At 36.2% G+C, this 239939-nt stretch overlaps 1 protein-coding gene, 1 long non-coding RNA gene and 1 pseudogene across 4 annotated transcripts; all 3 read left to right on the top strand.

Annotated features, from left to right (window-relative positions):
• Window positions 1-39478: 39478 nt before the first annotated feature.
• On the top strand, window positions 39479-41548 carry LOC306664219 (acyl-protein thioesterase 1-like). Its single transcript, XM_079145037.1, has one exon. The coding sequence runs from the start codon at window positions 39664-39666 to the stop codon at window positions 40138-40140; it is 477 nt and encodes a 158-aa protein (XP_079001163.1). The 5' UTR covers window positions 39479-39663; the 3' UTR covers window positions 40141-41548.
• Window positions 41549-103466: 61918 nt separating this feature from the next.
• On the top strand, window positions 103467-234387 carry LOC306663104. 2 transcript variants are annotated; one of them, XR_013764352.1, is made up of 4 exons: window positions 103467-103584; window positions 111311-111517; window positions 154558-154633; window positions 234113-234387. It is a non-coding gene; the product is annotated as an uncharacterized lncRNA (long non-coding RNA). The 2 variants fall into 2 exon arrangements; XR_013764351.1 differs by lacking the exon at window positions 111311-111517.
• On the top strand, window positions 187393-189679 carry LOC306663209 (5' exonuclease Apollo-like; annotated as a pseudogene). The gene has a single exon. The product of its transcript is annotated as a 5' exonuclease Apollo-like (transcript).
• Window positions 234388-239939: the final 5552 nt, after the last annotated feature.

Genomic DNA, 239939 nt, shown 5'->3' with positions numbered 1-239939 from the left:
TGTCACCACTCGTTGGCCCCCCAGAATCCAGCTACCACTGGATTCTCCCCTTCTGTTCCAATACCTTCTTCACTCTTGGGGCTGAGTAGAGGCTAGGTGAGCAGGGCTATCTCTCATTATTTCATGTATATTGAACATGGTGCACTCTGGCTTCCTAAAATAGTGACACTTAGTCTTCACTAACACCTTTCGAGCTTCTTTCTCTGTTTTTGATCTTTCCTCACTCAAAAAAGCAGTCTTTAGGGAGTTGCATGTACCTTGGAGGCAAAAAGAGTCAAATTTGTTTTTCCTGAACACCAAGAAAACTCTCTCCTCCTTTTCTGATTGAGCAGAATGTCCTGCCCACAGAATTGCACAATACAGTAATTCAAGTATTGCTTTCTCACACAGGATAATTGTTTTATGGTTTTTCAACATAGTGTAAAGTGCCCTGAAAGATGTCAGAGAGGTTTGGAGAAGGAGAAGAATGATGAGGAGTGATCTTAAATTCCATGCTGTTTTGTACCAAAAAGGAGAATGTGTATTTCTGAATAAACGAAGGAGTTAGGTAGAAGGTGGGAAGGATGTTTGTTAAGTGTTTCACTTTTAAACATGCTAATAGTGGACCAAATGCCATCAATATCAAGAAAAATACTGATGATTATTAATAGCTTCTTCTCGATATTCTTGATGGGACTTTGAAGTTTAAAAGCAATTGTTATACTATCTCTGAATTTTCTCAGTAACTCTGTGAGGTAGTCATTTTTATTCTTTTGTTACCTGTTATGATTTGGATGGGAGGTGTCTCCCAAAAACTCATGTGTGAGGCAATGCAGAAAAGTTTAGAAATGACATGATTGGGTTATGGGACCCTTAACTTAATCGCAAATTCATCCTTTCGTGGGGATTAACTGAGTGGTAACTGAAGGTAGGTAGGGTATGGATGAAGGAGGTATATGGCATTAGAGGTTGTGCCTTTGTGATATCTTTCTCTGCTTCTTGATCATGTGAGCTGCTTCCCTCTGCCACACTCTTCTGCCATGATGTTCTGCCTTACCTCAAGCCCCAAGGAATGGACCCAGCTATCTATGGACCGAGATCTCTGAAACAGTGAGCCCCCAAATAGACTTTTCTTCCTCCACAATTGTTCTGGTTGGGTCGTTTAGTCATAGCAGTGAAAAAACTGACTAAAACATTACCCTTGAGGTAAATGAGGCTCAGATAGTTTATTGCCCACTTGGTAAGTGACGGAGCCAGGTCAGAACCTAAGATTTCACTGATCCCAATTTAGCACATCTACTTTTGGACATGGCTGTAAGGATTGAAAAATTAAACTGAATGTGTTAGGTTGGCACAATAAAGCAAATGGTTGGTTCTACTTCCTTGGACATGTTGGAGTTTGGTTTTGTTGGTCTTGAAAACAAGAAATAAGTAATTTGTATCATCTTTTCAACACCAAATGCCAGATATCTTTCTAAATAGAAAGAAGACAAGTAAAATGATCCATTCAACTTTCATGGATTATAGTTAGCATAGTGACTTTAGTGAGATTCATGAAAGCTAATTCTGTTTATGTGTGGCATGAATGATTCTTGATATATTGGAACCTTTGGTATAATGAATGTGCATAGTACATAGTATCCATTTGAAACAGCTCAGATTATAATTTTAAGTTAGTATAAAGATTATAGTTGTTATGTCTTTACTTTCATTGCATGTTGTTCATAGCTATGGTTTATTTGATGAGCTTTTAGTCAAAATAACCCCAATAATATCACTATTTCCCTGGGAAAATGCCACTTTGTGGCATTGTTTCAGAATACTTTATGGCAAAAATATGAATAAATAGAGAATAAATGTATCACACCTATGAGCACAGAAGATTTTTCTGATTTAACTTAGTTATAATTGCAGATGTGGTTGATACCATTTTGTTTCGATTAGTCATTTATTCAAATATCTTCTTTTATCATCTTTAGTCTTTGGATGGTTATCTCCTACTATTTTTGGAGATTTAGCTATTGCTTTTACATTTGGAAAAATTAAGAAACAACGTGTCCCTTTAGATTAGAATATTTATAGAGTTAGTAACTGGACAATATAGTCTAGTAGAAGATATTAAGATATAAGAGTAAGGGATATTAGGTGAGAAGCACTATATAGGCACTAATTCTATGATATAGGAGTTTCAGATACTAGGAATTATTCATCTCAGGGCATTAGAAATGTTTCATGGAAGAGTTAGCATTGGAATATCAAAGACATTATTACTTCATGTACATATATGACTGTATGACTGATGTGATCCTACAATATGTATAATCAGAAAAATGAGAGATTGCACTTCATTTATGTATGATCTATCAAAATGCATAAATGCATTCTACTGTCATGTACAACAAACTATAAAAAATTAAAAAAATGTTTTGTGAGTTTTTGTTTGTTTAGTTTTGTTTTGTTGCCGTAGTCTCAAATGGTAACTAACATATATCTGAAAGACTAAAGATTTTCAAGAACTCAAATGACACAGCTTTCCCTGGATGCATTTTGACTTCAATTCTAATTGCTGAATTATCTGAATACAACCCAGTTTATGGTAACCAGTCTTTTAAAGAAAGAAAGGATTTGTAACTTTGATAATGGTTACGATATCATTGTAATGATTATAATAACGTTGTAAGCGTAAGGATCTTATGAGCCATCATTAGGTGTTATGGGGAAAGACAGTAATATGGTTTAACTGGCTCATGGAGCACATGCAGGTGTTTTGTGACAGATGGTGAAAAGAGCTTTTAGTAATGGGTTAAGAAATTTGTATTTTTCTGTGAACAATGGGGAATCACAGGCGTTTTTTGACCAGGAAGTGTCATGATCTAATCCATGTTAGATTAGATCACCTGTGCAGGTGACAGCAGTTTGAGAAGTAGGTTAGAATGTGGAATACAGGAAAAGGGGAACTAAGTTTGGAGTCAAAAAGTAATGAGGTCCTGTATTAAGGTACTGACAGTGAGCATGGAGAAGTGGGGAGGAGGATACGAAAGTCCCTATGAAGGTAGAATCAAGTTCTGGCAACTTGATTTAGGTATGAGAGGTGATTGAACAGGAGGATAAAAAATAATTACTAGCCTCAAGTTTGGTTTACTAGAAGGTAATATGAAAAGAAGTAAGGAAGTCCGGGGAAGGAGCTGGTTTAGATTAGAGGTAATGGCGGATTCAGTGTTTGAAAATGTTGGTTTTGGGTCTCAGAATCAACCCCAGGAGTAATAATAGGAGGTGTGGATTGGACAAGTTTTCTGAGGGAGTTTATAAGGAAAGAGGAAGAGAAAAGAAAGAACCTGGAGTTTTCCTAAGTCCCATGCCCACCTTAAGGGCTGCACAGCTCCTTCCATTCAGAATCATGGCTGTGGTGGCCCACTCTTATTTACCCAAGTATCTTAAAACTGAGGGGTGTGTACCCCTGAGTGTATTTCCAAGATTTCTCTAGTAATAGAATCACTCTTAATCACTTGTATTCATACATGTTTCTTGGAGTGGGAAAAAGGGGTGGAATCAATAGCTGCCTTTAGGCATTGCACTTATTTGATGCACACCCACATCCATTGGCTATGTTATAGCAGAAAGTAGGTGGCCATTCACTGTTGTAGGCAGTAATTGGGGTGCCTGAAGGCACTGTGATCTGCAGAGTTCAGGGAACAAAAGAGATTATTGGGGAGAATTAACAGACCAATGATCAGAGGAGGCTCTGTATTATGTGGAAGTTTAAAATTGGGTATACCATGAAATAATGAACAGTGTGAGGCTTACATGGTAATTTGAAAAAAGTATTTAGTAGAAGATTCTTGTTATTGGTAATAGCCATACACTTAGTGAATAAAATTTGTTGGTTGTACACTGATTGTACTCAGTGGATCAAAATTTCAGTTCAATCCTAGGAAATCTTATATAACTGGAAAAGGAAAGGAATACATTTATTCCTTTAATACCAAAGTCTGGTATTGTTGCATAGTACTAAAATCTATAATGCCACCTTCAAATTGTTAGTGCAAACTGATTTTAATGATGACTATTAAGAGAAATGTGTTTGATAATCTGTATTCTGATCTTGGAAGCAGGGTCATTAACTGAGAATAAGGACTATTGTTTTTGATTCTGTCTCTCTAATTCTTTCCCTGAATAAATCACTTCTCTTACATATGAAACGATTCTGGGTGATTTGAAAGCTTGTATTATTTGTATTGTGACATTTCAAGTCTTCAATATTTCTCAACTGAACCAATGTAAAAAATAAAAAAATATAAGGTATGATTTGATTTACCTGCAAAAGGTATCTTAGCCTTTAACAGGGACATCTAGGGTTCTTAAAAACAATAGTCCAGAATGTTGATGATCTGTAATGACTCTGAACCTTGATGAAAAGAATGAGGCCTGAGTTAGCAGATTGTATTAAACCTAATGCTATAGAAAACCAAGTAGCATGATTAGCTTTATCAAATGTTGAAGAACATATTGCATGGGAAAATCTATGCTAAGTAGATTTTTACTTGGTAAGTATCTTTGCCTCCTTTGTAGGTTCTTTTTTTTTTTTTGTTTTGTTTTTTTTTGTTTTTTTTTTTTGTTTTTTTTTTTCTTTGTAGGTTCTTGAATCTATTTTTAAAAAATTTATCTTGTGTTTTTTTAACTTATTTTTATTATAAACAAATGGAATACATCTTGTTTCTCTGTACATGAAGTAGAGGCATACCATTTGTGTAATCATACATTTACATAGGGTAATAGTTTTTGACTCATTCTGTTATTTTTTTTCCCTTTCCCCCACCCCTCCCATCCCTCTTTTCCCTCTATACAGTCCCTCCTTCCTCCATTCTTGCCCCCCACCCCCCCATTATGTATCATCATCCGCTTATCAGCAAGATCATTTGTCCTTTGGTTTTTTGAGATTGGCTTATCTCACTTAGCATGTATCTTGTGGTTTTAAAATTAATCTGTCTTTACACACTCATTGAAAGCCTATAGGTTTGAACAGATTGATTGAAGGTTATTTTTGAATATTTGCCAAAACAGAAACATAACATTGGAAATTTACCTTAAAAATAGAAAATTTGGAGGCATTTTGGGGGTTTGCAATGATAATTATTCCAAAAGGTTTACTGTGAAATATTTAAGTGTTCTCTCATAATAAACAGTTTAAAATTTATTTTTAATATACATGTGATGCTGGCCATGGGGGCACATACCTCTAATCCCTGCGACTTGGGAGGCTGAGGCAGGAGGATCACATTTTTGAGGCTAGCTCAATAACCTAGACATACCCTTTCTCAAAATAAAAAAATAACAAAGACTAGGGATGTAACTCAGTGGTAAAATGCCCATGGTTCAATCTCTAGTACCAAAAAAATACATACAGTGAAATTTATTCTTTTTGGCATACAGTTTTATGCATTTGACAAACTTCTATTACTCTTAAAAACCTCTTTGAAAATATACTGTTTCTTTGTGTCCTTCTCCCACCCACTCTTACCCCTTGACAACCATTGATCTGTTCTTTATTACTATAGTTGTCTTTTCCAGAATGTCATATAAATTTAATCCCACACAGTATGTAGCCTTTTGAGTCTGGCTCTTTTCACTTAGCATAATTCATTTGTGATTTGTCCATGGTGTTATATGTACCTATAGTTGATTATTTTTTATTGCTGAGTAATATTCCAGTTTATGGATTCTCTACAGTTTACTTACCATTTGAAGGTTAATACATTGTGTCTAGTTCTGGGTGATTATAAGTAGAGTTACTATCCAAATTCACTAATGTTTTTGGAAATCTGAGTGAGATTACTGTGTATAATAAATATATATTTAACTTTATAATAAATTGCCAAACTCTTTCCCAAGGTGATTGCACCATTTTGCATTTGACAGTTCAAGTCTTTCTGTAGACTTGCCAGCACTTGGTAACTTGGTATTGTTAGATTTTGTTATTGTTTAATTTTAGTGGTTTTAGTGTTCAATGGTGCATAGTGTTAAACTGAAATAAATTTGACCTCATCTTTTTCTAATACAATATGGTTTGGTTTAAACAGCCCCTGTACCCATTAAACTGCAAGGTAGCTTGATAGTGTAAATAATTTGTCACCTAAATTAAGAATAGATATCTTTGTTACAAAGTAGCTAAGTCTCAGCCAATCATAGCGTTCAAACCTCAGCCAGTCATAGACTGTAGCTGATCAGGTAATGCCCATGTAAGGTAAATGCCCACTGTAGCCAATCAGGTAGTGTCTTTATACAATGTCCTTTTCTCTAACTCTAAATATAACCTGTACATGTGGTAGGGTAGGGCATCTTTGATCTGGAATGCCACCTGATTCTGGAAACTTTTTTTTTTTTTTGCCACCTGTGTAACTTCTTTGTTGAAGTGTCTTTCAGATCTTAATTCACCATATTAATAGACTTAAAGTCAAGAATCACATGATAATTTCAATAGATGCAGAAAAAGCATTTGATAAAATACAGCACCCCTTCATGCTCAAAACACTAGAAAAAATAGAGATAGTGGGAACATTCCTTAACATTGTAAAGGCCATCTATGCTAAGCCCATGGCTAATATCATTCTAAATGGTGAAAAACTGAAAGCATTCCCCCTAAAAACTGGAACAAGGTAGGGATGCCCTCTTTCACCACTTCTATTCAATATCGTCCTTGAAACTCTAGCCAGAGCAATTAGACAGACCAAAAAAATTAAAGGGATACAAATAGGAAAAGAAGAAATCAAACTATCCCTATTTGCTGATGATATGATTATATACTTAGAGGAACCAGGAAATTCCACCGGAAAACTTTTAGAAATCATAAGTGAATTCAGTAAGGTGGCAGGTTACAAGATCAGTGCTCATAAATCCAATGCATTTTTATACATAAGTGATGAATCTTCAGAAAGAGAAGTTAGGAAAACTACCCCATTCACAATAGCATCGAAAAAAATAAAATACTTGGGACTCAATCTCACAAAAGAGGTGAAAGACTTCTACAATGAGAACTACAGAACACTAAAGAAAGAAATTAAAGAAAACCTTAAAAGATGGAAAGATCTCCCATGTTCTTGGATAGGAAGAATTAATATTGTCATAATGGCCATACTACCTAAAGTGCTATACAGATTCAATGCAATTCCAATGACGTACCTTACAGAAATAGAGCAAGCAATTATGAAATTCATCTGGAAGAATAAGAAACCCAGAATAGCTAAAGCAATCCTTAGCAGGAAGAGCGAAGCGGGGGGGTATCGCAATACCAGATCTTCAACTCTACTACAAAGCAATAGTAACAAAAATGGCATGGTATTGGTACCAAAATAGAAAGGTAGATCAATGGTACAGAATAGAGGACACGGACACAAACCCAAATAAATACAATTTTCTCATACTAGACAAAGGGGCCAAAAATATGCAATGGAGAAAAGATAGCCTCTTCAACAAATGGTGCTGGGAGAATTGGAAATCCATATGCAACAGAATGAAACTAAACCCATATCTCTCACCATGCACGAAACTAAACTCAAAATGGATTAAGGACTTCGGAATCAGACCAGAGACCCTGCAGATTATAGAAGAAAAAGTAGGTCCAGATCTGCAACATGTCAGTTTAGGACCAGACTTCCTCAACAGGACTCCCATAGCACAAGAAATAAAAGCAAGAATCAACAACTGGGATAGATTCAAACTAAAAAGCTTTCTCTCAGCAAAGGAAACCATCAGCAATGCGAAGAAAGAGCCTACAGAGTGGGAGAAAATCTTTGCCAATCATACTTCAGATAGAGCACTAATCTCCAGAATCTATAAAGAACTCAAAAAAATCTACACCAAGAATGCAAATAATCCAATCGACAAATGGGCTAAGGAAATAAACAGACACTTCACAGAGGAAGATCTACAAACAATCAACAAACATATGGAAAAATGTTCAACATCTCTAGTAATAAGAGAAATGCAAATCAAAACTACCCTAAGATTCCATCTCACCCCAATTAGAATGGTGATTATCAAGAATACAAGCAACAACAGGTGTTGGGAAGGATGTGGGGAGAAAGGTACACTCATACATTGCTGGTGGGGTTTCCAATTAGTGCAGCCACTCTGGAAAGCAGTGTGGAGATTCCTCAGAAAACTTGGAATAGAACCACCATTTGACTCAGCTATTCCACTCCTTGGCCTACACCCAAAGGACTTAAAATCAGCATACTACAGAGATGCAGCCACATCAATGTTCATAGTTGCTCAATTCACAATAGCCAGACTATGGAACCAACCTAGATGCCCTTCAGTTGATGAATGGATAAAGAAACTGTGATATATATATATATATATATATATATATATATATATATATATACACACACACACAATGTAATATTACTCAGCCATAAAAAATGATAAAATTATGGCATTTGCAGGCAAATGGATGAAATTGGAGAATATCATGCTAAGTGAGATAAGCCAATCTCAAAAAACCAAAGGATGAATGATCTCCCTGATAAGTGGATGATGACACATAATGGGGGGAGGGAGGGATTAGTGTTAGGGTTAGAGTTAGAGTTAGGGAGGGGGGCAAGAATGGAGGAAGGAAGGACTGTATAGAGGGAAAAGAGGGGTGGGAGGGGTGGGGGGAAGGGAAAAAATAACAGAATGAATCAAACAACATTACCCTATGTAAATTTATGATGACACAGATGGTATGCCTTTACGCCATGTACAAACAGAGAAACAACATGTATCCCATTTGTTTACAGTAAAAAATATTAGGTTTATTTTCATATTGGTAAAGTTTTATAATTCTTTATATAATCTGAATTTAAGTTATTTGTCAGATATGTGTTTTGCCAACATATCCCCCAGTCTGTAGCTTGTTTTGTTGTTCTCTTGAAGTGTCTTTTGCAAAGCAAAAACATTTTTAATTTTGGTGAAATTCGATTTATCATGTTTTTTTCCTTTTATGGGTGTGCTTTTGGTAGTGTATCTAAGAACTCTGTCTAGCTTAAGGTCACAGAGATTTTTCCCATAGGTTTTCTGGTGAGTATTTTATAATTTTATACTGACATTTAAGTCTGTGACCCATTTTGAGTTAATTTTTGTAAGAGATATGTGTCTAGGTTCTCTTTTTGCCATTTGAATTTGTACCATTTGTTTAAAAGACAGTCATTTCTCCATTGACTTGCCTTTGCACCTATGTTAAAAAATCAATTGACTATAGTATTTATAGTCTATTTCTGTATTCTGTATTCTTTATTGATCTCTGTTTTTCCTTTTGCCAATACCACACTGTCATGATTTTTGTAGCTTTTTAGTAGAATTAACTCTTGACCATCTCTGCTAGAAAGAAACAAATTCTGCAAAGCACTTTAGTGAATTTCCTTTTCAATCTTCTTATCCAAGCAAATTGATTATTTCTAAACAATTACAATGCCTTCATTCTTCATTCAGCTTATATGTTGATTATAAACTCAGAATAAATTATAGGCATATTACTTTTATTCCTTCCTAGGATTGAAAAAGAACCCTGTGCACTATGGCATTTAACTTGTGTTTTCCCAGCATCGCAGTCGAAAAGCAAAAATTCTTTAAAATAACCATCTAGTAAACTACTATCTGCAGAAGTTCCTTTGAGGGCTTCCCAGGGAGCCACCACCTCTACAGACCCTACCACTCTGACTGAGCAGCCTGGACAGTGGCAACACCTTACCACTGTTGGTAACCAGCTTCCTGTCTGGTGGACTTGCAGTTGGTGGGAACCAGCTGTTATGATTCATCCCATTTAAGATTTCTGCCTTTTGAAAAGTGACACTAATGGAGTTAGACTGAATGGTGTCTGATTGGGAGAATTTTCTTTATGAAAGCAGTTTGATTTTTAGTGCCTCTGCAATTGAACTTTTTTATTTTTTAACAGATATGCTCCAATTTCCAGTTTCTGTGTGAGTTCAGTGGATAGATAAATGTTATTTTCTTCAAGTGTTTGTACTGGCTGTTATTTCTTTCTGTAAAACAAACAGGCATGGCAACTTCCACCCAAAGGGGGAAAAAATCATTGTATTACCTATTCTTTAATAGTTTTACAAGCTTTGTGGCTTTTGATATTCTTCCAAAGGCCCCCAAATCCCCTATTCAAGATATGATTTGTTACATTTGGACTTGGTAGAAGTATTCTTGAGTGCTTGAGGGCATGGCCTTTCTCTTGGGTTGCTGAAGCCTATTTCATTCTGTTTTGTTTTGTCATTTTCTTACCTCTAATAGTCTTATGAATACTATTTTATAAAACAGAATATTTGTTAAGGGATTGAAGCCATTTACAATCATAGTGATAAATTTGTAAATATACTGAAAAGAGAAAGGAACAATATAAGAAGAATATGCTTTAAAATATTGATAAGGGAAAAGTGTACTGATTTTATAAATTTAAAACTAACATTGTCCTTATTATAGAGAAGACAAGAGAACATACCAAAGGAGGAGAATGGAACAAGCCAATCATGGTACCGGTACTGTGCATGAGGATTGATTATTGGTAGCCTTGTACAGCATCGCTATAAACATCTTTGCTACACAGAGAATCACCAACATCCAAATATAAGCAAGTGAAATTATGGCTGGTATTTTTCTAACACTAAGAAGTGCTGATTTCCTGTAACCAATTAAAGTTGTGCTAGAAATTCAATATTTTATAACATTTGATAGTTACAGGTGATTTTTAGCTTTGAGTTGGTGACACCCTGGGGCAGAAGCTCTGAAACACTAGTGTACATAAGAATCACCTGGGGAGCTTGTTAAAATTTAGGTCCCTGGGTTCCAGCCCTCAGAGGTTTGGATTTAGTAGGTTTGGGAAGTGGCTAAGAATCTGCATTTTAACAACAGTGTCATTGTTTGATACCTCAGTCATCTCTTCAAAGGTTGCAAGCTTCTAACATAAACTATTGCCCTTCAGCTGAAGTTAAAAAATATTCTTTCACTTAGCACAGGAATTATGAAACTTGATGATGATTGTGATTTAAGTTCCAAAAAGGTTAGTAATAACTAGTTTAGAATCCCTCAGTGTAAACTACAATATAACGTTCAATGAGCAGTATACACAGACTTAAGTTAGATTTCTTTCAATTAGAAGTTATTAGTTACACAATTTCCATTTCCAGGTCATCTGTGCATCCACAAATGGTATTAGGAAAGGGAGGTATACCAGGCAGAAATACCTAGGGAATTTCACAAGGTTCTTTTATAATCATTTATTGCCTACTGTGCCCTTAATGAAGATACTCAGGATCCCATTAAGTTAGCTGTGAATATAGTAATTGGCCCCCTGACAATAACCAGGGGGAGTCAAATCATGTGGCTCCACCCTATTCTGGTCATGCTGGAGATGAGATAGAAGCCGTTGCTTGTAATCTTCAAGGGCACTTTCCTTTCTGTGGATAAGGCACACTGTGCTCCAAAGGACATTTCTCAAAACACAGCAGGAGTCCCTAGAGAGTCCTCCTCCTCTAATTCAGGCAGGCACTTATGACCTACTTTTTAAAAGTAATTTGAAAATCCCATGAAACACAAGCAATCAAAATCTACATTCTCCACCAGTTATTCTGTAGACCTAGCATTGCATCATTTCCATATGCTCATATCAACAGCTTAAATATATTTTGAACAGGAGTCTTCCCTACTTTTGTTGATAATAAGGTAAAATGGAGAATTTCTAGTGTCTGGACTCAAAGAAGTAGCACAAATTAATCTAATGTAAGTTGGTTCTTTTTGCTCATATATAGCAAAGGGAATCAGATTTACTGACCTGGTGTTTATGTTCAAAGCACTGAAGTTGGAATGAATCCCTGTGCTTGTGGTTCATGTATGTATCTGGCCTGTGAAACTTTTCTGAACTTAACTTGTGGGATCTCCAGTGTGCATTCTTTTTTTTTTTAAATTTTAAAATTTTTACCAGTTAGTTGTACATGACAGTAGAATATATTTATATGTTTTGATAAATCATACATAAATGGAGTGTAATCTCTCATTTTTCTGATTATACAAATTGTAGGATAACATCAGTCATGCAATCATATATGTACATGAGGTAATAATGTCTGTTTCACTCTATTATCCTTCCTACCCCTATTTGCCTTCCTCCCCTCTATCTCATATAAAGTAACTCTGTTGTTCCCTAGCCTGGCCCCCTTATTGTGAATTAGCATCTGCATATCAAGGAAAACATTTGGCCTTTGGTTTTTTGGGATTGACTTATTTCACTTAGCATGATATTCTTCAACTTCATTCATTTACCAGCAAATGCCATGTATTTCATTCTTCTTTAAAACTGAGTAATATTCCATTGTATGCACACAAACACACACACGCACACACACACACAAACACAGCAGGAGTCCCTAGAGGATCCTCCTCATATATGTATATATATATATATATATATACATATATATATATCACATTTTCTTTATCTGTTCATATGTTGAAGGGCACCTAGGTTGGTTCCATAGTTTAGCTATTGTGAATTGAGCAACTATAAATATTGATGTGACTGTGTTGCTGTAGTATGCTAATTTTAAGCCCTTTGGGTATAGGCCAAAGAGTGGGATAGCTTGGTCAAATAGTGATTCCATTTCAGATTTTCTGAGGAATCTCCATATTGCTTTCCAGAATGATTGCACAATTTGCATTCCCACCAGCAATGTATGAGTGTACCTTTTTCTCCACATGATCGCCAATGTTTATTGCTGCTTGTATTCTTGATAATTGCTATTCTGACTGAAGTGAGATGAAATCTTAGAGTAGTTTTGATTTGCATTTCTCTAGTTGCTAGATATGTTGAACATATTTTCATATATTTGTAGATGAATTGTATATCATCTGTGAAGTATCTGTTCAGTTCCTTAGCCCACTTATTGATTGGGTTATTCATTAGTTTGCATTCTTTGACTGTCTTTTGGATTGTAGCATGAAGGAATACTTATTTCAGCTGAGTACTAGCTAGACTACTGTCTTGATTTTAATGGTTTCAGGTGTCTTTTATGCAATTTCTGTCACCTATCTTATTTGTACTGGTGCCTTTAACTCTCCCTAAAATCAGTCTGCATGTTTTGCATTCATTCATCTTTGATTATATTTTATCCAATAGAATTCTGCAGTACCAGAAAGTGTGTGGTACTCTAAAGGCTCTGGGAAGACAGGTTAAAGGGCTGTGAGAATGGATATTATAATCCATATTGTAATGGAACCTGTGTGTGATGCTGGATCTGCCATTTACCTCATTGTCTTACTGGGTTAAATAAATTTACCTCCATGCCTCAATTCATCACAAGTAAGGTGGAGGCGACAATAGTATCTATGTCATGGGTGAAGTATTAAATGATTGAACATAAATAAAAACACTCAGAATTGTAACTAGAACATGTAAAATATATACCATGCCCAAGCCCCATCCTGAGATTTTGAGCAAATTGATCTGGGGTAGAGCTAAGGTATCAGAATATTTAAAAATTATCCAATTTAATGTGTAGCTAAAATTGATAGTCACAGGGCTACATGATACTCAGTCTAGACAGATAAACAGTATCATAGGTTTCTATGCTTATCCTTCTTGTCTTTCTACAATTTGGCTAGGAAACACTGTAGGAAAGTGGAAGTTATTTAAAGACTATTGCAAGCAGTATACATTAACAATCCAGTGTACACTCTGGATACACTTTGTTATGGAAGATTATTCATGACTCTAAGTCAAACAGTTTTTCAGTTGAAAACATAACAAGGAACTTTTAGGTTGTTTCAACTCACTGTCCTGTAACATATAGAATTCACTGTTCTACATCATAATATGGTTCAGTTAACAAAGTCAAGATATGTATGTTCACATAGAACAGAAGAGGAAATCAATGGGGTATTTGGAGTCTGGTGAGCCATAATGAATTAGATTATCAGGTGGTGACCTTAATTGTGCTATTGAATGAATTAACACTCCTTAAACGTGGGAAATTCACACTCAGCTTTATCACTCTTTTCAGTGAACTGGTGGAAGTATCCAAAAGATCAGAGTACATTTCTGAAAAAAATTCAAGTGGTTCATATTAAAAAATAATGGCTATCAGAAACATTAGGGCCCTATTCTACAATGTTGTTAATGTTCTCTATAATATTCTTTGCAGACAAACTAGGAAAATGTAGGGAAGTAGAAAAAATAAAACTAAAATCACCTACAACTCCATAACCTAAAAAGGTCATAGACATATAGACATATGTGCACTCATGAATTTAAAATTCAGATCATGCTACAGATAAAAACATACATTTATCCTATTATTAAAATCACCAAAAGTATCTTTCATGACAAAATAATTATTTATTTATTTAATTGTAAACAAATGGGGTACATCTTGTTTCTCTGAACAAATACCATTTGTGTAATCATAAATTTACATAGGGTAATGTTGTTTGATTCATTCTGTTATTTTTTCCTCCCCCCACCTCTCTTTCCCCTCTGTACATTCCCTCCTTCCTCCAGTCTTGTCTCTCTCCCACCCTCCATTGTTTATCATCATCCACTTATCAGCGAGATCATTTGTCCTTTGGTTTTTTGAGATTGGCTTATCTCATTTAACATGATATTCTCCAATTTCATCCATTTGCCTGCAAATACCATAATTTTATTATTCTTTATGGCTGAGTAATATTCCATGGTACATATATATACCACAGTTTCTTTAACCATTCATCAATTGAAGTGCATCTGGGTTGGTTCCATAGTCTGGCTATTGTGAATTGAGCAGCTATGAACATTGATGTGGCTGCATCTCTGTAGTATGCTGATTTTAAGTCCTTTGGGTATAGCTGGGTCAAATGGTAGGTCCATTCCAAGTTTTCTAAGGAATCTCCACACTCCTTTCCAGAGTGGCTGCACTAATTTGCAGTCCCACCAGCAATGTATGAGTGTACCTTTTTCCCCACATCCTCAACAACACCTGTTGTTGCTTGTATTCTTGATAATCGCCATTCTGATTGGGGTGAGATGGAATCTTAGGGTAGTTTTGATTTGTATTTCTCTTATTACTAGAGATGTTGAACATTTTTTCATATATCTGTTGATTGCTTGTAGATCTTTTTCTGTGAAATGTCTGTTCATTTCCTTAGCCCATTTGTTGATTGGCTTATTTGTATTCTTGGTGTAGAGTTTTTTATATGTTCTGGAAATTAGTGCTCTATCTGAAGTATGAGTGGCAAAGATTTTCTCCCACTCTGCAGCCTCTCTCTTCGCATTGCTGATAGTTTCCTTTGCTGAGAGAAAGCTTTTTAGTTTGAATCTATCCCAGTTATTGATTCTTGCTTTTATTTCTTGTGCTATGGGAGTCCTGTTAAGGAAGCCTGATCCTAAGCCGACATGTTGAAGATTTGGACCTACTTTTTCTTTTATAAGATGCAGGTTCTCTGGTCTGATTCCAAGGTCCTTAATCCATTTTGAGTTGAGTTTTGTGCAGGGTGAGAGATAGGGGTTTAGTTTTATTCTGCTACATATGGATTTTCAGGTTTCCCAGGACCATTTGTTGAAGAGGTTATCTTTTCTCCATTGCATATTTTTGGCACGTGACAAAATAATTTTAACCTTCATTCTTTTGTTATGCATGACATATGTTAATAATAAGATCAGTTCTCAGTAAAGGATATAAGTAAAACGAAGATTGACACTTCCCAGGGAAGAGAAATGGGACTATGAAGAATAGATAATGTGGATAATGTGGCATTTCAGAATATCATTTTAAATTTATCATAAATTACTTATGGAGAAGAGTTGGAAAATGCAGGGATATAAAATTATTTACGGAGAAAGTATAGTATCTCAAAAATAACTTCAGAGTGAATGTGTTCAAGTTCACTAATGATGTTTTGGGGAGTAGACCAATGAATACCTTAATTGTATGAATAAATTTAAGAAGTGCTAAATATCTAAGAATATAAACATAGCCCTTGCTATGGTTTGAATGTATCCCCCAAAGTAGGAGGCTTAATCTCCAGTGCAATAGTACTGAGAGCTGAGAGGTGGGACCTTTAAGAGGTGATGCGGTCATGAGGATTTCGTCCTCATGAATGGATTAATGTGTTAATGGGTTTGTTATGAAGCAAGTTCAGCCTTCTGCTCTCTCTTGCCAAGTGAGGTTTTCTGTCAAGTTTTGAGACAGCAAGAAGAGCCCCACCACATGTGGCCCTTCTATATTGAACTTCCCAATCTTTTGAACCTGAGCCAAATAAATTTCTATTCTTTATAAATTATCCAGTCTTAGGTATAATTTGGCATAGCAACACCAAAACACTAAAGGAGTCCCAAAAACCTTAAATCCTTTTTCTCTCTTCCAAGAGTTATTCCAAAGTCCCACTTAATTTCTTTATTTTCTGCCATGTAGGAATTTTAATTCTTAAAAGCAGAAGAAGAGTTACTGATGATTGATTGCTTCCTTTGTAGATACACGTTGAAAATATAAAAATGTACCTGGCTATTAGCAGACAAAAGTTGCAAAGAGTTGGGAGATTTTTTTTTACAGTACTTGGTACTGGCTTGTATTTTCCATGGTCCAAAAATCTCCTTTAAAGTGAAGAACAAATAAACCTCATGTTGCGGAACTTTCTCCATAATCCATTACTTAAAAAGTTCTTTCTCATAACCTACATATGGATTCATATGCATACACATATGTGTGTAGTATGTACATATATTTATATATGCATGGAGAATCCTAGAATACTCCTCTGGTCACTTCTAAGGGGTGCAGTTGGGGATAATGCATCTAGAGAGGGAAGCACTTTTCACTGTTTATTTTCTGTGACAATGACAGTGTGCTACTTTTAATTTACAGCATGTGCAGAAAGCAGTATGTAGTGTTTAGCATATATTTATAGGCAGAACAGATTTGAAGGGAGAAAAAGGAGTTCATTTAAAACTGTCAGATTTGAGGGGAGGCTCATCTACAGGAAAAGATACCCTGTACAATCCTACATTTCCTCTGCCCCGACACATCAGAGCCTCTGATAGTGGTCTGAGCCTTTGAAATTAAACCATATGTCGGGAATCTTCAACATTAAGCATAGTTCCTGCTCTGTGGAAAGTACTCAAGAATATTTGTTGAATTTATTGGAAACCAGTTCAGTGTTTAAATGATATTTGACCTGCTAAATTTTCACTTTAGGTGTTTTTTTAGTGAGAAGGTTGAGAAGTACAGAACATGATTGTTGGTTTTTTGTGGAAAAAAATCAAGAAAAATGATAATCTTTTAGGTCAGCTAGTATTTTAGTCTGTTTTTAAAAAACACCAGATATTTTTCAAATTGCTAATTAACAATGAGACTATATTCATTGTATTCTGTGAAGCTCAGAGTAAATGACCTAAAATTCAATAGGAATGACTCAGCCAGACAATAAAAATTCACTTGAAGACCAAATGTATTGTAGGAAAGTAGCCCTGGTATTAATTAAAGTTCTGATATTGAAACTCTGAGTAATCTAGGTAGAGTCTACATTTTGTTCTGATGATCAGACATTGACAACAAATGATAAATTAGTGATTTTTTTCTTTTTCTTTTCCTTTGGTAGAGGAGACAATCAAGTATAGAGATGCAAAAGTGAACTTCTCACCAAAATAGAATCTCTTTGGAACAATGTCCAGCACTGCCTGAAACAGTACCAACCAACCATATGTGGTTACAGAGCACTAGAATTGTGACTGGTCTGAATTCAAATATCTTGTGTCAAATACACTCCAGATTTTGAAGTCCTAGTTGAAAAGTATAATGTTAATTATTACTAATATTTTCAAAATATTAATATTTTTATATTGGTTGCATGTTGATAATATTTTGAGCATGCTAGGATGAATAAAAGATGTTATTAAAATTTTGCCTACTTTTAAACTTTTAAAAAATTGGTTAATAATTGGTAACTGGTTATTACGTTTCAAAAAGTGGTTACTAAAAGTTTTCAATGGCTTATATGCTTCATATGTATCTGTTAGTACTAGTAAAGGTTTCAATGGGAAGCAAATCAAGAATCAGTAGTTTCACCTCCCTGCTTCCCAAAAGAGGGCAAATAATTTGAAAGGTGACATATTTTTTTCAAAGGCACAAACCTGGTTGGGGATAAGTGAGGTGCTGAACTTCTGTCTTTTGATTCTTTGTCTCATGTTCTCTAGCTCATATAACTGGCCCCTAATGGAAGATTTGAGGCCAAAGAAACAGGCTTCCTTAGAACAGACGTTTCTTTAACCTTTTAAAGTATAGGCCATAGTTTAAAAATTCTGGGATATTGTATAGGATTGAAAGCATGTAGCTGATAGGAACATTTAGTGTACTATTTTACATACCTGTGTTGTTTGTAAACTTTGGGCTTATATTACTCAAAAGGGGCTTGAGGAATGGGAAAAACAGACAGATACAATATAAAGAGAAGTCATGGCTTAAAATTGAAGTCTGAAGATATTTGAAGTGACTTTTCTACCATTTGACCTTCTTTCACATCTCTAAGCACCCTGAGTTAATTATTCCTGCACTGTTGGAGTTGTTTTATTTTTTATATTACCAAAGAAAAATTAACTGATACAAACCAATTTTTGAATATGCAACTGCAGCTTGGAAAAATCTATGTTTTCCCTCTTTTTGTGAGCAGCAGACCCATAAGAATGATTAGTGATTTTTGTTTTCGAAGAATTCAAATTCTGTCTTCTAAAGGGCACTTGCCAAAAGACTAGATGTTTCTGTTTGAAGTCATTCACCACAATCATCATTGAAATTTTCTTTTCTTTTCCTTTTTTTTTTTTTTGCTCATGGTTTTCAGAGTTGCTGCTTCTAAAGGCAAATTCTTGCAACACAACTTCATTTAGCTTCAGAACATACACAGACTCCTTATTGGAGCAGCTGTGTTGAGTTCCTGAATGGAGAGATGATTTCCCCAGCACATTTTACAGCCACGTCATTCCTGAGGATAATCTAAAACACAAATTATTTTTATTTTTACTCCTTTATTGTATGAGAGGAAGAAATAGCTAGTCCAAGGGACATTGTTTACAGTAGCATTTTCTATTTTGATGGCGGTAGCCTTCAAGCACCTGCGTTGTTGACTTTCTTGACCTCTAGGCCTCCACTTGCTGTTTTCTTGACCCAAGACAGGGACAGAGGCAGGTTGCCTTTATTTAATAGTACTCCTGATATTGGCTTCATAGAATGAGTTTGGGAGGGTTCCCTCCTCTTCTATTTTATGGAATACTTTGAGAAGTATTGGAATGAGCTCTTCTTTAAAGGTTTTGTAGAACTCGGCTGAGAACCCATCTGGTCCCGGACTTTTCTTTGTTGGTAGGCTTTTGATGACCTCTTCTATTTCATTACTTGAAATTGGTCTATTTAAATTGTGTATGTCCTCCTCCTTCAGTTTAGGCAATTCATATGTCTCTAGAAACCTGTTGATGTCTTCGAAATTTTCTATTTTGTTGGAGTATAGATTTTCAAAATAGCTTCTAATTATGTTTTGTATATCAATCCTGTCTGTTGTGATATTTCCTTGTTCATTCCGAATTTTAGTGATTTGGGTTTTCTCTCGTCTTCTCTTTGTTAGTGTGGCTAAAGGTTTATCAATTTTGTTTATTTTTTCAAAGAACCAACTATTTATTTTGTCAATTTTTTGTATTGTTTCTTTTGTTTCAATTTCGTTGATTTCAGCTCTGAGTTTAACTATTTCCTGTCTTCTACTACTTTTGGTACTGGTCTGTTCTTTTTCTAGGGGTTTTGAGCTGTAGTGTTAGGTCGTTTATTTTTTGAGTTTTACTTCTTTTATTAAATGCGCTCCATGAAATAAATTTCCCTCTAAGTACTGCTATAATAGTGTCCCAGAGATTTTGATATGATGTTTCTTTGTTCTCATTTACCTAAACCAGACAGAGACACATCGAGGAAAGAAAATTTCAGACCAATATCCTTAATGAACATCGACGCAAAAATTCTCAACAAAATTTTAGCAAATCACATACAAAAACATATTAAAAAGATAGTGCACCATGATCAAGTGGGTTTCATCCCAGGGATGCAAGGTTGGTTTAACATCAGGAAATCAATAAATGTAATTCACCATATCAATGGACTTAAAGTCAAGAATCACATGATAATTCAATAGATGCAGAAAAAGCATTTGATAAAATACAACACCCCTTCATGCTCAAAACACTAGAAAAAATAGGGATAGTGGGAACATTCCTTAACATTGTAAAGGCCATCTATGCTAAGCCCATGGCTAATATCATTCTAAACGGTGAAAAACTGAAAGCATTCCCCCTAAAAATTGGAACAAGACAGGGATGCCCTCTTTCACCACTCCTATTCAATATCGTTCTTGAGACTCTAGCCAGAGCAATTAGACAGACCAAGGAAATTAAAGGAATACGAACAGGAAAAGAAGAACTCAAACTATCCCTATTTGCTGATGATATGATTATATACTTAGAGGAACCAGGAAATTCCACCGGAAAACTTTTAGAAATCATAAGTGAATTCAGTAAGGTGGCAGGTTACAAGATCAGTGCTCATAAATCCAATGCAGTTTTATACATAAGTGATGAATCTTCAGAAAGAGAAGTTAGGAAAACTACCCCATTCACAATAGCATCGAAAAAAATAAAATACTTGGGAATCAATCTCACAGAAGAGGTGAAAGACTTCTACAATGAGAACTACAGAACACTAAAGAAAGAAATTAAAGAAAACCTTAAAAGATGGAAAGATCTCCCATGTTCTTGGATAGGAAGAATTAATATTGTCATAATGGCCATACTACCTAAAGTGCTATACAGATTCAATGCAATTCCAATTAAAATTCCAATGACGTACCTTACAGAAATAGAGCAAGCAATTATGAAATTCATCTGGAAGAATAAGAAACCCAGAATAGCTAAAGCAATCCTTAGCAGGAAGAGCGAAGCAGGGGGGTATCGCAATACCAGATCTTCAACTCTACTACAAAGCAATAGTAACAAAAATGGCATGGTATTGGTACCAAAATAGAAAGGTAGATCAATGGTACAGAATAGAGGACACGGACACAAACCCAAATAAATACCATTTTCTCATACTAGACAAAGGGGCCAAAAATATGCAATGGAGAAAAGATAGCCTCTTCAACAAATGGTGCTGGGAGAATTGGAAATCCATATGCAACAGAATGAAACTAAACCCATATCTCTCACCATGCACGAAACTAAACTCAAAATGGATTAAGGACTTCGGAATCAGACCAGAGACCCTGCAGATTATAGAAGAAAAAGTAGGTCCAGATCTGCAACATGTCAGTTTAGGACCAGACTTCCTCAACAGGACTCCCATAGCACAAGAAATAAAAGCAAGAATCAACAACTGGGATAGATTCAAACTAAAAAGCTTTCTCTCAGCAAAGAAAATTATCAGTAATGTGAAGAGAGAGCTTACAGAGTGGGAGAATATCTTTGCCAATCATACTTCAGATAGAGCACTAATCTCCAGAATCTATAAAGAACTCAAAAAAATCTACACCAAGAATGCAAATAATCCAATCGACAAATGGGCTAAGGAAATGAACAGACACTTCACAGAAGAAGATCTACAAGCAATCAACAAACATATGGAAAAATGTTCAACATCTCTAGTAATAAGAGAAATACAAATCAAAATTACCCTAAGATTCCATCTCACCCCAATTAGAATGGTGATTATCAAGAATACAAGCAACAACAGGTGTTGGTGAGGATGTGGGGAAAAAGGTACACTCATACATTGCTGGTGGGTTTGCAAATTAGTGCAGCCACTCTGGAAAGCAGTGTGGAGATTCCTTAGAAAACTTGGAATGGAACCACCATTTGACCCAGCTATCCCACTCCTTGGCCTATACCCAAAGGACTTAAAATCAGCATACTACAGAGATGCAGCCACATCAATGTTCATAGTTGCTCAATTCACAATAGCCAGATTGTGGAACCAACCTAGATGTCCTTCAGTTGATGAATGGATAATGAAACTGTGGTATATATACAATGGAATATTACTCAGGCATAAAGAATGATAAAATTATGGCATTTGCAGGCAAATGGATGAAATTGGAGAATATCATGCTAAGTGAGATAAGCCAATCTCAAAAAACCAAAGGTCGAATGATATCGCTAATAAGTGGATGATGACACATAATGGGGGGAGGTAGGGGTTAGTGTTAGGGTTAGAGTTAGGATCAGGGAGGGGGGCAAGAATGGAGGAAGGAAGGACTGTATAGAGGGAAAAGAGGGGTGGGAGGGTTGGGGGGAAGGGAAAAATAGCAGAATGAATCAAACAACATTACCCTATGTAAATTTATGATTACACAAATGGTATGCCTTTATGCCATGTACAAACAGAGAAACAACATGTATCCCATTTGTTTACAATAAAACAAAAATAGGACTCCTGAAGTATGCATGGCTATGGTGTAACATTTTCTTTTCAACTTTTTCAATTTTCTCTTTATCTTCTTATTTCAACATTTGAAAGCCTTTTCAGCTTCAGAAAAGCCTACTTTTAATCATTTGAAAAAGTGGTTACTAAAATTCTTAAGTGACTGTATGTTAGTGCCAATAAAGGAGGTTTGAATGGAAGGCTAACAAAGAATCAGTAGTTTTCCCTCCCTGGTGCATCTGGGAGATTAATTGATTTTTTGAGTCACTTAAAGGTGGTAGAGTCTGGATTGTATTTTACTCCTACATCTGTCCCCGTCACGGCCTGAGACTTTGACTATCAATGGTTCTCAGAGCTAATTGTACATTACCTGGTTTCCTCTCAAAAATCCTCATCCCCAGGACCAGGCAAAATAAGCCTGTCCTAGAGATTGATATCATTTTCTCTAATTGTTTTTGTGATATAAGTGCAAAAAAGGACTCTGAAAAAGCACTGTATCTGCTTTTTTAAAAAAAGTTATTTATGAAATACATAGCCAAATGTTTGAACTCATATAGAAGCTGAGTAGTCTCAGTTTTTTGAATTCCAAAATATGCTTTCATTCTTTTCAGTTATAATTCTAAGGACAACTCTAGAGGTGAAGAAAGGGGATGGAGAGGTTGAAGCTGAAAAGTCCGGGTGGGAGAACTAGGTGTTCCTACCTCTAGAAATAGTGAGGTACTGCCTGCTCACAGCCTGTGTTTGCCCTTGGGCTTCCCACTGCTCTCTAGGGCTCCACAGTCCTGGACAGAGTGTTCCTGACTGTGATTGATTGCTGCTTCTACATTCTAGAAGTTGGAGCTTGTACCTATAACTCAATATCTGGGTCCTGGTGTCAGCTTTATCACAAACGCCATCTCTGTGACCTCACTTCAGTTCTCCCATATGCAAAATGAAGGTGTGTGTCTCCTTTTTCAGCATTAAATTGTTAACCACACTTCAGAGAAGAGGAGGAGGTAGAGCTTCTTCACAGCTCCTTTTTGTAGATGGTTTCCCACCACTGGAGAAGGGGCCTCAGTCACCCCAGTGGTGGGGTGCATGGTGGAAGTTCTGGAATGTTCATATGCTGAGGCCCAGCCACAGTACAATTAAAATTTCTAGGGATTGGGAGCTGGGGATGAGTATTTGTGAACAATACACCAGCTAATGTGCAGCTAGTGTTGAGAACCACTGGTAGTAAAGGTCAGGCTGTGTGGGGGACAGATGTAGGTACAAATTCCATTCCAGAAGTTACCCCTTCTTAGCTGTGAATTCATGGAAAAGCCACTTAAGTTCTCTGAGCCATAGCTTCCTTATCTGTAAAATGGGGATAAAACTCTACCCTCCTTAACACACAATGGGTGCTTATTGAATAGTATTTGAGACAAATTGATGACTTTTCTCTCCAATGCAATAGCTAACAGTCACATGCAACTATTTAAGTTAAAATAAGATATGGTTAAAAATTTGGTTCTCAAGTTGCAGTAACCATATTTCAAATGCTTGACACTCACATGTGGATAGTGGCTGCCACATTGGACAGTAGAGAGGGCAAACATTTCTTTCATCACAAAAAGTTCTATTGACTGGAAGGTGCTAATCTATAGAATCTTCCTCACTGAGACCCACATTTACTTCAGAAATTCATTTTTAACTCTATTCTGAAAAAGTGACAATATTATCTTTGGTTAGGTAAACAACAGGCTGTTCAGCCTGGGTGGAGAAATGAAGGAAATCCAGGAACCACGCCTAGTGAGAGGCTTTTCTTTCTTGTTCCTATATATCCATAAATGAATTTACCTAGAAGTAAACAAGCAGTGGGTACATCCAATCAATTGAACAAATTATGACAAATTATGACCTCTCTTGGGCTCCTTTACCTCATCTTGTCCGAGGCCATACTTAACATTTAGTTCATTTGCTGAAGTAGAACATTAACTTATTTCTGCCCTGTGTCACTACCAAAGGCACTGTATAGTGAAGCTGCCACTGCCACCACCACTGCTGTGTGTGTGTGTGTCTGTAGTGGAAAGTGGAAGAGGAAGGGGCAGGAAGGGGAAGAACGAGCTGGCATAGACGTCACTAAACAGATATCAGTCAGTGGGAAAAGAAAGGCCATAGATAGACTATATTTTATGATTTTATCTATAATATTTAATTCAGGTATTTTGATAGCTTTTCTATCTAAAACTTCTTTAGTATCATTTGATTTGTCCATAGTATTTAAGAGAGCACAGGCTCTGAAGTTCAGACCTCAGTCCAGTATCTACTTGCTGAGCCACCTAGGGCAGGTTAGTTAACCTTTTAAAAATCTCCATTTTTCCATCTGTAAAATGGGGATTACTGTTGGTCTTCACATCTCATAGGATTACCCAAGGATTAAATTATACAATCTATATGAAATCCTTCAAGTACAGTCTAATACCAGGTAAATGCTCAAAGAATTTCTAGAAATTATTTGAAGATAAGAAAGGACATTTTATTGTCAGTAAACAAATGATGTGACAGTTTTAACTTCAACAAGTATAAAAAGTATATATTCCTCACAGAAGTTTTAAAGCTACTTTGAAATGTAATGCTCTCATCCCTTTGTCATATCTTTTAGGATGAGTAGGCCTGTTTCTCAAAGAACATTTATAGTTCCTGTGTTACATAAATGTTCCACTTGTGCTACTGTACTTGTTTAGTTAAGCACAGGCCTAGCAGCTGGGGAAGTGTCAAAGTCTGAAGAGCAGGTAGATTGTTGATTTGCACCATGTGTTGAAAATTGCTAATATAACCCAACCGTCTTAAAAACAGGGAAGGTACTTGTTCTTGATGGAAGAGAGACCACAACTTGCCTCTTAAAATCCCTTTATATTTGTTTTGTCTTCCTGCAATGATGTTTCTGTTGGCAAAGTTGCTTTATTATTAATTTTTAACCTGAAAACATGGCATATTCTTTTAGGTTTTTAATTACTAAGATGTTTCACACTCTCTTATTTTCTTATGCAGTGTGACAGTGTGACATACCTAAAGGACTAAAAGCTCACTCCCTAGTGAGTGGAGAGTGTTATCATTTATTTTTAGTAGGAAAGTTGTGTTGGTTCATATAGTTGCTTTCCCAGCTGAAATAACATAGCAGATTGGTGTTGTTTGAACACTGTTAATTGCTGAACATTTTTAAACTAGTAAATAGGCTTGATCAGCTGGAAGCCAAACAGTAACCCAAACAGACCAGACCACTTTTGATAAGATAAACACTACTAACATTCCCGTTTGGATTATCTTTCAGTTGTATGAAATGTAAAACTAAAAATGTTTTTTCCAGTTAGAAAGACTTTAGGAAAACTTGTTTGGCAATTTGAAACCAAATTAAAGGTCCAATGTATGATTTAGTAGATAATTATCAGCTATGCTGGTACTCTGCCACCATTATAGAACAATAAAGATGGACCAGTTCATAACTGAAAGTCCTAATTTACAAGATCATGTTGTACCCTGTCATTTCTGTTTGGGCAACTGCAAATAGTAATAGCACTAACAAGGGAACAATAAGGTTTTTTTTTAAAAAAAAAATTTTGTGGTGCTAGGAATTGAACTCAGGACCTTGTGCATGACAGGCAAATGCTCTACCACTGCACTACACACCCAGTTCCAGGAACAATAAGTTTTTAATAAATAAAATGTAATGTGTGTTCTTTATGCGGTATTTCAAATCTCAATGTTGGAAACCCTGCTTTTACTCAGTCTTTCAAATATTCTTTGGAAACATAGCTCTAAAATTCCTTCTATTTTCCAGGTTCTAGAGCATTCAAGCTAAAATTGAGTTTGAGGTTTTTATTTAATAATGTAAAAATAATTTTAATGAAATAATCCTGATGTGAAACATGCTCATTCCTATAAATCTAGAAATAGAATCTGGAATACAACAGAAATCAACAGAATGTGTCATGCCCAGTAAGGAAATGTCAGTTTTAGAGTACTGCCAATTTTCTTTTTGAGCTTAAATAAATATTTTAAATTTTGTCTCTTATTGATAAGGTAACTTCCTTATCAATAAAGTACAGGGGTGAGCCAGTTTTCTAGAGTTCTTTCTGGCTCAGAAATTCAGAAACAAGGTAAGTTTTCATAAGATTAAAAAGAATCTTATGTTCTTGACTCACTATTGAAAAAGAACATAGCAAGAAAATGAAAAATAAATCTAAATTTCCACTAGCTACCATTAAGATTATGGTATATTACCTTCTAGTCTTTCGTTCAACACTTAAAAAAAAAATTAGAGTTGAGCTCAAGTATAATATCATAGCTCATGATATTATGTTAAAACTTTTTCATATACATTTTAAAATGACTGTGTGTATAAGTATGTTTTTCCTGTTGGACATTTACACAGCATCATTTAAAAATTATACAGGTCTGGAGGCACACCTTAGTGGTAGATTGTATGTTCAGCATGTGTGAGCCCTGAGATCAATCCCCAGCACCAGAGAAAAACAGATAAGTAATGCTTTACTAAAAATATTTGTGAATAAGGGTCACTCTTCTCTGTCTCTAGCATTATTCCATAGGGTAGAGTCTCAGAAGTGTAATTACTAGGTCAAAGGTATGAATAGTTTTAACGCTCTTATGCATTTGCTTTTCCAGTGAGCTAATTAATTACCATAAAAATTATTACTCAATACAAAGATGCCCATTTTACTGCAATCTGGAGTACACTGAATAATTTTACCAAGAACTAGACATATGGTTCTCATGTGTTTGGTATCCTAGAATTTGAAGTTTTAACTAAGCACAAAGCCATCAATTCCATATAATTAATTCACTATATACAGAGAAAAGCTCTGTTTCATGGTCACAGACTATATGTCTACCAACTATTGATGAACTTCGGAGATTGCAAGTTGACTTGGCATAGATTTGATTATGACCATGCTCTAAGGGTATCTAAGAGTAATAATCTAATTTTTTTCATTTGGTTTTTCCTGTTCATCTCTAAAAAGTATTTGAGGCAATTTTGGGTTCTACTTCCAGAAATAGCTGATTTAGTTTTTGTTTAACTGACCTCCACATAATAACCAAAGTCTCTGGAAAATTATAAACAGGTACTTGAAATACAGGAGAGTGAGTAGAGACATGCAGATCTTAGTGAGAAATCCTTGCTTAGAGAAGATGAGGAAAATTAGAAAAGATCCAAATAAGTACAGAGAAATTCCATGTTTATGGATTGAAGAGCTCCATGTTATTAAGATGGCAATTATCCTCCCAACTGATACATATGCACAGAGAGAAAGAGAGAGAGAGAGAGAGAGAGAGAGAGAGAGAGAGAGTGTTCCTACAACTCTACTAAAATTCCAAATATATTTTTAAAAAATATATTGACTTCAAGTTGATATTATCAGTGATGCTACCAAGTAACTATGAGGTAGTCCTTAATATTATGTGGGCACTACTCTGTGCCATTCTAGAAAACCATACACATGAGAAAAACCTCAGAAAAACCAAAATTTGGGGACATTTTACAAAGTACTTGGCCAGTACATTTCAGGACTGTTAAAGTCATGCACAAAATCCAAAAAGAATCTGAGAACTGTCACAGACCAGAAGAAACTGGGGAGATAGGATGACTAAATGAAATGTGATATGCTAGATTGGATCTTGAATTTAAAGAGGATAGTCATTGAAAAACTGGTGACACCCAAGTGAAGTCTGGAGTTTAGTTAAGAGCAATGTACCAATGTTAGTGTCTTGGTTTTGACAAATATACCACTGTGACGTAAGATGTTGCATTAGGGGAAACTGAGTGAGGAGAATTTGGGAACCATTTATACTATCTTTGTTACTCTTTTGCAAATCTAAAATTATTCCCAAATAAAGTTTATTTACAAAACAAAGTTCAAACATTTATTCTAAAGTTCATGGACAGGTAAAGGACCTAGAATAGCCAAAACAATTTTGAAAAAGAACAAGGTAGTTAGACTATCTGATTGGCTTATTTACTATAAAGTTGCAATAATCAAGAGTGTGTGTTACTATCATAAAGATAGATATATAGCAATGGAACAAAATAGAGAGCTCAGAAATAAGTCCCCACTTACATGATTAACTAATTTTCAACAAATGTGCCAAGGTGCCAAGGTAATACAATAATGAAAAGGATAGACTTTGTAACAAATTGTACTAGAACAACTGAATAGTTGTATGGGAAATATGAACTTTGATCCTTACTTCATAGCTTACATAGATGTTAACTCTATATGGATTGTAGACTTAAGTTCAAGAGCTAATGCTATAACCCTTCTAGAGAAAAGAAGCAGACTGGCAGCAGGGAGTGCGTGGGGGGTACTTATAGTATTGAGTTAGGACATTGTTCTCAATCACAGGTGATTTTGCCAATGTGTGGAGACATTTTGGATTGTTATAACTGGAGTGACATAATTGCTGTCTAGCAGGTTATGACCAGGGATGCTGCTAAATATTCTGCAATGCATAGGACATTCCCTACAACAAAGTTCAAGTGCCAATAGTGCCAAGTTTGAGAAAGTCTGGGTTAAGCAATAATTTCTTAAGTAGATCACAAAATAATGTGTCATATAAGAAAACAATTGATGAAATAGGCCACCAAAATTTAAAAATTTTGCTCTATGAAAGTCACATTAAAAAAATTAAAAGGTAAACCACACATTGGGAGAATGTATTTTCAAAACATGTATCTGATAAAAGTCTTGGTTTCAGAATATATGAATAACTTTTATAACCAATAGTAAGACAACAAACAAAATTGGGAAAAGATTTGAACAGATACTTCAAAACATGACATATAAGGATGCCTGTTAAGCACATGGAAAGATTTTGAACATTATTCATCACTAGTGAAATTCAAGTTATAATCACAATGAAATACCACTACATAGTCACTAGAATAATACAACTGAAAACATCCAAAGTTAACAAAGATGTGAAGGAAATAAAATGCTCATACTTTGCTGGTGAGATTGCAAAATGACCCAAATACTTTGATACTGTCTTACACAGTAAAAAAACATACCAACCAGCTTTCCTACTTCATAGGTATTTGCCCAGGAAAAATATGTGTCCATATTAAGAGCTGAATGTGAAAGCTAATAACAACATTGTTCATAATTCTCTCAAGTGAAACAATTCACTAATTCACCAAGTGATTACCACAACAAATAATTGTGGTATAACTGTACTATGGAATACAATTTGGCAATAAAAAGTGATATTTTGATATACAGTAGCAACATGGATGAATTTCAAAAACCTTAAGCCAACTGAAGGATGACACAGCATTATATTCTTCTTGATTCTATTCACATGAAATTCTAGAAAGAAAACTGTAGTGACAATAAGTAGATCAATACTTGTCTAAGGTTGGGTGTCAATGTGGTAGGGGAAGATCAACTACAAAAAGGACAGTTTTAAAACTGATGGAAGTATTCTATGATTTGATTGTGGTGCAGTTTACATGACATTGTGTAACTGATAATTCTTCAAACTGTATATTTAAAATGAATGAATTTTATATTAGAAATATAAAAAAATTAGAGAATGAAATTAATGACATACTTAAAAGAAATATAAACCAAAAGAATATAAACTTAAAAGAAGATAAACCAAATAATGAAAGAAGAATTTATTTGTATCTAAAAAACAGCTAAAGATAGTCATTGCCACTAAGCAAGAAATATAACTTCAAGATTCCTGATAGATAATACAAAAATGAAAACCACATGCGCTATATACTTTGATTTGCATCATAAAAGGAAGAGTGTGTCACTGATAGAAGAGTTACACATTTTAACAATAGGAAAAAAATCATTTTCTGTGATTATCTTCCTATAAAAACATTAGTTTTCGTACTGGGCAATATTTGCTAAAGGACTTTTAAAGAATTAAAAATGTTCCTATGGAAAGATCATAATGTTTTTTATTTAGCAGTTACCATCACTTGGAGAACACAGAAAAGTTCCAATTTATCTCAGGCCAAAGTAATTGGAAACCAAGGATAGAAACCTTCCTGGTTTTCTAACATTTTATGAATAGGGGGAGCACAGAGGATTTTTAGAACAGGGAATAGTCTACATGATACTACCATGGTCAGATCCCATTGTTATAGATATATGGAAATATATAGAAAGTACATCACCAAGAGAGAACCCTAATGTAAACACTGAACTTGGCATAACAATGATGTTTCAATGTAGGGTCACCAAATACAATCAATATACCAGCTGGTGGGAATGTTGCTAACTAATGGGGAATAACATACCCACATGGGGACAGGGAGTATGGAAAATCTCTGTACCTTCCTCTCAATTTTGCTGTTAATTTAATTTAAATTTAATTTGTTGTTAGTTTAATTTAAAACCGCTTTAAAAATTAAGGTCTTCAATAAATAAATAAATATATGTCTATATATACATATATAATACACACACACACACACACACACACACACACACACACACATATATATATATATATATAATAATGTTCCTGATGTGGTTAACTCTTGAACTCTTGAACTGACTGACCATGGACAAACGGTATTTTGCTGAGGAGCTAAAGTACATAGCTTCCTATTGTTCCACCCACTGCAGCAACTTCAGATGACAGTGAGCTGACCAAAGCAACTGAGGTGAGCTCAAGAATAAAGGAGGTATGGTTGAGGTCCGTGGAGAAGGTCTGAGGTGTGATTTAAAAATTAGGCTTGTAGATGTTGACATTTTTATAAGAATCAAACACCTGATTCCAGTGGAACTCATCTAACCCTGTTTAACTGTCTAGATATACTTTCTGTTGAGTCCCTAATTTTGAATCACAAGTAGAGAAGAAATAACTTTGGTCTGACAACTTCCATTTATTACAATCACTAGTTAGCTGCTACTTCTATTGAACTTTCATATGGTTCATTTATGATATTTTGATTTGAGATGGTCTGCAGTCTTGCTAAGTTATCTTTGATATCTAAAATCTCAGATAATTACATTAGTTGACCTACTGAATTATTTAGTATTTTCCATCTGAATGCTGCTGAAATTTGTATGTGGGAAATGAAGATTTGGTTCTTGGCATACTTGATATTTAATGCTTGTTTATTTTTGAAGCAATTGATCAATAGATTCAGTTACTTCTTGTAATCTCAGGTCATTAGCAGAGGGGAGAATTCTCACATTCCCATCTACTGTGTCAGGATCCAGTTCAGGCTATTTAGTCATGGTAAAGGGGAGGAAGGAAACTTTGGAAGTAGTTATATTAAATGCCTCGGAAAGTTGCACTGTGAAATGCTCAGCCCTTTCCACCTCCTACATTCTACGCATGACCAGATCCTGGTAATGAGAATACTGATGTGCTCTAGACCAGAGCAACTGAAAGCCCAGGTTCTGCATATACACTGTGTAGTAGACAGATAATAACAAAGCAATTAAAAATCCTTTGACCATTTGCTCCATGTTTTTGTAATTCCCTGCATTTCACTTTCCTAAGGTAGGATACAAACAAAGGCAAAAATATGTATTTCCAAGTCTCCCTGTAGCTTGGGTGCAGTTATGACCTAAGTGACATCAGTCTGATGTATCAAGGAGGACTTCAATTCAGAAACATGATATAGGAGGAAGGAGGTTGGTGTCAGGCTCCTAGATGGCAGGAGGCAACTGATTTTGGGATCAACAGTGGTAGCAATTTCTTTAGCCAGTTCTTGAATGTGATATTGAGAAAATCCTAAGATGACAGCTCAGAATTGGCTGAGCAAGCTTAAATATCTAGTTCTAAGACCCCACTCAAGTATTGCCTATATGATAACTTTCTTGATTCTGGTGAGTCCATCTCATTTTCCTTTGTGCCTTTTTACAGTGGTGATTATTTTCATGCTATTGATAATTTAATAGTAGTTTCTTGTGAGACTATTCCTGAAGCTTATATATATAAAAAGTATTAACACTGAGAACATCATAGAAGGGCACTTTGGCATATAATCACCCACTAACTCAAATGGAGATGTCTGTTATCACACCGTTGCATTTGCTTGTGATGTGAGTTCACTAGTTTAATTGGCAAACTTTGGTATACACAAGAATTACCTGTGGAGCTCATTAAGATGCATGCACATTCCTGGGCTCTTCTTGCAGAGACTCAGATTCATTTGGGCTGGAGTGGGGCCCAGGATTATGGATGCTAATAACTTAGAATTCAGATGCAGGTGTTTGTGATGCAAGTGTCATAGATCACACTTTTAAAACATTGAACTTTAATTGAACCCCTTACACATCTTTCATTCTTTTTTCTTTTTTTCTCTGTCTTGCTCAGACGAAATCTCCTTTGAATTTTCTTGGTGTTTGCTTACCCACCTCTGATGGGATCTTGACAATTTCAGAGCCTCTATTTGATAATGATTTCTGTGATCATTTCATCCATCAGATTTTCAGCATTCTGTGGGCAAGGTACCTAGGCGGATTAAGAACTCTAGAAAAATGTAAATGAACTGCTGTCAAGGGGCCCATGTCTATCTGCTGTGAATGGGAATACTAGAACAAATATGCTAAAATGTAGTGTGGGCTTTTGAGAGACTTCTTTGGGTGGGGCACTGGTAGTAAGTGTAAGAGTTTAAGGGGAATAGGAATGGAATGCTTCTGGAAATTGGTAGTATGGCCATGTAATGGAATACATTATCGACAATGATGATAATGATCTTCCCAAAGGGTGTGTGTCAATGATTTATTCACCTGTCTTTTTAAAAAAACAACTTTAATGAGGCATATTTTACATATCATTAAATTAGCTCATTCCTAGTGCACACTTTTTTGATTTTTAGTAACTTTCTTGATCAATGCCACCATCACCCTAAATCAGTTTTAGAACATTTTCATCCTCTCAGTGAGACTTCCCTTCTCCAAACTATGCCCATTATACTATTTGTATTTCCATACCCAGGCTCAGGCAACTACAAATCTACTTTCTGTTTATAAATTTGCCCTTTTTTTTGGATATTTAAGATAAATGAAATCATATGCTACTTCTTGTGTCTGGCTTCTTTTGCTTTCCAAAATGTTTTTGAAGTTTGTCAATGAAGCAGCATTTTATTTTTTTGCACTGAAGAGGGTGATTTTAATAATAATTTTTCATAACAAAATAAGATTTTTTATATTGCATTTAAATTGACAAAGAATTAAAGATTCACAGTTCAATGTAACTTTATAAATTTATTTTAATTAGTGCATTATAATAATACATAATAGTGGAATTCCTTATGCCCTATTCATACATGCATATAACATAATTTGATCAATCTAATTCCCCAGTACCTACCTTTTCCCTCCCTTACTTCCTTGATGTAGCATTTATTGCTGAGAAGTTTTCCATTGTATGAATATGCCACCTTTAGTATACCATTCACTGGTTGGTTGATACTCAGTTGTTGCTAGTTAGGGGATATTATGAATAATTCTGCTAAGAACATTGTTGTGCTAGTCTTGGAGGAGTCATAAGTTTTTATATCTTTTGTGTAAATACATAAGGAGTGGAATTGCTGGATCACTTGGAGAATCTTCTAAATTGTTTTTCAGAGTTGCTGCACCATTTTATGTTTCTGCTAACCACGTATGAAGTTTCTCATTTCTCCAAATCCTCACCAACTTGTTATAATTATTATGGGTATTCTAGGGGTGTGACACTGTATCTCATTCTTACTTTAACTTGCATTTCCTTAATTAAATGGTGTTGAACATCTTTTCAGTATGTTTATTAGATCTTAGTCATTTTCATATCTTCTTTAGCGAAATATAATTCATATATTTTGCCCACTTTTTTGAGTGGGTCACTTTTTTTTTTTTAATCATGTAAGAGTTCTTTGCATATTCTGGATATAAATCCTCCATCAGATGTGTGTTTTGCAAATATTTTCTTGTAGTGTATTTATTCTCTTTTTATCTTCTTGGTGGTATATTTTGTAGTGTAACAGTTTTAAATTTTTGATGAGGTCTAATTTCTCTATTTTTTTTTTTATGGAATGTGTTTTTGGTGCTGTACTAACAAATTTTTGCTTAGTTTAAGGTCTCAAATATTTTCTCCTATGTTTCTTCTATTTGGCTCTTGTATTTAGAACCATGATCCAATTCATGTTAATTTTTGTATATGGTCTGAGGTAAGCACTTAAGTGTATCTTTTTATATGTGGATGTCCAATTGTCTTAATTTGTCTCATAAACTGATGTCTGGGTTGAGTGTTTGGCTTTGTGGAAATATGAAGGGGAATGATACAATTTCCAGCTTCATGTACAAGGAGGTAATGTACATAATCAAGAAGGGTAGAACACAGAATACAAAACTCAAGATCTGGTGACTTCAAGAACAATGAATCTGAGGTAAAAATCAAGGATGGATTTGCTATCTTCAGGTAAAAGACCTGTATATGTTAGCCTAGTCTTGTAAAATGACCTCAATTTCTTTGATCTCTTAATTCAATAGTTTGCCTCTGTTTTGAAGTGTGTCTTAAAAATTTGTGATTGATACAGTTCAAATATTCATGTTTGCTAATGACTTTTTAAACACTTCATATGCTTACAGTGGGAACTATAGTGATATCTTAAAATTGATCAACACCACAGGTTACATGTTGAAAATATGTCTTCCATGTGAACCTTATAAAAAATGGCTGAAAATTTTACTTCAGTGCATGAACATTGAGTTAGAAATTGAGACTACCAAGAATCCTTATTTACTGGTAGTCTTAGGGGTACTAATAACTAGCTTTGTTCTCTTGGCACATGACAACTCCTGAGACCCTTAATTTGTTCCCAGTATAAAGTGAAAGTTCATTCCCAAGATCCTTTCCAGATTGAATGTTCTATTTGTTCATTCAATCAACATTTATTGAATACTCACTTTGTGCCAAGCACTGTTAGGGCACTGTTAAATAAAGGAAAGACAAAGATACCATAGGTTTTTATAGAGAGAAATGTGGGGAAAAAAATCATTGCAAGATAATGTCACACATTTCTTGCTAGTTCTATGATTCTCTGGGTCTAGAAATACACCCTTTTTCTGAGTAAGGATTTAATTAGGGAGGACAAACAAGGAAAATGCTGTAAAGATCAACTTAGAAAATGTGCCTGCAGGAGAGAATTCACGTGTTAGACACATGAATGAAGAATCCAGTCTGTGCAACTGCAACCAACCTTCGGACAATATTTCTTCACTGTGGTAAGAAGGTGTATTTACTTCCCTAAAGGAAAGAAGCAAAAGGAAAGATTTATAACACTTAGAACTATTTTAATGAACTTGGCTGATACTAATTCTCTCTATTGTATTGAAAATCATACTAAATATTTCTTGTATGTCAGGTTTTCCCAAAAAGCCAGTCTATAAGATATTTTGTTAAGAATAAGAAATTCACTTTTAGTATATTGCAAGAACATGAATCTGTTATAAATCAATCTCATGCCCCTCTTCCTAAAACTTGAGTTTTAGATCGAGTCACTCTCTAACACATTTTCTTAACTTCCTTTATACTACAGCACCTTCAAACTTGAACTTAAATAACCTAATAGTCTTTTGTGCAGTGCAAAGACAGTGAGCCTATGACATTTGAAAGCTTTTCAGACTGGGGGAGTCTTTGACTTGACTTCCTCCTCCAGTTCTGCTGTGTTTCTCTCCACACATACACTCATTTTCTCTTCTTGATTGTCAACAGTCTGGGGCTGCTTAAATATGAGTGGTGGAACTGCAAAGCTATAAGAAAATTAAACATGTTTTATTCATGTAATTTTATAATATTTAAAACATTTTTTAATTTGTTCTAATTTATTGTACATGGCAGTAGAATGCATTTATACAGTTTCATAGGTCATATATAAATAGAACACAATCTCTCATTTTTCTGGTTGTACATATTGTAGGATCACACTGGTCATGTAGTCACATATGTACCTGAGGTAATAATGTCTGTTTCGCTCTACTATCCTTCTTACCCCCAGACCCCTTCCCCTCCCTTCACTCTCCTCCACCTAATCTAAAGTAATTCTATTCTTCCCTATCCCCCGCCTTATTGTGAATTAACATTTGCATATCAGAGAAAACATTCAGTCTTTGGTTTTTTGGGTTTGGTTTATTTTGCTTAGTATGATAGTCTCTAACTCCATCCATTTACCAACAAATGCCATGATTCCATTCTTTAAAACTGAGTAATATTTGGCAGATGTACAATTTAGTAGCAACCATTGTTTAAGTGTACTCATATATGCCTTAAATTATACATTGTGCTTTGAAAAAGACTTCACTTATCCATTAGCCAGGATGCTTGGTTGCAAGTGACAGTAATCTAATTTAAGTTAACTTAAGCAAAAAAGAGAATTTATTGGCTCTTTTAACTAGGAAGGATAGGTGTGGAATTGGCTTTAGCATAGCTGAATCCAGGGGCTCAACACAATTCCTGTCTCTCTGTCATCATTCAACATTCCTCTAGGTACTGGTGTGGTTCTCAGCAGCTTCTCTGCATGTGGTAGTCAAAGGCAGCCAGTGGCAGGAAGTTCCACACTTAACTGGTCTTTATTGGTTGAGACCAGAAGAAGAGAGACTCTTTCTGGTACATAGAGTAGAGCTCATCAGGAGACTGATTCATCCAACTTGGGTGCTATGTTCACCCTGTTCAATAATCTTTGTGAACTGCAGAAGGTGGTATAAAGATTGACCATCCAGCAACTGTCCCAACTCCTGAAGGCAGGGGAGCATCAGGCCCCCTGAGTGACAAACTCTCTGTATCCACCTGGGGTCCCTGGTGAATGCTGAGCAGCCACAAATAACAGATGTCTGCTACATTTGGTAAAGTGTTGTTAAACACTTTTTTTTTTTTTTAATTTGTAGTGCTGGCGATTAAACCCAAGGCAAACACTGAGCTACACCCATAACCCATGTTGTTAAAACACTTTTAAATAGAAGGAGCACTGGCTTTCATTTGCAACAAAACTGAAAAGCTGTTGTTAAAATCATGGCAATATTTATGTATTCATCTCTGAAACCATGTCAAATGTCATAGAGTTCTCTTTGAATCATTCCTACTTGATCTTTCTTATGATACTAATACCTCTCATGGAATGGTTATTCATTTTCTTAATGTTCATTTTCAAATTTCTTCAAATTTTTGTAAATATTCTCATTGTGATTGCTCACACAAACCATGTTTATTTCACAATTAAAAAATCACAAGTATCCTAGTTGAGAAAGACCATTTATTTCCTCTTTGATAATTTAGATGTGTTGATGATGTTTAGTTACTTAGCATTAAAAAAATAAAATTTTTATTAAGGACTCATTGAAGATTGCAAAACAGGTTTTAAGTGGTCATGGTTGTAAGTTTCAGGAAAACTGCATTTCCCTTGAACGTAACATTTTGAATTCTCAGATCAGATCTTGACCCTGATAAACTTTCTGATAAAGGAAAATTTCAAAAGACATATGAAGGTGAGAATTATATTCAGGTATTTTACATAGCAAGGCCAAGTATAGTAATCTTTTTTTGATATTTACAAATGAGAACAGCTTCAGCTTTTACAAAGGGTGGCATACATACAGAACAAACCAACATGGTTTGTTGTAAATGTAACACATTAGAATCCTTCGTATATCAAAGACTAGTAATAAAATGTAAGTTGATTTTGGCTTTAGAAAACCTTTTGATTGCTGGCAGGTCATGTCATGGGCCCTGTTCTAGAGCTCTATGGGACCCACTGTCATGGGATGAAAGAACATGCGTAATCATATGGCAAAAAGACCCTGTTCTATTGTTATCATTAAATCTCTTGGTCCATATCCAGTATAGATACATTATATCTGGAATTCCTATGTTTTGGTTAATTTTAGCAAGAGCGTATCTTGTTTTTTCAATCTCCTAGTCAAAAAATCAGGAATGTTATGTGAGAGGATGACTTGTTCTCAGGACATGCACCCTGAAATATTTAATGATAAAGGTCAACTTACTCTCCAGCATACTCCTAGTGATTTAGGACAGTGACAATAACACATGATATTAGTGCTCCATCATTTTACCACTCCAGTGCTGATGATTATATGTGGAGGCCTAAGAAAACTGGGTAACTTCAACTCAGGCAATTAGGTTTTCTTCGAGTGGTTTTATTATTTGGTTTGAGATGCTATACTTTCCAAAATTTCAGACCAGTATACGTGCCATCAGAGCTAGCAATATACTTGAAATAGTCCTTCAAAGGATATCTGTAAAATGTGGGAATAGAATCCTCAATGATTGAGAGATTTCAACAAGATTTTAGGATGTAGAAAGCACGAAGGAAGATGCTGGGACAGCCGTCCCTAGTTTGAAGGGTCCACAGGGTGCCTAGCACAGGAAACAAAGAGATCTTTATAGAGCACATCTTCATAAAATTTCAGGCCCCCTGTAGGATTAAAGAAAACTGCTGAAAGCTTCCAGACAGACCAGGTCACATATCACAGGGAATAGAATGATTTGGGTCATCGTAAAATACTGGAGATAGACAATAGGGCAATGCCATCAGCACTCTAAGAGAAAATGTTTTCAATCTAGACTTCTATACTCAGCCAAACTATCAATCAATTGTGAGGACAGAATAAAGACAGTTTTAGACCAGGAAAGTAAAAAAACAAAACAAAACAAAACACCTGCTCAAGTCTTTTCTTAGGAAGCTACAAAAGCATATATTCCAACAAAATGAAGCACAACCCAAGAAAGATGAAGTCCCCAGATGGGATAAAACATAGGTATCAGTGAAGGAAGTCTTAACTAGACATCAAGCCTAGAGAACTGTAAGTGGCAGATGGGAGCAGGTGGATGGAAGCTCCAGCATAGAAATAGAGGGAAGAAATGAAGTGGATGAATTATCTAATGACATTAGATTGCTCAGAAATTAATGTGGTAGATTTGATGCAGTATTTGGAAAAAATTATCAGACTTCTGGTATTAATGGATGAAGAAATTTTAGTATAAATATGTTGTTTAAAAACTGGTTAAATAGACTACGCTTGAAAAGAGGAGAACGAAGCCAGGCTCCAGGGACCAGCAGCCGTCCTGGGCCAGAGCACCGCCTCCTCTGGGTCCGCCCCGACGCCGATGGAGACCAGCAGAGGTTATTTTCCTTCATGGATTGGGAGATACTGGGCACGGATGGGCAGAAGCTTTTGCAGGTATCAGAAGTTCACATATCAAATATATCTGCCCGCATGCGCCAATTATGCCTGTTACATTGAATATGAAAATGGCTATGCCTTCTTGGTTTGATATTATTGGACTTTCACCAGATTCTCAGGAGGATGAGCCTGGAATTAAACAAGCAGCAGAAAGTGTAAAAGCTTTGATAGATCAAGAGGTGAAGAATGGCATTCCTTCTAACAGAATTATTTTGGGAGGATTTTCTCAGGGAGGAGCCTTGTCTATGTACACTGCTCTCACCATGCAGCAGAAACTGGCCGGTGTCACTGCACTCAGTTGTTGGCTTCCACTCCGGGCTTCATTCCCACAGTGCCATGGAGATTGTGATCCTTTAGTTCCCCTAATGTTTGGTTCTCTTACTGTTGAAAAACTAAAGACTTTGGTAAATCCAGCAAATGTAACCTTCAAGATCTATGAAGGCATGATGCACTGTTCATGTCAACAGGAAATGATGGATGTTAAGCAATTCATTGATAAACTCCTACCTCCGGTTGATTGACATCACTAAGAGGCCTTGTGTAGAAGTACACCAGCATCGTTGTAGTAGAGTACAAACCTTTCCCATGCTCAATCTTAAAACTTCTAAAGTTTGCAGTGTTCAAATGTTTTGCAGATACACACCAATGATACAGACTAAATAATGTCTCCTCATGGGAAATTTATGACCCTTTAAGTTTCTATACATGTATTTGTATAAGATGATCCAGAATATACTAGTATTAAAATAAGTGAAGCAGCTAGCTGCTTTTTCTTAATTGTAATTCAGCAAAATAAAATACTACAACCAAATTTTTTATCATATCATTTTAAAATTACTAGTATGCTTGACAAAAATTTGTTTCAGTATAAATGAGCAGTTAAGGTATAAACAACTTATGCATGCTGTGACTTGGTCTATGGATTTATTCCAAAATTGCTTAGTCACCATGCAATATCTGTATTTTTTAATATACATATTCATATATACATAATGATGGTAATACATAAGATTAGATGGTGTTACATTATTCCTGATAATAGGGATAATGCTTTTTAAGTGTCAACAGAGAATAGTGTTGCTCTTTTCAGTTAATGGCCCTTTTATTTAGGGGACCAGGCTATTCTTTTCCCTGATATCATTTCTGTTTAATATTCTTTTCTTCTCTCAAGAAAAAAAAGTTCTTTCTTTCTTGATTGTCCTTCAGTAGTAGACCAGATATTGCTACTACAATATCTACACCTACTGTTGATATATACTGTAATTTGACATTCAGAATCACTGACATATGATATTTAAAATCTATGTATGCTTTAAAAGAAATCAAACATTACTTAAGCTTCCTGCACTACATATTTCAAAAAATTATACCTTAATCCAAATTTAGACCTATTAGTTATTAGGATATTCAAATCCAAGTAATAAGAATAATTCTATAGTTTTATTTTTTCTGTAAACAACTGAGAATAATTAGGTCATATTTTGGTATGTTCTGAAATATTTAAGACTACTCTAAAAAACTGGTTTCTAAAATGATTGGTTCTTTTAGCATACAGTTTAAATTTACTTTTTCTATACATGTGTTTGAAACCAACTACTACAGAAGACGAGCTATCCATTATAAAAAGTTGCTTTATTTTTATCAGCCAGTGCACTTATTTGAAATTTTTACTTTAGTCAGATGATTTTTAAAATTAGTGTTTCTGTGCAAACATAAAAATTGCAGAGCTAGTGCAGTGGCACATATCTGTAAACCCAGCAACTCAGGAGGCTGAAGCAGGAAGATCACAATTGACAAGGCCAGCCTCAGCAACTTCTCAAGGCCCCAAGCAGTTTAGCAAGACCCTGTCTCAAAATAAAAAATAAGAGGGGCTGGGGAGGTATCTCAGTGCTAAAGCACCCCTGGGTTCAATTCCTACTACCCGCCCCCCCCCAAAAAAAAAGAGCAATCCTTTGGTTATATAGCATCAGAATTTCCAGATTATTGGTAAAAATTATTTGAAAACAAATTTATAGGAAATAAGGATGAATCAGACCCCTATATGTATGGTGTAGTACCCACACAGTATAGTACATCACAAAAATGTATGCTTAATATTTCTGCACTGTTCATTTTTCTTCTGTATTCCAACTGACCAAAACAATGTTAAGAATGCATCTTTACAAATGAGTGCTAATTGATAATGGAAATAATTTAGTAATGGTCAATATAGGATGTTAATGAAGCCATATGTTTATGTCTGGATTTGAAAATTTTAAACAATCATTTACTAAGTCATTCTTACTTTAACTTGAAGAACATAAACTGTTAATTTCAGTTATATAAATCAGTAAGATCTTATTTATGGCAAGAAATATTCCGTTGAAATGTTGTGCTGTAATGTGGGAAAATGTTGGTGTTTTTCACAGTTTCTATAAATGTGAAATAAAATTTAATTCTGAAAAAAAAAAAAAAAAAAACTGGTTAAATAACCAGAAAAATTTACTATACATATGAAAGTGATTATTCAGGGGAAGAATGCAATAGAGACTGATGAATTTGATTACCAGCTTTTTAGTATTATTTAATTAAATTATCAAGTATGTCAGTTATGTTGATTAAAAGTAAAAATTGAGGGAAAATTTGAGAATTTCAACAAAAGATAAGCCATTTAAAAATGTTAATATGTAGGGGAAACTGACCTGGGTCATATGGGAACTCTATTTCACAGTTTGACTATAAATCTTAGAATGTTGTAAAGAATAAAATGTCTTTAAAACAGTGAAACAAGGAAAATGAAAGACTACAATATAATACATAGCATATAATATGTTAAACAGTATAATAAGCTAAAAGAACATCAAAATATAATTTTAATAAATATTATCTGTACCTATGTTTTAAATTTTGAACTATTCAATATTTCCAATGTCAGTTTATTTTTTCACAGAAACTTGTGATTTTTCTTAAAATAATGAACAATTATATTTAAGTGGTTGGCAAATACATTTTTTTCCCCTTAGTGGATTATGATTGTTTTACATTGTAACTACTCATTTTCACCTCTTCAACCCTGTTTCAGTATCTTAAACCACATGAGAAATTATGCAGGGCTCCTCAGTGAGTACGTAGGGCTCAATCACATCTACAAAATGTTGCCTTCTTGTTGAGCATTGTTGTTGTTCCCCTGTTCCTCCTTACCTGTTTGAATAAATGGTAGCTCAGTTTGATAGGTATTAGATGATTTCATCTAGTGACACAGTGGGACTTAAAAATCAAAGCTTTCTGGACTGAGGATGTGGCTCAATGGGTAGAACACTTACCCCAGCAATACCAAGAAAAATTAAATAAATAAATAAAAGGATTCTGATGTTTCTGATGTCAGAGGCAGGAGTACAACTTTGCTGTGGGGAAATCAAAGATATATGATCTCTTGTTATCATCAGAACAGGCAAGAAACTTTAGGACAGTAGAATTGACCTTGAAACACAACCTTTGTGAACATACAGTGGTCAGACGGGCTCTCCAGTACATTTTAAGGCAGGCCTACTTATTTCCTTATTACTTTCTATATTTTAAAATCCCTTTTTATATTTTAAGTACTAGACATTGCAGGAAACTCCTCTCATACCCTGTTTTCACTTGGTAGATCCAGCCAATGAAAATGACAGCCCTGCAATAGCTAAATATCTGAGCTTTAAAAACATATTTTTAAAGCCCTAATTGGCATAATAACCTATAATTTTCTTTTCTTTTTTGGCATCACCCATTTTATATCTTGTACTTCCAGTTTCCCTCAATCACATAATTATCAGATATTCTTGTGGATTTTAAAAGGTGGTTTTAATGTCATATTCTTCAATTAATTGACCAGTTTGCTTCCATTAAGTGTAATCTCTTGTGCTTGAACTTCCTGCCGATGGGACATAGTTTACTTCAATAGTACCCTTTGAGGCTTTTTTCCTGATTTGTTGACTTTAATACTACTTCCTAGTTGAAGGAAAAAATCTTGGAGGGGTACGGAGTATGTTCTTCTCATATGTGCAGATTAAGCTTTCCTAAGAATAATGTTATTTCTGGGTGAAAATCAGATTGACCATCTTGGTTCTGTTGATTTTTCACTGTGTGAATAATGGCTAAATAAATGTCATTCCTCTGGCCTTTTCTTGACTTCTGAACTCGCTTACAGCTCTTTTGATGTTAACATCTGACTGTATCTCCCCTACCCCCAACAGTAATACGTTGAAGTTCTAACCTTCAGTGGAGGAGGGTCTTTGAGGGGTAATTAGATTTCAAAGAGATTAGGAGGTAACCCCTCAAAGTGGGATTAATGTCCTTATAGGAAGTAACAAAACCTCTCTCTCTCTCTCCCTACATACATATACTGAGGAAGGGTCATGTGAACACAAAGTGAGAACATGGCCCTACCATGCCAGGAAAAGGGTCCTACTGAGAACCAAATCTGCCAGAACCTTGATCTTGGCCTTCTCAGTCTTCAGAACTACAAGAAATAAACATCTGTTCATTAAGTCATCTAGTCTGTGTTGTTTTATTTTAGCAGTCTGAGTTGACTAAGACACAGGTTGAGAAGACACAGGTCTTCTTCAGCATCTCCAGTTTTTGGATTTGGTACAAACACAATAGGACAATTTTCAAAACTTAATATGATACAAATACTGATAATATTCTCTTACTTCCTTTAGACTTACCACTTTTTCATTTTGCCAAGTACTATACTTTAAAACCAAATCTAAAAATAATTTTGGGAGATGTTTTTATACTCATAAACACCTTATTTATCCTTCCATTTTATTGTGCTTGGGATTTATTGACAACATATGTCATTTTTGTTTGCTATGGTGTTTATTTCCCCTACAAACTGATTACAATGCCCTATTTTCCATGGAAAGTTACCTTTCCCTTTTCTTACTCCTAGTCCATGTGTTTGAAGGAAGGCTTACCTCATCCAGGACTCTGGGGTTGAGTGTGTTTTTCAAACCAGGACAATCAGAGAAATACAGTCTCCTAACCATATTGATTGGTTCTGAGATGAACATGTGACTCGTTTCAGACCATTCTCAGGTCCAAGACTTTTGCTGAGGTAATTGAGACAAAAGGTTCAAACCTGTACAGAACAAAGTTGAGAAGTAGAATGAGAGGGAGAATCAAGGTGACATTATTTGAGTTCCTGTTGTATTATTTGATCCAGTTGTATGTGAGTTCACACTGGACTTATTATTTGAGCCAATAAATTTCCTCTTTAGTTTAACTGTATTGAGTCTTTATTAATTAAGACTTAAAGAGTATTAAATAACATTATTACCAAGTTCATAGAAATTAAGAAGTAAGAAGAAATAGTATATTAAATGACAGAATCAAAATCTAAAAAGAGCTTGCCTAAAAATAAAAGGGAAACAACTAATAAGAAATTCTTTAGTGACAAAATGTAAAGTCCTATATTTGGTTCAATCATCAATTGGCTAAAATGAGGACAAACTATATAGATACATTGTTGCCCAGAAGATGTTTTCGTGGTCTCAGTGAATATGTTGTATTCCATTAGCTGTCTGCCTATCTTTATGCCCATACCACATTGTCCTGATGACTGAAGCTATGTTGTATGTCTCAGAAATCAGGCAGTAAAACTCTGCCAACTTTGTTCTTCTAGATTGTTTGCTCTTATATGTTCTTTGTATTTCCAAATAAGTTAAATATTGTGAATCTCCCCATTTTAAAAGGAATTAAGTATGACTTGTATAATTGTTCAAGCTGGCGAACCTAGTGAATTTAAGTTGGTTTTAATGCCATTGCCATAGTCACTAGTTAAAGCAAAAATACTTGTATGGAAAAATAAGTATTGTATTATTCTACGTATTTAGAATTGTATCCTTAGGATAAGATGAAAATACCATGTGTACTTATCTGAATAAAACTAGAAAGAATTAATGGAACAATATATAATAAACTCACAAAAGTATTTTGCTTGAGGGGTACACTGGTTGTATTGTATAGGAGAGATATTTGTTTTTGTGTATACCCTTGTAATTCTAATGAAAAATTTCAAAATAAAAAACAATATACACTACTATTATCCATGTACATTTGAAATATATTTCTAAAACAGAATTTAGAACACATGAAATGTGTTCTGTTTATGACTGTGGGTGCTGTTTGCAGTTAATGTCACTCACTTTAATTCCTTTCTTTGTTTCCCAGGTCAGTCTATAACCCATACTTTTAGGAAACTTAATTAATGATGTGCCTCCTAGACTTTATCTAATTTTTTTGTTCACGATTGCCCATTACCTTAAATAAATAGATGTGTTTTAGGCATTGCAGTTCTTTCTTAGTGCTTTCTATAATTGCTCAAATTAACTTAGTTTCTTGTTTAATGCTAATTTAATTTACTCAGGCCCTTAGTGCCTCATCAGTAGAAGGCACTGTGGTGAGGCAGCGTGGTCCCAGATCCCTTCTAGATCTCTGAGCTTGTAAGTCTGTATTCCATTTCATTTCATTCCATTCATTACCTTTATAGACAGTGATGATCTAACCTAAAGATAAGCTGTGGTATTCATAGAATACTCAATCTTTTACAAAGTTATGCCTACACTTTGCTACTTCTTAGACCTGTGATTCACAGTTCTATTTTAGAATATTTCCGGATGTCTGCAGTGATCAACAGCTATTATAGATTGAATCATTGGCCCCTCCCTGCATCCACGTTCTGGCCAAAACTTTGTTATGGGCAGAGTGTAATTCCTCCTCCTTGGACTTGCTTTTGCTAATGGTGTATGGGAAGAAATTGTACCATTTTTCAGACTAGGACCTAAGAGGTCTTGAATTATTCTACGAGCCATCTTTTGTCTCTGTTTCTGCTGACCCAGGAAGAATGAGACATTTAGGGAACAGATATGTATCTGAGTGAGAACCAGCTACCTGAAACACTGAAGACAGTTGAGTTTCAGCCAATCTATAGATATTTAAGAATTAATAATTAAGTCTTGTTATGGCCAATGACAACATTTTTCAAAAATTAATTGATAAAATGGGCACTGTTGAACTATTTTCATCAAAGTGTGTTTTTAAAATAGTAAACACACAGGTTGCAGTGGTGTTCACCTGTAATCCTGGAGGCTGAGGCAAAAGGATTGCAAGTTCGAAGCCAGGCTCAGCAATTTAGCAAGTGCTAAGTAACTCAGTGAGATCCTGTCTCTAAAAAAAATATAAAAAAGAACTGGGGATGTGGTTCAGTGGTTAAGTGCCACTGGGTTCAATCCCTGGTACAAAAAAAAAAAAAACCAAAAAACAAAAAACAAAACAAAACAAAACAAAAATACCACATTCACTTGGTTCAAAAATAAAAATATAAAAGAAATATAGTAAAATGGCTTACTTCCCATTTACACAGGTTTCTTCGAATGCTCCATTATCACAAGATGATCACTTTACTGGTTTCTTTTGTATCCTTCTAGAGTTCCTTTATGTAACTATAAATAGAAACACATATACAAAGATATGAATATGAGTGTATACATGTAATATACCTAATGAATATATAGCCCACCATTGCCTTTTTACACACTGGTTTTCACTTTGCTTTATCCTTTTAATATATATTTTATTTGCACATCAGTATATATAAACCATTCTTACTTTTTATAACTGTGTAGTGTTGCCATTATATATCATCATGAAAGAGAATACTCTATTGATGATCACTTGGTTTGTTTTTTACCCTTTGAGGCAATTATAAAATTGCAGTTGTAAAAGTCTAGGTATTCCTGTGAATGTATTTTTTAGATGTGATGTAGTCCATAATTGGTTGGCTTTAAGTAAGGGATAGTGTATTAGATCATTTGCATGAACTTGATTCAGTCAATTGAAAGGCTGTAAAAGCAGAGCTGATGTCTCCTTGAAGAAGCAGCTCTAAATATGAACTGCAGCTTCTGCTGTCTGAAAGTTCCAGCTGCCCTTCCCGATGGCTTGTCTGTAGATTTCAGATTTGCCTAGTCAGCCCCACAATCATATAAGCCAATTCTTTTCCATAAGTCTCTTAATATAGATCAACTACTGGTTTGGTTCTTTTTGGTGGTTGAAGCTTGACTGACATATTTGTTTAAGTCCAAAGCTCAAGGACTAACTAGAATTCTATTCTATTCTTTGTATATAGCAAATTAGACATTTGAACCCAAGTCCATAGCCCTGTCCACATGTTTTTGAGTCACACATCATACTTACTAAACCCTGTCTCATACCGTTAACTTGGTATGTTTTATGTCCTCCAACATGTTAAACATTTTGAAGGCAGACACCAGGTTTTGTTTATCTCATTTTTCCTGGAGTGTATCATGTACACTGAACACACAGCTCTTTTGTCAAAATTTTTGTCACACCTGCTCACAGCCAGTATTAATTACTTTTGTACTTTCTCAAAATTTGAGGCTCTCATTTTTTCTTTTCTAAATTTTTTTTACCTTTTTAAGAGCTTAAAACTAAACATTTTTAAACAGCTTACTCTTGCTCTCCCCTGTCTTATTAATTGTTAGAGATTGTCCTGGATAATGGAAAACCTTAATGAAGGAGGTGTTGGGCAATGATTTGGGCAGCTGTTTTAATCTGTACTACAGCCCTTCTATGGTTGAACCTTTAGCAAATATTGACAAATAAAAATTCCCAAATTTTCAATGTTCATATGAGTACAGTTGGAATGGGAGGAACAGGTGACTTTCTATAGATAAACCCTAATCCTAAGGTGGAAGTGTTAAGAAAGAGCAGATGCTAGGAGTTGATTAAATAATACATCCCAAAAGAGCATGTTTCTATTTTACTCTATTTGGAATTCATTTCTTAAGTAAGATTTTTTTTTTTACATTTTCTAATCTCACATCAATTAGGCTCAAAGTAAGTGCTCTGCCAAGAAGATAGGCGTTCTCCCTAGTCTTTTCTAAAAAAATGTAACACACCCATTTCCAATTGCAATAAGTTCCATTAAAACTTTCATATATCGTAGCCACAAATTTGTGAGGTTCTCAGAGACATGACTGATATGAAAAAGCAAATAACAATTGGTAGTAATATGACACTTGTCATTATTATGATGAGTACATAGATCTTTCTCAGGACAGAAAGGCCTCAGGGCAAGATTCACATGATTGTTGCTATCACAAAGACCAAGAAAATGATATATAAATATAGTATACCCCCATTAGCATTTACATCAGCTGTAATCTGAATTAAGACTAGAACTTAAATATTTAAATATGGTTAGGAATTAAAAATTAATTTTATTTATTTAAATGGATCAAGATTATATGAGCCATAAAATGTAGAATGTGTCTCATTTTCTTAAGTATACAAAAACGTATATTAAAGTTATGTAGAGTACATTTGTATTACATAGAAAGTAAAGCCACATACATCTTATTTTGAAAAATCCTGAAACCAGGGTAAAAGCCCAGATTTTTTAAAAGTTCATTCCAGGTTATTTAACTACTGGTACTGTCTATGTTGCACTGCTTACTTTGCCTATGGAAAAGTGGATATCTAAGTTTTAAATCCCTTTGTTAATCTTTCTTTTCTTCTGCAAGAATTTTGTAAGGGAATACTTCCTTACCTTGGAGTCATGCAGAAGATATGTAAACATCCAAAACATGTTTGCAAATCTGAAAAGTATGAAGTTGAATACGTTCAACTTTTTGCAATATTGGCGACCAAGGAAAATGTGCAGAAAAATATTTTGAAATATAAATCAGGAAGATCCAATGCAAACAATCAAAAGAAGAAACCTAATTTTTTTTTTTTTTTACATCCAACTACAAATCACTTTATAAGGAGGTTTGATTAAGTAAGCATAGATATGGTGGCAGGGTGTCAATAATTATTGCTATTGAGCTTCCAAGATTATGGAGCACTTCATTAATACTATAGCCAAGTTCTTTTCTTAAAGGAGTTCCCTTTATGTTATCCCTAGACAACATGAAAAAGGGCATTTGAGCCTCAGAAAATAAATAAAAGCTCTTGTTCTGCATAGCTCTCATTGGTGATAAATGTATCTGCTAACCCTGTGATTTGTACAAAGGGCAAAGTTGCCTTGAAACTTTTTTAATTTCCTCAACATTTTCAGCATTTTATAAGGCTATAAAATAATGCTTTTTGCAAGGAGATGGAATTTTCTAAGAGATGTGACCCACTCCTGTCTCCCAGTGTCACTTTCTTTTATATATAAAACTTGGAAGCCTCTACAGTACATACTATAAACACTTTACTGTTGGGTTGCCTGAGTTTGAACTCTACTCCCCTGCTTCCTAATTATGTGATTGTGGTAGTCTTTAGGCCTGCACCCTAATATTCTGGATTCTGGTCTTCTTTGGGCACACAGCATGTTTGTACTTCTTGAGGTAAGTCATGGTCACATGACTTCAAGGAAGAGTCAAGATACAAATTGGTATATTTCTCTTCTTTCTGCATGGCAACTAACTTCATTTCAAATAGCAGATATGCCATCAATTTGCATCCTTGAGTCAGAATTATGAAGAGCAGAGCCCCAGCCATGTCCTGGTGGACAGGAAGCACAAATGACAAATAAAACTCTGTTGTTTTAAGCCACTGAAAATTTAGGGTTGTTTGTTATTATAATCTTACTTATCCTCACTAATAGTGACCTTGCGCAAGCACTTAACCTCTGTTAGTTTTCTTTTCTATATAATGGGAATAATAATAGTACATGGTGTGAATTGATGTGAGCACTAAATGAGTTTATCCAGATAAAGCACTTAGCACGTGACAAATCCTTAATTAGTACCAGCTACTATTTATTACTGTTACTGTTATTGTCTATAATCATGGGGGCCAGTGTATATATTTCTGAAACTCCCCAAACTTACTACCTTCATAGAGAGCCTTTTTAAAGAATTATTTTTCCTGAACATCCTTCTAAAATGTATCACATTCTTTTCTACCGTAGAATTTTTAAGAATCTAGGGTCATCACTATAAATGTCAGTTACTATACTGTAATGTGATATAGTTAAGGAGACTTTGAAGTATGTGGGGAATCTACTATGTTGTTTGTGTTTTTTGTATATTTTCATGGCAGTTTTGTTCTAGGTTATTTCTTTACTGACTTCAATATATTTTTGACAGAATTTTCTTTTAAATACATTTGACATCCTAATATATAGTTTTCCATCTGTTTCAAATTTTGGAAGAATTAAATCAGTTTTGTTAGAATTTTATATAATTTAAAAGAAATTAGCCTGAAGTAAGTGACCACTTGGTAAGTATACATTGCTATACTCCCTTGTATTAGCCTACCGATATTTTTTTTAGAAAGAATCCCACCTAATCTTTTACTACTATTGGAAAATTTTCCACTTCACCATAGTTGAAAAGCTTAATAATCTAAATTGCACAGTATTAGTATTTCATCAATTTTACCCTACACCAGAAGTGTAGGTAGATCGATGTAATTTGTATGCTTTCAGTGTCAACAAACGAGCTTGGCTGCTTGTGGAGGTCCAGGGAATTGCTGTTGTTTCCTGCCTAGCAGGCACATTCAAACCCAAAGTTGGAAGATGTTGCCACCATTCCTGCCACTTTCAGAAAGTAAGGTGGCAAAGTAAGGTAGAAAAACGGACTAGGGAAAGATGGAAGATTTTCTCAGTCTGCTCCTAATATAAAAGTGGAAATGGAAATTTTCAATACCACTTCCAGGTGATATTAGTTAATTCAGGAGTACTGATCAATTAGTTTATTCAAGAATATTACCCATATTTCCATATTCCCTACAAGTATATTCTTTGTGCTAATGTGTCTATGTTTTGGGGCATTAAAGAAATAACAATTTCTGATCCTTATTACCTATGTAATATGTATGCTTTTGATGACTATCTGGGCATGTGATTTCTGAAAAACAATTAAAGGCAATGCTTCTGAATATGTAGGACATTTATTTTTTCATTGACATGCATTTTTCTTTGTAACTGTCAGTGGACTTGCTCTAATGGAGCAAAATAAAGGTGAGACTGGGAATAAAAGGGTCTTAATTCCATTCAACTAATCTAGACCACTTGTGTATTTTCTTGGAATTTGAATCTTGAGTGACAGAGCGACTGAAATCATTGTAATGTAATTGTTGCAGCAGTAAAAATCAGAAGGGAAAAATAACCCATCTATGTTTTGCTATCTAGATCCTCAGACTAGTTGATTTCTGACCTCCCTCAGGGCTTATGGGGTACCTCACTCCTTTCTATAAGGTCTTCTCTGTTGACTTATAACCAAGAAATTCCTGTACAATAAGCCTTTTTTTTTTTTTTTTTTTTTTGCGGTGCTGGGGATTTGAACCCAGGGCCTTGTGCTTGTGAGGCAAGCGCTCTACCAACTGAGCTATATCCCCAGCCCTCAATAACCCTTTTATGTGTTACATTTTACAGGGAAAATTAACAGAAATAAATATTTTGAGTGTCATTTAATTTTAATATATTGAACAAGAAGATAAATTTTCCTAGATCAGAACTCCAATGCTTCTGAGTACAATTTCTATGCTTTTTTTTAATTAGAATTTTTACTGAGGTAATTGTAATTCACGTGCAGTTTCTAAACTCTTAAAATGTGGATAATGCTTAACACTTACTGAGATTTGCTTTCTTGCCAAGTACCATGCTAAGTGCTTTTTTAAAAAATATGGACTTATGGGTATATGTATAGCTATTTTAAAATATATATGCATAATATTTTTGGAGGCATTTTAATGAAACAGCAAGTAATTTGATAGCTTCTTCACTCTACTGAATGCTGAAGAGTGATTAATTTGGCAAAGTCATACAATTGGGAAGTGGCAGAGCCAGGATTCCCAGATCTGGTTATCTTAACCACTATGATATGTTGCCTATCATATCAGAAGCGATGTGATTTTTTTGGATCTAATCATAAGCCAAAGCCAGGGTTTTTAGCAAAAGGCAGAAAAATACTAATAAGAATAAGCAGTAGATTTAGAACATATCTTGAATGCCAAAATGGTTGTAAATGTGCCTTTACTGTATTTACTTCACATTGTTTTCAAAAGATATTTAATTCAGTCATTCTAGCTAATACTAAGATTAAATGTTTAAATGTGAAAATTTGTCATTTAAGTTTTAATTAAATGAGAATTTCATTTCATATTTTGTTAGAATCTGGTATTTTTCCCAGTTTCATTGCATAAGCTATCACAAATCTAGACTGCATAGTCCAGCATAGTAGAGGGAAACAACTGGCATTATTCAACTAAGGATCATGAGAAACTAGCACCATGGAATGAATAGAGAAAGGTTTATTGGTATGCCTGGGTGCTTTCTCAGGTTCCTAAATATTTAGTGATTATCTGACATGATAGAAAATTTTCACACAAAAATACTTAAAATTATATAGATTCATCCAAATATTTAGGATTCAAAGAGCATGCCACAAGAAATCAAATTTGTACCTACAAACCCCATTATTTAGTTGTTTTATGTTAGTATTATTTGCAAGATCTTTGTTGGTGAACATTTTTCATTTTCAACAAGTTAGTTAATTAGTTTTTGAAATTTTGTGACTATTTTCTAGGAAATGATCTTATCTCAAAAATTTTGTATTTCAATTAACTTGAATGATCTAATTAAATATAATTATATCAAACACTTCTATTTTTAAGCACTATTGGAAAGAAGAACATGGATGCCAAAATATATGTCATATAGTTAACGATTTTAGATTTCTATAACAAAAAAATCTAACTTCCACCATAAGTATCTGCCAAAATTCAAGGCAGAATTTTGAAATCTTGCCTGTAGTACAAATATAACAGTGTTTAAAATAAGACAAAAAAAATACAGTAAAGGCACTTAGAACAGTGGTCTCCCATGTATGTACAGTAAAACACAGGGGGAAACTGTGTTCTGACTTTCTCCAGGGATTTTCCCAGGGATTAAGTGTACTTCTTAGAACCATAATTCTCCAATACGAACAGGCTTGTCTATTCATGACTCTCTTAATGCATAATATGTAATCCAATGAAGAAGGAGCTGAAATGGCATAAGACTCTGTATCAGGTTCTCCAGAGAAACAAAGTCAATATGTATGTTATGTACATATGCAAAGAAATTGATTTTGAGGAAATGACTTGGACCATTGTGGCAGCTAACAAGTCTAGCATTTGCAGGGCAGGCAGGCTGGTCAGTTAGAAGCTCAAGCAGTATTATTTCAGTCCTGAGGCAAAATTTCTTCTTCTCCGGGAAGTTTCAGTTTTTTGCTGTTAAGGCCTTCAACTGATTATATGAGCCGCCCACATTGTCAAGAGTAAGTTGATTTACTTAAAGTCAACTGATTGTAGATGTTAACTACATCTACAAATATAGGTTCACACCAATACCCAGATAGATGTTTGATTAAGTAACTGGGATTTACTAACCACCATAGATCACTATATGGTAACCATGCTGGCAGAATGGAGTCTGGAATTTTTTCAGACATGACCCCACCTGCCTAAGGGTGGCTTGGAAAAGAAGATAAAACAGATGTACCCTCTTGTATTTCCTCCAGATATCTTCTTTCACTTCTCCACTGTTTGTGCAGCCATGATGGTGAGCAGAGGGGAAGCCGTGCTCCACATAGGCTAGACAATGATGTGTCAATCACTTCTGGGAAAACTGGATATAATAGGTCAATATCAAGATGATGTTATAGTGGCTTTTGACACATAGCTCTTTTGGAGTCAGAGTGACTCCAAATTTCTGGTAAAAATGATGTGCTATATTTCATTTTGCTAATGTGAGCCTAAATAAAGTTTTACTTTGAAATGTCACATGTGGAAATTGTTTTGGCCTCTTCCGTTACCTTGGACTGGATTTATAATCTTCAGTCATGGACTAATACTATCCGAGCAGCAGACGGTCTCAGGACTCGTGGAGGATTTAAGGTTTCCAAATCTCTCTTGACTTTAGAACCTCTGAAGCACGTTTTCTTCTTATGGCTGTTTTATACAAAAACCTGCGAACTTATGGGACACAGAACAAAAACAGTAATGAAAAAAATTGAGTCTGAATAAGCATAAACTTATTTACTTCTTCAAAGTTTTAAAGGTATAGTCCACAAAATAGGTCTTGGAAAAATTTAAGGACATAACAATGTTATGAGACAAGATTACAGTTCTGATCTGTATGACAGCCCTGTGAAATAAGAGAAGTAGGAACTTTAAAAAATAAGATTTATATAACACAATAAGGGGATGAAATTTTGAAATTTCATTTCTAGTTTTTACTTTCAGAGGTATGAATGGTTGATAATTCTGTGAAAAAGACTTTCCTTTTCTCCTCCTAATAAAACCAGACCAATGAGCAAATGTAACATATAACGTATTATTGAAATAGTTACAAAATAAACACAGACTTTCCCTTACTTGAGTATTCTAACCAGTAACAAAAGTGCTAACAAAAACCATAGAGTTATTGTCATCCAATGGAGAAAAAATACTTATTAAAACCATAATTCTACTGTCATGTATAAAGAATTAGAAAAAAATTGATATTCTATTCATTTAGACTGGCCTCCTTTATAGTTATGTGATTAGAGAAGCCTAATCTCTTCTGATGTTTTCTTCCATGTGGCATGCATTAGCGAAACTTTCCTAAAAGTTTCTAAAACGTGTGACACATTCACTATTGAAACTTCACTGTAAGATGGAGTTGAGGGTATTGTATCTTTTCCTGAAGTTTCTTGACTTACTCTTTCCTTTTAGCTGCAATGCTCTTTGGAAAACAAGTAACAGCAAAACAAGAAATTCAATAAATGGTACATTCAGAAAAAAACTAAAAACAATAATCCTCAGCTTTGACACTAACTGAAAATACTGCAGTAGGATTGAGCAGTATTACCCCATAGTTGTTAAAAACAGAATTTGCTTATAAAACACAATCAACCAATGTCCCACCCAACAAAGTTAGTAATCTCTGTTTGTTCCACTTCTAGAATACTAGCAAAGTTTATTTTATTATTTTAAAGAAAAGGATTTGAATTTACTCATATTGTATCAGGACCAGCACTCAGTAAATTAAATTTTAGGCATGGTTTAAAAATAACCCCAAACCAAGAAATACAGGGAGAGGAGGGAGAAAAACATATTTGCATGTCTCTTGAAAATCACTTTACAAGTTCAGTCATCTTTCATTCCCCAGTTGAGGCCAACTGCGGAGCAGTGTGGCAGTGCTGTTTGGAATTGGATGGGCTTCTGTAGGACCTCTTCCTTTGCCCCTCTCAACCACAAAGAAAACTGCTTTGTTTGTTCCAAAGAGAACTTCCCCAGAATCTAAGCAGAAGTATCTGCTATATATATCTTTTTCACAATAGACAAAACTGCTGAATTATGTTTTTTGTAGCTTGGAGCAAGATAATAGATTGTTATTAGGACCTCCACTATTGTATTACTGATAAAACAGGTGAATTGGGCTGTCTACTTCTACTATATTATCTTGATTAATGCTATTTTATGTGAAATAAAGACCTCAATGCAATTTTGGACTTGTTTTCATATGAGAAAAAATGAATAGTTCTTCCTTCTTTATTTTTAAGGTTACAGAATCAGTGTCCAATGTTCACTTTCTTAGAACTTGATGGTTCACTTTTTATGCCAGGATAATTGCATTGATTCCAAATGGAGGTCAGTTCTTCTGGCATTGTATTCTAGGTCATATTTTTGCTAATTTATTTCTTAACACATTAACAAAACTTTTTGTTCCTGAGTGTCACTTAGATTTCTGATCCAATAAACTAGAGTTTGCTCTCTTGAGTTTGAGTATAATTACTCTGATAATTTCTAGTATTTCTCCTGTTTGACTGAGTTTCTTAAAGTCCTATTGTCTTAGTCTGTTTCAGCTGCTCTAAGAAATTACCATAGGATGGATGGTTTAAACAGCAAACATTTGTTTTTCACTGTTTTGAGGTTGGGAAGTCCAAGATCTAGGTGCCAGGAGATCCCATGGGTGGCATCCTGGTTTACAGATGGCTATCTTCTCTTATCCTCACGTGGTGGAGAGAAGAGAGGGGAAGCAGTTTTTCTCATAGCTCTTCTTTAAAGTAATAATTCCATTCTGGAGGACTCTCTCTCCATAACCTAATTACCTCCCAAAGGTCTCACTTTCTAATACTGTCATATAGTGGTTAGGATTTCAACATATGAATTTTGGGGGGACACATCCAATTCCTAACATCTTCCTTTGGGGAACTTTGAGAAGAAAAAGTTGCAAACTAAAAGGATTATTATATTTCTGTTTTCTGTTCTATGTCAATAACTTCTCCTCCTAATGCAGTTTATTCAGATTGAGAAATTGTCTTTCACAGAATGAACTTGAACAAAAAAAGAAACCTATGACATATCAATAAAATTTAAAAGTTAAATCATTTAAAAGTTATATTTAATCCTTAAATTGTACCATACATATAAGCTAGCTAACCAGAAAACCAACCAGAACTATTCTCCTAATATAAGAAAAAAATCAAATTTTAGAACATAGAACCACAGACTCAGTGGTTTACTAGCCTTAAGATCATCTCAACACATCCATGACCAAAAAATAACCTTTAATGAAGAAGAAATAGTTAGGGACAAAATGTTTTCTTTATGAAACATTATGTATATAAAGTATATGTATTCTTAGGTACATATTTTTATAATCTTTATGCTATCTCAAAATTCCTATACAGACTTAGACTTCTTATCATTTTTACATATAACAGAAAACAAATGTAATTTTTTTTTTAGTTTTTATATAAAATATTAAAACTAAAAGTACTAAACCAACCAACCAATCAACCTCTACAGACCCTAATTTTAAATATTGAAATGAAACACTGTCAAAAATTCAGTGGCTGTTTCTCCTCCCTCATAAATAAAAGAAATTCCTTTAGGTCCAGTTGTGAGTTTTCAACCAAATCAATAATTTCACAGATGGCTGGGTATGGGTCATTGGCATATTTGGGTATAACTTCTTATTAATTTTTAGTTAGGGAGTTTGGGCCAATCTAAATAGAATGGAGAAAATTTTGGATTAGAAATGGTACACACAGAGGAATGGTATGACTCTACATCATGTACAACAGAGAAATGAAAAGTTGTGCTCCATTTATGTACAATGAATCAAAAGGCATTCTGCTGTCATGTATAACTAATTAGAACAAATAAAAAGAAGTATATAGTGAAAGTCAAAAAAAAAAAAAAAAAAAGAAAAAGAAAAAATTGAAACATTCAAGACAAAGCTAGTCCACTAACTTATGAGAACTAGGTACCGCATTTGTCTCCCATTGGGCTCCCTATTTTTGATGAATTATGCCATTACTTAAAATAAATGAAGACACAGGACAAAAATGATTTATCCACTGAAGAACTTTCAGAACTGATTCAATTAAACAATAGTTGTTTTGTGGATTGTGATATTAGTGTCCAATTATTATAGTCCAGTTTTGCTGTTTTTCCCTTCCAACTACCCAATTTTCTTTGAGGAAGGAGAGGACAAATACCCTGCAAATGTGTATGGAAAAGCTGAAAAGGCAGGAAGCTAAATCAAAGTTTGGTCTGTGTCCACCACATACTGGGAGTTGTGGGAAAATGTAGAAACACATTACCATCATTTGTTGGTTCTTCTGGTTTTTCAAGTTCTCAGCAGAGCCAGGATAGAAATCATTCTTTAATAAACAAATGATTTCATGGTAATGCAGTTAAAATTTGCAAAAAAGGGAGTCAAGAAACTTTCCAGAAATATTTGTGTTTCCCTGGCTGCTTCATGTCTAGGTAAAACTGAAAGCTGAGAATACATTCTGAACCACTTTAAAACATGTGATCATCTTATTTCCTAGTACTCATGTCAGTAAGTGTTCAAAATGCTTCATTTGGGGAAAATACATCTCTTGCTAACACTGGCCATGCTCTGAGACTGCACTTAATATTTTGCTAATCCAGTGAAAATATTCCTAAGATAGCTGCAATGCACAGGCCTACCATGAAAACAATGTTTTTGATTTTGTATTTTTGACAATTTTGAGGAGAATTCACTGGAGCACAGGTATAAACACATGATATGAAGTCACATCAGGAAAACAAACAGAGTTTTCAGATTTTCTGAAAGGATTTGAACTAGTTAGAAAGGTCTAAGAAAAATTCTCAGAGATGGTTAAGCAAGATTTAAAAGCAAGGAGGAAAACAGCATGTAAGATGTATCCAAATGACTGTGTCTTGTTTAGTTTGGGTTCCTATAACACGTATACCATAAACTGGGGAACTTAACCAACACTTATTTCTCACAGTTTTGGAGGCTGGAAATCTGCAGTCAGAGCACTAATATGGTCTGGCTTGGTGGCAAGTTGCTTTCTGGTTTCCTCACATGATGGGTGTGTGTGTGTGTGTGTGTGTGTGAGAAGGGTGAGGAAGTTCTCTCATGTTTCTTTTTATGAAGAAACTGATCCCATTCAAAAGGGCTCCAGGTCCATGACCTAATCACCTCTCAGAAGCCCACCTCCAGAGACCCTTCCATGGAAGATAGGTCTTCAATATACTAATTTTGAGGAGACACATTTAGTCTATTGTAAGCTCTATTAAATAGTTAATTAAATTTTGCCTGTCTTCTACATGGGCTAGGCTCTGTGATATCAAAGTGAGCAAAACATACTCAGACATGGCCCTCATGTCAATTCCTCACACTGGAGGGAGGCAAAAATTAAGCACATCACAGAAATAAAAGTAAAATCTTCACTCCATTAAATAGAACAAGAAGTTATAGGAACATATACAAAGAGAATATAAATTAAAGATGCTCCTGGACTTATAGTGAGGTTATACCTCAATAAATCCATTATAAGTAGAAAATATCCCATTACCAATGCATTTCATATTCCTAACCTACCAAACATCTTGGCTAGCAGCACAGTACATCGAAGAGTATCTATTATTTACCCCATAATGACATGCCTCACTGGGAGCTGTGGCTTACTGCCACTGCTGGGTATCTCAAAAGTATTGGACTGCAGATTGCTAGCCTGGGAAAAGGTCAAAATTCAAAATTCAAAGTACAGTTGCTATCGAGTGCCTACCACTTTTCAATTATCATAAAGTTGAGAAATTGTAAGTTGAGCCATCACAGATCCAGACTATCTATGATTGGGACAGTAAAGGAAAGATTTTCTGTGGAAGTAACTGAGAAGAAACCTAAATAAAGTTAAATAGCTAAAGAGAGGAGAGCATAGTGTTTCTGGCAGTAGAAAGGTCATCTTTGTTATACACTGTGTATGAAAGTTTGTCCATCCCTCCTAGAGGGGCTTTTACTCTCCTCACAGATAAAGTTCTACAACATATGAGAGTCTGAAGAACTTTTCAGTTCAAAATTTTCAGTAAATCATGGGGTTGCTAAAAGACTAAATTAATCTGTAGGACTCAAACTGAACTATAGTGGGAGAGTGGTTTTGTTGTATATTGGGGCAATGGACTAAGAAAGAAGAGAGGGAAAGGTATACAGGTGAGCTCAAATACCATTCCTAGTTCTGGTAGAAAGGCTCTGGTCCTGTGCTACAGAGGGTCCCCAAATCACAAATATACTAAATAAATTAAAAACCAATTTAAAAACCATAGATACTATTGCCCCCAAATATTCATCCATTTGTGTAGCACTCATGAGGCCCCAGGGAAATTGTTTTCCACATCTTTTAACTTGCCTCCTGAAAATGAAAGGCAATTGCATCCAAATGCCACAAAGTATTGTGGATTATACTACTTCCAACATGAGAAAAGGAGAGTGCTTCAGAGTCCAGGGAGGATTTGCAGTGCAGAAGCACTTAAGTAAGATAAAAGATAAATTAATTAACTTGTCAAATCCTTCTCATAGCATGAATGCAATAGGTATTTGCATAATGAAGTTTCATTTCCCACTACTGCTGAGCATCTATTTTCTTGTTTCTTTTCATGTAAACCAATTCATGGTTTTGGGATTATTCCAGATATGTTCAGCATTTGTAATTGTTACTTTCAGAGGTTGAGCAATATCTTGCAATATTAAATTTGTATATATCCATGTCTAGATATAATAAATATGTTCAAAGTATCATATAAATTCTTAATATCAGCAACTAGGTGGACCTTGAATGCTAGAAATGCAAGTAGTTTTATATTTATAAAAATATTAATAGATTAATTGCATTTAAAATAGAAAAATTCCAGAGAGGATCCATTTATAAAAAATAAAAACTTGGAAACAATGACAGTAGGCAGACTTGAGTATGACACTCATAGAATTTGCAGAAAAGAAATGACAAATTCTTATTTAATAAAGATTTAACTACTGATCAAAAATAATGCAAATTAATAAGAATATTATTCTTGTAAAATCCACAACTTAAATAGGTCAGCCAAAAAAATCCTTACAACTTTATATGCTTTATTAAATGAAGATTTAATTACTAACTAAAACAATGAGAAGGAAAAAGAGAATCAACTTTATATAAATTTCACAAGCCAGAAACAACAAAAGAAACTCTGACCTACTTGTTAGAAGACAGAGAAGTTTCTCTAGCTTGAAAATTAATTGTCCTGAAATCAGTAAATTGGGGGAAAAATTCACTAGGGCATTTGACTGGGTGATGATTTTGGAAATGGAGTCACCACATTCTTCTGATGGTATGAGACTGTTGCTGGTAAAACATACTTCAATGCAAATTAATAACTAAGTTTTCCATTGCATGAACATGACAATTTTTTTCTTTCTCTTTCCTTCCATCCCTCCCTTCCATTCATTTTGTTTGCTCGGTTTCTGTGTGCATGTGTCTGTCTGTTTGTATGTGTGTGCATTCACACAGGGGATTGAACCCATAGCTTTGTGCATGTTAAGCAATAAACTATACCATTGAGCTACACCCCCAAATTCTGCAGGTAGAATTTCAGTATTTCATTTTGTTCCAAATACTTTCATGTAAGAGATTGTAGAAGCTGGATTTTATATTTTCTATTTAGAGAATATTTTGTTGTCACTGTTAAATATTTCACAACCAGTATTTAAGATAGACTTCAGCCAATGAATGCATTTGTGAGAGGAAACACTTAAATCCTCCAGTAAAATATGAAGTGTTCTTTACACATTGACACACTGTAGCCACGAACCAAATAAACTTCTATTGTTTAAAAAAAATACCCTGTCTGTGGCGTTCTGTTATAGCAGCACAAAATAAACTAAGACATAGAATTGCTAGCCAGATGGGGCTGTTGCTATAACAAGTACCTGAAAATGTGTCAGTAACTTTGGAACTGGCTAATGAGTAGAGGCTGGAAGAAATTGGAGTAGCAGGCAAAGTTTAAATTTCATGAAAGGCAACAAGGGTGATTCTGCTTCAGGAGAGAATGTAGGAAAATTCTGAAATTTCTTTGAGATTGCTTATGTGGTAATCACTAAAATACTGGTATAAATATGGACTTTAAGGGCCATTTTGTCAAGGTCTCAGATGGAACTGAGAAACAAAGTATTGGAAACTGGAGTAAAGGCCATCTTTGTTATACAATTCCAAAGGACTTGGCTGAATTATACTCATGCCCTAGGGCTTTATAGAAGGTGGAATTTAAGAGAAATGAACTGGGATATCTGGCAGAAGAAGTATCTAAGTAGCAAAGCATTCAAGGCACTATATGGCTTCTATTAACTGCTTAAAATAAAATGAGAAAAGAGAGAAATAAAGGTGGGATTTTTAATTACAAGGGAAGCAGAAAATAAAATTTTTGCAGAATTTAAGCCTAATTCATGTAAAGAATGAAAATGTGTGATTAGGAGAACAAATTTAAGATGTGGCCAAGGAACCCTTTGCTAAAGAATTTATTACCATGGATAGAAGGGAGCCAGACAAGGGAAGAAAGACTCTGAAGGCATTTCAGAGATCTCCAAGACAGCCCCTCCCATCACAGACCATAGTAGAATCTTGAGAGTGAGTTTTTCAGGAAGGTGTGTGCCAGACCTCAGCATTCATTGCCTTGGTACTGTGCTGTGACTCTGCTTCCAGGATTCTAGTGCAGTGCTCCTGAGCTGCACCAGCTGTGGCTCCAGCAGGCCTAAGTGGAGCTCAGTCTGCCATTGCAGAGGGCACAAGCACTGACCCTTGGCAGTGTCTACATGGTGCTAATTCTGCAGGCACAGTGTTTAGGAGTTATGGAGACATAATGTCCTCTACCTAGATTTCAGATTAGATCTTCAATAACCTGGATACCTAGGCAGAAACTTGTCATGGGGCAGAGCCAAACAGAAAGCCCCCACTAAAGCAAGACCTAGTGGAACTATGGGGTCAGGATAGCTGCAGAACTCCAGAACTGTAAAACTACCAGCCAACATCCAACTTCACCCTCGAGGGGTACAGGCATTTGACTCCAACACATGAGAACTGCTTTGTGGTATGTGCCAAGCAAAGCCATGAGGGTGGGCCTGTCTGAGGCATTGGGGCCCCACTGCACCCAGAAGGTGGGGCACGGAATCAAGGAAGATTGTTCTGGAACTTAAAGATCTAATGTTGTTTTCCATGTTGAATTTTAGTTACTTGGGACCAGTTACCTCTTTTCTTATCTATTTCTCCTCTGGAATGGACATGTCTATCCTATGTCTGTCCCACCATTGTATTTTATAAATTGATAACTTGTTTTGATTTTACAGTCTCACAGCTGGAGGGAATTTGCTTCGAGATGAATCATGTCTTGAGTCTTATCCATATCTGATTTAATTGAACTTTTGGACTTTTGAGTTAGTGCTAGAATAATTTAAAAGTTTGGGACTATTTGGATGGAATGAATGTATTTTGCATATGAGAAGGATATGAATTTGGGGGACCAGGGGTAGAATACTATGATTTGAATGCATCCCACACAGTAAATATTTTGGAAACTTAGTCCTCAATGCAAAAGTGTTGGGGTGGAATCTTAAAGAGGCAATTAGATTAATGTTATCATGGGAGAAGGTTAATTATAGTAGGAGTGGATTACTGAGGAAAGGATGAGTTTGGTTATCTTCTCTCCTCTCTCTCTCTCTCTCTCTCTCTCTCTTGCCCAATCTTTCATCCTGTGATGCACTCCAACATTTATGACATAGTAAGAAAGCCCTTAGTGAGTAAAGGCCCCTAGATCTTGGACTTCCTAGCTTCCAGAACTGTAAGTCTGGAGTAGACTTCTGTTTATCAGTTATCCCAGTCTATGATATTCTGATGAAGCAACACAAAACAGACTAAAACCCACCGGGAAAGTGCAGATGTAATTGTTGGAACTGAAAAAGGGTTAAATAAATAGCAAATGATTGATGATATTCAACAAATAAAAGGAAACATTAAATTAGTACATGGATGTCATATTCTTTTTCAGCTTTACTAAGATTTAATTGACAACTAAAATTTTTATAGTGTAATGTTCTTCAAAGAATATTGTATGTCCAATTCTTAGTCAAGCTTAATGTTGTCTCTCATGGCATAACAACACAGTATTCATATTCATAGAAGTTTATGAAAAAATGTTTAGGATTTGTAGAAATGAGCTTGAAATTTGATGAAAGAATGATCAACAACTTAAGGTTGATGATAAATGATGAAACAATTCTTCAGTAAGAAGAATTTAAAATGAAATGATTAGGAAATAGTAGAATAAGAATATATCTAAAAATTTTAAAAAAGAAAAATTACTCAGTTCAACCTAGATTGCATCAGGAATAAAAGTCTTGCTAATAACACTTTATTTATTTATTTTAAATATTTTTATTAGTTGTTGATGGACCTTTATTTTATTTATTTATTTACATGCTGAGAATTGAACCCAGTGCCTTACACAAACTAGGCAATTGCTCTGTCACTGAGGCATAACCTCAGCCCCACTTACTTACATTTATACTGAACTTCTTAGGAGAGAAAAGTAACAAGTTAAACTTAATAAATATTTCATTGGTTTCATATCTGTTATAAAAAGTACAGATTTTTACTTGGGAAAATTGAAAACTCTACTTCATTTTTGGCTCTGATTTAAAATATTGTTTAGGGAGAAACTGTGATACTAAAGCTAATATGGTTGATAACAAAGGTGAACAAGTCAGGTGAAAAATCTAGAAGTATATTCTATTTTACTTAATATATCATTATATTTCTTATTAAGAGACATGACCTCAATTCTGCTGTTATTGGTGACATTCTTTGGAACAGTTTAAACATTATAGTCAATATATTCAGGATCTGTCCAAATGTGGAAAATCCAGAGGAAAAACAAATTGACCTAATAGATACACTTGGTTATACAATGAGAGTGCTGATTAAATGCTATTAAAGCAATAAGATTTAAACTAAATGCAAAATTACTACAGCAGTTAATAACAAAATTTCTCAAATAGTGAATTGTGGTTTTGGGTAGAAAATGAAATTAATTTTGAATATATCTATTTTGAATATATACATATTTGGGTGTTATTAATATTTGCAAAAACTTAGGGGAAAATGGATCTAAGTTTGGTTATTTCCTTTTTTTTTTTTTAAGCTGGAGGAAAAGTTTATTTTGGGCTCCTAGTTTCAGAGCTTCAATCCATGGTTGGCTGATTCCATTTCTTGGGGCCCAAGTGAGGCAGAATTTGATGGCAGAAGGATGTAGTGGAGGTAACCTCTCAGCTCTGGCAGCTGGGAAGCAGAGAGAGAGAACTAGTTCACCTTTAAAAGAATTTAAAAATTCTTAAAACTTAAAGAAAACAGTTTTTATAAATAGAATGAAACTGAATGTGCAGTATATAATGAAGGTTACAATCCAAAAAAAGTAAGAAAAGTAAAAAAGGATGTAAAAATGTTCACATGACTATGAAGAAGACTCATAAAAAGTTTCCAAAGTAGTAATTTACTTCATTTCAGTTCCCAGTACCTCCTCCCTCCCTCTTCTTCTCCCCACTACCTTCCATCCCTCTTCCTCTACTCCACTGACCTCTCCCCATCTATTTATTATTTATAAATTGGTACTTTATAGTATACATAGAGGTGGAATTCAACATGGTACAGTCGTATGCAAATAGCATAATTTAGTCAACATCATTCTGCTGCTCCTCCCCTTTCCTGTCCCTCTCCCATTCCCTTGAACCTCCCTCCTGCACTCCACTGATCTTCCATTTTCATGGTGTTCATTTTATTTTGCTCTAGCTTCCACATATGAGAGAAAACATCTGACCCTTGACTATATGATTCTGGCTTATTTTCTAAGTAAGATGTTCTCCAGTTCCATCCATTTACAAGCAAATGACATGATTTCATTCTTGTTTATGGCTGAGTAAAAGACCATTGTGTATATATACAACATATTTATCCATCCATCAGTTGATAGGTACCTGGGCTAACTCCATAACTTGACTATTGTGAATTGTGCTGCTATAAACATTAATGTAAATGTAGGCATTCATTGCTATAAACTTTCCCTTTAGAACTGTCTTCATACTGTCCCAGAGATTTTGATGTGCTGTATATCTGTTCTTATTTATTTCCAGGAATTTTTAAATTTCTCCCCTGATTTCTTCTATGACTCATTCCTCATTCCAAGTGTAATATTTAATCTTGAGGTATTAAAATGATTTCTCTTTTTATATTGTTATTATTTCTAACTTCATTCAGTTATGATCCAATATGATGCAAGGAATTATCTTTATTTTTTTGTATTTGCTATGACTTGTTTTGTGCCCTAAAATATGGTCTATTTTTAGTAAATGTTCCATGTACTTCTGAAAAGAAAGTGAATTCTGTTTTTGATGTGTGGAATATTCTATAGATGTCTGTTAGGTCCATTTGATTAATAATATTTTTTAGTTCTGAAGAGTCTTTACTTAGTTTATGTCTGGATTACCTATCTGTTGATGGGAGAGGTTTGTTGAAATCACTCAGTATTATTGCATTGGGGTCTATTTTTTAGTTGTAGATAAACACAATATCTTTATTTATTTATTTTTATATGATGCTGAGGATTGAACCCATGACTTGCATGTGTGAGGCAAATGCTCTACCACTGAGTTACGGTCCCAGCCCCTTGATTCTTTATATTAAGTATGGTTTGTTTTATATATGTAGGTGCTTTGACATTAGGGGCACAAATATTTGCAATTATTAAATCTTGTTGTTGGATGGTTCTCTTAACCAGTATAAAGTGACTTTCTTCATCTTTTCTGGTTAATTTTGGTTTGAATTCTACTTTGTCAGATATAAGAGTAGCTACTCCTGCTTTCTTTCAGTCCCCATTTGCATACTTTATTTTTTTTATCCTTTTGCATTTAGCCTGTACTTATCTTTGCCTTAAGGTGAGTGTCTTATAAATAGCATATGGTTGCTGTTTTTCAATCTTATTTGTCAATCTATGTCTTTTGATTCGAGAATTTAGACCATTTACATGCAGTGTTACTATTGAGAGATGGTTTTGATTTCCTGCCAGTTTATTTCTGATTCTCAATTCAGATTTGATTCTCCTTTGAATATTCTTCTAGTGAGATTCATTCATACACTGGCTTTGATATTTATTTTTCATTTCTTCTGTGTGAAATATCTCATTGAAATTCTTTTCCCTAAGAGTGAAAGGAATAGGACTTATTTAAGTGAGAAGAAAAACAATAAGATTTTTCACTGGGTGAGAAGATTATTGTGGATTTTCATTATTCTTAGTTCTAACCCCAAGTAGTCAAACTTGTAGGGCAGTCTGTATGTAGAATTTCACTGCAGAGTTTCACACCTTCTTGGCTGGACAGCTTGTTGTTCCCTTTATTCTGGGATTCTCAGAGCATGAGCTGGGGTGAGGAGAAGGGATTGCATTAGTCTATCCTTTAGCCCTTTCTGGGCTTGGAAGAGATTACTCAGGGCTCACCAGATTTGATCTGAATTTAATTGGTCTCAGTGTCTCCTCTCCAGTGTTAGCAGGCCCCTCAATCCACAGCTTACATCACTGGTTTCAAGTGAAAGAATTCTCTGCCTTTCTTAACATTGTAGACTCAATTTGTTGGTGTGAATTGCTGTTTTGATTCACTTCTGGGGAACAACTATGATAGTATTTCCTCTGAGTGACCTTATTCCATTCCCCAAAGGGATAGACTACAGAGATTAAAAGGATGTTAAAAATATAATTCACTAAGAGTAAAGAAGTTGGGGTATGAAGGCAAAAGGAGGGTTAGAATATTTAAAAAGTGAGAGAAGACAAAGTAGAAGCAAGGTCATGCATGAAGGGCCTAAAGAGGGAGGAAAAGAAGTAGAAGAGAGAAATATTTTTTGCTATTAGAGGGAGGGGTGAGGAAAGTTAGAGTATAAAGCAAGAAAGCAAGTAGAACAGAAAAACACCAACTTTACACCCCAATATCAAACAACGAAACTCAAAAATAAGAAAAAACCCAAAACCCCAAACATACAACAAAGAAACAAAAAAGTTACTATTCTTAGAAAACTGAAAGAAATAGTATAAAGTTAATAAAAGGAAAAGAAATGATAAAATAGGGGAAAACCCTAAGAAATGTGTGTGTATATATATGTGCGTATATATATAATATATATGTGAATCAATCAGAAAATATAGGCAGAACAATAACTAAAAATATTAATAATAAAGAGAAAGAAAAATTCTTAATTAAAAATGCTTAAAAATTTTCCCTTGAGGAACCTGAGGTTGAGTAGTTGCATCCTATTCCAGATGGTCCTTTTGTCCCTTTACTTCTTAGGCTATGCACCTCATAGAGGGAGCCAGGGCTGGGTCATTCTAAACCCAACCCCCTTTTGTGGTTTTTGCCAGTCTGCCTGTTGAAGTAAATTGGAAGTGTTCCCATTGAAATTGCTCTCAACTTCTCTGTTCTCAGCTTCTCTGTACAAGGAGAATGGAACTGGAAGTACCTTCTGTTGGGATTTTGTGTGGACATTTTAGATCATCATGCTCTTCCTGGTTGGAAGTATTGCAGAGATTTGTTTGGGAAATACCAGCTACTGGAGACAAGTTCTAAATGGAACTTTGAACCTTTGTTTGGAGTTTGTACTCTGGAGTTCTTAAATCCCTGCACTCCTAGGACTGAATAAATATTAATCTCAGCTGGGCATGTGGATTTCCAGTATCTCCTCAGAGTTCTACTCATAGGGCCAGGTGACAGACCACTCTGACTGGAAGGTGCATGGCAGGTTTCCTGTAGCCCGTATGCCACTCAAATATGAATTTCCAAGTCTCCATTCTAGACTGTAACCATGCCCACCTGTTCAGTCTCCTCCTTCTTAACTGGTTGTTCACATCACAGAGCTCAAATGGAAATCCACTTGCCCTCTCCTGTCCCCAGTGTAACACACTGCCTGGATAATTTTCCCAGATTCTTTTCTGCTAGCTGTTCTGCATGCTGCAGGCTCAAAGAAGAGTAGATTGCACCTCTTCTCTGTACCTCTGTCTTGAATCCCCTGGATTCACTATGCTCTATAACTGTTTGGGGATTATGATTTGTCAGGTGTGTTTTAGGTAACCCAGTAGGCACGTGTGAGACAGTGAGGAAAGATTTCCTAAGTACACTTAGGTTCCCATAGGAACAAAGTTCGGCATCAACTCCTTTAGCTGGATCTCCTTCTCTCTTCTTCACTTGGAAGTTGAGAAATATAGAACACATTTTGTGTGCCAAATTTGTCTGCTGTGTTTCTCTTTCCCTTTGTGTTGCCCCTTGCTTTGTGGTGACAGAGCACCACTATCCCTGCTGATCTTGGGTATATTTCCTTATGTCCTCCCTTCACTACAACAGTATCTCTGGGCTTCTCCAAATCTCTGACAGAAAAATAATGACACCCACCTTGTTGCGAAGCCATATTCCTATTGTGTAAATTCCAGATAGCAAAGCAAGTGGGAAATGCCTCCCTCCTCTACTCCATCATCTTACTATCCCCCTATGTAATAATTTTGGTCCAAAGAGGTTGTCTAATTTGGCATTTCCTGTTAGCAAAACATAAATTATGAGAAATCTTGATTATAGAAATATAATTAGTAATTTTGCTGAATCAAAGATAAGAAAATATATTTTATAGAATAAATATATAGTATGTTATCAATTATAGATATTACTCATCCAAATATCACTATCCATTAACACACTACTCAAGTGCAATAATAATTCAGTTGTGTAGTCTATGATTTTGCTGACTTTCATTCTTGTAAAATCCATTGCCTTATTCATATTTGAAGAATTTTGCTTTTATGAATTTATTTTTCACGATAGGATGATAGGCCAAATTTTAGCTAACAATGTGCTAGCCTGATTTATGACTTTAAAATATGAGCCTTAATTTGTATTCTTGCCGAGTCCTGCAAATGTTAGGGGTAGAGATATAAGAACTGCTTCTCTTATGCACAAGAGATTCATTAGATAGGAAGCAGTGGACCTACCTGTTGAACAGTAGTCTGCAAGTTCATGTTAGGTCAGCGTCTTTTAGATAGATTGGAATTGTGAACAGCCTCAAGTTATGACATAATGATAGACACCAACACTCTTTGGAATACCTCAAAAAGAATTAGAGCAGGCTGGAAAGAGCCTGGATGAGGGTAAGAAGGAAAAGTTTATTTTAAAGTGGTATTCTATCTTTCTTCTCCCTTCCACTCCTCATCTACCACCTGGGACTTGCCCCAGTAAGGACAAATGCCCAAGATCTAAATGATATTACTTGATATTACTCTGGTTTAGCCTTAATGCTTACAAAAGTCATCTATGTACTTAATCTCACTTGAGTTTCCTCATTTAGAAATTGTGAGTTGGAGCATGAAACTATTATATTGTATTGCTTTAATGGGTCATACATAAAAATAATTATAAAGCATTCGGCAAAAGTCAGCCCAAAAGTCAGTGTGCCATGAAAATATTTACCATCCTGATACTACACTGAAAACTTAATCATGTAGTTATGACCTACTTGCCATATTTCCATTTAGGTGTTAATTGCTTTCCTGGAAATATTTTTATATGGATGATCAAAAAGAGATCAGATTTAAATGAACTTGTTTCAGACCTAACTAGAGGCTTTTTTCTCAGAATATAACAAAGAAAGGAAAGAAAAGGAAAGGAAAGAAAAAGGGAAGAAGGAGGGAGGAAAAGAAGGAAGGAAGGAAGGAAAAAAGAAAGAGGAAGGAAAGAAAAGAGATATTACCTTGGACACAGAAAAATTCAGTTCCATTTACTTTTTCTCTCTCCAGTCTTCTAATGGTAATTAACAGATGGTCCTTGTCTGTTTGATAGACCAGTGGGCAAATGTGTGCTTCATCTTTAGCTTGCAGAAGTAGTTTGTCATCTGAGGCAGTATGTCAGAGTCTGGCAACAGCACAGAGCTCTATTTACAAAACCACTTCCATCCACTTGTTAGATTATTTCATTTTTCAGTCATACTGGTTCAAATATCAAATTCATAAAAATACTTTTTCCCCACCATGTAGTTGAAATGACCTTGCCCTGCTATTTTTTCTGTTTGGCACTAGTCCTTAATAAAACAAAGTTAAAAGTTAGTAATATTTGGAAATGTCAACAAAAATCCTTTTTTTAAAACCTCTCTTAAGTGAGTATGTTCTATATCAAGAACACAGAAATCTGTATCAATCACAGAAGAGGCAAAATATTTACTGTTTTTGCTTTGTTTTCTTCATCTGTATGTTAGAACCCTATATTAGTTATATATCAATGTGTAATAGATTACTACAATTGTTAGTGTCCTAAAACAACAAACATAGTTTCTGGGGATCAGGGATTTGGGAGCAGATTAGCCAGGGGTTTCTGTCTCATGAGTTTGCAATCAAGACATCTGCTAGAGCTACAGTCATCTGAAGGTTTGACCCATGCTGAAAGAACTGTTTCTGAAATAACTGACTCCCATGACTCTTGGATATTTCTCACCAGTGGGCCTCTCCATAAGGGTGCTCAAGTGTCCCCATGGCATGATGATGGGCTCCCCACAGGCTGAGTGACCTAACCTTTCAGGTCACATACCATCACTTCTGCTATGTTTTACTGGTTATACAGGTGAGTACTGAAGCAATGTGGGAGGAGGAATACAGGGATCACTGGGATCCAGCTCGGAGACTGGTTACCACAAACAGGGTTATATTCAGATAATTCAGCAATTAGAATTGAAGCCAAAATGCATCCAGGGAAAGCTGTGTCATTTGAGTTCTTGAAAATTCTTTAGTCTTTCAGATACATGTTAGTTACCATTTGAGACTACAGCAAAAAACAAAACAAAACATTGGGAGCCAGAAACCTGAGTTCAGATTTTACTTTCTGACACTACAGATTTGATCCAAATATGACTGTCTCAGTGTGGAGAATTAATACATATTTATGCTTAGTACATTATAATCAAGATCAAATTCTTAGTTCTTTTTTTATTTTTTCCAACTTGAGGAATGAACTCAGAGCCTCACACATGCCAGTCTAGTGTGCTACATCCTTAGCCTTTAAAAACATTTTTATTTTTAGACTGGGTCTCACTTAGTGGACAAGGTTGGCCTCAAATTTGCGATCCTCCTGCCTTAACTTCCTGAGTCACTGGGATTATAAGGCATGTGGCAATGCACCCAGCAAAACCTTAGTTCTCGGGATAATGACAGCCATACAAGAACTAAAGAAATGTTAGTTTCCCTTTTCCTTTTTCCTTAAGACACTTCAAAGTGAAATTTCCAAAACATTCTGCCATGAAAAAATACCTTTCATCTTGCTATCTTTTCTGGGTCTGCTGTCTGGCTCAGAGTGGCCTTCTCCAATATGCCAAACAAATATTAACATTTTATGTTTATCATTGTGAATGATATTGGGTATCACTTCTCCAGAAGAGTATTTCTTTAAAATAGCCACTAGAATTCAATATTCTATTGGAGGTTGCAGACAGAGCAATTATCAAGAGAAATAAATAAATGACAGATTGGAAAGTAAGAAATTAATTACCTGTTTGTAGATAACATGATCTTACATTTAGAAAACTCTAGAGATTCCACCAAAAACTGTTAGAACTAATGAGAAAACCCAGTAGAGTTGTAAGATGCAATAAATCAAAATACAAAAATCAGTAGTGTTTCTATATACCAGCAGCAAACCATCTGAAAAAGAAATCAAGAAACCATTTCTATTTACAATAGCTTCCATGTGCACATTTTCAGCCAACTCATTTTTGACAAAGACACCAAAAAGATACATTGGAGAATGGTCAGTCTTTTCAAGCAACCATACTGGGAAAAACAGTATCCATATGAGAAAGCTGAACCTAGACCCCTCTCTCCTACCATATCCAAAAATCAACTTAAATTAGATCAAAGACCTAAATATAAGACCTGAAACCATTGAACTACTGAAAGAAAACAGGAGAAACACTTCGAAATATTGGCATAGGCAAAGATTTTTTGATAAAACCCTAAAAGCACAGACGACAGATGCAAAATTAGACAAATTGGACTACATCAAACTAAGAAACTTCTGCACAGCAAAGGAAGCCACCAACAGTAAAGAGACCACCTGCAGAATTAGAGAAAATATTTGCAAACTACTCGTCTGACAACAATTCAATATCTAGAAGCTCAAAACAACTCAGCAGAAAAAAATCCAATTAAAAGATGGGCAATGATTTGAGTAGACATTTTATAAAAGAAGATAGATACATGGTCAACCAGTATACGAAAAAAAAGTTTCATTTCACTAGTCATCAACAGAATGTAAATCAAAGCCACAATGAGATATCATCTTGTCTTAAAATGGCTATAATCAAAGACAAAAAATAGCAAATGCTGGAGAGGATGCAGAGAATGGGAAACTTTTATACATCGTTGGTTGGAATGTAAACTAGTATAGCCATTATGGAAAGCAGTGTAAAGATTCCCCAAAAAGCTAAATTAGAACAACCATATCCAATAATCCCACTACTGGGTATATATTTAAAGGAAAGGAAATCAACATGTCAAAGAGGTATCTGTATGCCCGTGTCCATTATAGCCCTTTTCACAATAGCCAAGATATAAAATCAATCAAGGTGCCCACTGGTGCCCATTGAAGCCCATTGATGAATGAAATGTGGTGTATATTCACATTTCTACCATAAAATAAGTGGATGCTGATCCATAATGGGGTGGGGGAGGGAATAATGGAGGAACTTTGGATTGGGCAGAGGGGAGTGAGGGGAGAAAAGGGAGTTTGGAGTTGGAAGGATGGTGGAATGAAACAGACATTATTACCCTATATACATTTATTACCCTATATACATATATGATTACATGACAGGTGTGACTCTGCACCATGTATAGCCAGAGGAATGGAGAAGTTGTGCTTCATTTGTGTAAAATGTGTCTGTTTCATTCACTGTAACAAGTACATAGGATGTGCCCTCTGTGTTTCAGATGTATTACTCTGTGGTGGCTTATCAAACGTCTGCTGTGCCTGGACATGGGACTCAATGAGTGCAATAACTGGTTTAAGATGATAGAGAAGAAGGTCTTTAAATATATTTTTAAAAATCATCAAGATATGAACCAGGCTACATAATGTTCTACCTTTGTTTTTAAAAGGGGAACACAAGAGTACCAACGCGTAAAGAATTCGCCTAAACTAGAAACTACTGAGGAAACTGAAAAAAGGGATTACCTTTGAGGCAAGTTGGGAGGACACAAGGACTCCAACAGAGGTGTGGATGAGCCCTTTCATTGCATACTGTTTTAAAAAAGATATTGTATCAAATGAATTCATTGCCTTTTTAATGAGACAAAACCTAACACAGCAGTACGTAAGGCCAAATGGGACTAGACTGTGGTTGAATTGGGTCTATAAGCTATAATTTGAAACTCTGTATTAAATAGATCCCTGACGTTCATCACTGCAGTCTGAATCATTGATTCATTAACCAAGTAAACATTTATTGAAGGTATCCCAACGTCCCGTCTACATGTTGGGGTGCCAAGGGTACTATCTCTAGCCTCAAAGAGTCTGTATCTCTAGACTCTAGTGGCACTGCAAGGAGAATACTTAAAAGAATATTCTTTTATTGTTTGACAACTTAAATAAATAAAATTTTTCAAGATGAATCGTGAGTGAATATGTAAAACTTGTTTGCAGATTAGTGATATGTTTTTATACATGTAATTAATGTTTATGTTCATATGGATATTTATATCTTAATTATTTTGAGATAAACCCTTCTGCTGATTTGTTAGGTGATTACTTTGTTCATTATCTCAAGATAAACTTAAAACTCAAGCCAAATCCAACTATTAACAAATTCTAGGTTAAATGAATATGTATTAATTAAACTTAGATATATTTGTAAATAAAATGAGAGCAAACTATTCTCAAGGAGAGACAAGAAATTTGAATAAAGAAGAGGGAAGAATCAGTAATAAAATAGAAATCTAATCTACCTTCCCCTGTAGAAAAAAAGAAAGATGTGACGTCTTCTCCTTGGATCTGGTAATGTAATCTTGACACTAATAATCTTATCTCTTCTGGAGGTTTATTTTGGCTTGTTTTTCCACCTCCCCTGGCCTGCACACATCCCATTAACTCCAGGAAATGTACAGTGCATGTAGTAAAGCAGACTTCTCCCCTCTGGTTGAAAAGAGACTTGTGTTTCCCAAGTCCCTGTAAAAGTGCCAATAGAAGTTTAGATTGGCTCAGATACAGAAATAAATTTCCTACCATGGTGCTGGCAAATATTTCAGGTTTCTGGATTCTTAAAGATTCTACTGCTTGAAATTCTATTCAGAAGTCTACTTTGCTGTGACTAATTGTTAGGTAGGCAGCAGTTACTCAAGGCAAATATTACTGGTTTTAAATAGACAGTAGTATCTTTAGAAAGACTATCTGTGTGGAGCAATGTTCTTGATAAGAATGTTGCCTCTAAAACACCAGAGGTTAAATAACTTGAAGAAAAGGCCATTGGCATTTTTTTCATGTATGTTGGGCAAAATGTTTTAACTTTATGTTGAATATTAAAAACTCTAGTCTGGCAGATTTTTGCATCTATTTCAGTTATTTTTGCTATATCACAAACCACCCCACATTTCAGTGGGTTTTAACAGATTGTTGCCATTGCTATTAAGACTTTGTAGGTTGTTCTCAGGTTGGAGTTCTTGCCTGGAACCTCTCATGTGGTTGTAGGCAGACAGTAATTCATCTGCTGGGGCTAGTGTAATCTGTAGGCTTGATATCTAAAATGCCTTTTCCACATGTATTTGGCTCCTTAGCTGGATTGTCTGGAAGAGTTGGAGTATGTCCACATGGCCTCTTCATCTGGATATCTTGGGATTCCTTAAAACACTAGAGGGTGACTTTCACACAAGGGCTATATCTCCCAGAGTCAGAGCGAAAGAGACCTGGAAGCTGGAAGCTGTTTTTTTTTTTTTTTTTTTTTTTTTTTTAAAACCACCTGGCTTAGGAGGGCATGCATGAATACTTTTGTTGTAGTACATTGCAAGAGGCAACTACAAAAGTTCCCAATGGCTATTCAAGGTCTCTTGTTCTTCCAGATGAAGTTCATGATTGCTTTTTTCTATTTCTATGAAGAATGTCATTGGGATTTTAATTGGAATTGCATTGAATCTGTAGAGCACCTTTGGTAGTATGGCCATTTTGACAATGTTAATTCTGCCTATCCAAGAACCCAGGAGATATTTCCATCTTCTAAGGTTTTCTTCAATTTCTTTCTTTAATGTTCTGTAGTTTTCATTATAGAGATCTTTCACCTCTTTTGTTAGATTAATTCCAAGTATTTTATTTTTTTTTGAGGCTATTGTGAATGGAGTGGTTTTCCTGATTTCTCTTTCAGTGGATTCATCACTTATGAATAGAAGTGCATTAGATTTACGTGTATTGATTTTATATCCTGCTACTTTGCTGAATTAACAGCCAAAACAATCCTGAGTAGAAGTGAAACAGGAGGTATCACAATACCAGACATTATACTATGCTACAGAGCAATAGTACAAAAACGGCATGGTATTGGCACCAAAATAAACAGACAGACCAATGGTACAGAATAGAAGACACAGAGACAAAACCACATAAATACAGTCACCTCATACTAGACAAAGGAGCCAAAAACATACAATGGAGAAAAGATAGCCTCTTCAACAAATTGGTGCTGGCAAAACTGGGAAATCCATATGCAGTAAAATGAAATTAAATCTGTATCTCTCACCCTGCACAAAACTGAACTCAAATGGATCAAGGATATAGGAATTAGACCAGAGACCCTGCACCTAACAGAAGACAAAGTAGGTCGAAATCTTCATCATGTTGGTGTAGGATCAGACTTCCTCAACAAGACTCCCAAAGCACAAGAAACCAAGGAAAGAATCAATAAATGGGATGGACTAAAAAGCTTTTTCTCAGCAAAGGATACAATCAAGAATGTGAAGAGAGAGCCTAGAGAGTGGAAGAAAATCTTTCCATATGCACTTCAGCTAGAGCACTTATCTCCAAAATTTATAAAGAACTTACAACATTTACACCAAAAATACAAAGAACCAATCAATAAATGGGCCAAGGAACTGGACAGACACTTTACAGAAGAAGACACACAGGCAATTAATAATATGTGAAAAAGTGTTCAACATCTCTAGTAATTAGAGAAAATGCAAATTAAAACAACACTAAGATTTCATTTTACTCCAATTAGAATGGCTATTATCAAGAACACAAACAATAATAGATGTTGGTATGGATGTAGGGAAAAAGGCACACTTTTACATTGCTGGTGGAGCTGCAAATTGGTGCAGCCATTCTGGAAAGCAGTGTGGAGAATCCTCAGAAAACTTGGAATGGACCTACCTTTTGACCGAGTTATCCCACTCCTCAGTTTATAACCAAAGGCTTAAAATCAGCATACTTCAGTAGCACACCACATTAATGTTTATAGCAGCTCAGTTCACAATAGCTAGATTGTGGAACCAACCTAGATGCCCTTCAACAGATGAATGGATAAAAAAACTGTGGTATATATACACAATGGAATATTATTCAGCCATAAAGAAGAATAATATTATGACATTGCAAATAATGGATGGAATTGGAGAATATCATGCTATGTGAAATAAGCCATCCCAAAAAACCAAAGGCCGAATATTTTCCCTGATAAGTGGAGAATGTTATATAATGGGGGTGGGGGTGTGGGGAGTGATAGAAGAATGGGGGAACTTTAGATTATGTAGAAGGAAATGAGGGGAGTAATGAAAAGTGGTGGAATGAGACAGACATCTTTGCCCTATGTACATGTATGATTACATGAATGGTATGAATCTACATCATGTACAACCATAGACATGAAATGATATACCCCATTTGTGTACATGAGTCAAAATGCAGTCTGTAAAAAATTAAAAATATAAAAAAAATTTTTAAAAAGTTCCCAATGGTTGAAGCTGGAACAACAACAACAGAAATAATGTTGAATATAATCCCAAGTGTAAGATTGGGATCTATGCATTCATGTTAATAAATGATTGAATAAATAAATGGATGAGAATAGACAAATACCCCTTGAACAAGAATTAAAATAATTTATGTAGATATTCCATTGTTCATTGAAGAAATCCTTATTTCTTCAATGTGGGACTAGTAAATTTCTTTGAAGAGTACAGTATGAAAAGAAGAGAGAACTACCTTAGCTGTGTATCAAGGGCAATATTAATAGTGATGAATCATATTGATAGTATGTATGTATGTATTTATTTATTTTGGTATCAGGGATTGAACTCAGGGACACTTAACCACTAAGCCACATCCCCAGTCCCTCCCCCGCCCTTTTTTTTTTTGGTGATAGGTTCTCGTTAAGTTGCTGAGGCTGGCTTTGAACTTGTGATCCTCTTGCTTCAGCCTCCCAAGCTGCTGGGATTACAGACATGTGCCACCAAGCCTGGCTCCAACAGTGTATATTCTTGATATTATTGTTGAAAATGGCACTTAACTTCTGTGGTCTTCCTTCCCCAAAACCTCAACCTCAGTATAATTATGAGGAAAACTTCAGACAAGTTCTAATAGAGGGACAGTCTACAAAATACTCAAGTAGTACTCCTTAAAACTGTCAAGATCATCTAAAACAAGAAAAGTCTGAAAAAGCCTCACTACCAGAAGGAGCCTAAGGACACATGACAAATAAACATAATGTGGTATCCTGGGTAGAATCCTGGAACAGAAAAAGATATTAGGCAAAAAACTAAAGAAATCCAAAATAAACTACTGTGGACTTTAGTCAATAATGATTTTAATATGTGTGTGCTAATTATAGAAAATATAGGATATTAAATTATAGGAGAAATTGAGTGAGGGAGTATATGAGAACTGTACTATGGTATCATTGTTCTACAAATCTAAAACTATTCTAAAAATAATTTCTGTTAAAAGAAAAAAGGTTGTGGGACCAGCCTAGATCATATAGTTGTGAATGGTAGGAGATGTGGCTTTGGAGGACTGTCTACAATAGTACCCATTCTGCTCATTTTCCTCTGAGGCTCCACCTCTGTACCCTATTTTAGGTCACATGACTAGAGTCTCATCCTCTGGTTCCACAGGTAGAGCCAGTGACACTGGCCAAAGGCAATAAGTGAATTTTATCCCTCTCATCAGAATTGTAGAATTGCATCTCCTTGGTCACATAGTTTCAGACTGGGCAGTGACTTAAGCCAGGGCAATCAGAGTAATTCTGGGACAGCTAGAAAAGTTCTTCTGACCTTGAACTTGGGCAGATAGAAGGTGGGAGCTGCTACCCCTTATCTTTCCATCAGGAGAGCAGAACCTGAAGATGCCAAGAATCACCAAGCAGAGTCTGAGAAAGCATCCTACAAAATGGGATGACCGTGTGGGACAGAGCCAAAAGAAGGAAAAAACAAGCTGAGGGACATTGTGGAGCCCAGAGCCCATCCATGTCTGCAGGAGCTTCACCTCTGGAATTTTCTCTGTTATACAATTCAGTCACCTTTTTTTACCTTAAGTGTCATTTAGAATTTTTGGTCCCTTACAATGGAAAAAGCTCCCAAGTGATAGGAAAAATAAAAAGAAAACACACATACACACAATTAATAACTCTCCAGCTTATTTTTATGATAAATATGATCAGAATATTAATTGATATTAAGATTGCTACTTTTTGGAAGTTGCTCTATTTATTCAAAAATAATTCAGTATTTATCTAAAGATAAACTTGGAAAGAGTAACTAATATGCTTCGGACATTTAAAATGGTTGCATAGCACACAGGAAAATATGGGATTTTTTTGTATTTGTGTTATTTCACAATCAAATGATTTTTAAAAGACTAAAGCTGATATTTTTGTCTGCTGTAGAGATTGGATTAGATTCAGAATGTGAAATAAGATGCAGGGAGACCAATTTGGAAGCTACTGCAAGAGAAGGTTGCTGCAACAGCAGAAAGGATGCAAACTTTGGAGCCAGGAAGACTTAAATTTGGATGGTTCTGCCACTTCTGAACTATGTGACCTCAAGCAGCTATTTTCTCTCTTTGTGTCTCAGTTTGTTTCTTCTATAAATATATGATATTATTCTCTCTTGTGAGAATTGTCTATGTTATGTTCCCAGCATTTAATACTTACAGTAATAATAATAATAATAATATTAGTCCTTATTATTTTAACAACAAAAGAGTTCTAAAAGAAAGGGAATGGAGAAGGGGGAATAGATGTGATGTTAAGGAGGTAGGTTGTGCAAGTCTCAGGGACTGAGTGGATGTGGGGGTGAGGCAGAATGAGAGAGCTGCCATACTACCAAGGAATCCTACTTTTGTGTTTAGGCAGATACCGTTCACTTAGTGAAAACAAGAAGGTCCAGGGTTGTTGGGGCATCTAGATGGGGGAGTTGAGAACGAGGGAAATGACAAATTCAGGGTGTGACCTGTTACATGAAATGCACACACAGAGATGCTTGGAGACAGTTGTCTCTGTGAGTTTATAGCTCAGGGGCAGTTAGGGCTCCAGGATGGGTATTAGGGAGGTAGTACTTTCTAAGAAAGTGTACTCAGAGTAATGAATAGAGGACCATAGTTAGGGACATTGGGAGCATTTTAAGATGGAGGCAACAGAAAAGAAGGAATGAGGGGAGAAATTGTGCTCAGTGTTAACAGGAGAAGCAGGGGTTATAAGAAAAGGAAGGAGAACATTTTAAGATGAAGGGGGTTGTTTATTATATAGTCAACTGCCACAGAGAAGACAGCTAAGGTTTGCACTGGGGAAAAAAAAAAGCATTAGATTTAGCAACTGGTTTTGCCAGGGACACTTGAATCTGGAATGGTAGGGCTGGAATCCAGATTGAGGCCTGTGTAAGAGTGGACAGGAGGTAAGAGGTAAGAGGTGGACATGGGGTTTGATTGTCTTCTGTTCATTCAGGGAACTGGGCTATAGGGGGGAAAGAGAGAAACAGGGATGGTGGAATTTTGTTTGTTGGTTTTAAGAAGTGAAACAGTTGGATGTGTGGGTAAGTAGCCAGATTGGAGAGAGAAAGAACTCTGGGTTATGTGGGAGGGGGTGGAATTTGCTAGCACAGGTGAAGGAATTAGCCGGAAGCCAGAAAAGGATGGTCACTTCCTCTGGAATGAGGGGAAAGTTGGCACTGATGGGCACAGATAAAAATAGATAATGTGGGTGGGGGGGGGGGGTGTGTGATGAGATGTTGAGGAAGTTCATGCTGGTCAGATCCGTAGTCTGTGAGGAGGCTATGGAGAGAGAGGTACTGGCCATAGCACAAGAGGATTAGAAAGAGCAGACATGTTTACCAAGCTGTTTGGGAGACTCATTGTTTGGATGTGACTTTATAAAGGGGTTGTTGAGTTGGATGCTGCGGCACATGTGACTCAGAGGCAGATCACTTGCCCAGCAAGCTTGAAGCCCTTAGATACATAGAGTCTAAGTTTAAGATCAGGTTCATTTCCCAGTACTGGTGAGTGGTAGGGGACATTGAATGCTTTAGTCCTGCTGTCTGAGTTGGCAGGATTTCCTCCATCAGTTCTTCCTGTTGCAGTTGCAGAACTGAGGAAGAGCATAGCTGAAAGGAGCACATTGGGAGACTTGGTAGAGTGAAGGGTGAGGGCTGAGTGTGCTGGCTGAAAAATGTGGTCAGAATTCCAAATCCCAAGGATTTTTGGCATGGTGAATCTAGTAGGACTGCTGAGTGTGTATTTAGGAATTTGGGGTAATTGTTTTGGAAAAGTGGCCTCTTTTTCTCTTCCTCCTAACACTTCATCTGAACAGAGAGGCAGTAGGTGAGGCACATGTTTATCTGAGAGGCTATTTTGTAGTTGAATGGCCCCTAGCTGGTGGAGTCCTGAAAGTTATTGCTTCTTTTCTAGAAGAAGGCGTCAACTTTTAAAAACTTAAGAAGTAATGATTCATGTAATTTGAGGTTTTTGAATGATGAGAACAGAATAAATCTTACAATACTAACAAGACAATGCCAACATTTACATGGGCATTACAAACAAATTGAGCTCTATTTGAAATGAACTAAAAATGTCATTGCAAAACAATGTATGCTTTATTCTCTTTTTTCTCTTTTCTTAACTTACCTTAATGCTTTTATGTCCACTTGGTGAGATGATATGCAATGGATTTTAAGGGTTATAAATAGTTATTGATACATGAGTTTTTCAGTGTGTGTGTGTGTGTGTGTGTGTGTGTGTGTGTGTGTGTGTGATTCAAATAGTCTCTTATTGCATTTTGTGATATTAGATGACAAGTTTGAATTCTAAACAAAAGTATCTGTGGGAGTTAATATCAGTTTAGATCAGCAGCTAAAATTCTCTTTGAGGTTTTCTGATAGAAAATATTAAAACCAAACTATTCAGGAATTTGTCTCTTAAGTAAAAATATCTTTAAAATCCTGCAGGAGGGAGGCCAGGTAGGTGGAAACCTGGAGATGGAGGTAATACTCAGGATGGTTCTGGAAGGGACCAGTTATGTCAATAAATGTTTGTTACCAAGTACTACCTTTTAAAGGAGTGTCTGCCTCTGCCTACGTTTCCTTGATCTGATCTGGGGTTGGGTAAGGGAAGAGAGAAATTAGTCTTTTGGGGAATCTATCAATGACTTTTGTGGGTAATGGTGTTAATGTGACTGCAGTCAGATTTCCTGCCAGAAATTGACCATCCCTGTGGTATAAAAATGTCAGGAAAAGTGTCCATAGTACCACTATTCTTAGTAGTCACAAATTGGAATGATTAAAATGCCGACTACAGAAGAATAGATAAATACATAATGGATCTCATAATGTAATGATGCGATGGATGATACAACAACCAGATACATCCTTGTCACAAAATGTTTCGTGAAAAAAATAAAATCCCAGAAAAGTATATATGGTAGAAATATGCTCTTATAACACTCAAACAAAAAGCCAAGAAATAATAAAAGTAAAGTTCAGAGTAGTGGCTACCCCAAGGCAGCAAGTGTGGAGGTCGCGTAGAGGACAGTATGAGGAAGAATATGTAAATAGATGTAAGTTATTACTATCATTGTTGGTTAGATGGTGTGTTCATGGATGTCTGTTGTTTAAGATACATAAAATAAAGTGGGTCATGCACTGATTATTGATTAATGGAACATTAGAACATTAGAACCCCTACCTAAAAGTAAATATTTCAATACATGTGACATTGTGGGCAGCAAATTGACTGTAGCATAGGCCTGGTTGGCAAGCCCAGCTCTTCTCACCTGGTGAGCTAAACTGAAGAGACTCTTCTCACTTCCCATATATCTATTTCCTAGTTTGAAGATGGACTATAGACAACCAAAGCATTTCAGGAAGTGGTAAGTGCCATGAAAAGCAAAACAAAACACAACAGTATCTGCTTGAGTAAATGTGTAGATTTATCTCTAGGATAGGTGCCCACAAATAGATTAGTTGCATGAAAGAGTATGTACATTTAAACTTTTGATGGATACTGCCAAATTACTCTTCAAAAAATGCTGTACTAATCTTTAGAACCTTATTTTTTTTAAAACATCTTTGCCAACACTGGTGACTATCAATCTCTTGGCTTAGCCAACTGGCAAAAAATTATATCTCATTTTTGCTACAAACAACCCATTTCTAGATGAGCTTTTGGTGTGGGAGGTATTAGTGAATGTTTGTGTACATATTTCTGTTCCATTATTGGCAAAATAATGGCAGTAGTTATATGTGCCTAAAAATTCTTTGGTAACAAGTGTGCTCTGCGATTAATTCTATTATTCGCTGCTCTTACATAAAACATGTAGGGGCAAGGGAATAAGGGAAGGGATATTATTTGAAGCTTGCAGGTGCCAGACACTGGGCTAGGTGCTTTCATGTATTCTCTGATTGAGTTTATTCTTCATGGTCTCTAGAAGTAGTCTAGAGGTTCAGAATTGAAGACCTGGCTCTGGTCATGCAGAAGGTGGTGCCACAGCATTCTAACCCTCAAAGCCATGTTCTTATCTCAAACATGGAACTTTCCTTGAGACTAACAAAAGATAGCACCCATTTTTTTATTCATTGTACACACATGGGATATAACTTTCATTTCTCTGATTGTACACGAAGTAGAGTCACACCATTTGTGTAATCATACATGTACATAAGGTAACGATGTTTTTCTCAACCCATTATCTTTCCTTCCCCCCACCCCCTCCCCACTCCTCATTTTCCTCTACCCATTTTAAAGATATGGTCTTTTAATTGGTCTATTCCAGGAGTTCTCAACCTTGGTTATACACTGGAATCTCCTGGAGAGCTTGAAAAAATACCTATGCTTGTATTTTACTTCCAGAGATTCTGATGTGATTGATCTGGGGTGCAGCAGCCTAGATATTAGGATTTTAAAAAACTCCCAGGGAATTCTAATGTCCAAAGTTAAGAGGCACTGGTCTAATTCAATGATTTTTAGATTTCTTTTTAGGCTTGCACTATTCTGTTTTATGACGTTCTTTGGTCACCTCCAAAATTTTCAACTTTTCCCTAGGGTTATTTTAAACTTTTGGGAAAATCCCATGATAGAATTGTGGGATAATTGCAGATATCCTGGTGTGATATGGGTAGGAAGACTGCATTACTAAATTCATGTCAGGAATTGCTGAGCTAATTATTGCTGAGATCTTTATTTTGCAATTTTTAAGGTCAGTAAAACCAACTGCAGCATGACATAAGCAGTTTTTTTTTAGAAGAGTATTAGCAAAATATTAGTATCTCTTATGACTTTCACAAACACAATGTCATTTGTTTCTGAATATGAAATAGGGCAGGACAAGAAGCTCAAAATTCACTTCATTAGGAAAGTGAGGAAGAGTATGTAACTAGACATGAGACTAGAAATGTCTGAGTTGAACTGGTTTGTTAATGAGCCTTAAGCCATTTTACAGTTTAGATCCTACTTATCCGAATTCTATTTTCTTGGTAAGATGGAATCACAAGCAGAATTCTTTCCTTATTACTGGACTGGGGAGAAGTGTTCTTTTTCTTTTCTTTTCTTTACTTTTTGATGTGTGTGTGTGTGTGTGTGTGTGTGTGTGTGTGTGTGTGTGTGTGCATGTTGATACATTATAGATATTCAAGGAGGGATAAAGAAAAAGCAGTCTTATATTTGGAGATTTACTCCTTTCCTGTCCTGAGATGGTCTCAGTTTTAAACTCCTAGTCTTAGAAAAATAAGGCTTATAGTATATTTGTGAGAAAACCGGGTCCAATCTCCAGAGTGAAGGACAGCTGTTCCCCCACAACCTCCAAGAGGTACCCAGCCTTGCAGGTAGGCATCTCTGCTAGCTCCATTTTTGACACCTCTATTTGGAAGTTTTTCACTATATTGAGTTGAAATTTACTCCCTGTAATCTTTACCCACAAATCTTAGTACTTCTTTTTGGAGAAACCCACATCCAATATATTCAATCCATTGTCTTCTCTCTCCTGAAGTCCTGTCTTTTCTGGAATTACCAATCTCCTTCAGGTTTTCTCCATTCAGCACTGTGTTCAGATTTCTGATTGCTATTCTCAGTACCCAGTCTAGTTTTAAGATTGTGTCTTTTAAAATATGAGGCTGAGAACTGAATATCACTCCAGGTGTGGTTGTCCATTATGGGATCAATAGCAGAACCATAACATCTGCTAGTGATACTTTATTTCTATTAATAGAGACTAAGAATGTGTTTGCTTTCTTGGCTGTTGCCTTATATTCTTGACAAAGATTGACCTTGGAAACAACTGACTCTCCTGGATAGTTTCTGCGTGAAATGTTGTCATGTCAGGTCTCCTCTAGTCTATGCTTATGCAATTAAATATTTTGAACCTATATTTATCTATGTTAGAAGTTATATTTTTGGCTTGATAGTGGTAAAAGTATTTAAATTTTTGACCCTGATCCTGACTGAAACCATTTGTGTACTTCTCTTAGGGTAGGAGAATAGTTTTAAACATATATAGTGTGGGTGTGTGTTTATACTACAGAATTTTTACTGTGGTATTCTTTTCAGATATCCCCTTCAGAACCAAGTCACTAATTCCCCCAGTAACTGGAGAAAGTGAAGGATGAGGACCCTAAACTGAGTTCCTCTCTGGGAATTGCCTTCAGCCAAAGAGTTGCCTTATGCAGGGTCACAACACTTCACTTCCCAGAGGTGGTCTATATACAGTGACTTGTTCAGGCAAGGAACTGAAGGCCCAATCTCATTGCTTTGCGGAGATTCCCAGTGTTACAACTGTTTTTTTTCCTTTTATAACTAAACTGAAGTTTAATACTTCTCTGGGAACATACTTGCTTCTTCTACTCTCCCATAGTTGTGGATCTCAAGGGCTTTCCTCAATTAACTTCCTATTGCAAAGCTCCTTAGAATTTGTTTTCTGGGAAATTTGTCCTAAGAGATTTGATGTCAGAAGTGCTCTAAGAAAACCAGTTTTAAAGTGGGCTTTTGGAGCTGATCCCTGGAGTTGAGTAGCAATTGTGAATAAATCCTTATCATGAAGTAGTTGTCCAATGATAGCTCCTTTCACTGGTGGTAAACTGGGATGGGAACCCAGGGAAGGGAATTGGTTGGTAACATCTTAGACATCTGAGAAATGGAAGTACTCATTGTAAAGACAGCAGAATTGGATGGTTATTGCTAAGTGTCATTGATGAATAGCAGAAAAAACTAGAAAGTCTAAAGTGTGAAAGTTAGGTAGGTCTCCTTAATAGCAGGAAGAGGCTTCTATCTACTACTGATTGTAGGCAGAAAATACTGCAGACTACATCCAGAGTTTAAATTTATAAGCAGCACACCTCCAGAAAAGGTTAAATCTTTAGCCCAGGTAAATTTTCTGTGCCAGGTCAAGGTTAGGAAAAGAATAAGACTGTAACACTTGAGTAGAAAACATCTGGATCAATGTACCCAGCTCTCTCTGAACCTTCTGGGCTTGTTAGAAGTAGGCCTCTCTTTCTGTTCCAGAGGAACAGTTCACTCTTTACCTGAAGGCATCACAGAGGCCTTTGCCTTGCAAAACCATACTTAATCCCTGGAGATCAGCTTCCACTTTCTGACTATCAGACCAATAGCTAACATAAGTCAAATAGTACTGGACTAAGGAGTTATGAATTTGCTGAGGAAGGAAAGGAACTAAATTCAAGTCCTTCCCCAAAGAACCAAAGGCCATTAACTCAGGTAATTGTATGCTTGGAAAAACAGAATACTCAAACATTTGGAGTTCTGCTGTTGGATACAGGATCTAGGTTGATTTCAATACCTCAAGAAATCTGGCCTTTTGTTGGAGAGGAGATGTGCTGGTGTATGAAGGCTAGTAAATTATTGGAATCCTGGCTCAGCACTGGCTCACAATGGGTCCAGTGGATCCACAGATGTACTCTGTGGTCACTGCATAGATGCTGAATATATAATTGGCACGGACACGTAGATAGTTGGCATAAACCCCACATTGGTTCTTTGGCCTGTGGAGTCAGAGTTGTTATAGTAAAGAAGGTCAAAGTCTCTTAAGCAAAGTCCCTTAACCTCAGTAAAGAGAGTAAATCAAAACCATATCCCATCCCAGAGGCAATAGGTAGAGATTAGTACCACCCTTATTTAAGATCTAAAGAAAGGAGGCAATTCCTTTCTCCATTTCATTTATCAATCTAGTTTGATCTTTTCAAAAACCATACAGATTCTGGAGGATTAGGATGGACTAAGGGCAAACTTCATCAAGTAGTAGCCCAATTTCAGTTGTTTGTTAGCTATGGCACTTTTGCTAGAACAGACTTACACAGCCTTAGGTACATGGTGTATGAGTATTAGCTTGGTGCTCTTTTCCGTTCCTAACAGGAAGGAGGGTCAGAAGCAGTTTGTGTTCACTGGGATGATAGTGCACCCCAAGGCTATACCAACTCTTGGACTCACTAACATTGTGTAGTCCAAAGGTTCATATACCATCTGGACTTTCTGTAGTCTATCACCTTCATCCTCTATGTCAATGATGCCATCCCATGGACTGGGATGAACAAGAAATGAAAGATATGTTGGTGATTTTGGTAAGATCCATGTGCCATGGTGGGTGGAAGGTAAATCTTATGAAGAGTCAGATGCTTGCCATAAGAGTGAAGGTAGTTATTATTTTTTTCCTGTTATTGGTCCTTTAGTTTGAGAAATGCTGAGACATCTCTAAAAATAAAGAATAACTTCTTTCATTTCAAGCCTCCTATCACTAAACCCCTATCTCTCACCCTGCACAAAACTCAACTCAAAGTAAATCAAAGATTTAGGTGCTAGAACAGAGACCCTGTGCCTAATAGAAGAAAAAGTAGGTCAAATCTTCACTGTGTCAGCTTAGGAACTTTAACAAGACTCCTAAAGTGCAAGAAGTAAAATAAAAAAATCAATAAATGGGATGGATTCAAACTAAAAAGCTTCTTTTCAGCAAAGGAAACAATCAATAACATGAAGAGAGAACCTACAGAATGGGAGAAAATCTTTACTACCACATGCACCTCAGATAGAGCATAATCTCCAGTATATACAAAGAACTCAAAAAACTCAACACTAAAAAAAAAACAAAACAAAACAAACAAACAAAAAACCCAATCAATAAATGGGCTAAGGAACTTAACAGATTTTTCAAAGAATATACAACTGATCAACAAATATATGAAAAATGTTCAACATCTCTAGTGATTAGAGAAATGCAAGTCAAACTACTCTAAGATTCAGTCAGAATGGCAATTACTAAGAAGGAAGTAAAATATCTGTTAGGCCTCTTCAAGTTCTATCAGCTATATATATTCCACATTTAGGAATATTTCCTCAATCCAGTTACTGAATGACAAACAAGGCTGTGATTTTCAGTGATGTCCTTAGCAGGAAAGTTTTCTGTACTAGTTCTAACTGTTTTCTGTTCTATGTCAATAAACTTCTCCTCCTAATGCAGTTTATTCAGATTGAGAAATTGTCTTTCACAGAATGAACTTGAACAAAAAAAAAAACCTATGACATATCAATAAAATTTAAAAGTTAAATCATTTAAAAGTTATATTTAATCCTTAAATTGTACCATACATATAAGCTAGCTAACCAGAAAACCAACCAGAACTATTCTCCTAATATAAGAAAAAAAATCAAATTTTAGAACATAGAACCACAGACTCAGTGGTTTACTAGCCTTAAGATCATCTCAACACATCCATGACCAAAAAATAACCTTTAATGAAGAAGAAATAGTTAGGGACAAAATGTTTTCTTTGAAACATTATGTATATAAAGTATAGTATTCTTAGGTACATTTTTATAATCTTTATGCTATCTCAAAATTCCTATACAGACTTAGACTTCTTATCATTTTTACATATAACAGAAAACAAATGTAATTTTTTTTTTAGTTTTTATATAAAATATTAAAACTAAAAGTACTAAACCAACCAACCAATCAACCTCTACAGACCCTAATTTTAAATATTGAAATGAAACACTGTCAAAAATTCAGTGGCTGTTTCTCTCCCTCCCTCATAAATAAAAGAAATTCCTTTAGGTCCAGTTGTGAGTTTTCAACCAAATCAATAATTTCACAGATGGCTGGGTATGGGTCATTGGCATATTTGGGTATAACTTCTTATTAATTTTTAGTTAGGGAGTTTGGGCCAATCTAAATAGAATGGAGAAAATTTGGATTAGAAATGGTACACACAGAGGAATGGTATGACTCTACATCATGTACAACAGAGAAATGAAAAGTTGTGCTCCATTTATGTACAATGAATCAAAAGGCATTCTGCTGTCATGTATAACTAATTAGAACAAATAAAAGAAGTATATAGTGAAAGTCAAAAAAAAAAAAAAAAAAAAAGAAAAAGAAAAAATTGAAACATTCAAGACAAAGCTAGTCCACTAACTTATGAGAACTAGGTACCGCATTTGTCTCCCATTGGGCTCCCTATTTTGATGAATTATGCCATTACTTAAAATAAATGAAGACACAGGACAAAAATGATTTATCCACTGAAGAACTTTCAGAACTGATTCAATTAAACAATAGTTGTTTTGTGGATTGTGATATTAGTGTCCAATTATTATAGTCCAGTTTGCTGTTTTTCCCTTCCAACTACCCAATTTTCTTTGAGGAAGGAGAGGACAAATACCCTGCAAATGTGTATGGAAAAGCTGAAAAGGCAGGAAGCTAAATCAAAGTTTGGTCTGTGTCCACCACATACTGGGAGTTGTGGGAAAATGTAGAAACACATTTACCATCATTTGTTGGTTCTTCTGGTTTTTCAAGTTCTCAGCAGAGCCAGGATAGAAATCATTCTTTAATAAACAAATGATTTCATGGTAATGCAGTTAAAATTTGCAAAAAAGGGAGTCAAGAAACTTTCCAGAAATTTTGTGTTTCCCTGGCTGCTTCATGTCTAGGTAAAACTGAAAGCTGAGAATACATTCTGAACCACTTTAAAACATGTGATCATCTTATTTCCTAGTACTCATGTCAGTAAGTGTTCAAAATGCTTTTTGGGGAAATACATCTCTTGCTAACACTGGCCATGCTCTGAGACTGCACTTAATATTTTGCTAATCCAGTGAAAATATTCCTAAGATAGCTGCAATGCACAGGCCTACCATGAAAACAATGTTTTTGATTTTGTATTTTTGACAATTTTGAGGAGAATTCACTGGAGCACAGGTATAAACACATGATATGAAGTCACATCAGGAAAACAAACAGAGTTTTCAGATTTTCTGAAAGGATTTGAACTAGTTAGAAAGGTCTAAGAAAAATTCTCAGAGATGGTTAAGCAAGATTTAAAAGCAAGGAGGAAAACAGCATGTAAGATGTATCCAAATGACTGTGTCTTGTTTAGTTTGGGTTCCTATAACACGTATACCATAAACTGGGGAACTTAACCAACACTTATTTCTCACAGTTTTGGAGGCTGGAAATCTGCAGTCAGAGCACTAATATGGTCTGGCTTGGTGGCAAGTTGCTTTCTGGTTTCCTCACATGATGGTGGTGTGTGTGTGTGTGTGTGTGTGAGAAGGGTGAGGAAGTTCTCTCATGTTTCTTTTTATGAAGAAACTGATCCCATTCAAAAGGGCTCCAGGTCCATGACCTAATCACCTCTCAGAAGCCCACCTCCAGAGACCCTTCCATGGAAGATAGGTCTTCAATATACTAATTTTGAGGAGACACATTAGTCTATTGTAAGCTCTATTAAATAGTTAATTAAATTTTGCCTGTCTTCTACATGGGCTAGGCTCTGTGATATCAAAGTGAGCAAAACATACTCAGACATGGCCCTCATGTCAATTCCTCACACTGGAGGGAGGCAAAAATTAAGCACATCACAGAAATAAAAGTAAAATCTTCACTCCATTAAATAGAACAAGAAGTTATAGGAACATATACAAAGAGAATATAAATTAAAGATGCTCCTGGACTTATAGTGAGGTTATACCTCAATAAATCCATTATAAGTAGAAAATATCCCATTACCAATGCATTTCATATTCCTAACCTACCAAACATCTTGGCTAGCAGCACAGTACATCGAAGAGTATCTATTATTTACCCATAATGACATGCCTCACTGGGAGCTGTGGCTTACTGCCCACTGCTGGGTATCTCAAAAGTATTGGACTGCAGATTGCTAGCCTGGGAAAAGGTCAAAATTCAAAATTCAAAGTACAGTTGCTATCGAGTGCCTACCACTTTTCAATTATCATAAAGTTGAGAAATTGTAAGTTGAGCCATCACAGATCCAGACTATCTATGATTGGGACAGTAAAGGAAAGATTTTCTGTGGAAGTAACTGAGAAGAAACCTAAATAAAGTTAAATAGCTAAAGAGAGGAGAGCATAGTGTTTCTGGCAGTAGAAAAGGTCATCTTTGTTATACACTGTGTATGAAAGTTTGTCCATCCCTCCTAGAGGGGCTTTTACTCTCCTCACAGATAAAGTTCTACAACATATGAGAGTCTGAAGAACTTTTCAGTTCAAAATTTTCAGTAAATCATGGGGTTGCTAAAAGACTAAATTAATCTGTAGGACTCAAACTGAACTATAGTGGGAGAGTGGTTTTGTTGTATATTGGGGCAAATGGACTAAGAAAGAAGAGAGGGAAAGGTATACAGGTGAGCTCAAATACCATTCCTAGTTCTGGTAGAAAGGCTCTGGTCCTGTGCTACAGAGGGTCCCCAAATCACAAATATACTAAATAAATTAAAAACCAATTTAAAAACCATAGATACTATTGCCCCCAAATATTCATCCATTTGTGTAGCACTCATGAGGCCCCAGGGAAATTGTTTTCCACATCTTTTAACTTGCCTCCTGAAAATGAAAGGCAATTGCATCCAATGCCACAAAGTATTGTGGATTATACTACTTCCAACATGAGAAAAGGAGAGTGCTTCAGAGTCCAGGGAGGATTTGCAGTGCAGAAGCACTTAAGTAAGATAAAAGATAAATTAATTAACTTGTCAAATCCTTCTCATAGCATGAATGCAATAGGTATTTGCATAATGAAGTTTCATTTCCCACTACTGCTGAGCATCTATTTTCTTGTTTCTTTCATGTAAACCAATTCATGGTTTTGGGATTATTCCAGATATGTTCAGCATTTGTAATTGTTACTTTCAGAGGTTGAGCAATATCTTGCAATATTAAATTTGTATATATCCATGTCTAGATATAATAAATATGTTCAAAGTATCATATAAATTCTTAATATCAGCAACTAGGTGGACCTTGATGCTAGAAATGCAAGTAGTTTTATATTAAAAATATTAATAGATTAATTGCATTTAAAATAGAAAAATTCCAGAGAGGATCCATTTATAAAAAATAAAAACTTGGAAACAATGACAGTAGGCAGACTTGAGTATGACACTCATAGAATTTGCAGAAAAGAAATGACAAATTCTTATTTAATAAAGATTTAATACTACTGATCAAAAATAATGCAAATTAATAAGAATATTATTCTTGTAAAATCCACAACTTAAATAGGTCAGCCAAAAAAATCCTTACAACTTTATATGCTTTATTAAATGAAGATTTAATTACTAACAAACAATGAGAAGGAAAAAGAGAATCAACTTTATATAAATTTCACAAGCCAGAAACAACAAAAGAAACTCTGACCTACTTGTTAGAAGACAGAGAAGTTTCTCTAGCTTGAAAATTAATTGTCCTGAAATCAGTAAATTGGGGAAAAATTCACTAGGGCATTGACTGGGTGATGATTTTGGAAATGGAGTCACCACATTCTTCTGATGGTATGAGACTGTTGCTGGTAAAACATAGTTTCAATGCAAATTAATAACTAAGTTTTCCATTGCATGAACATGACATTTTTTTCTTTCTCTTTCCTTCCATCCCTCCCTTCCATTCATTTTGTTTGCTCGGTTTCTGTGTGCATGTGTCTGTCTGTTTGTATTGTGTGCATTCACACAGGGGATTGAACCCATAGCTTGTGCATGTTAAGCAATAAACTATACCATTGAGCTACACCCCCAAATTCTGCAGGTAGAATTTCAGTATTTCATTTTTGTTCCAAATACTTTCATGTAAGAGATTGTAGAAGCTGGATTTTATATTTTCTATTTGAGAATATTTTGTTGTCACTGTTAAATATTTCACAACCAGTATTAAGATAGACTTCAGCCAATGAATGCATTTGTGAGAGGAACACTTAAATCCTCCAGTAAAATAAGTATGTTTCTTTACACATTGACACACTGTAGCCACGAACCAAATAAAACTTCTATTGTTTAAAAAAAATACCCTGTCTGTGGCGTTCTGTTATAGCAGCACAAAATAAACTAAGACATAGAATTGCTAGCCAGATGGGGCGTTGCTATAACAAGTACCTGAAAATGTGTCAGTAACTTTGGAACTGGCTAATGAGTAGAGGCTGGAAGAAATTGGAGTAGCAGGCAAAGTTAAATTTCATGAAAGGCAACAAGGGTGATTCTGCTTCAGGAGAGATGTAGGAAAATTCTGAAATTTCTTTGAGATTGCTTATGTGGTAATCACTAAAATACTGGTATAAATATGGACTTTAAGGGCCATTTTGTCAAGGTCTCAGATGGAACTGAGAAACAAAGTATTGGAAACTGGAGTAAAGGCCATCTTTGTTATACAATTCCAAAGGACTTGGCTGAATTATACTCATGCCCCAGGGCTTTATAGAAGGTGGAATTAAGAGAAATGAACTGGGATATCTGGCAGAAGAAGTATCTAAGTAGCAAAGCATTCAAGGCACTATATGGCTTCTATAACTGCTTAAAATAAATGAGAAAAGAGAGAAATAAAGGTGGGATTTTTAATTACAAGGGAAGCAGAAAATAAATATTTTGCAGAATTTAAGCCTAATTCATGTAAAGAATGAAATGTGTGATTAGGAGAACAAATTTAAGATGTGGCCAAGGAACCCTTTGCTAAAGAATTTATTACCATGGATAGAAGGGAGCCAGACAAGGAGAAAGACTCTGAAGGCATTTCAGAGATCTCCAAGACAGCCCCTCCCATCACAGACCATAGTAGAATCTTGAGAGTAGAGTTTTTCAGGAAGGTGTGTGCCAGACCTCAGCATTCATTGCCTTGGTACTGTGCTGTGACTCTGCTTCCAGGATTCTAGTGCAGTGCTCCTGAGCTGCACCAGCTGTGGCTCCAGCAGGCCTAAGTGGAGCTCAGTCTGCCATTGCAGAGGGCACAAGCACTGACCCTTGGCAGTGTCTACATGGTGCTAATTCTGCAGGCACAGTGTTTAGGAGTTATGGAGACATAATGTCCTCTACCTAGATTTCAGATTAGATCTTCAATAACCTGGATACCTAGGCAGAAACTTGTCATGGGGCAGAGCCAAACAGAAAGCCCCCACTAAAGCAAGACCTAGTGGAACTATGGGGTCAGGATAGCTGCAGAACTCCAGAACTGTAAAACTACCAGCCAACATCCAACTTCACCCTCGAGGGGTACAGGCATTTGACTCCAACACATGAGAACTGCTTTGTGTATGTGCCAAGCAAAGCCATGAGGGTGGCCTGTCTGAGGCATTGGGGCCCCACTGCACCCAGAAGGTGGGGCACGGAATCAAGGAAGATTGTTCTGGAACTTAAAGATCTAATGTTGTTTTCCATGTTGAATTTTAGTTACTTGGGACCAGTTACCTCTTTTCTTATCTATTTCTCCTCTGGAATGGACATGTCTATCCTATGTCTGTCCCACCATTGTATTTTATAAATTGATAACTTGTTTTGATTTTACAGTCTCACAGCTGGAGGGAATTTGCTTCGAGATGAATCATGTCTTGAGTCTTATCCATATCTGATTTAATTGAACTTTTGGACTTTTGAGTTAGTGCTAGAATAATTTAAAAGTTTGGGACTATTTGGATGGAATGAATGTATTTTGCATATGAGAAGGATATGAATTTGGGGGACCAGGGGTAGAATACTATGATTTGAATGCATCCCACACAGTAAATATTTGGAACTTAGTCCTCAATGCAAAAGTGTTGGGGTGGAATCTTAAAGAGGCAATTAGATTAATGTTATCATGGGAGAAGGTTAATTATAGTAGGAGTGGATTACTGAGGAAAGGATGAGTTTGGTTATCTTCTCTCCTCTCTCTCTCTCTCTCTCTCTCTCTCTTGCCCAATCTTTCATCCTGTGATGCACTCCAAATTTATGACATAGTAAGAAAGCCCTTAGTGAGTAAAGGCCCCTAGATCTTGGACTTCCTAGCTTCCAGAACTGTAAGTCTGGAGTAGACTTCTGTTTATCAGTTATCCCAGTCTATGATATTCTGATGAAGCAACACAAAACAGACTAAAACCCACCGGGAAAGTGCAGATGTAATTGTTGGAACTGAAAAAGGGTTAAATAAATAGCAAATGATTGATGATATTCAACAAATAAAAGGAAACATTAAATTAGTACATGGATGTCATATTCTTTTTCAGCTTTACTAAGATTTAATTGACAACTAAAATTTTTATAGTGTAATGTTCTTCAAAGAATATTGTATGTCCAATTCTTAGTCAAGCTTAATGTTGTCTCTCATGGCATAACAACACAGTATTCATATTCATAGAAGTTTATGAAAAAATGTTTAGGATTTGTAGAAATGAGCTTGAAATTTGATGAAAGAATGATCAACAACTTAAGGTTGATGATAAATGATGAAACAATTCTTCAGTAAGAAGAATTTAAAATGAAATGATTAGGAAATAGTAGAATAAGAATATATCTAAAAATTTTAAAAAAGAAAAATTACTCAGTTCAACCTAGATTGCATCAGGAATAAAAGTCTTGCTAATAACACTTTATTTATTTATTTTAAATATTTTTATTAGTTGTTGATGGACCTTTATTTTATTTATTTATTTACATGCTGAGAATTGAACCCAGTGCCTTACACAAACTAGGCAATTGCTCTGTCACTGAGGCATAACCTCAGCCCCACTTACTTACATTTATACTGAACTTCTTAGGAGAGAAAAGTAACAAGTTAAACTTAATAAATATTTCATTGGTTTCATATCTGTTATAAAAGTACAGATTTTTACTTGGGAAAATTGAAAACTCTACTTCATTTTTGGCTCTGATTTAAAATATTGTTTAGGGAGAACTGTGATACTAAAGCTAATATGGTTGATAACAAAGGTGAACAAGTCAGGTGAAAAATCTAGAAGTATATTCTATTTTACTTAATATATCATTATATTTTCTTATTAAGAGACATGACCTCAATTCTGCTGTTATTGGTGACATTCTTTGGAACAGTTTAAACATTATAGTCAATATATTCAGGATCTGTCCAAATGTGGAAAATCCAGAGGAAAAACAAATTGACCTAATAGATACACTTGGTTATACAATGAGAGTGCTGATTAAATGCTATTAAAGCAATAAGATTTAAACTAAATGCAAAATTACTACAGCAGTTAATAACAAAATTTCTCAAATAGTGAATTGTGGTTTTGGGTAGAAAATGAAATTAATTTTGAATATATCTATTTTGAATATATACATATTTGGGTGTTATTAATATTTGCAAAAACTTAGGGGAAAATGGATCTAAGTTTGGTTATTTCCTTTTTTTTTTTTTAAGCTGGAGGAAAAGTTTATTTTGGGCTCCTAGTTTCAGAGCTTCAATCCATGGTTGGCTGATTCCATTTCTTGGGGCCCAAGTGAGGCAGAATTTGATGGCAGAAGGATGTAGTGGAGGTAACCTCTCAGCTCTGGCAGCTGGGAAGCAGAGAGAGAACTAGTTCACCTTTAAAAGAATTTAAAAATTCTTAAAACTTAAAGAAAACAGTTTTTATAAATAGAATGAAACTGAATGTGCAGTATATAATGAAGGTTACAATCCAAAAAAAGTAAGAAAGTAAAAAAGGATGTAAAAATGTTCACATGACTATGAAGAAGACTCATAAAAAGTTTCCAAAGTAGTAATTTACTTCATTTCAGTTCCCAGTACCTCCTCCCTCCCTCTTCTTCTCCCACTACCTTCCATCCCTCTTCCTCTACTCCACTGACCTCTCCCCATCTATTTATTATTATAAATTGGTACTTTCTAGTATACATAGAGGTGTGAATTCACATGGTACAGTCGTATGCAAATAGCATAATTTAGCAACATCATTCTGCTGCTCCTCCCCTTTCCTGTCCCTCTCCCATTCCCTTAACCTCCCTCCTGCACTCCACTGATCTTCCATTTTCATGGTGTTCATTTTATTTTGCTCTAGCTTCCACATATGAGAGAAACATCTGACCCTTGACTATATGATTCTGGCTTATTTTTCTAAGTAGATGTTCTCCCGTTCCACCATTTACAAGCAAATGACATGATTTCATTCTTGTTTATGGCTGAGTAAAAGACCATTGTGTATATATACAACATATTTATCCATCCATCAGTTGATAGGTACCTGGGCTAACTCCATAACTTGACTATTGTGAATTGTGCTGCTATAAACATTAATGTAAATGTAGGCATTCATTGCTATAAACTTTCCCTTTAGAACTGTCTTCATACTGTCCCAGAGATTTTGATGTGCTGTATATCTGTTCTTATTTATTTCCAGGAATTTTTAAATTTCTCCCCTGATTTCTTCTATGACTCATTCCTCATTCCAAGTGTAATATTTAATCTTGAGGTATTAAAATGATTTCTCTTTTATATTGTTATTATTTCTAACTTCATTCAGTTATGATCCAATATGATGCAAGGAATTATCTTTATTTTTTTGTATTTGCTATGACTTGTTTTGTGCCCTAAATATGGTCTATTTTTAGTAAATGTTCCATGTACTTCTGAAAAGAAAGTGAATTCTGTTTTTGATGTGTGGAATATTCTATAGATGTCTGTTAGGTCCATTTGATTAATAATATTTTAGTTCTGAAGAGTCTTTACTTAGTTTATGTCTGGATTACCTATCTGTTGATGGGAGAGGTTTGTTGAAATCACTCAGTATTATTGCATTGGGGTCTATTTTTTAGTTGTAGATAAACACAATATCTTTATTTATTATTTTATATGATGCTGAGGATTGAAACCCATGACTTGCATGTGTTAGGCAAATGCTCTACCACTGAGTTACGGTCCCAGCCCCTTGATTCTTTATATTAAGTATGGTTGTTTTATATATGTAGGTGCTTTGACATTAGGGGCACAATATTTGCAATTATTAATCTTGTTGTTGGATGGTTCTCTTAACCAGTATAAAGTGACTTCTTCATCTTTTCTGGTTAATTTTGGTTTGAATTCTACTTTGTCAGATATAAGAGTAGCTACTCCTGCTTTCTTTCAGTCCCCATTTGCATACTTATTTTTTTATCCTTTTGCATTTAGCCTGTACTTATCTTTGCCTTAAGGTGAGTGTCTTATAATAGCATATGGTTGCTGTTTTTCAATCTTATTTGTCAATCTATGTCTTTTGATTCGAGAATTAGACCATTTACATGCAGTGTTACTATTGAGAGATGGTTTTGATTTCCTGCCAGTTTATTTCTGATTCTCAATTCAGATTTGATTCTCCTTTGAATATTCTTCTAGTGAGATTCATTCATACACTGGCTTTGATATTTATTTTTCATTTCTTCTGTGTGAATATCTCATTGAAATTCTTTCCCTAAGAGTGAAAGGAATAGGACTTATTTAAGTGAGAAGAAAAAACAATAAGATTTTTTCACTGGGTGAGAAGATTATTGTGGATTTTCATTATTCTTAGTTCTAACCCCAAGTAGTCAAACTTGTAGGGCAGTCTGTATGTAGAATTTCACTGCAGAGTTTCACACCTTCTTGGCTGGACAGCTTGTTGTTCCCTTATTCTGGATTCTCAGAGCATGAGCTGGGGTGAGGAGAAGGGATTGCATTAGTCGACCTTTAGCCCTTTCTGGGCTTGGAAGAGATTACTCAGGGCTCACCAGATTTGATCTGAATTTAATTGGTCTCAGTGTCTCCTCTCCAGTGTTAGCAGGCCCCTCAATCCACAGCTTACATCACTGGTTTCAAGTGAAAGAATTCTCTGCCTTTCTGAACATTGTAGACTCAATTTGTTGGTGTGAATTGCTGTTTTGATTCACTTCTGGGGAACACTATGATAGTATTTCCTCTGAGTGACCTATTCCATTCCCCAAAGGGATAGACTACAGAGATTAAAAGGATGTTAAAATATAATTCACTAAGAGTAAAGAAGTTGGGGTATGAAGGCAAAAGGAGGGTTAGAATATTAAAAAGTGAGAGAAGACAAAGTAGAAGCAAGGTCCATGCATGAAGGGCCTAAGATGGAGGAAAAGAAGTAGAAGAGAGAAATATTTTTGCTATTAGAGGGAGGGGTGAGGAAAGTTAGAGTATAAAGCAAGAAAGCAAGTAGAACAGACAAAACACCAACTTTACACCCCAATATCAAACAACGAAACTCAAAAATAAGAAAAAACCCAAAACCCCAAACATACAACAAAGAAACAAAAAAGTTACTATTCTTAGAAAACTGAAAGAAATAGTATAAAGTTAATAAAAGGAAAAGAAATGATAAAATAGGGGAAAACCCTAAGAAATGTGTGTGTATATATATGTGCGTATTATATAATATATATGTGAATCAATCAGAAAATATAGGCAGAACAATAACTAAAATATTAATAATAAAGAGAAAGAAAAATTCTTAATTAAAATGCTTAAAAATTTTCCCTTGAGGAACCTGAGGTTGAGTAGTTGCATCCTATTCCAGATGGTCCTTTTGTCCCTTTACTTCTTAGGCTATGCACCTCATAGAGGGAGCCAGGCTGGGTCATTCTAAACCCAACCCCTTTTGTGGTTTTTGCCAGTCTGTCTGCCTGTTGAAGTAAATTGGAAGTGTTCCCATTGAAATTGCTCTCAACTCTCTGTTCTCAGCTTCTCTGTACAAGGAGAATGGAACTGGAAGTACCTTCTGTTGGGATTTTGTGTGGACATTTAGATCATCATGCTCTTCCTGGTTGGAAGTATTGCAGAGATTTGTTGGGAAATACCAGCTACTGGAGACAAGTTCTAAATGGAACTTTGAACCTTTGTTTGGAGTTTGTACTCTGGAGTTCTTAAATCCCTGCACTCCTAGGACTGAATAAATATTAATCTCAGCTGGGCATGTGGATTTCCAGTATCTCCTCAGAGTTCTACTCATAGGGCCAGGTGACAGACCACTCTGACTGGAAGGTGCATGGCAGGTTTCCTGTAGCCCGTATGCCACTCAAATATGAATTTCCAAGTCTCCATTCTAGACTGTAACCATGCCCACCTGTTCAGTCTCCTCCTTCTTAACTGGTGTTCACATCACAGAGCTCAAATGGAAATCCACTTGCCCTCTCCTGTCCCCAGTGTAACACACTGCCTGGATAATTTTCCCAGATTCTTTCTGCTAGCTGTTCTGCATGCTGCAGGCTCAAAGAAGAGTAGATTGCACCTCTTCTCTGTACCTCTGTCTTGAATCCCCTGGATTCACTATGCTCTATAACTGTTTGGGGATTATGATTTGTCAGGTGTGTTTTAGGTAACCCAGTAGGCACGTGTGAGACAGTGAGGAAAGATTTCCTAAGTACACTTAGGTTCCATAGGAACAAAGTTCGGCATCAACTCCTTTAGCTGGATCTCCTTCTCTCTTCTTCACTTGGAAGTTGAGAAATATAGAACACATTTGTGTGCCAAATTTGTCTGCTGTGTTTTCTCTTTCCCTTTGTGTTGCCCCTTGCTTTGTGGTGACAGAGCACCACTATCCCTGCTGATCTTGGGTATATTTCCTTATGTCCTCCCTTCACTACAACAGTATCTCTGGGCTTCTCCAAATCTCTGACAGAAAAATAATGACACCCACCTTGTTGCGAAGCCATATTCCTATTGTGTAAATTCCAGATAGCAAAGCAAGTGGGAAATGCCTCCCTCTCTACTCCATCATCTTACTATCCCCCTATGTAATAATTTTGGTTCCAAAGAGGTTGTCTAATTTGGCATTTCCTGTTAGCAAACATAAATTATGAGAAATCTTGATTATAGAAATATAATTAGTAATTTTGCTGAATCAAAGATAAGGAAAATATATTTTATAGAATAAATATATAGTATGTTATCAATTATAGATATTACTCATCCAAATATCACTATCCATTAACACACTACTCAAGTGCAATAATAATTCAGTTGTGTAGGTCTATGATTTTGCTGACTTTCATTCTTGTAAAATCCATTGCCTTATTCATATTTGAAGAATTTTGCTTTTATGAATTATTTTTCACGATAGGATGATAGGCCAATTTTAGCTAACAATGTGCTAGCCTGATTTATGACTTTAAAATATGAGCCTTAATTTGTATCTTGCCGAGTCCTGCAAATGTTAGGGTAGAGATATAAGAACTGCTTCTCTTATGCACAAGAGATTCATTAGATAGAAGCAGTGGACCTACCTGTTGAACAGTAGTCTGCAAGTTCATGTTAGGTCAGCGTCTTTTAGATAGATTGGAATTGTGAACAGCCTCAAGTTATGACATAATGATAGACACCAACACTCTTTGGAATACCTCAAAAAGAATTAGAGCAGGCTGGAAAGAGCCTGGATGAGGGTAAGAAGGAAAAGTTTATTTTAAAGTGGTATTCTATCTTTCTTCTCCCTTCCACTCCTCATCTACCACCTGGGACTTGCCCCAGTAAGGACAAATGCCCAAGATCTAAATGATATTACTTGATATTACTCTGGTTTAGCCTTAATGCTTACAAAAGTCATCTATGTACTTAATCTCACTTGAGTTTCCTCATTTAGAAATGGTGAGTTGGAGCATGAAACTATTATATTGTATTGCTTTAATGGGTCATACATAAAAATAATTATAAAGCATTCGGCAAAAGTCAGCCCAAAAGTCAGTGTGCCATGAAAATATTTACCATCCTGATACTACACTGAAAACTTAATCATGTAGTTATGACCTACTTGCCATATTTCCATTTAGGTGGTTAATTGCTTTCCTGGAAATATTTTTATATGGATGATCAAAAGAGATCAGATTTAAATGAACTTGTTTCAGACCTAACTAGAGGCTTTTTTCTCAGAATATAACAAAGAAAGGAAAGAAAAGGAAGGAAAGAAAAAGGGAAGAAGGAGGGAGGAAAAGAAGGAAGGAAGGAAGGAAAAAAGAAAGAGGAAGGAAAGAAAAGAGATATTACCTTGGACACAGAAAAATTCAGTTCCATTTACTTTTTCTCTCTCAGTCTTCTAATGGTAATTAACAGATGGTCCTTGTCTGTTTGATAGACCAGTGGGCAAATGTGTGCTTCATCTTTAGCTTGCAGAAGTAGTTTGTCATCTGAGGCAGTATGTCAGAGTCTGGCAACAGCACAGAGCTCTATTTACAAAACCACTTCCATCCACTTGTTAGATTATTTCATTTTTCAGTCATACTGGTTCAAATATCAAATTCATAAAAATACTTTTTCCCCACCATGTAGTTGAAATGACCTTGCCCTGCTATTTTTTCTGTTTGGCACTAGTCCTTAATAAAACAAAGTTAAAAGTTAGTAATATTTGGAAATGTCAACAAAATCCTTTTTTTAAAACCTCTCTTAAGTGAGTATGTTCTATATCAAGAACACAGAAATCTGTATCAATCACAGAAGAGGCAAAATATTTACTGTTTTTGCTTTGTTTCTTCATCTGTATGTTAGAACCCTATATTAGTTATATATCAATGTGTAATAGATTACTACAATTGTTAGTGTCCTAAAACAACAAACATAGTTTCTGGGGATCAGGGATTTGGGAGCAGATTAGCCAGGGGTTTCTGTCTCATGAGTTTGCAATCAAGACATCTGCTAGAGCTACAGTCATCTGAAGGTTTGACCCATGCTGAAAGAACTGTTTCTGAAATAACTGACTCCCATGACTCTTGGATATTCTCACCAGTGGGCCTCTCCATAAGGGTGCTCAAGTGTCCCCATGGCATGATGATGGGCTCCCCACAGGCTGAGTGACCTAACCTTTCAGGTCACATACCATCACTTCTGCTATGTTTTACTGGTTATACAGGTGAGTACTGAAGCAATGTGGGAGGAGGAATACAGGGATCACTGGGATCCAGCTCGGAGACTGGTTACCACAAACAGGGTTATATTCAGATAATTCAGCAATTAGAATTGAAGCCAAAATGCATCCAGGGAAAGCTGTGTCATTTGAGTTCTTGAAAATTCTTTAGTCTTTCAGATACATGTTAGTTACCATTTGAGACTACAGCAAAAAACAAAACAAAACATTGGGAGCCAGAAACCTGAGTTCAGATTTACTTTCTGACACTACAGATTTGATCCAAATATGACTGTCTCAGTGTGGAGAATTAATACATATTTATGCTTAGTACATTATAATCAAGATCAAATTCTTAGTTCTTTTTTTATTTTTTCCAACTGAGGAATGAACTCAGAGCCTCACACATGCCAGTCTAGTGTGCTACATCCTTAGCCTTTAAAAACATTTTTTATTTTTAGACTGGGTCTCACTTAGTGGACAAGGTTGGCCTCAAATTTGCGATCCTCCTGCCTTAACTTCCTGAGTCACTGGGATTATAAGGCATGTGGCAATGCACCCAGCAAAACCTTAGTTCTCGGGATAATGACAGCCATACAAGAACTAAAGAAATGTTAGTTTCCCTTTTCCTTTTCCTTAAGACACTTCAAAGTGAAATTTCCAAACATTCTGCCATGAAAAAATACCTTTCATCTTGCTATCTTTTCTGGGTCTGCTGTCTGGCTCAGAGTGGCCTTCTCCAATATGCCAAACAAATATTAACATTTTATGTTTATCATTGTGAATGATATTGGGTATCACTTCTCCAGAAGAGTATTTCTTTAAAATAGCCACTAGAATTCAATATTCTATTGGAGGTTGCAGACAGAGCAATTATCAAGAGAAATAAATAAATGACAGATTGGAAAGTAAGAAATTAATTACCTGTTTGTAGATAACATGATCTTACATTAGAAAACTCTAGAGATTCCACCAAAAACTGTTAGAACTAATGAGAAACCCAGTAGAGTTGTAAGATGCAATAAATCAAAATACAAAATCAGTAGTGTTTCTATACCAGCAGCAAACCATCTGAAAAGAAATCAAGAAACCATTTCTATTTACAATAGCTTCCATGTGCACATTTTCAGCCAACTCATTTTGACAAAGACACCAAAAAGATACATTGGAGAATGGTCAGTCTTTTCAAGCAACCATACTGGGAAAAACAGTATCCATATGAGAAAGCTGAACCTAGACCCCTCTCTCCTACCATATCCAAAAATCAACTTAAATTAGATCAAAGACCTAAATATAAGACCTGAAACCATTGAACTACTGAAAGAAAACAGGAGAAACACTTCGAAATATTGGCATAGGCAAAGATTTTTTGATAAAACCCTAAAAGCACAGACGACAGATGCAAAATTAGACAAATTGGACTACATCAAACTAAGAAACTTCTGCACAGCAAAGGAAGCCACCAACAGTAAAGAGACCACCTGCAGAATTAGAGAAAATATTTGCAAACTACTCGTCTGACAACAATTCAATATCTAGAAGCTCAAAACAACTCAGCAGAAAAAAATCCAATTAAAAGATGGGCAATGATTTGAGTAGACATTTTATAAAAGAAGATAGATACATGGTCAACCAGTATACGAAAAAAAAGTTTCATTTCACTAGTCATCAACAGAATGTAAATCAAAGCCACAATGAGATATCATCTTGTCTTAAAATGGCTATAATCAAAGACAAAAAATAGCAAATGCTGGAGAGGATGCAGAGAATGGGAAACTTTTATACATCGTTGGTTGGAATGTAAACTAGTATAGCCATTATGGAAAGCAGTGTAAAGATTCCCCAAAAAGCTAAAATTAGAACAACCATATCCAATAATCCCACTACTGGGTATATATTTAAAGGAAAGGAAATCAACATGTCAAAGAGGTATCTGTATGCCCGTGTCCATTATAGCCCTTTTCACAATAGCCAAGATATAAAATCAATCAAGGTGCCCACTGGTGCCCATTGAAGCCCATTGATGAATGAAATGTGGTGTATATTCACATTTCTACCATAAATAAGTGGATGCTGATCCATAATGGGGTGGGGGAGGAATAATGGAGGAAACTTTGGATTGGGCAGAGGGGAGTGAGGGGAGAAAAGGGAGTTTGGAGTTGGAAGGATGGTGGAATGAAACAGACATTATTACCCTATATACATTTATTACCCTATATACATATATGATTACATGACAGGTGTGACTCTGCACCATGTATAGCCAGAGGAATGGAGAAGTTGTGCTTCATTTGTGTAAAATGTGTCTGTTTCATTCACTGTAACAAGTACATAGGATGTGCCCTCTGTGTTTCAGATGTATTACTCTGTGGTGGCTTATCAAACGTCTGCTGTGCCTGGACATGGGACTCAATGAGTGCAATAACTGGTTTAAGATGATAGAGAAGAAGGTCTTTAAATATATTTTAAAAATCATCAAGATATGAACCAGGCTACATAATGTTCTACCTTTGTTTTTAAAAGGGGAACACAAGAGTACCAACGCGTAAAGAATTCGCCTAAACTAGAAACTACTGAGGAAACTGAAAAAAGGGATTACCTTTGAGGCAAGTTGGGAGGACACAAGGACTCCAACAGAGGTGTGGATGAGCCCTTTCATTGCATACTGTTTTAAAAAGATATTGTATCAAATGAATTCATTGCCTTTTTAATGAGACAAAACCTAACACAGCAGTACGTAAGGCCAAATGGGACTAGACTGTGGTTGAATTGGGTCTATAAGCTATAATTTGAAACTCTGTATTAAATAGATCCCTGACGTTCATCACTGCAGTCTGAATCATTGATTCATTAACCAAGTAAACATTTATTGAAGGTATCCCAACGTCCCGTCTACATGTTGGGGTGCCAAGGGTACTATCTCTAGCCTCAAAGAGTCTGTATCTCTAGACTCTAGTGGCACTGCAAGGAGAATACTTAAAAGAATATTCTTTTATTGTTTGACAACTTAAATAAATAAAATTTTTCAAGATGAATCGTGAGTGAATATGTAAAACTTGTTTGCAGATTAGTGATATGTTTTTATACATGTAATTAATGTTTATGTTCATATGGATATTTATATCTTAATTATTTTGAGATAAACCCTTCTGCTGATTTGTTAGGTGATTACTTTGTTCATTATCTCAAGATAAACTTAAAACTCAAGCCAAATCCAACTATTAACAAATTCTAGGTTAAATGAATATGTATTAATTAAACTTAGATATATTTGTAAATAAAATGAGAGCAAACTATTCTCAAGGAGAGACAAGAAATTTGAATAAAGAAGAGGGAAGAATCAGTAATAAAATAGAAATCTAATCTACCTTCCCTGTAGAAAAAAAGAAAGATGTGACGTCTTCTCCTTGGATCTGGTAATGTAATCTTGACACTAATAATCTTATCTCTTCTGGAGGTTTATTTTGGCTTGTTTTTCCACCTCCCCTGGCCTGCACACATCCCATTAACTCCAGGAAATGTACAGTGCATGTAGTAAAGCAGACTTCTCCCCTCTGGTTGAAAAGAGACTTGTGTTTCCCAAGTCCCTGTAAAAGTGCCAATAGAAGTTTAGATTGGCTCAGATACAGAAATAAATTTCCTACCATGGTGCTGGCAAATATTTCAGGTTTCTGGATTCTTAAAGATTCTACTGCTTGAAATTCTATTCAGAAGTCTACTTTGCTGTGACTAATTGTTAGGTAGGCAGCAGTTACTCAAGGCAAATATTACTGGTTTTAAATAGACAGTAGTATCTTTAGAAAGACTATCTGTGTGGAGCAATGTTCTTGATAAGAATGTTGCCTCTAAAACACCAGAGGTTAAATAACTTGAAGAAAAGGCCATTGGCATTTTTTTCATGTATGTTGGGCAAAATGTTTTAACTTTATGTTGAATATTAAAAACTCTAGTCTGGCAGATTTTTGCATCTATTTCAGTTATTTTTGCTATATCACAAACCACCCCACATTTCAGTGGGTTTTAACAGATTGTTGCCATTGCTATTAAGACTTTGTAGGTTGTTCTCAGGTTGGAGTTCTTGCCTGGAACCTCTCATGTGGTTGTAGGCAGACAGTAATTCATCTGCTGGGGCTAGTGTAATCTGTAGGCTTGATATCTAAAATGCCTTTTCCACATGTATTTGGCTCCTTAGCTGGATTGTCTGGAAGAGTTGGAGTATGTCCACATGGCCTCTTCATCTGGATATCTTGGGATTCCTTAAAACACTAGAGGGTGACTTTCACACAAGGGCTATATCTCCCAGAGTCAGAGCGAAAGAGACCTGGAAGCTGGAAGCTGTTTTTTTTTTTTTTTTTTTTTTTTTTTTAAAACCACCTGGCTTAGGAGGGCATGCATGAATACTTTTGTTGTAGTACATTGCAAGAGGCAACTACAAAAGTTCCCAATGGCTATTCAAGGTCTCTTGTTCTTCCAGATGAAGTTCATGATTGCTTTTTCTATTTCTATGAAGAATGTCATTGGGATTTTAATTGGAATTGCATTGAATCTGTAGAGCACCTTTGGTAGTATGGCCATTTTGACAATGTTAATTCTGCCTATCCAAGAACCCAGGAGATATTTCCATCTTCTAAGGTTTTCTTCAATTTCTTTCTTTAATGTTCTGTAGTTTTCATTATAGAGATCTTTCACCTCTTTTGTTAGATTAATTCCAAGTATTTTATTTTTTTTTGAGGCTATTGTGAATGGAGTGGTTTTCCTGATTTCTCTTTCAGTGGATTCATCACTTATGAATAGAAGTGCATTAGATTTACGTGTATTGATTTTATATCCTGCTACTTTGCTGAATTAACAGCCAAAACAATCCTGAGTAGAAGTGAAACAGGAGGTATCACAATACCAGACATTATACTATGCTACAGAGCAATAGTACAAAAACGGCATGGTATTGGCACCAAAATAAACAGACAGACCAATGGTACAGAATAGAAGACACAGAGACAAAACCACATAAATACAGTCACCTCATACTAGACAAAGGAGCCAAAAACATACAATGGAGAAAAGATAGCCTCTTCAACAAATGGTGCTGGCAAAACTGGAAATCCATATGCAGTAAAATGAAATTAAATCTGTATCTCTCACCCTGCACAAAACTGAACTCAAAATGGATCAAGGATATAGGAATTAGACCAGAGACCCTGCACCTAACAGAAGACAAAGTAGGTCGAAATCTTCATCATGTTGGTGTAGGATCAGACTTCCTCAACAAGACTCCCAAAGCACAAGAAACCAAGGAAAGAATCAATAAATGGGATGGACTAAAAAGCTTTTTCTCAGCAAAGGATACAATCAAGAATGTGAAGAGAGAGCCTAGAGAGTGGAAGAAAATCTTTTCCATATGCACTTCAGCTAGAGCACTTATCTCCAAAATTTATAAAGAACTTACAACATTTACACCAAAAATACAAAGAACCAATCAATAAATGGGCCAAGGAACTGGACAGACACTTTACAGAAGAAGACACACAGGCAATTAATAAATATGTGAAAAAGTGTTCAACATCTCTAGTAATTAGAGAAATGCAAATTAAAACAACACTAAGATTTCATTTTACTCCAATTAGAATGGCTATTATCAAGAACACAAACAATAATAGATGTTGGTATGGATGTAGGGAAAAAGGCACACTTTTACATTGCTGGTGGAGCTGCAAATTGGTGCAGCCATTCTGGAAAGCAGTGTGGAGAATCCTCAGAAAACTTGGAATGGACCTACCTTTTGACCGAGTTATCCCACTCCTCAGTTTATAACCAAAGGCTTAAAATCAGCATACTTCAGTAGCACACCACATTAATGTTTATAGCAGCTCAGTTCACAATAGCTAGATTGTGGAACCAACCTAGATGCCCTTCAACAGATGAATGGATAAAAAAACTGTGGTATATATACACAATGGAATATTATTCAGCCATAAAGAAGAATAATATTATGACATTGCAAATAATGGATGGAATTGGAGAATATCATGCTATGTGAAATAAGCCAATCCCAAAAAACCAAAGGCCGAATATTTTCCCTGATAAGTGGAGAATGTTATATAATGGGGGTGGGGGTGTGGGGAGTGATAGAAGAATGGGGGAACTTTAGATTATGTAGAAGGAAATGAGGGGAGTATGAAAAGTGGTGGAATGAGACAGACATCTTTGCCCTATGTACATGTATGATTACATGAATGGTATGAATCTACATCATGTACAACCATAGACATGAAATGATATACCCCATTTGTGTACAATGAGTCAAAATGCAGTCTGTAAAAAATTAAAAAATATAAAAAAAATTTTTAAAAAGTTCCCAATGGTTGAAGCTGGAACAACAACAACAGAAATAATGTTGAATTATAATCCCAAGTGTAAGATTGGGATCTATGCATTCATGTTAATAAATGATTGAATAAATAAATGGATGAGAATAGACAAATACCCCTTGAACAAGAATTAAAATAATTTATGTAGATATTCCATTGTTCATTGAAGAAATCCTTATTTCTTCAATGTGGGACTAGTAAATTTCTTTTGAAGAGTACAGTATGAAAGAAGAGAGAACTACCTTAGCTGTGTATCAAGGGCAATATTAATAGTGATGAATCATATTGATAGTATGTATGTATGTATTTATTTATTTTGGTATCAGGGATTGAACTCAGGGACACTTAACCACTAAGCCACATCCCCAGTCCCTCCCCCGCCCCTTTTTTTTTTTTGGTGATAGGTTCTCGTTAAGTTGCTGAGGCTGGCTTTGAACTTGTGATCCTCTTGCTTCAGCCTCCCAAGCTGCTGGGATTACAGACATGTGCCACCAAGCCTGGCTCCAACAGTGTATATTCTTGATATTATTGTTGAAAATGGCACTTAACTTCTGTGGTCTTCCTTCCCCAAAACCTCAACCTCAGTATAATTATGAGGAAAACTTCAGACAAGTTCTAATAGAGGGACAGTCTACAAAATACTCAAGTAGTACTCCTTAAAACTGTCAAGATCATCTAAAACAAGAAAAGTCTGAAAAAGCCTCACTACCAGAAGGAGCCTAAGGACACATGACAAATAAACATAATGTGGTATCCTGGGTAGAATCCTGGAACAGAAAAAGATATTAGGCAAAAACTAAAGAAATCCAAATAAACTACTGTGGACTTTAGTCAATAATGATTTTAATATGTGTGTGCTAATTATAGAAAATATAGGATATTAATTATAGGAGAAATTGAGTGAGGGAGTATATGAGAACTGTACTATGGTATCATTTGTTCTACAAATCTAAAACTATTCTAAAAATAATTTCTGTTAAAAGAAAAAAGGTTGTGGGACCAGCCTAGATCATATAGTTGTGAATGGTAGGAGATGTGGCTTTGGAGGACTGTCTACAATAGTACCCATTCTGCTCATTTTCCTCTGAGGCTCCACCTCTGTACCCTATTTTAGGTCACATGACTAGAGTCTCATCCTCTGGTTCCACAGGTAGAGCCAGTGACACTGGCCAAAGGCAATAAGTGAATTTTATCCCTCTCATCAGAATTGTAGAATTGCATCTCCTTGGTCACATAGTTTCAGGACTGGGCAGTGACTTAAGCCAGGGCAATCAGAGTAATTCTGGGACAGCTAGAAAAGTTCTTCTGACCTTGAACTTGGGCAGATAGAAGGTGGGAGCTGCTACCCCTTATCTTTCCATCAGGAGAGCAGAACCTGAAGATGCCAAGAATCACCAAGCAGAGTCTGAGAAAGCATCCTACAAAATGGGATGACCGTGTGGGACAGAGCCAAAAGAAGGAAAAAAACAAGCTGAGGGACATTGTGGAGCCCAGAGCCCATCCATGTCTGCAGGAGCTTCACCTCTGGAATTTTCTCTGTTATACAATTCAGTCACCTTTTTTTACCTTAAGTGTCATTTAGAATTTTTGGTCCCTTACAATGGAAAAAGCTCCCAAGTGATAGGAAAAATAAAAAGAAAACACACATACACACAATTAATAACTCTCCAGCTTATTTTTATGATAATATGATCAGAATATTAATTGATATTAAGATTGCTACTTTTTGGAAGTTGCTCTATTTATTCAAAAATAATTCAGTATTTATCTAAAGATAAACTTGGAAAGAGTAACTAATATGCTTCGGACATTTAAAATGGTTGCATAGCACACAGGAAAATATGGGATTTTTTGTATTTGTGTTATTTCACAATCAAATGATTTTTAAAAGACTAAAGCTGATATTTTTGTCTGCTGTAGAGATTGGATTAGATTCAGAATGTGAAATAAGATGCAGGGAGACCAATTTGGAAGCTACTGCAAGAGAAGGTTGCTGCAACAGCAGAAAGGATGCAAACTTTGGAGCCAGGAAGACTTAAATTTGGATGGTTCTGCCACTTCTGAACTATGTGACCTCAAGCAGCTATTTTCTCTCTTTGTGTCTCAGTTTGTTTCTTCTATAAATATATGATATTATTCTCTCTTGTGAGAATTGTCTATGTTATGTTCCCAGCATTTAATACTTACAGTAATAATAATAATATAATATTAGTCCTTATTATTTTAACAACAAAAAGAGTTCTAAAAGAAAGGGAATGGAGAAGGGGGAATAGATGTGATGTTAAGGAGGTAGGTTGTGCAAGTCTCAGGGACTGAGTGGATGTGGGGGTGAGGCAGAATGAGAGAGCTGCCATACTACCAAGGAATCCTACTTTTGTGTTTAGGCAGATACCGTTCACTTAGTGAAAACAAGAAGGTCCAGGGTTGTTGGGGCATCTAGATGGGGGAGTTGAGAACGAGGGAAATGACAAATTCAGGGTGTGACCTGTTACATGAAATGCACACACAGAGATGCTTGGAGACAGTTGTCTCTGTGAGTTATAGCTCAGGGGCAGTTAGGGCTCCAGGATGGGTATTAGGGAGGTAGTACTTTCTAAGAAAGTGTACTCAGAGTAATGAATAGAGGACCATAGTTAGGGACATTGGGAGCATTTTAAGATGGAGGCAACAGAAAAGAAGGAATGAGGGGAGAAATTGTGCTCAGTGTTAACAGGAGAAGCAGGGGTTATAAGAAAAGGAAGGAGAACATTTTAAGATGAAGGGGGTTGTTTATTATATAGTCAACTGCCACAGAGAAGACAGCTAAGGTTTGCACTGGGGAAAAAAAAAGCATTAGATTTAGCAACTGGTTTTGCCAGGGACACTTGAATCTGGAATGGTAGGGCTGGAATCCAGATTGAGGCCTGTGTAAGAGTGGACAGGAGGTAAGAGGTAAGAGGTGGACATGGGGTTTGATTGTCTTCTGTTCATTCAGGGAACTGGGCTATAGGGGGGAAGAGAGAAACAGGGATGGTGGAATTTTGTTTGTTGTTTTAAGAAGTGAAACAGTTGGATGTGTGGGTAAGTAGCCAGATTGGAGAGAGAAAGAACTCTGGGTTATGTGGGAGGGGGTGGAATTTGCTAGCACAGGTGAAGGAATTAGCCGGAAGCCAGAAAAGGATGGTCACTTCCTCTGGAATGAGGGGAAAGTTGGCACTGATGGGCACAGATAAAAATAGATAATGTGGGTGGGGGTGGGGGTGTGTGATGAGATGTTGAGGAAGTTCATGCTGGTCAGATCCGTAGTCTGTGAGGAGGCTATGGAGAGAGAGGTACTGGCCATAGCACAAGAGGATTAGAAAGAGCAGACATGTTTACCAAGCTGTTTGGGAGACTCATTGTTTGGATGTGACTTTATAAAGGGGTTGTTGAGTTGGATGCTGCGGCACATGTGACTCAGAGGCAGATCACTTGCCCAGCAAGCTTGAAGCCCTTAGATACATAGAGTCTAAGTTTAAGATCAGGTTCATTTCCCAGTACTGGTGAGTGGTAGGGGACATTGAATGCTTTAGTCCTGCTGTCTGAGTTGGCAGGATTTCCTCCATCAGTTCTTCCTGTTGCAGTTGCAGAACTGAGGAAGAGCATAGCTGAAAGGAGCACATTGGGAGACTTGGTAGAGTGAAGGGTGAGGGCTGAGTGTGCTGGCTGAAAATGTGGTCAGAATTCCAAATCCCAAGGATTTTTGGCATGGTGAATCTAGTAGGACTGCTGAGTGTGTATTTAGGAATTTGGGGGTAATTGTTTTGGAAAGTGGCCTCTTTTTCTCTTCCTCCTAACACTTCATCTGAACAGAGAGGCAGTAGGTGAGGCACATGTTTATCTGAGAGGCTATTTTGTAGTTGAATGGCCCCTAGCTGGTGGAGTCCTGAAAGTTATTGCTTCTTTTCTAGAAGAAGGCGTCAACTTTTAAAAACTTAAGAAGTAATGATTCATGTAATTTGAGGTTTTTGAATGATGAGAACAGAATAAATCTTACAATACTAACAAGACAATGCCAACATTTACATGGGCATTACAAACAAATTGAGCTCTATTTGAAATGAACTAAAAATGTCATTGCAAAACAATGTATGCTTTATTCTCTTTTTTCTCTTTTCTTAACTTACCTTAATGCTTTTATGTCCACTTGGTGAGATGATATGCAATGGATTTTAAGGGTTATAAATAGTTATTGATACATGAGTTTTTCAGTGTGTGTGTGTGTGTGTGTGTGTGTGTGTGTGTGTGTGTGATTCAAATAGTCTCTTATTGCATTTTGTGATATTAGATGACAAGTTTGAATTCTAAACAAAAGTATCTGTGGGAGTTAATATCAGTTTAGATCAGCAGCTAAAATTCTCTTTGAGGTTTTCTGATAGAAAATATTAAAACCAAACTATTCAGGAATTTGTCTCTTAAGTAAAATATCTTTAAAATCCTGCAGGAGGGAGGCCAGGTAGGTGGAAACCTGGAGATGGAGGTAATACTCAGGATGGTTCTGGAAGGGACCAGTTATGTCAATAAATGTTTGTTACCAAGTACTACCTTTTAAAGGAGTGTCTGCCTCTGCCTACGTTTCCTTGATCTGATCTGGGGTTGGGTAAGGGAAGAGAGAAATTAGTCTTTTGGGGAATCTATCAATGACTTTTGTGGGTAATGGTGTTAATGTGACTGCAGTCAGATTTCCTGCCAGAAATTGACCATCCCTGTGGTATAAAAATGTCAGGAAAAGTGTCCATAGTACCACTATTCTTAGTAGTCACAAATTGGAATGATTAAAATGCCGACTACAGAAGAATAGATAAATACATAATGGATCTCATAATGTAATGATGCGATGGATGATACAACAACCAGATACATCCTTGTCACAAAATGTTTCGTGAAAAAAATAAAATCCCAGAAAAGTATATATGGTAGAAATATGCTCTTATAACACTCAAACAAAAAGCCAAGAAATAATAAAAGTAAAGTTCAGAGTAGTGGCTACCCCAAGGCAGCAAGTGTGGAGGTCGCGTAGAGGACAGTATGAGGAAGAATATGTAAATAGATGTAAGTTATTACTATCATTGTTGGTTAGATGGTGTGTTCATGGATGTCTGTTGTTTAAGATACATAAATAAAGTGGGTCATGCACTGATTATTGATTAATGGAACATTAGAACATTAGAACCCCTACCTAAAAGTAAATATTTCAATACATGTGACATTGTGGGCAGCAAATTGACTGTAGCATAGGCCTGGTTGGCAAGCCCAGCTCTTCTCACCTGGTGAGCTAAACTGAAGAGACTCTTCTCACTTCCCATATATCTATTTCCTAGTTTGAAGATGGACTATAGACAACCAAAGCATTTCAGGAAGTGGTAAGTGCCATGAAAAGCAAAACAAAACACAACAGTATCTGCTTGAGTAAATGTGTAGATTTATCTCTAGGATAGGTGCCCACAAATAGATTAGTTGCATGAAAGAGTATGTACATTTAAACTTTTGATGGATACTGCCAAATTACTCTTCAAAAAATGCTGTACTAATCTTTAGAACCTTATTTTTTTTTAAAACATCTTTGCCAACACTGGTGACTATCAATCTCTTGGCTTAGCCAACTGGCAAAAAATTATATCTCATTTTTGCTACAAACAACCCATTTCTAGATGAGCTTTTGGTGTGGGAGGTATTAGTGAATGTTTGTGTACATATTTCTGTTCCATTATTGGCAAAATAATGGCAGTAGTTATATGTGCCTAAAAATTCTTTGGTAACAAGTGTGCTCTGCGATTAATTCTATTATTCGCTGCTCTTACATAAAACATGTAGGGGCAAGGGAATAAGGGAAGGGATATTATTTGAAGCTTGCAGGTGCCAGACACTGGGCTAGGTGCTTTCATGTATTCTCTGATTGAGTTTATTCTTCATGGTCTCTAGAAGTAGTCTAGAGGTTCAGAATTGAAGACCTGGCTCTGGTCATGCAGAAGGTGGTGCCACAGCATTCTAACCCTCAAAGCCATGTTCTTATCTCAAACATGGAACTTTCCTTGAGACTAACAAAAGATAGCACCCATTTTTTTTTATTCATTGTACACAAATGGGATATAACTTTTCATTTCTCTGATTGTACACGAAGTAGAGTCACACCATTTGTGTAATCATACATGTACATAAGGTAACGATGTTTTCTCAACCCATTATCTTTCCTTCCCCCCACCCCCTCCCCACTCCTCATTTTCCTCTACCCATTTTAAAGATATGGTCTTTTAATTGGTCTATTCCAGGAGTTCTCAACCTTGGTTATACACTGGAATCTCCTGGAGAGCTTGAAAAAATACCTATGCTTGTATTTTACTTCCAGAGATTCTGATGTGATTGATCTGGGGTGCAGCAGCCTAGATATTAGGATTTTAAAAAACTCCCAGGGAATTCTAATGTCCAAAGTTAAGAGGCACTGGTCTAATTCAATGATTTTTAGATTTCTTTTTAGGCTTGCACTATTCTGTTTTATGACGTTCTTTGGTCACCTCCAAAATTTTCAACTTTTTCCCTAGGGTTATTTTAAACTTTTGGGAAAATCCCATGATAGATTGTGGGATAATTGCAGATATCCTGGTGTGATATGGGTAGGAAGACTGCATTACTAAATTCATGTCAGGAATTGCTGAGCTAATTATTGCTGAGATCTTTATTTTGCAATTTTTAAGGTCAGTAAAACCAACTGCAGCATGACATAAGCAGTTTTTTTTTAGAAGAGTATTAGCAAAATATTAGTATCTCTTATGACTTTCACAAACACAATGTCATTTGTTTCTGAATATGAAATAGGGCAGGACAAGAAGCTCAAAATTCACTTCATTAGGAAAGTGAGGAAGAGTATGTAACTAGACATGAGACTAGAAATGTCTGAGTTGAACTGGTTTGTTAATGAGCCTTAAGCCATTTTACAGTTTAGATCCTACTTATCCGAATTCTATTTTCTTGGTAAGATGGAATCACAAGCAGAATTCTTTCCTTATTACTGGACTGGGGAGAAGTGTTCTTTTTCTTTTCTTTTCTTTACTTTTTGATGTGTGTGTGTGTGTGTGTGTGTGTGTGTGTGTGTGTGTGTGTGTGTGCATGTTGATACATTATAGATATTCAAGGAGGGATAAAGAAAAAGCAGTCTTTATTTGGAGATTTACTCCTTTCCTGTCCTGAGATGGTCTCAGTTTTAAACTCCTAGTCTTAGAAAAATAAGGCTTATAGTATATTTGTGAGAAAACCGGGTCCAATCTCCAGAGTGAAGGACAGCTGTTCCCCCACAACCTCCAAGAGGTACCCAGCCTTGCAGGTAGGCATCTCTGCTAGCTCCATTTTTGACACCTCTATTTGGAAGTTTTTCACTATATTGAGTTGAAATTTACTCCCTGTAATCTTTACCCACAAATCTTAGTACTTCTTTTTGGAGAAACCCACATCCAATATATTCAATCCATTGTCTTCTCTCTCCTGAAGTCCTGTCTTTTCTGGAATTACCAATCTCCTTCAGGTTTTCTCCATTCAGCACTGTGTTCAGATTTCTGATTGCTATTCTCAGTACCCAGTCTAGTTTTAAGATTGTGTCTTTTAAAATATGAGGCTGAGAACTGAATATCACTCCAGGTGTGGTTGTCCATTATGGGATCAATAGCAGAACCATAACATCTGCTAGTGATACTTTATTTCTATTAATAGAGACTAAGAATGTGTTTGCTTTCTTGGCTGTTGCCTTATATTCTTGACAAAGATTGACCTTGGAAACAACTGACTCTCCTGGATAGTTTCTGCGTGAAATGTTGTCATGTCAGGTCTCCTCTAGTCTATGCTTATGCAATTAAATATTTTGAACCTATATTTATCTATGTTAGAAGTTATATTTTTGGCTTGATAGTGGTAAAAGTATTTAAATTTTTGACCCTGATCCTGACTGAAACCATTTGTGTACTTCTCTTAGGGTAGGAGAATAGTTTTAAACATATATATAGTGTGGGTGTGTGTTTATACTACAGAATTTTTACTGTGGTATTCTTTTCAGATATCCCCTTCAGAACCAAGTCACTAATTCCCCCAGTAACTGGAGAAAGTGAAGGATGAGGACCCTAAACTGAGTTCCTCTCTGGGAATTGCCTTCAGCCAAAGAGTTGCCTTATGCAGGGTCACAACACTTCACTTCCCAGAGGTGGTCTATATACAGTGACTTGTTCAGGCAAGGAACTGAAGGCCCAATCTCATTGCTTTGCGGAGATTCCCAGTGTTACAACTGTTTTTTTCCTTTTATAACTAAACTGAAGTTTAATACTTCTCTGGGAACATACTTGCTTCTTCTACTCTCCCATAGTTGTGGATCTCAAGGGCTTTCCTCAATTAACTTCCTATTGCAAAGCTCCTTAGAATTTGTTTTCTGGGAAATTTGTCCTAAGAGATTTGATGTCAGAAGTGCTCTAAGAAAACCAGTTTTAAAGTGGGCTTTTGGAGCTGATCCCTGGAGTTGAGTAGCAATTGTGAATAAATCCTTATCATGAAGTAGTTGTCCAATGATAGCTCCTTTCACTGGTGGTAAACTGGGATGGGAACCCAGGGAAGGGAATGAATTGGTTGGTAACATCTTAGACATCTGAGAAATGGAAGTACTCATTGTAAAGACAGCAGAATTGGATGGTTATTGCTAAGTGTCATTGATGAATAGCAGAAAAACTAGAAAGTCTAAAGTGTGAAAGTTAGGTAGGTCTCCTTAATAGCAGGAAGAGGCTTCTATCTACTACTGATTGTAGGCAGAAAATACTGCAGACTACATCCAGAGTTTAAATTTATAAGCAGCACACCTCCAGAAAAGGTTAAATCTTTAGCCCAGGTAAATTTTCTGTGCCAGGTCAAGGTTAGGAAAAGAATAAGACTGTAACACTTGAGTAGAAAACATCTGGATCAATGTACCCAGCTCTCTCTGAACCTTCTGGGCTTGTTAGAAGTAGGCCTCTCTTTCTGTTCCAGAGGAACAGTTCACTCTTTACCTGAAGGCATCACAGAGGCCTTTGCCTTGCAAAAACCATACTTAATCCCTGGAGATCAGCTTCCACTTTCTGACTATCAGACCAATAGCTAACATAAGTCAAATAGTACTGGACTAAGGAGTTATGAATTTGCTGAGGAAGGAAAGGAACTAAATTCAAGTCCTTCCCCAAAGAACCAAAGGCCATTAACTCAGGTAATTGTATGCTTGGAAAAACAGAATACTCAAACATTTGGAGTTCTGCTGTTGGATACAGGATCTAGGTTGATTTCAATACCTCAAGAAATCTGGCCTTTTGTTGGAGAGGAGATGTGCTGGTGTATGAAGGCTAGTAAATTATTGGAATCCTGGCTCAGCACTGGCTCACAATGGGTCCAGTGGATCCACAGATGTACTCTGTGGTCACTGCATAGATGCTGAATATATAATTGGCACGGACACGTAGATAGTTGGCATAAACCCCACATTGGTTCTTTGGCCTGTGGAGTCAGAGTTGTTATAGTAAAGAAGGTCAAAGTCTCTTAAGCAAAGTCCCTTAACCTCAGTAAAGAGAGTAAATCAAAACCATATCCCATCCCAGAGGCAATAGGTAGAGATTAGTACCACCCTTATTTAAGATCTAAAGAAAGGAGGCAATTCCTTTCTCCATTTCATTTATCAATCTAGTTTGATCTTTTCAAAAACCATACAGATTCTGGAGGATTAGGATGGACTAAGGGCAAACTTCATCAAGTAGTAGCCCAATTTCAGTTGTTGTGTTAGCTATGGCACTTTTGCTAGAACAGACTTACACAGCCTTAGGTACATGGTGTATGAGTATTAGCTTGGTGCTCTTTTCCGTTCCTAACAGGAAGGAGGGTCAGAAGCAGTTTGTGTTCACTGGGATGATAGTGCACCCCAAGGCTATACCAACTCTTGGACTCACTAACATTGTGTAGTCCAAAGGTTCATATACCATCTGGACTTTCTGTAGTCTATCACCTTCATCCTCTATGTCAATGATGCCATCCCATGGACTGGGATGAACAAGAAATGAAAGATATGTTGGTGATTTTGGTAAGATCCATGTGCCATGGTGGGTGGAAGGTAAATCTTATGAAGAGTCAGATGCTTGCCATAAGAGTGAAGGTAGTTATTATTTTTTTCCTGTTATTGGTCCTTTAGTTTGAGAAATGCTGAGACATCTCTAAAAATAAAGAATAACTTCTTTCATTTCAAGCCTCCTATCACTAAACCCCTATCTCTCACCCTGCACAAAACTCAACTCAAAGTAAATCAAAGATTTAGGTGCTAGAACAGAGACCCTGTGCCTAATAGAAGAAAAAGTAGGTCAAATCTTCACTGTGTCAGCTTAGGAACTTTAACAAGACTCCTAAAGTGCAAGAAGTAAAATAAAAAAATCAATAAATGGGATGGATTCAAACTAAAAAGCTTCTTTTCAGCAAAGGAAACAATCAATAACATGAAGAGAGAACCTACAGAATGGGAGAAAATCTTTACTACCACATGCACCTCAGATAGAGCATAATCTCCAGTATATACAAAGAACTCAAAAAACTCAACACTAAAAAAAAAACAAAACAAAACAAACAAACAAAAAAACCCAATCAATAAATGGGCTAAGGAACTTAACAGATTTTTCAAAGAAGATATACAACTGATCAACAAATATATGAAAAATGTTCAACATCTCTAGTGATTAGAGAAATGCAAGTCAAAACTACTCTAAGATTCAGTCAGAATGGCAATTACTAAGAAGGAAGTAAAATATCTGTTAGGCCTCTTCAAGTTCTATCAGCTATATATATTCCACATTTAGGAATATTTCCTCAATCCAGTTACTGAATGACAAACAAGGCTGTGATTTTCAGTGATGTCCTTAGCAGGAAAGTTTTCTGTACTAGTTCTAAGATGTACAAGTTGCCTTGCTGCTTAGTTCATTTGTCCAAGCAGACCCTATGATATAAGAGGTGTTAGTAATGGGAGAAGTTACCATGTAAAGATTGTGGAAAGACTCCTGTATTAGTCTTATGGGGACTGTTATAACAAAATATCATAGACTGGATGGATGAAACAACAGACATTTATTTCTCACTGTTCTAAAGGTTAGAAGTCCCAGATCAAGGTCCAATAGAGTTGGTTTTTGGTGAGGGCTCTTTTCCCGGTTTGCATAGGCTGCCTTCTCCTTGTGTTTGCATATGGCCATTTCTTGGTACTGTTATTCTGGTCCCTAATGGAAGTGCTCCTCTTCTGGGAAATAATGCAGAATAACAGACCTATTAAACTTTAAGCTACAGCTGCTGCCCCATCACTTCAGGTTCCTCAGGCTAAGACTGGCAGTCAAGAAAAGGAGTCATCATCCTGGCAGGAGTAAATGACCCTGAAGGGAAAACTGTAAGATTGCTTGCACACAGTGGGAGCATGGAGAAACTGGTTTGGCATTTAGGTCATCTGCCAGGGGAATTTCTTAGTACTGTTTTGCCCAATTTTGAGAGGAAATGGGAAAATACAGGAGTTATGACCTAAGAAGGGTATGATGATTAGGGACTCAGTCCCCTCAGGGATGACCTCTTGGTCACCCCACCAGCCAAGCTACCTAGAGCAGTAGAGGTGCTAGCTGAAGATTGAAAGAGGGAGGGAGGGAGAGAGGGAGAGAGAGAGAGAGAGAAATTAAGAATAAGTAAAAGAGGGGGGAAGCAGTGAGAATCAGTTGCAGTTTTGAGATCAGCTGTAAAGTGTGTTCCACTACTCTCTGTCTCATAAGCTTCTCTAGGAAAAGAGCCCAGTTGGAATCTTGGAAGTCTTTCCCTCAGAACTTATTATAGAAAGCAAGTGGCTACCAGTGGCTTAGGGCTGAACAAAGGCAGATCTGGTGTGCTGCCTGGATCCTCCCTTCAGGACTGAGGCACTCTGTCGCACAGTCATTGGACTGCTACTAGCTTAGTTCTCACCTGAATCTCTGTCTGGAAATTGGTCTCAGATGAAGGGAAGCAGTCACCCAAGCTCATGATCTTGCCCTAGGGAGAACAACCGGTCACTGTGCTCAGCCATTGCTTCAGGTGGCATACCTGATAAGGACCTTCCCAGCTCCAGAGAACTTTATGGGATTGACTGAAGTCCTTTGTTGCATTTGCAATATAGGTTAATTCCTCTCTGTGCCTATCCCTATTTCCCAGGTTCCTGCATAATTGTTGATCCTGAAAGCAATCCCCTAAAAGTTTTCTGTATTGGAGTAGCCACCTAAGAATCTGATTTCCCAGGAATGTATCTGAAGTTTCTTACTCTGATAGGTCAGCAAAGAAGAACCACATCATTCTAGCTCATTATACACAGATGTTCAACTGTACTTTAGCATGCAATCCTGATGTGTGGTCTTATTTAACTGAGAGCTGTAGTAAGCACTTTAAATAAGAAGTCTCGTGTGTGTGCATAGTACTGGGGATTGAACCTGGGGGTGCTTTACCACTGAGCTACATCTCCGGCACTTTTTATTTTTTATTTTTTAACTTGCAACAGGGTCTTACTAAATTACTCAATCTGGCCTCTAAATTGTGATCCTCCTGTTTTATACTCCCAAATTTCTGGAATTACTATGATTTTTTTCCCAGTACTGGGGATTGAACTGAGGGCTTCATGCATGCTAGACAAACCACTCTACCTCTTAACAGCATCCCAGTCCTTAAATGTCTTATTCAATCATTTCAACAATGCTGGGAGATAGATTCATCTCACTCCCAATTTACAGGACAAGGAAACTGGGGCATAAAGAAGTAAGGTGCCTTCCTGAATTTACACAAGTAGTGCAAAAGCTGGGATTTGAGGTTCATCATTCTGCCTCCTCCTATGCTATGATGTGGGAACCTAAGAATGGGTTCAATCTGCAGCACCACCAAAAAAAAGTGAAGAATGGGTGTGTTTGTTGGAGGCTCCTAATTCACTCTTAAACCTGAGAATGTGAAATGTTGGGTAAGGGTCTCACATGAGGTACACGATCCATTTATAAGTTTTCCTGTGGGAAAGCTAATCTAGCAGTCATTTGGCTTTCTCAGATGGATATAGGGAAATTTAACTTGGTTGCTTGCTAAAAGTGCATTTAGCTATTAAAGAATTTTAAGTGACTTAGATTTATGTGTCGTTTTGACCATAAAAATGAGAATGTAAATGGTAGCAAAGGGAGAGAACCTTTTTTCTATTTTAATTCTGATATACCTTTACACTATTGAGCATGTAGTAGTTGAAAGCCAGACTTGTTTCTCTTACCTGTTGTTGCCTTGTACAATAGTGAAGGTTGAACAGAGTTATTAGGAAATAGAGAAAGTCCACAGTTCTGATAAACCAAGGTTCCCCAGGCTTTATCTAAGATGCTTTAGTGAAAAGCTAACTTTGGTCACATTCCGTTGCAGATAAAGTTGGCATTAGAATACTGATGAGTAACTGTTGATTGATGGGCAAAATTATGCAATTGCAGCCTCTTAAAGATTTAATTTTTGTACTCTCAGTAAATTGGTGATTACATTTAAGGATGACAGTCTTCACTAACTACAGTACATGCCTTGGACTCTAACTATGGGGTCAGTTATTGTGGTGAAGTCTCTTGGTGCCGTCTATAGTTTATTGCCTTTGTGATACTTCTCTTCATAAGTGATATTTATTGTCTCTGGTTTGTGTTATGTGGCCAACAGGGGGGAAAACACCTGCTTATCTATTTAAATAGTCATAAGTCCATAATTTCCTGAAATAACCTATTCTAACTTTCTCAGAAAACTGTGAAATTCCCTTTCTGGGAATTGTTTTTTGCTTCAGATCCTTGCCCTCAGTGACATCTACATGGATATGTTATTTCCATGTTAAGTGAGATAAAGCCAAACCATGAAAATTGAAACAAAAATACTGAACAAAAAATAGCCAGGCCAGATGTCCTCCTTGCTCAATCCCTTTATCTTCTTACCACTGACTTCACATGTTGCTGGTGGATATGCATATGAGTATATTTCTGGACTGAAAAAAATTAAAGACCAATAATTATCTTTTGGAATTGATATTACCAATATTTCTTAGACATAAATTTCTTCTAAAATATTTTTTAAAAGTTCCTGACAAGTCAATTCAAAAGCCTGGGGTTTGATGAGAGAAATAGTACATTTCTTCTTGGTGTAACCTCTAAATGCAGGTAATGTTGGGGGTTCCCCACCCTAGCAGTTTCTTGAAATTTTGAAAGGACACTAATGAGTCAAATTGGCTTCTCCAAATCTCAGTGGAGTAAACATATCTGGGAATTATTGTTTAAATTAACAATTTTACATTTTGATTTAAAAAAAAAACATCGATGTGAAGAAAAAATACTGAGACGGGGTATATAAGAGAACCTTTTGGGAGACTGTAAATGCTTTATATCCTGATGCGGAGTGGTAGGTAAGTGGTATGTATGTTTTTTTTTGTGTGCGTGTGTTTGTACATGTATGTATATATATTCACACACACATACATACATACACATGTATTTATTTGTAGAAGCTGTATGCTTAAGACTACTATTCTGTATGTATATTTACCACAGTAAGCCAAATAACATTCTCTAGTTTTCAAGGCACTTTTATTTTAAAGAATTTAGAATATAAGATAAGGTGAGAGAATTTTTAAGTATAAAGTGATTTGCAATTTAAAGATGTCACAATCTCAAAATACAACTAGTGTGTTTAGTATATAAAGTGGGTTGTCCTCCCAACCCTGCTTTAAGCTGGACAGTGGTACATACCTGTAATCCCAAAGACTCAGGAGGCTGAGGCAGGAAGATTACAAGTTGGAGGCCAGCTTCAGCAATTTAGCAACTTAGCAAAATTCTGTCTCAAAAAGTAAAATAAAATAGTAAAATAAAAATAAAATAAAATAAAATAAATGTCTGGGGATGTAGCTCAGTGGTAAAGCACCCCTGGGTTCAATCCCTAATACCAAAAAAAAAAAGCAAACAAAACCCCATACGTTAGCCCCTGAGCCTGGTGCCAAAGAAAGAGTTCTTTTGTGATGAGCTAGCTCTGCCCTGCTGTGGGCATTAAAGGTTTAATTTTAGGGCAATTAGCCTATAGATCCTTCTCAAAGCCTGTCACCATATTATGACTGTGAAATAGTACATACTGTTCCTGGTGTGATCATGGACAGAGTGTCCATGGGAATTCAGTGGAGTCAGGGAATGTATGAAGGGTAACTATTATAGGGGCAGAGATAGCACCTTGAAAGAATGTAATGAGAACGAGAACAGACTAGAAGACTTTCATTCATATTTGCACTTTGTTAAGCATTTCGTGATGGAAAACTACTAGTGCTGGCAGGTTAACGAAAAGAGAAGATGAAAAACCACTCCGAGTTCCAAACTAAGTCCATCATTAAAACAGGGTTAAACGTCACTGGCAAGCCAGTACTGAGGACACTGACAAGTTACAGTACAGTAGATCCTTTTAGCATGAATGTTGCTGATGGAGTTAGCCCAAACAATAGTGCTCTGAGAGCCAGCTTGGCTGCTTTTGCTATTGCACAGTTTTTTCTCATATGATTCTGCCTGTCTTCCCCAGTGACTCTGAACTGCTCCATTTGTTACCACTGCTTGCTGTTTGTTGATAACTTTTCTAACTACTTCTGTTTCTATTTATATTCATCTGTACCTTCCACCTTTTCTCTCCCCTCTAAAGTCCTTTCCCTAGCTAGCTTTAAGCCATTGTGGGTGCACATTCTTGCCTCTGCTCCCCTCCTTTACTTCTTGACAGCTGGATCAGGTTTTGCATCTTTCATTACTTCACCACATGTTGGCCTCCCCTTTCCTGCTTACTTATTGCCTGTGTCTTTCAACCTGGCACTTAATCATATAATTTCCAACCTTATTTCTGCAGTGGTTTGTATTTGTTCCTTAATTCTCTAATTTTCTTGGAAGCAAAGCATCACCTTCATATCATGCTCACTTTGGGGGATAACACGGCTCCTCACACATACTACAGTTTAAAAATGCACCTGTGTGATGGACAAGCTATGTATTCAACCTTCCTGTAATACCAAGTACTCAATCTTTTGGTTAAAATTAATGTCATGTAAAAATGTGTACATAAGGATTTTATCTTGAATCCCAAGCAATTTTGTTCTTAAAATTATATTCTTTATTTGTTTTTCATTTTCCTTTTACAATTCAATCTGACAAGAGGGGCCAATTTTGTACGTGTAGTAAATCCTTTGCCCAATATAGACTTCCAGTAAATACAGGTTTTAAATAATGCAATATGGATACGGCTCATTATAGTCTCTAAATAATTACCAGGACCCTTAATAAGGGAAGTATTTCTTTGATGGATCATTAGAAACACATTTGTGGAAGACTTTTAAACCATTAATGATTACAGAGACTGTCTTAATTGCTTTTGAAGTGAAGCATTCTTTGTGATGTGAAGAATCACTTGCTAAGTCATCTGTTTCGCTAGACTGGATTTCCCTAATTTGCCTTACTTTAAAATGGGCATATCTGTGCTTAAAAAGATCCAGAAAACTTCTACCTATCTGCAAATAAAAAAATATCAGTAACAACTGACAGTCAGTCTCCTTCTCCCCCTCCCCTGCCCCCATCAGTTATGGGGACTATTTAAAGTTATGTCTTTTTCATGCTCTTGAAGTAATGTGAGGTTTAGATTTGACTCCCTTTAATCTGAAACACTGACTGAGCTCCAGACCACTTAGCAGCCTGACATTTTTCACCAGGAAGGGAAAAACAGCAATGTAATTTACTGTCCACATTTTATAGTTTTCCCTTTAAAAAAACTTGCTTACACAGTTCTTGTATTTGCACACACTAGAAAGTGAAATGGCTTTTAAATGTAGCCCTGCCTGGACATTACTGGGAACCCAAAGCAGCTGACAGCTCCCCTAGCTAGCAATCAGAGATAAGGGGCCCTTCTGGGAATCAAGGTGTCAGGGAGAGCGTGAGGGAGACAGGCAGCACAACGGGTTCTGCCAGCCTTGGGGTGTCAGTGTGGGAAGGACCAGGGTTACGGCTGGCCTGTACTGCTGAATCTACACACACAGCTAGATCACAATCCTGTCATCGTTTTGGTCAGGCAGGAGCATTTACTGGGCACTGACTCACTGCTTGGGAGTTTTTCACCATTACCTTGTCTGAACCCTGGTCTCTTAGAGATTCAGCCAAACTTTATTAATGAATGAGCAGTGTCTGCCTTGGGCCTTGTCTAGGAAAACTAAAAAAAAAAAAAAAAAAAAAAAATGTGGGATTCCTGAGGCCTTATCTTCAGGAATGTGTCCCATCCCCACCTTCCTAGTCCCTGTACTTGACTGCTTCACATTCTTCAGCATTTTTCATCTTCTACCCAACATTTACTTCTAGCTGCATCCATTCATTCAACAGTTATTGAACATCTGCTGTGAGAAGGAACATGCTGGACTAATATAGGAGCCCTGTGTAGGCTTCTCCAGAAAACCAGAACCTGCAGGATTGTACCTGTGTGTATATATGTATACACATGTACATGTATAATACACACTCCAGTACAGAACCAGTAGGCTATATATGTGTGTATATATGCACACACACACATGTGCTCCAACAGTACCTATGTATCTAGACTTATTTTAAGGAATTGGCTCATGCCATTGTGGAGACTGGCAAGTCTCAAGTGTGCAGGTAGCTTGGCAGGTGGGAAACCTGTGGAAGAGTCGGTGTTGAAGTCAAAGGCAGTCTGGAGACAGAATTCTCCCTTCCTTGGGGAAGGGCGGTCAATTTTCTAAGGCCTTCGGTTAGTTGGATGAGGCTACCAACATTATGAAGAATAATACACTTTATTCAAAGTCTAGTGGTTTAAATGCTAATTGGATTTTAAAATACCTTCACAGCAATGTCTTGACTGGAGTGTGACCAAATATATGGGTCAATCATCGCAGATACTATGGATCCTACAAAGGAAAATAATAAGGGTTCCTTCAATGAATATATGGTTAGTTAAGGAGATAAGACGGCCACATAAGTAAATAACTATAAATTAATTTATGAGCCTTGGAGTGGGTTTCATAGCAGCTGTAAGCAAACAGCTTTGGGAATCCAGAGAACTGGAGATAGTCAGAAAAGCTTCAGAAAACTTGAAGTAGATGTTGAAAGCTATGTAGGAGTTTGCTCAATGGAGTAAGGGCTGGGAGAGCAGAAAACATCCTGCATCCAGTTAAAACAGAATTTGCTTATGAGTGCTTGCTTCTCAGCACATACACTAGAATTTGCTTCAGGAGCTCACTTATTCCTCCATAGCTTAATTGAATGTAATCCCCATGCATCTTACTGTTTTAAGTGCAGTTGAAATGCAATGATGCATTGCTGCTGTGATTGAATAATAATGGTTACAACTTGCTGAGTTCTGCTTGCCTGTGTCAAGCACTGTGGTCAGTGTTTAGATCCATTATCTCAGTGATTGTCCCAACACCCTGTGGGAGAAGTTTTCAGTGATGATGCTCAGTCAGCATAGAATTCTGTCCATGCTTGGTGAGGGCTCTACTGAGCTTATTCCAGGGAGGCTAGCGCAGAAGACTAATATTTTCATTGCTGACCTAGGTCTGGGGCATGCAGGCCTTGGGCCCAAACTTCACTTGCATCCCAGGTGATTCTATAGCTATTCTGGTGTAAATGGAAGCTTGAGGTATCTATACCCAGGGGAATAGGATCTGTGGTAGTCCTGTTTTTAATTATTTGCAAGAATTACTTCCATGAAAGTAAAAAGTCTCATCCCAAAGAGTGACTTAGAGAGTATTTCAAAATTCCAAAACAGGTTGAGGCTCAACCTGTCACTGTTTGATGTCAAAACCTGTGCTCTTTCTACTAAGCCACATTGCCTTAACTTCCAGCTGATGGACAAAACAGTGATGTAAAAAAATAACTCCAAAGGATTAAAGTCAGTGCAACAGTAGAGGTATCTGTAAAGCACAGAGGATGGCATGATGGGTTCCAAAGGAGGTGCGGACAAATAAGGATTAGCTCTGGCACAGCTGTGTACTTTTTGGAGTTTACACACTTCCTGCTACTTTTGTTGTGGATGTTAGTAGGACATATTCTTGGATGATGGATTTCAGTCAGTCTTAAAGGGAAGAAATTTTCAAAGTAAGCTATTGCTATTTGGAGTGGCTCGTAGGGGTTTGTGTTCTCTGATTAGCTAATGCAGTGGATTTTCCAACTTAGACACTCATGTAATTTTTTTCTTATTTATTTTTAATTTTTAAAATTTGTTCTAATTGTTGTACTTGACAGTAGAATGCATTTATACATTTTGATAGATAATTTTGCATGTAATTTAAAGAGGTTCAAAGCTCAGAGATTCCAGTTAAAAGTCATGAGGTAAGGGGACTTATCAGGAACATGCCCATTTATGTCTAGCAAACAAAGAACTCAGAAATGATGAGCCATTCTGTCACTGAGATAATTTTCAGACCTCTAAGGTCAAAACTTGACCTTCTTACCATAGCTCTGAGGATTTACCAGAAGTTATTCATTTAAGTTGAACTCAAAGTCTGTTATCCTTTGATGCCAAATAATTGACTTATATATAAAACACTTCTAACAGTATGACACGTGTACACAGTATAAGTTGTATTTTGTGTTTTCTAAGTAAATTCTGTGTGTACACAGACTAACACAACAAATAAGCAGCTGTTCTGCCACATTCCGGAGGATGAAGAGAGGGAACTAGTTGAGTACTTAGTATAGCATCTATAACCTATTTAGTTAATACAGGATTGCCTTTAGACAAAAAGACATCATTTTTTGCACTACTTTTCCTATTTGAAATATGCAAAAACTGAATCTCAGAAAGTATAATAAATTGTCCCAGATGACGAGTCAATGAGTAGCTGAGCCAGCTCTGAAACCTAGATAGATTTGTCTTCTGAGCTTAACAGAGAACACTGGTGTTTGTTGCTTTTGGACTTCCTTGTGTCTATGTCTTTCCTCCTTTTTGAAGAATTATCCTCCTATCACTCTCACATTTCCACTCTCCATTTTATGGAGTGTTCCTGAAACTATTAATCAAGATTCCCTGAGAGGCTTTTCTTGGATTTGTTTGAATTTTGCATGGGGAGACTCAAAGATAAGGATCTTGTTGAAACAAATTCTTTTAGTATTAACACCATGACTGAGCCAACCACTGGTGCCTGCTAGCTAGACTCCCTGAGCTACACTGCTAGTTCTCTTGGCTTCTTTTGATTCTGTGAACTATTCCATGTCACTTAATAATTAATGTCTTTACTGAGTTAAATAGTGTTAGGGACTGAATTGTGTCTCCCGAAATTAATCTGTTGAAGCCCAAACCCCAAGTGTAATGATATGTGGAAATTGGGGCTTTCACAGGTAATTAGGTTTAAATGAGGTCCTATACTTAGGACCTCATGATGGGATGAGTACTCTTATCACATAGAAGAAACACCTGGGAGTTTGCTATTACTCTCTTTTTTAATTCCATGTGAAGACATAACAAGAAGATGGCCATCTGTGAGCTAAAGGGAGCTCTTACCAGAAACCAACCATGCTAGTACCGTGGTCTTGGATTTCTAGCCCCCAAACCACAAGCGAATAGATTTGTGTTCTTTAAGGAACCTAGTCTATGATATTTTGTGACGGAAACCTGAGCTGATCAATACAGGAAATTAGTGTCCTTTGCTTAACACCAAAATATCTGATTACTATACAAAATGACTAGAGAGAAGACATATTTTAACTTATAGTACCTTGGCTTCAAAACAGAAGAAAAAAAGAATAAAGTTTGAAATAACAATTTTAGTGACTTGTTATCACCTCTAGATAGAAAAAAAGAAACTTCATGGATAAGGGAGAGGTTTGAAACTATTTCATAGTGTGAATTTTTTGAATTATTTATGTATTATTCTCACTCTCCTGTATCTTGTTTGCACATTTGTGATTTCCAACTTGATCATGATTTAGCACTATATTGTGGATAAACCAATGGAGAGTTAGAAAATAAATTGTCCCAGGAGAACTTTACCTTCAGGCTGCAGAACTGGTGAAATGAAAGCTTATCCCCAGAAAGTGGTGTGCCAGGATGAAAAGCTACACTGAGACGGCACTGGATCTTTCCTTCCTACTTGATTGCTTTGGCCTTAAAGAATGTAAAATATTCCTCCTGTAGGAATTTCTTCTCTGGCTCCTAGTTTCTACTTCCTATTATAAGTTCACCTTTTATTTCTAGAGCTCTGTTTTGACCTGTATGTCTTTAGCTCTCAATGTAGTGCATTCCATCAAATGAGTCAGTTCTAAGATCAAGTCAGGCAAAGAAGAACTGTCAGGTTTCATAAAGATATACACCCTCCTACCAATATTTCTTGGCATCATCTGTATTTTTTCCTATTAGATATAGAATAATTTGAGTTTGATGATGTCCTAGCAATCATATAGTTCACCCTCTTAGAGATGAGGAATTAGGGGCCTAGAGAAATGTCTGGCTTGTCAATAATTACGTAGTCAATTTGTGTCTGAGAAGGGACTCAAACCCTGGTTTTTGGAGTTCCAGTTCAGCTTTTGTTCTACTTCCACAAATGGCCAACCAATTGATCAAGCCAAGGGAATAAAATCAATTCCCCTTCAATTAGAACTAAAGAAAAATATGGAAAATAAGAAAAAATAGGGTTTTCAAAGTATTGAGTTTCACTGAGCAAAAGGGGAAGATTTGGAGCCATGTGGATGAAAGAGGCAGAGAAGTAATGCTTTTTGGAAACATTGCTTTTAAGTTTTCTGCCAGATTGCTTTACTCCCAGGGCATGTGCCTGCATGTTTATTTCATGGGTTAAATGATCCCTTTAAGGTGAATGAAACACTGTCTCATTTTCTTGTGAACAAAAATTTTAAAAAGATTTTTTTTTCCTCTTGGGAATTTCTCACATTAACTCTACTTGGTTTGAGCATTGATGTTGAAAACGGGCTAAGGGGAACTGGCACTCATTGCATTTCTCTAATTGGCATCTGTGCCTTCTTGTCTTTGGAGAGGTGGATGCTGTCTGGGCACCCTGCTCCTGTTCCAGCTGCAGAGTTAACGTCCAGGGTCTACGTGGACAACCACACCCTGGGTCAGGATGGTTTGTTTTCAGTATAGGGCCAGCTGTTCCAGGATCGCTTTTTCAGGGTTGGAAAGCACAATTTTGGACCCTAAGGCAACAGCCTGAGGATAAAAGAATAAAGGGAAAGGTCAAATGACATTTTGTTGGATTATCTACTTTTTGTCTGAAAACTGAGAAAATCTATCTTCAATGTTCTTTAGCATCCTGACTTTAAACATACTTCTCTAAACAACATATGATGATATCATAGTGAGTGAAAACACAGAATCCTATCTTTTCCTCTAGACAATGAAAGCAAATATCAAAAAAGAATAGAACAGATGAAATTTATATGCTGCTTTCTGAATTAAGAACTATTTCTTGATAACCTCATGGGTTTAAGCACTAGGTCTGGGCTCTCCAGTACCTTTATGTAAAAATATAAGACAATAATCAAGTGTATATTTTAGTGAGGAAAATATCTTCCAGTCATCCTCACCACAATGGGCTGCCGAAGTTGATCAGTTAGTAGCTAGAGAATTTTAGGGCAGGGTTTTAGGAAGTCAGTCTCTGTGGTTGAAAACACTTACTGTATCATAAGAATTTGCTGTGTCATAAGAATATTTAGTGAGTTTTTAAAAACAAACAGAAAACAAAATAATAAATAGCTAGTTCAATAATTGAAATTGGTTGTTTTTTTGAAAATCATTTTAACTCTTGTGCTTAGATTTGACTTACAAACCTTCAAGTCCTATATCCCCAGATGTTTAATAAAGGTCAATAATAATATGAACAAACATTTTAAATTAATTCACAGTTGCATCTTCCCAAGGTAATGTTACACCCTTTTGCATAGTAGTACTTTCCACAGGCCTATATGTTTTATAGTATTTATAGTCAGAATATTTCATATTATACTATTTTTCATGTGATAGTCTGTCAATATTAAAATTTCCATGTTTTCATGTTACATCAACAATTGCCATTTTAAACAATGGAATAATATTTCACAGTATTTATCACAATTTGCTGACTTCTACTGTTGGCCACTTAGCTTTCAATGTATTAAATTCCATTATAGAAATATAAATGTATATTATAAAGAACATTTTATTGGTATCTTCACATAGATAGCTTTTTTCTTATTGTTTAGTTGAACGTTCTCATAACAAATTCCCGGAATTAGCATAAAGGTTAAAAATTATGAACATTTTTATGGTTCTTGCTGTATATTTACCAAGTGCTTTCTAAAGTATTTATATAATATGGCCATAGAGATGATCAGCTCATGAGAGGGTTGTGTCTGGCTAAACCCATTGCAAGTTGAAAATATCTCAAGTTGAAAATGCTCTTAATACCCTAACGTACCAAAAATAATAGCCTAGCAATTCAGTATGCTGTGAAGTGTTGGTTGATTCAGTATGCTGTGAAGTGTTAGTTGTTTACCCTTGCGATTCCCAGGCCCACTGGGAGCGGCAGCTTGCTGTTACTGCCCAGTATTGTAAGAGAATATTGATCACATATTGCTAACCAGGAAAAGATCAAAATAGAAAATCTGAGTATAGTTTCTACTGAATGTGTATCACTTTTGTACCATTGTGAAACTGAAAAATTTGGGTTCCAATCATAAGTTGGAACCCTCTGTGTATCTTCCTTTGCAGTGTTTTGTAATTTGGCCATTATCATTTGTTTGCTTTAGTTTGCATTTCTTTGATTATTAGCAGGAGAAACACTTTTCTTTGTGGACTGATCGTATTGTTTCTGTCAGTTGTACTTGTTTTGATGTGAACTATTGGCTTTGATTTCTGGATACTTGACAGTCTATTCTATTATGATCTTCAGGCCAAGAGCATCAGAAGAATTCTTTCTCAGATTAATTTGTCTGAATCAATCTTACTACCTTTTAGGTGTTATTAGTATTAAATTAGTTCTATGAAGAAATCATCCTGTCTCTTGCTATGTCCTCACATGGGGTGATGAGGCACTGGGTGGTGGTGGGGAGAGACAGAGAGAGAGAGAGAGAGACAGAGAGAGAGAGAGAGAGGAACGTAATAAAACTTTTTGGTGTCTACTTATAAGGTGGTTTATCCCATTAATCCCATTATGGAGAGGCCTACCCTCATGACCTCATCTAACCCTAATTGCTTTCAGAAACCCCACCTCCAAATATCATCCCTTTGAGGGTGGGATAGGGCATCAACATATGAATTTGGGGAGGAGGACACAAACATTCAGTCCCTAACACTCCCCTTTTCCCCACACCAGCCTTAACCCAAGTACTGACCTTCCTAAGGGGTGACTCTTAAGTGGTAAGTATTTATGAATATCTGAACTTTGAAAAAATCTGATTAGTAGATGTGGAACAAAATTAAACAAAAAAGAACAGGTGGAAAGTAAGTAGTTGGAGAATTTTATGTTGAATTAAATCAATCAATCACTAGGCATGGTTTGTCTTGTGGGTAGTGAGGGAGCCATATTGTGTGTGTTGGGATTTAAGAATCCATTCAGTGATAGGAAATATTTTGTACTTCATGCACTCTGAATTTTGAGTCTCTGTTTTGAACATCATGTAAGGATGGAGGGATGCAGCACCTTGATGCAGAGATCTTAGTGGTACTCCTACCTTTGTGGTATTCCAAACCCCTTCATTTCACTCCCCTTCCCACATTCTTTGACCTAGGCTCCCATGTACCAACAGGCACTGGGCTAGTGACACATCTGGCTATTTATGTGCTCTTGTGAGTCAGAAATTAATCAATATCTTGGCAAGGAGATAAGAAGGATGTTTTGTAGGTAAATACAATTATGATGACTTGAGTGTTCAAAAACATTTTAAGCAAGTATATTACTTATATGATCCTTAAGCTTGAAAAGTTATCTTAGGATTTTTTAAAAGCCCCTTAATTGATAATTTTAAAAAATGTAAGTAGTTTGTAAAGTCTGAATAACTTTTTTTGCTCATAGTAAATAATAAAAATATTATGAAAAAGTGATATAGTAAAAGATGGATTTCATTCCCACCTCACATCCTTGATTCTTCTGTTGTTTCCTCTCTGCAGAGACAGCCACAACTCATTTCTTGCTAGTGTCCTTCCAGAAACATTCTCTACACCTCTCTAAGAAAACCTATTGGCACATAATGTATATACCTTGGTTATTTTTATTTTTTCATTTTTACTTTTACCATATTTGTTTCTTGGAAGTTGTTTTGTATCAGCATAAATTGCTTTATTGAATTCTTTTTAATGGCTAGATAATGAAGATATGCCCTAACTTATTAAAGTAGTTCTCTATTAATAGGTATTTAGGTTATTTCTAGTCTTTTAAAAAGCAAACTCCACTGTATGAAAAGTCTAGTATGAATTTTAACAAGTCTGTAGTATATCTATAGGCTCAATAATATCATGAGCAGAAATATGACATTGTACTTGTAAAAAAATATGGATATTATGTTTGACTACCCACTACCCACCTACCATTTATTAGTCAAAAATCTAGAATCACTTATTTAGCCTTCAATTCTTCAGTTTCTTCATCTATAAAATGGGTATGCACAATAGTATATACCTTGAAGAGATGATATGTGTATCAAAGAAGCTAATATAAGTATAGCATTCTGACATCTGTGTATAAAATATTCTCCATAAATTATTTATTAGGATAATTTCCTAGAATCCAGGATTTTCTCCTTTAAAAACATCAATGCAGTTCTTAGAGAATAGTTTTTTTTTCCCCCCTAACCTTTATGAAGAACCCTAAGCTTGTGTTTGATAGGATACATTGGGAGTAGGAGATCCTGACTGTAGGGAGCAAAAGGCTTTTAACATCAGCTTAAAGGTTGTCTTGTTGGACCTTAATGTCCTTTTCTGTTACATGCAGTAATTAGATTAGATGATCCCTTAGGTACTTTCCAGCTCCAACAATTATTCTATTCTCAAAATGAGATGTGATTTATATAGCTCTGACAATTGTGGGAGATACATTTTAAATTCTGACTTATCTAAAAGTGTGATTTTGCTCATGTTGTTCCCTCTGTATGGAATTACACCCCACCTCCACCCCATCTGCTTGTTGAGTGGAGCTCTGACTCCTTCTAGAGACTCAGCTTTGGCCAGGCCTTCTCTGTGAAGACGTCTCTGAGTACCCCAGGTGAGTTAGTTTGTTTCCCATTGAGCTGTTTTAGCCCCCTGAACTATGAGGTGGGATAAGTTTGTAACTGATCATTTCTTCTGTTACCTTAGATTTGGTCTCAATATTGTGTTCTTGATTCATCTAGGAAGAGATGCCCTGGTCTTTCCTTGGATTGTGAGTTCCGTAAGTCAGGAGTCTGCAGGGAATGAAACACATATGTGTCTGGATAAAACAATCACTGGGAGAAACCATGCCCAATAAAGCTTCCATACTCCGGAAGAGAGAAAGTTTTCCAGACAGGAATAAGTAAGAGTGGACACTATCGGTCCCTGACAAAGAAGTGAGATGCTCTACCTTACAGTTAGGGTTTAACAGGTAAATTGAGTACTCAATATGCAAATTATTGTTTTATGTACTCTTCCAGTCATTCTCCTTCTCCCCAGCTCAGTACAGGGAGAAGAAGAATGACTGAGCTTGTTGAAAGCTCTGTGGAATCTTGAGCGTCCAGGGAAAACCCAGGGAGATGGTAAGAAACCAGGGTAGAAATGGCAGCACAGGGCATCATTAGGTTTTGGGGAGCTTGTGCAAGTCCCAGAGAGCCTCTGTGGCATGGGAGCAAATGATGATATTCTTGTCTTGAAGAGGAACATGGAATTGGTGAAGGACTGAGGATGGTTCTGTTTCATTTACTGGGGCCCAGTATGGTGTGGGACCAACAGAGTGTTTTCATGTATCTTAAAGATAATTGGGTTAAAAAGAATTGGACCCCAAGGTACTTCTGATATGGAACATGAAGAGAATCAGCAGTGACCTGCCTGGACCAACTACTGAAAACCAGATGGAGGATAGCCCAGCACATAACTTGAACCAGATGCTCACCCACTCCCAGCCTATTCCAAAGAAATGGAAGAATCTCAAATTGGCTGGTTAAGTTTCCACAGCCTGGAAAAATGGGAACTCCATAGTAGAAGTTAAAAATTAGTTTGTGAGAATTTTTTAAATGGTTAATTTCCAGCCCCTCTAAATATTCGTTCATTGTATTGTATGGGTTAGATTCTTTGTCTTTTTCTCTGGGTTACAATCACTTTGAGCAGAGGTTTGAAGTCTTTGTTTTCTGTTTTACTTGTTCCCATACCTTACAAGTGCCACAGAGGAGGCTGGCAGTAAGTTTTTTTGAATGAATAAATGGACATTTATTGGTTGGCTATTCTGTGTCATGAACTACCCTAGGGGTTTTCACAGTCCTGTGAACTGGGCATTATTATTTCCATTTTGCAGTTGAGAAAACCAAGGCCCAGGGAACTGATAGAGTCCATTCATGGGCAGCAGAAATCAGATGTCTCTCACACTGTTATCCCTCTGATGACACATTGCCATTAGAGAAAAATTATTCTTTTCTTTTATGGTCAGAATATAACTATGGAATAAGAAGAAAAATTAGTTTTTCACTTACATGAATAAATATTTTAATATATTTCTTTTAAAATTCAGATTGGTTTGTTCATTTCATTTTTATTGTTAATGACAATTTTTAAAAAAATACTTGGTGCAATATGATAGTGATCCCACAAGTATGATCAAGGTATGGACAAAACTTCTTTATGATACTGCCTTGCTCATTTATTTAAAAAATGTTCTTTGTAGAAGATCTGTAATATGAGTAAAAGACAGATGTTAAAGTTCACTAATAATTCTACTTCCTACAGATATCCATGTTATCTTTCAGTTATAATTCACTCCAATTTTAGAAACATTAGAAAATTGGTAGTAATACTTTGTCTATATGCTGTTTATATCACAGGAGTTTCACATGGCACAGGATGCTTAATGTTCATGGAACCAAGAACTATCTATTTAGATTGTTGTGCTCAGTGGGAGGAGAAATTATTGTAGTTAGGGCTTAACAGTTAAATTTAGTATTCAATATGCAAATTATTGTTTTATGTACTCTTCCAGAAAACTTTTGAAGATTCAAGGAAAATAAAAAGTGTTCAGATAATGCAGCAAGACTATTAATGACTACAATAATCTTTGATAGCAAGTTAAAATACCAACCTGATAATAAAAATACTCTGAAGCATAGTTTAGGAATGGCTTAACAAACCCAGAGAGAGGAGGGACATGAGGTCCAGGAGAGATTTCATATCCTGGCCTCTGCTCATCCATGCACATGGACAGGGATTTGCCACTTCATCTGTTTCCTTGGACTGAAGAGAGAAGTTAGAAAGTCAGTCATGGGGCACAACACTGATTGTGTAAGTGCAGCAACATTTTCTATCCCTTCCCCAAAGGGGCCAAAACATTGAACTTAGACCAGGAGTAAAAATTTAGCACTAGATTTACATTTCAAACTTTCTAGAAAATTAACATGTTTATTTTAGACCACTTAAAAAAGGAAAGCACCTTCCACCAGGGCATTAAAATCTTCTCAAGGTGAATAGAAACCACTGTAGAATTGTTTTGGCTTATTTCCATGGCGTTTAAGAAAGTAGGAGACCTGGAGGGCACACTAAATTGACTTGATGTTTTTAGGTTTTTGACATGTGGGAACTAATCTCATTTTCATGTCAGTGTACCCTGTCAGCTGCTGCAGATTAAAATATAATTAGCCCTTCCTTTTAATTGGCCATGTAATAAACTCATCATCTCAAGCCATAGTTTGGTGGTGCAGAGCACAGACCTGGAGACAGACTGCCTGCATTTAAACCCTGATTCTGTTGTTTGTAGGCTGTGAGAGACTTTGAGCAAAATACTAAAAACCTTTGTGCCTGATTTTCCTCATTTGTGCCTATCTCATAGAGTTTTTATAGGGATTAAAGAGTTAAGATGTACAAAGTGTTTAGAACAATGCCTGGTGCATACCGAAAACTGTTAGAGTGTTAAATAAAACATTATAATTAGGTTTCCCATTGGTGATTGCTGGTGAGCCAGAGGTAAAACAACTAGCTGGGAGTGGACTAATGACATATGGCTGACTTGGACATCTCATAATAGTACTAAAATAAACTGCCAATGCTTTTATGACAGAGTGGGTGGGTGGTTAAGTGAGAAATAAGCAGGTTAGGGTTGAATACTGCAGGAGGCTTGAAACCCCGTAGGTTTCTTTTACAGGCAAAGTGTGTTGGTGTTAGCCAGGGGGATGAATATGGAAGACTGAATAACTTTAGGAATTGGATGATTTTTGAAGTGAGACTGGCATTTCTCAGATTATTTACCTGGATTGTGGGGTGAGTTAGAAGAGACAAAATGAGGCCAGGAAGCAGATTGGAGCTGTCCAGAGTTTATTCTTCTTGCTAGGTTTGTTGATAAATCAGATAGAATTTGAATCTTTGACTTCACTGATTCTATCAGTTACCATTTATTGGTGGTAAGCAGAAACCACTTCTGCCTAACTGGATCAGAGAAGTAATTTATTGGAAATGGTGACGTTCAAACACCCTCAGGAAAGGCAAGGAAAGAAATTTAGAAGATCTAGGAATGAACTGTTTGTTAGATGGGCCAATCAGCACTCTGTCCTTCTGCTCCAAGTTCATATTCTCCAAAGAAGACTTAATTGGCCCAGCATGAGTCAGGTGCCCATTCCTCTGTGAGAGGAGACAGGGCATCTTGATTGGCAACCGTACTTGACTGTACTTGAGGGGGAGCTACTACCAGAAGGAAGAGAGAAGAGGGAACAAAAATAAACAAATAATCACCTTTCTACTCTATATTGCTTCAAGCAACCGATAAGGAAGACAAAAGGTATAAGGAGTTAAGAAGGCCCTAAAAATTAGATTTTAAATCTTTTTTCCCCGCCCCAGTTGCCTGTTTCTCTGAACTTTTAGACTCAGCTTGGATTCACTCCAGGAGGAGTCCCAAGCCTCTGATGGAATTTTCTAATCCTAAGTCTACTTTTAAAAAGACAACTTAAAACATTGTAAGGATTTTTATTAAGGTGATGATATTTATTCAATTATATACTTTATTAGATACTTATTCTAGCAATAAGAGAAAGAAGCAAAACAACAACAAAGAAATAAAAATAAAAACTCAAATATGGACAATAAACTGCCCAAACCATTTAAACAATGGTTAACGACAAAAACCCCAAACGGTGTATCCTCTGCTTTTCAGAAATTTAATCAAGGAAGCAAAACAGGCCTATAAACTAAAACAAATAAATTACACAACTATAATGCAGAGTGAAAGTAGTATAATAGAGAAAGAAGAAAGACAGAAAGAATAAAGGAAAAAAAATTGTAGCTAACGCTGCCTTGGGACTTGGTGAATATGACATTTAACCAGTTCTTGAAAAATGAATGAGCATGTATAATTTTAGATTGAGACATTTATTATAAAAACAAAATTGTGACCTCAAATTATAAACATTCTTCACACTACTGTCAGCAATACCAATTTCATCCACTGGCAGCATAAATATTGTTCTTCTGTCTCCCAGGGCCTAAAAGTGAATTTGTAAATAATACCTCGTAAGTCAGAAAAGTGAGGAATAAATAAATTGCCACACTTCTAAATTAAAACAATTTGTAAACAATGCTCTAGTCATAATAACTGTGGTCTTATGAACTTATGTAGGTATAAACTGTGCCAGGTCCTTCCAGGACTTGTCAAATCCATTAGCAGCTGCCACTCATGAGATTGAAGGTCTGAGCCTTTGCTGGGTTGGACAGGGGTCTGGGTCAGCTTTTGGTCTTGGTACAGGGGCTACTTCTGTGCCTAATATTCACGTTTTGGCTAGAACTGATTTATAATGTGCCTGTGTGTTAGCAATGTGTCTGGATTTCAAGCTGTACTAGAAAACTTAAAGAGCAGAGTAAGGACCAGAGTAGTAATACATTTCTGAAAATTAGTTTAGCTAAGAAGAAATGAATCACAAAAGAAGTTGGCAAAGCCTCACCAATTAGCAGATTATTCTCAATTGAAAAAATATTTTCAGAATTTATTATAATGAGAACATGTTTTCCTATGGCAACTGGATATTTCTAAAGTTTGAGAAACAATTTGTTTTCTTGATATAAATGTTTTACCTGTTGCATTGCACATTTTTCTGTAAGCTGCCTTATATCAGTCTTTAGACGAAGGTGGGAAGCAAAGAGGAAGTGAATGAATGAATAAATAGATAAATTAAAAACCTTAAAAAACAAAATCTATTTTAAGAATTGCATTAATTATCTAATTTGAGTTAATGAGAACTGTATAGAGTTCCAGAAATGGTTCCTTTGACACCATTCTTTGCCCCAGATAAAGGAGGAGTTGCAAGATCTGAGTTTTTGTCTTGGCTCTGCTTCTACCTGCCTGTGTAAGTCTAGGTAAGATACTGGCATGGCCCCTGTGTGTAGCTGACCTCCCTGGTCACTTATGTGTGAGTTAGCCCTACTCTTCCCAAATGCCTTATAAGTTATCAATTTACCTCAAACATTATAAACTACTCAAAATAAATCTACCAAACTCATATAATCTGTGAGATATCAGTATAACATATTTCTTTGCAGTTTCCTTTTCATTTTAGTAAACATTCCTATGATTTATTTTGGTTAAAACAGATCAGGCAAAAATACCTTTTAGGGCTTTTGGTAGGGAGGAATAGATTCTAGCTTACCTATAGATTTCCTGTTTGTAGGAACATAGAACAAGTGCTCAATAGTTACATGACTAGCTTTCATATAACTCCCATAATAGATAGTATCCCTTAAGTGTTGGTGGGGAGAAATTCTCTTGCATGAAATTTGGGTAAATTAAATTTACATGTTGGATTATTTTATCATCAGAGGTTTTATTTCTATTTTTCACAAATTACATGATAGAAGTATGTAACACATTCAACATCTCTAGCGATTAGAGAAATGCAAATCAAAACTAAGATTTCATCTCACTCCAATCAGAATGGCAATTATCAAGAATATAAACAACAATAAATGTTGGTGAGGATGTGGGGAAAAAGGAACACTCATGCATTGCTGGTGGGAATGCAAATTGGTGCAACCAGTATGGAAAGCAGTATGGAGATTCCTCAGAAAACTTGGGATGGAATCACCATTTGACACAGCTATCCTACTCCTCAGTTTATACCCAAAGGACTTAAAATCAGCATACTACAGTGAGGCAGTCACATCAATGTTTATAGCAGCTCAACTCACAATAGCTAAACTATGGAACCAACCTAGGTGTCCTTCAACAGATGAATAAATGAAGAAAATGTGGCATATATTTATGTTGGAATATTACTCAACTTTAAAGAAAAATGAAATTGTGGCATTTGCTGGTAAATGGATGGAGTTGGAGAATATCATGCTAAGTAAAATAAACCAACCCAAAAAACCAAAGACCAAATGTTTTCTCTGATATGCGGATCCTAATTCACAATAAGGGCAGTGCACTAGGGAAGAATAGAGTTATTTTGGATAAAGGGGAATGAAGGGAGGGAAAGGGTTATGGGGGTAGGAAAGATAGTAGAGTGAAACAGACATTATTACCTCATGTACATATATGACTGCATGACAGATGTGATCTTACAATATGTATAATCAGAAAAATAATAAATTATACTCCATTTATACATGATTTATCAAAATGCATAAATGCATTCTATTGTCACGTATAACTAATTAGAACAAAAAAATTAAAAGAAAAAGAGAGCCAAGAGTGTATGTTCATTTATTTTTTATCTGTTCTACCTAAAACTTAAAAGACAAATCTTTGAATTTGTTTAATTATTTCCTTTTCTTAGAATTCTAAATTTTCTCCATCATTCTATTTTTCATAGATTGTTCAACCTTGCCATGAAAACCTCCTCTATACTAGAAGTACATGATAGAGAAAAGGCTCAATCAATGGCATGGAGAAAGAGAAATAAATCATAGAAACCCACATTGAGCTAAATGAACCCTGAAATGCAATTTGACGATGAGTGTTTCAAATTATTTTTCTCTGCCCAGAATACAGAATAATAAGAAATTGATCAATCACTCAATCAAATCCAGTCAATGAGAATGGAGCAAAGCTTATCTGAGTGGTGATGGATGGTACTCTAGTATGAATTAGTGACCAACTTGGAGGAAATTTCAGAAGAGTAGAAGTAACAATGTCAAATCAGGTTAACTTGTATATGTAGCTGACAGATGTGGACTGGACAACAGAACATTTCTACCCAACAACTTCCTCCTGCCTGTGCAGTTGACCCAGATGCTCAGAACTTATGGATTGAAATATGTCCATCTAAAATCATTTTTTCAGTCCTGTGATTTTTATAACAACATATCAGGTCCAGTAAACTATACTCAAGAATCCAAGTGCATCTGCATAGAGGCAAACGACTCCCAACAATGCCTGCTTGACAATATGCTGTTGGTTGCTAATGGGAAAAATCCCACAAGTAATAATTAATTCGAAGGCATTCTGTTGCTTGCTGGAGGGCTCTTTCCCTAAATGGTTAAAATATGCAGCTCTATAGGGTGCCACCTGGTTTAAAAATCTTTGACAGATGGTATCAGCAATGCACATTTACTTGTTGTTTTAATCATGTAATATCTGAGCACAAGCTCAAAAACAAAGCCAAGCTACAGACGATCGTTAATATGACATGACTGGGACCTCATCACCTGCTCCACAGACAAATTCCCTCTCATGTTAATTAACACTCAGGGCCCATCTAAGTCACTTGTCTTTGTCCTCTCCAGGCCATGGCTGCCAGTTTGCTCTTTTCCACAGATGTAAAACACCAACATTTCAGTAAGGTGATTGCCATGTAGAAGAGGAATATTTTAAAAGTGCGTGCTGGGAAGATGACACTCAGACTTTTAGCAGATTCAAGTAAGCAAGGCTAGGATGGTCTCCGAAGCTCAGCATTCCTGCTTGGACCCTATGGTTTTGCTTGGGCTGCAACGCTGGTTGAGTATACTAATATTGCAGATTCATTAAGGATTTACTTACTTCGGAGAGGTTTTATGTTAGAAAATATAACTATAGGGTTTTTCCTTTTCTATTAAATTGGTTTCACCCTTTCTTTCAGTTAGGAAACACGGCCCAATTGTTTTCAGTCTTTCTTTAGTCTTTGTTTCTGACATGTTGCCCCTCCTCCATGACCTTTTACCCCAATCAACAGGGACAGGCTATATATATATATATATATATATATATATTTTTTTTTTTTTTTTTTTTTTTTTTTTTTTTTTTTGTACTGAGGATTGAACCCAGGAGTGCTTTGTCACTGAGCTATATCCCCCATCCTTTTCTATTTTGATGCAGTGTCTCACTAAATTGTATAGGACTTGCTAAATTGCTGAGGCTGACCTCCAATTTGTAATCCTCCTGCCTCAGCCTCCAAAGTTTCTAGGATAACAGGCAAGTGCTTCTGTGCCTAGCTTAGATTTTTGAATATTTAAACTTGGGGCAGATGTTCCCTTTCTAGTTCACAGAGTTCACAGAATGCCTTGGCTTTGTTGTATATAGTAGGTTGATGGAGTTACTGGGATACCCAGGGTGATTCTGATACTACTCTGGTGGGTTAAGTTGATTAATTACAGCCAACTGCTTGTTTTCAGAGATTTATTCCATTTTCTTATTATATCAACATCATCCAACTAATGATCAGATGCTTTTAGTCAACATCTTCTGCAGTGTAAAGAACTCAAAAATTTTGCTTTACTTCAGGAATGTAATGTCCAGGCCTTAAAAAATAGTTTTCCCCAATGCACTCTGAAGGAAGCATGCAATTTTCAAAGGAATAGGTGGATACATGGGTGCTTTTCTTTTAAACACAGATTAGAACACTGTTGTGGAAACCCTAAGAATTTAGGTTTATAAACTGCGCTAGGTTAATAAACTGGAGGCAGTTTGGCTTTGTATCTTAAGATTCAAAACGTACATACTCTCAATCAAGGAATTTTGCTTTTTTAAGATTATATCCCACAAGTATACTAGCATATGTGTTCCATGAGGAGTGCACAAGGATATAGCATTGTTTGTGATAGCGAAAGATTGGAAATGACTTAATGAATGTCTACTTCATAGGGGAATAGTTAAATAAATTTTCTTACATATACGAAATAGATTATTTTTAACAATTGGTAAAAGACTGAGGTTGGTTTAAATGTACTAATATAGAAATTTTCTAAGATATGCTAGATATCAAAGACCAATACTGCCATTTGTCTAAAAAATTTTTAAAAGGACTGTGTGCCCATGTGTACGTTTGCATATGTGTAGTCTTTCTTGATATACTATTAGCAGCAGTTACCTCTGATGAAGGGAACTGAAAGTTAAGAGGAGTCTTATTTTTTACAGTATGCCTTTGATAAAGTTTAAAATGTTTTTCTCGTGCTTACAATTCCTAATCAAATGAGTATCTAGTTAAATAGATATGAATAAATTTAAGATGTTAATTTTTCATCTCCTCTTTGAGATTTCTTCTTATTGCTTACTTTTCACAGAAAGAAGTCTCTCACTGGGCGCAGGTCTTTAGTTCTAGCCCCTGCTGACTACTATGTGATCTCTGCAAGTTATTTAGTGTTGTCCAGAGCTTCATCCTTTTCTTTCCTTCCTGTTAAAGAAGGTATTAATATCTCAAGAGTTATTGTGAAGATGAAATCAGGGTCCTAGCATAATACCTAGGCTGTAATACTTAATAAGGTGAAAGCTAATTCCCTTCTGCTGTTGGGCTCTCAGAGGTAAGGTTGGTATCTGCAACACCTCACTATAGCCCCAAACCTTTTCTTTGCTCTTCTTTGAAGTCTTCTTGCTATGATTGACTGAAGGTTTTATGGTTTACAAGGAACACACACAGACACACACACACACACACACACACACACACACACATATTAAGGCAAAAAAAAAAAACAAAACCAAAAACCAAAAAAAAAAACAAAACAAAACACAGGCACATAAACAAAACCTCCTTACCAGTGTTGTGATTCAAAACAGGTCTCCATGAGGGCCCCCAGGCAGGGTCACAGCAGGTGGGGCTGAGCTCCCATTGAGCTCCTAGCATCCTCCCCAGGGCCCAAAGCTTCACAATTCTCTGTGACTGTGACCCTTAGGCCCCTCTGGGGTCCCCTTAGTTCTGACAGCTGCTCAACCCAGAAGAACCAAACAGCCAGGGAGCTACCTAGAGTCATTTTCCCCAAAGTCTCCAGGGGCCTTTCATTCTCTGGAAGAGGATTTTTAAAAAAATATTCTTTTTATTTTCACTTTTTGAACATGTATGAAAAATCATTTTCGTTTTGGTGGGAAGAAAAAGGTGCTTTTTAAATAAAAGACTCTGAGGGAATTTTGTGGTAATAAAGTGTGTGTGTGTGTGTGTGTGTGTGTGTGTGTGTGCGCGTGAGTATATGTTTCTCTTTGAGGATCAGCAAAGAATGGGAAGCAACTGAAGTGTTTTGCCTTGATCCCCTGGTGGCCTTGGTGCAGTTGCTCTAAACCACATGATGGGTAGTTTTACACACACCAACTTCAGAAGGTACTGAAGCCCAAGAACAGAGCGCAGAGGAGGACGGACTTCTGAGCTCTGGTGAGAGATGTCTACCAGTAACAGAGGGCACAGGAACTTGCTCCTATCTCTGTTATCACTTGCTGCACTGCAGGTCACTCTTTCTAGGGTGGGGTTGTGGGGGGAAGGTGCTGCCTCTGAAATTAGACAGACTTAGACTTGAAAATCAGTCTAGCTACTTTGTAGCTTTGAGCAAGTTACTAAATTTTCCAAAACCTTAGTTTCTTCATTTATTATACAGGGATGAAGATGGTAATTGCCTGCTGGGGCTGGTATCCTCAGCACAGTGCCTGGCACAGAGCAAGTGCCCAGTCAGTGGTGTGTGTATGAGGATGCCACCGTCTTTAAACCTGATATTTGGTTCTTGCCAAGCAGACATTGTGTCCTGCCCTTTATTAGATCCTAAGTGCCCACTACATATTCTAAGTACTGCTGGAGTAAATGAATGGTGAATGAAGGAATGGAATCTCCAAAGCAGAATCACAATGTTTCTGATTTTATGACACATTTACCATTCTCATTTGACTGTTATCTTTGGAAGACCCCTCCTGCCCCTTTTGACATCATTTCCTTCTTGTCTACTTCTCTCTCAGAAAACTTCTCTGCCTCTGTGTATTGTTTTCAAAAGTATCATTCACAAGTATTTTATTATAATTTGGTTTTTCTGTTTTTTCCTTTAAAGAAACTCTCTCATCTTCAAGATCAATAGAAAATAAAAGGAAAGGAAAAAAAGATCTCAGGGATTTATAGCAGACTTTGTTATTATTTCTTATTACTTAAAATATGCAGGAGAAATATTTGCTTTTCAGAATTCATGCATAAAATTCTCTTAGGTTTACACTGTGGCATTCAATATTCATGCTTAGACTCTTTCCCATCCAAACTTGAGTTTGGCTTATTTTTATAGTTCCATGACACTCAAATTCAAGATAGACCATTACTCAGTTGGTTCAATATGTATAAATAATTTCAAAGAATGAGATTTAACCACTCATCTCTTTTGTATTTGACCTACAAGATTACCATGGCATACTATTTTTTTTTTTTTTTGGCGGTGCTAGGGATTGAACCCAGGGCCTTGTGCACGCAAGGAAAGCACTCTACCAACCGAGCTATCTCCCCAGCCCTATGGCATACTATTTAATAAAGGAGTATAATTTGATACCAACTTTCCAAATTAATATTGTGATTATAACAGGAAGGCCCCAGAGATTTTCTACTTCCTGGAGAGAAACCTCTAAGCTTCTACTATGCAGTGATGACAAAACTAGGCTCTAATGTCCTGTTAGCAGCTTCAGAATCATTGAAAAAGAGAGCTGGAAGAGCCCTCAGAGGTCACCCAGTCCAACCCCACCCTTTTGCAGAGACACTGGGAGGCTGAACCAGGATCATAGCGATAATCAGTGGCAGGGTGAGGCCTAGAAGCCATTTCCTAGATCATTGTTCAGTGATTTTTCCAATTCATCTACTGCCTTTTCTCCTACACTGAAAATGTAGAGGTTTTATTGATGCATATTCTGATGTCGTATTCTTTTTTAAAATTTTGTTTTTGTTTTTAGTTTTAGATGGACACAATACCTTTATTAAATTTATTTATGTGGTGCTGAGGATCAAATCCAGTGCCTCATGCATTTGAGGCAAGCACTCTACTACTGAGCTACAACCCCAGCCCCGTATTGTATTCTTAATTTAAATGATTATAAGATCCATGACAGAAGATTGATTTCATTGAGGAAATCCCATAGGCAGTAATGGGGGTGTGCCAAAGAGAAAAAAAAAGAGGGATCAACTAAATGTGTTTGGGATCATATTTAGTACAAGGACCAGCATTTTTTTTTTTTATTGTAAACAAATGGGATACATTTTGATTCTCTGTACATGGAGTAAAGGCATACCATTCGTGTGGGACCAGCATTTTCTGACCTGATTTATTATCCACTTGTGGACAAAATTCTTGTACATGTATGAAATGAATGAAGAAAAATATACAACTGTTTCATTAAGTGGTAGAATTTTAATGGTACAGGGAAAATGTTTCTTGAGCTGTGCAGGAGTGAACAGAGGTTAACCCTGGGTCCTGAAAAATAAGCATGGTTTGGGTAAGCATTTGGAGAAGCAGAACATTCTAGATGAGAGCCAATGAGAGGCATGTGTGAAGTAGTGGAGGGCAGGGGAGCAAGTGTTGTGGGGGTGTGTCGTATGTGTTCATGTGAGCCTGGTGAGGAAGCCAGTCGGACTAGAAAATAAGGCCAAGTTGGTAGGGTGTGGTCAGATTATAAAGGACCTAAAGAGGGGAAGAGGTCAGACTTAAGGAATATGGGAGCTCAACTTATGTTTTGGGCTAAGACATGCTTTCGTAGAGGCCTATTTGATTTTGACAGTTGGGTGGTTGTTGGCAGTATGGGTTTGAAGGGTCTAGAGGACTACTTTGGGGGCACTTGAGAGTTAAGGTAGAAAGAGGTAAGATGGTAGAGTTAAGTGGAAACCAAAAAGAAGGAAAAAATATGAAGATGTTTCAAAGGAATAATCACCACGGTAAGGGTTTAGCTTTGGTAGAATAAGAGAAGAAATTAATCGAAGTTAGGTTCAAGGATTTTAGCCTAGGTAACTGTGTCCTGAACTCCATTTCCTGCAAAGACCAGAGTTTAAGCAGATGGCTCTAATAGAAACTATTCCTGGTTGGCAACCTTCCTCTCCTTGTGTTTCAGGTTACAGGGCTGTTGTATTAAAGGTGTGTCTTATTTCCCTTAAGGAAAAATAATATTTGTAAGAAAGTTGGTTGGTTCCTTGCACCTGCTTTCTGATTATTGTTGACTTTGCCACTTAGTTATCTCATTGTTAAATATATAGAGAAAGATCCCTGGAGCCCATTAATCTCCACAGGTGGGAATGAATTTAATCTTTGGGAGAAAACAAAATTGCTTACCTGGAATGTTTGTTCTCTGACTAATAATGTAGTCATGTTAATCCACCCTGTATACCTGTGAGTTCCCAAAGCTTTTGGCATTGAGAGAGCAGCATTAGAAATGGTTTGATTCACATACATGACTAAGGGAGCCAGTTGGGGGGCCTTGGTAATACTCACTAGGAGACTGATGATACTTGAAAAGTTTAGCAGGCACAGAGGCCTGCAGACCTTTTACAACAGAGGGACATTTTTGTTTTCTGATCTAAGGGACATTCTATTCCATTTCTGCCACGTTGCCTTCATCCTAAGCGGTTGAAAAGAGGATACTCTCCAAGAGCGTTGTGCTACAAGTTTTCCTGATGTCAGCAAACATTTAAGTAATAAAAGTGTTATTGTTATTACTGAATCTTCACAGTAACCCTGTGCGGTCCATATGATTATCATTTGCATGTGACATAAAGAAACAGGCTGAGAGAGGTAAAGTGAGGTAAAGCAAGCTGGTGGTTGAACCCTGGCCATTCAACTTTAAATCCTGACTTTTTCCTTACTGCACTGTACAGAACTTGGGCAAGAAGTCAGGGCTCAGAGAAGCTGCCAACTTGTTTACATGTTTTATTTTTCCATTATGTGACACTGGTTCTTTATGAATTGTTTGGATTTGTCTGTTAACACAAGCAATTCTGAGGGTTGTATATCATTCTCCCTTGGCTATTAGCTTGTGAGCAAATTAGGCTACAAAATTCATCCATTTAGCTGTTTAAATTATCCAGCAAATTCAAATTCTTGTTTTGCTTCTTGCAAGGTCCTGCTTGCCTTGAAAAAAAAAATGGGCGTTCCATTTCTCTCACTATATTTAGCTGCCTGGGACGGTGACTTCTACCTGATCTTTGAGACATTGGTTCAAAGCCAAAGCTGTTGTGCAAGAGAAGGGGGAAGTGGCTGGATTTAGGCTGTATCTTATGTCAGCCATTTTGACAAGGACAGCATTTTGAGGAAAATACAGCCACATGGCTGTAGGAAGTGCTGATTTTCAAACACTCTTGGTGTGGTTTGCTATGTTTCTCCCCAGTAGGGTTTCTTGATCAGCTTGTCTTTGGACCACTGATTGCTATAGACCACCATCCTCTGAAAGGTAGTATATTCTCTGCTTGAATCTGTGCTAAGTCCTTCCTTCTTGCCCCTATCTTCTTGACATGGACCCATTTAAAATGTCTCCAGAAAAGTTATCACATTTTTCTTAAATTCCTAACAAGAGCCCAATCTCTTTTTTTAATTGATTCTAGTGTTCGGCAACTTAGATTGTGTTTAAATATCAGAAAAAGGCAGATGATAGCAAAGTTGGTTGAACTCTGAAGCATCTTCCTGCTTGTTTTGACCATTCTGTCTCCAGTCAAGTTGATGGCAGAGACATGAGCTATTCAGTAGGAGGAAGACAGCAGAGTGGATTATGAAGAACTCAAGTCACAGGGAAGGACCCAGCCTCATTATCAGTAACTTCATCCTTGACCTAATCTCAGCCCTTGAGGGTATAATTTAAGTTAACCTCCTCTGAAGCTGCCCCAAGTGGGGGTGGAAATAGCTTCTTGCCATTAACTATGTAAGAAACATCCAACTTGCTGGGAGATAAGGACTAAAACCTGTGGATCCTTGGAATAAATAATGAGAGATTCCTTTGCTGCTAAGGTATCTTGAAAAAGATATTTTTCAAGTTTTTTAAAGTTGTTTATCAATGAAATAGTGCTTGTAAAAAATTTAGAACAAACCCCAACAGTTCTAAGTGTATTCTTTGTGGGAAAACTATTCCCATAACTTCAAGTCAGCCCTCCACTGTCTCAATCCCTGTCTCACAGAAAAGGACAATGGAAAGTGGTAGACAAGACCCAGGGGATAGGAGCAAATCCAGTTATTGGCCTAGCTACTTCTGCTGAGCACTTTAGGGGAGAGGACACTTAGTCACTACCCAAACCTACCTCTGTGTAACAGCTGCTGTGTTGTTTCCATTTCATCCAAACACTTAGTAAGCTGTTTCCTGCTTATCCATGGTTGACTGCATCATTTGCAAATCCTCTTTGTTCGAAGGCCCCAGTTTAAGACCCTATTCCATTACCATGCAACAACAGCATGTACTGTCTGAGTGATGGGCTCTAGCTGGTTGGGTCCCAGGTACCTGATCACATGAAATGAGGTGACAATTCCACCTGAGTGCTCTGAACAGGGCAGTGGCATCACCCCTGTCGAAACTGGAATAAAAATGCCTCTCTTGGGGAATATTCTCATCAGTGAATGCTACTCACAGCCTTTGTTCATGCAGATGAGTCATACAGATCGTCAAAATTCTCCAAAATGCTTTTAAAAAATACAATTTCCTGTGCCCTCTCACCTGATATTCTAATCCTATAAGTTTGGCAGGGGGCACCCAGGAATATTTTTTTTTAAAGCTTTTGTAGGCAATTGCAGGAGACTTTGACCTAAACAGTTGATCCTTCCCAAAGGACTGATTTATCCTGAATAAATGGGGAGGGTTTTGAGCTTTAATAGTTTATTGATCTATCTAAAATGCATTCTTTTACAGGGCATCAGAGGGCTCTGAATTAGTTCTATGACTAGCCCTTATGAATTAGCTGCACTGACTGAAATTTGTGGGCAACATCCATGTCTGTAAGGTGCAAAGCAACCTAAATAAAATACAAAATAGGGCTGAGGAGGTGGCTCAGTGGTCGAGTGCCCTGAGTTCAATCCCCAGTACTCAAAAAAGAAAAAAAAAAAAAAAAAAAAAAAAAAGAAAAGAAAAAGAGTATTGCTTTTTATTACAAATATTTAATTAGTCTCCTTTCTTTGTGAAAAGCACTGGTCTAGATGCTTAGAAGAATATGCATAAATAAAACAGAAAAAAATCTGTATTGTAGGAAGTTCCCATCAAAGGTAGACATAAAATCAATTTTTTTTTCAATAAAAATATTTTTGTTAAAATTTGAAGGGCAGAAATATTTTAAGATGTGTTAATGATTAAACCAATCAAGGATTAGGAATTATGACATTTTATAGCATACTTGGTCAAGTACAGATGTTAGTGATATTTGAATTAGGAAAGAGACCAAGGGATGGGAGGTGGAGGAGGAGAGAGGAGGTGCTGGGGAGTGATATTGGCCAAATTGTGTTGTTGCATTGTGTGCACATATGAATATATAACAACAAATTCCATCGTTATGTACAGCTATGATGCACCAATGAAAATGTGGAAAAAGAATAACTCTGGTTTTGATATTAAAAATAGAAAAGAACAAGCTATAGGACTTTAAAAAAGGAGTAAATGTAATTAGCTTTGGCTTTGATATAAAGTTTACATTTTCAAAGATAACTGAATATTGAAAGCATTAAATTTTTCCTTGTAGTTTGAAATTTTCTAGAAAATGTTGATAAGTTTGAGGTCTAAGATAAATTGTATGTGATAAAATTTACAAGTATTATTTGACAGTACTCATCCTCCAAGAAGGAATGGAAATTTTCTTTTTTGAATTTTTTTTTTTTTTATTTTTACAGACTGCATTTTGATTCATTGTACACAAATGGGGTACATCTTTTCATTTCTATTGTTGTGCACAATGTAGATTCATACCATTCGTGTAATCATACATGTGCATCGGGTAATGAATGTCTGTCTCATTCCACCATCCTTCATTGTTGCTATTTCTTAGTGGAGCAGGAGTGATGTCTTTACGAAGAGTTAGAGGGAGCAGTGGCAGGAGGGGTAAAGGAGCTTAACTCTGGTTTGAAGATGGTGCTCTTCACACACCTATGTGACATGGTTGTCTGGTGGGTGGAGAGGTTATGTGAGGACATTCTGGGGCAGAAAATTGATAAAAGGTACAGAAAGGAGAGGGTATTTCCCTCAACCTTTAAAAATGCAAATGACTTTCAGAAATGTTCTATAAACTAACATCTTGATATCATAGGAAAGAAAGCCACCTAAAGCTGTATCTTAAAAATGGTTCTATTTTAGTATATTTAAATTACATATTAAAATGCTAGAAAGAAAAAAATAAAGCACAGCTCTTAAAAGATAGAGAGGGAATTTAGAAATCCAGAGTGAATTCAGCAAACTGCTATTGAAAATCCAGCTTATGTCCAACACTTTGCAAAGACCCCTTGAATAAAAGAGTTGGCTAAGGTCCATTTCTAGTTCCCAAAGAACAAACAATATACTAAAAGACAGGGGTAGGGGGTGGGGATCATCATACAAAACACCAAATAAATACTTTTCAAGGTTACAGATGATTTATAAGGCTAATTTACTCAAATTTCAGTGGTGGAGGGTAGCTGGTTCTCAGTATTATCAGGTTTATATCTTTCATCTATTTACCTTTATGATATTTTTGGTGATATTACAGTATAAATGTGTATTTGTGTGTGTGTGTGTGTGTGTGTTGTGTGTGTGTGTGTAAATCATCTCAAATCCTTTTGAGAAGTATAAGATGTAGTCTAAAAAAATCAGTAAAAAGCCAGGAATGGTGGTGCCATAGCCGAAACGTCAGTAGCTCAGGAGGCTGACGCAGGAGGATCACAAGTCCAAAGTCAGACTCAGCAATTTAGTGAGGCCCTGAGCAAGTTAGTGAGACCCTATTTCAAAATAATAAAACTAAAAGGGCTGGGGATATGGTTCCATGGTTAAGAGCCCCTTCGTTCAAACCCTGGTACAAAAAAAAAACAAAAAAAACAAAAAACAAAAAAACAAAAAAAAAACCAACAAACTCTGATAAAATAAGATTTTAATACACAAATCATAGTTGGTAGTAATATTGCTATTACTATACAAATTTTATGATTAATTTATAAAACCACCTCTTAAGAACGGGCTATTCAGAGAAAAAGGCTTGGAGTGATCTGGAGTGGTGGGCAGGGGTCAGGTTTCTCCTGATTTGAAGAGATGAAACTTGATAATTTCCTTACAGTCATGTCACTTAACCTCCTATTCTTTTAATTCCAGCTGAGGTATGAAGAATTAGGCCAGGACTGGGAAGAGAGGGCATCTGAGAAGATGGAGCACCCTTCCAGGTGGGGAGGTGAGTGCAAGGGCTGGGAAAATGGGGCCCATCTAGTCTATCAGGGGTCCCGACGGTTAAAATGATGACTGATCCCAGGGAGAAGGTCAAAGGTAAAATGTCACTCAGTAGCTCTAAAGCACAATCAGTGGGTAAGACCAGAGTTTCTAATTAAGTTAAGTCAGGGAAAATCTTTTGTCAGGCCTAATGGAATACTGCTTCTCTATTCACAACACTTAGGCACCGAATGTGTGGGTTTTCCACACCAGGAAATTCTCGTATTCTTTTCAGACACTAACTGCACTTCAGTGGTTCAATTCAATTCTAATTTTCCAGATCTATTGCATACCCCATAGGTTGGGGTTCAATCCCACAAGGACCGTCCCCCAGTTTAGATTTCACTCTGACCCACTTCTGTCCCCAATTTTCGCTCTGACCCACTCCCCTCTTCTGGTTCAAAAATTTGCTGTAACTGCTCTCAGAACTCAGGGAAACACTATACTCATTTATTATAAGGGATTTTATAAAGGATACAAACAGAGGAACAGGCACACAGGGAAATACCTGGAAGGGTTCAGAACGTTTTGGACCCATTGAGTTTTGGATGTGTCACCCTACTGGCAAGTGGATGTATTCATCTATCCTAAGTGATCTCCCAACCTCTTTGTTTAGGGTTTTTATGTGAGTTCCAATTTGTAGGCATGATTAATTAACTGGCTTCTGGTGTTTGACTTAACCTCCAGTCCCACTTCTGTCCCTGAGAATGGGGTTGAAAGGTCTACCTTTCCAATCACCTGGTTGATTCCTCTAACAACCAGCCCCCATCCCCCGAGTGTCCTCAGCATAAACTCAGGTATGGTTAGAAATGGTTGGTATGAATGACAAAAAGATGTTGTTCTCACTCTTATTTCCTTGGGAAATTCCTATTTGTTTTATTTAGAAGCTGTTTCAGGATCTGGAGAAAAGGACCAGATATATATTTCATATTATATCATATATCATAAAAATGTCTAAGAAGCAAAACTGCATTAAATTGAATAAGTACTGACAGGATCATGTGTTTGAAGGGACCAATTTATTTGTATGGATTTAACTTTCTTTTAACCTGAATTTCAGGCCTAGAGATCTAGCTCAGTGGTAGAGCACCTGCATAGCAGCGTGAGGTCCTGGGTTCAATTTCCAGCACCACAAAATCAAAACACACAAACAACAAACAATGACAACCACAAAAGAAGCAGCAGCCAGGAAGGCCTTGAGGCCAGAGGATCGCCTGAATCAGGAGTTTGAGACCAGCCTGGATAGAGTTAACACAGTGAGACTCTGTCAAAACAGTAGTAATAGTGTTATATAGTTATTGAAATTTTTATATGATAAATAATGTCAGTTGGTATTTTCTATTTATATCATTAAGTTTAGTGAAAACTTCTTTATACAAAAAGAAATACTGAATTGCATGCTAAATATTCTGAGAAGTGTGTTTGGGGAAAGCCAGTGGGAATACAGCAGTTCTCTGCCCCCCACCTTATGCTTGGAAATTACATTGAGAACTATATTTTTCCCTATACATACAAACAAATTTATTTGGTTTAATTTATAATAACCATAGTAAGAGATTAACAATCATAACTCATAACAAAATAACGATTATAAGAAAAGTTAGGTGAATGTTCTCTCTCTTCCTCTCTTTCTTGAAATATCTTATTGTACTTACACCTTTTCACTTAAAGAAAGCACTTCACAGTTTCTCTTTGGCATATTTGAATTACCATCATCACTACTCTTGTGGGGCCATTATTAAGCAAAATGAGTGTTATTGAACACACACACTGAAATAGAGTGACAGATAAGGGGGTTACTACATATTACTTAATCTAAGACTCTCTTGTGTCTCCTAGTGGCAGCTATACAAATTGTAGGCATAGTGATATTGTGTGCAAAGAAATAATCAGCCTTGCAAATCCAAACCTACTAGGTGACACTAAACATGAAATTGTGGCGGAAATTGGTTGGTAACCACTTTAAATCAAGAATGGAACACATTATGTTATAAGTTCTTACTTCTCTTCATTCATTTGAGAGCAGGAAACTATGTTTGACTTAAGTTATGTATCTAGAATCTAGAGCCATATGACACATAGTTTGGTGTTCAAGAAAAATATTCAATGAAAGAATAACTTGGTGATGGGAGAAAAGTAGAAAGGGAGAAAGGGAGAGAATGGAGGGAAACAGAAAATGGAGAAGAGTGAATTATAATTATTTACCAAATTTCCTAGAATCATCCTTGGCATGGGTGACTCCATCTAGGATGACATATTAAGTAACAAAGAGTGTCTTAATTTCAGTTTTCAAAGTGTAGATTTGTCTTTCCATTGACAACATGTATCTTAAAAACAATGTTAGATGTTTGATTGGTAGGTTCTTTTTTAGTCTCAGAACTAAGACTTCATGGAAAAGATGTAGAATTTCACACCAAAATATATTTGAATCACCAAAAAACGCATCGAATCAAATAAGACTATTGCCTCTAGGGAAACTGTGGCATGTAGTACTGTCCATTTGATATAGAGTGGGTAATGTAGTCCCTTTCTGAAAGTGCCTATTTAGTTCATCTGAATTAAGTGGAAATAACAGAAAAGTTTTAACCACAGAGGTAAAGTAACTGAATTGCAAAGCCAAGAATGAGTTCAGGTTAATAGACACACATTAGAAAAGGCACTGCAAAGATGTGAAGTTAGGGAACTTGCAAAGGATTAGTGCTTTAAAAACATGATAGCACAGGGAAAAAAGTATTGGGAACTTATAGCCATTTTCTAAAGCATCCATTCTCACCCTGAGTGCAAAGGACGCCTTTCTGCTGTAGTGACTTTTGCCACTGCCTGGTGCCAGGGAGCTGAAGCCTTGGCAGTCAATTGCACACAGCTTCTTTCCCGGCAGGAGTGCCAGCAAGGAGAGGCTTCCAGAGCATGTCTGCACAGGAGACCTGAATGCTCAGGCTCCTTGGGTTCTAAATAAGGAGATTCATTCTGACTAAGAATCCTCCTTAGTCAATCCTTGATGAGTCCAGAGATGGCACCCTGTTGATTTCATGATATTATTTAAAAGAACATGTTGAAGAAAATATTAATAGGTCCCCATGACTGATGATATGGATGATATGCATTATACTTAAGAAAAGGTCAATTTTGCACACCTTGCGTTATCTTCAATCCCTTTGTTTTATGTACTATCAGCCTGACATCTTAGGCCCTCCAGAATTTCAGGACACAATTCCAGTATCAAAGAAAAAAACATTAAAGTAAGTATTATTTTTTCAGCATCAAGTAAATGAATAAAATAGCTTGATCATTGCCTCTCGGCAAAGGTACAACATTTTAGACAGTAAATAAATAGAAGGTTTTTTAAAGTGCAGTCCACCTGGAGAAGTAGTCTGGAGATAAATACAGAGCAAGAGGGATGGTTTGAAAAGGAGAAGGAAATCTGGACCAGGATATTCTTCAACCCTGTTTCTCCAAGTGTGGTCTGTGGAGCACAGGCCCTTGGCAGAATTCCAGTCCCTCTCATTCCCCTGACTGAATCAGAATTTGATTGTTAAGAGAATTCTCTGGTGATTTATATTCACACTGAGGTTTGAGAGCTTAGTTGGCTCTTGGAGACTAGAGAGACAGGGAACTGAGAAAATCTGCAATCTATCGGGTTTTCAAGCTTTTCTATATATGAAAAATACCTGGGGGAAGTTCTTAAACAGGCAAGTTCAGGGCCCAGATCAAAAAGATTCTGTTTCCATGGACTTGTGTGTACCTCAAAAATTTGAAATTTCTAATAAATTTCTCAGGGTTTCAGAACACATGTGGTCACTGACAACACTTTAACAACTTGTGCCATGGATTATCAAGATCTGGCAAAGGAGGACTATGCTTATTAAATAAAATCTCTTGAAACAGAAGGCCTTAAAAGCCTTCCTGCTCACAGTACAGAAACTGAGTCCCCTGTCTGAGACCCAGTCCAGGGAGGACTCTAGGTCCTCCCTTTTCCAACTTTATGTTCTAGTCATGCTGAGCTCTTTGTGCTTTCCCCAAACTCATCCCATGCTTTGCTATTTTGTTTTTTCTGCTCTGATTTCAGAGTCAGAAGGGCTGAATTTGGATCATTGTGTATGGCATGTACAGTACTAGTTTTATGACCTCAGGCAAGCGATTCACTATCTCTCACACTCAGATTCCTCATGTGCAAAATAGGTCCTGCAGTACGTGCTTTTTGGGGTTATTGCCACAATTACAAGAGAAATGGCCTGTGTAAAATATGTAGCATAGTATACAGCACGTAGCAGGCATGGTTTGTACTCTTTTCAGGTTGAAGAACTACTTTTTTTTTCCTCTGAAACTTAGTTGTTCTTTGTAGGATTCCTTGACAATCTCCCCTTGCCACTGCCATGAACTGCTCACACAGCTGTTCTCTCATAGTACTTAAAACATTCCTTTCTTTGTGTCCCTTTTGACATGTTGTTATTAGTTTGTTCTCTCTCTATCAAACTGTGAGCTCATCAAAACAAACAACAAAAGCGAACCCTATTTTATCCCTCTGTAGTCTTAGCATCTCTCACATTATAATAAAGGCAAGCTGATCATGTGCAAAGCCCTGTTCTCAACACTTGTAACGTATTAGGTCATTTGAATCCTCAGGACAACCCTATGAGGTTTCCTAGATGGAGAAACAGATGTACAGCAAGGTCACACTATGAAGTGATAGGCCTTAATTGGAACCCAACAGTCTGGTTCCAGAGTTCAGGCAGCAGACACTCAATGAATGATTGTATGAATTGTTTGTCCATAGTGAGTTTATTTATCAATTTCAGGAGAGGCCTTCCCTCTTGGAAAAAAAAAAAAATGGTGTCTAAAGATGGTGACAGAAAGCCATTGATTTGCTTTCTGTCATTATAGTTTTGCGTTTTCCAGAATGTCCTACAGTAGAATTCTGAATTCTATAGTATGGTATATCTTTTGAGTCTAGATTGTTTTGCTTAATGTAAACTCTTTAAGATTTATCTGCAATCACTTTTATCCATAGTTTTTTTTTAATTATAAGTAGTATTTCATTTATAGCTACACTTTGGTTGTTTATGCATTTATCAGTTGATGGGCATTTGGCTGTTTCTCATTTTTGGCGATATGAATAGTCCTGCTGTGACTATGCATGTGCAATCTTTGTGTGGAAATATGCTTTAATTTCTCTTGGGTAAACATATAGGAGTAGGTTTCCTGAGACATATGCTAAATCTATGTTTAACTTTGCAGGACACTGTCATTCTGTTTTTCCATATGGCTTTACTGTGTTGCATTCCTCCAGCTATGTATTAGAGTTCTGGTTGCTTCCATCCCCGACAATACCTGGTACTGCAATACTTTTTAACTTTAGCTATTCTAAAACTACAGTGAGTAACTCTGTGATTTTAATTTGCAATTTCTTGATGACTAATGATGTTGAGGCTCTTTCCTGAACTCATCAACCATTTGCATACCCTCTTCTGGGATAGTCAATTTGAATTTTTTGCACATAAAGTTGGATTGTGGATTGTGTAGCTTCTTATTGAATGTAATATACTTAACATATGAACATATAACATTTGAGGGTGTATAACAACCCTGGATATAAGCCCTTTATCAAATATATGTTTTGCAAGTATTTTCTCACAGTTCATGGATTGCATTTTTGTTGTCTTAATTGTGTCTTTTGGAAAGCAAAAGTATTATATTTTTATTTTTTTGTGCTTTTTGTCTTAAGAAAAATTTCCCCTAACCCAATGTCACAAAGATTTTCTTTAGAAGTTTAATAACTTTTTACATTTAGACATATCATTTGTTCTAAGTTTATCTTCTGTTTGACATAGAGGTTAAATCCTGCTGTAGTCCTGTCTTCTTGCTGATGTGCCACATAACTCATCATGTAACCCTGTCGGATTAAACATAGCCATGTAGAAACTAGTTATAACAGAGCGTGTGGGTGTGAGACTCAGGGAAACCTTTTAGAGCTAGTAGCTGTTCAGGTCTCAAGTCCCACAATAAATGGTATTGTTTAAATTAGGCTTGTGATTTTTCATGTGGGATGTGCAGAAAGAATGTGAGGGAAAAAATTCATGGTAAGATGAGGAGCTCAGGTAATTTTCTGGTCATTAAACTCTGAGCAGATAGATATATTTAAATCAAAGTTTACTAGATAGAATAAGGAATGGCTATTGTGCCTACTTTTAATTCCAAGTTTGGTTTGATGTTTTAAATAGTACTCCAGTTGTATCGTTTTGCTTTTTTAAAAAGTTTTCCTCCCATTTCCAGGAAGCACAAAGTCCTTATTGGAGGGCCTTCATTTCTTATTGCTGAAAACCTGATTGAAACAGGGAAGGACCAATCTCAAGAATTTTCAGCATGAAGTTCTCTTTTCCTAGCCTTCCTTTTTCCCATCCCCACATGCTTTGATGCTAAGATAGTCTGAAGTTTCAAAATGCCAACAAAAAATTCTCTGTATTTGGGCTTTTGGGGATTGTTAATTATTGGTGGCAATGGATGAGTGTTCAGCACCTTGGAACTCTTGCAAAAGAAACTTAATAAGGATACTTTGCTGTAGTTGGAAAAGTTTTTGATGAACAGCTGACCTTTCAAATGTTTACATGAGTTGAATCTCTAAACTCCTGTTAGGAAGTTCCAAGTTCTAATTCAGACTCAAACACTGAATCTCTTTGTAGGGAAAGCTTTTAAATATCTTCAGCTTTAGTTTTCACATTTTGTTTTAAAGGTTAACTTCACCTATCAATTAATTGGTTAACATTTGTAAAAGTTTTGAGAAGATGAAATGTACTTTCTCAGGGCATGCCCTATTGTTCCCTCTCATGATTGTGGTTTGCTATTCACATGAAGTAAGTGCATTTGCATTGTAGAAAGGAAATGATCCTACAGTTCCCTAACCATGGGATAGAAAAAACATGTTTCTTTTATGCAGAGATTGTGAATAAAGCTTTCACTGTTTGGAGGGGAAAATGCAAAAGGAAGCCCAGTTGTCTGGATTAGGTCACTTATAAATACCTTTAAAAATATTTACATAAATCTCCACTGACTAACCAATTCTCTGAGCATATTCTGTAAAAATTTCTTCTCAATTGCTTTGGAAATTCACACGTACATAATTTTTTTTGTCCATTTTGTCTTACTTGAGGCCTCATGTTAATGGTGCTCAGTTGACTTAAAGAAGCCAAACCATACAACTAAAATAACTAGGAAGGTGGGATGTGGAAGAAAGTTGAACCTGAGAAATTAATAAGGGACTTCATAGGCTGGCATGGTGGTGCTTGCCTATAATCCAGTGACTCAAGAAGCTGAGAAGGAGCAAATATTTGAGGCCAGCCTGGGCAACACAGCAAGACCCTGTCTCAAAAAAAAAAAAAAAAAAAAAAAAAAAAAAAATATATATATATATATATATATATATGTATGTATATATAAAAATAAATAAAAAGGAGTGTGGGCTCCTTTCTAACTGCACCACCCCCTGCCCCTTTCATCATAGTAGTTCTTCCTTTAAGTCATTGCTTAAGTGCTTCATTTAGGTGAGTTCATGTGTTGCACATCACCTGCCTCAGTCAGCTTGGTAGTCTTTCCCTAAACAGTTTCGCAAAATTCCCATTGTGGTTTTAAATAGTATACAGGGAGCAGCAAGCCAGGACATTTCCATATCTTCACTGGAAACTGTCATTTTGAAATCACTCCAAAAGCATTCATCACTTTGCTTGTGGATGGAGTATGAAGGGAATTCTCAAAGAATCATATGTGTTTGACTTAGACTTCCTTTTGTTCCCATGTGGGAAAAGACGGGGTTGGGTTATTGGAGACATGAAAGAAATCAAGGGTAATAGTCATCTCTATTGGAGTCTGATCATACCTGGAAGATATTTGGAATGGAGATCAGAGGTCACATTTACGTCTTTTATTTGGTCTACATTGTGCTCAAAACATTTTTTTTTCTTTTAAAGATTCTAGCAGAGTATTTAAATATTAAAATGCAAAGAAAACCATAAGTGATCCTAAACCCCAAAGTTTATAGGATTTAAAATCTAGAGATTTCACATAAAGATCTGGAATCTCAGCTTCTTTTGAAACCTTGAAAGATCTGCCATTCCTGAATCTGCATTTGTAAGTGGCAAAATTGACTAGATTGGAGCAGCAGATGCTCTTTTAGAAGTTCTGAAGACTATGTTCCCAACATGTCCCCTGGCACTATGATCTGTAATGTTTGCATACTCTCGTTACTAAAAGAATGAGTGATTATCATGTTATCTATTTTCCTTCCAAAGAAAAGAACTATCTATAGAGAGGGAAAAGAATGATTTCAAATGAAATATTTGGGCTTTTTTTCAGCTGTTGATAGAAGTTCACAAGATTATCCTTACATGAACTAATTCACATGTACTTCTGTAGCTTTGTCTCAGAGGAGGGTACAGTGAAGTGGATGTGTTAACATTACGTAGACTTAAAAAGCAAATTTAATGTTTTTATTGCAAAATGGCATATCTAGAGATTTAGAGCCTTTTAAATGAAAACTTTGTAAACGTGACTACTTGATTACAAAATAAATCAATCAGCACAGCAGCCTCGAAAATGCTAGGATTATATTCAGACCTAGAAAGAGGTAAAATGACATCCAGACACCACCAATACCAATATCTCTTTAGTGAAAAAGTATGGCTTAATTTTTGAAAGAACCTTTATTCTCTGATAGTTTTCACGTATAATCCTACCACTATCCACTAGATTGTACCTAGTTCATAGTGGACACAAGTAGCTCCCTAGTTTTCTGGCATTTATTCTCCTTTCCATCATCATCTGGATTTCCTTTTTGGGTGTTATCTTTCTTCTGTCCAAAGTAATCCTGGGGAATTGGGGGTGGCAAATCAAGCCACCTTGCATTCCTACTGGAGAAGCACTGGGTTCCTACCCTCTTCTGCGTGTGTGTTCATTGTGGTCAAAACATTTTTTTTTTCTTTTAAAGATTCTAGCACCCTATTTAAATACCAAAATGCAAACAAAACCATAAATGGGCAATAAAAGGGCGAATGATCTTAGCTTGGAAAGCTGAACTTTCCTATTTGATTGACTCTTGAGCATAATGATATGAAGTCGAAGCAATAGTTCATGCATTCCAGGGGTATTGCCTTGATGATCAGGTAGTTTTGGTCTTGTTCTTATCCTATTTCCGAATATGATTTTCCATGTTCTCTGTCAATTTCATGAGATTCCCTAATCCGCTTTTTGTTTTGGTAGAGTGTTTTCTGTTGCATGCAACCCAAGTACTCTAACTGATATATCCAAGTTCTGACCCTGTCTCACCACCTCCAAGGCTACCATGTTGGTCCACTCCCCAGAATCTGTGCCTGAATACCATAGTAGCCTCTTCACTGATCAAAGGGGATAAACTTATGTACCCACTAAAACATTTATAAGTCATATCAAGTCACTACTCAGTTCCCTGGTTTAACTCTGAGTAAATACTGGAAGCTTTACAGTGCTTAACAAGCCTTCTCATGACCTGGCCCCTATTCCTTTTGTGACCTCAACTCTTGACTACTCTCTTCTTCCTTACCTGCCAGATATCCTTGCTGGTCCTCTAATGCCAGGAGTACTCTTCCCACTTTTCTCTGGCTCTTCCCTCTGCCTCAATTACTTTGTCTTAGAGGCAGCAGTCTTGCTTACTCCCTCACCTTCACCTTCATATCCCAGGTGACAGTCACTCTCGTTATATCACCTGCTTGGTGAGACTTTCCCTGATAATTCTGTTCAAAATGTCAAGACTTTCCCACCACAGGCATTTTCTACTCATTCCTCAGCTTATTTCAACTTTTATTTAATAGAACTTTATCACCATCTGGAATATCATATTATTTTCTTGTTGAGTTCCTTTCTTTTTTCCTTCCTTCCTTCCAGTGCTGGGGATCCAACCCAGGGCCTCATGCATGCTCGGCAAGTGCTCTACCTCTGAGCTACTCATCCAGTCCTTTTTTAGTGATTTTTAAAAGACTGCCTATCCATGCGCACTGCAACATAACTTTCAAAAGGACAGATGGTGATCTCGGCTGCATTCCAGCATATGCAATAGTGTGTGGCACACTGTTTTGTTGAACACATGATGAGGCCTTGAGGGAGTTATTATTATTATTATTACTATTATTATTGTTATTATTATTATTATCTTTTCTTATCTTCATATGATCTAGCACAGTGCATGTTGCAGAATAGGCACACAATACATTTTGGTTTTGTTGTTCCCCATAGCTACTATGACTGTAAAGGAGAACAGAGGCATCAGGATCTAATCCTTTCATGGTTTCCTTTTGGTTAAATGGTCTATAGTAGTCACAGAAACTAACTCCACCCAGTATTTGAGCTTGTGTTCACTTTCATGGGGGTAGCAGAATACAACTCCAATCAGGACAGAACTTGCTTAAAGAAAGGCTCAGATTAGTTTCAGCAAGTTTACAGTCAGCATTTTGGAGGTAAAGCTCTGAGGTTGAATTAAGCCAAGAAATACAATTGATCATTCTAGTCTGCAAATTTCATTTGTAAGTTCAATTGAAGTGTAAGTGGAAGGGGATCATGTCATTAGTTCTTTTAGAAGCAAAGATTTCCAGGAGAGGAAAATATGTGTGTGCTTGCCCAGCCAGTGAGAGATGGGCTGTCAGTGAAGTTCTCAGGGACACTCCTTGGAGAGAAATGAAGGATATAACAAGGGACTATTACTAAGTGTGACATTTTGATCTATCCCTTTATTCTCTCTACTGCCTTCCCCGTGAATTAAACCAAATAGTGTGGTTTTGTGATGAAAAGATAAATATAATTTTAATCCAAATTTAGTCCATTCTTTCAATCAGAAGATTTTTTTTCTTCCTTCTGTAATTAAGCATTCTAATTTTCTTATCCTGTTCCCAAATTGTGTCTTTTAGGTTGGCAGGGCTTCAAATGGTTTTAATCATAATTTCTAATTATTTAAGCTATTTCAGTGATTAATGAGAATGTCTATGATTATAGGATGCTGTTGAAAAATGAGTTTTCTTTCAAGATCTCATTGGTCAGTTTCGATTTAGTTAGAAAAAAATCACAAAGGCGAAAATGTAAGTTTTGAGAAACTTCCCTTTTAAGCTTGAAACACTAATTTGTGTTGTTCTTATCAGAAGTAGTAGAAAGATTTTATTATAAATTTGAGAGAATACTGCTAAAGAAGAACTAACTTTGTAACATGAAAAGACCTTTTCCTTTCTGATCTTCAGCAATTTTGAAATGCTGAGATACTTTCATTTTTCTGTTATAACTCAACTCTGGAACCAAGAATTTCTTCCTTGGATTGTGAATTCCCAAACCCTAAGAGCATAGTCCAAGTTTTTTTTTTTCTGAGTCTCTTTTTCTTCTTAATAAAAAATAATAAATGGCACTGGCAATATTTGAGTTAGATAAATCCCAGCTAAGGTAAATTCAACTCCTTTCACACCTGCTGTTCAAATCAAAATCACCTGGGGCCAGAGATGGTTTCCTTGTATCAAGGTGTCTGAGGAAACAAGCAAGGAGCCCCCTTAGTGGGGATAGAGAATCGACTCAGATTTCTCGCACACGTGACAGTTGACAAAATAAGATAACTATCCAGGACTTCCCACCAGGAATTCAGTGTTTTATGGAAGTGGAATTTGTTTTGCAGGTTGTTAATGGATATTCAGATGACAGAATCAAGTTTCCATTTTTATTTTATTTTGTATGTTTCAATAAGTGTTTTTGTACAGATAAGGTAAAATAAAGTAACTGTCCAGCTTGGACAGTGTGATCATTTCCACTACTCATCCAATAATGTGTAGTCAATGTCGCAACTGGAGGCTCTAGAGAACAGGCACTATTCCTATTAACTTTGCTTTCCAGAGTCTAGCATAGCACTTGAGAATGGTAGGTGATCCACACATGCTTAATGTGAGTTAGCTCAATTAAAGAGATGATTTTTTACTGTGATCTAGTTTTTTGATGCTTAGAAATGGCATCAACATTTTTAAATCTATTTTTTTCTTTTCTAAATGTTCTCTGGTGTGTTCTATTCAAATGATATACCATTTAGAGGTTTTTAGGTTACACATATTAAGCTTCTAATAATAGTTGCCTAAATTTGAGAAACTTTACAAGGAACACTCATACCCATTATTTTAGCACCTTTGTATCATCTCTGTGAAGTCCATAATCCTAGAGGTGAAGTGGTTTTTCTTGGTCATTATTTATTCTGACATCTAGGCCAGTCGCCTACTTTTTACTAACCATATGGTGGCTCACATTATTTACTTTTAATAAAATAGTTTCATTCTAAAGTAGTGGTAGGGGTTAAAATAATGATGGGGAACTCAAAAATAATACTTCTGAAACCTCTCTATCCCTGGCGTGAGTTTTAAGGTTTTATTTTAAGTGGCTATTTTTCCAATTGAAGTTTAGCATGATGGGAAGTCCACTCTGATTCTCTTCTCAGGATTGCAAAACCTGAAGTCCTTTTCAGTTGCCTCCTCTTTCCACAAATTTTGTATTTGGCTCTATGAATAAGATAGTCAATATTTATTTGATTGATTTACTTTTCAGAATTTTAGATATAGAATTGTTTTTGTACTAAAGTGTAATCATCCTGATCATTAATTTTTAGTCTTCTGTTTTTCTCTAATGATCTCATTCCAAATCTTTAAACATCTTTTCTTCTTATTGTTTTATACTTTTCCTTTATTCTCTGATTTTAAGTATCTTGAACTCTGCCCCCGACCATATACTTGACTCAGATTTAATTGCAATTTATTATAACTTTCAAATTTTTCATCTAAATGTGTTAACCCCTTAGAGTAAGAATCTTACTATGCTTACATTCTTATTCTGTAGGGAGTATCTGGTATAGCCACAGGAAGAACTTCATACATGTGTAGTTGCTTAATGAGCAAGGTGTTAGTGGTCCATACCTATACTTCTTACTGTTGACAACAAATACTTTAAGCATTGATCTCATGTCAAAGTGAGATAAATTTGTAATAATGGTAAGAAAACAATGCAAATTGTTTTACAGAAATGAAGGTTAAGGCAACTATTAATGCATAACAATAATGTGTACTGAAGGTAACAGTAAAGTTATCTCAGTGTCATTTCACTTTATGCCCTGTCACCTTATTTACTCTGATCTTTGATGTTTGGATAGGACATCAGTTGACTTTAATGACTAGTCTTACTCCCTCCATTTAAATTGTAAGACTATCCCTATCTTTAGATCCCAGTGTTACTATTTGCTGGGTGCAAAGGTATCTTAGCCCAAGGAGACAGTTTATATTTATTGCAAGTGCCCATATTTTACCAAATTATGCCTTGTTACTGTACAGATAATTCCGAGTCTGTTATTTATTCTGCAGTCTTTAAGAGCAAAACAATCATGGACTGTACTCTCCAAAATTAATGATAGGATTTTACTTAACATTTTAAATGGTGTATAAAGTGCCCTTATATTTAAAGAGTGAACTTTTGGGTTGCTAGTTCAATGATTAAAGACTACATGAATGTCATATTTCATGGTGGAATGAATAATTCTGACTTTTGATTTCCAGTGACCTCAATGACTTTTCTCCGTGATGGGGCAGGCATCTAAAGGTTAGGTTTTCAAAAGTTGAAGCTAGCGTAGTGGTGACACTGGATCTGATGTGTGAGTGGATTCTTCATCTACTGGGGGACATTGTGAGAGGGCTTCTAGATTGCCTGACTTTGAATCCTGGTTCTGCCATTTGCAGGCTCTATGGAATAGCAAGTGAATGATTTTGACATTTTTGAGTCTGTTTTCTTCTTTGCAAAAAGAGAATAATAATAGTACTTCCCTCATAAGGTCATTGTGAACTTGAAATGAGATACTCAGTTTAAAATGCTCAGTTAGCACTCAATAAAAGTCAGGTAGTTGTCGCTGCCTCCTCCTTCTCCTCCTCCCCCTCCTCCTCCCACTCCTTCTCTCCTCCTCCCTCCCTTTCTATGAGATATCACTATATCTTTTTTTAAAGTCATTTGCTTGCATTTGCCAGGAATTACCTGGCCCAGAGGACTATTCTCCTCCCAAGGACTCTCCCTCCTTTTCCCTTCTTCCCTTTCCAAATTGGCAGTGGTATGGAATGCAATCTTCCTAATTTGTTGTCCCTTTCATTTTTAGAATTTTGATATTACTTAGTAAGAGAAAAAAAAGTTTAACAGGCATAGGGAGAGGATAAAATGTAATTCTATAGAGGTCTTACATTTATGATCCCACTTGTTTTCCTTACAGAGATGCTCTCTATTCATTCTATTCAAAAATAACTGCTTTCTCTTTTCTCAATGAAGAATGACTTTCAAAAGGATCAGTGCAGAGTGTGGTGGGCTTGTTTGATGGGGTTGATTTTTATTGATTCCTATTTCATCCAGGAAAGTTCCGTCTGGTAATTCATTTGCATACTCAGCACAAAATCTGATAAATTATTAAATTCTCAAATTGAGACAGTGTTTTTGGTCGCTTACTATAGAATTTCTAATTTTACAAAAAAATTGTCACTGCAATTTGTGGGGAAAGTGTATTGAAATATAGCCTATGGAATTTATCTTCTCTGAAGATGTTGTTGAAAATGTTTTCATTCTGTTTCTTGTCCTCTTTTGAAGGAGTCTTAGAAAACATTTCCTGCCATGCTTTAGGATCAGTGATTATTGATTCATTTTCCTAAGTGATTGTTCTGTTTTATCTTAGGGTTATCTTATGTATGCTGTACATAACTGTTGAAGCTCATCTTTTTGACATTTTGCCCCTTTAGCTTGTTTCTTCTTTCTCTTTTGATTTTGCATTTGTTTAGCAAGTTTATATTTTAAGTATTTTTGTAAACTTCCTTAAATATTTTCTGAAACCATGATAGTCTCTGAAATCTTTTATATTTGTGAGTATTCAACTTATAACAACCTACAATCATTTATTCCTCACAATAACGACAGGTATCATTTGTTTATCTCTATGTACTACAGATTGTGCAAAAATACTTTGTAAATAATCTGTTAGCTTCCATAATAACACTGTACAGAGAATATTTCCCATTTATAGATGAGAAAACTAATAAAGAGGCTAAGGTCATAACCTTAATAAACTAGGAAGTCATATTTTGAAATCATTTGGACCTAAAGCTTGGACTTTAACCTCTAATTACTTGAAAAATGTGATGAAGTGGATTGATCCTCCATGTTTTGAAGGCATATTGACTTACTTCTTTTTATGTTAGGGGAATGAGTATGTTTGCTATACAAAACTTCATTAGCAATGGCATTTGAACAGTTCAATGACCTAAGCCTTTGAAATAGGTTGGAATAATTTATCATTAATATCAAATGTCAAATTACAGATCAAGGAGAGTATAATGGACATTATTTTTATGTGCAGTGCTAGGGAATGAATGCAGGGATGTTCTACCATTTAGCTACATTCCCAACCCCTTTAATTAATTAATTTATTTATTTTGAGTCAGGATCTTACAAAGCTGCCCAGACTGGCCTTGAACTTGTGATCCTCTTGACTCAGCCTCTACAAACACTGGGAGTATAGGCATGTGCCATATACTCAGTCATAATAGACCAATGTATGTGCTATCATCCCCAAGATAATTTTTCCTTAGTTGATTTAAATTTATAGAGGGGATGGGGATGTAGACCACTGGTACAGTGCTTGCCTAGGACAGGTACTGGTCTGAATTAGAACAAGATATATTCCATGCTTGTATAATTATGTCAAAATGAATTCTGTCATGTATAACCAAAAAGAACCAATAAAAAAAGTGAATTGTAAATGTATCTGAAAATGAACTAATATCATTGAGTGTTGCACCCTGCTGGGCCTGAAAACTGAAGTGATTCCAGTCATACCTTCTAGTTGTACTGATGAATTGTAAAGGAGAAGAAAAAAGGACAGTGTGTTTTCTTCTGCCCTTGATTGAGAAATCCAGTCTTTACTTTAGAATACACTTTATGGTCTTCCTATGGAATATTAAATGATGAGAGGAAAGTTGTTTTTCTCTCTCTCATTTTTGTTCCCAGCTCCCTTTAAGACATTTTTTCCTAACAGTTTTGGAGAGCGTTTTCCTTCCAGGCATTTAAAAGCTTTTTTGGCATGTAATGTTGCCAGTGTTAACTCTGGCACTTGGTGCAATTTACAATGGTGCATTAAATGTAAATTTAATTTTATATCACTTGCTTAAAGTTGATTTGTGATAAAAATTTGTTGTTAATGATAGATTTGTCTTATGAATTATTGCATATGAATGTAGGCAATTACATGTTAATTTAAGAAGTTTTAGTGAGTCCCTACAAATTCATTTTTGTTGTGTCTTTGTTAGCTTTGAATAAAGCCATGATGAATTTCTATGTCCTTGAGTTAGGTAATTTCCTGTCTGGGAAAGAGACACTGAGTCATTAAAATAAAAGATTTTAAACACTTTTTGGAATTTCAGATTAGCTTCTGACATATCTGAGTAACCTCTCGCCTTGAGATATTTTAGTGGCATCCCAGTCCTCTTCATGTGCTAGAACATTGTAGGATGTATGAGCATTTAGCAGTTTATCTCAAGTGTTTTGAGATCCCCTGAGGAACACAGAGAATCAAAATATTTTCTAAGCGTTTCTGGTCTGTCTCTTTCTCTGAATGAATGGGGCATTTGTTTTGGTTTTAGCTGCACTGTATTTGATTTTAGTCTTGACCAGTGTTTCCTTGGCCCTGGCCTCCGCATGGTTGTTTTGCTTAGAGCATTCACCTTCAGTGAGTCTGACTTTTCTCTTTGCTTCCTTAGTTCTCTAGAGACTTTTTGGTTTCTGGTTTATTTTTTATTGTTGTTCTAGGTTCTGTGCCTTTACCAAATTAGATTTCCTCCCCAATTTAGCCTTGCTTTTTAAAAATAGGTGGTGAAAGTGATATTGTCCCCCAACTTTTCTCACCTTCAGTTGAGGTTTGCATGGGAGAAGTAAGTCTGACTGAAAATGATCAAACTGGGTGTTTTCATAAGTCTCCTAAGAGTGACACATAGGTATTTCCTTCTGGATGCAAAGGGGAGAATTTAATTCATTATACCCATTGAGTCCTTTGGCAATTAGAGCTTAATTCTCCTATAGAACCCCAGCTTAGAAGGACAGTAAAACTTACTTTAAATGTATACAAAAGGGAGGGGCAGGATGACCAATGCTTTCTCAGTGCCTACATTGCACCAGGTAACATATAAGACACCTTTAGATGGATTTTCTCCTTTAATATGGGAACTTACTTGAAAATTGAGGCAATAGTTAGGACCTCAAATGGAGCTTCAGTTCAACCTTTGCTGTGGTTTGAGTGTTCCTCAAGAGTCCATTGTGGGTAAAAGCTTGGTGCCCAGGATAGCACTGTTAGGAGGTGGGTCCAATGGGGCATCCTTAGGTCTTGGGGTGTAGGTATTTCTTTGTGACTCCGTTGGTAGTTCTTGTGCAGCCTCTTTAGTTGTTCTCAGAAGAGAGTTGCTCTGTGAAGAACTTGGCCCCACCCATCTTCCTCTCTGCTCTTGTTTGAGATGTGATTTTTTGCTCCTACACACACTCTCACCATGATGCACCCCCTTCCACTGTCCTCACCACAGGCCAAATACCTAGGGCCCTCATTTGATCTTGGGACTTTGAACCTCTCAAAATGTGAGTTAAGTAAACTTTTTCTCTTTATTAAGTTAGTTGCCTTAGGTATTTTGTTGTAGTAATGCAAAGCTAATACAACCTTTCATTTTTTATTTTAAAGCCTTACAGCAGGATAGGTCAAGTATGTTGGTTCATCTTGCAGCTGGAATGATAAAACAGATTTTGAGATCCTTGAGCTACCTGGCAGTAGGGGCTAAGTCCATTTTGTACCACTCTTTATCCTTAGCACCTAGAGTTTCTGGCCTATTATAGGTATATGATTAATAGCTTTTGATAAAAATAAATGTTGTTATAGTGAGATCCCAATAAATCACTGAGTCAATCTTAAAGCAGGAGATGGAACCATCTTTATTCACCAGCTGGTGGGATGAAGGGGCAGGCTGTAAGTCTGCACCCTCCAGGGGTGAGAGCATACCTTTTACACCATAACTAAAGCATGTCAGTACATTAATCATAAGGGACTGTTACTATGATTCAGAACTACAAACAAACATCATGAAATCTAAAATCATAAGCAAAAGGGGAAGGGGGTCAAAATGACCCTAGTTGAGTACAAGTTAAAGAATGGTTACTAACGTCTAGACAATCATTCTCTGACCAGGTACATTGTCCAAGAAAAATGAGAACCAAAAAGAGAACAAGTTTACATTGTATATGCAACTGTTGATGGGTACAGAGGTGGGGTGTTCCCATGGGAGAAACATTTCCTACATGACATGGAATCTCAGGGAAAAATGGAGTCTGTTTGGTCATAGCCCATATAGTCTGACCAATAACAATATAATCTAGTTATATAGATAAAGTGCATGTATTAGTTTTTAATCTCCTCCAGGATAGTTTTTCATACTTCTATTTAAAATCAACGAAATTGTAAATCAGATGTAAGTTCTGGTTATGCTCTTGCTGAGCCCCCTGATCTTCATTCAAGTAAGTCAAAATTAAGAGAATGCTAAGCTTAAGTGGATTTGTTCTGTGAATATGGTGGGAATGAGAGGCAGTCATCAATAGGAGCAAGTATTTTCCACTGAAAGATTGTCACAAGAAAAGCTAGGATGTCCTTGTTCCTTGTGTCACTGGCTAATGCTGACTAAATGAGATAAAACATGATCACAATAACGACATGCTCCCCATCAGGAACTGTCATGAGTCACTGCTTTTATTGGGAAGAAATTGTTCAGTAATACGAAGACTTTTGTTACAAAAGTGACCATAACTGGCACAAGAATATGTCTCATGAAGACCTTGGTACCATTACTAGATCCAGTCAAAGATAATTATTTTTAAAGTGAAATTAGAAATGTTTCTCTCCATTACATGTACAAAGAACAATGTGATTTTGGTGACAGGGATTCCAGTGAAAATATGAAATCACTTAGAAAATGTAATAAAGCTTTGGCAAGCAGAAAAATGTATACAGTTTCAAATGCTGTGAGACTGTTAATAATTATAGTAGCATGGTCTTGATTACCTTTGATAAAAATTCAGAGTGTGGTATTATAAGAGTTCCCTTAAAATTAATTGTACTTTATTGAAATCAGTATACCAATCTTGTGATACTATATAAAATTCCACTGGTGTTTTTATGAATAAAGGCAGCAGGTAAGAAAATGCATGCACATACATTTTTAAATTAAAGGAAAAAAAGAAAAAGGGTAAAAAGTTGATGGGGTGAATGGAGGAAGGAAGGATACAGAAGACAGAAACAGGGTAATGATGAGATCCTCAACCTTTGGAAGAAAAGAGAAGTCCTGGGAAGATCTAGTTCTCTTATAGAGAATTAGCTATAGAGGTTCAAGGGTAGCCTTCCTAGGTTCTCAAGATTAGATAGCCTCCAGCTGATGTCTGGATAACATTAGTCAGCATCTTGAGTTATTCCCCAAGAACTGTGCCAACTTCCTGCTCCAACCACCACCAGACTTATAATTACCGAAGCCAAAATCTAGGAGTCATTCTTGCTTTAACCTTTTCACTTACCTCCCATAACCAACCCATGAGCAATTCTGTAGTTCTACTTCCAAAATAAACTTTGAAACTATTGGCTTGTCTCCTCACTGCCACCCCTGATCCCAAGCCACCACCATTTCCTTCCTGGCCAACAGCTAGAGAATTCTAATCTTTCTAATCACCATTTTTGAACTCTTGCATGCTACATTCTTCTCTTTCACAGCAGAATGATATTTTAAAGCAGTACATAAAACTCTCTTCTTTGTTTAAAATCCTCCAGTGGTTTTTGTAACTCTGAGGACAGAACACAAACCCCTGCGGTGCTGGAGGGAACCTGGCTGTGCCACACACTCTCCATAGGTCCAGGCACACTGCCTGCCTTTTGTCCTCAGTGGTGCTGTGATTTCTCCTGCCTCAGAGCTTTTGTTCTTGCTATTTCTTGGACTAACCTGCCTTTCTTTTTCTCATCCCATCCCCATTTCCTCTTCTTTCCATGTCATCGTCAATGTCCCTTCTTGTGGAGGCTTTCTCCTTTTATCCTGTCCAAAGTTGTCCCCATTTACCACATTGCTTTACTTCCTTCATAGCACTTGTTATGATCTACAGCTTATTTGTAGACTATTTCCATTCCTTAAAGAGGTAGGAACTTGTGAATTTTTCACTGCTGTATTCCTATTGCCTAGAAAAATATGTGGAATATATAGCAATCACTCCATCAAAATTGGTTGGGTAAAAATTAAGAATATTGAGATGTTGCAATAGTCAGTTTTGCATAAGTATTATAATGCAATAGCCAAGGCAGGCCTTTATAAAGAAAATGATTTGTTTAGCTCACAGTTTTAGAGACTGAAAGTCCAAACAGCATGGTGTAGTCTCTGGTGAGTGTGCTGCTTGCCCATGTGGCCTCAAAGTAGATGGTCATGGTGGGAGTGTATGTGGGAGGAAGAGATCCTATCATCAAACAGAAATCCAGGGACCGGTTGGCTCTTACAACATCTCAACTCATGAGAAATCATAAGTTCCGTGAGAGTGACTTTAACTCCATCTGAAGAGGCAGCTTCCCCAGTGACCTAAGGCTCTCCCATTATCTCTTGAAGTTCTAACACCTCCCATATAGTCACACTGAGGACCAAGCTTATAACACATGCAACTTTGGGGGACACACTCAAACCATAACCAAACCATAGCAGATGTCCTCCTGTGTCTTTGGGAATCATTGACCTACCACCTCTCTTTTCCTGTGGTTTAGAGAATCCCACAAGCCTTGCTACCACATATTTCCACTTTCATATAGCTCTTTCCTGCTTTGTACACCAACAAATCTCCTACAAATTAACTCATTCTTATAGGCCTCTGGAGGCTGCTTGCATATGGATAATCTTTAGGGTCCTCCCAGAAGTCATGACTGACACCCAGTAGAGGTACAGGATGGGTTGAGCCTGGATTCCTGATGAATCCTTCATTGAAGTCTGTGTCCATTTTTCATTTACCTCCAAAGTAAAGTGACTTTAAACACGTGCATCAACATACCTTGCAGACTTCTGAGAAGGAACATTGAGATTGTGTTTCCCTTCTTGAAATCAATTTTAGTCAGAGTACTTAGAAGAACTCTGTGAGGGGAGTTACATGTTCTTAGGAGTCTGCAATTCTGATACGGTTTTGGTTTTATGTTTGTATTTACCTTTTTATAGTTTGTTTATACTCTAAACAAAGAATCCATATGAGTATATTTTGGATCCTTTGGAAACCCACTTTAAAACAGAGGGTCATAGTCTTCCCAGTGCCCATGCATCTGTGTTCATGATTACTTGGTACCAAGTGAAGGTAAGTTCCCCCACTGTAGAAACCAAAGTTTTGCTATACTTTAAACAGAGTTGCATTCTTCAACCTTTGTTTCCAAATATGTATGCACATGTTACTCTTTGTGGTAAGCTGTCACCAAGCCTCCATTTTCACAGTCTAAGGAGACTCAGGGTTTCAGCAGGAACCCTCAGAGAACCCTGAGGAAACATCAGAGAAATTAAGTGAGCAGAACTCTGTCCCTCTACCCCTTGCTCTGTATCCTCTGGCCCTTCTTGTCTTTAGCAAAGCAGTTCCCTTTTCTATTTTGTACATAAATCTTCTGTTTAACAAAGCTGTTGACAAAAGGATATTGCAAAACTTGTTATAAACTACTGGTCTAGACCATTGCAGTTCCAGGTGAAAATTTCAAATATTTCAAGAATGTGTAATCAAAACAATTGGCTAAGGTTTGATTATACCCTCATTTTCAGAAGCAAAATATGGGAAACTGGCTCAAACTCAGAACCATAAGCACAAGTGAATGTCCATTCAAAGCAAAACAAAAGAAAACACATTTCAGTTATAGCAGTGCACATCAGAGTGGAATCCTTTGTCCCTTTCACGTAATAGAACATGGTGGAGGAGATACCAGGGGACCACAGTGCGTCAGAGACAGAGCCAAGACCAGAAGCCATGCTTCCTAACTCTTGTCCTAGTACTTTTCCTATTATTCTGCCTCTTCCTTACATCCCTTTTTTCCTCAAAATTGCCTTATTAAGGAGACTTAAGACATCTAGAGAAAAATTTTTTTTTTGGAGTGTTTTTAGGAGTCCATGACAAGAACCCAAAATGTCTCAAATATGTACAAGTATAGACACATCTTTATATTATTTTTTTCTTCTGTCTGGTCATAGTGTATTTTTTTCTATTTTATTCTTTTTTGTTACAGTGAAAGCCTTGGCATAAGTAAAACTTTTCATACATATTCTGTTTTCTGTGAGGTCTTTGGAGTTAAGGTGTACCCCTTATGTCACAGAGCTTATTACAAAAGAAAGTACTATAATTTTGCTACCTCTGGGACTTGACTCTTGATTTCTGTCTTTTTAGTATTTCTGAAGTTCTTATCTGAAATGCACTGATATACTTATTTGGTATTTAAAATTTCTTTTTTGCTCATTTTTTTAAAAACATGTTTTCTTTGGGCCACATGTCTACAGAATTTACTATAAAGTCTACTGGGTATCCTTCAAGCTAGCTCAAAAAACTCACATTCTGTAGGTTTACTACAACTGGGACATCTTTTCATTCCATTTTCAAGATTTGTGTTAACCAGATTGGCTACAAAAATTCTTTAGTGGAAGAATTTGTACTCAATGAAAACTCCAGAAGTTCTATATGTTTAGTCTCGCTAGCTTAAGATAGCTATTTCTCTATGAAGAGTTTCAACCTTCTCTTACTTTTATCAAATTATCACTTTTTCTTCCTTCCTCCATTCCTTCAAAAAACATCCATTAATACTGCTTAAGTCATAGAGTATAGGGCTAAATGCTAAAAATTACATTATTTTCTGATGCCATATTTCATTTGTGTTGCTGAATGAAGCTTTGACTGTGCTATATGTGGAAGAAATGGAGCAGTTTTTAAATATTCTGCTGAATTTTTCTTTTCTGTTTTTTTCTTTCTAGTCCCCATTAAGTTTGTATCTATTCTAGAGTACCCTATTACTCTTGCTGACTGAACTTCTGGTTTCAGACATCTCCCATGATTGCTGACATCTCTGGAATTGAATTTATTATTTTTGGTTCTTCTGTGTATGATTTGGTGCGTATACACACAGAACTTCATTTTATTTTGCAAAACACTATTGCACTGAATTGAACTCTTCTGAACTTCTAGGAAATTAGCAATCTCACTCACATGGGTCCAAATACAGACTGAAGGACTCATTTCTCTCATGTCAGTCACTGGCAAAAATAAACAACTTGGTGTTTTTTCTCTTGATATAGTAAGTAGTTTACTGTGGTCCCATGGAAAATATCTTTTTGTCTCACTGTGTTACAGTGATTCTGCTAGATGGTGATCATGTTAATTCAGTTGTTTCAGCTTTGAAATTCTTTTTTTTCTGAAAATCCCACTCTTAAATATAGCATATGACAAACATACTTGAAGTTTATTTTATTTTTGTGTATACATGTATTAGTCAGTTCTGTGTCACTGTGACTAAAATGCCCTACAAGAATAACTTAGAGGAGGAAAATTTTATTTTGTCTCATGATTTCAGAGATTTAAGTCCATGGTCGGCTGACTCTGTTGCAGAAACAATCATGGTAAAAGGGTGTGGCCGAGGAAACTGTTCAACTTGTGGCATCTGGGAAGGAAGGTGAGAGAGAGAGAGAGAGGGGGAAGAAAGAAGGGGTGGAGGAGAAGATAAACCCTTCCAGGACATGGCGTTAGTGGCCTATTTCCATTAGCTAGGTTCCACCTTGTACGATTTCCTCCACCTCCCTGCAGTTCATTTAACCACAAAGCATTAATCCCCTGAAGAGGTCAGAGCCCTCGCCATCCAATCACTCCCACCTCTGAACACACGAGACTGGGAGATGTTCCAGATCTAAACCATAACAATACATATGTAAGGAGTATCAAGAGATTCAATGTGTAGCTGCATCCTGCTGTCCTATGAAAACTGATGTTGACCAGGTGTGTAGGCAGGCTTCCAAAATTATGCAAACATAGAGGCACATACAGAGAGTTTTCAAAATACTACCACACTCTACATATTACTCTGCAAATTTCTTTTACCATTTAAAATAACAACATAGTACCCTTCCAGGTTAACAGACAAATATGCTTTTTGTATCGGCTACATAATTTTCTATGGTCTGTATATAGCATAATAATGTAACCATTATCTCATTGATGGACATTGAGATTGTTTCCAGGTTTTCATCACTAAAAATGTTATTTCACAACATGTATCTTCTCATTGTGATGCTTTTATTGCTATAGGACAGATGCCCCAAAGTACAATTGCTAGGTCAAAGTGTATATGTTTATTAGCATAAGAAATATTGCTCTATACTTTGCAAAATGTAGTTAACATGTTTCCATCAACAATGTAGAAAGGCTTCCATTTTTTCACATCCTTGTAAATGCTGTATATTTTACTCTTCTAATTGTAGGCCAAATAGATGGTTAAAAACAGTATCATGTTTGAATTTCTAGGTCCCTTTGTCCACTGATAAGGTCAGTATCTTCTTTTGGTTGCTTTGTTAATTTTTATGGTCATTTGGATTTTTTCTTCTGTGACTATATCCTGTTCATAGCTTTTTCCTATTCTTATTTCAATTTGTTTGTTTTCCTTTTTAAATTTGTTGTGCTTTATATTTCAGAACTAGTAATCTTATATGTGTAATTTTTAAAAATAAACTTCTAAATTTAGAACAGTTTCAGATTCACAGAGCTATTGTGAAGCCTGCACAAGGATTCCTGTGATGCCATCGTCCCTCTCCCCCTTCATACCTTTTCTCCTATTATTTGAACATTACACCAGCATAGTACATTTGTCATAATTATTGAACCAATATAATACCTTATTATTAAATAAGGCCCATACTTTACTGAGATATTCTCAGTTCTTTTTCTGATGTCTTTTCTCTGCCACCCAGAAGATCACATTACATTTCTTTGTCATTTGTCTTTAATATTATATGCTGTGACAGTTTCTCAGCCACTCCTTGTTTTTTATTATCTTGACAGTTTTGTGGAACACTCATTTGATATTTTATAGAATGCTCCTAAACTGGGATTCGTCTGACTTTTTTTTCTCATGATTAGGCAATGGGCGATGGGTATTTGGGAGGAAGATCCCAGAGCTAATGTGCCCTTTTTTATTGCATCGTGTCAAAGATGCAATCTATCAACACAATTTATCATTGTTGGTGATGACGATGTTTCTTCTAAGTCACTCTCCCCACATCCTACTTTCCATCCTATCATCTCTGGAAGGAAGTGTAGCTCAAACAAAAAGCGGGGACTTCAGCCTTTTTTGAATGTGCAGAATTATTTGTAATTTTTCTGCCAGGGAGATTAGTGTCTTCTGCCTACTTATGTACTTATTCTATCACTTGTTTATGTCAGTATGGACTCACGGATATTAACTCTGTATTTGAGGTCATAATCTGATATTCTTTTGTTTGTTTTTTTGCCCAGGGTTTCTGTGTATCCATTAGTATTAAGACACTTCAGTGGGCTCTTGTGCCCTTTTGACATGTACCTCATCATTATTCTTTTTTGTTCTTTTCTTTTACTTTCTCTCTTAATGCTTCTTTGCTTTATGGGACTATAAGATGCTCCAGGCACCAACTGTCCCAGTTCCAGAATCAACCATTTCCCCAAGGAACTCTGACTCCTTTCATTGGGCAATATATTAGGGGGGGAAAAAAAAAACACCCCTGGACAGTATACATATGCTTGTTGCTATGGGAACATCATTGCTTCAAGCCCTCTCAAATTATGGAAGAAGGAAATGCATGTTTCATTTGTATATTTAACTATCTGTGTCTATAGTATGCTGAACCTAAATTTATACTGATGTCTCCAAATTCAGACTATAACCACATTTGATAATTCTAGTCTCCTCTTCTTGCTTATCTGTAACTGCCCTTAACAGCAAGAAGCCTGGCTCCCCTCAACTGTCATTCATTTCCTTAATTGTTCCATTATGTTCAGTGGTATCATAATTACTAACCCATTTATATGTCCAGGGAAGGCAATAAGAGTCCAGTATTTACCAGAGGACTTTTCCCTTTAGTTTTCCAGATTCTAAAGTTATTTAGGTCAGCATCTTTTGCCCCACTCCCTTCTATGAAGTTGTTTCATACATTTTAAATATAATTAGATAGTTTTGTCACATTCTGTATTCCATTCTGGGATCTCCTGACCTCCTAATTATGTTTTTAAAAATTTTTAACTTAAGGTTCACTCTAAGGTGCTGTAAAAGATATGTTTTGACAAATTGATAGTCATGTATCCACCTTTTAATAACCTATAGAATAGTTTCAGTATCCTAAAATATCCCAAGTGCTTCACCTTTTCAGCTCCTCCTTCCTCTTCCCCCATAGCCACTGATCTTTTTACCATCCTAAGTTATTTCATCTTTTACAAAATGTGAGCTACAGAATAAGTAGTTTCTTTAGACTGTTTTATTTCACTTGGCAAAATGTATATAGGCTTAATATATATATTTTCATGTGCTTATAGTTCATATTTTTACTTGCTAAATAATATGCCATATATGGATATATCACAGTTTGCTTACCTATTCACTTATTGAAAGATTTTTTTTTAGTTGCTTTGACTTTTTTGGTGGTTATAAATACAGCTGCTATAAACATTCATGTGCATGTTTTAGAATGGACATGAGATTTCAGTTAGGTATGTAATTAGGAGTGCAGTTATTGGATCTTATGGTAAGACCATGTTTAACTTTATATAAAGCTTCCAAAATATCTTCCAAAGTGGTTGAATCCACCAGCAAGGAATGAGAGTAGCTGTTGCTTTGCATCCTTGCCTGTGGTTGATGTAATCAGTTTTTAGAATTTAACCACTTTTAGTAGATGCATGGTGATGTCTTCTCATTTTAATTTGCAATTCCCTAGTGATGAATTATGTTGAGAATCTTTTCATACATTTATTTGTCATCTGAATGGCATCTTTCTGAGGTGTTCATTTAGATCTTTTGGCTACTCTTCAGTGGATCTGTCCACTGAAAAATCCTATTGATTTTTAAGTGTTCTGTATATTTTTTGGATAAAAGTCCTTTATTGGATATGTATTTTGCATATTTTGCATTTTTTCTCCCAATATATGACTTGTCATTTTATTCTCTTAGCAGTGTTTTTTACGGAGAAGTTTTAACTTAAAACTTAATTAATTTCAACTTATAAATCTCTGTGTTCTGTTCTTTATGTGTTGTAAATAATTAATTATTAAAACCAAGTACACATGTTTTCCTGTATTTTTCTAGGATTTTTATAGTTTTGAATTTTACACTTAAGTCTGTAATGCATTGAGCTATTTTTTATGAAAAGTATAAGCTCCAGTTTCTTTGTATTTGAACATCCAATTGTTCTAGCACTAATTATTGTAAAGACTATCTTTTTCTTTCAATGAATTGCTCTTGCTCTTTCATCAAAGATCAGATGACTATATCTGGATGAATTTGCTGCTGCACTCTCCTTTCTGTTCCAATGTCTATTATTTGCCAATGCCACATTGCCATGATCATAAAGCTTTATATTAAGACTTGAATTTTTTGTGTGAGTCAACAGTGTTTTACTGGCAGTTCTGGGTCTTTTACCTTTCCATATGCACTTTAGAGTCAGTCTTTTAATTTCTATGGAATAACTCGATGAAATTTTGGTTGGGATTGCATTGAAGTAATAGGCCAGCCATCTTGGGAAGAACTGACATTTTACACGGGGGAGAGATACTGGGGATCCAATCCAGGGGTATTTTACTACTGAGCTACATCCTTTGCCTTTTTTTTTTTGAGACAGATTCTTGCTAAGTTGTAGAGGCTGAACTTGAACTATCCTCCTGCCTCAGCCTCCCAGGGCTCTGGGATACAGGTGTGTGCCAAACCTGGCAAAAATTGACACTGTTGAGTGTTTCAGTCCATGAGCACAGAATGTTTCTCCATTTATTTAGATGTTTTTTCTTTCTTTCATTAAAGCTTTGTTTTCCCACATATGGTCCATATATATAGTAATATGTATACATACATGTATACACATATGCATATACAAGAATTTTTGATACTATTATAAAAGGAATTATTTTTTTAGTTTCAAATTATAATTGTTTATTCCTGGTATACAGAAAAGCAATTAACTCTTGTATATCAACTGGTATCTTGTGACCTTGGCATACTTGGTTACCAGTCCTAAAAGTTTTTGTTTTTGTTTTTATTTCTTATGTAGAAAATCATGCCATCTGCAAAAATGAGAGTTTTACTTCATCCTTTTCAACCATTTATCTCTTCTTTCCTCTGCTTGTCTTATAATGCCAATTAGAATGCCTAGTCCAATGGTCAGTAGGAGTGGCAAGAGGGGCACCTTGTCTTGTTCCTGATCTTAGAGGGAAAGCATCCAGGTTCTCACCTGTATGCAAACGTGGGTCTTTTGATGTTCTTCATCAATTTGAGGAAGTTTCCCTCTATTCCCAGTTTATTGTTAGCCATATATTTTACAAATATTATCTCCATTCTGTAATGTTTGTTATATTTCATTCTATTTCTTTTCTTTTTGCATTTTATGCTTGTATTTTAATGACATCCATTCCCCAAGATCTTTCTATATTAAGTCTCAGACTTCCAGATTCTTTGTCTCATTTCTATTCTTTTATTTTTCTCACCAATTCCTAAGATTCTTATACTATCTTAGGATTTAGTGTCATATGAACGTGGGGTCAAATTTTTCTGAGATCGATTCATAGATCTCTGTTTACTAGTTTTATAATCTTGGAAAAAAATTAATTTCTCTGAGCTTCAGTTTCTTCCTATGAAAAAGTTTGGATATAAAACCTCCTCAGAGGGTTCTTGTGACATAAACTTTAGTGTTCAACAAGTGGTTGCTGCTATCTTTATGTTTTATGGTGAAAGTTACTTCATTTGTTTTTTATTCTGGAAGGCATTAAGGTGACACAGTCCACCTTAATGTGCTTTTGTGGCACAACAAAAGCAACCAGAACATAGCTTCATTTATGGAACTCTTTTTCTCTGTGTGTAGAAAACTATCTTTGTTATACTCTAGGTTCGGCTATATTAAATAACTTATAAAGAAGTAATTCCCTTCTGATTATCGGTCTTGACCTGAACAATATAAGTGGCATTAAATGTTTGTTGTAGGAAAACTTGAGGAAGAGTATGTAAACTTTCATCAGCTATAAATAAATGTGGTTATAAGTTAGAAATTTGCTTAAATGATTTACAGCAATTGTAAGTCAATGTAAGGAATGTTATTAAAAAGTTATTAGTACACGAAAGAGAATTATTATTTCATAATTGACATTCAAATAGGGTTTGTAGTTCAGCATGTACAGTTAGCTTTGGGGAAGAAATTGATGATGGCTATACTTCTTTGTCCCAGTAGATATTTTGTATTTCTCAGATTGACATCACAAATTAGGAGTTACTTGGCTAGAAATAGCTAAGGTTCTGCTGGGAGGAGGATTTAATTGGAAATGTACTCTTGGAATTTCTGAATTTGAAGCAATATGATTGTTGAAAGCACACCAAGTATTCAGAAAGTAATGTGTGCCGACCATGTAAAACCAGCACAAGTCTTGGGCTAGAGATTGAGCTATTTGGGTGCTAGGAGCCCATTGTTTCCCTTGCCTTAAATTTCCTAACTTTTCCTGGTTTCTCCAGTTATAAAACAGTAATCATACTTTCCATTATTTAGTTCACAGCATGATGTGTGAACAGAATAGAATAATGTGGGTCTAAGATTCTTCATTTGTTTTTCATTACTTTCAGGCTGAAGTCCAAATTCCTTAGCAATCTCATAGTGGCTAAAAGTACAGGTTTTGGAGTCAGACACATGTTGTGAGCCCAGATTCTGACTGCCATGCACAGCCATGGCCTTGGAAATTTTCTTGACCTAAGTTTCAGTTTCCTTATCTGTAAGATGAAGAGAGTGATAGTCCCTCATAAGAATTGGCATGAAAGTTATATTGGGCAATGTACAGTGCAAACTCTACACGTGGTGCATTTTATGCGTTCAGTAGCTGCTAGCTGCTGATATCCATGTTACTATGGCAAATAAGGCCTTTGCTATCTGGCTTTACAACCTCATCTGCCATCATTATCCCCATAAATTCACCTCTTTTTGATCCTGAATACACTCCTCTATTATAGTGTACCTCACTTATCTTCTGGCTTTTATCCACCATTGATGGTATTTCTTTGATGTTACAAATGTTAGCTTATTCAGAGCTGGATCCTCTTTGATTAATGTATAGTGGGACTATAACTAGTTGACCCAAGAAAATTTAAAATATGTAGAATTAAACCAATACAGGGATTATCATAAATATATAATAATTGGTAAAAAAATACACATTCAGTGTATTAATGATTCTGCAAATGAAAATTTCTGTCTGTATAAGACATAATATACTGATGACCAGTGGGCCAACTTAAATATATGAACTTGTTTGTCTAGTTTCTTGATGTTAAATTAAGCCAGGGGAATTTGCAACAAAAGTCTGAATTTCTGGCTTCCCTTGACAAGGTTGAAGACCTGACATCACTAAACCCCCATTGCTGTACAGAAATGGTTGGTGTTCTCTTATTAGATTCATTTTCTATTTGAATGGTAAGCAACACAGTCTACATTAGTGGCCCTTTTTGTGGCCACCCACAAAAAATTCATTCTTTCCTCCAGAAAAAGTTGATTTGAAAAATCAGGATGAGAAAAAGCACTGCTCTTTATCAATTCTCTGGTAGGAGGGATATAACCAAAGAAGCAAAAGTAAATGCCCACACTACATCCCTGTCTGCCTAAACCAAATGTTCTTAAGCATTTTCTATCTTACTGAAGTCTACATGGTCTATTGCTATGTATAGTCTGCTATTGAAATTTATATTCAAAATTGCTATTGCTTATTTTCTTCTTTGCTCTTCTGAGTTTGTGAAGCTGAATTTGAGTTATTTAATCTCATTAACTTGGTCAATTGGGATACCCCAATTGACTATATGATATTCTGTTTTTAACTTGCATTTGTGCAGTTTTTATTGTTTACATTGACTAAATAGAGCATAAAATTGCCAGATCATTTTATTCTGTTTTCTAGATACAACATAAAATAGATTAAGCAAGGAGATAGCATTTTCCTCTGGGCAGAGTGTGGGAATTTGAGGTTCTTATCAGACTTCAAAACCTGTAAAGTTAAATTATACTAGGTTGGCACTTCCTGTTTTTACTTGTCATTGACTATGTGTTCTTCTTCTGAAGTCCTAAGTGAGCTTTCAACAGCATTTTGGGAAGAGATGTGGGGGAGGTGTAGTGGGAAAATATTTAAAAGTTACCTAAGAAGTTTTAGTATCATTTAGCTCAAGTATGGAAATAAACATGGTTTGTGTGAGACTTGGCAACTTTCCATCTCTCTTTCAAAATAAACCACATCTGAAACACCTTTATAAGGCATTTACTAATTGGCTTTTGGTGTTTGCTAGTTATTGCATTATTACCTAATCTTGTCCAGTCAGACATTCAAAAAAGAGGCTTATGATTCAGGAGATTAGGTACAGACCCTGAAGTTTGACTCACTAGTGCTTCTCACTTACCATATTCTTGAGAATATCAGTGAACATGCAGTATCTAATTTCAGTGAGGGATAATGGTTTTATTTCCCCCACCTTCAAAACACCGACATTGTAACAACTTAAAGGCAAACTGCTATAAAAGAAAATAACACATTTCAATGAGTACAGTAAGACATAATTAGATGTGTGTATAGACAATTTTTATAAGATAATGTAATAACAGAGTGACTCAATATTTATCCCCATGTAACTCAAACACATGCATGGTCTTTCTTAAATAAGCAGCAACACTCACAGTCTTATCACCTGACTTGTGAAATGGGCTCACTGTGTTAACTCTGACCACACTTTTGGTGGGGTGGAGGGGCGCTAGTTCCCCACAGGTATATGTTTTTAATAAGTGTCTGAACTATCCTTCTATGTGTTACATTTTTCAAACATTCTCCTCTCTAATCCCTGATCCAGTTGGACTTGCTTTCTTGGTGATATCACTTAACTTTTCTATTTATTTATTTATTATTTGTTCTTTTTTAGATATACATGACACCAGAGTGTATTTTGACATATTATACATATATAGAGTATAACTTATTCCAATTAGGATCCCATTCCTGTGGTTGCATGTGATGTATAGTTTCAAAGGTGATGTATTAATATATGAACATAGGAAAGTTATATCTGATTCATTCTACTGTTTTTCTATTCCTATAGAAACTGTGATCCCCAAATTGCATTTTTAATTTTCATGTGGACTATCCTTAAACTGAGTCCCTTGAGGGCAGGCTGCAACTTTTTCATCCTCCTCTGCACCTAGAGCAGGAGAATACCTGGTCTCCAACTGCATAATTATTGAATGGCTGAATCTACCCATTAACTGTGGTGTATTTTTATATGTTTGTATTTCAGAAAGCATTACTAAATTATGAAAAGCAATTAGGTCATCAGATTTTGGTGGTGGTGGGAGTATTTATTATTACATATGTTTGGTAGGATGGCCCTGAGGATTTCATCAAGGAAATGATCAAAGACATAAATAATATACTTACATTAAGTATATTAAATTCAATAATGAAAGGAAATTGAACCAATAAAACATAGTAGGTGTCTTAGTGATCAGCAAACATCAACTATACCTGTGAGCAGATAACTGCTGACCTAAATAAAAATTCATCCCTTTTGGTGGAAATTTTAATATTTAAAAGGTATCATCAAGATATTTTGGGCGTGGGTGGGAGTGGCACTCAGGAGAGCAACTTACGTGATGTGGGTTCCCACCCTGACTCCTGCGAACACGATTATTTTCTCCTTTGTGCTCATTCTAGTAACTTTCTCCTCTGCTGGATTGGCTTTTCCTTAGGGCCTCTGGCCTTGTACTTGGCCGAAGTCTTCTACCAGGGCGCCATTGTGGAATCCTCATGCAGGTAGAGCTCATATCTCCTCCACCATGTGTGGGGTCCTGATTCCTCATACACCCATTGCTGTGGACTACTGGAGCCTGCGCCAGGCTATTTGTGCTCAGCTCTTCTTCTTGTCCCACATGCACTTGAACCACACCATAGGCCTAGCTAGCACTTGGGCCCGGCCCCTCTACTGCTGGCCCATCACCGCCCACCTCTTGCACCATCACCTACAGGTGTCTAAGCAGTGGAACCAAACCTTGGAATTTGACGAGAGCCATGTATTGCCTCTAGATGAAATTGGAAGAGAGACCATGACTGTAACCCTCATTGATGCCGATCATTGCCCTGGCTCCTTCATGTTTCTCTTTGAAGGATACTTTGGAACCATCCTTTATACAGGTGATTTTGGATATACATCATCTATGCTGAAGGAGCTGGCCCTGACATTGGGGAAATAGATCCATATTTTATACCTAGACAACACCAATTGCAACCCAGCATTGGTTCTTCCTTCTCAACAAGAAACTGCCCAACCGATCGTCCAGCTCATTCAAAAGTACCCACAACAGAACATAATATTGGACTCTATAATCTAGAGAAGGAATCATTGCTGGAGCAACTGGCCCTAGAGTTTTGGACCTGCGTGGTATTGAGTCCCTGGCATTTGGAGTTGGTACAGCTGCTGAGCCTGGCAGATGTGTTCACAGTAGAAGAGAAGGCTGGCTGCATCCATGCTGTGGACTACACAGAGATCTGCCATTCCTCCATGCTGCATTGGAAACAGTACCACCCTAGCCTAGCTATTCTTCCCACAAAGCTGAAAAATTCACATTTCCTACCGTGATATCCTTATTGTTCCTTACTCTGACCATTCCTCCTACTCTGAGCTTCGTGCATTTGTTGCTGCACTGAAGCCTTGTCAGGTGGTGCCCATTGTCAGTCGATGGCCCTGTGGAGACTACTTTCAGGACAGCCTGAGCCCCAGGCTCTCTATGCTCCTGATTCCAGACTCCGTGCAGCAATACACGAGTTCCTCCTCTAGAAAACCGAGCCTTCTCTAGCTGTTAGAAAGGAGGCTAAAGAGGTTGAGAATCCAGGGTGTTGTGTTTGAGTCCCCTGAGGAAAACGCTGATCAATCTCAAGCTGACAGAGACTCCAAGAAGACCAAGAAAGAAAACTTTTCTCCCTGGCCAAGGGACCTTGAGAAACAGTATTCCTCTCCTCCTTTGAGGGTCAAGAAGCAGCTGTTTTCAGACCTCTATGGTAAAGAATGGGATGAGGCAGTCCTTTCTGTGAATCCCAGAAGATGGTGACTGTGTTGACTACCCCTCTTGGGATTTTCAGTGCAGTTAAAACCTCCAGATGAGAAGTTTACCTCTTTAAAACCCAGGGAGGAAATTGACTTATAACCACCTTGATACCTAGGGGAGACAATGATGGCCTGGCAGCCACAGGGAACAAGAGAGCCTGAATAAGCCATGATTCTCCCCCATCTCACAGCAGCAAGGTTGCCCCTCTTCTAGTTACTGAGATCAGGAGCTTGCTGCTAAAGTACTGTCTGACTCCAGTGAACTTTTTCCAGGCGGGGTTCTCTTCCAGAAGCTTTGACCAGCAAGTGGAAAAATACCATCAACCCTCACTGAAGTAGAAACAGGAGAAAATGCAGAATGACAACCTTGTTTGATATAGCACTGCAGTTTTGAAGCTAGTAGCTGAAGACTAGTAGTGAGAGCTAGTTTGGGGTCTTACTTCTTTTTTCAGGATCCTGTGGGCTCACCCTGGAGCAGCACTTCCCAGAGCTTGTACATTGGAATCAAGGTGTCTATGAACTCCTTAGTTTTATAGTTCATTATGTTTAAGAAACACTTTTTGTTATAAAGCTTTCAGAGTGTGCATGAGCACATTAAAAGTTTTTAATAGTCCTGTAGCAAAAAAAAAAAAAAGAAAGAAAGAAAAAAGATACTTTGGGTATTAAAAATTCAAAATGCAGTCTGTAAAAATAAAATTAAAAAAAAATTCAGATTGAGAGTTGGGGATATAGCTCAGCTGGTAGAGTGCTTGCCTCGCAAGCACAAGGCCCTGGGTTCAAATCCCCAGCACCGAAAAAAAAAAAAAAATTCAGGTTGAGAGTGAGTTCTGTACATATGACTTTTTCTTAATACCTGATGATCCCTTTTATTATGATTGGTCTACTGACTCCATTCTTTTAAAGATATGAAGGACTCCAGGAAGGAGCATGAGGCCTTCCTCTTTTAGGGCCTTCTAAGTAACTGAAGCTTGCTTCTTCTCCTTGAAGGTTTGCCTTCCTCGGGGAGTGCAAAACTGTAGGGCCTGTTTAGCTATAGCTCTTCAATCTGCTCACCAAGGCTCATAGCCTAGTTACTTATGTATCAGAACACTTTCCTTGAGAAAGCACGTTGGAAATGTTTGATGATGCCTGCTCTTGGAGGCATTTATATTTGAAACTCTTCCTTATCTTTCCTTCATTTTCACTTTGGCTTCTTTGCTTCTTTGTCACGACCCTCATTTTTTCATTTATTTGTAAATATATACTGAACACTTTTTATACCCCAAACACCATATTAGATTCTGGAGATAGATAAAAATATATACTATACCCTCTAAAATCTTCCTTCCCAGTATCATTTTTTGGGGGTATAGGTTCTTTGTAGGATTGGTTCTTTGCTGGTTGTAGCCTCTGGACATATATTTATATTTTTAAATTTTTAGCTTTTGGCTCTTATCTTTAAATAATAGAGTCCTAAATTCTTTGAATACCTATGGGAGGTCAACGAGCTTAAGTTGTCTTTAGTCATCAATTAATAGATATACCCACATTATGAGTTTATCTCTATTTTACAAGTGTCTGTTTTACAAAAAAAAAAAAAAAAAAAAAAAATCAAAACTAGAATAATGCCTTTGCAGCTTTACATTTTCTTTTTTATTATACCTTTGTTAGTGCAAAATAATTATACATTAAAGTGGAAATTTCTGTGATAGATTTATATATGCACATAGCATACTTAGGTCAATTGCATCCTGCAGTTCCTCCTTTGTCTCTCTTCTTCTTTTCCCCCCTCAATTCCCTTCCTCTACTCTACTGTTCTCCTTTCTATTTTCATGATATTCCCCCCTCCCTGTTTTTATTTATCTCTAGCTTCTGCATATGAGAGAAAACATTTAAACCTTAACTTTCAGAGTCTGGCTTAATTCAGTAAACCTGATATGCTCCATTTTTATTCATTTACCAGCAAATGATATATTTTTATTCTTCTTCATGGATAATTAGAACTCCATTGTATATATGTACCACATTTTCTTTATCCATTCCTCTGTTGATGAGCACCTAGACTGGTTCCATAACTTGGATATTATGAATTGCACTGCTGTAAAAATTGTAATGTAGGCATTGCTATAGTACGCTGATTCAGTTCTTTTGGATTTTTAATAATGGTGTTCCTAATCTTGTTTGGTTATTGCCATTAGGGAAAGGTATGGAGAGGAAAATTTTTATTTAGGTTGAAGAGTCTGACTCCTCTCCCAACTAAACTCTATTGAAATCCTCTGATGAGGTTATGTACTTCTTGCTTCAATTTCTTTTTCTTTCTCTTTTACACTTATTGTTGTGAGAGACAATGAGCTTGGGTGATCATTTGAAACCAAAGGAGTGATTAGTAGGGAAATTATTACAAATTCCCAGAGTTGAGGGTGGAGAAGCAACTTAATGGTTATTGGTGTCTCTAGGTCAAAGGAGGTAAATATTAGGAATATGCCTTCTTAAGATGCAGGAGAAATCATTTTGAGACAAAGAGGAGTTTTGGATAATTAGAACTTATTAAAATTTGATTTTGATAGTACTTTTCAAAAGCAATGAAAGCAAATGTTTTGATTCTTTCTTACTGTTTATCTTTCCTTTACCCTCCAAACTTGGTGGCTTAAAACAATAGCCATCTTCTAATTCTCTGGGCTGACTGGGTTCAGCTGGGTGACTCTGCTTCACATAAAGTCATCTGTGGCTGCAGCTACCTTGGAGTTCATATGGGCTAGAGTTGTCCAAGATGGCACATTTAGACAATGGACAGTTGATGCTGCTGTCAGCTGGTGGCTTAGCTATAGCTGTCAACTGGATTCCATGATTCTCTCAGTAGCTTCCTGTGTTCCTCATATGGTTGCTTAGGCTTCCTCATGTCAGGGTGACTGGATTTCCAAAAGCAACATGTAAAAGCCTCCAGCTTTCTTAAACACTAGGCCTAGAACTGGCACCACTTCCCTTCTGCCATATTCTATAGGTCCAGGGAGTTACAGGGAAGACTTATATTTGAGGAAGTAGAGCAATAGACTCCACTTCTCAAGGTGGGACAGTGACAGAATTTGTATTTTTTAAAAAATCTATTATAGTAAACCTAGATGTAATTAATTAGTATCAAAGCTAATGTTTGAAAAAAGAAAGGGGCATGACAAGAACAGAAATTTCTGCTCTTATGCTCTCTCTTGAGTGCCTGTGATATAAAAAAGGGAATGTGCTGCATGATGATCACATGTAGTTGGGCTCAAGGAAAGGTCACCTTAGTCCAGTTATTCTCAAACTTGAGTCTTCATCAGAATTATTAGGAGGACTTGCTAAAGTATAGATTTCGGGGACCTGCTCTCAGTGCTTCTGACTCAGCAACCCTCAGGTAAGGCCTGGGAGTTTACATTTCTATCAAATCTAAAGATGATGTGAAGGCTCCAGTTTTTAGGAACCACACCTTGACCATTACTATTTTAGAATGTGCAAGACCAGAAACAGCAAAGATAGAAAAAAAGAAAAAAAGAGGGAAATATAATTTTTTCTTCAATGGTATTTTGAAAAGCCTAGTATTAGTAGTTTAAATTTAAGTTTCAGGCTACAGCAAATGCATTAACATAGGGCTCTTATGTTTGTGAGGGTAATTAATCCTGTACCACCTCATCAACCCCTGAGGTATCTTTAGCTTATTACAGCAAAGGTTTCTCCTTACTTATGTGAAGGTCAAGGTAGTTCTATGGCACCATATCATCTGGAACATGTAGTCTTCAATATTACCAAGGCAGGAGAAGAAAAGAGAAGAGAGAGATGAGACAGGCATACCAGGTCTTAACTGCCTCAGCCTGGAAGTGACACACATTACATTAGCTCAGAGTCTGTTAGTCAGAACCAGTCACATGACTCCAATCATAGTAAAGGATACTAGGAAATGCAGGGGAGCATATGGATAGTTAGTAGCCCTAACTCTGTCTATCTTAACACCTATCTATCATTAGTACCATATGTTCTGTGATTAGGCATAGCTGGAAGTGGAATGGATTTCATAAGCCCTCAGAACTATATACACACCTGTGCTTATAATTATTCTAATATTATTATTATTTAAAGGTATTATCTTCTATGAGTAGTTTATGATTTTATTCCTATTTTCATTATACTGAGTGTCTAATGACATCACTGTGGGAAATCTGCCATGTTTTCCCCCTGACACAAATAATTTGGTAAGACCTTGTTATCAGGTCTTAGTAGTTGCTCTGTTAAATAGTGGTTAATAAGGCACCATCTCTTTCTCTTTTCTGATTTTTCCAACCACATGATGTAATTGTCGAAGTAATTACTTAGACTGCCAGAGTCTAGACAGCCTGTGACAATGGGCGACAGGGCATTATCAGGACTTTAAAACCATCTTGTGGGTGTTTTTGAAAACAAAAGAATGAAATTCATTTTCATCCCATGCACATACATTCCACTGTTAGCTCAGTATTAGAATAGGCAGTACAAAAAGTTGTCAGTGAGGAACAAAACATGACTTTGGTTTAATTCATTGAATTTCTTTTTATTGCTGCTGCCTGCCTTTGTTAGGAATTCTTGTTGTGTGGTCTTCATTAAAATTGATACTGTTACTGGCCAATAGAGATACTTCGGTCTTGGGAAATCAGTTCTTGGTTTTCCTCTGCTCATGAGAATACGTTGTTTGGCAGGTAAAACCTCAGGAACATGGTATACACCCAGTTGCATCAGCTTTGAGTCAAATTTCCATTTCAATTTTATTCTTGAATTCTGCAGGTTTAATCAACACCTCTGATATGTTGAAACAATATGATGATGAGAGGTTTTCTGTAGAAACGTGCTTGACTGGTAGCAGCCACCTGACTTTGCTAAACTAATATCACAATTATTAGAAAGCTTCTGAGTTATGTTTTGCTGCCTGAGTTACATGGTCTCAGTTTACACTTAGAATATTCATAGGATTTATCCTTCAAATATTTAGTAGTTACCAGACAGGCAGCTTCTTTAAATGAATAAGTAAGTGACAGATCAGCATTACTCTTCCCACTGAACAGATGAAGAAACTGAGATAATTTCATGACTAGCCCAGCGCGTCCTGGTGAGTCAGGGGCAGAGTTAGGATTAAACTGCAGTTTATATGCTTAGACCAGAGTTACCTTATGTAACTCCAAAGGTAAATTTCTGGAGGCAAGAATGCTTTTAGTTTAATATTTGCTAGAACAATAGAATGACATGCAGTTATAAAAACTGGAGACTATTTAAATCAAGTCATCTGGTCCATTTTGACATCGTGGCTGCAATGCCTTTCCTGGGCTGGGTGAAGAAATGCTTGAATATCCACAGAAGGCTACATGATATAGTGGAAAGAGCAAGAAGATAGAGTTGGACGTAGCATTCTCCAGTGAGAGCTTGGACATGTCATGTAACCTCTCAAGAACCTCAGAGTCTCCTCGTAAAGTGTGAGGAATCAGAGTAGATATTCCCAATGGTCTAAATTTCTATCGTAAAGTTTCCAAACTTTTTGTATTTGTGTCTGTAAAGATCCTTTTTAGATGAATTTTCACCCAACCCAAATTTGCATGATTTTGAAGATTTACGTCTAAGTGGCAATTGTTATGAGAGACATTTCTGTGTCTCTGACTTAGCATATGGAATCTTCTCTCGGTCATCAGCTCTGCTGGGGAGCACAGAGATGAACTGCGGAATGAGGTTTCTCTATAAGAATGCTGGGTATACAGAGCAGGCACAAATTTGTAGGGCAAGGCTCTCTCCATGACCCTGCTTCCCACTCTTCCCAAGGCTGAAGGCTGAGTTCTAACCCATCTCCTCCAACCCCACAGCGCCTCATTGATGAACAGAAGAAATTTTGCATGGGGAGGATGTTTACCAGGCTATTTTGCTAGCAGTTCCTGCATCTACCCCATCCTTATGCACTTGGTCAGTTTGTCATGGAATGAGTCTGGGGAATTTGCTTTTTCAGCTCATTTCTCTCTTCCCACTCTTGTCAAATGAGATGAACATGGCATCAGCCTCATTGGCATGTGATGGTGCCTCCCTATTTCTCCAAGTCTGTCCTTATGGAAGGAAGTCTGATGATGAGGCTCACCAAGGGCAAAGTCTGGGAGTTGGACTCTTTCTCTACAGAGGTCCAGGTTTATTTCTGAATATCACTGACCCAGAGGCCAGTTTCACATCCTGCAAAAACTGTCTAAGAGAATGTGTCAGCAGAACCGGCATTGCATGTCTAGACAAAGAATTGATATTAGCATCATCAGCCAGCATCCAATCTGTTAACTCTTGTGTAAGCATTTGCTGTCTGTGTGTGCCCCAGGCATTTTGGGGCTTTAAATAAAAACTTTAGCTCTAAGATTTAGACCTAGATCTTTCAGGATGTTTTTAAAGAGAAGAAATCACAAAGTACTTTATTTCGAGATTAGATATTTTATTCATAACTATGAAAATTTCATCTTTTATTTTCTTCAGTAAAATGGTGGTTTGATTACCAATGTCATTCTATTATATATTTCTTGAAATATAAGTGCCCACTGGCATTCTATGTAGGCCTTTTTGCTAGGCTCTGCTAATACATTGGGGAATAAAAGAACCAAGGTCCCTACCTCCTGAGGTTTATGGTTTAATAGGGGAGATTGACCACAAACTAGAGTAACAGGATCTTTCTGTCTCAGTTTCGGCTGAGGCACCAAAGAACAAAGCAGTAGGTGTCGAGTTCCTTGGCTTTCTAAATTGAGGTGCCAATTGACTGCCTCTGCAGGATTTTCAGAAAGGGTACCTCAGAACTTGTTCTGCCAGTCTGAACCCATCATCTGCCTTGAGGGCATTAGAGAGAAGGCTGGGTGTTCTCAGAGGTTCAAGCACTGTTAAGGAGGATTTCTTGAGAATTGTCACTGTGCTGTGTGGTCCCTCACAGCACTGAGGGGCTGTGTGTCCCCCTCCCTCAAACCTAGTAGAGAGGAGGCTTCTAAGCAACTACACAAAGAGAGCACTGTCCTGGGTTTCATGGAGTTTCAGGGACTGGGACAATATGCTAGGCATCCAAGGCAGAGACAAGGGTTCAAAGAGAAGACATGCTGCTTTGAGAATGCCCAGCACCTTCAGAGTTGATTGGCAAGAATTGACTCCAAGAGGAGGCAGACAAGTTCAACTTGGAAGCAACTAGATGGGGAGGAATGTGTGGAGGAGTGAGGTGACTCTGGAAGAGGTGGGCCCCTGGAATGGAGTGGCAAGTGGGAAGGTGGGAAAATTCTTTAAGAGCCAACCAGAAAGACTGTGGCCTGGCAAGGCAGCTGTAGATAAGGGATCTGCTGTCATGGAGGTGGTGGCTCCAAAAACCCCACGAGGAGCAGTCCTGGAAGGCTCATTTGTTCCCACCGGGTGCAGAGGCACTCACCTCAGATTACAGCTATTTGCAGCAGGTTAGATCTATCTTCCGTCTGCACTAAGTGCTTGCTGAAGGGGCCTGCATCCATGGCTGAAAAATGGGAGGAAAAAGCTGACAAGAGTGCCTTCCAAACAAGCTTCCAGATTTCATCCAAGGAAAAGGACTAATATTCAGGACCTGAAAGTGACTGGGACAGCTGAGGGACTGGTGGGAGACTTTCATCTGGAGACTGGGAAGAGAATTCACAAGTGGCAGATTCAATGGGGCAGAGGACAGAAAGGACAAATTCCTTTCTGTTTGGGCCATACTAACCCTGGTTTCTTTGCTAGTATAATATGATTAATAAATCATATATAGAATTATAAAACTGTGCTCTTAAAGAATGGCAGAGAGTCTATTCAGATAGGGTCACAGGGAAATAATATTTGACCAACGAAACAAGCAGGAGCTAGCTGTGCTGTGTTTGGTGAGGTACGGGAAAGGGGCATCTCCAGGGCACAGGCAGAGGGAACAGCATTGTTTATGAGGTTTATGAGGATTTGAATTACTATATCCAATAATTATTTGATTAGCTTCATCCAAGGATGTTTCCAATCTTTGACGTTTTGCAAATAGCTGAGTTAAATGCTATATCTTATAAACAGGTTAAATACCTCCTTCACTGAAGCATAAGATTTAATTGATTAACATTGTGGGGGAGGAGCACTTCGATAAAAGATAATATCTATAGACTATAAAGAACAAGGAAGCTTCTGCTGTCAGCTCCAAGCTCCTGATGGTCCCAGATAATATTTTTTTCTGAGTATTGCTATGACCCTGGCAGCCTCTCTTAAGGTACTGCCTACCTTTTACAAAGGGTAGGGATAGCAGGTAAAGAAACACAGAGCTTCCAGGAGGGAGGGATGGATGACTTCTTCATGTGTTCTAGGGTACTGTTTATGTGTTAGGCTTAGAGAAGACTACTTGTTGGAGACATGCCCTCCAAAATAATGAGCAGTAAAATGTCAACAACTCTGTTGGGAGAGACAGGTGTAACTTCTTGCACTGACACACTGAAAAAGGAAATCAAAAGAGCAAAAGAATTAGTGGCCTGGTAAATGCCTGGGGAGAGGCTCTGCTGCAATGTGGACTCATCTATTTAAAACTTATATCATGGATAGACAGTGACCTCAGTCTGCATCTGTGCAGGTGGCACTTTCCCAGGTCCCGATGGATTTCCAGTTGGCAATCAGTCTCTACCAGGGGATGGAGTCCTTGAGGCAGGGAGCAATGCACCAAGGCTTGTGAGGGCTTCCAGGAGAGACAGACTAGCTGTCAGTTCAGCTTTGAAGAAACTCTGTCTGATTGGGAGAAAGAACCGCACATCTGGCAGTCACATATGCAGAACTACCCCTAGGAGGTAAAGAGAGATAAAATACGCTTCCCAGGAATACCAGGAAAGACAGTACTGTCTCACCTACCAGAGATTCCACATCTCTAGCTTTTTTTTTCTTAATTTTTTTTTTTTTAGTTGTAGATGGATACAATACGTTTATTTTATTTATTCATTTTTATATGGTGCTGAGGATCAAATCCAGGGCCTCACAAGCAAGCTCACAGGCAAGCACTCTACCACTGAGCTGCAACTCCAGCTCCCCATGCCTCTAGCTGTTAACTATTTGCTTTCCCAACAACATATGCTCATCAGAGCAACTGGCAAGTACAGTGTAAAAGGTCAATTATCTTCCCTTTAAAGAATATTTTGTAAATAGAGAAGAAACTTTGTATGTCAGAGGAAATTTTGGGCAGTCTTTCCTCTTTTCCCTTTGGTGGGGAGCACTAATTTGCCTTTAGAACATGCACCTTTCAGAGAGGAGCTAATCTAAGAATTTCAAAATTTTAAAAGAATTTTGAATTAGAGTGCATTGTAACTAGTTGGCCTCTCCAGCATCATACATGGATATCGGACCTTAATATATGCTTTTTGATATCTCTTAATCTATCAAAATGTATAAATGCATTCTACTGTCATGTACAACAAATTAGAACAAGTTAAATTTTTTTTAAAAAGGGAGAAATTAAAAAAAAAACAAATAGCAAGTAAAACATTTGTCAAAAATTTCACTTCTCAGTCTCTATGTTGATATTGTGATCTTTGAATTTATTTTTTCCTTGGTGGCACATGACAGTAGAAAGAACAGACATTTGGGTCAAATAAACCTTTGCCAGAACTCCAGTCTTAAAATCCTACTCTGAATTCCTGCTTTGAAGGGGCACAGTTGAACCCTCAGAGAGGTATATTATAACCATTCTCACCGAGAAAGATGTCCAAGGGGTCAGGAAAAATGCTTACCTGAAACCTCTGCCCCTGTGCTCACAGGATTCTCAAACTCCCTGCCCAAGTGGTCCCTGGAAGGGCTCTTCTAGCTTCCTGGACCTGGGAAAGCTGGCTGGGCTGTCCACTCTTTGGCACTCTTATGGCCTGATGGGGGTCGAGAGAGACAGGAAGGTGTGAAGTGGGGAAACTCCATTTGGGTTAAAAAAATAACCAGAGGTGGGTCCCTCTCATCTGACTCTGGGTTACACTGCTTGAAAGTAACTTGACTTTTCTGAAGCTCATTTTTTTCCTTTAGAAAATGTTTATAATAATTCTTATATTACAGATTTTAAGGACCTAATTAGATTATTACAGAAACAATTGTACCCATCAGAGTAAACAATACTCACCAATATCAATCTTTGCTACAGTCTCTGACCAAATTGAAAATATCTATTAAAGTCAGTGTAAAACTGAAATGCAGGGGGTAGGGTAGCTCACTGGTAGAGGGGCACTGGGTTCTATTCTCAGCACCATATATGAACAAAAAATAAATAAAAAATTTAGAAAAACTGAAATGCATTACTAATCATATTGCTAGCATTAGTGACATCTTAGGCATATAGTTCCTTAACTGGAACATTTAGGGTCAGATGTTTTCAAAATTCAGAATGTTTTAGAGAACGAGTACTTCTAAAGATTTGCATGAACGATATCTTGCATTACACCTGGAATATTTGAAGCAGGGTTTCAACATATTGTTATTTAAGGTTTGCAAATATATGAGTATTTCCATGGTAAAACCTATTGAATGAATACACATGGCAAGTAAAGGCCATAAAAATGTTCATGTCAATTCTGGTCAGTTTTTTAAAAATAATTTTTAAAATTTTACAATAGTTTTAGATTTACAAAAAAATTACAAAAACAGTATAGAGAGTTTCTATAAATCCTGTACACAGTCTTTCTTATTAATGTCTTATATTAATACAGCACATTTGTCACAATTAATGAACCAATATTGATACATTAACTGAAGTCTATACTGTTTTCAGATTTTCTTAGTTTTTACTTAATGTCCTTTTTGTTCTAGGATCCTATCCAGGACACCCTATTACTTTTAACTGTCACCTCCTCTTACGCCCTACTGGCCATGATGATTTCTCAAACATTTCTTGTTTTTGCTGGCCTTGACAGTTTGAGGAATACCGTTCAGATATTTCATAGAATTCCTCTCAATTGGGATAGGTTGTGTGGTGTTTCAATCTCACCATTAGACTGGGGCTATAGCTTCCTTGGGTGGAGACAAGGGAATACATATCAAGGGAACACATATTAATACGTATTAAGGGAATGTGCTTTCAACATGATATCACTGTTGATGACTTTGAACGTCTGGCTGAGGTGGTGTTTATCCATTTTCCCCACTATCAACTTTTTTCCTCTCCTCTTCTATTGTATCTTTTGGGAGGAAGTCACTATGCCCCAACCACACTTGAGCATTGGGCCTTATGCTCTGCCTCCGAGGTGGAGGAACTCTGCAATTTGAAATTCTGCGTGGGAGATCAGTCTCTTTTCCCCATGAATTGGGTTTTGCTACTAAATAGGTTAAGACGTCTTTTTTTTTTTTTTTTTTTTTAAAGTTTTGGCATTGTGTATAGGGGAGTATAGACCAGACCAGCATTATATCTAAATTCAAATGGTTGTATCACAACATGTTTCCACCAGCTGTTTCCCTTTGGTGACAGAAGTATCAGAGTGGCCATTCCTTAAGGGAAGAATGACAGAGGGTAGGTAGGAAAGGATAACAGCAGACAGAGCCCTGGCTGGTCTCACCCCTTGCACATGACTGGACATTCCAGAACAAGAAGTACTTTGGGTGCTTCTACACCTTCATAAAAAAATTCAGCCTGAAGGGAAATGCTGGAAATATGGTGGTGGATCACTGAATTACAAACATATTTTCAATAAGACAAGACAAATTTTCCTTTTCATGCATTTATCAAGCCTTTTAAAACATGTGCTTTCATAGAAATTCTTGAACTGGCATTAATCAGGACTGGGAAGAATGTGTATAGAAAGCTAGGTGGTTTTTCCCAGGACACAAACGGTCTCTTCCCATTGCACTCTCCTACATTCCCACCTCCTGTGAGGTTCCCTGTTCCTGGTCTGGGGTAGCTCTACTTGCCATGTATTTCAGGCTCAGTCTCTTTCTCCTCACCTCTTCTTTCCTTGCTTCCCTCCCAGCTGTGTGAGATTCTTAGAATTTTTATTGTCCAATCCTAGCTCCTCTATGGTCTTTGTATGGTTTCTGAAGTTTGCTTATATCCAGGAATAATATTCCAAGTACCTGGCAATCTGTGCCATAAGGCCATAGCTGAGCCTTTGCCAGGCACTGTCTTTTGGGTACAGCGGGTTCAAAGGGAAGGGTCTCATTTAGGCACACAGAGGAGATCAGAATGACTGAGGACAGGAGGTGTTTGCAACCTGAAGAGGAGTCTTTTGATGGATTAACATATGGGGAAAGGAAATCATTATCATATGTATTTTGTATCATATTGGTCACTAGAACATCTCAGAGTTAAGCCCTCACCCTTCACAGTAATTACTGGCATGTTTCTTATACACTGTCAGGATTGACTTTCTCACTTGTGAAGTCTGTCACTGGAACCCCAAGAAAACTTTCTTTTAAAATAGGGCCACTATGTGATCCTACTATTAATCCGTTGTGGTTTAAATGTCCTGCTGAAACCTAACAGCCTGTGCCATTGTGGACTGACATCTGACTCACAAGGTATGGTGAGCCCTGAGCAGCACCAGGATTGTGAAGAATTGGCTGACAGGAATGTACTTGAAGTTTTTCCTGCTTCTGTCTTCTAAGGAGCCAATAGGAAAGTATCTTCTACACACTCCACATTATCTTTCTTCAGCCTATGACTTCTTTGCCTACAATGACAGAGATCTCTTTGGTTTAAGATGGGTAATCCTATCTCTTCTACCTAATTTAAAAGAATAATGCGGAAAGTTAGAAAATGATACAAACTTCTGAGGAAAAAACGTTATATATAATTTAGAAGATGAATAATCTTCCAAAAACTCCTTGAATTTGAGCTCCAATTAGGGAGAAACAATTAAGCATGTTGGCACTGAAGAAGCAAAATATTTCAAATCACTCTCTGATCTTTGTCATGTCTCTTTTTTCAAAGTTCAAAAATTAAACATAATGATGGGCTGGATAAATGAGTTTATTAGTCACCATCTGGATATGCTACTTGATGAATTGACTGGAGTTTCGTGGAGATCTTTTCAAAGTTCCCCCTGAGGGACCAAATCCTTCTAAACCCAGTTTCTAGGGTGCCTTTAAACTGCCTGCAAAGGTTTCTAGATATTTTTTAATAAAACTTTCCTATTCATAAAAATTATTGAACTACTAATATACTTTAATTCATTTCCTTTAAAATAATAAATTATTTACATTATGAAATTATTTATATTGTTCATTTGAAAATTTCTTGTATTTTACCCTGCAGCAAACCATCTATTGTATCTTGAATTATTTTTTTCAATAGTTAATTATGATTTACCTTTTCATAGGTTATTATTTAAAAAATATATACATATTTTTAGTTGTGAGTGGAAACAATACCTTTATTTTATTTTTATGTGGTGCTGAGGATTGAACCCAGTTCCTCACCCATGCCAGGTGAGCATTCTACCACTGAGCCACAACCTCAGCCCCCTCATAGGTTATTTTTTTCTCTAAATATGATTTATAAAACTGCTCAAGTTTAGAATTAAAAAAAAAGTTTACAACAGAGACTCTCACTTTAATGATTTTTTTTTTTTTAACCAGAAAAACAGTCTTGTCTGATTTTGCCTATCTGTGTGATAACAGTGAACCATTAAACTTCTATGGATTTTGGTTATCTTATCTATAAAGGAAGTGATTGGGCTAGATGATTTCTAAGATCCCTTCAGCTTTATAGTTTGGATGATGGGATTTAACTTGGCCCATCTCCCAAAAGGATGTTCTCTGAGTTTGCAAAGACTTACCTAATTTGACCACAGATATTATGGATTTGGAAGGGCTTCTTTTAGGAAACTCTCCAAAGAGGAAAGCATACTCACTTGCCGTAAGGGTATCTTTCTGAAGCATAGCTCTCCCTTAGGGTGTTCTAGGAGTGCCTCTGTGGAATGCCACTCGGGCAACACCGCTGCTGGGGGTGGGGTGGGGGTGGCTACATATTACAATCCTGAAACTGTCAGCAACCACATTACTCAGTTGAGAAGTGAATGCAATGATTTTTAGCAAATTAATCAGAATTTGCCCTTCTCACTCTTCCTGGTTACATTATGTTAAAAATCTTTATTTTTCTGAAACTGTGCAAGCTGTGGTGTTTACAAAAATAGATACATTAAATATAAATAAAAATGTCACTTCCTGTAAACATACCATAAACTAATTGTGTTAAATGTTTTCTTTAGTTAGGAAGGTGGATTTAGGACATGACTTTAATAATAAGCATTCCTCTAAAGAATAGATTTTGATCAAGGAAGTCTCCCATTGGTTCCATATATAATCTTTATTCTGTTAGTTTTCCCAGGGCAAAAATTGCACAAAAGAAATAAATCACAGCTCTTGAAATATAATATCAGTAAGATAACAAAACCAAACCAAATAAAAAACAAACACAAAACCAAACATAACAAAACCTTTACACAAAAACTGGCCTAACAATGCAAACTACAATTTAATAAGGTTCTACCACACCTAGGCAACCACCCATATCCAGTCTGTCCTGGAAAGACTTATGACTAAGCAAAGAGGAAAAACCATGAAAAGAGTCAGTCATGGATTTTTAATTTGTAAGCACAGACTGATCCAGGGAAGACTTACAGCAAATTTTTATTCTAATGCCTTTTATTGGTGTTTTTTTAAATCGTCTAATCTGGGTCTGTCAGCACAGTCTTCTGATTGCTTCTTTAGCCAATCTGAAATGTGAGGAGGATCCTTGTTTAACCAGTTTTTAATGACTGCATCTCTGTGCCACCCTCACCATCATTTCATTTACATTCAGTACCAGAGTTCTTTACTCACAAGATATGATGTTTAAGGATACGTTTTATCTATAATGATATAATTAAAGTGAGGAGTAATTATGCAGGAAATGAAAAATCAAGAATGTTGTATTTCTGTCCCAGGCAAGTATCACAGATTACAACTCTATCACAGCAGGTCCTCTTTCCTGTGGGAGTTTGGTTATGAAAACATTGGTGACAACACATTTGACATTTGGTATAAAAGATGCTTTATATTTGCATTATAGAAAATGTTAATGTGCTGTAAACATTGGCATCTAATATGTGGGCAGATGTAGATGGTACAGTTAAGCAGAAGGAGAGATTTCCCATGAAAAATTGATAAATGTCTATTTATGAAAATGATTGTCAGCACTGCTGTAAGTGGAGAGTATTGTGATTCTTAACAAGAATGCACAATACATGTCAGGTATTAAAAATTTTGTGCCATGATTTGTGTGTTATGTTAATTTAATTACCCTTATTAACTGATTAATATTTAAATTGACTTAGTAGCAGTAATGATCTTGTATTATGTGACCCTCCAGTTATTCCAGACAGCTGTTTTGCTTGCATGGTGTACTCAAACTAGAAAAAGGCAAAGATCTAGAAGCTAGCTAGAGTCTGATGTAGATTTCCCTTTAAGCTAACAAAGAAAAAATCTGGATCATGAAATTCCACTCTGGGGAATATACTGTCCTTCTTTATGCCAATGAAATGCCCCTGGCACATGCAAGACTAAATTAACAGAGAGAATGCAGATAGTAAAGGAATTCCCTATAGTCTGAATACTTGGGAGGCAGGAACCAGCACCCTCTCCTTGGCTGCCTCTCCCCCTCCTACCTGGAGGCACCAAGACGAGAAGGACTGACCTTGCATGTGGGGACGGTAGGTAACTTTTCTTAAAATGTTACCTTCTCCCTACCAATTCGTCTGTATTAGAGGTTTTAAATTATGGAAATAACTAATTTTATTAAGCAAAACAATTGTTTGTTGTATAAAGCAGAGCAATGAAAAGATGCATAAAGCTAATAACCTCCCGTACAGCCTTGTTTACTCAGTCCTTTACCACTCACATAGTCTCATGCAGGTGAACATACACATGCAGATTTTTGTTTAGTACTTTACAAAAGTAAGACAAAATGCACATTAAATTATTTTTGACCACAATTTAACCTTTCTTTATGCCGGTAGATAAAGATACACTTCACTCTCTTTATCACAGTTTAGGCCACTGTTATCTGTTCCCCACCCCATCCCCATATTTTTTTTAACATGGAATTTTTAAAAAAAATAGCAGCTTTATTCATATATCATAAATTGATCTGCAATTCACATACCATACAATTGAGGATTTTAAAATGTAGGGGGACTTTTAGTATATTCACAGAGTTGTGAAGCCATCACCACAGTGCCATTTTAGGACATCTCTCCCATCCCAAAATAAAACCCACACCTACTAGCAGGCACTCTTCATTTTTCTTCAGCCCCTGGTGACCACTAAAATTGCTTTCTTTTTGTATAGATTTCTGTTTGTATGTTAAATGTTGTGGACATTTGTTGTAAGTAGAGTCATACAATACATAGGTTCTGGTGTCTGACTTTATTCATTTATCATAATGATTTCAAGGTTCCTCTGTTTCATTGCATGTATCAGTACTTTTTTCCTTATTAGGGATAAATAATATTTCATGGTATGAATATACAACATTTTGTCCATTCATTCATCAGTTGATGGGTTTTGGGATTGTTTCTACTTTTGGGCTATTATGAAAAATATCACTATGAACATTTGGGTACAAGTTTTTCTTTTTTTTTTTGATGTGTTTTCAATTCTTTTTGGTATATACCTTGGAGTGGAATTGATGAACCATATGGTAGGTAGCTCAGTGTTTAACATTTTGAGGAACTACCCAGCCATTTTCCTTTGTGGATGCAACATTTTTATAATCCTGCCAGCAATGTGTGAGGGTTCTAATTTCTCCATATTCTTACCAATACATGTTCTTGTCTTTTTTTTTTTTTTTTTTTTTTTTTTTTTAATAAGACTTCCTGGTGGGTACAAATCAGTATTTCATTGTGGTTTTGGTTTGCATTTCTCCAGTAACTAATGATGTTGAGCATCACATCATGTCCTTATTGGCCATTCATATATTTTCTTTGGAAAGCTGTCTATTGACATCGTTCACTCATCTTTATCTTGTGTTGACTTTTTATCATTGTTTTGAATCCTTTATGTATTCTGAATGTAAGTTTCTTCTCCGATATATGGTTTGCAAATATTTTTAAAATTCTCTGTGTTGTCTTCACTTTCTTGATGGTGTCTTTTAAACTAAATTTTTTTTTTATGAGGACCAATTTATTTTTTCTCTTACCACTTTGCTTTTGATGTCATACCTAAGACATCATTGCCTAAAGTCATGATTTTTTCCTATGAGTTTTATAGCTTTAGCTCTTATATTTAGATTGCTGACCTATTTAGAATTAAATTTTGTATGTGGTGTGAAGTAGTGTCCAACTTCATTCTTTTGCTTGCAGACAATGTTCACTTGTGAAAGTTCTTCATATATTGTTCCAGAACCATTTGTTGAAAAGATTATTTTTATCCCCTTTGAGTTGTTTTGGCAGCATTACTGAAATCTAATTGGCCATTAATGCAAAGATTTACTTTTGAATTCTCAATTCTATTCTATTGACCATTAAATTAGGTATGTCTTTATGCTAGTACCACACTGTTTTGGTCATTATAACTTTGTAAATTTTGAGATTGGGAAGTGTGAATCCTCTTTGTTCTTTTCCAAGATTATTTTGCCTGTGCTTGTATTTTCATATGAAGTTTAGGATCAACTTGCCAATTTCTACAGAAAGGCAGCTGAGGTTTTAATTGAAGTATTGCTAACCTAACAATATTAACTTTCTGATCTTTGAACATGGGATGTCTTTCCACTTATCTATGTCTTTAATTGCTTCCATACAGTTTTGTAGTGATCAGTGTACATGTCTCACTTGTAAGTTTATTCCTAGATATTTTATTCTTTGGGATGCTATTGTGAATAGAATCATTTTCTTAATTTCACTTTTCAATTGTTCATTGCTAGTAGAGATAGATGATGCCTGGTTTACAAATGGTTCTACTTACTTTTTTTTTTTGGTTTTATGATGATGTGAAAGCAATGCACATTCAGTAGGAACTGTACTTTGAATTTTGATCTCTTCTGAGCTAGTGATATATGGTGTGATACTCCCTTATGACTCTGGGCAGTACACTCTAGCTCCCAAACAGCCAAAGATCACGAGGACAAACAACTATACTCTATGGTGCACCGTGTTGCCAGTGTATTTTGAATATTAAGCTTTACATTTTCTCATCTTATGGTTTCAACAGAATGCTCATCTGTGTTTCTTGTAAGAAATAAAAATTCTGGTTTTGACTTTCAATACCATGTTTAATAAATTATATAAGATATTCAAAAATATAAGATATTCAAAATATATTTTGTGTTAGATGCTTTTGCCCAACTGTAGGTTAATGAACATATTGAGCACACTAAGGCAGACCAAACTAAATTATGGTGTTCAGTAGGTTAAGTCCATTCATTGCATTTTTGGCTTATAAATATTTTCAACTTATAATGGTTTTATATCCTGTTATCAGGATAACAATAAAAATTAAGGCACATCTGTATATAAATATAATTTCCATTAATTGAGCTTGTATACTGCAGTCTTACTGAATTCATTTAGTTTTAGTTTCTATGTACAATGTCATGTTATCCGCAAATATGTGCACCACTTCTTTTCCAAAGGAGATTATTTTTTTCCCCTTGATTGATTGCTTTGCTAGAACGTTTAGTACAACATAGACTAGAAATGGCAAGAGCCAATGTCCTTGTCTTCTTGTTGATCTTTGGGGTAAAACGTCTTGTACCATTAATTAGGGTTAAATATATAAATTATATAATTTATTAAACACTGTATTGGAAGTCGAAACTAGAATTTTTGTTACAGTTAGGGTAGGTTTTCCATAGGTGTCCTTTTCATGCCAAGAAAGTCTTCTCTATTACTACTTTGTTGAGTATTTTTATCATGAAAGATGTTAAATTTTTGTAAAATGCATTTTTATGCATCTTTTGAGTTGAAAATGTGACTTCTAAACTTCATTGTAATTATGTGGTGTAATATATTACTCGATTTTCATATGTTAAATCAACTTCCTCTTTCTAGGATAGTTGATCATGGTGTGTAATTTTTTAAATATATTGTCATTTGATTTGCTAGTATTTGTGGAGGATTGTTTTGTCTATACTGATAAAGAGTTTTGGTCTATAGTTTTCTTTCCTCATTATGTTTCACCTAGTTTTGTTACACGTATAATACTAACCTCTTACCATGAGTTAGGAAATGTTGCTTTCTTTCCTATATTTTAGAAATGTTTTGGTTTGCATTCTTTCAACATTTAATAAAATTCAGCAGTGAAACCATCTGCACCTGGGCTTTCCTTGAGGGTAATTTTTAAATTACTAATTCAATATTTTCCCCTTTCTAGGTTTATTTAGATTTTCTATTTCTTCTTGAGTGAGTTTTGGTAGTATGTGTCTTCTAGGAATTTGTCTATTTTATCTAGGTTGTTTCATTTGTTAGCATACAAGCGTTCATTTTCTTCTCTTATAATTATTTTCATTTCTAATTTCATAGTGATGTCTTCTCTCATTCCCAATTTTAATAATTTGCATCTTCTTTTTCTTTTTGTCAATCTAGCTAAAATTTTGTCAATTTTGTTGACACTTTTAAAGAAGGGATCTTGATTGTGTTGTTTTTTATTGTTTTCCTATCTTGTATAACTATTTAACTATTGATTGACATTCAGACTGTTTCTAATCTCTTCATTATAATTAAAATCTTAACAAATATACTTGCTTGTAAATTCTTACTTTCCAGTGCATTTAAAATTCTTCAAAACAGATTTGTAAAGCAGTATCGTTGTACCTTTTTATTTTAACAGATATTGCTATATTACTTACTTGCTCTTGGAAATGTAAAAAAAACATTGTTGCTAGCAATTTACTTGGACCAGCTGGTCATTGGGCCTAAAGTCTACACAGGAATTAAGGATCACATTAGGAAGATCCTTAGCACTTAATTTGGGGTCATTATACTTATGATTGATTATTGGAACATTCTTTACTTACTGTGCAATTTTAGATAAGTTTCTTAACTTTCCTAGCCCCTTTTTTTCCTTTGGCAGAATGGCTTTTGCCTGCCTCATAAAATTTCTTTGGGGATTGATCTGGGTGTGGTGGTTGCATGCCTGTAATCATAGCTACTTAGGGGGCTGAGGCAGGAGGGTCACAATTTCAAGTTCAGCTTGAACAACTTAGTGAGACCCTGTCTCAAAATAAAAGGGTTGGGGATGTAGCTCAGTGGTAGAATGTCCCTGGATTCAATCCACAGTACTATACATGAATGGTTGTTAGGATTAGCTATAATATGAACAGCAGGGTCACTAAGTGGACTCACTTGAAGTCAACTCTGTGTGTTTAAATTTCAGCTCTGCTGCTTATAAGCTGTTTAACTGTGGGCAAATTACATATTTTCTGTTTTATCATCTGTTACATGGGCATGATGACATTCACTCATAGTATTGTTAGAAGGATGAAATGAATAAATAAACAAAAAATATTTAGACTAGTGCCTGACTCTGAGATTAAGTATTTGATAAACATTAGCTGAAAGATATGTATTTCTCATTCTTTCCTCTAATCTTTCTCTTACATACATGTTTGGGGAGAACTTGTATACATATATGCCCACACATGTGTGTGGAGAGATTGATTCAACTGATAAAAAGGCATTGAGTACATTTATGTGCAAGATAAGTAGATGATAAAAAATAAATGTCAATCAGTTTCTTTGCTCACAGAAACATGTAAAAGATGAGCTATATTCACTTATAAATGTAATATAAAGTAGAAAGGGTTAACTGCCATAAAAGGGTCAGAGCAAAAGAGTTCTTTTCTTTGGTTTAAAATGAATTGATGTTCTGGGTGCAAATCCATTTTGGTTGCAGTACAGATAGTTGCTCTGGTTAGCCTGTCTTCTGGCAGAATCTGAAGCAATGGAGCCCAGAAAGAGTAAGATTTCCTGGAGGAAATATTTCAGAGTAAGATTGGGAAGATAGTTGACTGATTGTCAAAATCTATTTTTAAATATTTATTGGATATCCACTTTGTATTGGGCAATGTAGGTACAAAGAACAGGACAGACCTGGTTTCTCCCCTCCAGCAGTCTGGAAGTTGTGTTAATGAAGAGTGTGAACACCCAGAATGAGAAAGAGAGTAGGCAGAAAGAATAAAGTGAAAACTGCTAAAAAAAAAAAAAAAAAAAAAAAAAAAAAGGTAACTTAGCTGGTTACAGTTATGTCTTGGTTAAACCAAATGATCTGATATTTTCCTTTTCTCTCTGTCTTTTAAAATTGAGTCTGTGAGTTAGGCAGAAGTATTAAGAATTGAGCAGGGGTAATAGGGTAGAACATGAAGAACAGGAATTCTGGGAAGAGAAGGTTGCGTATATATGGTTCTTTGCGGATAAGGCTGCCTTTTAATGGTGACATATTATAAATAGTTTAGTTTTAAGCTGAGTAGAAGAGGCCAAGAAGGAAGTGAGGGCTATAGGAGAGGTCAGGCAAGTGGGTAATGGGAGAGAGAATGCAGGGCGGGGGGTTCTGACCACTCAGTGCAGTCTTCAATCATCCACAAGCTGAAATACAGTCTGTCTTTGGGTTGGTGTTAAGCAAAGACAGATGGAAGAGAGAGCAGGGTCCAGAGCAGTTCCACCTCGTGCCCTCACTCTAAGGAGGACATTAGTGTGAAGAGGGAAAGAGGATTCATAGGACAGTTTAAACCAAGAAAGTCTAAATGAAAATGGGTTCAGACCTTTAAAGAGTTACATAATGAAAGAATCAATTGAATTCCATATTTCAAATTTGTTCTCTATCCTTCCCTTCCCTTCCTTCCATTATTTTTTCTTTTCAAAGTATTGATAAGAGTATTTAATTTATTTTTCCTGCTAAATAATTGTACCAGTTATGCTGGTGAAGAAAAAATGGTTATATATGTACCAAGAAGCATTATAAACTTTTCTGATATAAAAAATGCATATCAGAAAATTCAAAAATAATAAAATATACAATATTCTATTTTGTAAAATTTAGAACTGATTGTTCACACAGACTACTTTTACTGACTTTTGCTAAATTCCTCTATTCCTAGGCAGCCTGTGGTGGCAATTGGTGGAAACCATAGTTCTGACACAAATGTCAGATGCATTTTAATTTATATTAACAAATGAAAGTAAAATCAGTGAGGGTATTGTCAGAACTTCACTCATTTATCAATGATGTAAATGACTTCTTTGCTAAATCAGATAATTTTTGATATTGGAAGAATAAGTCCCATTCCAAAATTTATTCACAATGAAACAGTCACAAATAGGATACACTTAAAACTTTAATTCTGCATTATTAATATTTCCTCACTTTCATTATTAATTAATATTTCATCACCTTCTTAAGTCTACACATAAAATAGTAAGTCAAGCCCTGATTGTTAGCATTTACCAGTTTCTGTGGTGTAAATACTTCCACCATGGTGCCACTGAATATGTCATTGGGAATAGACATAAGTAACCCCAGGAGCATAGACAATGGTAAATGTAGTAAAATAATTAGAAAGTGATGATATTTGCATATGTATTACCTTTATTTTAATCGTGTTTTGAAAATTTATTATCTTTGTTTTTAATATAATGAATGGGATTGTAAGTTTATATAATTTAGTTTTAAATAATGGTGGTATTCAATAAATGGCTTGCAAAATATCTGAAAATTTTAATGTGGACTAGAATGAGCCTGCTTTGGAGCCTCAGTATATCTGCCCATCCCTATAAGAGTGTGTGGCCTTCAGGTGATGTCCTGACTTCTTTGTCCTAGAATGGCTCTCTGATCTGACAGATTTTCCAGGGGCCACCAAAGCAAGTGGTTTTTTAAAGGTATCTTTTCTTAGAAAGGAAACTTCTTAATTATGGTTGAATTTAATTATCAAATTTATAATTATTTTTATTTTGGAAAAATGTAGAGAAAAATGTTTATTGACTAAGTTTAGATAATTTAAAAATTTTAAAAATATATTTTTATTGGTTCTTTTTAGTTACATAAAGCGTTAGGATTCATTTTGACATTGTTATAAAAGCATGAAATATAATTTGTTCCTATTCCTTCCTCTTGTCCCTTCCCCTGTTCCCTTTCCTCTACTTTACTTATCTTTCTACTCTTATAGTTTTTTTTTTTAATTTGTGTCTTGTGGATATACATGACAGTAAGATTCACTGTGTGTAATTATACATGTATATAGGAAATTTAATTGGGGTTAATTCCACGGTTCTTACCGAATCTCATTCCTCCTTCCTCTCCATCAATCCCTTCATCTACTCCATTGATCTCTCTTTAGACACTTAATGGAAGAGTAACATTACCAATCACAGGACTGATTTGAACAGTGCATATAGGAAGTTGAATCATACAAGATCCAAACTTCATGAATTCAAATTTCTAAGAAATTAGTAGACATAATGGTATTTTACAAATAATCTAGGCCATTGGGAGTATTGAATATAACATTCTAGATTATTCAGGAGTGATCCTGATTGCACATGATTGTGGAAATGTGCAGTTGTGATAATATGCAGTTTGTCTAAAGTATGAATAACTTTCCAGACAAATAAGGCGGGCAGCTACTTCTAGTGTTGGATATATGTGGAAAAGTTCCAGGACTGAGAAAGAAATTTCCTTGTGCTTGTCTTAAATATTTCAGAATAAATCAAAAGTCAGAGAGAGAACAATAATTCTTGGGTTTATTAGTGTTTAGAATCGTAAACAACAGGTTCTGCTGTTGTTAAGCAGAAAAGAAATTTGTTGTATGATACTGTGTAGTTCACAGGTTCTTTGGGAGACTGAGGGCATAGACTTAGAAGACATGTAACCAAGGTATAAAGCCTAAATAACACTAATGATTTTGTGTCATTGTGACTTTTGCTCCAACAAAAAGCCCTCCTGCCACTACTTCTGGACACAGATACCATAACTTCCACTGCTGAGTCCAGACACTGGATACCAGAATTCCTTCCTCTGCTGCTCCTAGATGCCGGGCAGATGCTACTGTGCTGATCATAAGATGCATTTTGGGTGGTTCCTGCTTATGAACCTGTGTTCTCTTATAAACCGAATTGCATGTGGATTTTTCTTATGGATGAATCTAACATCCTATCTGTTGCACAGGTGCCGACTGGCTGAGTCAGTGGATTTCTGGTTGCTTTGTGGAGGTGTGATAGCAAAGGTTGAGAGCCCCCAAGGTACAGGAAAGATATTCAAAAGATACAGATGGCTACAAAAGGTGAAAAAGATTTACTATTCAAGAACAAGAAAGAATAAGATGTTAAACTCTAAATAATTTGACATGTAAAGGGGTAGGAATTCAATGCTGTAATATTACGCAGTTATGGGTTTTGCAAGGGTATAGTCCTCATGAACATCAAAGGTTTTCTGTATTATGACACATAACATGAACAATTTACAAAAAGTACAAGTATTATTACCAGATTAATGATAAAGGGGATTTATTTGGAACTTGAAAGTTTATTATTTGAAGTAAAACATAATACAGTAGTCTAATTGGAATATCCTTAAGTACCACTACAAGAAGTTCTGAAAAATATGTCTGAAACATTTATGTGCTTGGTACTATGGCACACACCTATAATCCCAGCAGCTTGGGAGACTGGGGCAGGAGAATCTCAAGTTCAAAGGCAGCCTCAGCAATTTAATGAGGCCCTAAGTAACTTAATGAGACCCTGTCTTCAAAATAAAAAATAGAAAAGGCTGGGGATGTGGCTCAATGGTTAAGATCCTACAGGTTCAATTCCCAATACCATAAAAAAAAAAAGCCTAATTAAGTAAGATGCCAAGGTATTTTAGATTTCTGAGTTTGATACAATAAGGAAACAGTTCTCCAGCTAGGGATATCAAACAGGTCACAGGTTAACATCAAAGAATGAAAAAAAATATATATATTTAAAATATATATAGTTTATATAATTCACCAAATAATGAAAAAAATACATATATTTAAAATATATATACTTTTTATATTTTCATTCTTTGGTGTTAACCTGTTATTTATGTAACAGGTTTTATATATTTATAAAATATATCTACTATATATATGTGTACATATATATTTAATAATTGCACTTGATATTTTGACATTCCTTTACCTTGCTGAGTGAACTAAGCTGTTTCTTAGACAAAAGAACTGCATTTTACTTTGTTTGATCCCATTCTGATTAGGACTGCTTCACAACTCTCTATCTCATGGGTTCTCAATAGGAAGTGCTAGTTCAATAGAAAGAATAATAGATAATTTGGTAGCAGGAATGCTATTGATTTCTTAAATTATTTGGAGCTCAATGAAATTCTATTGTATAGCAGTGATGCTTTAATAATGTGCCTGTAGGCTGAAGGTTGCAGCATCTAAACTTTTCTATCACAGAACTTTTCAGAAATTGTACTAAAATTGGGGGAATATGCTATTATAATACTTTTTATTTCCCAATGTATTTGCCCTATAGTAATTAAAAGTTGATCACATATATGAGTTGAATCTAAGGAATGCAGTTTTGTGGTTAAGCAATTTTTGATTATTATTATTATTGTGGAGGAGGTATAATTACACTTAGTTTAAAAAAAAAACTGCTTTGCATTTTACCAACAGCGTAAATTTCACTGAAATACCAACAAATTGTCCTAAAGATAAGTTCCAAATTACCACCTACTTTCTATTTGGGGAGAGAAGAACGTAATCCAGTGTTAAGCCTCTGTCTCTTTAAAACAAAATGTGAGGTGGTGAGCTACGTGGCACTTTTGATTATATGTTGAAACCACACTAAGTCCCTGAAATCCAAGGGAATATTGGACTCTGGTCCTTTGTGCAGAATGCTCACATGAATGCTTACAGGAACCAATCCAGAAGCAAATTGCTGCTGATAGTAACTGACAGCATGAATTACTGCACTCTCAGAGACGCTGCCAGGATCAACCAGTATGATCTCACTTTTGCTCATATGGCAAGCTGAATTTGTGCATGAGCTAGAACAAGCTTCCCAAGTTCAGGGAACGACAAGGTCTCAGCAGTTGTTTGAAAATAGCCAGCATCTTTGAAATGAATCACTGGCATCTCATCAGCTCATACTCATAAAACTAGGGGTTTCTTTGATTAGTTTTTGATCCTAAGCATGTAAAGTCCCTTAGCAAAAGGAGAAACTGACTCATTTGCTCTTTGTCATATGAAACCAGAAAGTCAGTGAATGCTTAGGATAGCATCAATTTCTCCTCAGCAAGCTGACTAGATTCTGGTTCCATCACTTGCTATGGTCTATTTGAAGACTTTCTGCCACTGGTAATTGCATGATGATTCACAATGACTTTCAGAAATCTTCCTTTAATTTAGAATAAATAAAAATATCAATGGAAGAACTATATTCTTCATTAGAAATGCTCAATTTAGTTAAATATATATGATGGGATATGCATTAAAACTTAGTTTAATATTTGGGCATACTGATATAATCAACATTGCTAAAATATAATTCAAATATGAGAAGAGCTCACCCTAAATATATATGCCTCAAAAGAAAAGCAGGAACTGGAAGCATTTATCCAAAGGATGAAATCATAGATACAATATCCACAACCCAAGATCAGTTTTGAGATTTCTTCCATTATTTCAGTCCATTTGAAAATTCACCTAAATAATACCAAAATTACAGAGGAAAGCCCTGCATGATTTAATGCCTTTGCCTATCATTAACAAAATGATCTACTGTTTCTGGGAAAACATGACCTTGTGAGATCTTCAACTGCTCTTGGCAGGTAAAAAGTTTTTGAGGTCATCTTTAAAGTACATTTATTTTTAATTCTCACATGTACACATGCTTTCTGTTAAAAGTAAAATATTCAACAAAATTATTATTCACTTCTTATTTATTTTAGAGAGCTCTTACTTCTCCTGAAGCAATGATCTCTTTGAAAATGGGACCTTTTAAAATAGATGGGAAATAACTTCTTTCTCCAGTCCGAGTATTGCTTTCTCTAGAAAAGGTAATGGACTTCAACCCTTGCAGGCCGTTTCTTCCAAGTCTGCACTGCTCTAATGGTAGCCATGAGAGAGAACAAGGAAGGATGGACAAACTGTGTTTGTCAGGGGGAGCCTGGATTGGTTGAGGACAATCTGAAGAGAAGGTTTTCAAATTGGAGAGCCCCTCCTGTCCGGGAAATGTTGGTGCTGGACATAGATAATCCCAGCATGGTAACGCAGGGTAATTCCATGTGGTCATGGGTACACAGAGGAGCAAGCAGTACTTCTCATTTTGGATGTTCCACAAGCCTATCCTATTCAACAAATTTAAAACTCAACTGATTACTTTCTGCACCTCCTCCTGTGTTTGTGATCTCAATAAAAACTCCCACCTTCCACCCTGGCAGGAAAATAGAGAAACCTGGGGTTCCCTTTTGACTCCATTATGTCTCTTGTGGCTTTGTCCCATAGACAATTAATCACTGATTACTGTTTAACTTAATCTCTCAAATTTTCAAATTTGCTCCATGTTGTTCATTTTCATACTAAGTCCACATGTTGTCTCCTTTACAAATAAGTCTCCTAACTTCCCCAGTATTGTTTGCTCTAGTCTGATCTCCTTCCTTCCTTCCTTGGGAATTGAATCTGGCGGCACTGTATCACTGAACTACACCAGCAGCCCCTTTTTATTTTGATACATGGGCATGCCATGTTGCCAGCACTGACCTTGAACTTGCAATTCTTCTGCCTCAGTCTCTTGAGTTACTGGATTACAGGCATACTACACCATGATGGGCTTGATATCTACACTTTCTAAAATACATATCTGATAATCTCGTGCTTTTGCCTAAAAGGCTTCCCATTGCCTTTAAGGAAACAAAACAAAACAAAACAAAACAAAACTAAGCTCCCTTGAACGGAATGTTGACCTTTCAATCAGCAATCTCTCCCATCCCGCCTCTCCATAGGTTCTGTATTGGATGCCCTCTCCTTCCCCTTTTTCTCCTGGATAATTCCTACTTGTCTTTCACATTTTGATCCAGTTATCTCCTCCTGGAAGGCTTCCCCTGATCCTATCTCACAAAATGTTCCTGAAGGATCTCATTATGATCACTGTGCTAGTACATTGTGCATCTTGAGGGTAAGTTAAGTGTTTTCATTTTCCCAATACAGCAGCCAGCACAGTGCTTGGCACATGGTAAGTAAATGAATACCTGGGTTTAGGGATTAATCAGAGAAAGTCACACAGAGAAGGTGGAGTTGAGGTGACTCACACTCGAGGGAATAATCAGCAAGATAGAGAATGGTATTTAAGGCAGAAAGAATAACACAACATGTATGGGAGCATGAGAGAGTTTGCCATGTTTAGAGAACTACAAGTGGCTCAGAACTGCAACATTACAAAGGTTGCGGTGCAGGATCCTGTGGTGAGCTATGTTCAGGAGTTCCATGTTTGTTATAATCGGCAACCAGCTTCTCTCAATGGCTGGAAAAGCTTTTGGAGGCTGTAGGGAAAATGGTGGAATGAGACAGACATCATTACCCTATGTACATATATGATTACATGAATGGTATGACTCTATATTGTGTTCAACCATAGAAATGAAATGATGTACCCCATTTGTATACAATGAATCAAAATGCAGTCTGCAAAAAAATTAAAAGCTAAATTAAAAAAAATAATAAAAAAAATTTTAAAAAGAAGAAATGTCCAAATAGAATTCCACAGTGGGTACTTACATTTCCAAATTAGCCCTTTTGACACAAGATTTACAATGCAGTTTAATTTTGATACTTATGAAAAATTATGGAATTGATACAAGAATATTTGTTCATAGTAGACCATGAGACTTGCAGTCAGGCAGTGGGGTAAACATGTCTTCTTTTAATATCACCAGCATATCCCGGGACCATGTGTAGAACTTCCTTGGAAGTAGCATCAAGTCTAATGTTAAGAGTATGAACTGGGAGCCAAATGGCTCCTCGCGCCCTCATCTCCTTGTTTCCTTCTCACGGATCCTGCCTGTGAAATTCTTCAGTAGGGATGTTGTGCTGAAGTGTTTACTCTAGTGAGCTTTTATTTCTAGTGAGCTTCTTATTTCCATTTTTGCTTTTAACTGCTTGAAAATATCTTCTAACGTCAAAGAAATTCAATATAAAAATGAGAAAAGGGAAAATTTGAAAAACAGAATAGAAAGGGATGGATACTTTGAAAAAAAAAAGTTTAAAAAAAGGACTATAACTACTATGGTAAAGAATGTTTAAGAAGTACCAAAAACCACATATACAGTTTTAGGTAAAACAGGTTATTAGTGTAAAGGAAATAATTAACTACCGGAGTTGCAGCAAATTGTTTAAGTGTGATTTTTTGTGTGCAAACAAAAGATTCAGGAACAAGTAAGACAAACTTGGAGCAAGTTAGTGAGCAAACAGACTTCCTGACCTTGCCAGAAGGTTCAATTATATTTTCCTTTGGACTGCTGGAAAAGTTCAAACTGCATGTAGAACCAAGCCCCAAAGAAAATGATCAATTCATTTAAGATAATTTTTCTATATGCTGATTAATATGCTTATATACAAAGTTATTATTGAATACTTAAAAAAACCATTCTGCATGTTTTCTTTACTTGCCATCAGATAAGAAGAAGAAGAAGAAGGCATGAGAGTTTCTGTTATCTTTATAAAATGATCAATCTGTTATTTTTCTTTTCTCTGATAATCATTTGAAATCCTCATTTGGATCAAAATTTTCCAGATTATTTTAGTTCCTGATTTGCTTTTGTTAGAAGAGTACAAAATTTATGTATCAGGATTTTTTCCCTCTAGAGTCAGTGCAAAACTTTCCTTCCTAGGGTGTGACCGGGACCTGGTGAGTTTCCAGAGCCTGTGCATCAAGGCCTGCCTTTGTCCTTGCCTCCTTCTCGGCCTCCTTCCTAGGGCTGCTGTCACTTTCTGATGTGGACTTGGAACACAGGGTGGCAAAAGGTCTCGAAGAGCCTCAGTTAAACTTTCAAGGAGGCTAGCAAGACTTGCAAACTGCTGTTTGCCACTTTTCTCTCTTCACTGCATAACTGACTCAGATCTTTGTTTCTGAGAAGAAGAAAACAGGTGCAGGTAGATGGGTCATCACAGTGATTTAGTGGTAGACATCAATTTAGGAAGAACACAACTTCCTTAACTCTTTCACCTGTGTTTTTATTTTTCCCAATATTTGGTTTATGGTTATCTGTTCTTTAGGGGAACAGGAATAAATGTCATTTTAGATATTAAGTGTACTTTATATACAAATAACTCTTCAACTTTTCATTTGTACTTAGTTGCATAAACATGCAGCTATCAAAATAGACAAGTTAGAGGTTATTCTAACAGTGATTTTTGTTGTTATATAAACGTACTAAAGGAACATTAGAAGTGGAAGTGTTATTTGTTACTTTTTAAAGAATTGGAAAACCTTAGTGGCCAGAGTTTTCAAAGCACAGCATTTAAAAAATTTTAATAACATGAAAGAAGACAGCAAGGGTTATGTTAACTTCTTATTTATAGGTATAATGTTTAAATAAAGTTCTCAGAATTTAAAAATTGTCTTTCACATTTAGTAGCCATCTTTAACTTCTTTAATGAGGGTCTTAACAATAAAATCTTTCTAAATTTCTGTTTTCTCTTCCTGATAGCTATTTTCATGTTTTATGCCTTCAAAAATAGCCCTTGGGATTAGAAGTTTCTCTCAGATTTCCTAAGGTGTCTCCTTGTTGTGCTCAGAACACTGTTGATAAGGCTTCTGGTGATTTGAACTGGAGACTTTTGACTGATAGATTTGGAAGTAAGGTCCTGGGTAAGCTGTGGGTTTCACCTCTTGAATCCACCCATGAATTGAGTATAGAAGGGAGAGGAGGATTAAGTATTCTTTAGGGAACAAGAGTTTATTGTACCCTAGGATGCAATTGCAGGGTGAGTATAAAGGAAAGCATTTAATCATGGAGCATGATTTGGGAAAAGATGTATTGAATGTTAAAGCAAATGTAGGTAAAGTTTGTGTTCATCCAAATAATGATAGATGTCACATTTATTGTATAAATATTGGATACCGCATGTGATATACAAAGGTTAATGTGGAATTCCAATACAGTGTAGATTAAATCATTTATTTGTTCAACAATTTATTGAGTATAAGCTAGATGCTATGGGACATTGAAAAAATTTTAAGCAAACACACTATAGTCTCTGTTATAAAATAGTCTAATTTAAAAATATATCTGTGTATATACAATATTAAGTAAAAGAAAGTACCTACTTTTAAAATATTACTATTTCTGTTTTGATGAAAATTGTATATAGGTAGATAACTGACTATTTACTAGTTCTCTAACTACTTAATGTAAAAGAATGAAAAGCTATATAAATAATTCTTCAATAATTTATATAATGTATTAATCAAAATAGCTTAGCTGATATACTTTGGCCACGTAGAAAAGATTTTCAGAAGAAGACATCTCCAAAGAGACAAGACATCTCCAAAGAGACATTTGGATTTTGTTTCATAAACTGAAAATTTTAGTTCTATTATTAATAACAATTTACTGTTAAACATTACTTTTATTATTTTTTATTGTCTTGTATTTTCTTCTGTCCTCTCACCTTTTTTTCGGCATAGTATCCAGAAGAAAGAGCTTCTGGATCTGCATTGATGCATTGAAAATTTGGCTCCCATCCTGGCTCTGTTCTTCGTGGTTGTGCAACCTTGGGAAGTTACATTTATCCTCTTTTGGCCTCGTTTCTTCATCTGTAAAATGATAGGATTATATTGAAAAATAGTTATGGTCCCTTCCAATTTTAACATTCTCTGGTTCTTTAATCTTTTGGATTTGAGGGTAGAATGTAGACACATAGACATGAACATATGTTGAAATATGTTATTAAAAATACAAACAACCCGGAATTTTGGATTTAGTTGGAGTTATGAATGAGTTCTGGTTTGCTTATACCACAATACAGACTTCTGTGTTCTACTAGATTTATATTTTACCAACTCATCTTTTCCAGGGATAAATGCATATGTATGGGTTAGTGAGGCCTTTATGATAAACACAGCATTTAATCACAGAAATTTAGGGCCATCCCAAGCCATAGATAATGACACTGTCCTTGGCCAGGGCAGGTGCAGCTCTGATAATATCACTCAGATTAAGTGCAACTGCATCACAGCACTAGCCTGCAGGCATCCTGCTGACGCAAGGCCTGGGATCCCAACTCCCTTCTGACACCTCCCCTCTCAGTCTTTCTAGATCCCTCCCTGAGTTGGAAGCACTCTCTTCTTTATGCTCCAATTCTCCTATGTTCAGTCTGGGATTAAAATTAACCGTGTACAACTCTCTCTTGCTGGGTGGTTTGTAAGCTTCCTGGGAGAAAGGACTGTGTCTTGTTTATGTTTGTGCTTGCTATAGTGCCTCCCACAGAGTAGGCATGTAGAAATTTTTGTTAGATAGTTCAGTCAGTATCTGAAACTACTGAACTTAAAAATAACTATAAAAGAGTCATCTTTTTTCTTCTCAAGTCCCAGTGCAAGGTTAGAGACTCCAGGGCACACGGAAAACTGAGCTTTGTGGTGGCCATGTGGTTGGTTTCTCATGAGGAGTCCCCCCCTCTATTAAGCTATGGGAATCTAGGCAGTTCACTCAACAGGAAAGTAGATTTTTGCCTGGGGTTCTCTGAAGGGACTCCAAATACCTTTGTGGTTACTCAAGAAATGGCATTCTCTCCTGTCAGTCAGTGAGCCATTCTCCCACCTAAGGTCTTGCACATTCTCCCACAAAGCCTGGCTATGCATTATACTATGCCCTGGTATTTATGACTTGCTGTCTATATAGGCCTATGTCTTTATATTGCAAAAAGAGGTGCTAACCTGAGGAGTGAGATAACAAATTTAAAAAATGATTTACTAGTAACATAGACTGCTTTCCTTTTTTGTAGATCTCATTCTCTCAGAATCACTTTTAACTTCAATTTTTTTCTATAAATCTGGTAATGTGCTTATATTGAGATTTCTTGACTGCCTATTTTAAATATTTTCTGCTCTGAATCTGACTTTCTGCTATGAATGCTGTGGATTTGACTTAGTGAAACACTACTCAGCTTTTGTTTTTATTCTCAATATCCGATATTGTTAATTTTAGTTTTTCTGCTTACTTTTGTAATTTTTCTATGTCTGTGATAAGTAGATTCTTTTTATTGTTCCATCAACTTTAGATTTATCTCTTGAATGAATATCGTGTAAGATGGCCATAATAATTCCTGCTTCTTTCCCTCTACCTTGTCTTGTTCTCAACCCACCTTTAATATCCATCAGCTAAACCTTTTCTTTTTCATTTTATGGTTTTTCTGTAAATGTAATTAAATTTTTATAGATTTATTCTAAAACCAATTCAGAGTTTTCCATCCAAACTATGTAAATATTTAGTACTATAGATTCAAGTAGACTGCTACTTTCTGCTCTGTTTTCCCCCCCATGGATTCAATGTTATGATCCTGATTACTTGGATGACAGAGATTTTGTTATTGAAGCCAACTAGATTGTCTTTCACTGCACTTGTTAAAAAGAATACCACACTGGTTGCTTCATATTTGGAACTTGTTTCTGTGTAGTAAAATTTTTTTGTAGATTATAATCACTATTTCTTTTTTCTTGTTGAGAAAAGAAACAGTTTCTTCACTATATCAATAAAATTTTCAGATTTGTATTCATTTCCCCAATTAAAACCGTATGTTCTTCAGAGGATCTCGCAGCCTTCTACTTTGTAGTTTAGTTTGGGTGTTGCCTTCCATGCCTTCTATGAACTATTACCCTGGGGTTTCTTTCTTTTTTGGATCTTTTCCACTGTTTTGTGTATCTACCTCCTCACCTTTCTGGTTTTTACCTTTACTTTGTTGGAGTATGTTTACAATTATTTTCATCAAAAGGATTTGGTGAGGAGGAGGGCTGCATGGGTAGTGGTCTTCTTTGCATATCCAAAAATGTTTTTACACATCCTCACATTTGCTTATTCATTGGGCAAATACTTCTAGGTTCAAAATCATTTTCCTGGAACACATATGATATTTCTCAGGGCTCTCTTGTCTTTGTCAGTATCTGTCTAGAATGAGTCCCTTTAGTTTCATCCTGCTAGGCCAATATTCACTAGCTCTTTCAGTTTGATGACTTGTGCATTTTTTCAGCTCCAAGATATTTTCTTTCTTTCTTTTTAAAATAATTCACTTCACGTTCCTCTATTTTCTCCATTCTCTATCTGGAACCACAACTGATTGTATGTGAACTTTGTGGATTGATACTTTATGGCTCTTATCTTCTCTCATCTGTTTTAATTTTTTGTTTTTCGATTCTAGGTTCTGATTTTTTTATTTTGCATCCATTCTATGAACTTTTTATTTTTTTCATTAAATTTTTTGAGCTAACTTTTATTGTGCTCTATCCCATTTTTATAGATGCATGTTCTTGTTTTTATGGTCACAACGTTATTTAAAATCCTGAAGAATTTAATTGGGAAAAATTTTAAGGTTTACCTCTGTTCTTTGCATTTCTAATGTGTTATCCTGGGTCTGTTGCTCAGTTTTTATCTTAATATTTCTCTTTAATTCTCTTGGTATTTCTTATAAGTCTCGTGATGCTTGCCTATTAGTTCTTGTTTTAGAATGAATGTTTAGGTCAATTATTCCAAGGGTGGGGCACATAGGTTTCCTTGGTTGATATGAAAGTGAGTTCTTTTCCCAGATTACTTCTCCCTTGAATTGAAGGCTATGTATATAGGGACAGCTTATAATCTTCAGGTTTTGTACAGGGAGTAGGCAGGGGACTGAGAAACTGGAGTTCTAGCAGCCTGTACTTTGCCCAGGCAGTTTATGCAGTGACTTCAGTCACCTGTGCTTGCTTATCTGGAGTAGTGATTGCTGGGCTGCTTTTCCTCTGCACCAGTGGTCCCAGGATGTGAGGACATGTGGGAAGCAGGGTCAATCATAGATAGGGGAAGTTTCCTGAAGATTTGTGATGAGCCTGTTTTCACTGTCCCCTATTCCACCTGCACTTGGAGCTAGGGACCTCTATAGTACTCCACTGGCAATTAGGTACCAACTTTGTTGTATCCCATTCTGCTGTCTGTGTGGCTGCCTACAGTGCCCCATTTTGCAAATCCAAAGGATTCTGTCTAGTTTCTATTCTTAGGAAATTGTCGATCTACCTCTTTTCCCTTTGCTGTTAGGCTTCATTCCCTTTTGGATTTCTTTGGGTCCTCTTTGTAGTCTCTGCTCACTATCTTGAACTGCAGCTCCTTTCCCGTACTTGACCCGTGGGATGCTAGTTCCCAGGCTGATGAGTGCTTTAGCAAGCTTTGGAGAGAGTGTTTCTTGGAAGGAAGAAGGCTACCCCACATGAGTGTAAGAAATTGTAACTTCTGAATCTCAGCAGAAGCAGAAAAACTACTTCTGACTCACTTTAAATTATAAGATCCAATATCAACAGGCATACGAGGTACTTATAAGTCAGGTATTGTTTTAAGTATCGCGCGCACACACACACACACACACACACACACACACATATACACGATGCACACTCAATCCTCCCTAGCAACAGAAATAATAGGAAAACACTCTGTCCTCATTTTACAGATGAGGAAACTGAGGCACAGGTAACTAAATAACTTGTACAAAGTCACATATGTCATAAGAAAAGGATCAAGATTCAAATTTCATCTCCCAATTCTGAGCTCTTAACTTTTATGTTATATTTTTTTCTCACATGCTGTTAGAAAATAAACCACAAGTATATCAAAAGGGTAGAGCACCAAATAATACCTGGTGGAATATATTCTTTTAAAAATCAATACATTTCAAGATCAAAAAAATGAGTCTAATTCCATGGTTATGAGGAGGGCTGAATTGTGAAATTCTGACTACACAGTTAAAAATATTTTAAAGAAAGAAAATAGGCAGACAGGTAAAAGACTCTGCCACCTGCTTGATAAGACTGGAGGACATCCATGTAAATTATGGATGAGAAAACATAAAACAAGGAGAATACAAGTAATAGGACAAGAATTTCAAGAGAGTTAAAGCCAAGGATTCGCTGAGGCTGGCAAAAACCACCAGAGACAGCAGCAGCAATTTTTATAGCTATTTTCAGAACAATAGATGAAAATTATAGGTCCATTGCTTTAGAATGATGGTATCATGTTAAAAGAAAACACTGCACTTCCGCTTTTCTTCTGTCTATACCAAGAATAATGATGGTTAAGCTGGCAAAACTGAGAGATCAATGAATTAAGATGTCATTGACATCCATGATAAGAGGTTAACAATGGCTTAAATATTTTAGAAGAATTCAAATCCCCTGGATAGAGAATTCCACTTACGCAATAAACAATGTCACTGACAGAATCATAGAACTATCATATTCTTTTGAGAAATTTTATAGAACAGGGGAAAATTTCAAAAGAATGGAGGCCCCAATTTCCAAAAGGATGGATGTGATAGGTTGTACTAAGTACCTTTTCCTGCAGTCACTTTACATGGGACCCCTTTTACAGGAAGAATGTATTTCTTACCCTATCAGTGTCAGACTTGGCCATGTGTCTTGCTACAACTAATGGAACAGGAGAAGTGGCTTGCCAAGCAGAAGCCACTTCTCAGGAGAACTCCTGTTTTCTGCCATCTCTCTCCTGCATCTGCCACAAGATCAGCAGTGTAGTTCAGATAGCAGCTGCTCTTTCAGCTGGGTTCTGGAATAAATGTGATATGAATCAGTGTAATAGCAAACACACAAGTAACAATATTATCTTATAAGCCATGAGATTTTAGGGTTATTTAGGGTTATTATTAGCACATTCTCGCCTATTCTGACTCTTTAGGATATAAACAGTAGGTTCTGAAAACTACTAACTAATCTTAATGTTGATATTTTCAGGAAAAAAATAATACATTTTTAATTAGAAAGTGTGAGAGCTTATAGAAAATGAAAAATATACTGCCAGTGTAATTTATGTCAGTGTATGTCAAACCGCTTTTATTCCTCTTTTTTTCATTTGGTTTTGTTTTCTGATAATATTCTTAGGGGTATATGTAATTCTACAGATACAATGAAATATATATTAAACATTGTGTTTGAAGAATTATGTCATATTATTTTTTTAAAGGTAAATTGATAAACATTCACAGTGATATCACCCTATATTTGCTGTGACAGTGTGTATTATGCCCTACTGGAAAACATGGAGAAATGTGCTATGGATGAGTATAGGTAGGCGATATCATGCTGGATGGACAAGAGACTTGGAGAGAAAGCTTTAGGAAATAATCCTTGTGTCTTAATCTGTTTAAAAATATGTTATCAGTTATTTGAATAATACCACATATATTATGTATGTCATGTTTTCATAACATGTGACCCATTGTATAAGATACTCTCTGGAAAAGAGATGCAATATGTTGGATGGCAAAAGTAGAATAAGAAATGATGCTATCTATTGAAAAGATACTGAAACCAATGTGATAAAATTTATAACTTGAGGCCATATAACTTGAATAAATGCATAATTGGAAATTGTATTTTAAAATGTCAGTAGGTTTGTGTGAATATCCACATGTTGGAGTTTAGGTAAAGTCAGATAGCTTGGATAGGTCCAAACCTCAGTGTGAGGGTAACTCTATAAAAGTGAGGGTGATCTCAAGCTTATTAATGGATTCTTAAATCCAGATGAGAGGATTTTTATATACTAGTTTTGTATTAATACATAAACATATAGTTCTGGCCACTGTCCTTTAGTAGAGATCAATAAACTGATCCCAAAATCAAGAGTTTTGAAATCAGTTTATAGGGTTATTTAATCTATGAAGGAAGAGCAAAAATGGAGTTGTACAGAAAAAATAAGTGTGTCTGAATTTAAAACGAAAGATGCCTGGCCTGATAAGAGAAAGGATTTAAGGGGAGCCAAGGGTAACAATCACAGACATGTTCATATCTAAGGAAGGCAGAATGCTGAACATCAATATACAAGATCTTCCTGACTGCTCTCTCATACCTGAGCAGATGCCTGCTCCTCCAATTAACCCTGTTCCCTGAAGATAATGTTATAAAGGTAGAGAAAAGACACACTGAATAAATACACATCATGAAAGTCTTTCTGACCCTGAATGACCATCACAATTATTTCAGGGCTTTTTAAAAAGGCAGATGCTGGACTGTGGTTGTGGTTCAGTAGTAGAGCACTTGACTAGCAAGTGGGAGGCACTGGGTTCGATTCTCAGCAAATGTAAATAAATGAATAAAGTAAAGGTCCATCAACATCTAAATTTTTTTTTTTTTTAAAAGGCAGATACTGAGAGTTAACCCCAGCCCTACTGAACCATAATTTCTGATGATGGGTCTTGTTCAGTTGGTTCCAAGATCTAAGGATAATGATACGTGAGTCACAGTATCACGTGCTGTGCTGGATGTTTTAGAGGCAAGGGTTGGATCTGAGAACACTGGCATATCAACAAGTGAGGCAAGTCTAGGGCAGTGGTCCCAGATTTTGGTCTTTAAAGACCAGTATAATTTTAAAAAGAAATAAATGTCCATCAACATAGAATTGCTGTCTTTTTATGATAACAAACCAACCAAACAAATTATCTATTATCCTTATAGTTTCATTTAAAAAAAAAGAAAAAGAAATTCAACTGAAGAATCATAGTATAGGGAAGAAAATAAAATTCTCTTAGCTCAAATATGTTTAGTCTTGTCATTTTTACTTCTTTTTCTCATTTCACCATGGATTGGTGACACTTTCTTCATAATGTGGTGTCACATGATGTGTTAGCATTTGAGAGCCACCAGGATAGGTTATATACACTTCAATATGGCCTTTGACAGCATACCACTCCATTGCTCTATAGGACCAAGTGGCTCATAAGCCAGTATAGGGATTCTAGTTCCTGCAGTGATGGAGGGGAAAGCTCTGGAAAGAGTACCTGGATGGTGTGGTTGGGGTACACAGATACTTTAACTGATAAAGGATTTATGAGAGATTATTTGTGGATACAATCTGTTTACCTGCAGAAAAAACTTGTGGGGAATCTGAAAGTCCTATTAAAATACATAAAGGGCTGTCATGTATAACTTTACTGTAATAGAGGGCTGAACTAGACCTACTAAAGGAAGTCACTAGAAGACCAATTTCAGTTTAATATAGGCAAAAGCTTACGACAATCAGATTTTTCCTAAAGGTTAACATACTATGTAAAGATGGGTTTGCCCCATCTGTAAGAGCTCAAGGTACAGTTGAGTAACAATTTGTTAGGATGCGGATGAAGGGGTTCTGGACTGAGTTGAAAATGACTAAAACTACTGTTTTCTAACCCCTGCAGTCTCTTGGGGAGCCTTTCCAACAAATATGGGTTCCTGGACCTCAACTTGGATCCATAGGAACAGAATCACCTTAAACAGGGCCCAAGAATTTGTATGTTTAATAAACTCCCAGGAAATTGTTAGAATTGTCTACATCTTTGGAAAATAACCAGATGAAATGAACTCTAACAACTTGAAGCATCTGTGATGACAGATTCTATGATTCATATAAACACAGTATGTTATTATGGTATCAATATTTGAATATCTACTTAACATATTTTATTATTGGTTCCTCAAAAGTTATTTGAAACATCCAGTTATCTGAACATCCACACAATCTGAAAGCATTCATTCGTTTTTAAATGAAGGTTTACATCAAGCTTGAAAGAGGAATTAGTTTCACATGATAAAAAGAAGTCCATGGTACTAATTTTGAAATATAGATGTGTTAAACTGCCTAACATAATGTTTGTTCCCAAATTTTTTATGTACAAAATCCATGATTCATTTCTTCCAATCTCAAGTTGCATATTGATGATATTAAATACATGTTTATTCCTACAAAGAGAACATTTATTGGATCTTTTGTTTTTTTGAAATAATTTTTCATTTTCATAAATGTGTCATTCTGTTATAGCTTGAGTGTCCCAATAATTGAGTTATTAGGAAGAAAGGCAGAGTGGGCCTAAAGGCCCTCTCACTAGTTCTAGAGTCTGAAGTTGTCTTTGTTGAGTTTCTATTCTGAAACTCTCTATGTAGGTTATTTGAGCAGTTTTCAACCATGGAGAAAGGCTAGCACCTGAATTACAGGCCAGAAGAAACTAGACAGAAGCATTGATCAACTGAATATATAGTATCATTGATGGAAACATTTTAAATTTCTAACTCCAGAGAAATTTTTTCTAGTACACTTTGAGCCATCCAACTGCTAAAGAAATACATTGTCATAAAACATTTTCCTTTTCTTCTTTATGTTCTAGGTTCTGTTTGGTTATTATTCATTTACATAACCATCAGATACCTAGTGGGAGCAAATGATGCCAGGTTCAATGTTGGGTACTGTATAAACATAATCCTCGCTCTTTCAAAGCCATGTTTAATAAAGGGAAATTACAATAACATGCAAACAAATACATAGGAATTTTGGTTGTAAAGAAAATTAATGGTGTCAGAGAATTGTTGGGAGAGCCTCCTTTACAGAGGATAGTTTAGGAAAGTTAGTGATATTTGAGCCAAGACTTCAGCACTGATTAGCCATGAGAAAAATAGTGCAAAAGCACTTAGGCAGGAATCAGCTGAGGAGCAGAAAGGTCAGTTTAGTGTCTTTATAATGAAAAACTGGGGACATAAGATGGGACCAAAAAGAAAGCAAGGCCAGATAAGATAGGATTTTATAGGCTATGGTAGAATTTGAATATATTACACACACACACACACACACACACACACACATTTATATATTCTAATCTGGGAGTGATATATCTTTGTTTGTTATCAAATTCAATCAGGCTCTGTGTAGAAAATGGACCATAGTAAGGTAAGAGGGAATGAAGAGGACTTGCTGGAAGATGCCACAAGTCTAGAGTTGACATCTGCCTGATGGAGCAGTGTTTTAATTGAGAATGTTGATGAAAATTGTATATATACTCCTTTAAACAGACATTCTCAATGAAGAAGGACACACATAATGACTCTCACAAAATGATTGTGATGATTGTGTGTGTGTGTGCATGTGTGTATACATGTGTGTGTGCCAGGTCCTCACATGTGCTAGACAAGTGTTCTACCTCTGAGCTATATCCCAAGCTCTTTTTTTTTTTTTATTGGTGCACATTCATTATACACAGTGGTCAGTTTCATCGTGGCATACTTGTACGTGTGTGTAACATAATTTAATCTGTTTCACTCCCCAGTTCCTCCCCTCCTCCCTCCCAATAATCCTCTTTCTCTACCCCATTGGTCTCCCTTCTATTTTCATGCCATCCTTCCCCCGCGCCCCTTTTTCCCCTCTAGCTTCTACTTATGAGGAGAAACATATACTTGTCTTTTCAAGTCTGACCTATTTTGCTTAACACCATGTGCTCCAGATCCATCCATTTTTCTTCAAAGGGCATAATTTTGTTCTTCCTTATGGCTGAATAAAATACCATTGCATATACATTCACGTTCTCTTTATCCATTCGTCTGTTTATGGACACATTGCCTGATTCTATAATTTGGCTATTGTGAATTGTGCTGTTATAAACTGGGGCATGCATGTGCCTCTAAAGTCTGCTAACTTTATTCTTCTGGATAAATACTGAAGAATGGTATAGCTGGATCCTATGACACCTTAATTTTTAGTTTTTTTTTTTAGAAACCTCTATACTTATTTCCATAGTGGTTGTACTAATTTGAAATCCCACTAGCAGTGTATAGGAGTTCTTTTTTCTCTGCATTCTTGCCAGCATTTACTGTTATTTATATTATTGATTGTCATTCTGACTGGAGTGAGAAGGAATCTCAATGTCGTCTTAATTTGCATTTCCCTGATGGCCAAAGATGTTGATCTTTTTTATCTTTCATAGAATTGTTGGCTATTTGTATTTCTTTTGAGAAGTGTCTGTTTAGTTCATTTGCTCACTTATTGAATGGATTGTTTTTACTTTTGTTCTTTGGTGTTGAGTTTTTTGAATTCTTTATATATTCTGAATATTAATCCTCTGTTTGAAAAGTAGTTGGTACAGAGTGTTCTCCCACTCTGTTGTTTCCTTTGCTGTACAGAAACTTTTTGATTTGATTCTACCCCATTCATTAATTTTTCTGGTTTTATTTCCTGAGCTATAGGAGTCCTATTCAGAAAGTTGTTTCCTGTGCCTATATATTGGAGTGTTTCCTCTGTTTTCTTCTTGTAGTTGCAAAATTTCTGTTCTTATACTTAAGGCTTTGATTCATTTTAATGTAATTAAATTTTTCTACATACAGTTTTCCAGCAACATTTTCCCCAGCAACATTTGTGAGTGTCTTTTCTCCAATGTATGTTTTTAACACCTTTGTTGAGAACAAGTAAGAAAAAAAATTCCAAAACCAGTAGAACGAAAGAAATAACAGAAATCATAGTTGAATTTAATGAACAGAGAATGAAATAAAACTGCAAAGATCAATGAAACAAAGAGTTGCTTCTTTATAAAGATAAACAAGATTAATAAATCATTAGGTGAACTAATAGAGTGGGAGGATGGAAAAAGACTCAAATTAATAAAAAGGAAATATTATACAGGCACAACTGATATTTAGAGACAAATTAGGGACTATTTTGAAAACTTATATGTCAGTAAAACAGAAAATCTAGAAGAAAGGGATTATTTCTAGATAAATACAATCTACAAAAATTGAACCAAGAGGATACAGAAAACCTAAATAGACCAATTACAAACAAGGAGATCAAAATAATAATAAAAAGCCTCCCAATGAAGAAAAACCCAGGACCAGATGTATTTATAGCTGAATTTGATCAAATCTTTAAAGTACTAATACCGATGTGTCTCAAATTATTCTATGAGATAGAAAGGCAGGGAGTGCTTTTAAACACATTCTATGAAGCCACCCTGATACCAAAACCAGATAAAGACACAGCAAGGAAAGAAAATTATAAACCAATATCCTTGTAAAAATCCTTAATAAAATAAAATAGTTGCAAATTGAATTCAGCAACACATTAAAAAGTTCATACACCATGATCAAGTTGGTTTCATTCCAGAGATGCAAGGATGGATCAACATTTGCAAATCAATAAATGTAATTCACCACATAAATAGAACCAAGGACAGAAATCACATGAGCATATCAATAGATGAAGAAAAATCCTTTGACAAACTCAACATTCCTTCATGAAGAAACTTGGGAATGAAGGAACTCACTCAACACAATAAAGGTTATATATGACAAACCTAAAGCCAACATCATATGGGGAAAAAAACTAAAAGCATTTCCTCTAGAATTAGGAACAAGACATGAATGTTCATTCTTAATACTCCTATTCAATATAGTACTTAAAATTTTAGTCAGAACTTTTACTTAACCAGGATGAAGAAATAAAAGGGATGAAAATAGAAAGAAGTGAAATTATCACTGTAGATAAGATACAAAAGTCTCCATGAGAAGACTTTCTAGAATTGATAAACACGTTCAGCAAAGTAGCAGGATACAAAATCAATACACAAAAATCAAAGCTTTTCAATACACCAATAATGAATCTATGGAGAAGTAAATCAGGAAAATAATTCCATAGCTTCAAAAGAAAAAAAAAGATCAAAAACAAAAACAACCTAGGAAAAAAACTAAACAAGGAGGTTAAAGTCCTCTACAGTGAAAATTGTGGAACACTAAAGAAGTAGAGGACACTGGAAGATGCACTAGAAGGTGGAAAGATCTCCCATTTATGGGTATGTGAAATTAATATCATTAAAATGGTCATATGACCCAAAATAATCTATATATTTGTGTAATCCCCATGAAAATTCCAATGATGACATTCTTCAAAAAACTAGAAAAATAATCCTAAAATTCATATCCAGATGAATTTTATTCATAAAAGATCCAGAATAACCAAAATAATTCTGAGCAAAAAGAGCATTGCTAGAGGCATCATAATACCAGATTTCAAATTGTTCTATAGATTACCAAGACATAGTAACAAAAACAGCATGATACTAGCATAAAAACAGCTAAGCAGATCATTGAAATGGAAAAAAAGCTCCAGAAACAAACACAGAGCTATAGTTGTCTGATTTTTTGGCCAAGTTTCCGAAAACATGTGTTAGAGAGAAGAGAGCCTTTTCTCTTCTTTTGAAACTGCATCTTGCTAAATTATCCATGCTGGTTCAAACATATGCTTCTTCTGCCTCAGCCTCCCAGGTAGCTGGCATTACAAGCATGCAACACCAAGTATGGCTACAATGTGAGTTTTGAACCTGTATTTTTAAGCCTTAAGGTCCATATGTCCAGCATTATCATTAGTTTCGTTTCTTCCTGGTCTTAGCCCCTCCATCTCCTTCATGGTAATCAGTGGGTTAGGGTAGGTCAGGAGGACTTCTTCACTGTCAGGGCATATGTCTCAGTTAAAATTCAAGACCACTTCTTAGTTATTTCTGCCATTATTGTTTTTCTTTCCATAGGTTTCTCTTTCCTAGTTTTTAACTTCAATTTTCTCTGGAGACGAACACAGGTTATGGTGTGTGGCCTTCTTCCCTATTTAGCTGTCTGCTTTGAAAAATCTTAATTTTTATGCTGTTTTAAGCACCGCCCCCCACCACCACAGGAGACTATAAAGATGAATAAAAATTAAAAATTAAAGAAACATTTAGAACACTACTTAACTTATTTTACTCAGGGAAGAGAAAGTATGGGACACTACCATTCCTTTCTGTTGAACCTTAAGCACAGTGGGAAGGGGTTATACACATTTTTAAAACATTTTTTTTTTGAAGGAAACTCATGTTGGCATGGTTGTTGACAGCAGTATAATAAAGCTTAACATTTATTGAGCCATTGGTATGCAATAAGCACTGTTGTTAGTGTTTTCAAAATGAAGTATATCCTTTTTGCAGAAGAGGAAACTGAGGCACAGAGCCATTAAAGTATTTGGGTCAAAGTCCCACAGACAGTGATGGACCAACCAAAGATTTAAATTGAGTTTCTTTCTCTTTTCTAGGCAACACTGCCCCTCTAAGCAAGAGGACCTGACAATCCATACAGAGGAAACTTTGCAGGGCTGGGCTGAAGAACTCTCTGCTTGATCTATGTGTCTGGCCTCCCTGCCTCCTGAGGAGGCCATTTCTCTCTAGACTCCATTTACTCAGTACTCAATCTGGTTTTGCTTCTGGGCATCCACTTTGCCTCAATCTCCCCCTCACTGGAGCCTTTATTAATAATTGTCTCTATTAATTTTTGTTGCCAAAATTAAAATAAATACACCCTCTCTTATTATCCCTGTCTTTGTCATTAAGTTTCTGACTTGGATTGTTCACTATTCTTTGCTTGAACAGCTATGGTTCGCTTTTCTGAGGATCCAGGTATTGTTTTGAAGGACAGGACAGTGGAGGTCCCTAAGCGTGAGGGAGACAAAGCTTTCCTCCCCGTGGTTTGTCCACTTAGGTGATGAGCACGTTCATTTATTAGCTTGTCCTTCTCACGGGTGTACTCTTGGTCATAGCAGACTCCAGGAGATGACTTGTCTTGCTACTGAATTTTCTTCATGTGTTTTTTTTCTAAGTACGTATGAAATTATAGTCTTGAGCTTTCCTTTTTCATACACAAACTAATCATTATGAAACCCAATAATGATCCCTAAGGGAAAAACCACACGGAGTGAAAAGGCTCAGACGTGGAGGGAGGGTGTTGGACAACAAGACACCGTTCCGGGACTGTAGAGACAATCCTCTGCAAGGTTCAGTCAGTTGCATTTTTAAGACTTGAAGCTGTTTTTCAATGTTATGCCATCGTCTTCCCCAGAACATTACACGCTGTGATGTGCATTTTGCATGCTTCGTATCATTCCTGAGTCTACAATTGTTGAGCATCATGTGCTATTGATTTGAGAACTTAAACACAGAAGAGACGAAAGTTCCCAGAAAAATTTGAAATACTCTGTAAGCCAAAGGAACTGGTTATCTGCAATACCTTTGACCAAACCTTTTAACATTTTATTCTCAACTCGTATATAACTACAGTATGGTTAACTTGATTGTTTTTCCCTGAATATGATGAGGGAGTGTAAGTAAGAAGTTTCCTTTAAACATTGAGATTTAAATATGATTTCTCGTAATATAGAAGACAGGCACACCTCAGTATTTTAGTTTTGAGAGAGAAAGATTTTAGTGTTTGGTTTTATAGATAGTGTGGTCCTATTTTGGGCTAAGAACCAGGGAAAATAGACAAGGGAAAGTTCTGGGAACATTTGCCTCTCCAAATAAAGGGTAAAGATCTCTCTCTCTTTTTAATCTTCTAGCAAAATCTGTTTTTAAGAAAGACTCAACTATTCATTTACACCAAAGTGAAAATGAGCAAACACAACCTAAAATACGAACTTTCACCACGTAAGTTGTAGTTTCACATAGATCAAATCTTTAAGTGAAAGAAAGATCTTCCAGTTTTTAATCTCTGTATTTGTTTCTTTTTCTCTATATTGTACTTTCCAAAAAGGGGGTTTCAGGCAACATACCATATAAGAAAATAAATTTAAAAGTAAGTAATTGAGGCAGGGTGTGGTGGTGGTACTAAGCAAGGTACTACGCAACTCAGTAAGACCCTGTCTTTAAATAAAATACAAAATAGGGCTGGGGATGTGGCTCAGTGGCCTGGTGCCCCTGACTTCAATCCCAGGTATAACCGCACCCCCCCAAAAAAAAAAAAAAAAGAAATTGAGAACATTAGGATGACTTAAATATTGGCAATTTGAATTTCAGAGAAAAGGGGACGAAACACTTTAATATGTTGTTATTGTTTATAAACCCTATTTTTACCTTCAAATCTTAGTGGAACAGGGATAGAATGGGGTTACCAACTCCACTTATACAGCAAACATTTCAACACAGGTTACATCATTTTATGGTAAAAAAAAGTGTTTTTATCTCTCAGCTTGTTTGGGGCATTTATTATAGTTTATATGATGTTTATATGATACCTGTGCTCTAATAGGTCTGTATGCTTTACTCCTAACCTGTCTCCCCCTCCCCCTTTGTTGTTATCCTTATGAGGACAGGATGTCAGAGGAGATGAAATGCTCTCTTAGGAGAATCGAGAAGGAAGAAAGCAATAGATCTCTTTTACAGATAGATCTATTTTGAGATTTGTCAAGGATTATTGCTTAGGATCCAGAATTCAAACTGATCACAGGGAAAAGTTCAGTTTTACCCCCATTTGAGTAAAAAGAATCCCAGAGACTTGAGTAAGTCTCTAGATGTTATGTTTACTGATCAGAAAGAGATTATGGCTTCTTCTGTGCTCCCAAAACTTAAGGGTAGCTGGAACAACATAAGCACTTCCAGGATAAATATACAGTGACACCTTCCTGCTCACACATGGCCTCTGAATGTAAGTGTAACAGGAACTGTAAGGTACTTATAGCTACAGGAAATCCTTCAGTTCCTACTCTACAGATTAATCAAAGGTAAAGAAGCTCCAACTCCTTATATGGTGTTCCTCCAGGATAATCAGGTCTTGAACTGAATTACTTTCATTCAAAATTATCTTCATCACTTACTTTGTAGATGTGAAGTTGTTTGGCTCCTCTGTGGCTCAGGTTCTTCAACTCTCAAAGGTGTTGCTAGCAGCCGCAACATAGTAGCCAGCCTCAGGAAAGCCTCAAGTCTAAGCTATTTAAAGAAAGGTTCTTTTGGGCTAAAAATACTAGAAACTTCAAGGAGTTAAAGGCAGATTCACATCTGCTTGTGGCTTTTTAAAATCATGTAATAATTCAAAAAGCATTGTAAAGTATGGCAAAATTATATTTTAAATTTATAAAACCTTTATTTTGGAAGTTTCTTAAAATCTAGTGTAGTTTTTTCACCAAATGAAATGTTATTAGCATATAAGAGGCATGATAAACATTATTCCAATAGCATTATGGAATTCCTAATACCTAGATATAAAAAAAAAGAAGTGAATACTTTTCTAGTGATAATGTAATTGAGAATTACATAAATTTTAATGTATGGCAAAATTATGAAGGAAACAGGTTTTTGTCATAGGGAATATATATTCACAAAAGTATTTTATAGGATAAGGGGATATAAATTTATTTTTACTTGTTATAGGAAAGTCATAAAATAAAATACAAATCATCAAAATAAAACAAAAAGGATTTTAACCACCATTCGACTCAGTTATCCCACTCCTTGGTTTATACCCAAAGGACTTAAAATCAACATACTACAGTGACATAGCCACATCCATGTTTATAACAGCTCAATTCACAATAGCTAAATTATGGAACCAACCTAGATGCCCTTCAACAGATGAATGGATAAAAAAAAAATGTGGTATATGATGGAATATTACTCAGCTTTAAAGAAGAATGAAATTCTGGCATTTGCTGGTAAATGGATGGAGTTAGAGAATATCATGCTAAGTGAAATAAGCCAAACCCAAAAAACCAAAGGCCGAATGTTTTCTCTGATATGTGGAAGCTGATTCAAAATAAGGGAGGAGAATATAGGGAAGAATAGAGTTACTTTATATTAGGTAGAGGGGAGTGAAGGGAGAGGAAGGGGTATGGGGGAAGGAAGGACAGTAGAGTGAAACAGACATTATTATCTCATGTACATATATGACTGCATGACTGATGTGATCCTATTATATGTACAATCAGAAAAATGAGAGATTACACTATGTAATCTCTCAAAATGTGTAAATGCAAAAAAAGTTACAACAAATAAAAACAGATGACTGCACAAATACAAAATAGGAAGGAATTTATGAAGACAAAATTACTGATTTACTGATTGGTGAAACACAGTTTTGAACTGAGTATCAGGTACTTTTGTTAAATACAACGTTGACTTTGGGTACAACAATCTAGAAAGTTGATGAATGATGCTTAAGTAAAATTTTTACTGACTCAGCTGCTAAGTCATTTGTATGAACGGCAGTAGATTTTTTTTATTCCATAATGATAGTGGATCCTATAGATAGCATTACTGTAGCCTATAATATTGACTGTTTAAGGTTTATGGGCTGAATAAATGAGTACAGTTAAAATTATATATCCTTTTGGATCCTTCTTTGAATTTCATTACTTTTAACTACAAAGCTAATTTGCATTTATTTTTCTTATAAAAATAATTTTAAGCTCATGATGCTTTTTGCAAATGAGATAAGCAAAAAGTTTACCCATTTTTCCCATCACATGTAAATGACCATCATTAACATTTTTGTGTGTTCATTTTCTATATATGTGTATTGAAAGTGCATATATATGTGTGTTTATACATTTAGTTTATAAAAAAAATCTATCATGCACAGAATTTTTACATAAAATGTGGTGATCATCTTTCCATATATGCCACTGAAGTCTTCTACAACACTGTTTAGTGATTGCATGATATTCTACTATAAAACGTGATGATTTATTTCACTGATCTATTGTTGGCATTTGGGTTTCTTTTAGTCTTTTTTTCTATTGTGGTATAGAAACTTTTGGCTATTTCAAGAATCTTTTCTCTTTTATGCTATTATTCCCCTAGACAGTTTAATTAAGCCTATTGATCCCATCTCAGAATATTTTTTGCATAAAAATGCGAAGTTACAAAAAAATTTATGTTGAAAGTGTTATCAAAATATTTTTTAGATTTATGTAGTATGTGTTTATTTATAAACATTTGATCTCCTGGCACATTTAACAGCTCCATAATTTTAACCATCAATAAGCATAAGTGAATTTTGAGATACCTGAAACAATTAGAATGCAATAAGAAAGTAGTTTCTCTGTTTCATTTGTTTCATTGTGATTTCTGCTTACATTAATTATATAAGGAAATACTAAAGATAAATTAAAGGTTAATAAAAATGAAGGTATGAAATCAGTCACTCACATTTTATCCACCAACTGTCAATAACCACAGACCTCAAATATGAACCTCTGTGAACATAAGAGATTAGTTTGGAAATATTTGCAAATAGTAATAAGGGAGAAGTATCTATATTCCCCAAAGATCAGCAATATGGACTTAAAATAACAGATCACCAAAAATACTAACCTTGGTGAGGTTGAGAAAGCATAATCTGTAACACAAATAGACCAGTCTGGTGAGTAATGGTGGAAGAAGCCTAGGAGAGGCTGTGGGAAGCTAATTATGAGTACGCATTCAAAGGAATGGAAGAGCAGAGAAAAACCCTGCTATTTCAGGCTTCTAATGAAAAGACATTGTGTGTTATTTGAAAAGGGGAGAATGAATGACATTTTCTCTTAACTTATTGAGACCCAAATGTCCCAGCCTGAACAACCAATAACTACAAAATATTGTCTTATTTCCTCTTAATACCCAAGTGATGTGGGGTTCAGGCTCACACAACAGCCCTCCCCTCAGTTTTCCTTGATTTTCCTGCATTCCTCAGGTTGCTTCTCCAGGACTGGAAGAATGGAGCATGTCTTCCATATCCTTCCATCTGAACTTTCTGAAAAGTCACTATGAAATTGCCTCTGTTGTTAGTTACCTTTATGAGTTTGCTTGCTGCCTTGAAACACAAAGATATTTTTACCCTTTTAATGACTAGCTGTCATGCAAGTTATGAAGGGGTTGGAGGGTAAGGGTCTTCTCTGTACTCTTACTACTCCAACCAAAGAAAAATAGTTTCTCTCTTAATTCCACTCAGTAGAGACTAGGCTGCAAGTTCCCATAAAACTTGACTGCACATGGTGGATGGGCAGGGGTAATAATATTGGGCAGTGCCATAGGGAATAAATTACTTCCAGGACAAAGCCTCTAGGACCAACCCTGTCTTATGGTTGCTTAAGGGACCACTCATGGGTGTGTTTAAAT

The sequence above is a fragment of the Sciurus vulgaris genome (assembly GCF_902686455.1).
Source record: "Sciurus vulgaris genome assembly, chromosome: 6".
Lineage (NCBI taxonomy): Eukaryota > Metazoa > Chordata > Mammalia > Rodentia > Sciuridae > Sciurus > Sciurus vulgaris.
Note: the sequence above shows the minus strand (reverse complement) of the source record. Positions and strands in the feature narration are given on the sequence as shown.

Bases quoted from the DNA above. Each gene is read 5' to 3' on its own strand.
- LOC306664219 (XM_079145037.1), top strand. From the start codon at position 39,664: ATGCCTGTTACATTGAATATGAAAATGGCTATGCCTTCTTGGTTTGAT.